The 243,793-nt window shown below is 39.5% G+C and overlaps 1 protein-coding gene across 6 annotated transcripts; it reads left to right on the forward strand.

The window, feature by feature from the left end:
- Positions 1-23,681: 23,681 nt before the first annotated feature.
- Positions 23,682-242,648, forward strand: TAFA4 (TAFA chemokine like family member 4). Of its 6 annotated transcripts, none has more exons than XM_024244957.3 (6): positions 23,682-23,967; positions 70,833-70,968; positions 75,268-75,383; positions 215,372-215,527; positions 235,171-235,295; positions 241,274-242,647. In XM_024244957.3, the coding sequence occupies exons 2-6, from the start codon at positions 70,955-70,957 to the stop codon at positions 241,283-241,285; spliced, it is 423 nt and encodes a 140-aa protein (XP_024100725.2). In that variant the 5' UTR covers positions 23,682-23,967; positions 70,833-70,954; the 3' UTR covers positions 241,286-242,647. The 6 variants fall into 6 exon arrangements, with proteins under 6 accessions (XP_024100725.2, XP_054407874.2, XP_054407872.2 ...); XM_054551899.2 differs by having other exon boundaries at positions 23,682-23,885; XM_054551897.2 differs by having other exon boundaries at positions 23,685-23,967; positions 235,171-235,254; positions 241,274-242,648.
- Positions 242,649-243,793: the final 1,145 nt, after the last annotated feature.

A 243,793-nucleotide genomic window follows, 5' to 3' on the forward strand; every position in this document is an offset into this window, starting at 1 on the left:
TAGCTTTTAAACATTTGTCACATTACCTCATTAGTAAATTGAATTACAAAATTAGCATCAGTTGCTCAGCAATTTGGTGATTTGGTACCAGTTTTCTTCAGGGTAATTGAATTAATTTGTGTAGTTTAAATGAACACCAATCTTGCAATTTTTCCATCACGATGCCTTTGAAAAAGTGGGTGGATGGAGAGTTCAAATTGAATTGTGATCCTTCAGAGGAACATATCGAGGGATGCCTTCTAGTGTTTAGTTGTTTGACACATGCCTGTAATAGCAAATTCGAAGTAACAGCAAAATAAAGTCAGGTGTGAGTTGGGGGTCAGCCGTGGTATTTCCTGAGTCTATAAGATTTTTCTGCTTTGGCACTATTGACCATTTTGGGCCAGATAATTCCCTCTTGTGGAGGCTGTGCTGTGCATTGCAAGATGTTTAGCAGCATCTCTGACCTCTACCCACTAGGTGCCAGCAGTAACCCCTGACAATCAAAAATGTCTACAGACATTGCCAAATGTCTCCTAGGGCCCCAAATTGCCCTCTATTGAGAACCATTGCTGTGGACCGTCGAGTGTGTTTCTCATTCTAAAGAGCAAACAAATTTTGCCCAAACTCCTCCTCACTTCCCATCCCTACCTCCCTAATCCACAGCTTTACACATTACGTACATTTCTGTTTGATCAGCCCATCTCTGGTGATATTTTTATGGGCAATGATCTCTTGTTTATCCCCTTGATATTTGACAATAGACTGCTCTTCCTTAGCCCCACTTGGAAACTGACATCCACATTTGAAGGTGATTTTTTAAAGAAGCCATCCTTTAAAAGGTCATAAAACACTTGGCATTAGGTTCTTAGAGTGTGTGATGAATATTTTAATAGTTAAAAATGTAGCCAGGCAGCACAAAGAAATGATTTAATGTTGTAAATAAATCTCTTTGTGGGATTTAATGTGCAAAAATGGACAGCAATGGCTTTAAAAAATCATTCCCCAAATGATGAGATCTATACAATGGCACACTCTGTATGTTGGATCCATATCTGGGGAGAGTGTTCACTATATCTTTCTTAGATATTGGAGGAAGACACTAAGATCATTTTCTCTCTTAGGACCGCCATCTCTTTTTCTCAAAACTAGAAGCCCATAAGGTTGACTTTCTGGGAAATAATACTGATACCAGATCTCTGGAGAGTGTAGCATTCATCATGGTCCACTAGATAATGATAATAAATAACAACATGGAAGTAGCGCTTGTGTTGTATCAGGCACTTATCTAAGAGCCTTACATGTGTTATACTCAAACTTGCAGACTACATCAGGAGCTGACCAGCTTGATATGGCCCAATGGCCAAATGTGGCTACTACTTGTTTTTGTACAACCTGTGAGCTAAGAATATTGTTTACATTTTTAAGTGGTTGAAAAAAAGATCAAAACAAGGATATTTATTGACAAGTGAATATGATATGAGATTCAAATGTCAGAGTCTATTCGTCAAGTTTGAGTGGGACATGTCCACACCCACTGGCTTACATATTGCCTGTGGCTGCTTCATGCTATGAGATGGAGCTGAACAGTTGCCACTGAGCCCATGGCCTACAAAGTCTAAGGTATTTCGTGTCTGGCCTTTTACAGAAAAAGTTCATTGACCCTTGAGCTAGGTATTATTACTGTCCACATTACAGAAGTGAAAATAAAAGCACAGAAAAATAAATAGTTTGTTCCAAGTCATGTATCAGAGGTGTGGCAGGGTCAGGACTTGAACCCAAATAGCCTGGCTTCAGAGATCCTTCAGTCCAGTGTGGTATCACAGTACGGTGACAATAAAACTTGCCAGTACAGAACTCTTGCTAAAAAACAAAAACAACTCCCTGTAATTCAGCTCCCTTTATTATACTTTCCAGCCAGTTCATCTTTATTTTTGTACTTAGAGTCCCTGAGCAGCGATAGCTGAATGAAGTGCAGAGCCTTTTGCACTCCTTAGGCTGTATATATATTCCCTTCCAAATTTCTAAGGATGAGTGTTTATAATTTTCCTTTTATCTAGGGGGATCCTGCCGTAAAAGGAAGCACCCCTGAGGTGCAGTGAACAGAGAGCTAGGAACTAAGGCAAATAGCTGGCTTCCTGTTACAAAGGAACCAGTGAGGAAGGAGGAAATGTCAAGGACAGAAGGACAATTTCTAGGTCTGCTGTAATGGACGTTTTAATGTCTATGTAGAACAGTTAGGAACTTAAAAAAAAAAAAGTCTCATCCAACAGCTTGGCCCAGAATTGGCCTTGCTTCATTCAATTTATCCATTTTAGAAGATGAAAGGCTGCGTTGTCTGCCAGGATTTAGTGTCCAGTCCCAGGGAATCATTGTGTTTCTAATCTGATGTTTGGGCCATGACGCCAACCCCTTTGCCTGCTGGTCAAGATCAGTTCCTCTTTTTGTTATGTTGTTAAAAGGCCCATGACACGGACTGGTTTCAAACAGCATTTGGCTCCGTAGGGGACCAACTCACAGTCCTTTGGTTTTATTTTATTTTTTTTCTGGCATTTAGAGAGGAGTTCATTCCTACTAGCAGAGGACTGTAATAATACTCATTTTTAAAAACAGCTCCCCCAAAATTGAGTACGGAATGTTCTAGATCCTGACTGGGGTGTGGTTGCATGGGTGTATACATTTGTCAATGCTCATCCGAGCATTTTACCTCAATTATAAGGGCATGAGAGGGGAAAAAAGCATGAAAACTAGGTAGAAAAAAAGAAGAAGAATGAGAATAGTTAATTAGAGCACCTGTCTGAGGCTGGGTAAACCTAGAATTACTCTCTAGTAATCACTTCTAATTCTTAAGATTTCTTCAATCCCAGATCAAGGTATCCCCTTGTGGGAGGCTTACATTCATTCTCCCTAATTTGTGTTCTCCATTCCTTTGAAAGCAGTCATTCTAAGGCCACATAAGGATAACTGATATTTATCCCTATAAATAGTTAGTGTCAGAAAGGTAATCTTTCTCTGCATGTCTCTTTATTATGTCACACTGGACTTAGAATTAAATAAAGGTAGAAAATCTATCTACTTGAGGTGGGGGGCAGTGAATGAATTTGGCGTTTATTTCCTCAAACTTGTAAGGAAAGTGAAAGTGTAAAGATAAGAAATATAACTTTAAAATAAAAAAGTCTTTGGCTGTAATCATTCGTCATGCCTCTGATACAGATTTCCAGCCTTAGATATAAATATTTCAGGATCGAGACACTTTCATCTTTCTCTGCCTTGCAAGAAGGGAAGATTGGAAACAATCTTCCTTAAAGTAAGCAGCTTTAATCATTGTTTCTAAATCAACTGAACTGTGTAGGGAAAAAAAGAAGATCTAAGACTCCTATAATCCCTGGTTTAGTTGTAATGAAAATGTCCAGGCTGAGAAGGGAACAGATGGATTTTGATTAATTTCTACTAAGACCAGCAAGTATCAATCTCAATATTCTTTATAAACTTATCAGGGTAAATGTTATGTAGTCATAAGAGAATGAAGAAAAAAAGATTTATAACTGGGTTATGAATAGTTAAAGAGGATATACTTAAAAACACGATCCTTAGCGACATGTCGAAAATGTAGATTCATTGAATCACGGCAATTTTTTTCAGAGACTGTTTCAGATTTGTTCCTTTAAAAAGAAGTTGATATTTTTAAGAAGAGGACTTGTACCCATTGCCTTGGGTATCCAGTGCAGTGGGCCACAACATACCCACTGCATAGGCTTAACGGTAAGAAGAATGCAAACAAGACTCAAAGAGCTGAGAAGCTGGATTCGACATTTATGATTCCAGGATGATAATTGAAAACAAGGATGAACTTTACCAAGACATAATTTGGAATGAACTTAGACAATTCAGTTGCCACAGTTCATTAGTTTTATGGTTGATATTTAGGGTGCTGAGGGGCAAACTCTCAGCTTCCCTTGTCCTTTGCAGAACCTCATTCCTCCAGTCAATCAGAGAACCAACTGGGAAGAAGGGCAGAAAAATTCAGGGGCTTAGAGATTTAAATTCGGCATTAACTTGCAATTAGAAATGAAGTTTTTAAAAAGGCAAAGAAACAATCTGAAGTAGCATCAGTCCCACATTTGGGTAGAGTATGAGATGTTTACCTCCAACAGAAAATCAATAACAGCTGATTTTAGATTTAAAAGTACTTCTGCTGTCTAGCTTTGTCTTCTTCCCAGTGTAATTTCACATTTTCCATTACTTTCTGCCTGGTCTATGAGACGGCCACAGACTGCGGGCCGGGTGAACAAATAGAATCTTAAATACAACCTTCAGTATCATCGATACTTAACAAATTGCCAATTAAAGGCAGTATTCGTCATTCAAAAACTTTTCAGATCTTGTTTAAGAACAAAACAAATTTCAACTGGGAGCAAAAATGGGATCTTTCTTAAAAAAAAAAAAAAGGATCTTTCTGAGCAGAGAACATATGGAAAATGTTCTCTCCTTCCCAGGTATAGAGTGATATATTTACATAGAGGAAATGGAGAATTATTAATGAACTGTGTGATTGGTGTGCCTCCCATCACTGGAATGTGGTGAGTAGTAAATGAATTAGGCATTAATTCAACAGTAGATACACCATTTTTTTCTATTATCTTGTCATCATAGCTGTGACTTGGAAATAGGATCTACTTAGGGACAAGGATGCTGAGCTTACTGTAATGGAAACAAGCTGTTTGGGAAATTTGATCCAAGGATCATGATTTTAACTTGATAGTAGCCCACCTTCCAGGGAGCTCCTGTTCATTTTCTGTCAGTTAGGCCTGTGGGTTGAAGAGGATGCATCCATTAGAATGGCCTCCTGTAGAAAATAACTGGAGCCAACTTCTCCATTAGGCACAGTAGGTGCAGTGCCTAGGGCCCATGGAATATTTTAATTTCTTTTGAAATTGGAAAAAAAAAGATTATAATCCAGTCTGGGTGCATGTCTTTATATCAATACAATCATAAAATATAATTTTCAATAGCTTTAAAAAGTTCTTTTTTTATTTTTTATTTTCAACAACTTTTTTATAGAGGAGGAATTCATGTAAGTAGGAGTGCCAAGGGCCCACAACAGCCATGATGTAGGCCTGGAAACTGATGGCAAACTCTAAGATTTTAGTGGAAGAGAATGATGCAAAGGGGCTCTTTGCAAAGGCACGGCTTGAGTGAAGAAAACTAGGAAGGGGCGGTGAAGCCCTTAGGGGTTAGAAATCATGGGAAGCTATCACCACCTGTGGGCCTGAAGCCACAAGAGAAGACCCCTCACTGGCCAAACCCAGTTAGAAACCAGGGGTGAGGGAATCTAGAGGTTCAGTCCATCAGCTCCAGAGGACACAGAGCCAAGCAGAAGCACAGGCAAGAACAGAAAATAGATTAGAGTTGGGAGATGGAGTTGTCAACAAAGAATAACCAATTCAAGGACCCATATTCCAATTACTTCCTGTCTGTGGATATATATATATATATATTTTTTTTCCTTGAGACGGACTTTTTGCTCTGTCACCCAGGCTGGAGTGCAATGGCGCAATCTCAGCTCACTACAACCTCTGCCTCCTGGATTCAAGTGATTCTCCTGCCTCAGCCTCCTGAGTAGCTGGGATTACAGGTGCCTGCCACCACACCCAGGTAATTTTTGTATTTTTAGTAGAGATGAGGTTTCACCATGTTGGCCAGGCTGGTCTGGAACTCTTGACCTCAAGTGATCCACCCGCCTCAGCCTCCCAAAGGATTACAAGTGTGAGCCACCATGCCCGGGCCCTGTCTCTGGAATTTTTGAGGGGGTAAAACTGCCTTTGTGAAGGATTAATAGGATTCATGCATGAATTATAAAAGTAGAAACTTATTTTCACTTTCAAAAAGAAAAAAACGGATTTGAGAGGATGGTACCTATCCTTCAGGGGGCAAAGGGCCCAGGCTTTCTTGCTTGAATGCTTTCTTTTTAAAGAATCTGTCCTTTAGGGGTTGTGTTTCCTAGCCCTTTCCAATCAAGGCTCAACCTTCCTTTCTAGCCCAATGAGGAGACGGTTGGAGAATTGGTCAAGAAAAGCCTTCTGAATCAGACTGCCTGACCCAGCTCCATTATTGAATAGCTGTATCACCTCAGTTTCTGTATCTGTAAAAATAGAATAATAGCAGTACATGCTTCATAGGATGGTAGGGAGGATTAAATGAAATAATAGTAGCAAATATTTATATAGTGCTTATTATGAGCTAAGCACTATTCTAAGCATGTTGTGTATGTTAACTCATTTTAACCACACAGAAAAACAAAGATTAAAACCTGAAGAGAGACCAGTTTGTGATGGTATTATTTGGGTAACAGGATATGGCTGTGCTTGAAACTAAACTGCCCTGGGTTTTCATATATGTGAATCAATAAATATTCTCTTATTTTTGGGAGAGTCTCTAAGCCAGTAACATTGAATTTCTGTTATTTGCAACCAAGACAATTCTAATAAAAGAGATAACATATAGATATAGATATGTATATTGATATGACTTGGCTCTATGTCCTCACTCAAATCTCATGTCCTGTTGTACTTCCCAGTGTTGGGAGAGGGATCTGATGGGAGGTGTCTAAATCATGAGGGCAGATTTGCCCCTTGCTGTTCTCATGATAGTGAGTGAGTTCTCACTAGATCTGGTTTAAAAGTGTATAGCGCCTCCCCCTTCATACACTCTCCCTTTCCTCCTCTGCCATGGTAAGAGGTAATTGCTTCACCTTCATCTTCCACCATGATTTTAAGTTTCCTGAGGCCTTCCAGCCATGCTTCCTGTACAGCTTGCAGAACTGTGAGTTAATTAAACTCTTTTTCTTTATGAATTACCAAGTCTCCGGTAGTTCTTTATAGCAGTATGAGAATGGACTAATACATATATATATACACACACATATATATGTATATATTTATGTATATTGTATATATGTACACAAATATATATTCATTAGCTAAATAAGGAAGAAAAGTGATAGAATTCATAGGTAATGTTGTTAAACTTGTATAGACATTGCTATAGGAAGTCTCTCATTAGAAAAACTAATAAGGCCGGGCGCGTTGGCTCACGTCTGTAATCCCAGCACTTTGGGAGGCTGAGGTGGGGGAATCATGAGCTCAAGAGATCGAGACCATCCTGGCCAACATGGTGAAACCCCATCTCTACTAAAAATACAAAAATTAGCTGGGCATGGTGGCATGCACCTGTAGTCGCAACTACTCGGGAGGCTGAGGCAGGAGAATTGCTTGAGCCCGGGAGGTGGAGGTTGCGGTGAGCCAAGATCGTGCCACTGCACTTCAGCCTGATGACAGACTGAGACTCCATCTCACACATACACACACCAAAAAACCCCCAAAAACTGATAAAAGTGACTTTAAATTTGTTCAGTACCTTTGGTGCCAGGTGACTGTATGTATATTTTTCAACCACCCTATGAGGGAAGTTTTAATACTATTCTCACTTTATAGAGGAAGACAGAAAGCACCAGAGAGCTGGAATAACTTTCCCAAAGCCAGTTAGCTGCTGAGTCAATTGAGCCAGGATTCAAATCCTGATGCCTAACTCCAAAACCTGTGCTATTTTATCATAGTAGACTTCCTCCCTGTGACATACTCAGAATGTATGAGGGGATGGCCCATGGGTTTGAGCCAGTGTAGTTTTTACCATCTTCTTTTGTTCCATCAGAGAAGGCTGGGATAACCGCAAGAACTGCAAAGGAGGATGGGATCAGAGCTGCCGTGATGAACACAGCTCACCGTAAAAAAGGAACTCTGCATCAGCTTTGGAAAAGTGACCCTCTCTCCTTCAGAATAATTGAACTGACAGAGGCTTTACTCTACCTGTTGGCCACATGCTGTGTGGGCATTAATAGTAAAGCCCCTGACACTAACTTCTGCAGCGATAGAGCAATTGTCTTGCCATATTATGTGCTTTGGCAGCAATAAGAGTCTGAAGGGGTACCCACTGGCCCAAACCCAGAAGTGAATTCCTTCCTAATGACTTTTTGTTACCAGTCTTCCTGTCCTTACTGAAGCAAAAGGGAGGCCCTGATCATGGGTGGAGGCCACAGAGAAGGGAGGACATTTCCCTGGACCTGAGCATGCAGCATCAGCCTCTCAGTTCCCCGGAGAGGGGCTGGGGACAGGGTGGGGGCTTGAAGGATGGAGGAACATCCTCAGTCCTTTTCAAGCCTATGATTCCCATCTCTTGGGGTTAATATCAAATAATTGCCTGTCAAGCTTTCTCTGACCTTCCTTCCTCAGGCCCAACTTCTTTCTCCTTCCTGTGTGCTTTCATAGAGCATTATATCACACTGTAATACTTTTTCCTTTAAAAATGTATTTCTCCTTCTTTATAATACAAAAGTCATTATATTCTAGACTACTGGAAAAAATACTCATAATTTCATCACTTAAAAAAACTCATTCTTAGTATGTGTACTTCCTTTCTTTCAAAAAATATTCTTGGTTTTTTTTTTCTGAGACAGAATCTCACTCTGTTGCACAGGCTGGAGCTTATTGGCATGATCACAGCTCATGCAGCCTAGGCCTCCTGGACTCAAGTGATTCTCCCTCTATGCATAATTTTAAAATTTTTTCTAGAGACAGGATCTCATTATGTTGCCCAGGCTGGTCTCAAACTCCTGGGTTTGACTGATCCTCCCACCTTGGCCTCCCAAAGTGCTGGGATTACAGGCATGAGCCACTGTGCCCAGCCAAAAATATTTTACTTTTTAGTTAAAAGCTTATCACTCCAAAAGGGCCATGGTCTCTTTATATTTTAAGTGGCTAGTGCATAGTAGGTGCCTGGACAATATTTGCTGAATCTGGCTGGCACAAGCCAAATGTTGATTTTAACTTGCTTTTTAAAACATTTCCAATTAGTCACATCAAAGTTGTCTGGAAACCTCATTAGCCAACTTAAACCAGTGAGGAAAAAAGCTTCTTCTAATGATGGAATCCTATGTCCGTCTCAGGCTCTTGGTTTTTTTGTTCTAACTCTTTAATTGTGTCTCTGCCTTTTTTTTAAAACAACTTTATTGAGCTATAATTCACATACCATAAAATTCACCCCCTTTAAAGTGTACAGTTCAGTGGCTTCAATATATTGACAGAGTTGGGCAGCCATCATCACTACTTAATTTTAGAAAATTGTCTTCACCCCAAAAAGAAACCCTGTGTATATTAAGAAACTGTAATAAGCAATCACTCTCCAGTCTCCTTTCCCCATCTCCTGGCTACTAGTTTCTTTCCTCTCTCTGTAGATTTGCTTATTCTGGATATTTCACAGAAATGAAATCACACAATGTGTAGTCTTTTGTGATTGGCTTATTTCATTGAGCAAAATGTTTTCAAGACTCATCTATGTTGGAGAATGTATCTTTTTTTTTGAGACGGAGTCTCACTCTTTCGCCCAGGCTGGAGTGCAGTGGTGTGGTCTTGGCTCACTGCAGCCTCCGTCTCCCAGGTTCAAGTGATTCTCCTGCCTCAGCCTCCGGAGTAGCTGGGACTACAGGTGCCCACCCCCACACCCAGCTAATTTTTTGTATTTTTTTCTTTTTTTCAGTAGAGCTGAGGTTTCACCCTGTTGGCCAGGGTAGTCTAGAATTCCTGACCTCAAGTGATCCACCTACCTCAGCCTCCCAAAATGCTGGTATTACAGGCATGAGCTGCCATGCCTGGTCCATCTATGAGTTTTTTTAAAATAACTTTTTACTGTTGCTCTGCATGTTTTTTTCTGTCTACTTGTCCTTCACATTCTTTGAGAGCTCCCTAACTGCCTATGTGTTCAGATGGCCTCTGTTATCTGATATTTGCCTTCTTTGTCCAAGCAGTGTGACATCTCCTGTATCCTATTGCTCAAGACTCCAAAGATCAAATAACAACCCTATTGGAATTTGCCAGACTCTAAAAAACACTGTGTATTTCAGCTTTATGTAATATACACTTCTATAATTGGATGTCTAATGATTAGGAAACAAGTCTATTTGAAAGTAACAATCTTACACACACACACACATACACACATACACACACACACACACAGATAGACATACAGAACCATTTCAAAGACTACATAGGCAACTGGGAAAAGAAAAATAAAATTTCCAGAAGAGTATGTCAAATAATTCATTTTTAAAAAGTATATCCCTGCAAAAGAATTTTAATTAACTGAAAGAAGGACTGGCAACAACTAGGTTCTAGGAAATAGAAAAGTTATATGATGTTCTAAATTTTCCAAGTTTTATAACTGAGAGGAATTGGTTCAAGGTTTATCTGGAGCTTTAAAGTCTAAACCTCAAATCAGTGTCAATTACCTCAACATACACTGCCAAGAAGATCACTTATTATTAATGAGTGGTGAAATGGATCACTAGGAAGTTAAGATAATTCTTTGTCATGAATTCTGTCTCTGAGTACAATTGAGTTGTTTTTCTAACTATATTTCAGAGGTCTAGAATATGTCTGTATCTAATCAACTCATCACATTTTCCTCTGCGTGTTATTAAGGCATTCATTAGCCTTCAATAGCACTGCAGAAGCTGGCTTTGGTTTAAAATTGTGCCCATGGTAGGAATATTTCCATAAACCACTTAAAACATTAGTAAGCTGTACTCTTCTCCCCCCTCCCCAGAATTTATTTAATCTCATTAAACCTAAAAAAGAGTCGAAGCAGTGGGTAGCATTTTCTTTCTTTCTTTTTTTTTTGGTGAATCAAAACATGAAAAAAGAATGCAAGCATTAAGAGGTAATGAACATTGGATGCACTCTATTCTAACTGTTCAGATTTAAAGCAATATAAAATACTTAGATGTCATTATCTAAAATACTTATGATGGGATTGTTTTTCCTCGATAAGAAATTAATTGGTAATAAATCTGTATTACAGGGAAGCTGGAAGTAAAAACAGACTGTGCCAACTTAATTTGGCTTTAGGGATAAGAAAGAAGCAGATGTTGGAATTAGCACTTTAGATAGTAACCCTCCAAATCAGCATTTGGAGACAAGATTGGTTGTGGAATTTTTCATGGGAACTGGTAGATTCACCCATCTGAGGTTCATAGCTTTGATTACATTTTGGGACCTCTGAAATTTATAGAAAATTGTACTTAGAAATAGGACTCATAATTTAAAATTTTCTTAACACCACAGTGCTCACAAATTTGCATGTCATTTGTGAGCAGGGGCATAATATACTAATCTTCTTTCTCCGGATTATGTCAATTTTGGCGGTATACATGCTGCCAAAGTAAGCACTGATAGCAAAAAGCCCAGGACTCAAGCAAGATGGGTTTCAACGTTCTTGTAAAATAATTATGTTGCCATAGGCAAGCTGTCTAACTTCTATGACATCAGTTTTCTCAACAGTAAAATGGGAACAATTGGTAGCTGCCCTGCATGCTTGGTAAGGTGGAAAGTACTGTGGAAAGTTAAAAGCACTAGAGAAATAAAATGTGTATTTTAAGTCAGAAAACTGACTTACACCACTGAGATAGTAAATATTACAGATCCAAACCCCAACATTAGAAATTTTTGGTAATAAAACAATCAAAGAAATATATGAAGATATTCATCAAAACATTACCAATGATGGTGCAATATTGGGACTAATCTAAATATCCAACAATAACAGGTTGTCAAAATAGATTATGTTATGGCTATAGTAAGGAAAACCATACCTCTATGAAGTTTCACAACATGTGATCTGCAAAAAATTGCAGAATATGAAACAGTATTTTATTATATAACCCCAACTTTTGGTTTGTTGAAATAAAATATATAGGAAAAAGTGGAAATAGATAAAACATTAATGTTTAGCTCTGAGGGTTGACTTTTTATTTTGAGGGGGATTTTCTGTATTTTTGAAGTTTTCTATATAAAGCACATATAACATTTTTATTAGAAAGATATACATGTATGTGTGTAATATATATCTATGTCTCATTGACTTCCAACTGGGGCTAGTTTTGAGCCCCATCCCCACCCCCAGCGAATGTTTGGCAATGTTTGGGGCTATTTTTGATTGTCACAACTGTGAAATGCTATTGGTGTTTAGTGGGAAGAGACCAGGGATACTGCTAAACACCCTACAGTGCACAGGGAAGCCTCCCACAGTAAAGAATTATCTGGCCAAAATGTCAATAGTGCTGAGGTTGAGAACCCTGAGCATTTCCTCCTAGGTCAAACCTCTGTTGTTGGTCTCATGAACAAGGGCTGAAGGCTAAAGGAGATTTGTCCACAATGGTCTCTCCAGGTAACCCTCACCCCCACCTGACTTTCTTCTCTTCAAACTGTCTTCTCTTGCACTCAGCCCATGGAGTCTGTACCCAGTCTAAAGCTAGAGGGGAGGCTATTTTCCCCAATCTATTGTTCAGGATATGCTGTGGCTTTTTGATATTCAAAAGCCTGGCTTCTGGGGCTCAGAAACCCTTTCAAAACTATTATCTCTGGTGTGGGTTTCAGCAGCCTATTTTGAAACTCATAAGCCATGGCTTTGTCTCTTTGTTCTCGGAGTTTTGCTTTGGTATTTTTTTCCCTAGGGCTGTAAGCATACTGTTTAGCTGCTGCAATTTGTTGAGTGCAAGAAGGAAAGAAGGGGCATGGAGTAAAAGGAAGTACAAGAGAATATTTTAAAAAATCATCTCAGTGCATTTATTTATTATTTAAAATGTATGTCAGTGTGTGCTAATAACCTTAAAAAATAAAATGCTGACATAATGAATCACACATTACTTTTTTTGTTTTTGTTAAGAATCTTATGAAAATGTTAGAATGTTTTGAATTTGCTAGGGGCAAAATTGACTCAATTTGGAACCTTGTTTATCAAGACTGGGTGGAAGTGTCACTTTGGGGTGTCACCATATTCAACCTGATACCCACTTTTTTTTTTTTTTTTTTTAAAGAGATAAGGTCTCGCTCTGTCATCCAGGCTAGACTACAGTTGCCCAATCATAGCTCACGGCAGCCTCGAACTGCTGGGCTAAAGTTATCCTCCTGCTTTAGCCTCGTGAGTAGCTGGAACTACAGGTGCCTGCCATGACGCCTGGCTAATTTTTAAATTTCTTGTAAAGACAGGGTCTCATTATTTTTCCCAGGCTAGTCTTCCCATTTGCTGGCCTCAAGCGATCCTCTTGCCTTGTCCTCCCAAAATGTTGAGAATACAGGCATGAGCTATGGCGCCCAGCTGATACCCACTTTTTGATATTCTCCAGATCCCATCTCGTTCTCTTCAGCCTGGTCCTTCAGACTTGTATTAATTTGCAAGGTTTGTTTAGAGATTCAAATGGCTAAGGCAGATTGAATTTTTCAGACCAGGCATACTATGAGGGTAATGGAACGTGAACATGGCAGGAAAATGACCGAATCCTAGAACACAAACTGCTTGAGTTTCCTTCCATCTCATGACAGCTAGAAGCATGGTCACTGTGAACCTCTGTAAACTCTACCTCAATCTTGCTTCTGTTGATAGAATACTAAAGAGTCAGTGTTCTTCACAAAAACAGAATCAATAGGATATATATAGAAATAAATATGAATATAAATTATATATATAAATTATAAGTATAGCTTATGTAAATAAATATAAACATAAATTATATAAAAAAATTTAAATACAAATTATATAAAAGTAAATATAAATATATATTATATATAAATATAAATATACATTATTTATATGTATAACAAACATGAGATTTGTTGTAAGGTAATTGGCTCATGCAGTTACAGAAGCTGAGACTCCATGATCTGCCATCTGCAAGCTGGAAACTCAGGAAAGCCAGGGGTGTAGCTCAAAACCCTGAGAGCTCCATAGCTGATGGTGTAGATTCCAATCCAAATCTAAAAACCTGAGAACCAGGAGTGCTGAAGGCAGGAGAATATCGATGTCCCAGCTCAAACAGTCAGCCAGAGAGTGAATTCAAACTTTTTCTGCCTTTTTATTCTATTCAGGGCCTCAATGAATTGGGTAATGCCCTCTCTCGTTGGGGAGGGCCGTCTGTTTTTTACTTAGTTTACCTATTCAGATATGAATCTCTTTCAGAAATACCTTCATGGACATACCCAGATAGTATGTTTAACCAGATATCTGGGCATGCTGTGGCCCAGTTAATTCAACACATACAATTAGTCATTATTGGTATATAATGTGTAGAGCCTTGCACAGAGTGAGTGTCCAATAGATGAGGCTATCACAGTAATTCCCTAACTGTGTACTTTCACTTGACAGCCTCATTCCCGTCTGTGGCTGCAATGAGTACCTCTAAGCATCTAAGCAGATGATTTCCAAATCCATGTCTCCAGCCCAGATCTCTACCACTCAAGGTTCTGAGGCAACTTGGAGTAGGGGAAAAGCATTCTTGACTTAGAGACTTTCTAGCTTGAAACAAGTCACACTAAGAAACATCAAATATGTTCTCTGAGCCTCAGTTTATTCATTGGTAAAAATGGAGAAAATAAGTAGCTTCTAATGGAGTTACTGCAAAAAGGAAATAAGACAATGTGGGTAAAATCACTAAATATGTTAGCCTTTTCTTACCTAGATATTCTACTCAAACACAAAATTTTCAAGCACTGAAGCTCCCAGTAAATTGAGTCAGCTACTTCCTGAATATCTCTTTTAGAGTTGCTGTGGTCTCAGATCTCCAACTCTGTAGACTGGCTTGTTCGTATCTTCAATTGCACATCGTCCACAATTGTCTATCATGTCTTCTACTTTATTATAACATTTAGTTCAACTGCCCCAACCAAATGACTCAGTTTCTAGGGCCCCCATTTTCAAATTCCAGGAAGAAAAGTCTGTTTGGCTCATGCCACTTTTCCAGCCAGGCCACACAAATCAGAGGCATTGGATAGATGAATTGTACTTGGCTTAGGACCTCAAACATAATTTATTTAGCTGTTACCACGTGGGTTGGGTAATACGGAACCTGGTTAGTTGTTCAGTCAGGGCAGTGTGTAGGGCAGATTCCTGCAATGGACACTAGTGAACATTGTCCAGCATTCCTTCTTTCCTAGGAATTTATAACCATGTAATGATAGTGGGGCTGCCATTCACCCCCTCCTTGCCCAACCTGGGCATGGGCATAGACTTGTGAAACAATCTGGGCTAGATTTTTAAAAAACTGAAGTCAGAGGAGAATTCTTGTTGCCTTTAGGGTCACATGGCTGGAAGGGAATAGCTTGGGATTATTGAATAACATTTCCCCTGCTTTTTGGACGTAGCCTCTTCTTGGTAAGAGAATGAGGCAACAATAAAAAAAAGAAAAAAAAAGCCAAGAGATGGGGAAGATATACATACACATACATTCCTTCCCTGAGTACTAATATCCAATCACACTTCTGGAACTTCTCAGTTCTGTGAGCAGATAGCTGTCCCTTTTTCCCTATGCCAGTTGTGTTGGGTTTCTGTCACCTGCAATCAAGGGTTTTGGCTAGGATGCTTTCTCGGGAGATGCTTGGCAGGCAGGCAAATGTCTAATACTGAATCCAGCTTGAAATCCCATGGGATTTGAGGTCTATGGATAGATTTAACTTCCCTGGTGAGAAAGTCCCTGATTGAGAGTATTTCAAATGTCAGATGTCCAAGTGAAGCCTCTTAAGTGCTACTTTAACATTCATGACCTTTTACACAATAATGTTGTTCCAAGATAGAGGCAAAACACTGAAGTCCAAAAATAAAAGTCAAATGGCATGTGGTTTTTGTTGCATGTGTTAGAATATGATAGATAGAAAAAAAAACTGGAATAAAACCCAACTCTCATTTTTCTGTTTTCTCCAAAACTTTGCACTAGAATTCTAGGAGAGTAGATAGGACAGGTAATGACCGCCAGCATGGTTTCTCTTTCCACCTTTATTTTGTCACAATATCAACTTGCAAGACACAAACTCAGCATGCTCAGAACCCAAGTTCCAAAGATATTTAACTGTCAGCCCATCTTTGCTACCATCCTCACTAGATTGAGTCGTTTCAGGGGAAGCTGAGTTGGTGAACAGGGAAGGAAGAAATTCTCAGTATACATCATCATTCAGTGTGAGGCAGAGTGGCTGCCCCTTAGGGTTGCAGAGCTAGAGAGAGAAGAGATCATTAAGGATGGAGTCAGGCTAGGCCCATGGTGGAATATGAAGGCACTACAAATCCTGTGTTTCTTTAGAATAGCATTCTCATCAGCCACTTCTGCCAAAGAAGTCACTCCTATTTTCATAAATCTCAGCCCCCTTCTGATTGTGTTATGCCCCACCTTTCCAATTTTGCCATTTACTTAAATTATTATCCATATATTTTTCTTTAATTGGAATCACCTTTGAATTTAGCCTCATTCCAAATAGCAATATCCATGAAACCACAGGTTTGATATTCTCACTTAACTTTTTCCTGATGTACATTAAAACAATTAAAACTATTAAAAAATTCTTTTGCATCTCAGGTAAAGTCATTTTGCAACCCATCTGTGGAATAAAAACCATATTTTGGAGAATACTGGGTTAATATATTGTTTCTTGTGTTACCACACAGACATGCTACAAATGTGGGAGGGATAACAGTTAGAAACTTTATTTATATCTGGAAATCATTAGCAGATTTGATACGGTCACCTGTTACAGTCTAGAAGGTGAAGGTACAGAGAAGCAGTAAATTTTGATGGAGCAAATAGGGGTTAGAGAAACAATAATTTCTTTCTTTTTTTTTTTTTTTTTTCTTGAGATGGGGTCTCACTCTGTTGCCCAGGCTGGAACGCAGTGGCTCGATCTTGACTCATTGCAACCTCTGCTTCCTGGGTTCAAGTGATTCTCCTGCGTCAGCCTCCCGAGTAACTGGGACTACAGGCACGCACCACCATGTCTGGCTAATTTTTGTATTTTTAAAGTAGAGATGGGGTTTCATCATGTTGGCCAGGCTGGTCTCAAACTCCTGACCTCAAGTGATCTGCCCACCTCAGCCTCCCATATTGCTGGGATTACAGGCGTAGGCCACCGCACCCTGGCCTAGGGAAACAAGAATTTTTTGTTTATTATCTTTTTTCCTTGCTAGACTGCCAGTCCTGTGAGAGTGCAATCTGTATCCACCTTGTTCACTAATGTGGGCTTGTAGGTAGCAGAGAGACTGGCACACAGTAGGCACTCATTAAATATTTGTTGGAGGAAGAAGGTATGAGCTGAATAGAGTCTCATCCAGGTCATTGTGGTACATATTTGTAAGTTCTTTGAGGTCTAGGATTATGGATTTTTCTTTTACAACTGCATCTCAAGTACCTCATACAATATCTAGCACATGCAAACAAAATTAAAAATTTTTTTTGACCAAAATACGTTTAGTCTAAGTTTGGTAATTTGTGATACAAATTGAATCACATCTCCATTTTCAGCTTTAAAAATTTGATATTTTAGACATTTACAAGAACTTCCATTAGTTTTTAAAAGTTATTTTAAATTGTGGTGAAATGCACTTAGTAATAAAATGTACCAGCTTAATGATTTTTAAGTGTACAGTTCAGTGTCATTAAGTACAGTCAAACTATTGGGCTACCATCACTTCATCCATCCCTGAACTCCATTTTGCAAAATGGAAACTATATCCATTAAACACTAACTTTCCGTTCTTTCCTTCCTCTAATCCAAACTCATCCAACACGTGGCCTGTGGGCCACATATGGCCCAGGATGGCTTTGAATGTGGCCCAACACAAATTGTTAACCTTCCTAAAACATTATGAGATGTTTTGTGATTTTTTAAAAAGCCCATCAGCTATCATTAGTGTTAGTGTATTTTATGGGTGGCCCAAGACAATTCTTCTTCTTCCAATGTGGCCCAGGGAAGCCAAGATTGGACACCCCTGCTCTAGCCCCTGGCAACCACCATTATACTTTCTTTTTTCTTTTTTGAGACAAGGTCTCACTGTCACCCAGGCTGTAGTACAATAGCATGATCATGGCTCACTGCAGCCTCGACCTCCTGGGCTCAAACAATACTCCCACCTCAGCCTCCCAAGTAGCTGGAACTATAGATGAGCACCGTCATGCCTGGCTAAATTTTTAAATTGTTTTTTGTAGAGATGGGGTCCCACTATGTTACCCAGGCTAGTTTAGAACTCCAGGGCTCAAGTGATCCTCCTGCATTGGCTTCCTGAAGTGCTGGGATTATAGGCATGAGTCACATGATTCCACTTTCTGTCTTTATACATTTGACTAGTCTCAGTACCTCACATAAATGAAATCATACAGTATTTGTCTTTTTGTGAATGGCGTATCTCACTTAGCATGATGTCTCCAAGGTTCATCTGTTTTGCATCATGTGTCAGAATAGCCCTCCTTTTAAAGGTTGAATTACATTCCATTGCATGCATGTATATATCACATTTTATTTGTTCATCTATTGATGGACACTTGGGTTGCTTCTTTCCAAAAAGTAATGTTGCTATGAATGTGGGTGTACAAATATCTCTTTAACAAACATAATGTTTAAACAAATTAGCAAAAGAATCAATGAAAATAAATTAATGAATGACATCACCAGCCTTCTGTGTAGCTGAGTGCTATACGACCATATTGGGAGACGCTGGAGTGGGAGGGATGGACAGAAGACAGGGTACCAAAAGGAGCATTATTTCTTTGATGATTCTATCTGGGGTTGGTCCTGCTTGGAATCTAGCTTGTATTGCTCTGTGCAACAGCTCTTGTATGATTTCTAAAAGTGCCCTCCCACTGTGGTTTCATAAATCCTTCTTATGCTAATTTGCCCTGAAGGGCTGATCTATTCCAGGGCATAAATTATTGAAGCAGTTGTGGTCATCGAAGAGAATGATAGTGAAACCCACCTGAGCCTTCCAAAGCAAATATCCAGACACCTTGTCTGAGTTCCAGAAGTCTAAAACAAGTCTGACCAAGCCATCCAAGGCAGGAAGTCATTTAATGGCTAAAACGGCTACCCACTTCCTGGGCAAGGTGGGGGAATCCAGGATGCAACAAGAGAAGCCTCACATCTTTTCACTGTTGCAAGTTCTCTGGGCTTTTTCCCTGATCGGGACTGTGGGGAAGCCACGAGAATAGAAAGTTATTCACAAAGACTGGCCGAAGCCATTTTTAGATGTTCACTCTCAGGCAGGAGGATCTATTAGTATCTGTGTAAAGCGGGCCAGAGCTGGCATTGCAAAATTGTGTATAGCATTTGGTCTGGCAAGGGACGTGATGTTCTTTACTATTTGAATAAGGGGAGGGACCCCTTAGTGTTGGGGCACTGTCAATGTATGAGATAGGATGTCTGTCAAAGTAGGCTGAGCGCTAAGAAGCTGGACTTACATTTCCTTAGAGGGTGTTGAAGAACAGACAGGCTGAAAACAAAAAAAAATTATATATATCAGTTGTTTCATTTATAAAGTCCCTGCAGTTCCTAGTTTGAAGCAAGGGAAAACAAAGCAAATATCCGGCTAGAAAAGTGTACTTGAAAGCTAGAAGGCTGGGGTAAATAAAAAAAGTTAGAAAACGGTGCTTTGAAAATTTCAAAGACAAATGTAAAGGAATAGACAGATGCTTTTAAAACATTTAAATTTATTTTTATATATTTAGGAGGCACAAGGGCAAGTTTCTTACATGGATATGTTGCATGGTGGTAAACTCTGGGCTTGTCATGTACCCATCACTTGAATAGTGAACACTGTACCCAATGGGGAATTTTTTAGCCCTCACCCCGCTCCCACCCTCCCACATTTTGTAGTCTTCAATGCCTATTATTCTACATAGTATGTCCATGTGTACCCAGACAGATGCTTTTTGCTTTTTCTGTGTTCTTTCTTCACTTGTTTCACTATTCAACCACTAGAGCACAGGGCTGACAGTAAGCGAGACTGTTTCAAGGCATAAGTCAGCCATTTAAAGGTGGTTTCAACCATGGGCGTATTAGCGTTTTTTGAGTGTCAGTTTTCTCATCTGTAATACGGAGATTATAAGAGAATTTACCTTGTATTTACCTTTACTTATGTTTACATGGATTATAAAGATGATAATCCGTGTGAAGTAGTTAGTATAGTGAGCCACACACAAGCCTCCAATTAAGTTAGCTATCATTCTTATTAGTCTCCTCAGAAAAATTACTACGTGCAAAATTGTGTTGCAAAATTTTAAAACTGAAGCTTCGCTAGAAACAAGAGGATCTTTTACACAAGCCCAGGAGAGTCAGGATGTTCCTTTCAGGCATAGTCAGTCATCAGCACATATTGATTAAGCACCAGGACATGCCAGTAGTGTTGTGGATGTTATACAAATGAGGAAAGTAAACACAATGTCCAAGTCACGTGGTGTCACTACCTACAAATACAGAGGCACGTCCAGGGGTGTTCTGTGAATGTGTGGTGTGTGCAAAATACTGTTGGCGTGACCTTCACAGGTTCTTACATAAGAAAATAAATCATTTGACCCCATTTTTAGGAAACACATTGATTGATTTTATACAACCTCAAAGGATGCAAAATGGGTCGCAAAGAGAGAGAGAAAGAATGTTACCGAATGAATGACAGGAATGTTTTCTTATAAGAGGAACTGCTATCTCTGCCTGGAACAATTTTTGCCCAGATATTCGCCTGGATGGCTTTTTGTCAGTTAGGTCTTGACTCAAGCATCACTACCTCATAGGGACCTTCCCTAGGCAGCCAATCTAAATTAAACCCATCCTCATATCCTTCTAACGCTCTAGCCTTCTTTTATTTTCTTTTAGCACTTATTCTGCTCTGAAATTACCTTATTCATATATTTGTTGAATTATTTACTGTCCAACCTTCCCCCAAAAGAATACACGCAAGTCACATGTGCCTTGTTTGTCACCATATCCTAGAGCCTGGCTCACAGCGGGCACTTGATAAATAGCTGAATGAGGAAACAATTGGATAATTGGGGCTTAGTGGCTATTTTTTTTTTTTTTTTAACATAGCTTGCCTTTTTTGTGGTGATTTGGTTAGTAAATCTCAATTTATCAGATCATTCTGGCTTCTTGCTACTGCACAAGAGACATCAGGTCATTGGAAACTTACAGATGAGTCCCTTAACTGTACTATCTTACTTTAGAAACAAACACACTTTTATGCTTGTATGAATTTGCTAGGGCTGCCTTACAAATACCAAAAACTAGGTGGCTTAAACAACAGAAATTTCTTGTCTTACAGTTCTGGAGGCTAGAAGTCCAAGGTTAAGGTGTTAGCAGAGTTGGTTCCTTCTGAGGGCTGCAAAGAATTTGTTCCATGCCTCTCTTCTCCCTAGGTGGTTTGCTGGCAATCTTTGGCATTCCTTAGCTTATGGAAGTATCACTCCGTCTCTGCCCTGATTTTTACATGGTGTTCTTCCTGTGTGCAGGTCTGTCTCCGAATTTCCCCATTTTATAAGGACACAGTCATACTGGATTCGGGCTCATTCTAAAGACCTCATTTAATTTAATTTCATAAAGACCATATCTCCAAACAATGTCACATTCTGTGGTACTGGGGGTTAAGACTTAAACATATAAATTTTAGGGAGACAAAGTTGAACCCCTAACAGTACTGAACATCCAGGATGGAAGAACATGGTATGAGGTTGAGCCAAACACAGTTGCTTATGTTTTGGTTTTCCTCACCAGGACAAGAAGCCCCCAGTGCAGGAAAATTGGAGATATGAAAAACAGGGCTTAAGTAAACACGCAGATCTTTGCCAGAACCATGTTTGTCACACAGTATGGAAGCAACAAATATTTGGTGAAAAAATGAATGTGGACTTCTTTTTCTAAATGACTTGCTCCCTCACTTCTTCCAAGTCTTGGTTCAGATATTATCTTCTCAGTGGGAACTAGCCTAACTACTATTCTTAGAACCACCATCTCCCCAGTACTCACCTTCTTTTCTCTTACTTTCTTTCTCTCTATAACACTGACCACTTTCTATCAAACTCTGTAATTCACTTATTTGTCATGTTAATTGCCCATCTCTCCCTACTAGAAGATAAGTTCCATGAACTCAGGAACTTTTCACTGTTGTGTTTCCTTCTGTATGTACGTACCAGCACTTGTTACAGCGCCTGACACAGAGTAGGCCCTCAGTTTTGCTGAGTGAATGAATGAATGAATGAATGCTGTTGAGAAAGAGCTCTGGAATCTTCTGGCATGCTATTTCAGGTTTTGCTTGGATCTCCCCTTGGCCGTCACAGAATTTCAATGCTAGTCTTTAAAGGAAATCTCAAAGATCAAGCCCCGATCTCCAAAGCTTGAATTCTCTCTTAAACTGGTGACATCTTGATAACAAATTGCCTTTGAATGTAGAACCCCCATTTTAATAATAAGAGAGTAAGAGATTGAAACTGTTTAACAAGTAAAATGTGCTATGCTATGTGTGGTATGGGGAACAGAAGCAGAAGGCCTGCCATAGGTTAGTTCAAGGGGTAGACTCAGAGAAGGGCGAATATACTTTGGAGTGCAGCAGGGGCAGGATGGCACATAATTGTATGTCAATGCAGAGTAAAAGGACCAGAAGATGATAAGCCAAGCCAATGACAGTGAGCAGCATAGTGGTACAGAGCAAAGTTTTCTAACTTTATGCATGTACCAGCCACTTGGGCATCTTGTTAAAATGAAGATTCTAGTTCTGGGGTGGGGCCTGAAAGTCTGCAGTTCGAACGTGTTCTCAAGGGACGGCTCTACGAAGCCATGCTTTGAATACTAAAGAGCATGGATTTACTAGTTACCTGTGTAATCTTCAGTAAACGATTTAACTTCTCTGTGCTTCAGTTATCTCATCTATAAAATAGAGATCAGATGAAGTAATCCCAGTAAAATGAATACCATTAAGTGTCATTGATTATCTGTTACATCACTTGCGGAAGAGTGGAGGGCATGACTGGGGATGGGGTGGGAGGAGGGAGTCAAAGATCTTAGCTGTATTTTTTTTTTTTTTTTTGAGACAGAGTCTCGCTCTGTCGCCCAGGCTGGAGTGAGTGCAGTGGTGCGATCTTGGCTCACTGCAAGCTCCGCCTCCCCGGTTCACGCCATTCTCTTGCCTCAGCCTCACGAGTAGCTACAGGCGCCCGCCACCACGCCTGGCTAATTTTTGTATTTTTAGTAGAGACAGGGTTTCACCGTGTTAGCCAGGATGGTCTCGATCTCCCGACCTCATGATCCACCCGCCTCAGCCTCCCAAAGTGCTGGGATTACAGGCGTGAGCCACCGCGCCCGACCCCAGCTGTATTTTATACATTAAATAAGAGAAGTATTTAGGTATTGATACGTGGGCCGAGTTTTCTCCTCTCTCATACAAGCACATTTCACGCGAAGCCAGATTAGTTCATGAATGTGCTACAGCACAGGGTGGCTAAGAAATCCTGCTTGCAAACTGCTTTGGGTCCTGCGTGGAGAATGGTTTCGACTGAGAGCCGAACCCTAAATCCCTCTTCCTTATGCGGAGCTCAATGCGACTCTCAGGTATTCAGGAAGAATACCTTTTGCTCAACACCTGCGGAGTGGTGGCCACAGCGAGGCGCTCGGGAGAGGCGCCTGGAGGCCGGCAGTGGGGGCGCGCCGGCTGAGCAGAGGTGCAGGGCGGGGAGAGGGCCGGCCCACGTGGACCGCGGGGCCAGGCAGGGGCAGGAGCAGCCTGCCGGCCCGGCCAATCAGCGCGTTCCGCGGCGGGCCCGGCCCCTCCTGGTCAGCGCGCTAGCTGGGCTCGGCCCCGCACTGCTAGCTGCGCGCCGCCCTGGACGGGGCGCACCGACTGCGCGCGCGGCTGCGGGCGAACATCGGGAGTCCTGCCTCAGCCGCCGCTTCTCCAGCAGGAGCTTCGGGCTTCTCTTGGTAGAGACGTGGGAACTTTTCTTCTCCTGGCGAGGCTGCAGAGGTGATGGGCCGCTCCCGGGGCTCCCGCAGGGAGGCGGCACGGTGAGCGTCCTCGGGCTCCGGTGCGGAGATCAGTGCCTAGTTCCGGACGCGCGGGTCAGACTTGGATGCCGGCTCTAGTCGAGTAAGAAGAGTTGGAAGGGATAAGGAGGGGCGAGAGGATGGGGTGGGGGTGGATTTGGACGCTGTATTTAGGTGTTGTCTCGTGGACAGCCCCTGCCTCTCGGGCTGGTACTGACTTAACTCAGCTCGGTGCAGCTCCCCTCATCCCGGCTCTCTGGGGACGCTGGGGAGACTGCCTGTGCTGAGGTCGGCGTGCAACCCGAAGTTGGAAGCGGCGCTCCGAAGTAAGGATGTGTGGCTGGAGAGAGGCAGCGGCCGCTTCCAGTTTCGGGGTTCGTGTCTGACAGAATCCCTGGGGGTGCTCTGCTGATGCGGAGGAGGCCACTCGATGAATTGGTATAGGGGGTGGTGAACTCACCGTGAGCTCTTTTCTGGACAAGCCGACCTTAGCTCTTCATCCCTTTAATCTGAGCTAGGATCTTTCTAGGAGCAAGCAGGTGGGAGCCGGTCAGCGTCCCCCCGCCCCCACCCTGAAGCTCTGGTTGCTAGGATCTTGCTTGAAGGGCGCCGCGAGCGCTCGGGACGCGTCTTCCAGCTGGGAGCGCAAAGCTTCCCGCCCTAGTGGAGAACTGGAGCGGGTCTGGAAGTTGCGTCTCTTTCCGCGGAAGGCGTCTCAGATTTGCCCACCAAGGCGGCATCTCTACATTTCTTTCGCTCGTTTTCCCTCTTTGCCCTGTTAATCCGCTACTAGAAGAGAGGGTATCTTTGACCCTAAGCAAGGAGCTCGGGGGAGGATTGGAACTGGAAAGCTTGATCTGCTGCACCTGGGGAGGCTGCCCAAGTCAGACCCAGTGCCGCTGGTGCGTTTTCTTCTGGAATCAGCATCATTTAACGTTTAGGGGCTCCACGGAGCCTTAGTAAAGCTGTGAATCAGCTCCTAAGCAGTAGGTACATGCACGGGTTCACGGACTCACCGAGACCTAGCCTGGTGCCCATCCCCCCTCACCGAGATTCAGGGACCCCCTTTGGTGTAACGTCTTTATCCCTGAACTCTTTTCCCTTTTAACTTTTCAATGGTCTTCCCTCTGAGACAAGCAAGTTTGATGTGATGTGACAGGCGATCCCCGTGTGTGGGGATGGGCGTCTTCGAAGCCTTGGTCTCTTTCTGTCTCTAATATCCTTGGCATGAAGCTTGTCCACCATAACCCGGAGCTGCCACCTGCAGACTCGGTCACCCAAACTTGTGTATACTGATGGCCTAGCTTCCTAATCACACGCATCTTCGTTTGGCCCCCTCTAGAACACTCGCTGAGGAGGGAAGGGGTGGGGGCAGTTTGTGTCTGAGCCCAGTTCAGGAAGGCCTTGGATTTTTTTAAAAGCTAAAGTAATTTAGGAACAGCCATTTTGCAATATAATTAGTGTTTCCACTCAGTCACTGAGAACAAATGTGTGACTTGAAGAATTCTTCAATAGCTCGCGTGGGTTTTATAGTGAGAAGAATTTCTGCTAAGTTTATAGTCATAGTGTGAAAGCCCAACACTTCCTTTAGATGGGAAATACAGGCCTTAATAAGGTAGTGTGAGAGCAGTTTTCAGAATCATTATGACTAATGATGGCTTGTGTCCTCCCAAAATGACCGAGTGAGTTGGCATGGCTCATTTGTGGAAGAAGCTTTCTTCATATGCGTGGACATTTCTTAATCAGTATTCTCATAGCAGAAAGCCATATTTCAAGGTTCCCTTCCTAAGTTCTTCTGTCTCATTGTTCTGCTTTGTGTGACTTCGGTTTCATCCCTCAGTACCATCTTAACTGCCTTTTGACACTTTAAAATTTATTATAAGGCTTCAAGTCACAATTTGACTTGACCAGTTTTCCCTGCTAAAGATAAGTAAGTTGCCCTGTCCAGAAAAGCAGTGGCTGCCAATTTCTCTATCTTTGAATGACTTTAATTGTATTACTTGTTCCCTTAGCACACACAAAAACCCCTACAAATATCTCTGCTCGATTATTGGATATTTTTCATTGAAGGCAACTGTTTCTATATTTCTAGTACTAGAATGTTCTAGGTCACTTGAATTTCAGTATTCATTTTCTGATCTTTTTAGACATGTGTATTGTTTGATGACCTAGTTCCATTTAGTAATTAAAAAAGAAAAAGAAGAAACTCCTTTGCTCCCTGCCACCACCTCCTTTTCAGTGGTACGTAGCCTTTTCCTAATAGCTGCTTTTTTCTGCACCACTCATTTATTGTTACACTTAATATAATACTTTGCTATGTAAATGGCGTGTTGATGCATATGATATTAAAACTGCATTCACTGGGGATTAACCATTGGATATGACATCATCAGCAGCCAATCCTTGATCTGATTTGAACATGCATTGACAAAAGTCACATTATCATATTGAGCAAGTGATTCTATATTGCCTGTGATGAATGAGAGAAAGAAGGAAGTCTTTTTGGTGCTTTCTAACTCTCCATTAGCTGCTCAGTTTGAGAGTTTTGGGTATTTCTATGCTAAGAGGCTTAGCTTAATAATAAAATTCTCAGATTGCAGTTTTATAGATCTCTTTAGAATTTGCATAAGTAGGTTTTCCCCCTTATGCTTTCTTCCTCTTTGGGAGTTTTTCACCCTGTGTTCTGGCTCTGTTTCTTCACAAATATGTAAAGACATCATAGTAAATGGACTAATCTTTTGCTTTTATTTTTTGTCCTAGAGATAGCCATGTAGATGATGGGCTAATTTGTTTGAGTACGTGCATTCATTTCTTCAGGTGTTGGCTATAAATCAGTCAGGATTAGCAAGATGACTTAAAGTTCTGAAGCCAATCAATCATAAATGATTGGGAGGCCATACAGTGTATTGATCCTAATTTGTCAAGATTCAGGATTGAGGGTGGGGGATTGAGGCACTAGGAAACATGATTCAGGATTCAGGCAATAGGAAACAAAGATATCCACAAAGGTATTTATTGGTGAAGTGATCTTGGCCACATTAATCACTTCATAATTACTTGTTTTGAAAATGTTATTTCTAAAAGCCATGTCAGAACCTAGACAGCCCTGACTTCGAGACTTAAGTATGGTATGGCAGCCCTGACTTAGAGACTTAAGCTGTAGTATGGCATTGCGCTTGGTAATGCCTCACTCAATTTGTGATCTCCTGCAACCCACCTCTCATAAGATAAAATTGACTTTGACTTCCCATCTATTTGATATCTGCTGAAAAATAAGAGAAACTTTTCCTGTTTTACAGTTGCTATTCAATTCATTTCCCTTCAGTCAGTCAAAAGGGCTCTTTTTTTTTTTTTTTAAATAAACTTAATTGTAAAATCTGGTTTAAGGAAACGCTCAAAGAATTTCAAATCTAGAAAGTACCTCAGATTTCACCTTTCTAGAAGATCAGGGGTAGGAGGTGTTGTTGTACCTTGGATCTAGTATGTTATTTAAAAAACCTGGGATTAGAATCCCGGAGTCCTAATTCCTAGCCCAGTGGACTTTCCAGTGAAGACTGGGAGAGAATGACTCCTGTGATGTGGTGGGACCCCTTCCCTTGGCTGTCTCTGCGGAGGAGGGCCACATTGGCATCTTGCACCATCAGTTTGCTGGACTACCATGCTGGTTGAGCCCAGCTCAAGGATTGGACAGCTGTATGCACCAGCTAGCTTGGGTTACTTCCTAGTAGCTGCGACAGTATCCACAGTTATAAACAAAAGGTTTAAAGGGGAGCTGGCGATGGAAGAGGATTGGGCAGGGTGACTCAGTTTGAACCTAACTGAACACATGGAGAGAAATGGATGTTAAAATGATGGTCAGGTAGTTTAAGATAATGATTTATGGTTTATTTGTGAAAGAACTCAGAATATTAATCTATTAAGTGATAGGCTGCCCTTTCATACTTAGTGCCTTTTAGTTGCTATAAAAGCCGGTACTAGCCAATAATTTGGTATAACATTATTTTCTGGCATGGTTGTGAGTAATGATAATGGTACCCTACATTTGTTGAACACTCAGTATGTGCCAGCTGTAGAGTGTTGATGTTATGGAAACATTCTGGTTACTAGATGGCTTTCTCTATATGGATGAACTGCTGATTTTCAGAGTTATGAATCTAAGGCAACATTGAATCTTTTTTAGTCATTCTTTTTAATTCAAAAGCTCTCAGGATCTTAGAGTAGCAAATCATTAACACAAACATAAATAATTTTAATTCTGAAGTATGGTACCATCAAATATTAGGGAGTTCTTGTTATAAAATGACAAATAAGACACCATTTAGAAAGATAATAAAGACATGGGTAATTTGTTTCCTCTTATGAGATTGTGGTATTGTTAATCCAGAAGAGTAAAATATCCTTTTTGGAAAAATAGGAAGATATCATTGTATTTCTTTTTTCTTTTTTTTTTTTTTTTTTTGAGATGGGGTCTCTGTTACCCAGGCTGGAGTGCAGTGGTGTGATCACAGCTCTCTGCAAACTTGACCTCCTGGGCTAAAGCAATCCTTCTGCCTCAGCCTCCTGAGTAGCTAGAACTACAGGTGTGCACCACCACGCCCAGCTAATTTTTTATTTTTTCTAGAGACAGAGTCTCAGCATGTTCCCCAGGCTGGTGTCGAACTCCTGGGCTAAAGCAACCCTCCTGTCTCAGCCTCTCAAAGTGTTGACATTACAGGCATGAGCTACTGTGCCTGGCTATCCTTGTATTTCTTCTGAAGTAAAGAGAAAACACTAAGCTTTTTTTAAAAAGATAAAAATATGGCAATACACATAAACTACTCTGTTGGCTTTGCTAGTGCTATAAGTTCATTTTAAACTAGAAAGCAATAGAACATTCTACAGTATTTCAGTTACCTTAACAAAAGGTGGAGCTGTCAAAAGCTAGAGTTATTATTTATTCATTTTTTTTTTTTAATGACCACTGTGTCTGCTTGGATTCTTTTAGTTTCACATCTGTGCCATGTGTTCTAAAGTTTTCTCTGAAAATTAGTAGTTTTATTTCTTGATTTTCTTCATTTCCATTTCATCTTTTTCTCTAGTGTGATGAAAATATTGATAAGTCTGAGGTACACTGTAGTTACTAACCTGGGAATCATTGGGCCTAAAACCACAGACTTTAAATACTGCTTCTAAAAATTAACAAAGGTTTTCAGCAAGGAAGAAACTTACAGACCACGAAGTGCAGGGGAAAGTTAAAATTGCTCCAATGGAGGGCAGTTTTGCTCCCCAGAGGAGTTTTGGCAATGTCTGGAGACATTTTTTTGATTGTTACAATTTGGGGCAGGATGGTATGGGAGAGCAGTCTCTCATGGGTAGAGGGCAGGAATACTGGCTAAATAAACATCCTGTGGTGCACAGGGCAGCTCCCACAGCAAAGAATTATTATTTTTTATTTATTTATTTTTTGAGACGGATTCTTGCTCTGTCACCCAGGCTGGAGTGCAATGGTGGAATCTTGGCTCACTGCAACCTCCGCCTTCCAGGTTCAAGCGATTCTCTCACCTCAGACTCCTCAGTAGCTGGGATTACAGGTACCTGCCACCATGCCTGGCTAATTTTTGTATTTCTGTAGAGACGGGTTTCACCTCGTTGGCCAGGCTATTCTCAAACTTCTGACCTCAGGTGATCTGCCCACTTCAGCCTCCCAGAGTGCTGGGATTACAGGCCTGAGCCACCACGCCCGGCCGCAAAGAATTATTTGATTCAAAATGTCAGGAATGCTGCAGTTGAGAAACTCTGCTCTAATGGCAACTTTTAAGGTCAAGAGTAGTGAAAAGTGTCTTATCCAATGTCTGCAGCTCTTTATTTCTCTCAGGGAACCCAAGTATCTTGATGAATAGGCCACAGTTCTTTTCATCACCCTAGGCTTCTGTTTTGAAAATTTCTTTTCTTAATTTATAAAAATAGTACATACCTGGGGTAGAAAAATTCAAACATTGCAGAAAAATATAAAAAGGAAAATTAAAAAAAAAAAACCCACCCAATTTTGCCACCCAGAGACAATTCCTTTTTAAACTTTGGTAAACCTATTTCCAATTCCCTCCTGCTACTTTTATTCACATATATTTAAACCTGATTTTTTTTTTTTTTTGGAGACAGAGTCTCTGTCGCCCAGGCTGGAGTGCAGTGGCGTGATCTCAGCTCACTGCAACCTCCCCCTCCTGGGTTAAAGCAATTCTGCCTCAGCCTCCTGAGTAGCTGGGAGTACAGGCGTGCGCCACCATGCCTGGCTAATTTTTGTATTTTTAGTAGAGACGGGGTTTCACCATGTTGACCAGGCTGGTCTTGAACTCCTGACCTCAAGTAATCTGGCTGCCTCCGCCTCCCGAAGTACTGGGATTACAGGCATGAGCCACTGTGCCCGGCTTAGACCTGACAATTTTGAATAACGGGGTTCATACATCATATGATCTGTGTCCTGCTTTGTTTACTCAGCAAAGGCCCATTAGAGGGCTTTTGATGCACCTGTGGCTAGGGAAGGAGGCCGACATTCCTTGCCTGTAGAGACCTCCTACGTTGTGGTGATCATTTTACATGAGACCCAGATGTGCTCTGGAGTGATTCCAGGAAAGATGAGAAATCAGCGAAGAGCTATATGTCATTCTTTTTCATGGCTATATGTTATTCTACCTAAAAATTTATCTTAATATTAGTCATAAAACATCCAAAAGTTAAAAGCGATTTTGAGTTTCTTTGTAATGCATCCTGTTTACCAGACATCAAGTTTCATATGTCAGTAATGGAGTAAGTCCTTCAATTGTACCTTTTAAAGTGGTGTCTGGTTTAAGATTTTAAGTAGTTTGAAAGCCATAAATATTTTGTACAGTGCGATGTTTAATTAAAGCCATCCAAAGAAAAAATTACTGGGGTGAATTCTTCTCTGTATGTATTGTTGGGGGCAACAAATCACTGGAATAGTAATCTTTGTTACTATTTAAATCATTTGGCAGCTCTTCCAGTAGGAGCCAGATTGTAATGTAAACATCTGTTACCTTTTCTCTGCCTTCAGAACTGATTATGCAACTCGGCTTCACATCAGAGACGCAGCTTTCTTCATCTGTATTTTTGGATTAATTCCTTCTCAACACACACTCACACACACGCACACACAGAGATATCTATGGGCACAAATCAAAAGAGCCATAAAATTGGTTACCATGGGCTCAGTCCTCCCAGGATAAAAAATTCACATCTTCTTTGCACTCTGTCCTGCTCTTTGCAGACTCTAGGTCTGCTTAGAAGCACGGAACTCCATTAAGCAAGGCAGAGGATGGCTGTGAGTCTGCCCCTTGGTACCAATCTCGTTCTCCTTGTATGCGGAATTTCCTCCACCTCAAAACTTAGGTGCTGATATGCAGCTGAGGAGATTTAGAAAACTCATTGGTTAACATTTAAACATCCCCATTAAGGTCAAGGAGTACCTACCAGTGGGGGGTTAGAGAGGCAGTGGGGAGTGGGTAAGGAGATGTTTAAATGGAATTGGACCTTACTTAGCAAGTGTCTCTTTCATCAGAGCTTTCTCTGGATGCTGGCCATTTTTACGTTAGAGAATGTTTGTTAATATTTGCCTTGTTGAGCTTTAAAAAAATTATAATAGTAACAATAGTTATCATTTGTTGAGTAAGGATGTTGCTGGGTGTTATACTAAGCATTTTTGTTTCAGTTTGGGTAAAAAACATAAAATTTATCATTTTAACTGTTTTTAAGTGTATATTTCGGTGGCATTAAGTACATTCACATTGTTAAGCTACCATTGCCCAGTCCATCCACAGAACCCTTTTCATGGTGCAAAACTGAACTCTGTACCCATGAAACATGAATTTCCCATTTCCCCCTTCTAGTTCCTGACAACCAACTTTCTACTTCCTGTCTCTCTGATTTTCACTCCTCTAGGTACCTTATATAAATGGAGACATACATTATTCATTCTTTTGTGTCTGTCTTATCTCACTTAGCATAATGTCTTCAAGGTTCATCCATGTTGTAGCATGTGTCAGAATTTCCTTTTTAAGGCTGAATAATCCACTGCATGTATAGCCCACACTTTATTTTTTATTTGTCCTTCAATGGACATTTGTTTTTTTCCACCTTTTGGCTATTGCACGTCATGCTGCTATGAACATAGGTATACAAACGTCTGTTCAAGATGCTTTTAGTTCTGCCTTTAGTTCTTTTGAGTCTATACCCAGAAGTGGAGTTGCTGGATTGGATGATAATTCTGTGTTTAATTTTTTGAGGAACCACCATGCTGTTTTTCTATGGTGGCTGTGCCATTTTATTGTACTAAGAATATTTTTGTGCTATCTGATTTAATTCTCCTGAAGTCCTACAAGGTAGACACAATCAATCATCTGCCTTCTTTGCATGAGAAAAATGAAGCACTCAGGATGGAAGCCGCACTGGTAGTTTGTGGCAGAGATGCAGTTTGAACCCAAGCAGTGTGGTCCAGAGACACAACTCTTAGTAGATTATTCATTCTTTGAACTCAAGAAAGGTTGGACAAACTCCTCATGCATATGGCCCAGGGATGGTTGGGAAGAAGAGGTAAATAACAAGTGTGTTTACCCTAAGGAGAAGCTCTAACAGTCCTCCTTCTGCCACACAAAGGAATTTCACTGAGATTTGGAGTTCCTGTGGGTCAGATGTTCATTGCGAAATTGGTATTTTATCAAAATAATAACAGGCAATAAATACACACTGTGGCTATTGAGGCTGTTAATATTAGTGCTGCCTCAAATCCTTTGTCGATTAATAATCATGCAGCTCATGGTTTTTTAAATGCCATGACAATTTCTGCTTCTCGTTGGAGTTGCGGGGGAGAGGTGGGTTGAGACAATATGGGGAAATAATCAAGATTAAGATAAGCCTTAGGTGGGATCTGACCGATGATTGCATTTTCGTTTTACAGAGACAGTAGGCAGAGGACATGGGCATCCTTCCCACCCAAAACACAGCTTGATGGAGTTATTGCAAAGGAAGGCACATTTAGTCACTTTATAGAATTAACAATTGATCAGTTTTGTGGTGCCTCAGTCCTTTCTAAGCACCCCATGTTTATTCATTATTGTGATTACACAGTGGAAGCAGCTCTGCTTGATGTGATGAGCAATAGCAAGATGTGAAGACATTTAAATACACTTGAAATTAACGTTTGCACGAATAGGTGTCTGACAGGGTGTTCTAATTTGATTCTAAAGACCCAGAAATAAGCTTGTATGGGGAAGGGGAGTGGGAGAGCTGGGCCTCATGGAATCCTGAGTCAGATGTGTGTAGTCTATTTGCCAGGTTTCTTTGCTATTTTAAAGGAAAATGGCGATGGTTAGAACCATGTTCCTCATGGGTAAGTCGGGGGAGCAGACAGTGCCAGTAAGCTCTGCCATTGATACTGGCCTAGCATATTAGTTAATCCTTTTACAATGGAGCACCAAGCTCTGGTGTTCTCAATAGTAGGGGAAAAGTCACGAGCCAGCTTGTCCTGATGTACACATGTACAAAATATACTAATCATCCTATGAAGTATTAATCAGGAAAGGAAAAAATTCCTCAAGACTGAAAGTTAAGGTCATCCTGAGAAAAAGGACTGGCAGGATTCCTAGAAAACTGTTTCTTCAAGACATTTTGATACCAAATTTACTCTTTTCACATTTACAAAAGACTCAGGATCCCAAGGGTAAACTCAGATTCTGGTTTGATGTGCAAATATTTGATGTGCACAGCATAAATAGACATGAACTTACAAGCAATTGACTATATCCATATGTAAGTTTCATGATCCTCATTTACTTAGAAATAAGGAAGGAAGGGAGATGAATGTAGGGTTTATGCTGATTGCAATTTTTTTTTGTCCTCTGCAAATTCTGAATTTTGTTGGATTTTAAAAATTGATTTTACATGATCAATCTTGTTTGGTATACCAGTCCCCAAATTCCAGTATTCTTGACATTCCTAATATTATCCTTTAGACCAGTGCTGGAGCACCTGGAAGGCTTGTTAAAAACCTGGCCTCATCTTCAGAGTTCGTGATTCAATAAGTCTGGGATGAGGCCTATGAATTTCTGTTTCCAGTAGGCTCCCATGAGGTGCTGATGCTTCCAAGCTTTGGACCACACTTTGTATAACACTTTCTTACACAATACATTTTTCAGAGTTTAAAAATTTAATACAGAGATTTTTATAAAAATAAGGTTGTTTTGATTAGATTGAGAGTTTCTCATTTTGTCATATGTTGGTAAGCTTGTCTAAATAGTATCATTCAGAAGGTTGATTTAAATTACTGAACCAAAGGAAAAATTAAATGTTCGTTGGATCAGTGTTGTACCTGAGAAACTGATTTTGATAATGTCTTGACATTTCTTTTAGAGCATAAGATGCGTTTTCCGTAGTTGAGGCCTTTTAAAATAAGAATTGCATAGTTGTTTAAATGAATGTTGAGGCAGGTTTGCTGTAAGTAGCATGTAACCAGCCTATTGCCAACTTCCGTCATCTGACTGATGTCTACATTGGACTAGGAAAAAACATGGCTTCGATTTCCATATACTTTTGAGTCTGATTTAAATTGTAATCCTATCGGCAGGTGACATACAGGAATTTCTGTTTTGTTCCTGTATAGTTAAGACTCAGCAGATGTTAAAAGCTGATGTGGATTTAAGGTTTCATCCGTTCTGGGAATAATCGAAGATTTAGTCAGGACCAGAAGATGGAGTTGTAGACAGAATTATAGGACTTGAGGGGGTATGGAAAGTTTTTGCACAGATGCCTGGCTTATTGCTTTCTCCTGCCACTTGGAGGAATAAATTATCTTCTGCATTTGCTTAAATGAAAAGGCTTCAGTGGATTTTACTTTGTCTTGCACTGTCTAAAAAAATTAAAAGTTTGCAAACTGAAGTCTCTTTTGAATAAGAAAACACATGTAAAGAGCTTGCTTTTTTTTCTTCACTTGTTTAAAAAAATTGGAAGTTTGTGAAATATTTTGGAGATAATCTGAGTTATAGAAATGTGTGGGTGTTGGCAGAAAGGTTAGAATTGGCAACCAACAAGCAGAGAGGGTGGACTGGGTCAGAGTCATTTAACCTCCTTCTTCTCCAGAGCTGTGTTTTAATTACATAGCTGGTTTGTGGAACTGTGATCCCCTCTTGCGGGCAGCAGGGTGTTGCGTGTGACTAGGTTTGTACTAACACTTCCTTAGGACCCATCAGTCACTGTTGTCCCCTCGGCAGGTTTTCACGTTGGTCATCTCTGCCCAACTGTCAAGATGCTACAGTTCTCCTCCCTGGCTGCTGACCCTTTTGGCCTTTGTCCCCCTAGCACTCAACCCCATACAGTTAGGAGATGAGGTTTCCAAGTTGAGTGGCAGACGAAGGCCCTGCTGGAGATGGCTTCTATGGAAGACTAAACAGCAGAAGCATCCAAACAACAAAATTGTCCTAATTTTTTTTAAGAACAATATCTACTTTTAGAAAACCATGGTCTTTGATTTACTGTAGAACATGGCATGTGTGGGTGGTACTGTCTGCTGGCTGGGAATGGCTGCTTTCTGTTATTACAGCTACTCAGGCTGCATTGTAGGGGATAGTGGTGCCACTGGTCATAATACAGGGTGACAGTGACTTTGTAGAACCCCTGCAGGGAATACACAAGTTGTAAAAAAAAAAAAAAATTAGAGAAAAAGTAAAAATCACTTCTAACTCTCTCTACAACCTATTTCTATCTCTCCCTTCTCAGATACTATAAAGAGTTTGGGCTCTATCCTTCTGCACATATTTAAAATATTTAGTATACATTATGTTTCAAAGAAATCCAAACATGAGCAGGAAGAATGGACTGATGAAGACCTGGTAGATTCTCTCTTATCATTTGAAGTTGATTTGTATCAATGCCAACTAATCAACAGAAATAGGAAGCATATTTGGCATTTAACTTTATTTAAAAAGTATAATGTGAAAATATCAAAATATATTAAACTTTGCTATTTATGTTAGTTATGTATGGTTACTAAATATACAGTCTTGTGTGTGAATTTTTTCACTTAAGTAGTGTCATTTTATACATCTGATTCTATAGTTTGTATTTTTTTGCTTACTGGTGTCTTGGAGATTATCCACGTTTATACACACACAGGTCTCACTCATTCCTTTAACTACCATATAGTGTTCCACTATGAATGTACTGCATTTTATTTAGCTGTTTCCCTACAGATGGGCATTCAGATTTTTCCCAGTTTTTTCTACTATAGAGAGTATGATGATACCATTCTTGAACAAAGTCATATATGGTGTTAACTGAGATGCAGTGTTTACTGTTTAAAGCCTTCTCATAATTACAGTCTCTTGGTACCCATGTGTTTGCATTTTTCTAGGGTAGAAGTGTAATTGCCTTGTCAGAGGGTGTGTTTTAGGGCATTAAAAACACCAATGCACCAGTGGCTTGGGAATGTGTCTGGAAAACGTGGGGACTGCAGAAAGTCTCTTATCATTATGTTCTCTTGGAATTAAGATATGTTAACTCCAGAACAGGTCAAGTCCTAGACATTATCAATAAAATCTGTAAGTAGACTCTTACAAATTCCTGTATGTTTCAATAGAACTTCCCTGTGATGGTGGAAATGTTCCAAACTTCTTGCTGTTCACTGTGAGAGCCACTAAGCAACATGTCACTTTTGAGTACTTGAAATGTGGTTAATGTGACTCAAGAAGCAAATTTTAAATTTTCTTTAATTTTAATTAATTTAGCTTTAAACTTAAGTAGCCATGAATGTGTAGTGGCTGCCCGATCGGACAGCGCTGGTGCAAGGTATGCATCATCATAAAAGGTAAGGCCATTGTAATTTACTACAGTCCCAAAAAGTTTTAGAGAGTGACTCATGGAGAAATGGAAGTGTAGTGTATTTTGTTCAATCAGGGGCTCAAGACTCTTGAGCTGAAAATAAGGTGATAAGTAAGTGAATGAAAACAAGACGATGTCATTAAGATTTATCAGGCATTTTCCTCCTTATTTAGAGACTCCTGTCTGCTCTGTCCTGACGGGGGCCGCCTGCTTGAGCTGCACAGTCCTACTGGGGCAGTTCTTTGTAAAGTGAATTGATGGCTATGTAAATACAGCCATTAACCTTAAGCACCTCAGACAGCTCCTTGGGCGCTGCTGTTTTCTTGCCCTTGAAAATGCTGGTTGATGGATGCCAAGATGTTTTATAAAAATTGTTTTTCCTAACTGTTTGAAGCAGTGGACTTGGGAAGCTGCAGGGAAGCAGACAGAATTGAAGGCCTACTAAGTGTGAATCCTATGGCAGGGGTTTGGAATTTCGTTCTTACAGAGGGATATTTTGAAGGTTTACTCTTGGTATACAGGAAATAGGATGCTGTATATGTCTGTGTATATGGTATTTTTTAAAAACACACAAAGTGAATTGCAATTTGAAAGTGCTGATTACAGAAAGTTTATAGAAAACCTGGTTTTAAAGCAAATGGAAGAGGCTGGGCATGGTGGCTCACACCTGTGATCCCAGCACTTTGGGAGGCCAAAGTGGGCAGATTTCTTGAGCCCAGGAGTTTGAGACCAATCTGGGCAACATGGTGAAACCCTGTCTGTACAAAAAAAATACAGAAGTTAGATGCATGCATGTAGTGCCAGCTACTTAGGTGGCTGAGATGGGAGGATTGCTTGAACCAAGGAGGTCAAGGCTGCAGTGACCCGTGATTGCACCAGTGCATTCCCACTTGGGTGACAGAGCAAGACCCTGTCTGGAGAAAACAAAAATCAAATGAAGTTTTATAATTTAGGAATTTTGTATATATTTTAAAATTAGACATAGCTTGCAATGAAAACAATAGCTTCTTTTTCATTTCTTGAAAGACATTTTTAGAAGTAGATTGAGTGAGGATGACAGAGGCAGAAGATGGATAAGATTCCCATGTTGAAAATCTATCTGGAGGTAGGACAAGCAAAAGTTATATTAGAAGTAGGATCAGAGGATGACGGTTGCCAGTGCACTGATTTTTTCTCCAGTGTCATTTGCGACCTCTCCCCTTTCCTCTGAGGTAACGACACTGACCATCTCTCATTTCTTACCATACAGTGAATGTGTTCCTTCCTTGTTCAGTAGCTCTGTACCTGATTTCCTTTCCCTGGAATGTGAAATGTGTTTGTGTATGTGTGTGTGTGTGTGTGTGTGTGTGTGTGTATGTGTGTCTGGCTTCCTCTCATTATTGAAGTCTCAAATGTTGTCTCATAAGAGAAAACCTTAAGTAATAAATCCCTAACCTACTCAAAGCTACAACGATCTGGCCTGCTATAAAGTACTGGTGGGAGTTTCCAATTGATGACTATGTGAAAATGCTTCGAAAACTATAGCTAATTGTATAAACGCACATTATCATTATTCCTAAAGATCTGCCAGAAGCCACGTTGCCATGTACCAACTTGTCCTGATCGTCCATAAACTGGGTGTCAGAGTGAAAACTCAGAAGTGTTAAATTCAGAGCTTAGGTTTCTACCTTCCCACTTGGTCCTAGGTAAATACCATTGTTCCTGGGAGCTTGCTTGCTTCTTTTTTTTTTTTTTGAGACAGAGTCTCGCTCTGTCGCCCAGGCTGGAGTACAGTGGCGCGATCTCAGCTCACTGCAACCTCTTTCTCTCAAGTTCAAGTGATTCTCCTGCCTCAGCCTCCCGAGTAGCTGGGATTACAGGAATGCGCCACCACGCCCGGCTAATTTTTTGTGTTTGTGGTAGAGACGGGGTATCACCATATTGGTCAGGCTGGTCTCGAACTCCTGACCTCATGATCTGCCTGCCTCAGCCTCCCAAAGTGCTGGGATTACAGGTGTCAGCCACCATGCCCAGTTGTTCCTGGGAACTTTCAATCTGTTCCACACTGACACACAGGGGCGGAGGTCTCTGATTCTGCTCTTGGGCTTGGAAGATGTAGAAACACCTGTGATATTTTAAAGCCCTAAAAACTCAAACCATAGAACCACCACAGTCTCACAGTAAGTGCAGTTGAGGTGCTGTTTATATCTGAAATCTGTCATTACATTAACCTGATGAGGAAGTATGAAATACACCCTCATGTCCAATCTGAGAAGTACATCAGTGTTTCTTCACTAGTGGTGAAAGTTGCCCTCCAAGAGGTTGGGGTGGAATCTTCTGGAAGGTTCCCTTAGGTGATGAAAGGGCCCATGCTGGAGACATTTCTATATTTCTTTCAATTATTTAATTGTTGGTGGTCCATCTATACAAAATGGATATATGCAATACAGGGTGGAAGAGATGCTAGCTGCGTACGTCACATCTATTCTTCCCCCTTCCTTAGTAATGGAACCCTGATTTCTAGTGAGATACAAGCTGTACAGAATCAGGACTATGTTTTACAGACTCTCTTGCACCAGGGTAGCCATAGGAGATATATGTAGAAGTTTTGAGTGGTTATTTCTGGTGAGTCTTCTAAAATCCAGGGGTAGAGCCCTTTCTGGATCTTCCTCCTTTCTAAGTCCTGAAATGTGATGTAATAGTTGGTTCTCCAACAGCTATTTTGGGCTATGAAGTGACCTTGAGGATAAGAGGCAGAAGGGGAAAAGGCAGAACAGAAAGACAGAAGCTGCCTGAGGCCCTGGTGATTCTGTGGTGCCGAAGTACCTGCCTTGACCATTCTACCACTGGGCTTAATTTTTGCAAAAAGAACAATATTTTGTATCAAAGCTTTTATTTTTTAGGGTATTGTTACATGTGGGGTGAAATGATACAGGCAGAATGCAGTGATAAACGAAGTTGGGACCTTAGTTTTAATGAGGTAATAATCTGTAAATCCAGAATACTTCAAGTTACATGTAGATCTAACTTGAGTTCTGTAAAATCTGAGTGATGGGAAGGGAAACCACACAATGGATTTGGAATTGGAGGGACGGATACTACGAAGATAGATACTGAGGGCCATTTCTGGGAAGGATCAAATGGAGAGATACTCAGTGGTTTGGGGGCAAGAAGAAGAAAACTATCAAGGCTATTAAAAGCCATCAGAGAATCCTCCAAATTGCCAATATTGAAGTGAGTTACAACTTATTCTCAAATAAATTGAAGTCTTATCCGTTTGATATGTTTTGACAGGAAATGTATATTTACTGCCTGAAATGACTTCAATTGCTGAGCTCTGAACTGCAGTATTTCATAAATGATTAACATTAGATGGAGTCAGTGGGAACCTCACAACTTTTCTTAAACAGCATTCCACAAGAAAGAATTTCTCACAATTGTAAGGTATTTACCCTATTTCCAAAAGTACACATTCACACTGGTAGGTTTTGAACTTGTCTGTCAAAAATAGTTATTGCCTTTGCAGATAGAAAAATAGTCACTTAAAGTCTAAGGAGATGAGCAGATAAATTCAGCATATCTTGGTCAATTCAATATTTATTGAATGGAGATAGAAATTTCTCTTATAAATTTTTCTTCATGTGTATCTTAAGTGCCCGTTTTGCACAAAGTGGCGGACTGGGTATGATTATTAACTGTAATATGGATTTCATATTCAGTGAACTATCAGTTTAGTAAGGGAGATTTAGCTACAATGGAGACAGGAGGAAGGATATTCCCATGTGGAGGAAAAAAATGTGGTCCCATAAAGTCACCTCCCTGTTCTAATTCTTACTAAGAGGCTATTCTCAAATACCCACCATGATTAACTCCTTGGATCCAAATTCTGAAGCCTATTGAAAGTTCAGAGGTGGGAAAATTCACCTTCCATCACCATTTTGAGAGTTAAATTTTCTTATCACCTAATTAGGAGCCCAATTATTTTCTATCTGTACATTTCCAATAATGACCCTAAATGTTTCTACTTAAAGGATGTAGTAATGACTTGAAAACATAGAATAGGACTCTACAGTTGGTTGGTTTTAAAGCAAGAACTAACTTGAGGGCACAGTAAAAATTCCAGAAAAAAAGGACACTTTTTCAATGTGATGCAAGAGACTAACTTAAAATGTTTGCTTGTGATAGTTTGTAATTGTATTGTCTTTTTTGGCAAAGATCTTGTAATAGTGTTCTAGTTGCCATTGGGCCAGAGCTTGTCCTAAGAACTCAGAGCTTGGACACTCACTGGGCTTCAGAATTTGGAGCCAAAGAGTTAATCATGGTGGGTATTTGAGAATAGCCTCTTAGTACGAAACAATTAGAACAGGGAGGTGACTTTATGGGACCGCATCACTGACAATGATGAAAGGTATCCACTTGAGCAGCAGGGGTTGACAAACTTTTTCTATAAATGGCTATGTAGTAAATATTTATACTTTGTGGCCCCATGAACTCTGTTATAGCTACTGTTATAGTGAGAAAAAGCCTGGGATGGCATGTAAATGAATGTTGCATGACCATGTTCTAATAGCATTTTATGAGTAATGAAATTTGAATTTTATTTAACTTTCATGTATCAATAAATACTATTCTTTTTTTTCCCCAACCATTTGGGAAGGTCAACACGATTCTCAGTTTACAGGGTGTACAAAACCATGCAGTGGGCTGGATTTGGCCCATGGACAAAGTTTGTTGATCCCTGCTGGAATAAAGGACTGTGTGCCCCCTTCTCCATAGTCTAGTGAAGTCCAAATGTCACTAATTTGCACACCACTTCCATGGTTTTTTTACTGCATTATTTATTAAATATGCTTAGTGAAGTAGACATATTGGTCTCATCTTAATAGCGAGTTTGATGTTCTGGCTTAATTGATGAAATGCATCACTAATGCATCACAATTTAAATAAACTTTAAAACTCTTAGTTACTAACTTTACACATAAGGTCACATCACATATACTGATTTAATACCTTTTGCTAATTAAAAAAATTGAGGTGCAATTTACAATAAAGTGTCCAAATCTTAATTACTAGAGCTTAGTGAATGTTCACATAGGTACACAGTCATGAAACCACAACTCATATAGGATGCAGAATTTCCAGCACCCATATGGGTCCTTTGTAACCCTCCTAGTCATACACACTACTACCAGTAGAACTTAGTTTTTCTCTTTGATAGCTTCTTATAAATGGAAATATACAGTTTATATTCTTCCCTAAGTTTTTTGCCCAACGCTATGTCTGCTGTTACCTGTAATAGCAGTTCTTCTTCATTGTTGCATGGTATTTCATTGTAAGAATAGGCTACTTTATTCTAGTGTTGAACATCTATTTTTTTTCCCGAGGTTTTGGCTACTATGAATAAAGCTTCTGTGAACATTCTCATACATGTTTTTGGCAGATGTAAGCACATCCTTGTTTTTGTTGCACATCCTTGTTTTTTTCAGACTGTTGGAGTCAGGACTACTTCTTGCCAGAATTGATAATTAAAAGAAAACACAGCTACCACATATATAGCACTTATTTTATGCCAAGCACTATTTAAAATCCTTTAGATATATTAACACACTTAATTGGGATCGATAGGATTATTGTCTTCATTTTATAGGTGAGGAAACTGAGGTATAAAATGATGAGGTATTTTGCCAGGATCACACCTAGTGAGTTCTAGAGCTCAAATTTCTTTCTCTCTCTGTCTTTAATTGAGACTGTCTTTCAGATGTTGATCAGATTAGTAACAGATAATTTCTCCAAATGGTTCTCATTCTGTAGGACTGCATGCTGGAGAGAGGGTAAGCAAGGAACAAACAGCACTGTAAATTGAATACCAGCAGCTCACGACTCGAACTGCCATTGGAACCCAGGTGGTCCTGCTTCAAAGGCTCTGCTTTTAACCATTCTGCTAAATAAAACACATTTTGTCTTTGGCAGCCTTTCCCTGCCTCTTCCATCACATCTTTCCCCTTCTCCTTGGGCACTTTGCTGCCCTAGCTGGCGGTGCCACCTCCTCCATGCCCTCCTTTCTGTTCCCTGATGGCCAGCTTTATGTTGCAACTCCGCCCAGCCACCCAGGTACACAAGGAGGTGGAACTGAGTGGCCTTTAGAAAACTGGCTCTGGAGTCACTCTCCCCTGGATTTAAATCTTGGCTTGAGTCTTATCTGTGCAACCCTGGGCAAATAATGTTAGCTCTTTCAGGTATCCTCTGTAAAAGGAAGAAAATAACAGGTGAGGATTAGATGGAAGATGCATGTACAGCACACAGCACAGTGTTTTGACACAGGAAGTTTTCATTAGGTAGAAGCAGCCATTGCATTCATTATTTATTTTGGTGGTTATTCATATAAGTAATTAGGGCAGTTTAAATGAATTAGCAGCTGAAAGTCTTTTCGTGTTAATTCCTCTAGGACAGGCATTTCCTAAATAACCCCAAAGAATTGATCTCTAACAGTATAACCCAGTTGGGGAAATATTTTGGGGCAGAATTCCTACCCCTTCATCACCTTCAGTAACACTTCTTCCAGCAGCCATCCTCTATTCAGGATCCTGGGTAAACACCTTGAGCCTTAGAATAAAATCTATATCTTACTTTTTATTAACTTCCACCTAGAGGAAAGTACTAGAAAACTCAGTTTTTTTCTTTTGACTTTGTTGCTCTTCAGTGGTTTTCTGAAGCCCCAGAGAGCGTATTCTTGGGGCTTTGCAATTTTCAAGCGATCACAGAAGTAAAACTGAGTTTGATCTCTTGGGGCTTAAAAGAACAGCCACGAATCTGGGAGCACTTGAACAGGAGCCAGCAGCACCTTGGTCCTCCCGGTTTTCAGCTAAGCCCGTTATTAATTCTCTTTGAATGCAGTGGCACACACAGATGAGTAAGACTTGATTAACAGCATGCCGCTCGCTCACTCATCTGGTCCCCAACACTTCGAAAACATGGCAGGATCGGGGAGGGAGCCAAGGTGGGGCTCATTTTGCAGCAAAAAATAAAAACCCAATATAGTGTGGCTCATCCCATTTCAAATTAATGCTCCTGTTTTGCATTTAATTAGCGGCCAGTAGTGAAGTCAGGCATCTAACATTTTGGTTCTGTCCTTGAGCTGCAGCAGTCTTTTAATCATGGCTATTTTCCCCCTTCTCCCCAATCTTTCTTTTGATGTACTATTCTGCAAGCAAATAAAAAGACCCAGATTAGATGAGACTGGTAAAAGTGGAAGGGGGATTTTGGTTTTCAGGTCTTCCCTGTGGTTTCATGATTAAAGGGGCCCTGGCAGGTGTAGAAAAGCAAAACTGGCTCATATTCCCCTTTAGGAGTGGGCTCCTCTTTCGTGGGATATAGACAATGGGGAAAATAACAGAATGACTCTCCCAGTGAGTTGGGGGGTGGTGTCAGGTGAAAAACAGAACAAAAGTATGGGAAATATTCTGTGAGCTCGGACCCAAAGAATGGAGAAGGATCAGTGATTCACTGGAATGCAGAGGATGAAGCATTGATCCAAGGGGGCTTATGAGGGGAGTGATGCTTCAGAGGTGAGGTGTGGAGAATTGAAATGATTTCCCAGCGCTTGGGCGGATGATCTGGGCACTAGAGCCCTCTGTGTGGGTTGGAAACATATTACCACTAATAAGAGCTTTGATCCCAGGCAGCCCCACTGGCTGATGCACACCCAAACATATGCACAACCTCCCTAGGAAGGTTTGTGGCATTTTATTTTTGTTTCACCTTTTCTGACATACCGACTTAAATTAAGCAGTTTTTCCTCCTTATACCCTCCCTGCTAACTCAAGGTTACAGGTGAACTTGTATTTTTGTGTCTCCCTTCTTGATTTGTTCTCTGATTTAGGTATAAGCCATGCAGTGGCTGGTGGTGTCTAGCCCATAGAAGACTCAAATATTTTTTGAACAAATGATTGGTTTGGGGGATTTGTGTGGCCTTGAGCAAATCATTTAACCTCTCTCACAGCTTCTGTTTCTCTATCTGAGTTGATCATACTCATCACCTAGGGTGTGTGAGGTGTAAATGAGCTAGCATGGGACCTTGTTGAGCACAGTGCTTGACGCATAAGTCTTTGTTAGTGTCCTTTCCATCAAAATACACGGGGAATGTAAATCTCTTGGAAAAGAACATTTGATTCTAATTGGACAGCAGCTTTCTGTGGTTGATGTTTTGTCTTTGCCTTATGAGAAAATGATCGAAACATAGGGGAAAGCTGTTAAGTCTCCAAATGCAGTCTTTTATAGGAAAAAAAATGGATTATGGAGGATTCATCTTTACAGTTCATTTTATCGAGTGGCTTGGCATAATTGCTCTCCTCCCAAACGTCAGCAGTGTCTTTGCTTTCAGCAGTGAGCTGTTTGAATGTGAACAGTGCCCTTAACGTGTTTTGGGGCTACGGTTATTGAAATGTAAATTCAGCAGAAGAGAAAAATTCAAAGTTTGACCCTCTTTTGGAAAGTGCAAAATTAAAATGAACTAATATTTCAGGCAAAATCTATCATATCTTTTTTACATGCTTTGTAGTTTAATAGGAGGTAAGAGTTGATATTTATCAAGCACTTAATTAAGTACCAAGCATTGTGTTAACCTTTTATTGATGTTTTATTAGAACAAACCTATGAGGTTGATACAATGGAATCTGATTGCACATGAGATTTGGTGCTGAATTATGCAAAGAAAAATCATATATAGTCAGAATAACTCCCTGCTAAATCCCATAAAATATTTTTGTGTACAACCCTCTAGAAGAATTCTTAGCCCTAAAGTTTGAGAATTGCTGAGCTAGTCCACAGGAAGGAACAAAAGGAATGTCTACGTGCAGAAGTCTGGGCATTCAAATTTGTTGAATAAATGAATGTTGAATGAATTCTGCTTCTATCAAAGTTCTATAGAGTGGATGATGGCTTGAGAATTCTTAAGTATATCTCTGGCTTAAAGGGTTGGCTCGCCTCTCTTTTAATCTTAAGCCTCTTTAACCTAAATCTATCTTACTATATTTGTTGTTGTGAGGTTTCAGTGCTATTGTGGAGACAGACCTGACTCTGGTTACATCCTAAAGTGAGTTTGCATATTAAGAGTGCCTATCATGATTCCACTGTACTATTAGTTGCCTCATTTTTATAGATGAGAAGCTGGAGTGTGTTATGTGACTTGCTAAGGTCCCTGTCACAGACAGATACCAGGGTGGGCCCCTATGATCCCTACATCTGAGTGTTCTCACATTTGTATAATCGCCTCCCCTTGAGATGGGTGGAACCTGACTTGCTTCTAACCAATAGAATACAGCAAAGGTGATAGAATGTCACTTCTATGATTATGTTATATAAAACTCTGCCTTGCTAGCTGCCTAGCTCTAGAGACTCTACGATGGCTTGAAGAAGTGAATGTGTGTGTTGGGGATGCCTATGTGGTAAAGGACTGCAGGTGACCTTTAGGAACAGCTTAACCTCTGGCTTAGAGCCAGCAAAAACCCCTGAAGCTCTCAGTCCTACAGTCACAAGGATGAAGGACTGAATACTGCCGACAACCCTGTGAGTATGGAAGTCTTCCTCCCCCAAGCCTCTAGGTGAGAAACCAGGCCTTCCCGGTGCCTTGAGTGCAGCTTCTTGAGACCCTAAACAAAGCATCTAGATAAGCCATGCGCAGACTTCCGACCCAAAGAAACTGTGAGATAACAAATGTGTATTACTTGAAGTCACTAAGTGCATATAATCCATTATGCAGCATTAGATAAGTAACACAGTCATGTGAATTACATGTCAGGATTTGAACCCAGTCCCATCTGATAGTAGAGGCAAAAGGCTTTTAGCAGATCTGGAAAGCACTTAAAAGCCATTTAGTCCAGCTACGTTTTGGTGGAGCCTGGATCTTCAATAGTATCCCTAGCAAATTGTCAGCTAGCTCCTTGGGGCTCCTCCAGATTGGGGAGGGGGGGAATTCATAGTCTTTTGAGGTATTTATGTTCCATTTGGACACTTTCCTATTTCATGGGTTGATTGAGCCATTCAGTCATTCAGTAGATATATTTACTGAGGGACTACTTGGTGCCAGGCACTGTGCTAGGTGCTAGGTGGTGAGTATGGTGACGACAGGTCCTGCCCTCATAGAACTGACATTGTTGTAACTGTTAAGCTGTTACTTCTTCAGTGCCATGGATATTCTCTTACTGTAATTTCTCTAAGTCCTAATTCTGCCCAGTGGGTTGCAAACAATATTTCTAATTCCTCTTCCACAAGACAGAACTTCAGATACTAAATTGTGTTGTCATTTTGTCCCCAAATCCCCCTTTTTTTTTTTTTTTGGGTTTGCCATCCTTTGAGTTACTTCCACCATTTGGCATATGGCGTTGTCTAGAGCTGTGCATCCCAACTTGGTAGCCCCAAGCTACAAGCAGATACATAAATTTAAATGAATTAGAATTAAACAAAACTAAAAATTCAGTTCCTCAGCTACACTAGTTATGTATCAGGAGCTCAGTAGCTACATGTGGGTAGTGACTATTGCATTGGAGACAGAGAATGTTTCATTGTGGTGGGAAGCGCTGTCAGATGGGGCTGGTCTGGCTCTTTGACCATCTGGGCCATGGATGCTGAATGAACCCTGGATTGCTGTCATGCTTATTAAATGGAACTGAAAAATAGGATATGGTTGATTTTGGTCAATCTACTTCAGAGTATAACTGAACTATCCCTTCTCTAGTTTTGTGTAGTATACTTTTGTTAATGAAACATAAGATGAATGTTTTTACCAGCCATATTGTATGACTTACTCATCTGGAATTTACCATCAAGACATTTTATGTGCAGTCCTTTTCCATGTGGAGAGCAGTGTTTCTTCTCTCCACTGTTTGTCCACTTATAGTTTTAAACTCATGCTTAATGTTTTGCATTTACCTCGGAGAATTCCATCTTACTTTCAGTGAATTGGTCACATTGATGGATTTTTTTTTTTTCAGTTTTGCTTCTGATATTTTAGAGTGGCTGTTTCCCTTCTTAGCTTCAGGTCATTCCCAAATTTAGTGGAATGATGGCAATATCACCATCTGAGTTATTGATAAGAAGGTGAATAGGACAGGCTCTGGATAGAGCCTCGTGGCTTCCCACTAGAGATTAGGGCTGATTTAACAAAGCCCTAGAGCTGTTGTTAGGAGAAGGACTCTGGAGGCAGACCCTCACAGGTTTAAATCCCAGCTTCCCTACTTACCAGCTTTGTAACCTTTCCCAAAATATTAACCTCTCTGTCTCTTAGGTAGTCCCTAAGAGGGACATTCTAAATTGATGTAGCTATGGTTAATCAGTACTTTTAGAGGGTTGTTTAGTCTACCTATTTTCATTACGTCCAGTCTACATTTCAAAATATTTTTGCATTGGAGTTAGTTATATGAAAAACTTAGTCAAAATGCCTTGCTGAATTCCATATTTTATAACCATAGTAATCTCTTGATCACCAGCTTCAGTGAGTATGAAAAAATGGAATGAGCATTGCCTGGTATGTATTATTTTTAGCGAATCCATGCTGATTCCAAGTAATCATTGCTGCATTGAGTGTTCACCCTGTCCCCCGTGTTAATAATGCATTACAGCAGTCTGTCTGGGATTGGCATGATGCTTACTGATATATGATTGGCACAACTTGTATTTTTATTCCTTTTTATTTGCTGGTACATCTCCTATTCTCCTGGATTCTTTAGAGTTTACCACGGATGTTGTGGCTACTTCGGACTTCATGCCATGAGCAGCCTGGGCTTTAATTCATCAGGGCCAGGAGCCTCAGACTTATTTAGAGAGGGCAGGCACTCTGACAATCGTGGCACCTTATTTTGAATCTCAATTCCCTGAAAGAGTGTCCCCTCTCCCCTCTATGGAAAGCATCTCCTCTATCTTGAGGGAACACAGATGCAGACCAGAGGCTGAGTAATTGTACTTGCTGTCACTGTTAGTATCACACCACCCTCTCCAGGCGGCAGACCTATGTCGTCTTGTTGTTCTCCTTGCCCTGAGCATAACAAAAATAGCCCTTTTGTAGCTCTTTGCGTTTTCTGCCAGGCTCGGCTCATTCTAGCCTTTTGCCTTCCTGACACTTGTATCAGCAGCTGAAGAATTTTCATATGAGGATCGAGGCATTCTCCAAAGCAGATGACTTTAAAGAGCTGGCTAGAAAGAAAACTATTCTACTGAGAATGACAGTTGGTGCATATCTTTGCCTCCACCTTCTCTTTGGACAACGAGCATTAATTTCTTTGGCTACTTTGGATATTAGCAGAGAATCAATTTCTTTAAATCTTCTCTCCCTTGCTTTTTTGCTTCCCTCCCTCTTCGCTAAAATCACTTTATTGCAACCTTTTCATGATGGGTGTAATGTACCGTGGAAACTGGTTTTTAGACAGTAATGAGTTCTTTCTCTCCTCCCACCCCCGGGGTTTTTTGTTTTTTTGACACGGGGTCTCACTCTTGTCACCCAGGTTGGAGTGCAGTGGTGCAATCTTGGCTCACTGCAGCCTCCACCTCCCAGGCTCAAGTGATCTTCCCACCTCAGCCTCCCAAGTAACTGAGACCACAGGTATGCGCCACCATGCCCAGCTAATATTTTGTATTTTTGGAAGAGATGGGGTTTCTTCATTTTGCCCAGGCTGCTCTCAAACTCCCCCACTCAGGTGATCCACCCTCCTTGGCCTCCCAAAGTGCTGAGATTACACACCATGCCTGGCCCAGATGACAGTGAGTTCTGTACAAGATAAAGGGTGCTGTCTACATACAGGCAAGTTTTAAAGGCAGCACCTTTAAAACACCAGTGCCATGGAAAGTCCACTCTCTGGTTGACACTGATTTAACAAAGCCCTAGAGCTGTTGATAAGAGGACGACTCTGGAGCCAGACCCTCACAGGTTTAAATCCCAGCTTACCTACTTATCAGTTTTGCAACCTTTCCCAAATTATTAACCTCTCTGTCTCTTAGGGAGTCCCTGTCTCAGAAGGCTGTTGCAAGATTCAAATGAACTAATGTAAACAAGTTTTCAACATAGTATTTGGTACATTGTTAGTGCTAAATAAAAGCTGTCTCATAGCAGCTCTTATTATTTGCATACCGAGTCCCTCAAGGTTAAAAGACCCCAAATAATTGAAATTAAAGAGCAGTCAACAGGCAAGATCTTCAATTCTAATGCCCAGGGAGGGACATGTGAAATCAATACCTGATTTTCTGTTATGCCAATCAATGTATCATCGCCCAGAACGTGAACAAGGGACAGAGAGGCAGTGCCAGCTTTGCCATTTTGAGGAAGGACACTTGTTCCTTTGAAGAATGTCTACTCCACATCCTGCTTCCACATCTGACCTGCTGTGTGCATACAACATTATTTCACTTCATGTCTATGCATTCCCACTTGCTCCTTTTCTTCCTCAGATGGGAATTTACTTTATTGTTTACTTTTGCTTTTTTCTTTCTTAAATGCCCTGGGACTCAGGCAATTTGGGATTTTCACTTCGGTTTAGGCCCAGTTAACACATTGAAACTTCAAGTTCAGTGATCCATGGATGGCATTTTAGCAAGAAACAAAGAAAGCAGTAAAAGCTTTGGCTTGCTTGGAAGCCTGCTCCAGGAGAGGACCCTGTTTCTTGTACAGATCTTATCACCATCTGAAAATAAATTTCCATGGTACGTTTACCCCCTGACCAATGAGAACTCCTGGTTATAACAGATGTTCCCTTCTCCCTACCTTGTGGGAGATTGCACTGACTAGTGATCTTTACACCTCAGGGCCTTTGAACATGCTGTTCCCACTGCTTAAATGCTTTTCTTCCACTTGTCCCTGGTCTGTCTCCTCCTTGTCATTCAGGCTCCAACCGAAAATGACAATCCCTGACTCCCCTTGCTAAATTATCCTCTCTGTGTGCTTCCCTTTCCTCATCACTCTTTCTTTGATCTAATTTTAAAATCAATATCTGACATATTGATTTTTTATGAATTTAAGGAGTATGAAAGCAGAGATCAGCCGGGCGCAGTGGCTCACATCTGTAATCCAAATACTTTGGGAGGCCAAGGCGGGTGGATCACGAGGTCAGGAGATCGAGACCATCCTGGCCAACATGGTGAAACCCCATCTCTACTAAAATACAAAAAATTAGCTAGGTGTAGTGGCAAGCACCAGTAGTCCCAAGTACTTGGGAAGCTGAGGCAGGAGAATTGCTTTAACCTGGAAGGCGGGAGGTGGAGGTTGCAGTGAGCTGAGATCGCACCACTTGCACTCTAGCCTGGTGACAGAGCAAGACTGTCTCACAAAAAAAAAAAAAAAAAAGGCAGAAATCTTGCCTGGCTTGGTCATTGTGGTGTCCCAGTGTCTGGAGGTAGTGTGTAGCACGTAGTTGAGGCTCAAAAATATTTGGAGAGTGGATGGATTTTAAAATTTAATGCAGGGGGAGCTGCTATAGAGGAAAAAAAGCTTACGTTCCGCATTTGGTTATGGGTAGCAGCCACCTGTGTTACCTCGTGTCACATCTCTTCAGCCTCCACTGATTTTGGCCACAGCTGCAAGGCCAGTTCCCATCCCTAGCATTCACCAATTCTCTTGCCAACTTCCTCACTGGGCATTCCCCAGGGCACTGGTGGACCAGCAAAAGTAGCCCATGAGTTAACTGCCATTAACCTGGAAGTTAATGCCCCTGAATCGGCAGAAGTGAGGAGTTGATAAATAAATGGCCTCACCTCCTGTCCTTCGGTGGATGATTCTGGGAGCATCTCTATGCTTCTTGGGAGCCCCTGTTGGCATCCAGCTTCCGTTGCTCATATCAGCAGTCTTGATCATGTATTCTTGTGTTAAGTCCTTGTCCCAGGCTCTGCTTTGGGGAAAACCTACCCTAAGACCCCATTCATATTGATAATTTCACTTCATTGTTACCTGTCCTTTGTCATAGCCTGCATAGACACTTGCAATATAAATTGGGAAACTTTTATGAACCTCTTTACTATTATTTGCCTGCTTATACATTTTATCTTTCATAACGACAAAGATCTCTTTGTCTGTGGACTTCTGACACCTGTCATCCTAAATATCTTAGAAACGTCATCTCCTTTTTCTCACAGCTGTTTACTGAGCAACTCGCTGGCCTATGGCTCTCCTGGTTTCCTTCTTAAAGATGCAATCACGGAATCAAGCTTGCTGTTGCCTTCCCAGGGCATGCATATTTATAGCACAGGCTTTTAGATTGTGGGCTAACTTTCAGAGGTGCTTGCTTTGAAATAGGCTTTCTGAAGGACCTCTGTGGGGATAATGAGGCCATTTCTACAGTAGCAAGTTGGAATACATTATAGGATAGTGGTTGCAAGAGGCACTTGAAACGATAGAGCTTTCTATACATGGCAAATTGTTTTTTTTTTTTTTTTTTTAACTTTCTGAAAACCATTCTGCAACAGTTTTCTGGTGCTTTTATGACTGGTGTATGCCTTATACAGAAGTCATTGCATCATCTGTCAGTTTTCTTTCCAACTTCCGGAAGAATTAATGGGTTATAGGTTAGGCTCACATGGGATGGGAAGGAGGAAAGAGGGAGGAGGCAGCTGTGATATTGCACATCAAAGGTATAGTTTTGTCACCTCCAAGGACGGAGAGTCCTGAACCTTTTCTGTGCCATCAGTCCCTTTGGGAATTTGGTGAAGCCAGTGGATCCTGTCTCATAATAATGTTTTAAAAACACATAAAACAGGGTGATGAAATAATCTGTACACCAAACCCCTGTGACACACAATCTACCTATATAACAAACCTGTGCATACACCCCTGAACCTAAAATGAAAGTTTAAAAAACCCACATTAAACAAAATTCATTGGATTTCAAAGGAAGCCATTATATGGAAATGTAGTGGTTAAAACATTAAAACATTTTATGATATAGAATATGTGTGCTTCTGTATTCATTTAACAACATGATCTTCAAGCAAGCCCATTAACTACATATAATTATGAGGTTGTTGATGGACACACATTTTGAGCTCTTGCTGATTAATGAGATTTGAAAATACCTACTATTTCTATTTGTGGCCAAGTCATAGGAACTGCTAAATGGTTTGTTGCTGACATTTATAATTGAAGGAACAGATGAATTTCAAATAGAGGCTCATAAATATTAAGATGTCATTTTTTTCTCATCCCATTTTATGGACCCCTGATTCTGTGCAAGGACCCCAGGTTCAGAATCCCATTTTCGAGGTTGGCAGTTGCTTTATAGCCTGTGCTGAAGCTCCTGTTTTCTAGGTGGGTGGGTGACCCTTTGCTCCAGCTTCTGACTACCAAGAGATACTAGTAAGGAAGACGTTGGTTGATGAGTAAAAGCACTGGCTAGCACTGTGCCTGCCATTGTTACAGGACAGATAAATGTTAACAAGAAGAGGGAGGGTGCTGGGATGCTCTCCAGAGTCCTGTCCCTGATTGTTTTTATTTATTTTTTCGGTTCCTTTCATCTATTATAGAAATGGCCATTGATTGGGAGAACTGATGATGTCTGAAATTACTTATTAGATTGAAAATACTTTGGAAAGTGATTTTACTAATTTGGGTTGTCAGGTTTTCTCAAGCAGGATCTGTTTGCTGATTGCTACTTTGCATAATGTTGTAGGATGAACAGGCCTGCTTCTTGTTTGGGTGTCAAGTGTTTTCATGTCCTGTAAGGTTCTGGTTGTTTCTCATACCCATGTACAAAAATATATACATATAAGGGAAACATGTTAAAAGAGGAAGACCAAAAGACAAGGTTGTAACTAGAGTGTGCATACAAAATATGAATGACGCCGGACACAGTGGCTCACGTCTATAATCCTAGCACTTTGGGAGCCTGTGGTAGGTGGATTGCTTGAGCCCAGGAATTCGAGACCAGCCTGGGAAACATGGTGAAACCCTGTCTTTACAAAAAATACAAAAATTTATCAGGCATGGTAGCATGTGCCTGTAGTCTCAGCTATTCTGGAGGCTGAGATGGGAAGATCACTTGGTCTTGGGAGTTCAAGGCTGCAGTGAGCCATGATCATGCCACTGCACTCCAGCCTGAGCAACGGAGCAAGACCCTGTCTCCAAAAAAAAAAGTGAATGATATAGGTATTTTCTGAAAGAAAATGGTGGTATGGGTAAAAGAGAGGCAGGAGTGAATGCATTGATTGCGGAATACCCGCTTTGAGATCTTAGAAAGACAGAGTTGCCCGATGGTTAAGAGGGCAGACTTGGGAACCTGGGTTCAGATTCTAGCTTTGCCACTTGGTAGCTGACCTTGGACAAATCACATCACCTCTCTGCCTCCAAATATCCTTCTTTGTAAAATGGGGATACTGATAGCAACTGCCTCAAAGTACATTAGAGGGGATTAAATGAGTTAATGCGTTGAAAGTTCTTATAGCAGAGTTCTTATATAGGCTCTAGAAATGATTTTAGCTGCTGCTGTTATTAATGATAACAACTATTGTTAGTACAGGTGCAATTTACAGGGCCCTTCACTGTACCATGCCTCATTTGAACATTGGAGTGACCCAGGTAGTTATTTCCAAATCTATTTTCACATAAAGAGCTTGAGGTTCAGAGAGGTCTAATGATTTGCCCACTGAAAGGATGTAAAGAGTGAGGACAAGAACCCAAGCCTTGGGGTGGCAAGATCTGCCCTCCTTCCAGTGTGTTCCACTGTGTTTGGTATCAGCCAAAGTCAGCTTTTGCAGTTTGTTTCAGATTTTACAAATAGAGAGGGCTTATCCTTCAAGGATCTAGTGCTATTCAATATAACTTTCTGCAATAGTAGAAATAGATGTTCTAGGACGGTACTGTCCAATATGACAGTATTACCATATGGAGCTATTGAGCACTTGATATATGGTTCCTGGAACTGACGAACTTGATTTTTAATTTTACCTAAATTTAAATTTAAATAGTCACGTGTGGTTAGTAGCTACTAATTGGGTAGCGTATACAGAGTTTCCCTTGTCTCAGAAGGATTGGGTATAAAGCCCAGCTCTACAACTAATTAGCTTTGTAACTTTAGGAAGGTAATTTCTGAGGGCTCATTTCTTCCTATCTATGAAATGGGCTAATTCTATTTAGATCAATACAGAACTCCAGCGAGGCCAAGCAAAGATAAGATTTTTTTTTAAGTGAAATAGCTGTAGGAGTTCTTGAGGAATTCAAGGGATGGCACAAAGGCAGGCCAAGGAAAGTCTTGGAACTAAAATTAGAATGACCTTCAGGGACCTGGATCATCCTCTTCTAGTCTCATTTCTGTTTTGTGTGCATCTGTGTCACTCTTGTCTCTGTGAAGTCTGGCTTTCTTTGTACCCCCTGCATGGATGAGGGAAAGCTGGCCACCTCATACCTCCTAAATTTATATATTTCTCCCTTGACAGTTAATTCTGGAATTATTAGCTGTTTCTCAATCTCAATTCTAAGTTGCAGGAAGAGGAAACTTCCGTTGGCTTGGCTTGAATTAGCCATGGGTGGCTGAACTACATAGCAAACCATGTTGCCCTGTCCTTTCTTAGAAGGTTTGATGGGGGCTGGGGATGTTCCTTAGTGAAAGCAGTGATTGTGAATTGGGTCAATGTCTAGGAAAGTATCTTTGGTTAAAAATTTCACTGCAAGGTGGAAACTGTGATTGCAAAACCAGATTTATTAGGTAAAGGAAATGGGATAGCCTGATTAAGTTTAGGTGTTCAAATTCATTCATTGATTCAGCAAGTATTTGTTGAGTGCTTTGAACTTGCTCTGTTAAGGGCTAGAGATGAGAAACAATATTGAGAGAAGAGGCCAGATCTTTGCCCTCATAGAGCTCCAGTCTGATAGGGAATTCTCACATGAGTATAAAAAGGCAGTTCTAGAGAGTACCAAGAAGAAAAGACTAAAATTTGGGATTTTAGCTAGTGAGTAGAGAGTGCTTCTCTGAGGCAGTAATATTTGCCCTGAGATATGAAGGATGAGTAGGAGTTAACTTAGTGGTGGACAGAAGAATGTGTTTGCCTCTGAACAGAAGGACTGCCATGTGCAAAGACCCTGTGGCAGGAAGGCTGGAAAAAGCTGGATACTATTGGAATTATCTTGCTTCTGTTCCTTCTGGCCCCAGTTATCAAAGTTACTTTGGAATTAATGGTTTCCAGGCAGCTTTATTATTATTATTATTATTATCATTATTATTATTATTATTATTATTAAGAGAGAGTCTCGCTCTGTCACCCAGGCTGAAGTACAGTGGGGCAATCTCGGCTTACTGCAACCTGTGCTTCCCAGGTTCAAGTGATTCTCATGTCTCAGCCTCCCCAGTACCTGGGATCACCACACCCAGCTAATTTTTGTGTTTTTTTGTGTGTGTGTATAGAGATGGGGTTTTGCCATGTTGCCCAGGCTGGTCTTGAACTCCTGAGCTCAGGCAATCCCCTGCCTCAGCCTCTCAAAGTGCTAGGATTACAGGTGTGAACTACCATGCCAGGCCTATTATTTTAATTAAAGGTTAAATGTCTTTTAGGTGGTGAAAATAAACTTGCTTTCCAGATATTAATTTTTATGTTACACTGCATATTATGGTGATCTGAGTTTTTATATGCATTTCTTCTTTTGGGGATGAATAAGTACATTTAATACCTTGAAGGCATAAACTAGGAAGAGAGGTCATTCTCCCTAGTCTCTTGTGTTTTTCTGCTTTAGAAGTCTCCTAAAGTGTGTGGTGCATCTCTTGTGTGTTGGAGTTACAGGATCGTGACCTAATATTTCCTTATATAGGTATACTTGCTGCCAGGATGTTTCCCTGATGCCTGAACAAAGCCTTGATGAGTGAATTTGTGTTTGGAACTGTGGACTCGACATAGAAATTTATTAGGCCTCAGGTTCTGGTTGTAATGCATTATAAATGTGAGCTGCTGCTTTTTTAGATCCTGAGTAGGAGGAATGGCTTCCTAGGCCCTTATCTGAGTCAGTGATGTCAAACCATGGAAGAAGTTTAAGAAGCCTTCCGTAAATGCCAAAACTTTTTTTTGAAATGAAGAAAAAAACAAAATCCAGGGTATATTATTGTCTGTGGCAAACCACTTTTGGTTATACCAGTGTGCCTGAATTTTATGTTTAATTTTCATATTATATATTTAGCTGGCTATGTCTAAAATAATATTTCTACATGGAATATTAAAAATTATTAATGAGGTAGTTCTTTTTTCTACTAAGGCTTTAAGATTTGGTGTGTATTTTACACTTAGCATCTCAGTTTGGATGCTAAATTTTCATTGGAAATATTTTAAAGGTATTTCATTTATTTCATAAAGTTTACACATGAAAAAGTAGATATGTGGCTGAAATTTATGTGATGTATTTCCTACGCAACTATGGCCAGTTTTGGGAAGACTCCATCTTTAACAACTGCATCCTCAACCCGAGAAATATTCTGAGTTGGGCTTTCTGTAGTGTCCAAACTTCAGTCTTCAGAAGGTCTTGGCTGACCACTTACTACCCTACTTCAATTCCTCCTCTTGTTTTCTCAAGCTTTTTTTCTGGTCGACACTCCCTTTTCTTCCCAGGTAGTGGAATCTTCCAGCCTAGTTTGGAATCCCGAGTCTACCACTTATATTGTATACTTGGGTAAGTAAATGGGTTTACTTATTTTCTCCCCTGTTAAACAGAGATGTAAACAAAACAGACTTCCTTACAGGGTTATTCTAAGGATTCAACAAGATGACAGATAAAGTGCTTATTGGTCCAATATTTGACCCAGAGTACACATCTGCTAAATTATTATTTTTTATTTTTTTGAGATGGAATCTCATTCTGTCACCCAGGTTTGAGTGCAGTGGCACGATCTTGGTTCACTGCAACCTCTGCCTCCCAGGTTCAAGCCATTCTCCTGCCTTGGCTTCCCTAGTAGCTGGGACTATAGGTGCACGCCACTACGCCTGGCTAATTTTGTATTTTTAGTAGAGATGGGTTTTCACTATGTTGGCCGGGCTGGTCTCCTGACCTCAGGTGATTCGCCCACCTTGGCATCCCAAAGTGCTGGGATTACAGGCATGAGCCACGAGGCCTGGCCCACATATGCTAAATCATTAACATGATAACAGATTCTTTGATTCTCTTCCCTTGACTTAAACACGAGGGCAAAACAATCAGATATGCCTTTCAGTATTTTCTAGGGCCTGTGAAAACTTTTCTGGATTCTTGGATCACACATAACAAGTTGATTTTAATCTCAGATGAAGCGACTGGTTCTGAATCACTGCTGGTCAAGACTGACCTTTGCTCAAGCTATAAAATGTATCTCCTTAGGGTCCCTTCCCATCTCACCCCCTTTTCACCTTGTCCTTCTCCAGCTCTCCTGATTGTACTCACTTCCCTGTGCCACATGTCCTGGACCTTGTTCCTCCCATTCGTATTTACCTTAAACCAAACCTGACCAGTCCTTTGTCTCATTCCCTTACAACCTTGCTATCTACCAGGAAATCGGTCAATGAATCCCAGTGTGACCTGTTGTCTGTGACTTTCTGTGATGTACAGTCTGGGTAACATTTTTCATTTGGAAAGAATGCTTTCACCTGAGGTAACCATGTCAAGGGGGAAGTTTTGAGTTTTGTTCTGGCAAGTAGGATGGGTAAAGAAAAAGAGAGTCAATGAAGAGACTCTTAGGACAATCTGAACTTTGGACTGGTTGCAGCATGTGGTGTCTTGTTGATATATTCATATTTATTTGTGTATGTCTTCATCAAAACAGATTTGAGAGCGACTTAAAGAATAATCATTGAAATGAGAGATAAAGGGAAAAATAAGTATTTTTTTTTTTTTTTTTGAGATGGAGTTTCACTTTTGTTGCCCAGAATGGAGTGCAATGGCATGATCTCAGCTCACTGCAACCTCTGCCTCCTGGGTTCAAGCAATTCTTCTGCCTCAGCCTCCCAAGTAGCTGGGATTACAGGCATGTACCACCATGCCTGGCTAATTTTTGTATTTTTAGTAGAGATGGGGTTTCACCATGTTGGTCAGACTGGTCTCGACCTCCTGGTCTCAGGTGATCTGCCTTCCTTGGCCTCCCAAAGTGCTAGGATTATAGGCATGAGCCACCGTATCTGGCCAAAAATAAGGATATGCAAAATTAAGCATAAGATTAGCATATAAAAGGCGTGGTGAAAGGTCCTGTTCACTTACTGAAGATGAATTATAAATTTGGCTGTCAGCTTCCTAGTAGCCAAAGTGAAGAGTAAAAAACAATAGATTAGGCCGGGCCCGGTGGCTCGCACCTGTAATCCCAGCACTTTGGAAGGTCGAGGCGGGTGGATCACTTGAGGTCATGAGTTCGAGACCAGCCTGGCCAACATGGCAAAACCCCGTCTCTACTAAAATACAAAAATTAGCCAGGCATGGTGGCGTGTGCCTGTAGTCCCAGCTACTCGGGAGCCTGAGGCAGGAGAATCACTTAAACCTGGGAGGCGGAGGTTGCAGGGAGCCGAGATCGCGCCCCTGTACTCCAACCTGGGTGACAGACTGAGACTTCGTCTCAATAAAAACAAAACTAAACAAAAACAACAGATTGTATGAAGTACAGTGTCCATAAGATAAAAATGAGTATTATTGAAACTTGGACCTTATAGTTAGTTCAGTAGTTTGCTCCCATATGGTAGTTTGCTCCCACATGGACTGTCTGAGATACCCAGCAGGGATGTGAGAGGACCCTATTTCGAGGTCTGGGCTTCATAGGTACCCTACTCTCCAGATAGCTGACCAAATTCATTCTCCTGTACTTCTTGTCACAACTTAGTCTGCGAACAAGCAGTCAATAAGGTGTTTTGCCACTTTTTCTTCTCTTGAGGCCATCTATGTCAGTATTTGTTGTATTTGACCATGAGACAGACACCAGCTCTAGAGAGAGGTTAAAAAACCAATGGCATATTGCAAGACTGGTAATAACATTTTGCTCACTTACTCAAGCATTCATTCATTCACAGATTTATTGAGAACCTGTTGTGTGCTCGGTGCTACGTTTGGCCTTGGAAGATCAGTTTTTATTGGGCTGTGTTGTCACCATCCTGCTCCAAGCCATCACCATCTCTTGCTTGGATGGCTGCAGTAGACTCCCTGTTTCTGATCCTGCCCCCACATCAGGACATTCTCCACCCAGCAGCTGGAGGGCTCTTGTGAAAACCTAAATCATCTCCTGTTTCTCTTCTGCTTAAAACTCTCATACCACATTTGGAATAAAATTCTAACAGCACACTATGGCCTACAAGCTTCTGCCTGGTCTGTCCCTGGATACCTCTCTGCCATCACCTGCTACCTAACATTACCTTCTACCTCTCTTTGCCTTGCTTACTCCCCTCTAGCTGCCCTAGCTACCTCTCCGCTCCTGAACACACCAAGCTTATTTTAGCTTCAGGCCCTTTGTGCTGTCTATTTACCTGGAATATACTTCCCTTGGAAGGTCACGTTATGTAATTCACCATGATGTCACAGTCACCTCAGTGAAGCCAGGCCATCTCTGAACACCCAGTCCAAGTAGCTAACCTCTTTTCCTCCAAGCTCAGCTAGTCTCCATCACATTGTTCACTTTTGTTTTCTCTGTAATGCTTCTCTCAGTCCACAGTTACCTTATTTATGCCTGTTTACCTGTTCGTCCCCACATACTATAATGCAAGCTCCAGGACACTGGGGACCTTATCTACCCTCTGTGTCCAGTACTCAGCACAGGCTCTGGCACAGAGAGTTGATAAAAAAAAAGAAAACAAAACAAAAAAATCCTTGTTGAATGAATCATGCAGAGGTGACCCATTGAACACAGAAATAGAGCATGGAGGCTGTGCTAGCTCTTCTGTCTAACTTCCCTGTGTATAGCTAATTCCCCCTACCCACTCTATCTCTCCTCTTTTCTCTACATGAGTTCTGTGGTTTCCTTTAGTGGCTCTTCCACTTCCCCCACCTAATCAACTCGAAACAAAACAAACCCATGCACATAGACAGACCTTTCGCATCCTAAAGAACAACAAACAAAACCAAAAACAGCTGGGCACGGTGGCTCACCCTTGTAATCCCAGCACTTTGGGAGGTCAAGGTGGGTGGATCACCTGAGGTCAGGAGTTTGCGACCAGCCTGGCCAACATGGTGAAACCTCGTCTCTACTAAAAAATACAAAAATTAAGGCTGGGCCTGGTGACTCATGCCTGTAATCCCAGCACTTTTGGAGGCTGAGGCAGGCGGATCACCTGAGGTCAGAAGTTTGAGACCAGCTTGGCCAACATGGTGAAACCCTGTCTCTAGTAAAAATACAAAAATTAGCTGGGCATGGTGGCGGGCGCCTGTAATCCCAGCTACTCAGGAGGCTGAGGCAGGAGAATTGCTTGAAATGGGGAGGCAGAGGTTGCAGTGAGCCAAGCCTGGGTGATAGAGTGAGACTCCATCTAAAAAAAAAAAAAAAAAAAAAAAAAATTAGCCCAGCATGGTTGTACGCACCTGTAATCCCAGCTACTTGGGAGGCTGAGGCAGGAGAATTGCTTGAACCCGGGAGGTGGATGTTGCAGTAAGCGGAGACCACACCATTGCACTCAAGCCTGGGCAACAAGAGTGAAACTCTGTTACAAAAAACAAACAACAAAACAAAACCAAAAACACCCTCAAACTTCTCTTTACTCCTTTCCATCTTTACTTTTACTGTTCTGTGCTGTTGCCTCTTCCAGGAAGGTTTCCTGGATTACAGCAGTCCCCAGTGATCTTACCCTTTTCCATATGGTTAAAGTCTTTGTTTTCATTATGCTAAAACACACTGCTAAATATTGAGTGGCCTACTCTGTTGGCTGCTCCTTGTGTGTTTTTGTCTTTTCCAGTTAAATTTGTCTTGAATTGACAAGAATCAGTCTTCTTAATTTCCCCCAGCATGTCCCAGTATAATGCCAGTGCTGAGTCTGCTTTCAGTACACACAGGCTGGGTGTTTGAACATCTTTAAATAGCTTAGGACCTTTGATAGTTCGTAGCATAGACTTGTGTTATAGAAGTAACAGGGCCAGGCGTGGTGGCTCATGCCAGTTCTTTGGGAGCCCAAGGCAGGAGGATCACTTGAGCCCAGGAGTTCGAGACCAGCCTGGGCAACATGGCAAAACCGTCTCTACTAAAAATACAACAAATGAGCCAGGCATGGGGATGTGCACCTATCATCCCGGCTACCCAGGAAACTGAGGTGGGAGGATCACATGAGTCCCGGAGATGAAGGACGCAGTGACCCCTGATTGTGCCCCTGTACTCCCATCTGGGTGACAGAGTGACTCTGTCTCAAAAAAAAAAAAAAGTAACAGGAAGAACCAACAAATACTGAATCCCATTAAGCCTGCATTTATTAGTATTCCATAGAAATAATTACCATTTTATTTAGAAGCTGTTAGTATATTTTGATTTAACTTTTTCTTTTGGTAATACTATTTAGTGTGATAATGTTATTTAAATTATATCTTTTGTTTATTTAAAGAGAGTTTGCATTCTATTTATAAATATGGCTTTATTAAAAATTTAAAGGTGTAATTATTATAATAAAAACATGCATATTGTAACCAGTTAAAGTGTTAGCATGATCAAAAGATTTCCTTGTTTTGCCCACAGGAGGGCACCATTGTCAAACAAAAGATGATTTTAAGGTTGAAATGTAATACAGGTTTAGATTAAGCTTTTAAGAAGCCTTTATCCTACTAATAGATTAGAATGGCCAATATTGTCTGCGACGGGCTTTGTCTTGCCATGTAATCCACTCATGGCTGAATTTACTGTGTATATAGGTCCGTGAGCTGTTTGTTAACAGTAGCTAAATCACACTGTACTTTTCCTAAAATGCTCTGTGAGTTATTGTTACAGCTGGAAGGCACCTTGGAGGTTATCCAGTTAAACTATATTTGTTTACAGATGAGGAATTTGGGGAGCATAGAGGTTAAATGACCATTCATTTGGGAGTGAAACTGGGGGCTTACATTTATTAACTTATTAACAAAACATATTTAACTTCCACGGTATGCAAGATATTATACTAGCAGTTGGGGTAGAAGAGAAATAAGACATTATCCTCCCCTCAAGGACTTTACATTCTGGTTATAAGTAAATAGACTCCCACCTGCCCATAGTAATGATGATGGTATTAGAAGACCCATAGTTTAACGTTTACGAATATTTTTTATGTAGGAGTTAGATCCTATCATGTAAAAACTTTTCAGATAAAATTTAAGTACTTGGCAACTTGTAGATAATCTCCAAAATTTACGTTGGCTATTGATAATGTTAAATAAAATCCTTAGACATTCTGTTTTGAATATTTGAAAAATGAGAAATGAGAGGAAAATTTCCAATTAAAAATTGGTCTAATTAAAAGAAATAAACCCTCTGCAGTAAGGATAATTGGGCCTTGAGAGATTTATGGCTAAATTGTCGTTACCGTTTACATTTGTTCAGCCCCAGACCTGGGCAATTTCACTTGGACAACAAGCTGTGGAGCCATGCTAGGTGCTGCTGATTTTGGTGAGCCCATTTTATTTTATGTAACTTGCCAGCTATGTTTTCAGTTTCGTGTATACCGGATCTCAATTATCCGTTATTACTTAGCAATGATTGCTTTTGTACTTTTTACTTCATGGTCACTTGAAGGCTAGAGTTTTTCTTCATTAACGAAATGCGTGGTTTGACCATATATCCATTAGGAAGGAATTTATCAGTGCACTTAAATGAAGATGCTGTGTGGTTTTAAGAAATTTCTCAGTTCTTAAAGTGACAGTGTAAACCATATATAAACATAGCATGTCTATTTATTTAAATCATCTCTGACTAGAAGAGCCTTTTTTAAAAATGGGAGAAGAATCTTATTTCTTTCTTTGTACATATTTATGGGCACATGTACAGTTTTGTTACATGTATAGATTGTGTAGTGGTCAAGGCAGGGCTTTTAGTATATCCATCACCTGATTAATGTACATTGTACCCATTAACTGATTTGTCATCATCCGGCGCCCTCCAACCTTCTCACTCTTCTAAAACAACTCTCTACCACCTAATTTAGATGAGATGGTATTGGTAACACTTGAAATTAAAATGCCATTTATAAAATTCTTTAATATTTAATAGACAGTTATTGTCTTTAATGGCTCATTTACAACATGCTTTAGCATGTTGTAAAACGGTTCAGTAGTAAATTCTTCACTGATGTTTTTAAGGAAGCAATAAAAAGCAATTTATGACAGGTATATACCACATATTGGTGGAAAAACATGTCTGCTTTAACATATGACAGTGAATATTCTCTAAATTACAGAAGTAATTCCGCATATGTGATAATTATAAATGATGGCTCAGCGGAGGTTCTGCCATGTATCAGTGCTTGAAATATATTCACATAAACGTTGGTAGCCTGTTAAGCACATTTACTTTCATCAGCACACTCTTTAATATAAGAAGATCATTAATCCCTGCCTTATTTCAGGATATATTTGTCAAGAGAGAAGTTACATTTCATTGTGCATGCTTTGGTGGAAAAGCTGTTTGCAGATTTCTAAAGACAATTCAATGTGATTGTGTTATTTAAGCAACTGGAAATGGAAACATCTTACCTCATTTCTGTCTAGAGAGATGATGAATGGTTTTATGTAGGCAAGTTCTGCTTCGAGATTTCTATTGATTATCCCAGAATGGAAAGACATCACTTAGTGGGATAGTCTCCCCCCATCCCTACCCTTCCACTCATAAAACCCTCTAGTTACTCCCCAAACCCAGATTGCTGCTTTCTGAAACATTTCTCACTTCCATCATCTTCTGTCTGGGTGGAAATTAGTGTGGAAAAATAATTTACCACAATGTCTAAACTCTTTAGGGTGTCACCTCTTACATCATTAGCTGAAAAAATTATTCCTACTTGTGCCCCAGTACCCAAGGGGCTGAGTACAGAAGGCACCAGGCTATCCCGGTAGATCCCAGCCCAGGAGGTTAGAGATGAACTGATGGTGAGTCTGGAAATAGCTAATTATCCAAACCTCCTCACTGTGGAGGTGATGCAAGATGCGCTTGGAGATTTCCCTGGTGAGTGGGCAGGCAGGAAAGGGCAGTGTGGTTTAGTAGCACTTGGGCTATTTGTTTCTTATTAAGCAGATTCTGTTTTGCTGTGTACTGTTGTGAAAATGCTTTTGAATTTGAATGTGTTAGCAGATGAGTTTGAGTGGATGCACAGACAAAAATCCATTTTTAATGTTTTGGTGCTGAATTCCTTCATAGATATCAAATGAAGTAATTTAGCCTTCATGTATGATGTTTTGGCTCTGGTATATCTTCACTGAAATGTTTTAGAGAGTTCTATTCAGAAGTGCAGCTGTTTTCCATCTGTTTAAAAAAATGGTGGTGAAGGCACTCAAGCTGTATATAATTCTTGCATACTTGGTCTTAATTTGGGAAATGACATTAGTTAACCTTTAATAAATCTGTAGCAAATGAGAAGCCTGTGCTACTGTTTTTCACTAGCTTTTCAGAGATTAGGCAATATTTATTTAGGCATTAATGTAAACCATCATAGGCACAATCTGAGCATCTGCTAACAAATTCAGTCCAATTGTCTACACAAATTCAGCCACAGACAGAATTTTTGATGTCAGATTGATGACCAATGTCTTCAAGTCCTGAAGAAAGACAGATTTATTTTCCTCCTGTTTACTAAAGCATGAAAAGGGACTGATATTTTTTGGAAATACTTTTACTAGAACTGAAACTGTAGGTACCTTGGTACCAGACAGCTTAAATTAGAATCTTGGCTCAGCCACTTACTAGCTAAGTGAGCTTGGACAAGCCACTTCTACCTATGCCATACCGTGTTGTAAATAAATCCTTCTTTTAAAGTAAGTTTATATTTCAAAATGACTAACAAGTGCATGGTTCCTAGCAGGCGCTATGTCAGTGTTTTTAAAATAAAAACAAATAAACCTTCTCTGGAGGCTTGGGTGAATGCTGAGAGAGTTGAATTAACCAGAACATTCAAACCTTCACTCTCCTTATTGCTTAGAATTGTCAATAAGCTCTCAATCATTTTAGTATATTTTATAAACTGAAGGCTTTTAAGTACGTATGTAATGTCTTAATTTGGTATAATTTCCAACTTAATGGAAAGTTCCTAGAAGAGTACAAAGAATTCCCATATACCTTGTGCCCCGATTCACCAATTGCTTACCTTTTGCTTATTAGTTTCTGCATTCATTAATTCCCTCTCTCTTCTTCGTTCCCTCTATCCTGCTCTTTTCTCTCTCTCTTTCGTCTTAACTTCTTCCTGCCCATGTTTTCCTAAAGTCATTTGAAAATAAATGGGAGGCATTTGCCTCTTTATTCTTAAATATTTCAGGGTGTATTTAATAACAAGGGCATTTTCTTTCTTAACTACAGTGTGAGAATCAAAATCAGGAAATTTAATGTTGATAGAACACTGTAATGCAATCTACAGGCTGTATTCAGATACTGTTGATTTTCTCAATAATGTCCTTTATGGCTACGTATATGTGTCCTTGTTTTTGTGTGGGTGTACAGTTCATTCTGAGAATGACTATTTTTTCCTGGTCCAAGATCCAATGTAAGATCACAGTTGCATTTGGTTGCCATGTTTCTTGTCTTTATTTGAGAAAATTCTCATGGTTATTTTAATTTTTTTTTGTATTTCATGACCTTGATACTATTTAAGAATGCAGAGAAATTATGTTGCAGGATGTTTCTCAAATTTGAGTTCATCTGATTTTCCTCATAGTTAGATCCAGGTTTAAGGTCAGTGTGTCTTTCAATTTTAAGAGGAACTGGTATTTAATCATCATAGAGTTTTAGAGTGAAAAGATGGGGGAAATGTGATGCCCTGCAGATTCACATGTGGAGTGAGGTGGGTGGAGCAGACAGAAGAGGTATTCTGAAGGTGCTCATCTACAAGTGAATGGCTGTATTCTGAAAGAATAGTTCTCTGAGGGAATTCGCCCCACCAATAATGGAGGCAAGTAGATCAAGAGACAAGGAAGGCACAGCCTCTCTATTTTCCTTGATAAGAAATCAAGTGTAGGTAGAATTCTTTCTTGTGTAACATGGAAATAAATTAAACATCTGAAGAATGGTCTCTTCTGCCTGGGAACCTCAAAGTTTCTTGGTACTGGGAGACATAAATAGGCTTTCTGCTCTTTTGTAGTAAATCAGTAACTGTCTCCACATAATACCCACACATCAGGCAGAAGATGAAAAATGCAGCCCAGCATCCACCATCTTTTTAGTTCATTCCGAGAATGACCAGACATGTTCTAAAAAAATTTTCTTAGTCTAGATATGGGCAATGTCTTTCATCATTGAAAACACTGAGACTCTTTAAAAACAAATGACTTTTGAAGCAGACTGATAGAAAGGACTGTGTTATAGTTGGGAACAACAGAGGAATAAAATGATTGCAAGTAAATGCTTTCTTTTGGTGCCATGCACAAAGTTATTGATCTTGAATGTACTGAAGTTAGAAGTGACACAGTTTGGTTTAAATGTGCCTTCCAAAACTCATGTTGAAATTTAATTGTCATTGTGATGGTATTAAGAGGTAGGATTATTAAGAGGTGGATTAGGTCATAAGGCCTCGACCCTCATGAATAGATTAATGTCATTATCTCGAGGGCTGCGTTCCTTATTGTGAGAGTGGATTGTTATCCAAGCAAGTTCAGCCCTTTCTCGCTCTCTTGAGCACTCTTTCCCTTCCATCTTCTGCCATGGGATAAGGTAGCAAGAAGGCCCTCACCAGATGCTGGCACCTTGATATTAGACTTCCCAGTTCTGGAACTATGAGAAATAGATTTTTTAAAAGATATTCTGTTTCAGTTTCAGGTATTCTGTTGCAGCAGAAGAAAACAGACTAAGGCAAAAAATTGGTACAGAGAGTGGGGTTATTGCTATAACAAATACTTGAAAATGCGGAAGCAGCTTTGGAGTTGGGTAATGGGTAGAGGCTGGAACAGTTTTGAAGTAAATGCTGAAAAACTGTATTGCTGTGAATGGAGTGTTAAGGGTAGCTCTGGTGAGGGCTCAGGAGAAAATAGCTGTAGGGAAAGTCTGAGACTTCTTAGAGATCACTTAAGAGGTTGTGATCAGAATGTTGATAGAAATATGGATGGTAAGGGCCATTCTGATGAAGTCTCAAACAGAAATGAGAAACATGTATTGGAAACCAGAGTAAAGGCAATCCTTGTTTTAACATGGTAAAGAATTTGGCTGAATTGTGTCCATGCACTAAGGTTTTAGAAGATGGAAGTGTTTCAGAAGATTCCATTAGAAGATGGAATTTAAGAGCAATGATCTAGGATATGTGGCAGAAGAGTGTTCAAGGTGCTGCATGGCTTCTTTTGGGTGCTTACAGTAAAATGAGTGAATAGAGAAATTATTTAAAGACAGAATTTACAATTAAAAGGGAAGCAGAACAGAAAGATTTGGAAGAGTCTCTGCCTGGCCATGTGAAGAATAAAACAGCATATTTGGGAGAGAATACTAAGGGTGTGGTCAGGCAAAAGAGATTGCTAAAGTGATTGATACAGCTGGAATGGAGCCAGGTGCTGTTCAAGACAATGAGAAAATTACCCTGATGATATTTCAGAGATCTTTCAGGCAATCTAGCACCTTGAGGGCAAGATTTCAAGAGGGGTATCTGTGGGACCTCAGCATTGAATGCCCTATGCAGCCTTGGAATTCTCCCCAAATTCCAATGCAGCACCCCTCAAGCAGGCCCAGGTACAGCTAGTGCCAGAGCTTCAGAGGGCACAAGTGGTATGCCTTGATGGTGTCCTCATGGTGCTGATCCTGTGGAAGTTCAGAGTGCATGATGGGGCAATAGTCACCTCCACATAGATTCCAAAGGATGTATCAGACAGTCTGGGGTCCTGGCAGAAACTTGTTACAAGGGAGGACCCACCACAGAGAGCACGTACTAGGGGGCAGTCCTTAGGTGGAGCCATGGGAGCGAGGCTGCCTCAGAGACTCCCGAAATGTAGAGCTGCCGGTGTACAACTCCAGCCTGGGAGAGCCGCAGGCATAAGACTCCAACCCAAGAGAGCTGCTGAGTGGATCGGGTCCAGCAAAGCCACAGGGGCAGGGCTGCCCATGGCATTGGCTACCTAATTCCTGCTGTAGCATGTCCAGGATACAGGACATACAGAGCCAAAGGACATTATTCTCTAGCTTTAAGACTTGATGTTGTTTTACCTGTTGGGTTTTGGACATACTGGGAACCAGTTACTTCTTTTCTTTTCCTATTTCTCCCTTTTGGAATGGGAATGTCTGTTTTGAAGTAGATAAATTGTTTTGATTTTATAGGCTCACAGCTGGAGGACATTTGAGGTGGGATGAATCTTGAGTCTCATATCTGATTTAGGTGGAACTCTGGACATTGGGCTCTTGAATTGATGCTTTTGGGCTATTGAGATGGAATGAATATATTTTGTATGTGAGAAGAACATGAGTTTTGGGAGGCCAGTGGTGGAATGTTATGGCTTGAATGTCTCCTCCAAAACTCATGTTGAAATTTAATTGCCTTTGTGCTATTGGACTTCCTAGCCCCTAGAACTGTGAGAAATAAATTTCTTTGTAAATTACTCAATTTCTGTTCTGTTACAGCGGCAGAAAACAGACTAAGACATGACAAGAAAGAGTTAATTCTTTCAAGTTAGTGCCTCAGGTACACTCTGAGAAAATATGACTGAATGAGTTACTGCTCAGCCTAAAATTAAACTCCTGGCTTCTTGTCTGGCATATGAACTATTAGATCACATTACTTTCCACTGATGGATCTATTTTTTTAATGAATTGAGAAAAGAATACCCAGTGGTTCCTTTTGTGTGAAGAAAATAAGATAAATATTAGCCAGGAAAGGTCATTTTGGTTTCCAATATGTGGGGAGTTCATTATGATGGGTTCTGATAAATTATATTGTGTAGTTCTTTCTGATAGCAGAAGGTCACATCATGCCGTTGGGTGGACGTAAGGACAAACATACTTAATAAAGTTGGAGGATCTGGGAGATGAACATTTTTAAGTTGGTTTTTTCTGAGCAACTCGTGTTTATACAGTTATTTAAAGCCATTTCCCTCTTGTTGAACTAATTACTCAAGGCCCATACTCTCTTACATGCAGCCCCAAAGTGGTGAGTCTTCAAATTTATCACCAAAAGTGTTCTCTAATCAAACTTGTGGAATTATCTTTGGGTTATCTAAGAGAAAAATCTCAGTTGTGCTTGGTGGTGGATTCTTAATTGGTTCTACAGGATTCTAAAGTAATTAGACTGCATTTCAAAAATCATTTTTATGTTATATTTGCAACTTGAACATTTATTAACGCATAGCATAATTTTTCTCTGATCTCTACCACTGGGAGGGATGTATTTAACTTAGCATCATTACAAACGGTATAGTTTCATGTTCTAGTTTTTTCTTAAGATGTCTTTGCTAAAGCAAAGACCCTAAAGGGTCATCTGAGTCCTTTTGCAAATGTGTTCACTAAGTAGAAAAATCCTTTTAGGTTTATGCTTTGAGGGAGTGTCAACTACAACAGTATTCACAAGTGTTCTTTATATTTTGGTATGGTGGATTATATTGGAAACACTTTTTCTCTTGGTGTCCTATTAATATTTTTTCAAAAAGCAACCTTGTAGATTATCTAGCATCATCTTCAGGCTTATGTCACACAAATCTAAGAATTCAGATCTTCGTGCTGGCTTTTCCACTGCTCCATGGGCTTGGGCAAATTGCATGTCTTGGGAATGCATTATCTCCAACTTCCATTTTTCCTGATGGTCAATGAAATGTGAGAGTGAAATTTGTGCATTTCAAATGATTTGGGACCCTCTGTTAAATTTTGAATACCTTCCTGCTGCAGGAAGTTCTTTAAAACTATATTGTGTTAACTAATATGTGGCTAGTTAATGACTGTAGAATTCTGTATCTTTTCTTCCCTAATAGTAGGACACCTTACGACTATGGATATGTTTGGCTCTCTGCCACTTGCCTGAAACTGCAGGTGTCATGGTTAAAAACCATTATTTTGCTACTGGAAATTAGTTTCATTTTAACATTAAAATGCTAATTGATTCCTTTTTTTTTTGGCCTTTTTAACATAGGTCTTCTGAGCTACAATAATTTTTTGGAACGGCAGAAATGATTGGTTCTGGCAACAGATGGGAATTTGGAGTCACTCTGAAATATATCCTGGAATAATTGTGTTTGACTAGAACCAAATCTTATGAGGTCCCTAAGGTAAGATTATTTTAACATTCACCTGGACATGATGTCTTTACAAAGTATTGAGAATTTAGCAAAAGTGAGTATCCTGGAGTTGATGGTCCTTTTTAGAAGCCTGCTTTTACACTTTATGGGAATTTGGGGAAATGTTCATCTTTTCATTTTAGCTTTCATCTGTGAAATGAAAATTATTTCAGTTTGCAAAATAGTACTTTGGTTTATTCGGTAGGAGAAAAGATGAGGAAATACAAATCTATTGCTGAGTAGCTTTCTGGCCCCACCCCTACCACTCTGACCTGGCATTTCTCTGGGGGAATGGTTGTTGAGCTATTGTTAAGTGAATCCTTGTTTTAGGGACTGGGAACTTATTGCTACTCACCCAGCAACTTGTTACATAGAATTGTCCACGTAAGAAGAAGATAGATTAGGGATCATTGTCCAGGATTTGGAATGTGTGCCCTTGAGACTTTTGATTTAAGGCATTTGTTGTTGGAATCCAACCAGGAAAACAGAAACCATTCTGCTGGCTTTTTCACTGCTCCGTGAGCTTGGGTAAATTGCATGTCTTGGGAATGAATTATCTCCGACTTCCATTTTTGTCCAATGGGAAGTGAATTCAGGAGACTGGTTATACATGTGATGGGAGAGTCAGAGAAACTGAGCAGAAGATACACAGGAAGCCACTGCCATCCCCCAGCTGGGGACCATGGAAGCAGTTAGTCCGTGGGGAAGCAGTGCCTAGAAGAAGGAAACTAGAGTGGAAGCTAGAACCACAGTGGGCCCTTCTGGCAGGAACTGGCGCCATGGTGGAGAAATGGCCACCCCACAGATCCTGCCAAAGACAGAGAAGGCAGGGAGAAATGTCCTGGCCTATCCCTTTTCCTATTCTCCAGGCTCCAGCTGTTGCCTTTCCTTGACTGAACCCAGCTAGTAACCAGCTGACCTGGGAGCCTGGGAAATGCAGCCTAGAGGGCCCTACAGCCCTCAATACAGGGGAAGGGGGAAGAATGGATCTGAAGGCAAAACAGGCCCAGGCTGTCATATAATTCATATATTTAAAATAAACTTTTGTTTCTTTTTAATAAACTTTTGTTTATTTTCATTTTATAATATCACTTTCATTACTGAAGAACATCCCATCTCATGGCTGTGTCATAATTTGTTTAACCAGTGTCATACTGTTAAACATTTGGATCATCATTTTTTTTGTCTTTCCCTCCCTGCCTCCCTGCCTTCTTTTTTTGAGACAGGGTCTCACTCTTTGCTCAGGCTGGAGTGCAGTGGTATAATCATAGCTCACTCCTGCCTTGAATTCCTGGCCTCAATCATTCCTTCCACCTCAGTCTCCCAGTGTGCTGGGATTACAGGCATGAGCCACCATGCGTGGCCAGATCATTTTCAATAGTATAAACAATAAAAAAAGTCCCGTACATTGCTGGTTATTTCTTTAGGGTTAAATCCTATAAGTGATCTGCTGGATTGTAAACGTTTGACACACATGATCAAATTATCGATCAATTTATGGTTTCATTGAGTTAAACCCTTTCTCTTTGTATTAGAGATATTTCGTTCAGTTATTGCCAACAGTGGGACATTATTTTAAATATTTTAATTGCTTTCCTTTGAGTGTGGGTGGCATTGTGGTTTTGATGAGTTTCACATCTTTGATTAAATTACACCTGTAAGGCATAGAGGAAGGGATTTCACAGGTGTTTTTAAGGTTCTACATACACTGAATTTAGTTACTCAAAAGAGAGACTATCCTGGGTGGGGCTGACCTAATCAGATAAGCCCTAAAAGGGGACTGAGCCTTTCCTGGAGGAAGAGATTCAAACCATGAAGGAGCACGTGCAGGGGCCATGTGGCAAAGACATGAAGGGCTTGAGAGCAGTTCCTGGTCGATAGCAAGAATACGGGGAATACAGAGAGTCCCAAGAAAATGGCTTTTGCCAACAACCTGAGAGCACTTGGAAGTGATCCTTCCCCAGTTGAGCCTCCAGTTGAGGACACACCCAGCTGACACCTTGATTTTAGCCTGTGAGTTTCTGAGCAGAAGACCCAGCCAGAACATGCCAGACTCCTGACTTACAGAAACTATGAGATAATATATTGGTGTTGTTTCAAACTGCTCCTGTCCAAGCACTAACTAGGCCCGACCCTGCTTAGCTTCTGAGATCAGGTGGGTTGAGGGTAGTATGGCTATAGATTGTTGTTTTAAACTTCTAAGTTTGGTAATTTGCTTCAGACATTGCTAACATTCTAAACTTACACAGAAACATGGAGCCTTTCTGCTTTGAAGGGTCTTTAGTTTCTCAAAGCATGCCTTCCATCTCCACCTCAGTGTACACACATGAAGGGGACAGAAACTCTAGAAACAGCTTGAAAGTTGGCAAAGAAAATAATATGTGGATCTTACCTGAGTTCTAGATGCTATTATCAATCACATAATTTGGGGGAAGTCCAAAGGCTCAAATTCCGGTATTTGATGATTTTTTTTTGTTAATGGACACTCCGTCTCACACATAATGTTTTAAAATTCCAGTTATTACCCCAGTATCAGCTATTGATCTATTTGTTACAAAGGCTTATTCCTCTTACCCAAGGATCAGAAGTTCAAATTGCCACATGTAAATGAGTTGGGCTGGTTGGGCCCAAGGTGCTGAGTATTGGGAGGGACTGTGGAGACCCTTCTAGGGGCAGCTGCGACCACGCCAGCCTGTTACTCCCATGTGGAAATGTGAGCCCAGGGAGGCCAGGAATAATTTTTCAAGAGAATCTGGATTCTGATGTGCAATCTGGACATTTTATGTGTTGGCAACCAATTCAATTTATTTTTTTTAAAAAGCACAGATCAAACAAAACACATTTGCAGCCTGGATCAGATACCCTGGCTTCCAATTTGTCATAATTAGTGGCCCCAAAAGGGACAATTTCAAGGCATCACATAAATGAAAGATGAATTTTCTATTGCTGCATTGCAAATTACCCAACATAGCCGTTTAAAACCATTTTGAAAAAGTTTAAAAGGGCAAAAAGAAGCCAATGCTTTTTGTTACCTTTAACACCAAGTTCTTCAAAGATGATTGGCCTGGCTGCTTAAAAAGCAGACCAAATCTCAAATCAATAAGCAATACACCCTTTAACAAGATCTATTTGACTGAATGTGAGAGGTTGCGGAGAGAGAAGGTTGGCAGCAGAACATGTGTGTGCCTCGGAGTATGGTATGGGCATGCAGTTCCCCTGAGGCTTTGATGTGTTTTCCTGGAGTAGGGAACTGGGACTTTCGTAGAGGCATTGCTAGGTTGCTGGGAGCTGGAGATGCTTCCTTAGAGGACTTCCTTAGGAGTCTCGCCTATAGTGTGATTCAGGCATAGAAGCCAAACTCAGGTACCATGTTTTTATTGTTGGCTCATAAGTGTGTATACATTTGCATATATTAAATGGGAGTTTCTTTGATCCATTGTGGTAATAATAGATGCCATGAGGCATGTGTGAAGAAGAACCTAATATCACCGGAATTTCAGATGCCAAATGCAGTGACTTTTGTTTCAAAAGTTAATATAAAAAAAGCAAACAAAAAGAGTTAATCAAGTTCTATCTACTTAATTCCCTTCTGATGTTATAAAACGGCAGAAAATTAGGCAGCTGGGAATAATGTTTTTGGTATCTTCCTTTTTTTAATCTTTTGTTTTAGAATAGACCATGCAACCATAATGTGAACTGAATTGTCTTTGAGCAACTGTTGTGATACTGTCCATCATATGAAGTTAAATTTATTTTATATTCACCTGTATTTGCCCATAATCCTCACCAAAGGAGGAGTTGAGATTGGTTTAATCAACTGTGAACCTAGTCTTCCAGACCAAAAAGCCTTAGTGTACAGTCAGAGAAACCAGGAGAAAGTTCTTGGACCACATGTGCAAAATCTCCATGGATTCTTTCAGATCCAGAAACCATATATATTTTATTTGGATCTGTCTCTAAGTGTGTTGCTTTTACATCTCATGGTATAAAATAGAATAAAATCCCCATGCTCTATTAGGGTAACTCAAGCAACAACTTGCAGATTCATAAATAAGCTTCTCACTGATGCATAGTGCTAACTTGGAAAACTCTTAATTATCAAAGTTTTTATTGAAAATTTAGTTAATGCTCAGTGCAAATAAGGTTTGATTGGTCTTCTGTTTTCTTGGGAGAAAGGAATTCCAGCTCCAGGGATCTGCCCCTGCTTTCTCCCGCCTTCCTAGGATGGTGCTTGCGAGGGAGTCTGGCCTTCCTCAGCCCTCACTGACTCCAGCCCTGCTTTTCCTCCAGGATGAGAGTCTGTGCTAAGTCAGTGTTGCTGTCGCACTGGCTCTTTCTAGCCTACGTGTTAATGGTGTGCTGTAAGCTGATGTCCGCCTCAAGCCAGCACCTCCGGGGACATGCAGGTAAGCCTTTTAAGCTCATTATGCACTGCTGAGATAATAAAACCCCTCCAAACGTCAGAGTCCAGATTTTAGACACAGATAACTGATGTGAGCTTCTGATGGTGTGTAAATAACTAGAGGAAGCATGAAATATGGCAGAGTAACACAGTTAAATGGTTTAGTGCTTTGAGAGTCCTTTAAAAATATTTTTCAGGCTTTTAAAAACTTTTGTTTTCTTGGGCACACTTATTTTTATAGCAGTTTTTCTGAAGGAATCCCAGAAAACCAGCAGCAATTTGTGGGGTTGGCGTGTGTGTGTGTGTGTGCATACATGTCAGTCCATCTGCCCATCCATCCATCATCTACTCTTGCAACTTCCTTAGAAGTAGAACATCTTTATGATAAACTTAAACTAACACTTACAGGGCTTTAGTGAAGGGAATAGTCAGATAATTTAAGATCTTTTTGAGAGATATGGAGAAAATATGCTATATGATTTTTTAAAAAAATAAAAGAGAGAAAGCTGTGGTAACTTTCATAAGGGACTTAAAATGGGTGTTGTCTAAAGATTTAGAGGCAGTCATTCGGATAACTTCTAGTGAAACTCATATCTCTGCATTGCTGATTTTTAAAGGTGAGATCAAAACCATCAGCTACCGATCAGTTTGTGTGTTCTTTTTGTGTGTGTGTTTCTGTCTTTTCTTTCTTACATCAACATTTAAAGTGACACAGTGGAAACTCCCCAGTAAATTGTGTTTTCCTGAATAATTCATATGTGTCAATGGACTTGTTGTCAATTAATTTACTCTCTCAGCTTTGGTAATCTGAGGCATGGCAGTGCCAGAAATGTTTTGACTTCTTTGGGAAAGGGTGATGCCTGAACCCTAAATCACATATGGGTCAGAATTATAAATTCTGTCTCCAAAGGTCTTGTGTATGGAAAGTTCATGAGATATTCTTGCCACCAAATATATAATATGTCATACTTTCCACTTTGTTATTCTGATATTTTAAGGTTAGTCATAATTTAAGGCTCAAGATAATTTTTAAAATCTCACACAACTAAATTTTCCCTCCTCAAGTGACAGTTCCAAGAAGATGAGAAAAATAATGATTGAAGTTTCAGCAAATCAGCATAAAATCAATACCATTTGGCTGCTGTGAAGTGCCCACAGCTAGTTGGTTATTGTGCTGTGCCTATTTTTATGAGTTTGTTCACAAGGATAGTGTTTGAGGTCCTCAATCTTATCTTTTTTCTTGAGTGGAGTTTAAGAGTCAGATTAGTTGACAGGTGAACCATTTCAGTGGGATTACCACCCACTCCCATTCATACTATAAATTTTCTCTAATGATCTTCAGGGAATGAAAGTCCATGATCCTTGCAATATCTATGTGGCATTTTTGTCCCAATTTAGTGCTCAGCTGATGGAGAACTCAGGATCACCAGAATTAATTGGGGCAGTGCACCGAGATCCTGAGAAACTCTGGTCAGATTTTCACTCTACTGTGGGTATATTATAGGAAGTCTGACAGCGGGAGGAAGTTGCAGAGTGTTACCTGCAGATGGCTGTGTCTGAGTGTCCAGAGAGGCTCCTGGCACTGTCCCATGGGCTTCATGGTTAGTGCTGGCCAATTAAAGAAATGGTGGCACTAGGAAACCGTAGTTAGAAGTTGGATGCTTTTTATGGCTTGGATTAGAAGAGTGGATGTTGATTGCTGTGTGTAAACAAGGAGGTATTTTACAACCCTATCTCCACCTACCTGGCTAAGAGACACAGAAGAAACAAGGTGGGAATCTCCCCCCAGTTTTGGGAGATGGGTGTTATGGTAGGTGTGTATCAAAGATTTAATTTTAGTTTAAGCATTAAAAAAACCAAAATAAAAACCCACCTAATTTTCACAGGTTGGGTGGTGAGACTCTTTCTTGAAGACAAATGGCATTAATACATTTCCACAGAATCCAGAAGTAGTATTTTTAAGCAACTAAAAACCACAAAAGACTGCTTTTGTTGTTTTTAAAGTCTATTTTCCATCATAATTGAGCAGGAGATCACATACACATATAGGACTATGTAGCTTCAAGCTGTAGAAAAGGTGAAGGGGCCAATTGGCAGGTTCGTTTCTTTTAAAAGGACGCCAGGGCTAACTCTTGTTATTTCTTCAACTAGCAATTTGTCCTTTTGTTCTTTTTTTTTTTTTTTGGCTGTAAGCAGTGCATCATTTCCCCACAAGAGGGCAGCAGATATGTTTTCTGCAGTGGAAAGATGCCATCTGGAAGGAAGTTTCTGAAACTCGACTCCTGTGGAATTAAAGATTTAGGGATCTTCCTAGAAATTTCATCTGGTGTAGACACGAGTGGTTGGGACAGAAAGCACCTTACAACTTTAAGATTTATTCCTGGGAATACTAGGAGACTTCAAAAATTCAGATTTTTGTCCTTTAAAGATGGAACCATAGCTAGTTTTCTGACGGAGCTGAGAGAGTTGAGAACTTGGGTGCTATTGATTTATACGTTCACTTTAATAGTTCCATTTCCCTAGAGAACTTTGAATATAACCTGGACTGCACTATTTAAATTCCACAAAATGCTGTGGTGCTTATTTAATATAATGTGTTGGCATAAAGTCCCTGGAAAAACAGGGACACACCTGGAAATGAGGCAGGGGAGGAAATCAAATGTTGAGGGGGTCTAAAGTCAAACCTAATTCTGGTTCTGGTACATCCTGGCTGTGTGGCCTTATCCAGGCCACTTAACCTCTCTGAACGTGTTTTATCATCTGTAAAAATGGAATGATATCCATGCCTATTTTATTTGGAGTTATTGGGATAACTAAATAAGGAAAAGTAGGTGAAGGGATTAGCACATAGTAAACATTCCATAAATAGCAGCTATTTTCACATTTGGAGGCATCTAGAATGAGTGTGGAAAGGTTCGCATTCCAGGAACGGCTGAAGACTGTGAGCATGGGTAGGTAGATGTGGTCAGAGCCTTCAGGGTTTGAAGATTTCTCATGTATAAGAGAAAAAGGCTTGTTTTTTCATTGTTCTAGTAAGCTGACCGTGGCAAAGGAAGTCGCTTTATGAAGACTCAGGTTTCAGCTCAACCTTAAGGAGAGAAAGGCTTCAACAAGCTGGGGAACAGAGTGACCCAGAAGGGTGTTGAGAGCCCTTTTATTTGCTGGCCTTGACCTAAATCTGCCGTAGAGAGGATGTCTCACTGATTGGGAAGTAGTTAGATGTCAAGAATTGTGAAGGGTCTGAGCTTTTACCCTCCTCGCAAGCTAGTAGGTTAGCTGGTCATAGTTTTGTGGATGCTGGGCAGAAGGCATGAGATGCTCGGGTCAGAGACAAAAGATTTAATTTTATTTTAATTTATCATATAATTTTTTGAGATGGAGTCTCCCTCTGTCTCTTATGCTGGAGTACAGTGGCACAGTCTCGGCTCACTGCAACCTCTGCCTCCCAGGTTCAAGTGATTCTCCTGCCTCAGCCTCCTGAGTAGCTGGGATTAGAGGCGCCTGCCACAGCGCCCAGCCAATTTTTGTATTTTTAGTAGAGATGGGCTTTCACCATGTCATCCAGGCTGGTCTCAAACTCCTGACCTCAAGTGATCCACCCACCTCGGCCTCCCAAAGTGCTGGGATTATAGGCCTGAGCCACTGCGCCCGGCCCGAGACAAAAGATTTTATTACTCATGGCACAGGAAGCAGCATGAGCTTCAGTTTTGCTTCAGTTCTTCTTTCATTCTTGGGCAAGTTATGAAACCTCTTCGGGACTCAGCCTCTTTCTATGTAAAATGAGAATAATAAAAATAATAACAAATAAACCTCACGGTTATAATAAGGAATCAATTAATACCTGGGAAATGCTGAGAACTGTGTTTGCTTAGTGAGTGCTCAAATGCTAGTTATCTTTATTTAGACCTGTCTTCTTCTTTTGAATGTTATCTGTTTTGTAGAGGTTCTGTACTGTTCAAATTTATGGAAATTTAGGTTTTCTGGTTTTTTTTTTCTGTTATAAATGATTATGCAAAATATGCATGTTGTGATTGTGTGTTTTGGTGGTTTATGTTATTTTTAACTTAGGGTAAATTTTTTGAAGAGCAGTTGTTGCATCCAAGTTTGAGCCCATGTTTTCTGTCCCCTATGATGGCTGAAATTTATAGGAACCCTGCAAATACTCTTGACTGGATGGACTGTTTTAGTTCTAATTTTCTACAATAAACCTGGTAATTTCAAAAATACTAATTGAGTGGGGCATGTAACATCTACTACAGGAGTCTCTCTGAGGCTTACATTTGAGATAACATTTGTGAAAATGATAAAATTGTATGTACAGGCGGCTATTTGTACTTTGCCGGCAGAAATGAATTGTACTTAACACAGATGAGTTTGAAAAATGATTTGCCTGCATTGCCTAAGTTCTGACACTAGGGGGTAGGCAAGGCTTATCGTAGCTAAATAGAGCCACATGCAATTTTGCATGTTATAAAGCCGCGCTGAAAAAAGTAAAAGGCAACAGAGGAAATTAATTTTACTAACACATTTTATTTAACCCAATATATTCAAAATATTATCATTTTAACATGTGACCCTAGCCACATTTCAAGTGCTCAATAGCCACATGTGGTTAGAGCCTACTATAAGTACCATGAACTAATAATGAGTTAGGTCTTAATGTTGCTTTTTTAAAGATTGGAATTATGGGTTATTTTAATTTTCATGGGTCAGTCATAGAGCACATTGTTTTATCTCTCTTTATTTCACTTAATTTCTTTTATGTTTTATTTAGTTATTTAGTTCTCTCTTTTTTTTTTGTTTTTTAAACAAATGACTACTAAATTTAGAAAAAGTACCAGGTAAGTGGGATTTGTAACCTCAAGTAATAAAGAATGGGGAAGAGTTCTGCTTCCTGATGAATAGGTTATGCTATTATTCTCTGCAAGAGCATATTTTTAGGGAGAGGAAAGTGGCAAAAGTAATTTGACAGTGTGTGTGTGTTTATGCATGTGATATCAACTATTAAGTCTTAAAGTTACCCACTAGCAAACTTATTTTGATCAATAATGAGCACTTACCCACTGGGGTAAGTGAAACCTGATGATACCGTTTTATTATGGTTTCTCCTGTACTTTTCTCTGTCTTCCTTCTTCCTGTCCCACTTCCAGTGAATGGTTATTTCAGTAAATCTATGGATGTATTGCCATGTAGGCAACTCTGCAACAACATACTCTATTTTATGAGCAAGAAAAAGAAAAGACTGTGGAATGGTTTAAAGGGCCTATGTTTTGGTAGCAATGGAAAAAGGCATCCATGAGATAGTGGTTACTTTATTCTCTCCCTGGGGAGTTTTTTCACTAAAAACACAGAGGGCCCAGTGCGGCTAGATTCTATCTGAACCTTACAAAGTAGAATGCAGGCACCTGTATTATTTAACAACCGTACTATTGATTACTCAGACCTGCAGCCAAAGATGAGAACCAATGATTCAGAAGTTAAAAAAAAAAAACAACCCAAAAACTGGAAGTTTGACTCTAGCTCCTATCAAGGTACAGTTTGATCTGAGTGGTGTTAAGTCTCCATTTCAGTCTTGCTATGACACGGTTAGGCTGAGGAGAGGTGTCACCCTGTCAAGGTGACCTCCATTTCCACCTCTTGGGAAGGACTGTGAAAATACTTACTCGTTTTGTGCCAGCTCAGCTTTTTGAATGCTAAAAGCTTCCATCGTGAGGGATTCCACTAGCCTCCCTTGTACCCCATATTATATTTCTTCAGTGCCATTTTGATGGGCTCAGCTTTTAATAAGAAGGGAAAGGAACACATTATATGAGGTGTTAATATTCGGCTTCTTCTCACCTCCTCAGCTGCAAGTTCAAGTCCCAGTGCCGCTGCAAGTTCAAGTCCCAGTGCCACTGGCAAGTTCAGCTTTGCGAAATGTCTGACAAATGAGCATGCTTTACATCCTTTGTGTGTGTATGTGTGTGTGGAAAGAAAGGGTTGTATTACTGACGGGAGTAAAGAATTTCAGTTCCTCAAATGAGCTTGTGAGCCATCCTACTTGGCAGAGCAGGCTTTTTCACCCTTCCTTCTTTGAGTCTTTAAGGCAGAACAGGTAACTGTCTTTGAAGAGTTCCTTGGGTAGTTTCGGAAAAGATTCTGCTTACCCTTGAGAAGAAACTTCCCTTTTTCTTCTTTCAAGCCACGGCCTTAGACTCATCTAAACAAAGCCTACAATTTGGGGTTTAAAAAGCTACAGGTCAATACCTCATCTGTATGCCAGTGCTATACGAGGAAATTGGAATCATTTGTTCCATATAAGGAAAATAAAATCCTTGGTAAAAAGAAACAGCAGGGGTAGAGATGGGGCAGGAAGAAAAATGACATTTTGTGTTTTCCTAGGTGTTGCTTGGATGCTTTAAATATTTTGGTCCATATGGTAGTCTCAGAATAGAACACTGGAAATAATATTTTTGAAGGGACATTTAAAAACCCATTACAAAGGATTGATTGTAAGAAGACTGTGTTTGCAAGAGTTAAAAACAATTTGACTACTAAGGCCGAGTACCATCAATGCTTATATTTTAGGGTGTGTCTGAAATCAGATAAGAACTGTAACTAAGTCTGACAGGGTTAGAAGGGCCTGAGGTTGTTGGGTGTCTCCAACTGGGCTCTGTTTTTTTATTACCTGTTGGGGATTGGGTAATGGGATCCTAGAAGCAGAGAGGGAACAATAGAGAAATTTGTTTCAGGAAAAATATAATATAGGCATGAAATGAAATAACTGAATAGCAACAGTGTTGTTAGCAGCAGGCAATTTTTCAGTAGCTCATCACCGGCATTGCACAGCTACCTGGGAAAGCGTTGGGAATAAATACCAGCCATCCAAGGGTGTGGGAGATTTAAGCAATCTGAATTTGGTTGTGCACAAAGGAGTCAAGAGGTGTGTCTTCTTCCCCAAAGTCAAACAGTTACAGATTTTGGAAAAGTCTCCTTTGCTCTGGAAAGTCTTATTTGTTGTTTAGAAAGCATTTGCAAGAGATAGCGGAAGGCTTGTCTTTCAAGCGGAGCTTTCAAAGCCTGGTTGGATTTGAGCTAGAGAAATGAACATGTGAACACGTTGCTGTTTTCTGCCCTCCCTGCAAGTGTCCTGTGGTCATTTTACAGGCTTTTCAAGTAAGTGTTGCCCCGTGGAGGACAGTGATTTCTAACTATGCATAGTCTATATGTTTGAGCTGTTGCCGGCTAAACATATCCAATAGGAAATAATGCCCACATTGAAAGGGAGAGAGCAGCTATTAATATGTATTACTTGTCTAGTTAGTGTGCTTTGAGGATACCATCTAGAAATTGGAAACATTCACAGAATGGCTAGGTCAGCATTTTTCTGGCCCGGGGGGGGGTGTGTGTGTGTATGTATATCTGTGTGTGTCTGTCTGTTGTGTGTGTGTCTGTGTCTGTTTCTGTTTGTCTTCTCCTGGAAAACAAGTATGACATTGTTTGATCTCTCCAGGTGAGAGCAAGGTTGTTAGCCTCTCCTACCTTATGTTGTACTGATCTGGAATTTGTTTTCTAATGAGCCTGATTCATGCCTCATAGGTGTGTGACACATCAGAACCTGGATTGTTTCTATAAGTCACTGAGACCTGAATTTGAACCCTACTAATTTTAGAATTTGTAATTGAATGTGTGATGAAAGATCAGACTTGAGATGATACGGCTGATATTTACCCATGCTGTCTATGAAAAGGGATTTGCTAAGCAAATAAATGGTGTAAATATATTTACCAAGGAGCTGTTCATGTTATCTTAAAAAATTGTCAAGTGCTTTGGGAAGCATTTATTTAACATGAAGTCAAAATGCTTGTGCCTTCTCTCTGCAAAGTCCTACCTATGTGACCCTGGGCAAAGTTATGTAATCTCTCTGAGCCTCAGTTTCTTCTTCCTGGAAGTATTACAACATCCCCTACCTAGAAGTATTTTTGTGACATGAAGTGAGACAATTTATCTAAAGGGCTTGGTATTATGTCTGGAATTTAATGCATTTTCTTATTTATTATTGCTACATAATAGTTGTGCATATCTTTGGGGTACATGTGATATTTTGATACATATATACAATGTGTAATGATCAAACCAGGACAGTTGCAACATCGATCACCCTAAATGTTCACTGTTTCTTTATGTTGGGAATATTGTGATTCCTCTTCTCTAGCTATTTTGAACTAAAACTAAATTATTGTTAACTGTAGTTGCTGTACCATACTATTGAACACTACATCATATTTCTTCTAACTGTATTTTTTAACTATTAACCTCTGTTCATCTCTCCCTCCTCCCAACCCTTCCTAGCCCCTGGTAACCACCAATCAACTTTCTACCAGTATGAAATCTACTTTTGTAAGCTCTCATATATGAATGAGAGCATGCAGTATTTATTCTGTGCCTGGCTTATTTCAGTTAACATAAGGACCTCCAGTTACATCCATATTGCTGCAAATGACAGGATTTTATTCTTTTTTATGACTGAATAATATTCCATTGTATATATGTACCACATTTGCTTTATCCATTCATCCAGTGATGGACACTTACGTTGTTCCCATATCTTGGCTGCTGTAAATAGTGCTGCAATAAACATGGGAGTATAGTTATCTCCTTGATATTCTGGTTTCCTTTCTTTTGGATAGATATCCAGCAGTGGGATTGCTGGATCATTTGGTCCTTTTATTTTTAGTTTTTGAAGGACCACTATACTGTTTTCTATAGTGGCTGTACTAATCTACATTCCCCCAATGATGTATGAGTGTTCTCCTTTCTCCACGTTCTTGCCAGCATCCGTTATTTTTTGTCTTTTTGATAAAAACCGTTTTGACTGGGGTGAGATGATATCTCATTGTGGTTTTGACTTGCATTTCCCTGTTGATTAGTGATGTTGAGCATTTTTTCATATACCTGTTGGTCATTTGTATGTCTTCTTTTGAGAAATGTTTATTCAACTCTTTTGCCCGTTTTAAAACTGGATTGGTTTTTTTTTTTGCTGTTGAGTTGTTTGAGTTCCTTATATATGCTGCTTATTAATTGATTGTTGGATGGATAGTTTGCAAATATTTTTGGCCTTTTCATAGGTTATCTTTTCACTTTGCTGATTGCTTCCTTTGCAATGCGGAAAATTTTGGCTTTTGTGACCTGTGCTTTTGAAGTCTTACTAAAAAAATCTTTGCCCAGACCAATATCTTGAAGCATTTCCCCAGTTTTTGCTTCTAATAGTTTCATAGTTTCAGGTGTTAGATTTAAGTCTTTACTCCATTTTGATTTGATTTTTGTATATAGTGAGAGATGGGGTCTAGCTTTGTTCTTCTGCATATGGTTTTTCAGTTTTCCCAGCACCATTTTTTGAAGAGACTGTCCTTTCCCCAATATAGGTTCTTGGTGTCTTTGTCAAAAGTGAGTTGGTATTGTAAATAGCACTGCAATAAACATTCGTGTGCATGTGTCTTTATAGTAGAATGATTTATAATCATTTGGGTATATACTCAGTAATGGGATTGCTGGGTCAAATGGTATTTCTGGTTCTAGATCCTTGAGGAATTGCCACACTGTCTTCCACAACAGTTGAACTAATTTACACTCCCACCAACAGTGTAAAAGCGTTCCTATTTCTCCACATCCTCGCCAGCATCTGTTGTTTCCTGACTTTTTAATGATCGCCATTCTAACTGGCGTGAGATTTTGGAACCAACCCAAATACCCATCAGTGATAGACTGGATAAAGAAAATGTGGCATGTATACACCATGGAATACTATGCAGCCATAAAAAAGCATGAGTTCATGTCCTTTGCAGGGACATGGATGAAGCTGGAAACCATCATTCTCAGCAAACTAACACAGGAACAGAAAACCAAACACCGCATGTTCTCACTCATAAGTGGGAGTTGAACAATGAGAACACATTGATACAGGAAGGGAAACATCACACATCAGGGCCTGTCGGGTGGGGAACAAAGGGAGGGAGAGTATTAGGACAAATACCTAATGGATGCAGGGCTTGAAACCTAGATGATTGGCTGATAGATGCAGCAAACCACCATGGCACATGTATACCTATGTAACAAACCTGCACATTCTGCACATGTATCCCAGAACTTAAAAGTAAATTAAAAATAAAAAAAAAATGAGTTGGCTGTAAATGTGTGGATTTATTTCTGGGTTCTGTATTCTGTTCCACTGCTCTATGTGTCTGTTTTTATGCTAGTACCATGCTGTTTTAATTACTATGGCTTTATAGTATATTTTGAAGTCAAGTAGTGTGATGCCTCCAGCTTTGTTCTCTTTGTCCAATTCGGATTGTTTTGTTTATTTTGGGTCTTTTATGGTTCCACATGAATTTTAGCATTGTTTTTTCAATTTTTGTGAAGAATGTTATTGGTTTTTGATAGAGATTGCATTGAATCTATAGACCACTTTGGGTAGTATTGTCATTTTAACAATATTAATTTTTCTAACCCATGAGTATAGGCATGTTTCTTTTTTTGTGTGTCTTCATTGACTTTCATCAATGTTTAATAGTTTTCTTTGTAGAGATTTTTTGCATCTCTGGTTTAACTTATTTCTAGGTATTTTATATTCTTTGTGTCTATTGTAAATGGTATTGGTGCCTTGATTACTTTTTCAGATTCTTTGCATATAAATGCTATGGATTTTTGTAGGTTAATTTTGTATCCTGCAAATTTACTGAATTCACTTATCAGTTCTAAGTGTTTTTTGTTGGAATCTCTAGGCTTTTCTAAATGTAATGTCATGTCATCTATGAATAAGAATGATTTGTCTTCTTCCTTTCCAATTTGGATGCCCTTTATTTCTTTCTCTTGTCTAATTGCTGTGGCTAGAACTTCAAATGTTATGTTGAAAAAAAGTGGTAAATTTGTGATTCCTTGTCTTATTCCAGATCTTAGGGAAATGTCTTTCAATTTTCCCCCAAGCAGTATGTTAGCTGTGGGTTTGTTACGTATGGCCATTTTTGTTTTGAGGTATGTTCCTTCTGTACCCAATTTGTTGAGAGTTTTTATCATAAAAGAATGTTGAATTGTGTTGAATGCTTTTAAAACATCTGTTGAAATGATCGTATGGTTTTGTCCTTGATTCTGTTAATCTGATGTATCATGTTTATTGATTTGCATATGTTGAACCATCTTTGCCTCTCTGGGATGACATTGATTATTTGATCATGGTGAATGATCTTTTTATTGTGTCATTGAATTTGTTTTCTAGTGTTTTGTTGAGGACGTTTACATCTGTGTTCATCAGGGATACTTGCTTGTAGTTTTCTTTTCATTGTGTCCTTATCTGGTTTTGGTGTAAGGGCAATACTGGCCTTGTAGAGTGAATTTGCACATATTACCTCTTTTTCATGTTTTTGAATAGTTTGAGTATAATTGGTGTTATAAGTAGTTCTTTAAATATTTGGTGGAATTCAGCAGTGAAGCCATCATGTCCTGGGCTTTTCTTTGATGGGAGATGCTTTATGACTGCCTTAATTTCATTATTTGTTATTGATCTGTTTGAGTTTTCTATTTCTTCCTGGTTTAATCTTGGTAGGTTGTATGTGTCCAGGAATTTACTCATTTCTTTTAGCTTTTCCAATTTGTTGGCATATAGCTGGTGATCCTTTGAATTTCTGTGGTATCAGTTGTTATGTCTTCTTTTTTTTTCTTTCTGATTATATTTATTTGGGTTTTCCCTCTTTTTATTCTTAGTCTAGTTAAAGGTTTTTCAATTTTTTTATCTTTTCAAAAAAACAACTTTTTGTTAATCTTTTGTATTGTTTAAAGTTTCAGTTTCATTATTTCTGCTCTGGTATTACTTCCTTCCTTCTACTAATTTTGGATTTAGTTGGTTCTCTTCTAGTTTCCTGAGATGTATCATTGTTTATTTGAAATTGTTCTACTTTTTTGAAGTAGGCATTTATTGCTATAATCTTCACTTGTAATGCTGCTTTTTCTGTATCCCATAGATTTTGGGATGTTTGTTTACATTTTCATTCCTTTCATGAATTTTTAAATTTTCTTCTTAATTGCTTCATTTTCCCATTGATCATTTAAGAACATGTTGTTTAATTTCCATGTGCTTATATAGTTTCCAAAGCTCTTATTACTGATTTCTACTTTTATTCCAATGTGGTCAGAAAAAAATACTTGATATCATTTTTAGTTTTTTGAATTTGTTGGGACTTGTTTTGTCACCCAACATGTGACCTGTCCTGGAGAATGTTCCATATGCTGATGAGAAGAAGGTGTATTTTGCAGCAGCTGGATGAAATGTTCTGTAAATGTCAGGTCCATTTTGTCTAGAGTGTAGTTTAACTCTGATGTTTCTTTGTTGATTTTTCTGTCTGGATGATCTGTACATTACTGAGAGGGGGGTGTTGAAGTCCTCTACTATTACTGTATTAGTCTCTCTCTCTTTAGATCTGTTAATGTTTGCTTTATGTGTTTGGGTTCCATGGTGTTGGGTGCATATATATTTACAGTTGTTATATCCTCTTGCTGAATTCACCCCTTTATCATTATATAGTGAACTTCTTTGTCTCTTTTACAGCCTTTGACTTGAAGCCTATATCTGGTATAAGGTTAGCTACTCCTGCTCTTTTCTCATTTCCACTTGCATGGAATAGCTTTCCTTCCTTTCACTTTCAGTCTATGTGTGTCTTTATAGGTGAAGTGAATTTCTTGTAGGCAGCATATAGTTGGTTTGTGTTTTTAAAAAATCTACTCAGCCACTCTATGTCTTTTAATTGGAGAATTTAGTCAATTTACATTCAAGGTTGTTATTGGATATGTAAGTACTTACCACTGTCATATCGTTATTTTCTGGTTGTTTTGTAACTCCTCTCCTTCTTCCTTTGTTACTATCTTCTTCCTCTGTGGCTATATGATTTTTTTCTCTGGTAGTATGTTTTAATTTGTTTCTTTTCATTGTTATGGTATCTATTATAGGTTTTTGCCTCGCAGGGGTTACCATGAGGCTTACAGAAAACATCTTATAGATATAACAAGTTATTTTAAATAAACGATAAGTGATTACAAAGAAAAGAAACCAACAAATGAAAAACAAAAACCCTGCACTTTAACTTCATCCCTTCCACATTTTGACTTTTTGTTGTCTCAATTTACATCTTTTAATATTGCCTATCCCTAATAAGTTGCTGTTGTCATTGTTATTTTTGATAGATTTGTCTTTTAATTTTCATATTAGTGATGTGAGTGGGTTACACACTATAGTTACAGTATTAGGATATTTTGAATTTATCTGTGTACTTACTTTAGCAGTTAGTTTTTTACCTTCAAATTTTTTTTTGCACATTACTGTTATTTTCTTTGAGATTGAAGAACTCCATTTAACATTTTTTGTAAGACAAGTCTAGTGGTGCCGAATTCCCCCAGCTCTTGTTTGTCTGGGAAAGACTTTATCTGTCCTTCATGTTTGAAAGAAAGCTTTTCTGGGTGAAGTATTCTTGGCTTATGGTTTTTTTCTTTAGCAGTTTGAATATGTTGTCCCATCTTTCCTGGCCTGTGTGGTTTCCATTGAGAAGTCTGTTGCCAGACAATTCAGAGCTCCTCAATATGTTATTAGCTGTTTCCTCATGCTGCTTTTAGGATCCTCTCTTTTTCCTTGACCTTTGAAAGTTTGATTATTATATGCTTTTTTGGTAGTCTTATTTGGGTTGGTTATATTTGGTGATCTCTGACATCCTTGTACCTGGATATTTATATCTTGCTCTAGGTTTGGAAAATTTCCTGTTATTATCTCTCTGAATAAGGTTTCTACTACCCCTTGCTCTTTCTCAATTCCCTCTTAGACACCAGTGATTTCTTAGATTTGTTCTTTTGAGGTAATTCCTCATATTCTGTAGGTGTCCTTTGTTCCTTTTCATTCTTTTTTTATTTTTTCTATTCTGACTGTATATTTTCAAATAGCCTGCCTTTGAGCTCACAGACTTTTTTCTGGTTTTATTCATTCTGCTTTTGAGAACTTCTGATGCATTTTGTAGTCCAACACATGTATTTCTCAGTTCCAGGATTTGTTTTGTTGTTGTTGTTGTTGTTGATCTGATACATTTCTGAGTTTTTTTTGTGAGTTTGCAGAGCTTTTTTTTTTTTTTTTTTTAGAACTGCTATTTTGAATCCTTGATCTGAGAGCTCACACATCACCATCTCATTAGGTTTCATCCCTGGCTGCTTGTTTTGTCTGCTTAGGGAGTTCATGATTCCTTGTTTGCTGTTGTTTCTTGTGAATATATGTCTATTGCTTTGTATGGAAGAGTTAATTATTTATTTCCATCTTTGCTCCCTGGCTTGTTTTGGTCTTTCTGGGGTATGTTTTCTTAGAGGTTCTTTGCAGTTGCCTGTTGAGTTCCCTTAATCTTAGATTGCTGCTTCCTTTTTGGCACTAGATGGTGCCTTAAGCCCAGATTTGCCTCTACTCTCACTAAGGTTCAGAGCTCTGCCAGTCTTGAAATGGGAGTGTGGGTTCCAATGGGGATATCCTGCCGAGTGAGAAGTATAGCTAGGGGGTTCATGCCCAGAAGAACTGTGGAATGTACCTTCTACAGTGTGGTGCTGCTGAACAGTCACTCTAGTTTGGCATCTTTTTTGGCTAAGATAAAGAGCTGAGTTTTGTGAGCTGAGGTTGCTAGGGAGGTTGCTAGTCTTACACTCTCTATTTGTTTCTAGCACCCTCAGGGGATTTTCTCCCTACAGGCACTTGCTGTGTTTCCTGTGGGTTGAAATAGGAATGGTTTCCCTGCACAAGAACCCAAGATGGTTTGGAAGCTGGCTGTCCACCTCAGTCTCACTTTTTTCCAGTGTAGAAATCATAAATCTAGGTGAATTTTTTTGCACATGGTGCTTGGCAGATTTGAGGGAGGTGCAATGCAGATAGAAAAGTCCATTTCTCTTACTGTCTGTCTGGAGTTTTTCACCTCTCTGTGGTTTCAGGGAACATCTCAGCCTCAAATTTGAGCTGTAGCTAGTGTGGTATGTGCCTATAGTTCCAGCTACTTTGGAAGCTGAGGCAGGAGGATCACTTGAGGACCAGAGTTTGAAGCAGCAGCACACTATGATTATGTCTATGTATAGCCACTGCATTCCAGACTGAGTGTATTCATCCATTTTCATACTGCTATGAAGAAATACCCAAGACAGGGTAATTTATAAAGAAAAAGAGGTTTAAAGGACTCACAGTTCCACATGACTGGGGAGGCCTCACAATCATGGCAGAAGGCAAAGGAGGAGAAAAGGCATGTTTTACATGGTGGCAGGCAAAAGAGATGTGCTGGGAAACTGCCCTTTATAAAACGATCAGATCTCGTGAGACTTACTCACTATTGTGAAGAGAGTACAGGGAAAAACCTGGCCCCATGATTCAGTTACCTTCCATCAGGTCCCTCCCACGACACATGGGGATTATGGGAACTACAGTTCAAGATGAGATTTGGGTTGGGGACAAAGCCAAACCATATCACTGGGCAACATAGAGAAAGCCAGTGTTTAAAGAAAAATAAAAAAAAAATAAATTGTGGGATATTACTGGTGATAATCTGAGTGCTGAATGTTTGTTTTTGGTTTCTTGTGGATAGAGTGAAGCCAGATTGCTTCTGCCATTGTCAATGCACATATTTTATTTTTGTTTTTTAACAGCTCTATTAAGGTATAACTGACGTACAATAAACTGCACAAATTTGAAAGTGTACAATTTGTTAAATTTTAACCTATTTACACCCATGAAACCATCTTAATAATAAAAGTAATGAATAAACCCTTCACCCCAAAAGTTTCCTTATACTCTGTTGTAATCAGCTCCTCTTTCCTTTCCACCATCCCTAGGTAACCACAGATTTTTTTTTTTTTTTTTTTTTTTTGGGTCACTGTAGATGAGTTTGCATTTTCTAGAATTTTGTTTGTGGGATAATTTTCTCTTTCATCTGGTTTCTTTCTGCCTAATTGTTCTATGATTCTTCCATGTTGCTGCATGTATATGGGTTCTTTTTTTAACTAAAACATTTTAAGTTGACACACAAGCTCATTTCTTTTTATTGCTGAGTAGTATTCCATTATATACCACACATCGTTTATCCATTCACTTGTTGATAGACTCTTGGAGTTTTTCTAACTTTGGGTATTACAAATAAAGCTGCGTGAACATTTTGTACAACTGTTATACAGACATATGGTTTCATTTTTCTTTGGTAACTACCTTGGGAGAAGAATGGCTGGGTTCATATGGTAGGTGTATGTTTGATTTTTAAGAAACTGTTAAACATTTTAAAGTGGTGTACCAATGCGTGCTCACCAGCAGTGAATGAGAGTTTCAGTTCCTTCATATTCTTACCAGCACTAAGTATTGTCTGTATCTTTAATTTTAGCCATTTTTAATAGGTGTGTGGTGCTATCATATTGCAGATTTAATTTGCATCAACCTAATGGCTAATAATGTTGCACATCTTTTCATTTGCTTGTCACCTGTCTATCTTCTTTGGTGAAGTGTGTTCAAATTATTTGGCCACTTTTTAAAGTCACATTGTTTGTTTGCTCAGTATTGAGTTTTGAGAGATCTTTATATATTCTTGATATAATTCCTTTATCAAATAACCAAATTGGAAATATTTTCTCCCGGTATGTGGCTTATCTTTTCACTCTCTTAACAATGTTTTTTGAGGAGCAGAAGTTTTTGTTTTGATAAAGTCCAATATACTAGTTTGTTCTTTTATGTATTTTACTTTTGGTGTCTTAGAAATATTTGTCCCAATCAAAGATCACACAGGTTGTTTTCTGTTTTCTTTGAGACAGTTTTTAGTTTTTGGCTTTATATATAGGACTGTGATCTATTTTGAGTTAATTTTTGTATATAACACATTTAATGCATTTTTAGTAGGTAAAAAATTGCTCATTATAAATTGTTCTCTTGTTACTTAGGTGAAGTTGCTGAGAATACTTGAAAGTAATAGATTTATTTTAAAATGCCTTAGGCATTTTAATAAGTCAGATTGGTATTCCCAGACTAATTAGTTTGAATTAGTGAATTAAAATAAAGGGTGTAATAATTTCAGCCATAGAGCTTTTCAGATAAGAATATTTTAAACAGATCACATCTGTGCAGCTCTGAATAATAAGAATATCAACCCAGAAGCTGGAAGACTGGCATTTCTTCCACAATAGTTGTGTAGACTATGAAAAATTACTACAACAAATTGTTGACTCTCTTGGTCTCAGTTTTTACAGCTGTAAAACACAGAAGTTAGATGAATTTTTAAGTTCACAGCATGTAGACTTTGGACTTTTAGGGATGGGGCAGATTCTTAAGAGTCCTCATGTCCATCTTGGGATGAATAATTTACTGCATTGGATAAAGTGTCTGTTGTCTATACGTTTCTCATTTTCCAAGCATGTGTTGATGGCATTTTGATGGAAAAAATACAAATAGACTTAAAAGGACTTATGACTTCCTGTCAATGCTGTATCATTTATGCATTTTTGAAATCGGTGTTTAAGAATGCAACTACCTTCTTACTGGAACTATACTGTGAACTTTATTCTTATTTTTCTATCTATTTTTTTGAGACAGGGTCTCACTCTGTCACCTAGGAGGCTGGAGTGCAGTGGTATGATCATAGCTCACTGCAACCCCCACCTTCCCGGGCTCAAGTGATCCTCCCACCTGAGCCTGTTGTGTAGCTAGCTGGGACTATGGGCACGTACCACCATGACTGGCTAATTTTTTTTTTTTTTTTTTTAGAGATGGGGTTTTGCTATGTTCCTCAGTCTGGTTTTGAACTCCTGCTCTCAAGCGATTGGTCAGCCTTGGACTCCCACAGCGCTGGGATTACAGGCATGGGTCACTGCACCTGGCTCGTGAACTTTATTCTTACTAGTAAAATGTATTCTTACTCATTTTGGCTGGGGAACCTCCGGCAAAATGATTGTGTGTGTGTATGTGTGTGTGTGTGAAAATTCTTTTAAGCTTGGAGGCTGAATGAGGCCATGATGTAATAAATTGCTCAGCAGTTGTGGCTAGTGGTGGTGTTAGTAGCACTGAGATAGATGTCAGTTTCTACACATCTCAGACGGTACCAGCCCAAGGGGGTTTAAATGACTTGACTCTGCTCCCAGGCCCTTGACAGTGGTCCTCACCCTGCTCAATCATGCCGTTGATAGCTCAGAAGGTGGCAAGGGTGGTAGGGTGGTGCACATCACTATTGGAAATACATTTGTAGTTCAGGCCTTCCTGAAAGGGTAGAAGAGGAATCTCTGTCTATGACTATCCTATGTTATGTGCTAAACTGGAAAGGCTCAGGAACATGTTAATAAGCAGGTTAATTAGGCTAAAAAGAGACATCCTTGTGAGAACCATTATGTGGTATGCTGCTAAATGCTTGTTGGCACGAACAGCAACACATTTGTCTACCCACAATCACCCTATAAGTGGCATTTATAAATTGCTTAGATTCTTAACTTGGAGTGTTTTAATGTAACCAATTTCCTTTTCAGTCCTATGAATTTTGTTTTATGCACTTACAATATGTGTTTTGAGAAGAAGTTCATAGGTTTCACCATGGCATAAAACATTGAAGAACTGCTGTGAGCATTTGCAGGAAATCTTAGCCTACCCGCCTTTAGCAAGTCCCCTAACTTGTTAAGTGTCAGTGGTGGCCCAGACATCTAGCGGCATCATCGGAAAACTATTTCCCCACAGGGAAAGCATGTGGTGGTCACTTGGGAAGCTGTCCTATCATAACCTCAAGTTCACCAGCTTACCTATGTGGCTGGAAAAATGGGAGAAGAGGAAAATATGGTCAGCAGGAGGCAGATGTGGAACAAATTGCATAATATTGCAGTGTGGGGACCCGGAGCTTGCACGTGAATGATGTGGGGATATGTTATTGAAGGTTTTGTGGCAATATCCCCTCTCCCCAACACTATGTCTAGTAAATTGCATGCCCATTACCCACATTTGTCTTCTCAGTGTGCATTTTCAGCCAGTGAGAATCCAATGATGGGTCACAGGAGGCTTGATTTTCCACTGCCTTCTACTGCCATTTTCTCCCTGCTTGTGGAGTGAGAAGTAAGTGAATCTTTGAAGTCTTCCAAGGCTGTTGTATTTTTCTCTGAGGGTGTTCAGCTGGGCTGGGGAGGTTGGCTCACTCTGCTCTGGGGTGACTTCAACCATGTCGTCCTCTCTCTGTGTCCTCGGCACAGGCAGCACCTTGTGTGCTTTGACTGCATGGGTCCATGCATCTTTTGTGGTCTTTATTATAATATTATGTGAAGAAAATCATTTGTGTCTGTCTCCCTTCCTGGACAAGAGTTTCTAAAGGTTAGGGGCAGGTGTCTTAGTTTTGTTTCATAAGATGCCTGGCAAAAGAAGATTAAAAAAATGAAAACTAACTGAATGAGAGAATATTGAATCAAACAGGACATATTCTTTCCTAAAGTAATTTTTCCTGCAGCCTGTCATCTCAGTTTTTCATATACAAATAGGAAGATTTTTCCAAGTTAGTTTTTGGTAGTGAAGGATGTACTAAGATTCCAGTTGCTGCAGAATACTCCACAGTGAACACTCATCGCAGGTAACTTCTGGATTCCCTTAGCAATGGACACTTAGGTTGCTTCAGTTCCCCACTACCCCCGAGAGAAAGACAAACGGAAACAACGGCAACAACAAAAATGCTTTGGTGATCATCCATGTAAGTGTCCCTTTAGGAAACTGTTCAGGAATTTTCCTGGGATGTACAGATGGGAAGGATTGCTGAGTCCTGGGGAGGGTGCATATTTAACATGACAAAATGCTAACAGATGGCTGACCACAGTGACAATTCCACTTTACAGTCCCAGAAACTGTATGTGAGATTTCTTCTTTGAAAGGAAGAAATTTAAAGTCAAATATTTTAGAAAATAATTTCCCTGCTTCACTTAGTTTCAGGGTCACAGCCCAATGATGATGTGATTTAGCTTATTGGGTTAGGGACCTCTGTGTTAAAGAAGTACTGTGGACGTGAACTATCTTTTATTTTTATTTTAAAATTTTCATTTAATTTTATTTTTAGCTTTGAAATGCATTTTTTTGATTCTTAGAATTAATCTTTCATGAAATTTTTGAGTAGTGTATTTTAAATTAAGCTCAAAAACGTAACTGCAACCCAGTAGCAATACATATAAGTGGTTTTCCATTCAAATTTACAAAAGCATTATTTGTTAGTAATAAAAATATAGAAGGAATTCAGTTTTCTTTTAATCTAAAGTTTTTATTTTTAAAAGACCATTTACCAACATCCTACTATAGGTAGTTCAACAGAGAGAGAGAGAGGAAAAGGAGCATTACCTAACAAAGATTATTATAGCTGCATCATCCAAGTTACCAAGCAGCTTGGTGGTTGGATATTTCAGAGTCCACTGTGGTTTTAAATGTTTTATTAGCAAATACATTCATTTGTGTGCTAGATTTTTAATGTTTTACAGGTAAAAACCTAAAGAGTGACAATAGTGCACTTGATACTCATAACTAATAATTAAGTGAATAAACCCTTCTGTTCATTAGGTAGGTGCCATGTGGAACAAGCTTTCGCCTCATCAATTTACTTTGTTTTCAGAGAAATAGATACACTAATGACACAATAATGGGAACATTTCAGCAGGTTACCAGGAACTATTTCAAGGGAAAAGGAAATTGATAAACAATTACAAATTGACTCTGTCAAATTGTAATTTGACAGTTATAATTAACAATATCTTAGGTTAAAAAGCTCCAACACTAAGTTGAGACCTTAGGTCCTAAGGCCAACTCCCCATTCTAAGATGTTCAGGAAAGGTCCCACTTCCTAAAAGTCACAGGTACAATGGAGTACATGTTACTGAGAGTTGAACTATCTTGCAGAAAATTCTTTAAAACCACAGGATTCAAGGACCTTATGTAAATATTAGGAATACAATTTTAATTTTGTAGTATTCTAAGAAAACCTCTTGCTAGGCATGCAATTGGTGGATATTTACTATTTGTGTTTAAAACACTGGATCCTCGTTTTATTAGCATTCTGGGTATCCATACTGGTTGGTGAGCTCTCCTTGCCAAACCCGGGCCACAGCCTTAGTGCTGCTTTCCTGGCATGGCATTCAATTCAAGGTTGATGCATGGCTGTGAAGTTCTCAGCCTAAATTATTTCCATTATTTCCCAAGTCTCAGTCCATTAACCAACTTGGTCAAAAGGCCAGAAGAGAAATGGTATTCTTGAAGTATTATTAGCATTTTGCGGTGAATGCTAACTACTGTACATTTACAGCTGATTAAGTTTTGCTCTCTCTATTTTATTATGGATTATGACAGGGATTTTGAGACTGAGTTCTGTTAAACAATAAACAGAACTAGCAAGGTCATTTTCTACCTGATCAAAGGAAAACTTTGCAGCAAGAAGACATGAATTAAGAAACAGGTTAAGTGTCTCAGGGGGAGGAAGGGATTCAAGTTTTTCAGAGCTGCTCAAGCAGATATTTACAATGAAATGTGAATATTACCAATTATTTATTGTCAGTGATACACAATTTTTCCACAAAAAATTCATTCAAGGCCTGGTTTGAAGCAAAGCTCTCAAAGTGGTGGCCGATAGGTAATGTAGGCCCACAGATATGTTTTGTTTGGCTCAGATTATGTTTAATAACTGTTTTTTGAATTGGTTGCATTGTTTGAAAATCACAAGATTTGACATAATAATCCTAATTTGGCACAACACTGGAATAATAACAGATTATTTCTCTTTTTGTAGCAGTCCGCTGCAGCTGACTTCTGGCTGCCCCCCAGCTCACCACCCCAACTCTTGCAGATGGGATATTTTTCATTCTCTATGTCACCCTCAGGCCTGTCTCTCTCATTTACATTGACCTCTTAAACCTGCAGTATAAGCAAGTGAGTTTGAGACCTTTGACTCAGATATTCCAGAATGAAGATAAAAATAATTAGATAATATTTCAAATTTCAAGTTTCTTTGTCACCTTAGAACACAGTGGTTAAGAGTTTGGGCTCTAGAGTCAAAATAGCCAGGGATCAAGTGCTGGTTCTGCACAGACTAGCTGTGTGACCTTACACAGGTTACCTAACCTCTCTGAACACTAGTTTCCTCAGTTAAAAGGGGACAACAGTTGTACTTACATTTTTATGTGGTTGCTGTGAGAATTCCAGTTGCATCTATGTGAATGCATACGCCTTACACACACACACACACACACACACACGTCACTTGGAATAGTACCTAGTACATGCTAACCTGTGAAATATTTTTATATTTGGTTGAAAAAGAATTTTCAGTTGGTCAAAAAAGAAAATTGGTAAGTAAAATGATGATTCCTCTTCCTTTTCCCATCAATTGGGAAAAGCAAGTAACATTTTGCTTTACATAGACATTCGTTAAAATAGCAGGCACACTGGGTTAATGGTGTTATTAATCTGCATTCCAGCATTAATAACTACAAAAAACAAGTTGTGTAAGCTGATGGATACTATTCTGTTCTGATGTTTTTCGTAGCAGAGAGACTTGAGGGGATGGTGCATGTAGAAAGGATGCTATGCATTTCCACGATGCATTTGCTCATGAGTGAGCCTTCTTTCTTACGAGTGAATCACATGACTTCACTTGATCTTAGCCAAAAGGTGGAGAAGCGATGAATGGGATGACTTAAGTGCTGGCTCCCTAGCTCCACCTGGAAAGATGGTGACACTGCCATACTGATTGCTGAAGTGAGTGGCATCTGACAGTCCACAGAGGGGAGGAAAAGCAGGGCCACTCTCATTGAAGACTTGATGTTTGATAAGCAGATGGAGAACCAGAAATCAGATGTAAATTACTGAATGATGGGATGAGATGGAGGTCAATTGGCCTGCTCTAGGCATTACATCCTCTCTTTTTTTTTTTTTTTTTTCTTGTTCTTTCCAATTTATTTGAGGGACATTAAATATGTTACAATTAATTTCTTTTTTTTTCTGTTTACTTCTTTTTTTTAAATTATTATTATTATTATTATTATACTTTAGGTTTTATGGTACATGTGCCCAATGTGCAGGTAAGTTACATATGTATACATGTGCCATGCTGGTGTGCTGCACCCACTAACTCGTCATCTAGCATTAGGTATATCTCCCAATGCTATCCCTCCCCCCTCCCCCCACCCCACAACAGTCCCCGAAGTGTGATGTTCCCCTTCCTGTGTCCATGTGTTCTCATTGTTCAATTCCCACCTATGAGTGAGAATATGCGGTGTTTGGTTTTTTGTTCTTGAGATAGTTTACTGAGAATGATGATTTCCAATTTCATCCATGTCCCTACAAAGGACATGAACTCATCATTTTTTATGGCTGCATAGTATTCCATGGTGTATATGTGCCACATTTTCTTAATCCAGTCTATCATTGTTGGACATTTGGGTTGGTTCCAAGTCTTTGCTATTGTGAATAATGCGGCAATAAACATACATGTGCATGTGTCTTTATAGCAGCATGATTTATAGTCCTTTGGGTATATACTCAGTAATGGGATGGCTGGGTCGAATGGAATTTCTAGTTCTAGATCCCTGAGGAATCGCCACACTGACTTCCACAAGGGTTGAACTAGTTTACAGTCCCACCAACAGTGTAGAAGTGTTCCTATTTCTCCACATCCTCTCCAGCACCTGTTGTTTCCTGACTTTTTAATGATTGCCATTCTAACTGGTGTGAGATGGTATTTCATTGTGGTTTTGATTTGCATTTCTCTGATGGCCAGTGATGGTGAGCATTTTTCATGTGTTTTTTGGCTGCATCAATGTCTTCTTTTGAGAAGTGTCTGTTCATGTCCTTCACCCACTTTTTGATGGGGTTGTTTGTTTTTTTCTTGTAAATTTGTTGGAGTTCATTGTAGATTCTGGATATTAGCCCTTTGTCAGATGAGTAGGTTGCGAAAATTTTCTCCCATTTTGTAGGTTGCCTGTTCACTCTGATGGTAGTTCCCTTTGCTGTGCAGAAGCTCTTTAGTTTAATGAGATCCCATTTGTCAATTTTGGCTTTTGTTGCCATTGCTTTTGGTGTTTTAGACATGAAGTCCTTGCCCATGCCTATGTCCTGAATGGTAATGCCTAGGTTTTCTTCTAGGGTTTTTATGGTTTTAGGTCTAACATTTAAGTCTTTAATCCATCTTGAATTGATTTTTGTATAAGGTGTAAGGAAGGGATCCAGTTTCAGCTTTCTACATATGGCTAGCCAGTTTTCCCAGCACCATTTATTAAATAGGGAATCCTTTCCCCATTTCTTGTTTTTGTCAGGTTTGTCAAAGATCAGATACTTGTAGATATGTGGCATTATTTCTGATGGCTCTGTTCTGTTCCATTGATCTATATCTCTGTTTTGGTACCAGTACCATGCTGTTTTGGTTACTGTAGCCTTGTAGTATAGTTTGAAGTCAGGTAGTGTGATGCCTCCAGCTTTGTTCTTTTGGCTTAGGATTGACTTGGCGATGCGGGCTCTTTTTTGGTTCCATATGAACTTTAAAGTAGTTTTTTCCAATTCTGTGAAGAAAGTCATTGGTAGCTTGATGGGGATGGCATTGAATCTGTAAATTACCTTGGGAAGGATGGCCATTTTCATGATATTGATTCTTCCTACCCATGAGCATGGAATGTTCTTCCATTTGTTTGTATCCTCTTTTATTTCCTTGAGCAGTGGTTTGTAGTTCTCCTTGAAGAGGTCTTTCACATCCCTTGTAAGTTGGATTCCTAGGTATTTTATTCTCTTTGAAGCAATTGTGAATGGGAGTTCACTCATGATTTGGCTCTCTGTTTGTCTGTTATTGATGTATAAGAATGCTTGTGATTTTTGCACATTGATTTTGTATCCTGAGACTTTGCTGAAGTTGCTTATCAGCTTAAGGAGATTTTGGGCTGAGACAATGGGGTTTTCTAGATATACTATCATGTCATCTGCAAACAGGGACAATTTGACTTCCTCTTTTCCTAATTGAATACCCTTGATTTCCTTCTCCTGCCTAATTGCCCTGGCCAGAACTTCCAACACTATGTTGAATAGAAGTGGCGAGAGAGGGCATCCCTGTCTTGTGCCAGTTTTCAAAGGGAATGCTTCCAGTTTTTGCCCATTCAGTATGATATTGGCTGTGGGTTTGTCATAAATAGCTCTTATTATTTTGAGATACGTCCCATCAATTCCTAATTTATTGAGAGTTTTTAGCATGAAGGGTTGTTGAATTTTGTCAAAGGCCTTTTCTGCATCTATTGAGATAATCATGTGATTTTTGTCTTTGGTTCTGTTTATATGCTGGATTACATTTATTGATTTGCATATATTGAACCAGCCTTGCATCCCAGGGATGAAGCCCACTTGATCATGGTGGATAAGCTTTTTGATGTGCTGCTGGATTCTGTTTGCCAGTATTTTATTGAGGATTTTTGCATCAATGTTCATCAAGGATATTGGTCTAAAATTCTCTTTTTTTGTTGTGTCTCTGCCAGGCTTTGGTATCAGGATGATGCTGGCCTCATAAAATGAGTTAGGGAGGATTCCCTCTTTTTCTATTGATTGGAATAGTTTCAGAAGGAATGGTACCAGCTCCTCCTTGTACCTCTGGTAGAATTCGGCTGTGAACCCATCTGGTCCTGGACTTTTTTTGGTTGGTAAGCTATTGATTATTGCCACAATTTCAGCTCCTGTTATTGGTCTATTCAGAGATTCAACTTCTTCTTGGTTTAGTCTTGGGAGGGTGTATGTGTTGAGGAATTTATCCATTTCTTCTAGATTTTCTAGTTTATTTGCATAGAGGTGTTTGTAATATTCTCTGATGGTAGTTTGTATTTCTGTGGGATCGGTGGTGATATCCCCTTTATCATTTTTTATTGCATCTATTTGATTCTTCTCTCTTTTTTTCTTTATTAATCTTGCTAGCGGTCTATCAATTTTGTTGATCCTTTCAAAAAACCAGCTCCTGGATTCATTGATTTTTTGAAGGGTTTTTTGTGTCTCTATTTCCTTCAGTTCTGCTCTGATTTTAGTTATTTCTTGCCTTCTGCTAGCTTTTGAATGTGTTTGCTCTTGCTTCTCTAGTTATTTTAATTGTGATGTTAGGGTGTCAATTTTGGATCTTTCCTGCTTTCTCTTGTGGGCATTTAGTGCTATAAATTTCCCTCTACACACTGCTTTGAATGCATCCCAGAGATTCTGGTATGTTGTGTCTTGGTTCTCGTTGGTTTCAAAGAACATCTTTATTTCTGCCTTCATTTCGTTATGTACCCAGTAGTCATTCAGGAGCAGGTTGTTCAGTTTCCACATAGTTGAGCGGTTTTGAGTGAGATTCTTAATCCTGAGTTCTAGCTTGATTGCACTGTGATCTGAGAGACAGTTTGTTACAATTTCTGTTCTTTTACATTTATTGAGGAGAGCTTTACTTCCAAGTATATGGTCAATTTTGGAATAGGTGTGGTGTGGTGCTGAAAAAAATGTATATTCTGTTGATTTGGGGTGGAGAGTTCTGTAAATGTCTATTAGGTCCACTTGGTGCAGAGCTGAGTTCAATTCCTGGGTATCCTTGTTGACTTTCTGTCTTGTTGATCTGTCTAATGTTGACAGTGGGGTGTTAAAGTCTCCCATTATTAATGTGTGGGAGTCTAAGTCTCTTTGTAGGTCACTCAGGACTTGCTTTATGAATCTGGGTGCTCCTGTATTGGGTGCATATATATTTAGGATAGTTAGCTCTTCTTGTTGAATTAATCCCTTTACCATTATGTAATGGCCTTCTTTGTCTCTTTTGATCTTTGTTGGTTTAAAGTGTGTTTTATCAGAGACTAGGATTGCAACCCCTGCCTTTTTTTGTTTTCCATTTGCTTGGTAGATCTTCCTCCATCCTTTTATTTTGAGCCTATGTGTATCTCTGCACGTGAGATGGGTTTCCTGAATACAGCACACTGATGGGTCTTGAGTCTTTATCCAATTTGCCAGTCTGTGTCTTTTAATTGGAGCATTTAGTCCATTTACATTTAAAATTAATATTGTTATGTGTGAATCTGATCCTGTCATTATGATGTTAGCTGGATATTTTGCTCGTTAGTTGATGCAGTCTCTTCCTAGTCTCAATGGTCTTTACATTTCGGTATGATTTTGCAGTGGCTGGTACCGGTTGTGCCTTTCCATGTTTAGTGCTTCCTTCAGGAGCTCTTTTAGGGCAGGCCTGGTGGTGACAAAATCTCTCAGCGTTTGCTTGTCTGTAAAGTATTTTATTTCTCCTTCACTTATGAAGCTTAGTTTGGCGGGATATGAAATTCTGGGTTGAAAATTCTTTTCTTTAAGAATGTTGAATATTGGCCCCCACTCTCTTCTGGTTTGTAGGGTTTCTGCCGAGAGATCCGCTGTTAGTCTGATGGGCTTCCCTTTGATGGTAACCCGACCTTTCTCTCTGGCTGCCCTTAACATTTTTTCCTTCATTTCAACTTTGGTGAATCCGACAATTATGTGTCTTGGAGTTGCTCTTCTCGAGGAGTATCTTTGTGGCGTTCTCTGTATTTCCTAAATCTGAATGTTGGCCTGCCTTGCTAGATTGGGGAAGTTCTCCTGGATAATATCCTGCAGAGTGTTTTCCAACTTGTTTCCATTCTCCCCGTCACTTTCAGGTACACCAATCAGACGTAGATTTGGTCTTTTCACATAGTCCCACATTTCTTGGAGGCTTTGCTCGTTTCTTTTTATTCTTTTTTCTCTAAACTTCCCTTCTCGCTTCATTTCATTCATTTCATCTTCCAGGGCTGATACCCTTTCTTCCATTTGATCGCATCGGCTCCTGAGGCTTCTGCATTCTTCACGTAGTTCTCGAGCCTTGGTTTTCAGCTCCATCAGCTCCTTTAAGCACTTCTCTGTATTGGTTATTCTAGTTATACATTCTTCTAAATTTTTTTCAAAGTTTTCAACTTCTTTGCCTTTGGTTTGAATATCCTCCCGTAGCTCGGAGTAATTTGATCATCTGAAGCCTTCTTCTCTCAGCTCGTCAAAGTCATTCTCCGTCCAGCTTTGTTCCGTTGCTGGTAAGGAACTGCGTTCCTTTGGAGGAGGAGAGGTACTCTGGTTTTTAGAGTTTCCAGTTTTTCTGCTCTGTTTTTTCCCCATCTTTGTGGTTTTATCTACTTTTGGTCTTTGATGATGGTGATGTACAGATGGGTTTTTGGTGTGGATGTCCTTTCTGTTAGTTTTACTTCTTACAGACAGAACCCTCAGCTGCAGGTCTGTTGGAGTACCTGGCCGGCCGTGTGAGGTGTCAGTCTGCCCCTGCTGGGGGGTGCCTCCCAGTTAGGCTGCTCGGGGGTCAGGGGTCAGGGACCCACTTGAGGAGGCAGTCAGCCCGTTCTCAGATCTCCAGCTGCGTGCTGGGAGAACCACTGCTCTCCTCACAGCTGTCAGACAGGGACATTTAAGTCTGCAGAGGTTACTGCTGTCTTTTTTGTCTGTGCCCTGCCCCCAGAGGTGGAGCCTACAGAGGCAGGCAGGCCTCCTTGAGCTGTGGTGGGCTCCACCCAGTTCAAGCTTCCAGGCTGCTTTGTTTACCTAAGCGAGCCTGGGCAATGGCGGGCGCCCCCCCCCCAGCCTCGCTGCTGCCTTGCTGTTTGATCTCAGACTGCTGTGCTAGCAATCAGCGAGACTCCGTGGGCGTAGGACCCTCTGAGCCAGGTGCGGGCTATACTCTCCTGGGGCACCTTTTCCTAAGCCCGTCGGAAAAGCACAGTATTCGGGTGGGAGTGGCCCGATTTTCCAGGTGCCGTCTGTCACCCCTGGAAGGGGAACTCCCTGACCCCTTGCGCTTCCCGAGTGAGGCAATGCCTCGCCCCTGCTTCGGCTGGCGCACGGTGCGCTCACCCACTGACCTGCGCCCACTGTCTGGCACTCCCTAGTGAGATGAACACGGTACCTCAGATGGAAATGCAGAAATCACCCGTCTTCTGCTTGGCTCGCCCTGGGAGCTGTAGACCGGAGCTGTTCCTATTCGGCCATCTTCACATCCTCTCTTAACTAGAATCAGAGCTTAATATATTGTATTTCTTCAGGTAATATGGCTTTCTCCCACCTCCTCTTTTCTTTCTTTTTCTTCCTCTTTTTTTTTGTTTTGAATGATGTTAGTTTCCAAAGCTATTGGGTGCTAAAGCCATGTCCAGTGAAATCTGCTTACATTCATTGGTCAGAACAGTCTTGAACACTTTGGAACAAATTACGTTTCTGATGGCCAGTGCTATGTCAGAGTGGTCTTCATCTCAGGAGTTGTAACATTCAAGGAAAATTAATAACACCTTAATATATGTATATGTATTTACATTTCACAGTGTATTTCTACATGTATCTTTAGATAGTGATAAATTAGTAAAGTATTCAGAGTTTTAAAAAGCTGATTGTATTGTAATTTCAATGATTTGTAATCATTTTGATGGCAATTAAGAGCATTTTCTGGGTGATCAAAAGTTTCCATCCATTGGTCCTCATTACCTAACACCTAACATTATTTCCTGTTTATCTTCTTTTCCAATTATCTCCATTCTCTAGGGTACAGGCATTGTTTTTCCATGTTTGCAGTGCTCCATGTGTGCTTAATGTACTTAGCAAATCAACAGGCCATGATAGTCCCTTATTAAGAGGAACTATTGTCCTTTAGACATGCTGTATTGTTTAACATTTGTGCCACCCAGATAGCTGCATATTTTCAGAAAGCCTACGTGACAACATTTGGCAGTTTGCAAAAATTGGGAGAAACTGTTAAATGCTATTGTGAGAGGGAATCTGATTGCCACATTTCAAACATATAAGGATAAGAAGAATGCTCAGGAAATTTAAGTTTAATTCAAGAAAAGTGTTTTAAACATGACAAGTTTAATAGTAATTATTATTTTAGTATTATTAACAGGCACTGGGCCAAATCCTCTACCCTGCGTGTTGTCCCATTTGACTTTATCCTTGATCCTGGTGGTCTGTTCTATTATCCTGTCATGTTTATGTTGAGGCTCAGACCCATTCTGTGTGTAACTCAAGGTCACCCAGCCAGCAGATGGTGGAGCTTGGATTCCAGGTGTACCCATTTTCTTCCAAAGCTTTATCCTTCCCCTCCATACAACACTGCTGCTCCAGCGATAGGTTTTGTTTCTGTGTTGTGGTTCCTACCTGCATGTCCCTGAGTAGGAGTGAGGTATAATTCTTGTTGTTATTCCTTCCATATGAATGTGGAAGCTATAACTTCGGTTGAGTGACTTTCCATGTAATCTTTAGTGCTAGAAGTGAAAGTGGAACCTGTAATAACTGCTTTTTAGCTCAAGATTCCTGCCTCATTGTCACTATTATGGAGCTAATTTAAAGATCACGTGAAGGTTATTGTACATATGGAGCTTGCTGAAGTTACCCCAAGAGGCTGCCTAATGAGTTGAAAATATAGGCCAAGATGAAGACTGAAAGACTCTGGAAGTCTTTTTCTAAGAAGGAATAGGTGAAATGTTTGGGAATATAATCTTTGGAGAGTAATGTTGTATAAGGCAATTGTGGTGCCTGTCTTACACTTTTGTGCCATTTAGACATGGAATTTCAGAATGGCATGCCTATTAATTTAAAATGACACAAATAATAAAGCATTCTTATTTTAAAACATTTTGGAAAGTAGATAAAGCTGCCTTAGACCTCTCAATCTTCCTCTCCTGCCGTGCTCCTACCTAGTTTTCTCCTCAGGGGTAACCACTACTGTGTTTGGATTGTTAATCAGTTAGGGTTGTGTTCATCTGCATGGAATCAACTGAGTAGTTTAACCAAATCAGCATGTTTTTTCCTTACACCAAGGAGTCTGGGTGAGGGTAGTTGTACCAGCTCTGGACGGGTAGTCCAGAACTGGTACAAATATTAAGGATCCACACTCAATCTTCTTTTCTGCCTCACCATCTTAGTTTGGGACTTTTGTTCTCATGGTGGGAAGGCAGCTCTCTAGTTTTAAATATCGTGTCTGCATTCCAGGAAGAAAGATAGGAAAGGGCAAAGGAAAACAGGTACATGGCAGTGAGCTTGGCCCTTTCTGTCAGGAGGATGGTAGCTTTGTGGAAGTCATGCCCAGTGAAAGCTGACGACATTCAGTGGTCAGAACAGGGTTACTTGACCACTTTGGAATGAATCATGTTTCTGCTTGCAGTGAAGATGAGGAGAAGGGATGTTGGGTTGGCATTTATCTGTGTCTGTTTATCTACTCAGTCGTTTTCAGTGAATTTATATACATGTATATATACATATAGAAGTCTCTCTGTCTTTTAAGATATATGACGTCTACTCTACATATTGTTCTATAACTTTTTTTCCCCGTACTTATCAGTTTGTCTTAGGGATCAAATGCTACGTCAGTACATGTTTATCAGTTTCATTCTTTTCAGCAGCGGCTGTTTTTCCATAGTTTGTGTATACTGTAGTGCATTTAACCCTTATTCTCTTGATGGGCATTTTGGGTTTGCTAAATTTTTACTATTACACAGAATGTTTGAAAGTACATTCTTATAACAGTTGTGGAATTAAATGAAAAGTTGACTCCCTGACATATGTTCTGTGTTAGCAATTTATTGGGCTTCATTATCGAAATCAAATTGTCTTCCCATTATGTATAAAGTACAAGAATAAATCAAGATGTTCTTACTATATACCAAAACTTTGCTGATTTTAACCACTTTGCATGGAAGTAATCTAGATTGTATTTTTTCTTTTTTGTAAATTAGAAGATACAGAACATAATTGAACTCTTTGGTGTTGGTTACTTTAGAAACATTTAGTTTTGAGTTGAGTTGTATAAGCCAGCATAGTTCTGTTGTGACTTACATTTTTTATTTCTTACCTAGCTTTCATATAGTCATTTCTTATTTATCATTGTCGTTCTGGCCCCTAAGAGTTCCACTGTCCCCTATTACGATTTTTACTCTGCTGTGGGTTTGGAACCAAGGGTGTTAGAATTATATGTTAACTAAGAGTGAACTGCTGTGTATCCAGACAGGTACAAGTAAAATATAGAGGCTTTGTGTTGGGAAGTTGTGATTGATTTTTGGAGAACTCAGTAAAATGTTTCTTTTCTGTTTTTCAAGTCTGTTTTCGAGAAGCCTTAGGTTGTTGGAAAGCACACCTCTGTGAAGGTAGAATTACTGTTCAACTGTCTTTGCAAATTGGTTAGGTAAAGAAACAAACAAATAAAAAAAACTAATAAAATACACAACCAGAGAGAAGAATGTATTAGAGAGTACTTGGTGATTTAGAAAAAGAATAACAAACAAAACCAAGTCATATAAGAGGCTAAGGTCACTCATCCAATTTGTAAGGCTTTAACCATATATTTGTTCTTTATTCTGTGGAACTGTATGACGTTTCAAGACTCTTAAGACTTGGTGCCTGCCCAAAAAGGAGCTCAGATAACTCATAAGAGCAGCTGTGAACACATGGCCTTTTGACCATTAGTGAAAATGTATATGAATCTAGAACATTTTCCACTTAGCTGATCACGTCACCTCCCCTGCTTGCAATCCTCTAGTGGCTCCCATAGTCCTTAGAATAAAGTCTGTAGTCTTTTCCATGACCTCTAAGGCCCTGTGCAGCCTGAGTCCTGGCTCTATCCCTGATGTCGTCTGCCATTCTATTCTTGTTCACCTTGTTTCAGCCATACTAGCCTTCTTGCTGTTCCTCAGAGAACATTCTTGTCTCAGGCCTGTGTTCCCTCCACCTGGAGCCCTCTTTCATGGTCATTCTTCCATTCCATCGAGAACTTGGCTTAAATGTAAATGTCATCTCTTCAGGTGTCTCCTCTTCTACCAAGTCACTCTCCCATACTCCTGCTTTATAATTCTTGATATAAATCATAATTATATGACATCCTATTATATTTTCATTTATTTTTCCAATGAAAATAATTATATTTTCATTTATTAGTTTCTCATTGAAAGAGGATTTTCCTAATTATATTCCCTGTACCTCATACATAATAGGTGCTCATTAAATAGTTGCTAAATCACTGAATGAGTTTGAAAATATGACAGGCATCATGCCCTGTTTATTTCTGTATGCTCTGAGCCCAGGAATATGCTTAGCAATAATAATAACAGTAACAGCTGATGTTGATGAAGGCTTGCTATATTCTAGACCCTGTTCCAAGTGCTTTGCAAGTATTCATTAATTTAAAAAGCCTTAGAGGTGGGTCTTGCTATTATCTCTGTGTGCACAGACGAGGAAACTGAGACACAGCAGTTGAACAGCTAGCCGAAAGTCACACAGATAGTAAGTGGAAGATCCAGAATGCCTCCAACTTGGGGCCTTCTTACCTGCCTTTAGCTACCTTGTTGTGCCTTTCTTTGCCTCTAGCAGACAATCAGTAAATATTTATTACATTGAAATGAATAATTAATAAAGGGGGCATATTATGGAAAACAGATGATAAGACACTGGAGGAAAATGTAGAAGGGTGCTAACTGTATTGTATAAATGAGAAGTAGGATAGGAATTAGCAAAGAGAGTGACCCAGGGAAGGTAGAGACCCATCCTCTCATCCTTCCCAGACCTTCTTCAAAAGAGACATGGGACTTCCCTGGGTTTTAAGAACAAGTCTCTACCAGTAGGGCAGAGAGGAGGAAAGGTAGGTATTTTGGGGAAAATTAATCATAAATGATAAACCATGCATTTAAAATATTATTTAAAATAGATTTGAAGGTAGGGGAAGGAAGATAGATATTACGGAGTCACACTTTCCCATATTCAAAACGCAACTGACTCATGTCTATTAACACTTGAAGATTTATTTTTAGAATACTAGCAGAGAAAAAAAAGTTGTTTTCCTTAACTCTATAGTAGATAATAATAGTAATTAAAGCTAATAAAGATATAAACATTGTGACACTCTAAGTTTATATCTATCTGACATCATGAAGTATAATTTACTTATTCAGGAATCCTTGCTTTGTACTTTATTACTCCATTCTTGCAAATGATTCAAGTGAATCACAATTGAACCTTTGCATTTCTTGTTTAAGAACCCTCAGTTTTCCTGAGAAGGGAGAAGAGTTTATTAAGGAGGAATTATTTCAGAACACTATTGGGAAACATGTAGGATTTTAAATCCAAAAGGATTAACTAGTCTGCTCTTGAATATGAGATGAGGTAGATGAGGTAGGTTTTCTTTTTCTTTTCTTTTTTCTTTTTCCAGTGCTCACAGGATCCCAAGGTTTCAGTCTCATTGGTTTGCTTTATTTATGTATTATTTTATTTTTAGTAGGTGACAATGCTAAGATAAGGGTAACATAATAATGTTTGGGAACTTTGTTAGTGAATTTCAATGACTAAGGATTTAAGGGTAGTAAATTGGAAAAGAAATTAATTATGGGTGTGTATTGACTTTTATGCTGAAGCTAAACTTGGCCAATTCAACTCAAAACTTTTAATTGGGGTTTTGGGAGGCCTGGTAAATTACACCCCCTACCCTGGGTTCTCCATCCCCTGAGTTGGTTGAGACAGTCATGGAGTCAGGTAGGTGGAGGTGAGTACATCACTTTAGGCACTGTTGAAACAGGCTGCCTTTAGGTTTGCAGCCAAGGAGCCTCGCTAATGCTTCTCTCTGGAATTTGATGGACTTTTATACCTAGTTGCTGGCAGAGCTAGGCAGCCACAGGCCTCCACACAGGAATAGGCCCCAGTTGGCTCAGAACTGACCATATACGAGTATGCTTTGGGAATGCAAGCCCTAAAGAGGGAGAAAAAGTCCCGGGCTCAGTTTATCCTCCAAACTCATTAATTCTGTCAATCACTCCTCCTTTAGATGCGTGGTCCCTCCTAGCGTTACATGGCACAAAAGAGTCCTCTCTCTCCAAACTTTGCTCCTACAGATCTCCTTCTTTCTGTATTGGCCTCCCTCAGTCTTGAGATGCAAGAGTCAGTGTGGACTCTTCATTTCTTCTCATCTTCATCACCTATCAGTTGTTAAGACTTCAGGTAGGGACTCTTAAAGTGTGGTCTTTGGCCACTTGGAGCAGAATCACTGGGGAGCTGTTAAAACACATATTCCTGGGCTCCCACCCAGACAGATAGAGTCAGAGTCTCTTGGTGGGAGCCCAGGAATCTGTACTTTTAAGGAGCCCTCCTGGTCATCTGAGGCATGCTAACCTTTGCTCACCCTTGTCCTATAGATCTGATCTCAATATTGTCTCCACAGTTTGTTTCCCTACATTTCTGGTACCACCATCCCAGGATACAGCCTCATTGATCTCTCTCCCATTTTGTTTCCTCCTCTGGTCTTGTCTTCCTTTGATTCTTTCCCACCTACTATAACCTTTCAATGAATTTTGAAATTCCAATTTCTAATCCTATTAGCTACCAGGTAATGGCAAGTTGTGTAATCTGTGGCTGGGAGAGTGTGCATATTGATAGATGATAATATTTGCCTAGCAAGTATATAAAAACTGCATTTTCCTTAGGGAGGCCTTTCCTGGCTAAAATATCTCCCTATTTTCATCCAGTTTCTATGGTCACCATGCTCTGTCCTTTATAGTAGCATAATTTGAATTTATGTTTATTATTTTTATTTTAAGTTCTGGGGTACGTGTGCAGGCATAGATAAATGTGTGCCGCGGTGGTCTGCTGCACCTATCAACCCATCACCTAGGTATTAAGTCCAGCATGCTTTAGCTATTTTTCCTAATGTTCTCCCTCCCTACACTGCACCCCCGACAGGTTCTAGTGTGTGTTGTTCCCCTCTCTATGTCCATGTAATTTCATTGTTTAGCTCCCACTTATAAGTGAGAACATGTGTTTGGTTTTCTGTTCCTGCATTAGTTTGCTGAGGATAATGGCTTCCAGCTTCATCCATGTCCCTGTGAAGGACATGATCTCATTCCTTTTTATGGTTGCATAGTATTCCATGGTGTATATATACCACATTTTCTTTATCCAGTCTATCATTGGTGGACATTGGGGTTGATTCCATGTTTTTGCTATTGTCAATAGTGCTGCAGTGAACATATGGGTACATATATGTTTGTAATAGAATAATTTATATTCCCATGAGCATATACCCAGTCTACACAATACCATTCAGTACATAGGCATGGGCAAAGATTTCATGACAAAATTACCGAAAGCAATTGCTACAAAAGCAAAAATTGACAAATGGGATCTATTTAAACTAAAAAGCTCCTGCACAGAAAAAGAAGTATCATCAGAGTGAACAGGCAACCTACAGAGTGGGAGAAAATTTTTGCAATCTGTCCATCTGTCAAAGGTCTGATACCCAGAATCTACAAGGAACTTAAATAAATATACAAGAAAAAAAACCCTGTTAAAAATGGACAAAGGACATGAACACTTCTCAAAAGAAGGCATTCATGTAGCTAACAAACATGAAAAAAAGCTAGACATCACTGATCATTAGAGAAAGTGCAAATCAAAACTGCAATGAGATAATATCTCACACCAGTCAGAATGGCAATTATTAAAAAGTCAAGAAACGGATGCCGGTGAGGTTGCAGAGATACAGGAATGCTTTTACACTGTTGGTGGGAGTGTAAATTAGTTCAACCATTGTAGAAGACAGTATTGTGATTCCTCTAAGATCTAGAACCAGAAATACCATAATTTGAATTTTTCACGTTTTTATTTTACTTATTGTCTGTTTTGTCCCTCACTAAGACATATACTCCATGGGGATAGGGGCTATATTTTATTTACCTGCTGTGTCCCTTGTCCTGAGAGCAGTGATGTGTACATTGTGGATGCTTGGTAGTTATTGTTGAATGAATGAAAAGAAATGAGCAACTGAAACAATGCCTGGAGTCCTCAATTCCCTACCTTAGGCAATATTACTGTTGTATGATACCTACCCCTGAGTGTTTAGCATAAATGAGTTGCATTTATTTGAAGGTTTAAGAGTGCTTTGTGAGTCAGGTAGTATTTGAGGAAGAGGAGGGTGTAGATTCCGGTTGTTTCATGGGGAAAAAGGCAATTTTGCAACTCAGTGGTAAATGGCAACTGGCAAGCCAAAAACCCTGACTGTGGTAATCATTTCTCAATATGTACCTTTATCAAATCATCATGTTGTACATCTCAAATTTATACAGTTTTACTTGTCAATTATACCTCAATAAAACTGCAAGAAAAAAATCCTTTGAAGGACTGAAGAATGGGGCTGGCATGCGATTAGAGGAACCTGTTGAGGGCTGTTGAACTTGAATGAACTGTTCAGTAATGCATCCTTTGTGAGAGAAGAAACTGAGTAAGATACAATGTGAATGAAGGCTGGGGTTTTGTGAAAGGGCTGGTGTTCAGTGTTTCATTGCTGTGTAAGCAACCACTCCAAAACTTCATAACTTAATGTTGTATTATATGTCATGATTATAGATTGGGAATTCTGGCAGAGCTGGTTAGGTGGTGGTTCTCCATAGGGACTGGGTTGCTTGGTGATAGTCAGCGGACACCTTAGCTAGTCCGAAGGGTCCCAGATGGCTTTACTCATATTTGTGCTACCTTGTCAAGGACAGCTGGAATGCTGGGCTCAGCTGGGTGCCTCTGCTGATCTGTGTAGTCTCAGGGCCTCTCACAGAGTCTCTCTAGCCGGGTGACTGTACTTCTTGTTAGTGGCTCAAGATTCAAGAACAAGCATTCCAGAGCCAGGAATTGGAACCTGTTATCTCATGAAGCCTGGGCGATAAATGGGCACAGTGTCATGTCTGCCATATTCTATTAATCAAACCTTTCACAGAGCCCATTCAGATTCAAAGGAAGGGGGTATAGACCTCATGTGTTCATCAGAGAAGCATAGAAGAATTTGTGTCGATCTTAAATATGGCACAATGAGTTACTACCTTTTACATCAATCTACTGGACAAAAAGAGTTTAAGAGATCTGAGAAGAAGGAAATATGTGTTATTAGGCAAGGATCTTACTGCTAGAAGAGCCAAAGAAAAATATATCGTGGAAAACTCTATATTTATCATTGTATTTTTATCAGCAAGAATTTTTTAATTCTATTCTAGAAGGATAGCTTATGCTAGGTGTAGGAAATCTATTTATTTTAGGGAGAAATTTCAGAGGAGTGTGTTTATTTTTATCACTAGGTACTTTTTTTTTTTTTAAAGTTAGCATTCTCCTTGGTGAAGCATTCCAAAGAATCAAGTTGATTTTTGTTGGGTTAGCTAATGAGGTGGAAAGGAGACAGCCTGTCACTTTGCATGCACCATGAGCTGTGCATGTTCCCACTCCAAGATGGTCATGCCGGAGGACATGGCAGAGGGGCTAGGGACTTTATTTTGGGGTAGGAAGTGGTGCAGGACAGATTTCTATTGCTCTGGAGTTGGCAACAGAAATTACTGTCTGAGCCACTGGTACTGGATGTGGGAAATGTTAAAAGGGCATGGGGACTACTGGGAAGAAATACACTTGTCCATTTATACCTTTAATCCAAGTGCATGGTATCATTGCCACCAAGGTGAGTTGATCAACCATGGTCCCTGGAAAGGCTGTAAAGTAGGTTGAAAAGGCTGCTGGAAGTTTTTACTGTATTGATTTAAGAATACCTCCTTCCTGGGGAAAATGGCATATAGGTCACAGGAAACTCCAGTTATATCTTGTGTCTAAAGGACTAAAAAATAAAAGCAAGACCATCATTTTTTATTCATTGATACATAGCTATCTAAGAGCAGAGAAGACACTCTCTGATTCATTGTCTCTCATCCCATGCCTAGCCTTAGAACCATATATGAGATAGGACATCAGGAAATGCTGGACAGGTTAATTTCGTGTGTGTTCTACTTAAGTATGGAGAAGATAGATTCTCACAGGTGTTGCCAGGTGGTATAGTGTGACAGTTAATGTTGCAGGCACTGGAGTCAGACTCTGTATTCCAAGCTTGGTTCTGCTATTTATAGCTGTGGAAACTCCTCAACTATAAAATGAAGATAATAATAGCATCTACCTTTTAATACAATTATGAGGATTAAATGCATTATTGTATGTAAAGTGGATATAGTAAATGCTACAGAAGTGATAGCTGTTAGCAGCAGTAATATTTATCTTTTCGAGAGCTGTTCCTAGCATTAGGTCTTGACGCAAAGTAGAAACTTGAAAATGTTTAATGAATGAATTCTGCATGGATTTATTTCACTTAACCTTTGGAGGGCATGTTCAAAGCAGGGATTGTCCACAAGGGTGGTAAATGTTTCTAAAACATGCTATACATCTGAGAAATTTCCATGGATTTTATGACCAAGTGGTTTTACACCTTACTGTGTTCAAATCTGCTAATTTGTAACTGGTGGCCTTTAAAGAACGTTCCTCTTGGATAGTGTACTCTGGCCCAGATACTGTGCTTTTCCCATGGTCTTCTCAACCTGCAGACCAGGAGATTCCCTTGGGTGCCTATGCCACCAGGGCCCTGGGTTTCAAGCACAAAACTGGGCAGCCCTTTGGGTAGACACCGAGCTAACTGCAGGAGTTTTTTTCTATACTTCAGTGGCACCTGGAACATCAGTGAGAGAGAACCATTCACTACCCCGGAAAGGGGGCTAAAGCCAGGGAGCCAAGTGGTCTAGTTCAGTGGATCCCACCCCGATGGAGCCCAGCAAGCTAAAATCCACTGGCTTGAAATTCTCGCGGCCGGCACAGCAGTCTGAAGTTGACCTGGGATGCTCAAGCTTGGTGGCAGGAGGGGCATCCGTCATTACTGCGGCTTGAGTAGGCGGTTTTCCCTTAACAGTGTAAACAAAGTGGCCTGGATGTTCAAACTGGGTGGGGCCCACCGCAGCTCAGAAAAGCCACTGTAACCAGACTGCCTCTCTAGATTCCTTCTCTCTGGGCAGGGCATCTCTGTAAGAAAGGCAGCAGCCCCAGTCAGGGGCTTATAGATAAAACTTCCATCTTCCTGGGACAGATCACCTGGGGGAAGGGATGGCTGTGGGCCCAGCTTCAGCAGATTTAAACGTTCCTGCCTGCTGGCTCTGAAGAGAGCAGCAGATCTACCAGCACAGTGCTTGAGCTTTGCTAAGGGACAGACTGCCTCCTCAACTGGGTCCCTGACCCCCATGTCTCCTGACTGGGAGACACCTCCCAGCAGGAGTCAACAGACATCTCATGCAGGAGAGCTCTGGCTGGCATCTGGCAAGTGCCCCTCTGGGATGAAGCTTCCAGAGGAAGGAACAGGCAGCAATCTTTGCTGTTCTGCAGCCTCCACTGGTGATACCCAGGCAAACAGGGTCTGGAGTGGACCTCCAGCAAATTCCAGCAGACCTGCAGCAGAGAGGTCTGACTGTTAGAATGAAAACTAACAAAAAAAAGCAATAGCATCAACATCAACAAAAAGGACGTCCACACAGAAAGCCCATCCAAAGGTCATGAACATCAAAGACCAAAGGTAGATAAATCCATGAAGATGAGGAAAAACTAGTGTAAAAAGGCTGAGAATTCCAAAAACCAGAATGCCTCTTCTCCTTCAAAGGATCACACCTCCTTGCCAGCAACGGAACAAAACTGGATGGAGAATGAGTTTGACGAATTGACAGAAGTAGGCCTCAGAAGATGGGCAATAACAGACTCCTCCGAGCTAAAGGAACATGTTCTAACACAATGCAAGGAAGACTAAGAATCTTGAAAAAAGGTTAGATGAATTGCTAACTAGAATAACCAGTTTAGAGAAGAACATAAATGACCTGATGGAGCTGAAAAACACAGCACGAGAACTTCCTGAAGCATACACAAGTATCAATAGCTGAATCAATCAAGCAGAAGAAAGGCTATCAGAGATTGAAGATCAACTTAATGAAATAGAGCATGAAGACAAGATTAGAGGAAAAGGAATGAACAAAGCCTCCAAGAAATCTGGGACTATGTGAGAAGAACAAATCTACATTTGATTGGTGTACCTGAAAGTGACAGGGAGAATGGAACCAAGCTGGGAAACACTCTTCAGGATATTATCCAGGAGAACTTCCCCAACCTAGCAAGACAGGCCACATTCAAATTCAGGAAATACAGAGAACACCACAAAGATACTTCTCAAGAAGAGCAACCCCAAGACACATAATTGCCAGATTCACCAAAGTTGAAATGAAGGAAAAAATGTTAAGGGCAGCCAGAGAGAAATGTCGGGTTACCCACAAAGGGAAGCCCATCAGACTAACAGTGGATCTCTCAGCAGAAACCCTATAATCCAGAAGAGAGTGGGGGCCAATATTCAACATTCTTAAAAGAATTTTCAACCCAGAATTTCACATTCAGCCAAACTAAGCTTCATAAGTGAAGGAGAAATGAAATCCTTTACAGACAAGCAAATGCTGAGAGATTTTGTCACCAGCAGGCCTGCCTTACAAGAGCTCCTGAAGGAAGCACTAAACATGGAAAGGAAAAACTGGTACCAGCCACTGCATAAACATGCCAAATTGTAAAGACCATTGACACTATGAAGAAACCGCATCAACTAATGGGCAAAATAACCAGCTAGCATCATAATGACAGGATCAAATTCACACATAACAATATTAACCTTAAATATAAATGGGCTAAATGCCCCAATTAAAAGACACAGACTGGCAAATTGGATAAAGAGTCAAGACCCATTGGTGTGCTGTATTCAGGAGACCCATCCCATGTGCAAAGGTTCAAAGGTTCAAAATAGGCTCAAAATAAAGGAATGGAAGAATACTTACCAAGTAAATGGAAAGCAAAAAAAAAAAAAAAAAAGTAGGGGTTGCAATACTAGTCTCTGATAAAACAGACTTTAAATCAACAAAGATAAAAAAAAAAAAGACAAGGGCATTACATAATGGTAAAGGGATCAATGCAGCAAGAAGAGCTAACTATCCTAAATATATATGAACCCACTGAAGGAACACCCAGATCCATAAAGCAAGTTCTTAGAAACCTACAAAGAGACTTAGACTCCCACACAATCATAGTGGGAGACTTTAACACCCCACTGTCAATTTAGATTAACGAGACAAAATTAACAAGGATATTCAGAACTTGAACTCAGCTCTGGACCAGGCAGACCTAGTAGATCTCTACAGAACTCTCCTCCCCAAATCAACAGAATACACATTCTTCTCAGCACCACATTGCACTTATTCTAAAATTGATCATGTAATTGGAAGTAAAACACTCCTCAGTAAATGCAAAAGAATGGAAATCATAACAAACATTCTATCAGACCACAGTGCAATCAAATTAGAACTCACGATTAAGAAACTCACTCAAAACCACGCAAATGCATGGAAACTGAACAGCCTGCTCCTGAATCACTACTGGGTAAATAACAAAATTAAGGCAGAAATAAACAAGTTCTTTGAAACCAATGAGAACAAAGACACAACATTCCAGAATCTCTGGGACACAGCTAAAGCAGTGTTCAGAGGGAAATTTATACCACTAAGTGCCCACAGGGGAAAGTAGGAAAGATCTAAAATCAACACCTAACATCACAATTAAAAGAACTAGAGAAGCAAGAGCAAACAAATTCAAAAGCTAGCAGAAGACAAGAAATAACTAAGATCAGAGCAGAACTGAAGGAGATAGAGACATGAAAAACCCTTCAAAAAAGTAATGAATCCAGGAGCTGTTTTTTTTTAAAGATTAACAAAATAGATAGACTACAATCCAGACTAATAAAGAAGAAAAGAGGGAAGAATCAAATAGACACAATAAAAAGTGATAAAGGGGATATCACCACCGATCCCACAGAAATATAAACTACCATCAGAGAATACTACAAACACCTCTATGCAAATAAACTAGAAAATCTAGAAGAAATGGATAAATTCCTGGACACATACACCCTCCCAAGACTAAACCAGGAAGAAGTCGAATCCCTGAATAGACCAATAACAAGTTCTGAAATTGAGGCAGGAATTAATAGCCTACCAACCAAAAAAAGCCCAGGACCAGATGGATTCACTGCTAAATTCTACCAGAGGTTCAAAGAGGAGCTGATACCATTCCTTCTGAAACTATTCCAAAAAATAGAAAAAGAGGGACTCTTCCCTAACTCATTTTATGAGGCCAGTATCATCCTGATACCAAAACCTGGCAGAGACACAACAAAAAAAGAAAATTTCAGGCCATTATCCCTGATGGACATCGATGCAAAAATCCTCAATAAAATACTGGCAAACCAAATCCAGCAGCACATCAAAAAGCTAATTCACCACAATCAAGTTGGCTTCATCCCTGGGATGCAAGGCTGATTCAACATATGCAAATCAATAACTGTACTCCATCACTTAAACAGAACCAATGACAAAAACCACATGATTATCTCAATAGATGCAGAAAAGGCCTTTGATAAAATTCAACAGCACTTCGTGCTAAAAACTCTCAATAAACTAGGTATTGATGGAACGTATCTCAAAATAATAAGAGCTATTTATGACAGACCCACAGCAATATCATGCTGAATGGGCAAAATGTGGAAGCATTCCCCTTGAAAATTGGCACAAGACAAGGATGCCCTCTCTCACCACTCCTATTCAACATCGTATTGGAAGTTCTGGCTGGGGCAATCAGGCAAGAGAAAGAAATAAAGGGTATTCAAATAGGGAGAAAGGAAGTCAGATTGTCTCTGTTTGCAGATGACATGATTGTCTATTTAGAAAACCCTATTGTCTCAGCCTAAAATCTCCTTAAGCTGATAATTCAGTAAAGTCTCAGGATACAAAATCAATGTGCAAAAATCACAAGCATTACTATACACCAATAATAGATAAACAGAGAGCCAAATCATGAGTGAACTCCCATTCACAATTGCCTCAAAGGGAATAAAATACCTAGGAATATAACTTACAAGGGATGTGAAGGACCTCTTTATGGGGAACTACAAACCACTGCTCAAGGAAATAAGCGAGGACACAAATGGAAAAACATTCCATGCTCATGGATAGGAAGAATCAATATTGTGAAAATGGCTGTACTGCCCAAAGTAATTACAGATTCAATGCTATCCCCATCAAGCCACCATTGACTTTCTTCACAGAAATAGAAAAAAGTACTTTAAATTTTATATGGAACTGAAAAAGAGCCCATATAGCCAAGACAATCCTAAGTGAAAAGAACAAAGCTGGAGGCATCATGCTACCTGACTTCAAACTACACTCCAAGGCTACAGTAACCAAAACAGCATGGTACTGGTACCAAAACAGATATATAGACCAATGAAACAGAACAGAGCCCTCAGAAATAACACCAAACCATCTGATCTTTGACAAACTTGACAAAAATAAGCAGTGGGGAGAGGATTCCCTATTTAATAAATGGTGGGAGAACTGGCTAGCCATATGGAGAAAACTGAAACTGGACCCCTTCCTTACACTTTACACAAAAATTAACTCAAGATGGATTAAAGACTTAAACATAAGACCTAAAACCATAAAAACTCTAGAAGAAAACCTAGGCAATACTATTCAGGACATAGGCATGGACAAAGAATTCATGGCTAAAGCACCAAAAGCAATGGCAACAAAAGCCAAAATTGACAAATCGGATCTAAATAAACTAAAGAGCTTCTGCACAGGGAAAGAAACTATCATCAGAGTGGACAGGCAGCCTACAGAATGGAAGAAAATTTTTGCAATCTATCCATCTGACAAAGGGCTAATATCCAGAATCCACAAAGAGCTTAAACAAATTTACAAGAATAAAACAACTCCATCAAAGAGTGGGTGAAGGATATGTACAAACAGTTCTCAAAAGAAGACATTGATGTGGCCAAAAGACATTTGAAAAAAAGCTCATCATCACTGGCCATTAGAGAAATGCAAATCAAAACCACAATGAGATACCATCTCCTACCAGTTAGAATGGTGATCATTAAAAAGTCAGGAAACAACAGATGCTGGAGAGGATGTGGAGAAATAGGAACGCTTTTACACTGTTGGTGCGAGTGTAAGTTAGTTCCACCACTGTGGAAGACAGTGTGGCAATTCCTCAAGGATCTAGAATCAGAAATACCATTTGACCCAGTGATCTCATTACTGTGTATATACCCAAAGGATTATAAATTATTCTACTATAAGGACACGTGCACACATATGTTTCTTGTGGCACTATTCACAATAGCAAAGACTTGGAACCAACCCAAATGCTCATCAATGATAGACTGGATTAAGAAAATATGGCACATATACACCATGGAATACTATGCAGCCATAAAAAAGGATGAGTTCATATCCTTTGCAGGGATATGGATGAAGCTGGAAACCATCATTCTCAGCAAAGTAACACAGGAATGGAAAACCAAACACTGCATGTTCTGACTCATAAGTGGGAGTTGAACAATGAGAACACATGGACACAGGGAGGGGAACATCAACACTAGGGCCTGTCAGGGGGTTGGGGGGTAGGGGAGGGATAGTATTGGAGAAATATCTAATATAGATGATGGGTTCATGGGTGCAGCAAACCACCATGGCACATGTAAACCTATGTAACAAATTGCACATGCATCCCAGAACTTAAAGTATAATTTAAAAAAAATTGGAAAAAAAAGTTCCTCTTAAACCCCTCTAGTAAATCAACTGGAGGTGACAGTGTATGAATTGTGTAGGGCGATAGTCACGCATTGTGATTTAGCTGCGGGTCAGGTGGCCTTGTCCTGTCAGGAAAGAAGGTAAGAACAGTGCCAGCCAGTTGTGAAACCACAGGGACTTAATGCAAATTAAAAGTTTTGTGGAGAATGTGTGTGGGTTTTATTCTTTAATATCACCCTTCTATTTAGCCTTGTAGAGGAAAGATGGAAGCCTTTTAATGACGTTAGATTTTTGCACAGATTATAGTGCTAGTGTATTGGTAGCAGAGGTACAGAATGTGAGATAGGGTAAGTCCAGGGTTAGAAAGAAACTCCATTTAGTTCAGTATTACAGAAAATAATAGTAGCTGAAGCAAGAGTGGTTGGTTAGTCTAGCCATGGGCAAGCGCAGTAAGCCCAGTGTGGTCTTTGGCAGACATGGTGCTACCCAAGGACAAATCACTAAGGGTTCGCCATGCATGAAGAGAGTTTACTGCTAAACTAGCTGTGGAACTGTACTTTTTCCATATATTAGGGGCCAGGGCTTTATTCCTTCTGTGTGGCTGTATTCTGTATATGTGAATGTCATCAGCCAGCTTCTGTCTTTGGGTATTGAAGGAAACAATATAAGAGTTTTTATTTACCTTCTAAAGGCACGTGTTTGTGTTTCTTAAGTATTTCTCAGGGAGACTACTTACAAATGACTTTTCTAAAACTAGTAAGTGGGGCGGGCATGGTGGCTTATGCCTGCAGTCCCAGCACGTTGGGAGGCTGAGGTGGGTAGATTGCTTGAGCTTAGAAGTTCGAGACTAGCCTGGGCAACATGGTGAAACGTATCTCTACAAAAAATACAAAAATTAGTTGGGCATGGTGGCACATGCCTGTGGTCCCAGCTACATGGGGGGGCTCAGGTGGGGGGATCACTTAAACCCAGGAGGTCAGGGCTGCAGTGAGCTGTGTTTGCACCACTGCACTACAGCCTGGGCAACAATGTGAGACCCTGTCATAAATCAATCAGTCATTCAATCATTCAACCAACCAACCAACCAAAAGTGTCAACACCTTGATTTCTGTCCAGGGAATGCTCACTGACATAGCCCTCTTTGCTATGGGGTCCTTGAGTCTCACCATCTCCATCTTTTCTGGTGACTTTAGCCTGAGGAAACAAAGGCATCTCTTTGGAGAGAAGACAGTGGCATAGACAACTTCTCCCTGGAACCCAAGGGAGGTTAAGAGGAGGGCGTAAGACAGCCACATTTCTCTCTAAAGCTTTCTGCCTGTGTATTAAATCTGTCTGTGGCTAGTGCTTCATTTCCATGATAGACCCAGCAAGGGTCTCTCCCATTTTCCTCCTAGCCCAGTGCCTCTGTTCCTACTCCAGCAGCTGCTCCATCCTACCTTGGAAATTTCTAGCCAGTTTACCAAGTTGCTTTCGTTACGCTTTCCCCTTTAGCTGTATCCTCAGAGACCCAGCACCTCCTTTGCAACAAACTTCTGTAGTGAGGATCGACTCATCTCAAAGTTAACTCCTCTAATGGATTAAGAAGAGGTTGGAAAGCAGAGCTCCCGGCCATATGTCAGGGAAAAGAGGAATTTGAATGATTTTTTAAGAGACAGGTTTACGTTTCTCAGCGTGAAAAGGTTGTGAATTGCATCTGGGTGTTAATGAAGTTTGAGAAGATGCTGACTTTTCCAGTAACTGTTGGAATCTTTCCCATTTACATCATGTAGTCAGAGGGTCATACCTGCCTTGACTACAATATTTGGGGGATTGCAGGCCATTTTATTGTGAATTACTTTTGTTTGTTCGTTGTTGTTGTTTTGGACATTATTTCTAATGTGCTCAAATGGTGTTAACACTATTCCCCATATAATAATGTAACTTGAGCAAGTCTTGCTGTATCTGAAACCAGAGTGCTCATTTACTCACTTCATTCAGGTCTTTGCTTAAATGTCACCTTCTTTGGCTACCCTCTATTAAAAGTTCTCTCCTATCATTTTTTATGCCCTTACTATTTTCCTTTGTAGGACACAATTGCTCCCCATTTTACAGCATTTATTTGCTTATTGTATGTGTCCCTCTGCTAGAATATAATCTCCACATGGGCAGGGAATTTTTGTTGTTGTTGTTTGTCTTTGAGACAAGGTCTTGCTCTGTCTCCCAGGCTGGAGTTCAGTGGCATAATCATGGCTCATTGAAGCCTCCACCTCCTAGGCTCAAGTGATTCTCCCACCTCAGCCTCCTGGGTAGCTGAGACTACAGGTGTGCATCACCATACCTGGCTAATTTTTGTCTTTTTTTGTGGAGACAGGGTTTCATCATGTTGCCCAGGCTGGTCGCAAACTCCTGGGCTCAAGCGGTCTACCTGCCTTGGCCTCCCAAAGTGCTGGGATTAGAGGCGTGAATCACTGCGCCTGGCAGGCAGGGACTTTTATCTGTTTTATTCCCTGCTGTGTCCCTGTCACCCTGAATAGGGGTTGGCAAACTATGACCCACAGGCTTAATCTGGCCTATAGTTTGTCTTTGTACTAACTGAGAATGAAGAATGGTTTTTACATTTTTAAAGGGTTAACAAAGGGGTAAAAAACCTAAAAGAATAATATGTGACAAAAACTATGCATGGCCTGCAAACCCGAAAATATTTACTGTCTGGCCCTTCACAGAAAATGTCTGCTGACCCCTGACCTAGAACAGTGCCTGGCTGTTGAGCAGGTCCTCACCAAATACTTGTCAAATGAATGAGAATGCTGCTTGAGTCACTCAATTTTGTATTCTACAAGGGTTATTTTTTATTTCTTAGATCCTTGCTCTGTCTAGAATGATGCTTCAAAAACATTTGGTGTTCAATAATTTCTTGAATAAGGAAATGAAAACATAAAGATGTATTCTTGACATTAAAAATAATAATTGTGGTAAAGTATTTTTGGTAGCTCAGTTAGCACACTTAATTAACATCTAGCCATGGAGGCACCATAAATCATTACTGTACAACATTTCAGTTAGACAGGACGAATGAGTTCAATAGAACTATTTTATTAGGTTGGTACAGAAGTTATTGGGTTTTTTGCTGTTACTTTCTATGGTAAAAACTGCAATACTTTTGCACCAACCTAATACAACATAGTTGTGACTATATTAACTATAGTCATACAGTGACTATAGTTATTAACAATATATTGTATACTTGAAAATTGCTGAGAGTAGATTTTCAGTGTTCTCATCACAAAATGATAAGTATGTGAGGCAATGCTATGTTAATTAGTTTGACTTAGCGATTCCACAATGTATACATTTTTTCAAAACACAATGTTGTATACCATAAATATAGTTGAATTTTTCAATTAAAAAAGAATTAAATAATAAAAAACAGATCTTGAACTAAAAAACACACAAGCCAAAACAAAAAAGTCATTAATATAAACTGTTGCTGACAAATCTCCCATTGGTATTTTATATATCCAAAAGAAAAACATTAATAATGATGAACATGCAGAATATTTCTTAATTTTTGTCCCAATCCTAAAGAATATATAAGTGTACTTTTTAAAAATAATATTTCTAAAGTGATATCCTAGGGGTCACTTGTGTTTGAATTTCCTTTGGGTATTTGTTTTAAAAATGTGGAATCTTTGACCCCTCACTTCTGATTCATTGAATCAGAATCACTGGCGGGGGGGGTGCCAGGAGTTTATATTTTTAGAAAGCTCCATATGTGATTCTGATGTTTACTCAGTTGGAAAACAATCATTATTCTGAACTTAGCTATTGGCTGGAGTGGAAGGAAGGGGAGGGTTGAAATTGACCATATTGGTGTAGAGCAAGATCACTTACGTCCTCATGGGCACACTTCATGGCAGTGTTTCTTGGGCTTCCAGAGATCATATGGATCACACCTGGGTATCTTGTTAAAATGTTGATTCTGATTCAGGTCTGGAGTGGGGCCTCAGATTCTGCAGTTCCAACAGGCCAGGTGGGTGATGCTGATGATGCCTGCTCTTGGACATCATTTAGCATAGCAAGAGATTAGAGCCAGATTTGGTAAATTTTATTTCTTCAAGGGGTCACATAGTAAAATTATTAGGCTTTGAGGGCCATACAGCCTCTGTTGCAACTACTCAGCTCTGCCACTGTAGTGCGAAAGCAGCCGCAGATGATACACAAATGAATGCATGTGCTTGTGTCCCAGTCACACTTTATTTATTCAAACAAATAGCCAGTTGGATTTGGCCTGTGGGCCATAATTTGTCAATTCCTGTGTTAGAGAACCATATCAGTTATCATCAGTGTTCTCAGAGTTATCAGTCATTTTCCACACGACAGGTAATTTTCTGGGTACTTTATTTCATTTGTTTGAATCCTAGTAGAATACACAAAACTAAAGATCTGGGAGCAAGCATAGTCAAGACTTGAACCCTGGTAGCATAGTCAAGACTTGAACCCTGACCCCTGGACTCCAATCTGAGTGTTTTTTCTCTGTACAAAGTGGGTTCCAAATTAGTAATAAATCTTACTATTGTAAATAAATTTTCTGTTGAAGGACTACTGAAATGTAACTTCCATGAGAACAGGGATTTTTATGTTTAGTTCTCTCTGAATTTCTACTGCCTATAAGAGTTCCTGGAATATAGTAGGTGCTTAATAAATATATATTGAATGAATGGTTATTTTATGATTCTGACTTCTAGTAATAGCATTTTTCTACAAAAAGATTTCAGAGTAAAGTAATATAACAAATGATACAGTTTAGTGACCCTTAGAGGAAGTTCTAGAAGCCAGACTTTCCTACACACAGGCTTCTTCATAGTCAGCAGTTCACTTAACTGTTTGATAAGTACCATTTATAGGGACATAAATGTTACTTGTGGTTTCAAACAGCTATTATCCCCTGTTAATTTTGAGCCACCACTCTTTTCTCAGCATTTGGAGTAAAGCTGTGGTTTGGCAAACAATCCTGGTGCCTGGAGGAATTGAGGATTATTCCTGAGGCAAAAGAATCCAGAAAAGACACCATCTCCTCGTGATGGGGAGTTCCTCCAAAACAGAACTAATATTCAATTCTTACATCACTCACCAGAAAACATAAGGGGCCCGAAGCAGGAGACTGGGTATTATACCTTCTTCTTTCTTCTCTGTAGTTTCTCATTTTAGAATACTTTATGAGATTTAAAAACTGAAATCCACAGACCTAGCCGGGGTGGGTTTCTTCGTAATAATATTGCATATAAGGAGAAAATACACTGTAATTTGCACACAGTTCTTCGACACAAAGTGAAAGGGCAATTTGGTAGGTGTGTTTGAAACATCACACATAATTTTAAAGAGAGATATGTGAAGATGACAAGTAAAATGGCAGCCCTGAAGTGAAATTATCTAGAGGAAGCAGGCTGCAGAAAGGCTGAAATTGGCATTTGATGCTTGGGAACTAAGAAAGCACATCTGCTGCAGCTACACAAAGACTCATTTGGAAAGTCATACAGATTTCCTTATCATTTCTAGGCATTCTTGCCCCCAGTGACCTAATTATGTCACCTGTAAGCTGCACAACTTTGCATGTTAGACAGCCACATGGCGTCTGGGCTTTGTAGTGAAATTTTTCACAAAAACATCTATCTCTGATCCACTTGAGCAACTAACCCGACTAGTTTACCTTAGATGGAGAAATCATAACTTTAAAATTTTGGGGTTTATTTATTCATGGCATGTATTATTTATTATGCCTTCTAGAAGCCAGCTAGCAAGGAAGAAATGCATTTGTTTTTATCATGTACTTCTACCTCATTCATTCATTCAGCAAATATTTGAATACTGACTGTGCATCGGGTACGTACTGTTCTTTTTCTGCGGAAATATTTTGCCCTCAAGGAGCTCTTAGTGAGTGGAGGCAGACAGTGAACAAACAGAAAAAAGTAAATGTCAGATGTTGATTAGTTCTAAGGAGAAAAATAACACCGAGTCAAGGAATTGAGGGAGCAAGGTGGGTCTGGGGGAGTTTGCTATTTCAAATAAGGTCGCCAGGGAAGGCCTTACTGAGCAGATGCTATTTGGATAAAGACTAAAGCTAACTGGGGGCCAGGTGTTCCAGGTGGAGGACACAGCAGGTGCAGAGGCCATGAGGGAGGAGGGAAAGGAGTAGGTGATAAGGCCAGAGTGTTAAGTGGAGTGAATACTGCACTTCCCACCCCCGCAAGTGTAGGCCATTGTGAAGATTTTGGCTTCTATCCTGAGTAGGATGACCATATATTAGAGGGTTTTGAGCAGGGGGTGACAAAATCTGACCTACACTTTACATAGGAGGGCAAGAGCAGAAACAGAGACTCATTGGGAGGCTTTGAAAGTAATCCTGTCAGGAAGTGACGGTGGGTTGGAAAAAGGGAATAGCAGCAGAGGTAGTAAGAATGGAGTAGATTGTGAAAATGTTGTGAAATAGAGCCAGTGCTATTCTGTTGACAGATGGGATGGAGAGTGTAAGAGAAAGAGGTGGAATCAAGGAGGATGCCAGTCTTTTTGGCTTGAGCAGCCAGAAAGAAGGGGTGGTTGTTTCTGAGATGAGGAGGTGTATGGGAGGAATAGGTGTGGGAGGTGAAAGAGGAAATCAGAAGTTTGATTTGGGATATGTTGAGTTGAAATGCCTGTTAGCTATCCAAATGGAGATGTCAAAAAAGATATAAGATGGTAAAGATCAAGTAGGAGGATACAGAAGATGATGATGATAATGATAGTAATAGCTATTAGTATTTTGTATCGATTGTTTGGGTTTTATGAGCACAGTAAATGACACTCTTCCATATCTGAGTTTACAACCAACAGATAAATTAACAAAAATGTTATATAGAGAGCTGGAATTTCAGCTGTATAATTGATAATAGGAGGAGTAGAGACCATGGCTTTGGGTATGTGGGAAAGTGGACTTGGTCGTTCTACCAGGCATGGCTAAAGCAGTTTTTTTCAGGATGTCCTTAGCAGGGTAGGTTCTTTACTACATGGAACAGAACAGATCAAAATGTTAGCCTCTGCTCAAGTAGGCAGACCCTAAAAGGGATCCTACCAGGGAGTGATCTTTGAATGCTAGGTTCCTTTTCTCCAAACTTGCCAATCAACCAATTATGTAAGTCATTCCTCTTACTCTACAGAGGGGCTCCTGAGGTTTGGGGAGAGAAGTCAGGGTGAGCATCAACTCTGGCTAATGGAGCATGAAGAGTTGGGAATATGTGTCTGCCTCTCCCCTCCAACTGAGTGTTAGGGGCTTTACACTAATTGTTTCACTGAATCTTCACATTTTGGTCAACATTTTACAATTGAGGCAACTGAAACTTAAAGATAGCAATTTCCTAAGATCTTCTAACTTGGAGTGGTAAGAGCATAGTATGCCTTTGACACTGGCCTCATGTTCCTCTGCTATACTTTATGAAACAATAAACTGAAAGGGGTGATCAGTTCATTCACTCATTTTTAAAACTTATCCATGAAAGTGTTTGTTGGGGATAGGTTGCTAAGAGTGGATGTCAGTTAAGAAAAACTTTTATTTAAAGTTATAAAAAGAAAATGATTCTTCCAACCAAATTAACTATTTACATGCTATTTAAGTTTAAAAAGACTATTGACTGTTCATTCTTATTGGACCTATTTTTAGAAAAACTTGTTTTTACCTTTTATCCCTAAGTGTCTAAATGCTTTAGGTAGTCAAAATAATCTTTATATTGGTCCTTTTATTGGAGCTCCTCAGACATGCTACAATAAAGTTAAGTGTTGTATTTCATGTAAACTCCATTTTCATGCATGGAAGATTCTAGACTCTGGCTGTACATTCACTGAATCTGCATTCTTTGGTGCTTTGAGGAATAGGTAACTTTCTTTAAAATAGAAATTTTTTATAGTCGCTTCCAAGATGGCTGAATAGGAACAGCTCCGGTCTACAGCTTCCAGTGAGATCGACACAGAAGATGGGTGGTTTCTGCATTTCCAACTGAGGTATCAGTGGGACTGGTTGGACAGTGGATGCAGCCCACAGAGGGTGAGCTGAAGCAGGGTGGGGTGTTGCCTCACCCAGGTGCAAGGGCTTGGGGGATTTCCCTTTCCTAGCCAAGGGAAGCCGTGAGTGACTGTACCTGGAGGAATGGTACACTCTGCCCAAATACTATGCTTTTACCATGGTCTTTGCAACAGGTAGACCAGGAGATTCCCTCCTGTACCTGGCTTGGCAGGTCCCACACCCATGGAGCCTTGCTCGCTGGTAGCACAGCAGTCTGAGATTGACCTGGGATGCTGGAGATGGGCGGGGGAAGGGGCGTCCACCATTGCTGAGGCTTGAGTAGGCGGTTCTATGTTCACAGAGTAAACAAAGTGGCAGGGAAGCTTGAACTGGGCAGAGCCCACTGCAGCTCAGCAAGGCCTACTGCCTCTCTAGATTCCACCTCTGAGGGCAGGGCATATCTGAACAAAAGGCAGCAGACAGCATCCGCAGACTTAAATGTCACCGCCTGGCAGCTCTGAAGAGAGCAGTGTTTCTCCCAGCATGGCATTCAAGCTTTGAGAATGGACAGATTGCCTCCTCAAGTGGGTCCCTGACCCCCATGTAGCGTGACTGGGAGACACCTCCCAGTAGGGGCTGACAGACCCTCATACAGGTGGGTGCCCCTCTGGGATGAAGCTTCCAGAGGAAGGATCAGGCAGCAATATTTGCTTTTCTGCAGCCTCTGCTGGTGATACCCAGGCAAACATGGTATGGAGTGGACCTCCAGCAAACTCCAGCAGACCTGCAGTTGAGGGGCCTGTCTCTTAGAAGGAAAACTAACAAACAGAAAGGAATAGCATCAACATCAACAAAAAGGACATCCACACCAAAACCCCATCTGTAGGTCACCAACATCAAAGACCAAAGGTAGATAAAACCACAAAGATGGGGAGAAACCAGAGCAGAAAGGCTGAAAATTCCAAAAACCAGAATGCCTCTTCTCCTCCAAAGGAACACAACTCCTCACCAGCAAGGGAACAAAACTGGACGGAGAATGAGTTTGATGAGTTGACAGAAGTAGGCTTCAGAAGGTAGGTAATAACAAACTCCTCCAAGCTAAAGGAGCATGTTCTAACCTATCGCAAGGAAGCTAAAAACCTTGAAAAAAGGTTAGACAAATGGCTAGCTGGAATAACCAGTGTAGAGAAGAGCTTAAATGACCTGATGGAGGTGAAAACCAGAGTACGACAACTTCGTGAAGCATACACAAGCTTCAGTAGCCAATTTGGTCAAGCAGAAGAAAGGATATCAGTGATTGAAGATCAAATTAATGAAATAAAGTGAGAAGACAAGATTAAAGAAGAAAGAATGAAAAGAAACGAACAAAGACTCCAAGAAATATGGGACTATGTGAGAAGAACAAATCTACATTTGATTGGTGTACCTGAAAGTGATGGGGAGAATGGAACCAAGTTAGAAAACACTCTTCAGGATATTATCCAGGAGAACTTCCCCAACCTAGCAAGGGAGGCCAACATTCAAATTCAGGAAATACAGAGAATACCACAAAGATACTCCTTAAGAAGAGCAACCCCAAGGCAGATAATTGTCAGATTCACCAAGGTTGAAATGAAGGAAAAAATGTTAAGGGCAGCCAGAGAGAAAGGTTGGGTTACCCACAAAGGGAAGCCCATCACACTAACAGCGGATCTCTCAGCAGAAACCCTACAATCCAGAAGAGAGTGGGGGCCAATATTAAACATTCTTAAAGGAACAATTTTCAATCCAGAATTTCATATCCAGCCACACTAAGCTTCATAAGTGAAGGAGAAATAAAATCCTTTACAGACAAGCAAATGCTGAGAGATTTTGTCACCACCAGGCCTGCCCTAAAAGAGCTCCTGAAAGAAGCACTAAACATGGAAAGGAACAACCAGTACCAGCCACTGCAAAAACATGCCAACTTGTAAAGACCATGGAGCCAAGGAAGAAACTGCATCAACTAATGAGCAAAATAACCAGCTAACATCATAATGACAGGACCAAATTCACACATAACAATATTAACCTTAAATGTAAATGGGCTAAATGCCCCTATTAAAAGACACAGACTGGCAAATTGCATAAAGAGTCAAGACCCATTGGTGTGCTGTATTCAGGAGACCCATCTCACGTGTAAAGACACACATAGGCTCAAAATAAAGAGGTGGAGGAAGATCTACCAAGCAAATGGAAAGCAGAAAAAAACAGGGGTTGCAATCCTGGTCTCTGATAAAACAGACTATAAACCAACAAAGATAAGAAGAGACAAAGAAGGCCATTACATAATGGTAAAGGGATCAATTCAACAAGAAGAGCGAACTATCCTAAATATATATGCACCCAATATGGGAACACCCAGATTCATAAAGCAAATCCTTAGAGACCTACAAAGAGACTTAGACTCCCACACAATAATAATGGGAGACTTTAACACCTCACTGTCAATATTAGACAGATCAATGAGACAGAAAGTTAACAAGGATATTCAGGACAAGAACTCAGCTCTGGACGAAGCAGACCTAGTAGACCTCTACAGAACTCTCCACCCAAACCAACGGAATATACATTCAGTACTACATCTCACTTATTCTAAAAGTGACCACATAATTGGAAGCAAAACACTCCAGCAAATGTAAAAGAACAGAAATCACAACAAACTGTCTCTCAGACCACAGTGCAATCAAATTAGAACTCAGGATTAAGAAACTCACTCAAAACCACTCAACTACATGGAAACTGAACAACCTGCTCCTGAATGACTACTGGGTAAGAAAAGAAATGAAGGCAGAAATAAAGGTGTTCTTTGAAACCAATGAGAACAAAGACACAATGTACCAGAATCTCTGGGACACATTTATTAGCAGTATGTTGAGGGAACTTTATAGCACTAAATGCCCACAAGAGAAAGCAGGAAAGATCTAAAATTGACACCCTAACATCACAATGAAAAGAACTAGAGAAGCAAGAGCAAACATATTCAAAAGCTAGCAGAAGACAAGAAATAACTAAGATCAGAGCAGAACTGAAGGAGATAGAGACACAAAAACACCCTTCAAAAAATCAATGAATCCAGGAGCTAGTTTTTTGAAAAGCTCAACAAAATTGATAGACCACTAGCAAGACTAATAAAGAATAAAATAGAGAAGAATCAATTAGACGCAATAAAACATGATAAAAGGGGTATCACCACTGATCCCACAGAAATACAAACTACCATCAGAGAATACTATAAACACCTCTATGCAAATAAACTAGAAAATCTAGAAGAAATGGATAAATTCCTGGACACATACACCCTCCCAAGACTAAACCAGGAAGAAGTTGAATCTCTGAATAGACCAATAACAGGCTCTGAAATTGAGGCAATAATTAATAGCCTACCAACCAAAAAAGTCCAGGACCAGATGGATTCAAGCTGAATTCTACCAGAGGTACAAAGATGACCAGGTACCATTCCTTCTGAAACTATTTCAATCAATAGAAAAAGAGGGAATCCTCCCTAATTTTTTGAGGCCAGCATCATCCTGACACTAAAGCCGGGCAGAGACACAACAAAAAAAGAGAATTTTAGACCAATATCCCTGATGAACATTGATGCAAAAATCCTCCATAAAATACTCGCATACTGAATCCAGCAGCACTTCAAGAAACTTATCCACCAGATCAAGTTGGCTTCATCCCTCGGATGCAAGGCTGCTTCAACATATGCAAATCAATAAATGTAATCCATCACATAAACATAACCGACAACAAAAACCACATGATTATTTCAATAGATGCAGAAAACGCCTTCGACAAAATTCAACAGCTTTTCGTGCTTAAAACTCTCAATAAACCAGGTATTGATGGAACGTATCTCAAAATGATAAGAGCTATTTGTGACAAACCCACAGCCAATATCATACTGAATGGGCAAAAATGGGAAGCATTCCCTTTGAAAACCATCACAGGACACGGATGCCCTCTCTCACCACTCCTAGTCAACATAGTATGGGAGGTTCTGGCCAGGGTAATCAGGCAAGAGAAAGAAATAAAGGATATTCAGTTAGGAAAAGAGGAAGTCAAATTGTCCCTCTTTGCAGATGACATGATTGTATATTTAGAAAACCCCATCGTCTCAGCCCAAGATCTCCTTAAGCTGATAAGCAACTTCAGCAGAGTCTCAGGATACAAAATCAATGTGCAAAAATCACAAGCATTTCTATACACCAATAACAGACAAACAGAGAGCCAAATCATCAGTGAACTCCCATTCACAATTGCCTCAAAGGGAATAAAATACCTAGGAATCCAAATTACAAGGAATGTGAAAGACCTCTTCAAAGATAACTATAAACCATTGCTCAATGAAATAAAAGAGGACACAAACAAATGGAAGAACATTCCATGCTCATGGATAGGAAGAATCATTATCGTGGAAATGGCCATACTGCCCAAGGTAATTTATAGATTCAGTGCTATCCCCATCAAGCTACCACTGACTTACTTCACAGAATTGGAAAAAACTACTTTAAAGTTCATATGAAACCCAAAAAGTGCCTGCATAGCCAAGACAATTCTAAGCAAAAAACAAAGCTGGAGGCATCAAGCTACCTGACTTCAAGCTATACTACAAGGCTACAGTAACCAAAACAGCATGGTACTGGTACCAAAACAGATATATAGACCAATGGAACAGAACAGAGGCCTCAGAAATAACACCACACATCCACAACCATGTGGTCTTTGACAAACCTGACAAAAAACAAGAAATGGGGAAAGGATTCCCTATTTAACAAATGGTGCTGGGAAGACTGGCTAGCCATATGTAGAAAGCTGAAACTGTATCCCTTTCTTACACCTTACACAAAAATTAACTCAAGATGGATTAAAGACTTAAATGTAAGACCTAAAACCATAAAAACCCTAGAAGAAAACCTAGGCATTACCATTCAGGACATAGGCATGGGCAAGGACTTCATGACTAAAACACCAAAAGCAATGGCAACAAAAGCCAAAATTGACAAATGGGGTCTAATTAAGCTAAAGAGCTTCTGCACAGGAAAAGAAACTATCATCAGAGTGAACAGGCAACCTACAGAATGGGAGAGAATTTTTGCAATCTATCCATCTGACAAGGGCTAATATCCAGAATCTACAAAGAACTTAAACAAATTTAAAAGAAAAAAAAACCCATTAAAAAGTGGGCAAAGGATATGAACAGACACTTCTGAAAAGAAGAGATTGATGTGGCCAACAAACATATGAAAAAAAGCCCATCATCACTGGCCATTAGAGAAATGCAAATCAAAACCACGATGAGATACCATCTCCTACCGGTTGGAATGACGATCATCAAAAAGTCATGAAACAACAGATGCTGGAGAGGATATGGAGAAATAGGAAAGCTTTTACACTGTTGGTGGGAGTGCAAATTAGTTCAACCATTGTGGAAGACAGTGTGGCAATTCCTCAAGGATCTAGAACCAGAAATACCATTTGACCCAGCAATCCCATTACTGTGTGTATACCCAAAGATTATAAATAATTCTACTATAAAGACACATGCACACGTATGTTTATTGTGGCACTATTCATAATAGCAAAGACTTGGAACCAACCCAAATGTCCATCAATAATAGACTGGATAAAGAAAATGTGGCCCATATATACCATGGAATACTATGCAGCCATAAAAAAGATGAGTTCATGTCTTTTGCAGGGATATGGATGAAGCTGGAAACCATCATTCTGAGCAAAGTATCACAAGGACAGAAAACCAAACACCACATGTTCTCAGTTATAAGTGGGAGTTGAATAATGAGAACACATGGACACAGAAAGAGGAACATCACACACAGGGGCCTGTTGTGGGGTGGGGGGCTGGGGGAGGGATAGCGTTAGGAGAAATACCTAATGTAAATGAGGAGTTGATGGGTGCAGCAAACCAACATGGCACATGTATACCTATGTAACAAACCTGCATGTTGTGCACATGTACCCTAGAACTTAAAGTATAATAATAAAAATATAGAAATTTTTTGAAATTATACAAGATCTGTTATTTCTTCTCATATCTAATTGTTCTCGTAATATTCCTGAGTAAGGAAGAGGTTGGAGTAGAAAGGTATTAAAGTTTCAGAAGGAATGTGGGTTCTCCTCATTCTTGAGCCTCCTTCCATTGTTTATAATAGTATTTTGTGCCTCCTCTTCCCCTTCCTCGCCAGGTAATCCTTTCTGCCTACTATTCTACCCTCAAATTCAGAGGAACATTTATGCATGCTCACTTACATTATTTTACTTATTTTGCATAATATCTTTCTGAGTTACCCTTCTTTTTTTTTTTTTTCCTTTTTTTTTTTTTTTGAGGCAGAGTCTCGCTCTGTTGCCCAGGCTGGAGTGCAGTGGCGTGATCTCAGCTCACTGCAAGCTCTGCCTCCCAGGTTCATGCCATTCTCCTGCCTCAGCCTCCCAAGCAGCTGGGACTACAGGCTCCCACCACCATGCCCGGCCAATTTTTTTGTCTTTTTAGTAGAGACAGGGTTTCACCGTGTTAGCCAGGATGGTCTCAATCTGCTGACCTCATGATCTGCCTGCCTTGGCCTCCCAAAGTGTTGGGATTACAGGTGTGAGCCACTGTGCCCGGCCCTAAGTAAACCTTCTTATTATCCCTTTTTATGCATGAGAAATCTTGGTGTAACCAAATACCTATGGTTACATAGGTAGTGGCAGAGGTAGCTTCTCAAATCTGGGCCTTCTGACTGCATGTCCGGTGTTCTTATGGCACCTTCTCCCTTTGGTGCAAATAAAACTTTCCTGCTCTATGCCATGATTTCCAGCCTCTGTACTTTTTAATTTTTATTTAATGCTTAACAGCCCTCCCTCACCTTGCAAAACTCACTTCATTCTCTAGAGCTCTGCAGCATCCTTGCTTGTTCTGAGGGTCCTCCTAGTTTGGCTTATTTTATTAAGAAAAACCTCGTTGTGATGTTGACCTTTGGCCTGGGTAACTGACAGTGTTGCTCTCTGCCTCTGTCATGTTTGAACTGATGAAGTTTTACTTATTCCCTCTTCACATCCCTTAGGTTATAAACTGTTTGAGAGGAGGGATAGACACCTCTTTGTGTCTTCAATAGAATCCAAGATGGAGCCTTGCATAGAAGGGCAGAATGATCACAGATTTGACCTGAGATATGCTTTGGAAGGCCTCACAGATAGGGAAAAGCTGTCCTTTCAAAGGTTTCATTTTCATTCTTATGAGTTATGCTGGAGACTAGGTTTATTAAAGAGTAAAGAAACTGCTCAGTGAGCCTCTCCTTTTTATTCTCCCTATCATGAAATGTGTTCATTAAGGTAAGGTTAATACTGGATAAATAAAAATAAAATTCAGTGACTGCACACACTCCACTGAAGGCCCCAGAAACCCATTAAAGAAAGCGTTACTTTGCTTTTGTAATAGTGCTGTAATGAACATACATGTGCTTGTATCTTTATAATAGAATAATTTATATTCCTTTGGGTATATACCCAGTAATGAGGTTGGAGTCAACCCAAATGCCCATCAATGATAGACTGGAAAAGAAAATGTAGTACATATACATTATGGAATACTTTGCAGCATAAAAAGGACTGAGATCATGTCCTTTGCAGGGATGTGGATGGAGCTGGAGGTCATTATCCTCAGCAAACTAACACAGGAACAGAAAAACCAAACACTGCATGTTCTCACTTATAAGTGGGAGCTGAACAATGAGAAGAGATGGACACAGGGAGGGGAACATCACATGCTAGGGCCTGTCAGGAAGCAGGGAGAGGGAAAGCCTCAAGAAAAATAGCTAATGCATGCTGGGCTTAATACTTAGGTGATGGGATGATCTATGCAGCAAATCACCATGGCACATGTTTACCTATGTAACAAACCTGCACATCCTGTACATGTACCCCAGAACTTAATAAAAATTAAAAAAAGCATTAAACTTTGCACCCAAGAGGTAAGTGAGAGTTGACCAAGCAAGCATCGGACAACGAGTTTAGAAATTAAAGGGTAAGAAAATCCTGTACGCGTAAAATGCCTAATTCATAGCAGGTACTTAAAAGTAGCTGCCGTTAGAGTCAGGTAGCTAAAACGACTGAATCCTAGTTCTGCCCCTTGCTGCCTGCATGACCTTGAATTCTGAAGTCAGAGCTTCAAAATTGTCATCTGTGAGCCTGAAGATATTTCCAAAAACATTGCATTCTGTGTCACATAAAGCTTAATTTCTGGTATTTAGTGTGTGGTAGGCAGAATAATGGTCCCTTAAGCAGATGCACATTTGAATCCTTGGAACCTATGAGCATGTTTACCTTACATGGTGAAAAGGGCTTTGCAGATGTAATGAAGGATCTTGAGATGGGGAAATGATCCTAGATTATGTAAATAGACACACTGTCATCACCAAGGTCCTTTTACACGAAAGGAGGAGGCAGGAGAGGTGGAATCAGAGAGGAGATATGATGATGGAAACGGAGGTCGGAGTGATGTACTTTTAAGATGGAACGGGGCCACAGCCAAGCAACATGGGCAGCCTGTTTCAGAAGCTGGGAAAGGCGAAGAAATAATTTTCACTTAGGGCCTCCAGAAGGCATGCAGCCCTGTGGACACCTTGAGGTTAGCCCAGTTAAACCCATTTTGGACTTGTGACATGCAGAACCATCATAAATTTACATCATTTTAAGCCACTAAATTTGTGGTAACTTGTTATAGCAGTAATAGAAAAAATTATAGGAAGTATTCACAAATGATCTATGTAGTTGTTATAATTTTTTTTTTTTTAAATAGGGCAGTTATTTAGCCTCTCCAGCTTTCAGCTTCCTTCCTGGTACTTGGGCATGATCACTGTGGCATACCACTGGGGTTCTTTCTCTGAGTCATGGATCCCTTTGGCAGGATGGTGAAGCTGATGGACCTTTCTCATAATTATGCTTACAAAATAAAATCAGAAATAGGACAGAAGAGACCAATTATATTGAAATAAAATGATCAGATATTAAATACAAATGTGATAGAGTAATATTTGTACTTTATTAACACATTTAAAAAGATCTTGTATATGTACCACATTTTCCTTATACCACATTTTCCTTATACGGTCTATCGTTGATGGGCATACTATGCAGCCATAAAAAGGAACGAGATAGTGTCCTTTGTAGGGACGTGAATGAAGCTGGAAGTCATTATCCTCAGCAAACTAACACAGGAACAGAAAACCAAACACGGCATGTCCTCACTTATAATTGGGAGCTGAACAATGAGAACACATGGACACAGGGAGGGGAACAACATACACTGGGGCCTGTTGGAGGGTGGGGTTTGGGGAGTGATAGCATTAGGAAAATTAGCTAATGTATACTGGGCTTAATACCTAGGTGGTCGGTTGATAGGTGTAGTGAACTACCAGAGCACATGTTTACCTATGTAACAAACCTGTACGTCCTGCACATGTACCCCAGAACTAAAGATAAAAATTTAAAAAATCCTGTGTTAGGCCTCAAAACTACCATAATTTGAAGTAGTGATGAGCATTCAATGACATTTCAACATTTCTGCAATAACTGAGATGTGAGATGAAGAATGTATTCGATTTCTTTTGATGACAAGTTTGTGGATACTGCTAATACTACTGCATTTTAGTGCTTGTATTCATCGTTGAAAGAAATGTTAGATTTTGTTGGAGGTTAATGGAATAAAGATGTAATTTTTTATCTTATCCAAGTTCAGCACCCCATTTCCCCAAATTCTGTGGACCCCCTCAAGCCTGAAGACCTCAGGTTTGAATCCCGGGCAGGGGCATTGTGAAAAGACCACTAGAAATCATGGCGAAAACTGAAGATCTTGATACTTATATTAAGAGTCGATGTTGGTATTCTATAAATCATTAGGGGTTGAAAGGGCAATAGGACTGTTAGGAAGAGGAAATTACTGCTCCTGTTCATTTGGGAAATGCCAAAGCCATTCTTGTAAACTCAACTGAGTTTATTTGGGCTTCATAGTTTGGAATGTTATTTGTAAAGCAGACTTACCAGGATAGACGAGTTAGCAAATAAACAGTTTTAGAGTAGAAGAGAGAGTGGTGAAGGTAAAATTAATTCCATCTTAGAAAGCATTAACACAATGAAAGAAATGGCATGATAAGAATTTTAGCAGACAGGTGCAGTGGCTCATGCCTACAATCCCGGTACTTTGGGAGGCTGAGGCGGGCGGATGGCTTGAGTTCAGGAGTTGGAAACCAGCCTCCCTGAAACATGGTTAAACTCCATCTCTACAAAAGACAAAAATTAACTGGGCATGGTGGCACTCATCGGTGGTCCGATCTACTCGGGAGGCTGAGGTGGGAGGATCGCTTAAGCCCAGGGAGGTCAAGGCTGCAGTGAGCTATGATTGCACCCCTGCACTTTAGCCTGGGTGACAAAGTATGACTTTATCTCAGAAAAAAAAAAAACGGATTTTAGCAATGTTGCCTCTTGGAGGTAATTTTGGATAAAAATGAGTGGATAAGACAAATTTCTTGTCCAGGAGTGAATAAGAAAAAAGGCCAAGTAGATTGTGCTGGCCATTGTCACTCAGCAGGACACACAACTGAGCTTCAATCAGAGTTCATAATACGGTAGCTTATTGGAGAGCATATCAAATAGCTCATTTGGTGAAAGTTTTAGGCTTATATCTGGCTTATGGCATTGCACATAGTAGGCATCCAAATGCTCGTTAAATTGTTTTGACTCAATAACATTTTATATCCCATTCACTGTTCGGGTTACATTTTTTTAAAAAAAGTCAATATTTGTTTTCACTGGATAATTTAGAAAGGCAGCTGTGGCAGCCACAAGTAAACAAGTAGCTCTTCACAGCTGTCCACACCTGCCATATAAAAAGAGCAAGCATAATACATATTTATTTTGTTAACATGAGGCTCAATAGGATTGCAAAATTAATACCGGTAGAGATTTTCTACAGGCGGTTTCCATCGCAGAATTACCGGAGAAGCATTCACAAATACCTTTTTAAGTGATGGATTTGGCAGCACAGTCTTTAAATAGAAGACAGAGAGCTGTTAGATACTTACCGTGGTTTAAATACATCAATATTTTCTCATTTTTCTTTGAATAAAAAGTAAAGTAAGGGTAAAACACCTGAAAGAAGTATAGTAATTGGGAATGTGCCCTTCAGGCTTCACTCTTTATGGCAAGGTTGAAAATTCAGGGTAGCAGTGGTGTTTATTGCCAAGGTAGTGCCTTGAAGAACTCATATAATTCACAAAGCGTATCATTCAGGACCTGTTTTCTCTTAAAAAAAAAAAAAAGCAGGGAAGTTGTCTACATAGTGTATAAATCTACAGCCATCGTATCTTATTGTTGTTTTGATGCTGTGTTTATATCTTAGGATTATGTCTAATAGCTGTGAGTCTGCACTGAAATTAACAGCATGGTATATTTTGGCAGTGGTTCAAAAGTTGTTGATTTTTGGTTATGTTTTTCAGCATCACTGAATGTATGGATGACATTATTATAGAATTTGTAAAAGATTTTAACCTGGGAGTATTGGCTGTTAAAACACACAGCACAATAGTGACTAAAATGATTTACAGAATCCATTTCCATACTCCTAAGTCCATGGGTATTTGTACACTACATCATTTGGTACCACCTTGTGGTACAGCATAAACAGTTTGTAATTCCTTTGGTTTACCAATTTTGAAATAAAATTCTTTGCATTTTTTAAAATTATGGTGTATTTACATTTTTAAAATTTTGTGCATAATGTGAGACTTTAATAATTTTTTTAATTGACAAGTAAAAGTCATAGGTATTTATGGTGTACAAATGATGTTTGATATAGCTATACGTTGTGTAGTGGCTAAATCAAGCTATGTAACATAGGTATTCCCTCACATACTTACCATTTTTTTGTGATGAGAACACTTAACATCATTTCTCTTAGCAATTTTCTTTTTCTTTTTTGAAACAGGGTCTTGTTCTGTTGCCCAGGTTGGAGTTCAGTGGTGCTATCATGGCTCACTGCAGCCTTGACCTCCTAGGTTCAAGTAATCCTTCCAAGTAGATGGGATTATAGGCACATGCCATCATGCCCAGCTAATTTTTTATTTTTTTGGTAGGATGAGGTTTCACTATGTTGTTCAGGCTGCTCTTGAACTCCTGATCTCAAATTCCCCTGCCTCAGCCTCCCAAAGTGCTGAGATTGCAGGCATGAGCTACGTGCCCAGCCTAGTAATTTTAAGTCTGTAATATATCGTTATTAACTGTAGCCACCATGATGTGCAGTAGATCTCTTGAACTTATTCTCCCTGAAATTTTATGTCATTTGATAAATATCTTATCCTTCAACCTCTGGCAAGCTCCATTTTACTCTCTGTTTCTATGAGTTCAACATTTTTAGATTCCACAAATAAGTGAGGTCATACAATATTTGTCTTTTTGTGCCTGACTTATTTCACTTAACATAATGTCCTCCAGGTTCATCTGTGTTGTTTCAAATGACATGATTTTCTTCTTTTGTAAGGCTGAATAGTATTGCGTTGTGTATATATGCCACATTTTCTTTATTCCTTCATTCATTTATGTACACTTAGGTAGATTTCATGTCTTGGCTATTGTGAATAGTGCTGCAATGAATGTGGGAGTACAGGTATCTCTCTGATATACTGATTTCATAGTCTTTGGATGCATATCTGGTAGTGGGATGGCCAAATCATGGTAGTTCTATTTTTAATTTTGTTAAAGGAATGTCATACTGTTTTCCATAATGGCTTTATTAATTTACATCCCCACCAACAGTGAGGAAGGGTTCCCTTTTCTCTGCATCCTCACCAACACTTAGCCTTTGTCTTTTTGGTAATAGCCGTCCTAACTGGTATGAAGGGATATCTCATTGTGGCTTTAATTTACATTTCTGTGAGGATTAATGATGGTGAGAATGACTTGTCAGCCATTTATATGAGAAATATCTATTCAGGTCCTTTGCCTATTTAAAAAAATCAGCCTTATAGGTATTCTTATTATTGAGTTGTTTGAGTTCTTTATATATTTTGGTTATTAGCTCCCTGTCTGGTTCTTGGTTTGCAAATACAATCCATTAGTTGTCTCTTCCCTCAGAACAATAGAGGCCATAGATGACAAATACCCAAACTGAATGGTGAAAGGTTGAAAGCTTTTCCTCTAAGATTAGGAACAAGATAAGGAGGCCCACACTTACTGCTTTCACTCAACATAATACTGGAGTTGTAGACAGAGCAGTTAGACAAGACAAAGAAATACAGGCATCCTTGTTTTACTGCACTTTGCTTTGTTGTGCTTTGCAGATGCTTTTTTGTTTTTGTTTTTGTTTTTAAATTAAAGACAGGGTCTCACTCTGTCACCTAGGCAGGTGTGCAGTAGTGCAATTTCAGCTCACTGCAACCTCTGCCTCCAGGCTCAAGTGGTTCTCCCACCTCAGCCTTCAGATAGCTGGGACTGCAGGTTTGTGTCGCCATGCCCAGCTGATTTTTGCAGTTTTTGTAGAGACGGGCTTTCGCCATGTTGCCTAGGCTGGTCTTGAGCTCCTGACTTTGAGTGATCCACCTGCCTTGGCCTCCCAAAATGCTGGGATTATAGGCATGAGCCACCATACCCAGCCTAGATATTGCAATTTTTACAAATTAAAGTTTTGTGGCAACCCTATGTCCAGCAAGTGTATCAGTGCCATTTTTCCAGCAGCATGTGCTTATTTCATGTATCTATGTCCCATTTGGGTAATTCTCATAATATTTAAAACTTTTCATTATTATGATTATCTGTTATGGTGATCTTTGATCAGTGATCTTTGACATTACTATTGTAATTGTTTTGGGGTACACCATGCACTGTGCCCAGGTAAGATGGTGAACTTATTTGATAAGTATTGTGTGTATTCTGACTACTCCACTGACCAGCCATTCTCCCATCTCTCTCACCCTCCTTAGGCCTTCCTATTCCCTGAGACACAATAATATTACAATTAGGCCAGTTGATAACCCTACATTGGCTCCTAAGTGTTCAAGTGAAAGGAAGAGTCACATGTGTCTCCTTTTGAATCAAAAGCTACAGATGGTTAAGCTTAGTGAGAAAGGCATTTTGAAATATGCTGGGATATGCTGAAAGCTAGGCCTCTTGCACCAAACAGTGAAGTTGTGGATGCAAGGGAAAAATTCCTGAAGGAAATTAACAGTGCCATACCAGTGAACATATGAATGATTTCTTTTTGAAGCAAAACAGCCTTATTGAATATATGGAGAAAGTTTAATCTGGATAGATCAAACCAGCCTCAACACTCTAGTAACATGCTTAATCCAAAGCAAACCCCTAACTCTCTTAAGTTCTGTGAAGGCTGAAGGTAGGTGAGGAAGCTCCAGAAGAGAAGTTAGAAGGTAGCAGAGGTTTGGGGATTAAAGAAAGAAGCCATTTCCATAACATGAAAACTGCAGGATGAAGTAGCAAGTGCTGATATAGAAGCTGCAGGAAGTTATCCAGAAGATCTAGCTAAGATCATTGCTGAAAGTGGCTACACTACAAAATAGATTTTCAAGGGAGACAAAACAGATTTATATGGGAAGAAACTGCCATCTAGGACTTTCCTAGCTAGAAAGTAGTCACTGCTAGGCTCCAAAGCTTCAAAGAACAGGCTGACTCTCTTGTTACAGGCAAATGCAGCTGGTGACTTTAAGTTGAACCCAGTGCTCATTTACAACCCTGAAAATCCTAGGGCCCTCAGAATTATGCTAAGTCTACTCTGCCTATGAGTAGAGCCAGGATGACAGCACATATCTTTATAGTATGGTTTTCTGAGTATTTTAAGCCCATTGTTGAGAACTACTGCCCAGAAAAAAAAAGAAATTCCTTTTCAAATATTACTGCTCATTGACAATGCACCTGGTCACCCAACAGGCCTGATGGAGATGTACAAGGAGATGAATGTTGTTTTCATGCCTGTTAACACAACAACCATTCTGCAGTCCATGGACCAAGGAATAATTTCAACTTACAAGTCTTATTACTTAAGAAATACATTTCATAGCATTATAGCTGCTTTGTATAGTTATTTTCTCTGATGGATCTAGCCAAAGGAAATTGAAAACCTTCTGGAAATGATTCACCATTCTAGATAACACCAAGAACATTCATGATTTATGGGAGGAGGTCAAAAGATCAACATTAACAGGAGTTTGCAGGAAGTTGATTCCAGCTCTCATGGATGACCACGAGGAATTTGAGACTTCAGTGGAGGAAGTAACTGCAGATGTAGTAGAAATAGCAAGAGAATTAGAAGTCGAGTCTGAAGATGTTACTGAATTTCTGTAATCTTATGATAAAATTAGCGGATGAGGGGTTGCTTCTTATGGATGAATAAAGAAAGTAGTTTCCTGAGATGGAATTTTGTGAAGATTCTGTGAACATTGTTGAAATGACAATAAAGGATTTAGCATATTACATAAAATTATTTGATAAAATGCAGGGTTTGAGATAATTGACTTCAGTTTTGAAAGAAGTTCTGTGGATAGATGTTTTCAAACAGCATCACATGGTACAGAGAAATCTTTCATGAAAGAGTTAATTGATGCACCAAACCTCATTATTGTCTTATTTTAAGAAATTGCCACAGCCACCCCAGCCTTTGGCAACCACAATTTTGATCAGTCAGCAGCCACCAATATCAAGGCAAGACCTTCCACCAGCATAAAGATTATGACAAGCTGAAGGCTCAGATGATTGTTAGCATTTTTTAGCAATAATGTATTTTTCAATTGAGTGTTTTAGACATAAAGTTATTGAATAGACTACAGTAGAGTATAAACATAACTTTTATATGCACTGGGAAATAAAAACTGTGTGACTTGCTTTCTTGCTACATTTGCTGTATTCTGGTGGTCTGAAACTGAACTTACAATATCTCAGAGATATGCCTGTAAAAGGTACCCAAGTCAGAAAGGAAGAAGTTAAATGGTCTCTGTTGGCAGATCACATGATATTATATATGAAAAACCCTGAGGATTCCATAAAAACTATTAGAACTAATAAATGAATTCAGTAAAGTTGCATAATAAAAATCAACATACAAAAATCAGCATTTCTGTACAGTAGCAACACATCTGAAAAGAAATCAAGAAAACAATCCCATTTATAGTAGCTACAAAAAACATATAAGAATAAATTTACTCAAGTACATAAAAGATTTTTCAACTGGAAACTACAAAATGCTGATGAAAGAATTTGAAGAAGTGGCAAATAAATGGAAAGATATCCCATGCTCGTGGATTGGAAGAATTACTATTTTTTTTTTATTATTATACATTAAGTTTTAGGGTACATGTGCACAACGTGCAGGTTTGTTACATATGTATACATGTGCCATGTTGTGCTGCACCCATTAACTCGTCACTTAACATTAGGTATATCTCCTAATGTTTTCCCTCTCCCCTCCCCCCACTCCACAACAGGCCCCGTGTGTGGTGTTCCCCTTCCTGTGTCCATGTGTTCTCATTGTTCATTTCCCACCTATGAGTGAGAATATGTGGTGTTTGGTTTTTTGTCCTTGCAATAGTTTGCCGAGAATGATGGTTTCCAGTTTCATCCATGTCCCTACAAAGGACATGAACGCATCCTTCTTTATGGCTGCATAGTATTCCATGGTGTATATGTGCCACATTTTCTTAATCCAGTCTATCATTGTTGGACATTTGGGTTGGTTCCAAGTCTTTGCTATTGTGAATAGTGCCACAACAACATACATGTGCATGTGTCTTTATAGCAGCACGATTTATAATCCTTTGGGTATATACCCAGTAATGGGATTGCTGTGTCAAATGGTATGTCTAGTTCTAGATTACTGAGGAATCGCCACACTGACTTCCACAATGGTTGAACTAGTTTGCAGTCCCACCAACAGTGTAAAAGTGTTCCTATTTCTCCACATCCTCTCCACCACCTGTTGTTTCCTGACTTTTTAATGATCGCCATTCTAACTGGTGTGAGATGGTATCTCACTGTGGTTTTGATTTGCATTTCTCTGATGGCCAGTGATGATGAGCATTTTTTCATGTGTTTTTTGGCTGCATAAATGTCTTCTTTTGAGAAGTGTCTGTTCATGTCCTTTGCCCACTTTTTGATGGGGTTGTTTGTTTTTTTCTTGTACATTTGTTTGAGTTCACTGTAGATTCTGGATATTAGCCCTTTGTCAGATGAGTAGATTGCAAAAATTTTCTCCCATTCTGTAGGTTGCCTGTTCATTCTGATGGTAGTTTCTTTTGCTGTGCAGAAGCTCTTTAGTTTAATTAGATCCCATTTGTCAACTTTGGCTTTTGTTGCCATTGGTTTTGGTGTTTTAGACATGAAGTCCTTGCCCATGCCTATGTCCTGAATGGTGTTGCCTAGGTTTTCTTCTAGGGGTTTTATGGTTTTAGGTCTAACATGTAAGTCTTTAATCCATCTTGAATTAATTTTTGTATAAGGTGTAAGGGAGGGATCCAGTTTCAGCTTTCTACATATGGCTAGCCAGTTTTCCCAGCACCATTTATTAAATAGGGAATCCTTTGCCCATTTCTTGTTTTTGTCAGGTTTGTCAAAGATCAGATGGTTGTAGATATAAGGCATTATTTCTGAGGGCTCTGTTTTGTTCCATTGGTCTATATCTCTGTTTTGGTACCGGCACCATGCTCTTTTGGTTACCATAGCCTTGTAGTATAGCTTGAAGTCAGGTAGCTTGATGCCTCCAGCTATGTTCTTTTGGCTTAGGATTGACTTGGTGATGCAGGCTCTTTTTTGATTCCATATGAACTTTAAAGTAGTTTTTTCCAATTCTGTGAAGAAAGTCATTGGTAGCTTGATGGGGATGTCATTGAATCTATAAATTACCTTGGGCAGTATGGCCATTTTCGCGATATTGATTCTTCCTACCCATGAGCATGGAATGTTCTTCCATTTGTTTGTATCCTCTTTTATTTCATTGAACAGTGGTTTGTAGTTCTCCTTGAAGAGGTCCTTCACATTCCTTTTAAGTTGGATTCCTAGGTATTTTATTCTCTTTGAGGCAATTGTGAATGGGAGTTCACTCATGATTTGGCTGTCTGTTTGTCTGTTATTGGTGTATAAGAATGCTTGTGATTTTTGCACACTGATTTTGTATCCTGAGACTTTGCTGAAGTTGCTTATCAGCTTAAGATGATTTTGGGTTGAGACGATGGGGTTTTCTAGATATACAATCATGTCATCTGCAAACAGGGACAATTTGACTTCCTCTTTTCCTAATTGAATACCCTTTATTTCCTTCTCCTGCCTGATTGCCCTGGCCAGAACTTCTAACACTATGTTGACTAGGAGTGGTGAGAGAGGCCATCCCTGTCTTGTGCCAGTTTTCAAAGGGAACACTTCCCATTTTTGCCTGTTCAGTATGATATTGGCTGTGGGTTTGTCATAGATAGCTCTTATTATTTTGAGATACGTCCCATCAATACCTAATTTCTTGAGAGTTTTTAGCATGAAGGGTTGTTGAATTTTGTCAAAGGCCTTTTCTGCATGTATTGAGATAATCATGTGGTTTTTGTCTTTGGTTCTGTTTGTATGCTGGATTACATTTATTGATTTGCATATGTTGAACCAGCCTTGCATCCCAGGGATGAAGCCCACTTGATCATGGTGGATAAGCTTTTTGATGTGCTGCTGGATTCGGTTTGCCAGTATTTTATTGAGGATTTTCGCATCGATGTTCATCAGGGATATTGGTCTAAAATTCTCTTTTTTTGTTGTGTCTCTGCCAGGCTTTGGTATCAGGATGATACTGGCCTCATAAAATGAGTTAGGGAGGATTCCTTCTTTTTCTATTGATAGGAATAGTTTCAGAAGGAATGGTACCAGCTTCTCCTTGCACCTCTGGTAGAATTCGGCTGTGAATCCATCTGGTCCTGGACTTTTTTTGGTTGGTAAGCTATTAATTATTGCCTCAATTTCAGAGCCTGTTGTTGGTCTATTCAGAAATTCAACTTCTTCCTGGTTTAGTCTTGGGAGGGTGTATGTATCAAGGAATTTATCCACTTCTTCTAGATTTTATAGTTTATTTGCGTAGAGGTGTTTATAGTATTCTTTGATGGTAGTTTGTATTTCTGTGGGATCGGTGGTGATATCCCTTTTATCATTTTTTATTGTGTCTATTTGATTCTTCTCTCTTTTCTTCTTTATTAGTCTTGCTGGTGGTTTATCAATTTTGTTGATCTTTTCAAAAAACCAGCTCCTGGATTCATTGATTTTTTGAAGGGTTCTCTGTGTCTCTATCTCCTTCAGTTCTGCTCTGATCTTAGTTATTTCTTGCCTTCTGCTAGCTTTTGAGTGTGTTTGTTCTTGCTTCTCTAGTTATTTTAATTGTGATGTTAGGGTGTCAATTTTAGATCTTTCCTGCTTTCTCTTATGGGCATTTAGTGCTATAAATTTCCCTCTACACACTGCTTTGAATGTGTCCCAGAGATTCTGGTATGTTGTGTCTTTTTTCTCGTTGGTTTCAAAGAACATCTTTATTTCTGCCTTCATTTCGTTACGTACCCAGTAGTCATTCAGGAGCAGGTTGTTCAGTTTCCATGTAGTTGAGCAGTTTTGAGTGAGTTTTTTAATCCTGAGTTCTAGTTTGATTGCACTGTGGTCTGAGAGACAGTTTGTTATAATTTCTGATCTTTTACATTTGCTGAGGCGTGCTTTAGTTCCAACTATGTAGTCAATTTTGGAATAGGTGTTGTGTGGTGCTGAAAAGAATGTATATTGTGTTGATTTGGGGTGGGGAGTTCTGTAGATGACTATTAGGTCTGCTTGGTGCAGAGCTGAGTTCAATTCCTGGATATGCTTGTTAACTTTCTGTCTCATTGATCTGTCTAATGTTGACAGTGGGTTGTTAAAGTCTCCCGTTATTATCGTGTGGGAGTCTAAGTCTCTTTGTAGGTCACTCAGGACTTGCTTTATGAATCTGGGTGCTCCTGTATTGGGTGCATATATATTTAAGATAGTTAGCTCTTCTTGTTAAATTGATCCCTTTACCATTATGTAATGGCCTTCTTTGTCTCTTTTGATCTTTGTTGGTTTAAAGTGTGTTTTATCAGAGACTAGGATTGCAACCCCTGCCTTTTTTTGTTTTCCATTTGCTTGGTAGATCTTCCTCCATCCTTTTATTTTGAGCCTATGTGTGTGTCTGCATGTGAGATGGGTTTCCTGAATACAGAACACTGATGGGTCTTAACTCTTTATCCAATTTGCCAGTCTGTGTCTTTTAATTGGAGCATTTAGCCCATTTACATTTAAGGTTAATATTGTTATGTGTGAATTCGATCCTGTCATTATGATGTTAGCTGGTTATTTTGCTCGTTAGTTGATGCAGTTTCTTCCTTGGCTCCATGGTCTTTACAAGTTGGCATGTTTTTGCAGTGGCTGGTACTGGTTGTTCCTTTCCATGTTTAGTGCTTCTTTCAGGAGCTCTCTTAGGGCAGGCCTGGTGGTGACAAAATCTCTCAGCATTTGCTTGTCTGTAAAGGATTTTATTTCTCCTTCACTTATGAAGCTTAGTTTGGCTGGATATGAAATTCTGGGTTGAAAATTCTTTTCTTTAAGAATGTTGAATATTGGCCCCCACTCTCTTCTGGCTTGTAGAGTTTTTGCCAAGTGATCAGCTGTTAGTCTGATGGGCTTCCCTTTGTGGGTAACCCGACCTTTCTCTCTGGCTGCCCTTATCATTTTTGCTTCATTTCAACTTTGGTGAATCTGACAATTATGTGTCTTGGAGTTGCTCTTCTCGAGGAGTATCTTTGTGGCATTCTCTGTATTTCCTGAATTTGAATGTTGGCCTGCCTTGCTAGATTGGGGAAGTTCTCCTGGATAATATCCTGCAGAGTGTTTTCCAACTTGTTTCCATTCTTCCCGTCAATTTCAGGTACACCACTCAGACATAGACTTGGTCTTTTCATGTAGTCCCATATTTCTTGGAGGCTTTGTTCATTTCTTTTTATTCCTTTTTCTCTAAACTTCTCTTCTCGCTTCATTTCATTCATTTGATCTTCCATCACTGATACCCTTTCTTCCAGTTGATTGAATCTGCTACTGAGGTTTGTGCATTTGTCATGCAGCTCTCGTGCCATGTTTTTCAGCTCCATCAGGTCCTTTAAGGACTTCTCTGCATTGATTGTTCTAGGTAGCCATTTGTCTAATTTTGTTTTCAAGGTTTTTAACTCCTTTGCCATGGGTTCGAACTTCCTCCTTTAGCTCAGAGTAGTTTGATCATCTGAAGCCTTCTTCTCTCAACTTGTCAAAGTCATTCGCTGTCCAGTTATGTTGCATTGCTGGTGAGGAGCTGCGTTCGTTTGGAGGAGGAGAGGCACTCTGATTTTTAGAGTTTCCAGTTTTTCTGCTCTGTTTTTTCTCCATCTTCGTGGTATTATCTACCCTTTGGTGTTTGATGATGGTGATGTACAGATGGGGTTTTGGTGTGGATGTCCTTTCTGTTTGTTAGTTTTCCTTCTAAGAGTCAGGACCCTCAGCTGCAGGTCTGTTGGAGTTTGCTGGAGGTCCACTCCAGAGCCTGTTTGCCTGGGTATCAGCAGCAGAGGCTGCAGAACAGTGGATATTGGTGAACAGCAAATATTGCTGCCTGATCGTTCCTCTGGAAGTTTTGTCTCAGAGGAGTTCCCAGCCATGTGAGGTGTCAGTCTGCCCCTACTGGGGGTTGCCTCCCAGTTAGGCTCCTCGGGGATCAGGGACCCACTTGAGGAGGCAGTCTGTCTGTTCTCAGATCTCCATCTGTGTGCTGGGAGAATCACTACTCTGTTCAAAGCTGTCAGACAGGGACATTTAAGTCTGCAGAGTTTTCTGCTGCCTTTTGTTTGGCTATGCCCTGCCCCCAGAGGTGGAGTCTACAGAGGCACACAGTCCTCCTTGAGCTGCGGTGGGCTCCACCCAGTTCGAGCTTCCTGGCTGCTTTGTTTACCTACTCAAGCCTCGGCAATGGCGGGTGCCCCTCCGCCAGCCTCGCTGCCACGTTGCAGTTTGATCTCAGACTGCTGTGTTAGCAATGAGCGAGGCTCTGTGGGTGTAGGATCCTCCGAGCCAGGCGTGAGATATAATCTCCTGGTCTGCCGTTTGCTAAGACCATTGGAAAAGTGCAGTATTAGGGTGGGAGTGACCTGATTTTCCAGGTGCCATCTGTCACCCCTTTCTTTGACTAGGAAAGGGAATTCCCTGATGCTTTGTGCTTCCTGGGTGAGGCAATGTCTCGCCCTGCTTTGGCTCATGCTTGGTGCGCTGCACCCACTGTCTTGCACCCACTGTCCAACACTCCCCAGTGAGATGAACCCATTACCTCAGTTGGAAATGGAGAAATCACCCGTCTTCTGTGTCGCTCACACTGGGAGCTGTAGACTGGAGCCAAGATGGCCGAATAGGAACAGCTCCAGGATTACTATTGTTTAAATGTCCACATTACCCAAAGCAATGTACAGATTTCATGCATTCCTTATCAAAATTCCAATCACATTTTTTATAGAGATAAAAAAATCACTTCTAAAATTCATGTGGAACCACAAAAGACCCTGAATAGTCAAAGCAATCTTGAACAAAAAGAACAAAGCCAGAGGCATCATGATTAGAAAATCTGTTACCCGATTTGAAAATCTGCTACAAACAAGTAATTAAACAACGTGGTACTGGCATAAAAACAGATACATAGACCAAGGGGACAGAATAAAGTGCCCAGAAATAAATCCACACATTTACGGACCATTGATTTTTGACAAAGGTGCCAAAACACAGTGCCAACCCACAGTGGGGAAAGGGCATTCTCTCAATAAATGGTGCTGGGAGAACTGGATATCCACATGCAGAAGGATGAAATTAGATTCTTGTCTCACACCATGTACAAAAATCAACTCAAAATGGAGTTAAACGTAAGACTATGAAACCATAAACCTGCTAGAAGAAAAAACAGGGAAAAGCTTTATGACATTGATCTGGGCAATAATTTTTTTTTGTCTGTGATCCCAGAGCACTGGCAACAAAAGCAAAAATAGAAAAAGGAGATTACATCAAACTAGAGAACTTCTGCACAGCAAAAAAAAAAATCAACATAGTGGAGACATTAATAATATTTTAGATTTCACTATTTAAAATTTGCATATTTCAAAACTAAAAAAAATCACAAACAAATCATATTGGCAACAAATTATATTTGTAGACAAATAACTATTCCCATACTGTTATAGTAAACTTTAATGTTCAAGTTATTTTGTTATACTGGAATTTCATTGCATTGGTAAACCAAATTTAAAAACTGGTGGCTTCAATGAAACATTTATTTTGATTCATTCTGTGCTTTCAGTGTTTTGATCTGTATTTTAAAATGTGTGAGCTCACTTCTATCATCATATTTGAGTAGAATACCTGTAAATGTTGCTTTCATTGTTGCTAACCATGAAACTTGAACTTGTGTTCTAGGGTATAAGGGCATTCCTTGGAAGCAGTTGTTAACTATGAAGTTGATTTGATTATTATAGATTTTAATTTTTTTTGAAAATATTTGTTGCTCCTCCCTTTTCTGCCTCATTGACATGTTTGATCATGTGAGTTGCTTTAACCAATGAAATCTGAGTGGAAGTGACATGTGTACCTCCTGGACAAAAGTGTAAAGTTAGTGGGGGTTTCTATGTTCTTTTCCTACTATCATGATAAGCAGCAATGTTCCAGGTAAAGCCTACTCCCTTGATTTGTGTACTAGAATGAGGATGACATGGAGCCATAAGCATGGCTCATTTTCAGTAGACATTTGACATTAAGTCAGAAGTAAACCCTTGTTGTGAGCCCCTGATATTTTGGGCTTTTTTGTTATTGCAGTGTAACTTAACCTATTCTGACTGCTGTGCCACACTTAATTGTTATCTCCAGGTTTTTAGAGGAAGAAATGCTCACTAAGGGTGTGTGTATGTGGAAATTGAATTGAACCATAAAGGAAAGTCTAGAGTTTAGAGTATTAGAGATAAGAATGGAATTTGTCATGGGGAAATCAGAGAAGTCAAAGGTATGAAGATAGAATTTGGGAGTGCTCATAACCTATCAGGAAAAAAAGTAGGCTATGGTGGCTCATTCAGAGGGTTTAAGAAGGCAGATTTCTTTTTAAGATAGGTTGGGTCTAGATAATCAACACTTGAAGATAATTTGGAAATTTGGAAAGCTTTTGCCTAAGATGAAGACATTAGTACTGCTTCATTTAGGACAACTGTTATGATAGAAGGATGGATTAGAGAGGTGATGAGACAGGAGACAAAGGATGCTTTCCAATGGCTAGACTCAGGTGGGAGGGTTGAGGGCCCAGGACCAGCTGGAAACTGCCAATGGAAGGGTCGTTTTTAGGGGCTTGCTCATGTATGTGAACAATTCTGTCTTGTGAGACTCTGCTTTCCTGTGTGTTCCTTCTTCACTATTCTGACTAGTAACTTAACCCCTTTCTTTTCTTTTCTATCTCAGTGATTTTCAACTTCATCAAACCCAACCCCATTTTTTTCTAATAAACATTTTGTAGCACTTCCTTTACTGTTCTGTGCTAAATTTTACACATAATATAATCTATATGCATATGTTAAACACCCTTCCAATATAATGCTCTACTGTATTATAAGGGAGACACAAAAGAAAACACATACAATAATCTGTAGCTCAATATGTAGATGCTCCGGCATGACAACAGCAGAGGACATATTGTTGTTACCAGATACTTGCAATTATATGTCAAATCTTTGTGAATGACACAGCTTCAAATGCAGCTCAGCAAAGGTGTGTTAGGTTGGTGAACTTAATACAAAGCAATCTTATGTAGGTGATGCAGCTACATGAAATAGTGAGTGTCTCTTGATAAAGCTCTGAACAAAACAACTCTCTCTGGATTGACATAATGGCACTCCTAAGTTTAATAGACAGTGATTTCTAACACTATATAAACATACTTTGTATTCAGGTGCAAAGTCAAGTCAGGCTCTAAGCTCTTATAAATACAAGCATGTTTTTGCCTATGTGAATGCCCTGCAGGTCATTAAGAATAGTGAAGATTTTGGGATGATTCTTCATTTTGCAGGACTCCAGGAGCGTTGTAAGATATCAAATGTCATTGTCTACCCAATTCTTGTGACAAGCTACAATGCCCCATGTTTCAAAAATGTCTACTTGTGGCCAGTCTGGCTTGGATTTGGGAATTATTGCTCTTCATCATTGCTTCCACTGCATGGTAATATCAGCTTGCATATGCCTTAACAAGGCCTTACTGTCCGCCCTAGAGATAGACAGACATGAACTATCAGCTTCAGTTTCTTTTGCTAATTGCCTTTGTCTTTTGGTAATCTTTGTTCAAATTCTAAGCACTGGAAGAGGATAAACCCAACATGGTGAGGTTTTGTTTTGATTTTGTTTTTGAAATTTCAGGCACATGATTCAAGTCACTAGCCAGCCTGTGGATTAGCTGCCCTAGACTGATCAGCTGAGGCAAACAAGGGGCAGGCTTGCAGAGAAAAGGAGTTAGCATGCTTCATGCTGGACATGTCTGATATGCTTAGTTATTCATGTTCATCAGTAAAGTAGAAGTGCATTGGCAGGACTTCATTTGGTTCATTCTCCTATTGCCAGCTCCTAGGCTAGTTTCTGGTACATGTTAGCACTCAGTAAATGTCTTAGTCCTTTCAGGCTTTCAGGCTGCTGTAACAGAATACCATAAACTGAGTGGCTTGACAGAAATTCATTTCTCACAGTTCTGGAGGCTGGAAGCCAATATTAGGATTCTAGCATGGTCAGATTTTAGGTGACAGACTGCAGACTTCTTGTTTTTTTCTCATGGTAGAGAGTAGAGAAGGGAAAGCAAGTTCAATCATGACTCCTATAAGGGCACTGATCGCATTCATGAGGACTCTACCCTCATGACCTCATCTAATTCTAATTAGCTCCCAGAAGTCCTACCTTCTACCACCATCATATTGCAGGGGGTAGGGTTTCAACATATGAATTGTGGGGGATGTAAAGATTTAGTCCATAACAGTAAACAACTATTGAATGAATGTTGGTGACACTTGTGTATCATTGCTGTCTTATATACTCTTGACCAACTCTTGTATGGAAAAGAGTTAGGGTAAAAACTTTTATTACAACAGGCTTAACAATAGAGTATATAATATATGACATAAATATATAACATAGAATGATAAACTAAATGGCTTGGGTTTACTTGTACTTCCTTAGAAATATCATTTGAATTAAAACATTTTTCTTGTTTGTTGCTTTTGACAGTTTTTAAAGCAGGCAATTAGAATGTGTGGAAACTGCTAGAAGAGTGTTTTCTACCTACTAGTAAATTTGAGGAAAACTATTTTTTCTCCTTACTTAACAAGAAAATACCATGTCACAGACTTCAGGGAAAGTATTTTTTTTTTCTGTTTCCTGACTACTGAGGCATAAACTATAAAATGAAATACTGCCCAAGTCCTTGGCATATTGCTTTTTACAGTGTTCACAATGTTGTCAGGTACTTAAAGTCACCCAAATTCAAGACCCAACTTTTGTACTCAATTTGTTGTTTTTGAGTTATTTTCCAAGAATTTATTTTTATTTATTTATTTATTTTTCTTCTCTGGTTTTATACTTTTTAAAAAAAATTTTATTATTATTCTACTTTAAATTTTAGGGTACATGTGCACAATGTGCAGGTTTGTTACATATGTATACATGTGCCATGTTGGTATGCTGCACCCATTAACTCATCATTTAGCATTAGGTATATCTCCTAATGCTATCCCTCCCCCCTCCCCCAACCCCACAACAGTTCCCGGAGTGTGATGTTCCCCTTCCTGTGTCCATGTGTTCTCATTGTTCAATTCCCATCTATGAGTGAGAACATGCAGTGTTTGGTTTTTTGTCCTTAAAATAGTTTGCTGAGAATGATGGTTTCCAGTTTCATCCATGTCCCTACAAAGGACATGAACTCATCATTTTTTATGGCTGCATAGTATTCCATGTTGTATATGTGCAACATTTTCTTAATCCAGTCTATCATTGTTGGACATTTGGGTTGGTTCCAAGTCTTTGCTATTGTGAATAGTGCCGCAATAAACATACGTGTGCATGTGTCTTTATAGCAGCATGATTTATAATCCTTTGGGTATATACCCAGTAATGGGATGGCTGGGTCAAATGGTATTTCTAGTTCTAGATCCCTGAGGAATCGCCACACCGACTTCCACAATGGTTGAACTAGTTTACAGTCCCACCAACAGTGTAAAAGTGTTCCTATTTCTCCACATCCTCTCCACCACCTGTTGTTTCCTGACTTTTTAATGATCGCCATTCTAACTGGTGTGAGATGGCATCTCATTGTGGTTTTGATTTGCATTTCTCTGATGGCCAGTGATGATGAGCATTTTTTCATGTGTTTTTTGGCTGCATAAATGTCTTCTTTTGAGAAGTGTCTGTTCATATCCTTCACCCACTTTTTGATGGGGTTGTTTGGTTTTTTTTTGTAAATTTGTTTGAGTTGATTGTAGATTCTGGATATTAGCCCTTTGTCAGATGAGTAGGTTGCAAACATTTTCTCCCGTTTTGTAGGTTGCCTGTTCACTCTGTTGGTAGTTTCTTTTGCTGTACAGAAGCTCTTTAGTTTAATTAGATCCCATTTGTCAATTTTGGCTTTTGTTGCCATTGGTTTTGGTGTTTTAGACATGAAGTCCTTGCCCCTGCCTATGTCCTGAATGGTATTGCCTAGGTTTTCTTCTAGGGTTTTTATGGTTTTAGGTCTAACATGTAAGTCTTTAATCCATCTTGAATTAATTTTTGTATAAGGTGTAAGGAAGGGATCCAGTTTCAGCTTTCTACATATGGCTAGCCAGGTTTCCCAGCAGCATTTATTAAATAGGGAATCCTTTCCCCATTTCTTGTTTTTGTCAGGTTTGTCAAAGATCAGATGGTTGTGGATATAAGGCATTATTTCTGAGGGCTCTGTTTTGTTCCATTGGTCTATATGTCTGTTTTGGTACCAGCACCATGCTGTTTTGGTTACTGTAGCCTTGTAGTATTGTTTGAAGTCAGGTAGCGTGATGCCTCCAGCTTTGTTCTTTTGGCTGAGGATTAACTTGGCAATGCAGGCTCTTTTTTGGTTCCATATGAACTTTAAAGTAGTTTTTTCCAGTTCTGTGAAGAAAGTCATTGGTAGCTTGATGGGGATGGTATTGAATCTGTAAATTACCTTGGGCAGTATGGCCATTTTCATGATACTGATTCTTCCTACCCATGAGCATGGAATGTTCTTCCATTTGTTTGTATCCTCTTTTATTTCATTGAGCAGTGGTTTATGTTGTTTTATGTGTAACTGATACCTTTTATATAATGATTTATTCAGATATGCTTTAAAAGTGTGGATTGGTGATTTACTTTTATGTTTTCCTTAAAGGGTTGAATTGAATTCATGATGTTTCCGGGAGCAGTGGGCTACACCTTGTTTCTTACTTATGGTTTAATTATGTAAAGTTTGAAAAATAGACCGGGCATGATGTCTCACGCCTATAATCCTAGCACTTTGGGAGGCTGAGGCAGGCGGATCACCTGATGTTAGGAGTTCGAGACCAGCCTAGCCAACATGGAGAAACCCCATCTCTACTAAAAATATAAAAATTAGCCAGGTGTGGTGGCACATGCCTGTAATCCCAGGCAGGAGAATCACTTGAACCTGGGAGGTGGAGGTTGCAGTGAGCCGAGATCACACCACTGCCCTCTAGCCTAGGTGACACAGCAAGACTCTGTCTCAAAAAAAAAAAAAAAAAAAAAAAAAGAATCAGAGATGTAGAGACCCTTGAAGGCCCCGAGCCTCTTGAGGGCAGGAATCTTATTTGGTAGGGCTTTAGGAAGACAATGAGTCACATCCCTCTTTTTTTCTCACTTACTGAAGCTATTGAAAAATAAACACAGAGTCAGAGAGGAATCAAAACTTCAGTTTCACCACTGGTAAAACTGGGTTAGAGAATGAGAATCAACCCTTGAGCCTAGATGGACTTCTTAGTACTTCCCTCCCTGCCTTGAGTTTTCTCCTTGGGATTTACACGTGGCAAAACAGGCCCCTATGAACGATCATGTCTGATCATGGCTTTCATCATGTCCCTTGAACAAAGCAAGGCCACATAAACACAGCAACTGGCAATAAATCAGCCTTGCCCAGGACAGAATTAAGGACCAGTGGATGTCAGACTCTTGTCATTTCACCAATCAAATCAAATCTCCCTCTTCCCATTTGGAGGAGCAAGTGCAAGCAGGCAGCAGTTTCAAACCCATTCTGTAGAAACACACAGAAAGAGGAATTGTTCTCTTTAAATTATTCATCTATTTATTTCTCATTATCTAGCACAGAACATAATAGGCATTAACAAATAGATAGATGGCTCTCACATGTATTTATTTACTGAAGCCTGGTAACTACAAGATATTATAACTGGCTGCAGTAGATAGAAAATGAGCTACGTTTGTAATTTGGCAATGAAGGACATTTTCAGTAGAGATCATTTTGGATGGCATTTCAGGTACTCAATTAGGAAGAAGGGAACAAGGGTAAAAAAGCTAGAACAAACCGTCTTCTTAGAGTTCTCTCTTGCATTGTACAGCTCAGCATCCCCGTAAGCTTGAATTTTGACAGCAAATTGCCAAAGAAGAAAGCACTCGAAGCTCCACTTCAAGTTCTATATTGTGAAAATGTGGTAATTTAATTGAAAGGCCAACTTCCTAACCATGTAACCTTTAAAAAACGGGGTTGCTATATGCATTAATTCTACATGGAGAAGCTAAGGTGATTTCTCGGATGTTCTATGCTTAGAAATGTTACTGTGCGGTGGAAAGATTCTCATTTTTTTATATGTGTCAGACAGTTCTCTGTGTGCTCTATGTTGTTCAGCACTATTGTGTTTTGGCTGCTCTTCAAAGCAGAGTACTTCTAGGGCTTACATATTTATGATAACTTCAGGCCATCTGCCACTCAACTACTATCAGAGAATGAAGAACAATTTTCAACTTCAACAAAGCCATACTCACCATACCAAAGCACTTCTCATAGTATTTATCTTCTAGTGCACTAAATTTTGGTGTTCTAAACTCATGTTGAAACTTGGTACTTTTTTTTTTTTTTTAACAATTATCCTTCCTGCCAGCCCCCCGCCCCCTGAAGAAATCAGCATGCTACCTTTTATTTCTGGGCCAATGATCAAGGTTCTAAAGATGACAGATTGATTTTGACCTTCTGATTTAGCATGTAAATTAGGATACTTGAATTAGAATGCTCCATATTTTCTTCCAGTTTGTGTGTAATGCCAACAGATTGGTATGAATCAAAATGGAACACTTAGAAAAAGATACCATTTATAAAATGTCAATTAGAGATGGCAAAACTGCATATGAAAGTTAGCTAACTGGTGATATCAATTAGAACAGTTTTTCCTATTGCTTAATACCACCATTATTATTTTGTAACAGAGTAAAAATTTAATGTAACCTCCATTTTGTTATTTTGAAAAACTTAGTGAACATAGATGTGTATTAATATTCCTTTGCTGCATTTACTTGGAAGAAAAATCTGAAGATACCAGTGGCTGTCTTGCGTCTTGTACCACACTGTAGATTTCTAGATTCTGGAAAAAAAAATACATCGAATTTTGTGTAAATTATTTGAATGATTAGGGGACAAGTTCAAAATTCAAATTAATGATTTTTTTTCCACCTATAAATAGGCTTTCTTAATTATCTTGATCAGAGGTTGGTAAACTTTCGTCAAATCTGACCCACTGTATCTTTTTGTAGGGCACATGAGCTAAGAATAATCTTGACATTTTTAAGTGGTCATTTTTAAAATGATTGTACCAATATAACAGCCTTGATTTTGCAGTTTGGCCTCTAAAGCCTAAAATATTTACTGTTCGGTCTTTTAAGAAAAGGTTCACTAACCCTTGAGCTAGATTATGGTGATAAGACCTAAATGAATTGCCTCGATAGATGTGTAGTAGGTAAAAATGCCTTTCTGGGTCACATTCATGTTGTGTCAACAGATATTTGTAGTAAGAAAAGCACCACTGCAATTTGTGCCGTGTGTGGAAATGCTTTAAGAACTGAGAAGCTACTTAATTCCAGCTTTTTATGTAAGCCACTGAACAGCCATCTGGCGGAAAAGAGATTTAGGTGGTTCTTAACCTGGACCTATATATTTCCCCCAAAGGCTGTAGCAAAATTCACAGGGATTCTAGAGCTAGTTCGAAGCTATGATGGCCAGTTAGACAAAGACAGAATAAAACAGGAATGCATCAGCGAAACAATAATCCCTTCTGATATTTTGGCCTGGGGGACATGGATGAGAGTTTCACTTGGAAACTTACATGTCTATGACCGTCAGAAAAGCAATATTTATTAAATCTTTTATTTCTGTAAAAATAAAACAAATAGCCCTGGCATGGTGGGTGAACTTTCTTGGGATTTAAATCCAGAAGTCTGGCTGTGAAGTTCTGGAGTCTGGAGGGAGTTATGCAAGTTAATGATGGGCTTTTTCATCCAGGCAGCTGTTGGCCATTCAACACTTGAAAGCCCAATTAGCTTTGCAGCAGTCAAAGGGGTGGCATCTTCTCTCTTCTTAAATTCCTGCCTCTTGCCCACAGCTTTGGTGACAAAGCTGATGTCCCATCATTTTGATCTCATAGCTTTGCCTTTTCCTTAGCCTCATTTTCAGTTCCCTGTCTTGTTAATAAAGATTCCAGCTTAGTTCTTCAAGTGCTTATGTTCTCATTAAATTTGTGGAATATGCGTAGAAGAACTTGACTTTCTTTTCTCCTAAGTTTTGACAAGCTTTCAAACGTGCCTTAATGAAATTCTTCAAGAGTGGTCTCCTCATTCTGGTGCCAGTCCCTGGCGAGCTGAGAAGCAAGTGTGGAGCAGACCAGTTAGGGAGGTGAGTGTGGACAGGAAGGCAGAGAACTCACACTCTCTAAGTTGGGGCAGTTGCTTGGCCACTCTGTGGCTCAGTTTTCTTCATAAGCAAAATTGAGGGGCTGGGTAAGGTCCACTCCATGTTTCTATCTGTTTCGACAAGTTTGATTCTGTAAGTGACTGGGATAGAATCCCTGTAAGAAAATGTGTTTTATACTCAGATTGTTGTTGTGCTCACTGGGGTTCAGGGTCAGCACTGTTACTCTGTATTAATTTCCTACTGCTGTTTTAACAGATGACCACAAACTGAGTTGCTCAAAACAACACAAATTTATCATCTCATAGTGCTGGAGTATTGGCAGGGCTGGTTCCTTCTGGATGCTCCAGGGCAGTGGTTCCCAACATTTTTGGCACCAGAGACTAGTTTTGTGAAAGACATTTTTTTCATGGACTGGGGAATGGAAGGATGGTTTTGGGATAATTCAAGTGCATTACATTTATTGTGCACTTTATTTCTGTTATTATGTTGTAATATATAATGAAATAATTATACAACTCACCATAATGCAGAATCAGTAAGATTCTTGAGCTTATCTTCCTGCAATTAGTCCCATTTGGGGGCAATGGGAGACAGTAACAAATCATTAGGCATTAGATTCTCATAAGGAGTGGGCAACCTAGATCCCCCCACATGTGCAGTTCACAATAGGATTCACACTTCCATGAGAATCTAATGCTGCTGCTCATCTGACAGGAGGCGGAGCTCAAGCTGTAATATGAGTGATGGCGAGTGGCTGTAAATACAGATGAAGCTTTGCTCACTCACTGGCCACTTACCTCCTGCTGTGCAGCCTGGTTCCTAACAAGCCACAGACAGGCACTGGTCCATGGCCCAGGGGTTGGAGACACCTGCTCTAGGGGAGACACGATCTCTTTGCCCCTTTCAGCTTCTAGAGGCTATCTTCCTTCCTTAGCACGTGGCCTCTCATCCCTTTGCCTTTTCTCCTGCTTCCTTTGTCACATTGCCTTCTTCCTGACTGATCCTCCTGCCTCTTCCTATAAGGAGCTATGGGATTAAATTGGGACCACGTGGCTAACCAGGGATAGCTTTCCCATCTTTGGCTCCTTGATTTAATCACAACTGCAAAGCCTCTTTTACCAGGTGCTATGGTCTGAATGTTTGTGGCCCCCTCAAAATTCATGTGTCGAAATCCTAACCCCTAAGGTGATGGTATTAAGAGGTGGGGTCTTTGGGAGGTGATTCAGTCATGAAGGCAGGGGCCTCATCAGTGGAATGAGTACCCTTATGAAAGAGACTGCAGAGCTAGTCTCTTCCACCAGGAAGAGAGGGCCAGGAATCAGGCCCTCTGCAGACACGTTGATCTTGGACTTCCCAGCCTCCAGAACTGTAAGAAATACATGTTTGTTGTTTATAAGCCACTCAAATTATGATATGTTGTTACAGCAGCCTGAATGGACTAAGATACCAGGTAAGGCAACACATTCATAAGATTCTGGGAATTAGGACGTGAACATCTTGAGGGAGGGGGGACATTATTCTGTCTAACACAAACTCCTGATACTTTGGTGCTCAAAAACTCTTCAGTGGCTCCCTGTTGCCTAGAAAGTAAAGCATTTTTCAAGGTATGTCTTTCTTTTAACATAAAACAAACCAGGACTACAATAAAACAGATTGCAGTTTCCTTTTCATCTTAATTTACCAGTGACATATTTAAACTCAATTGCAATGACCACGCTGAAATTTTAATTTGCATATTTTATTTTTTCTTGTTCCTTTTAAATTTTGTATGACTCAATTTTACTAGTTCTGCTTCTCTTAAAAAAGTTAGTTGATGGTTTTATCTTGTATGTAGTTTTATTTTAGTAAAAAACAGTTTTACAAGTTTTAACAAGAATTTAAACATAGCCCAACTCCGAATATATCATAAACCACTGAATTGTACACTTTGACTTAATTGTATGGTATATGAATTATATCCCAAGCTGTTATTCACACATTTATATGAATCTAAACAACAAATGATTTTATATTTTTGTGCTCTTGATGGTGTGCATACCCCAAATGAGCAGTGTCCCTTGAATGCAACTAAATGTTCAGCAGCTGCCATGCATGAAGCTGGAACATATCCCTCTTATAAAAATTAAGTCCAGATTCCAGATATATTTCTAATAGGTTCTACTTATTACTTCTGGTTATTTTAATTTTGTTTGCACTTATATTGTCAAAACACCATGCTTTTGAAAAAATCGATGGCTCATAATTTTGTTGAAGAGAGGAAGCCATTTTCTTTGCTCCATAATTACAAGACACTTATATTTTTAGATTTATAAACACCAATTAACATGACAAATTGGGTGAATATTTTTTCATTTCTGCATTATCTCTTTCCCTCCATTTACCTTTGTACACACCACCTGACTTCAGCATATCTCCATTTACCAATTGCATCAAGTAAATTTTGGTACCTAAGTATCATAAAAGAGGAAAGAATATTGCCATGCCACATTTTAATAAAAACAGGATGGTCTAGGTTTTTCTTGTGAGATACTGTGTGATGAAATCCTTGATGTTGAATGACAACTGGATGAAGATACACCTATATTATATCCTTTTTGAGAAACATGTTGTTCATTTTTCAACTATTTCTTTTTTTTATTCAAAAAAACTTTTTTTATTTATTTTTATTTCTTATTATTATTATACTTTAAGTTTTAGGGTACATGTGCACAATGTGCAGATTAGTTACATATGTATACATGTGCCATGTTGGTGTGCTGCACCCATTAACTCGTCATTTAGCATTAGGTATATCTCCTAAAGCTATCCCTCTCCCCTCCCCCAACCCCACAACAGTCCCTAGAGTGTGATGTTCCCCTTCCTGTGTCCATGTGTTCTCATTGTTCAATTCCCACCTATGAGTAAGAATATGCGGTGTTTGGTTTTTTGTTCTTGTGATAGTTTACTGAGAATGATGATTTCCAATTTCATCCATGTCCCTACAAAGGACATGAACTCATCATTTTTTATGGCTGCATAGTATTCCATGGTGTATATATGCCACATTTTCTTGATCCAGTCTATCATTGTTGGACATTTGGGTTGGTTCCAAGTCTTTGCTATTGTGAATAGTGCTGCAATAAACATACGTGTGCATGTGTCTTTATAGCAGCATGATTTATAGTCCTTTGGGTATATACCCAGTAATGGGATGGCTGGGTCGAATGGTATTTCTAGTTCTAGATCCCTGAGGAATCGCCACACTGACTTCCACAATGGTTGAACTAGTTTACAGTCCCACCAACAGTGTAAAAGTGTTCCTATTTCTCCACATCCTCTCCACCACCTGTTGTTTCCTGACTTTTTAATGATTGCCATTCTAACTGGTGTAAGATGGCATCTCATTGTGGTTTTGATTTGCATTTCTCTGATGGCCAGTGATGGTGAGCATTTTTTCATGTGTGTTTTGGCTGCATAAATGTCTTCTTTTGAGAAGTGTCTGTTCATGTCCTTTGCCCACTTTTTGATGGGGTTGTTTGTTTTTGTTTTGTAAATTTGTTTGAGTTCATTGTAGATTCTGGATATTAGCCCTTTGTCAGATGAGTAGGTTGCGAAAATTTTCTCCCATTTTGTAGGTTGCCTGTTCACTCTGTTGGTAGTTTCTTTTGCTGTGCAAAAGCTCTTTAGTTTAATTAGATCCCATTTGTCAATTTTGACTTTTGTTGCCATTGGTTTTGGTGTTTTAGACATGAAGTCCTTGCCCCTGCCTATGTCCTGAATGGTAATGCCTAGGTTTTCTTCTAGGGTTTTTATGGGTTTAGGTGTAATGTTTAAGTCTTTAATCCATCTTGAATTAATTTTTGTATAAGGTGTAAGGAAGGGACACAGTTTCAGCTTTCTACATATGGCTAGCCAGTTTTCCCAGCAGCATTTATTAAATAGGGAATCCTTTCCCAATTGCTTGTTTTTGTCAGGTTTGTCAAAGATCAGATAGTTGTAGATATGTGGCGTTTTTTCTGAGGGCTCTGTTGTGTTCCATTGATCTATATCTCTGTTTTGGTACCAGTACCATGCTGTTTTGGTTACTGTAGCCTTGTAGTATAGCTTGAAGTCAGGTAGTGTGATGCCTCCAGCTTTGTTCTTTTGGCTTAGGATTGACTTGGTGATGCGGGCTCTTTTTTCGTTCCATGTGAACTTTAAAGTAGTTTTTTCCAATTGTGTGAAGAAAGTCATTGGTGGCTTGATGGGGATGGCATTGAATCTATAAATTACCTTGGGCAATATGGCCATTTTCATGATATTGATTCTTCCTACCCATGAGCATGGAATGTTCTTCCATTTGTTTGTATCCTCTTTTATTTCATTGAGCAGTGGTTTGTAGTTCTCCTTGAAGAGGTCCTTCACGTCCCTTGTAAGTTGGATTCCTAGGTATTTCATTCTCTTTGAAGCAATTGTGAATGGCAGTTCAATCATGATTTGGCTCTCTGTTTGTCTGTTATTGGTGTATAAGAATGCTTGTGATTTTTGTACATTGATTTTGTATCCTGAGACTTTGCTGAAGTTGCTTATCAGCTTAAGGAGATTTTGGGCTGAGACAATGGGGTTTTCTAGATATACAATCATGTCATCTGCAAACAGGGTCCTGTCTGTTAGAAAGAAAACTAACAAACAGAAAGGACATCCACACCAAAAACCCATCTGTACATCACCATCATCAAAGACCAAAAGTAGATAAAACCACAAAGATGGGGAAAAAAACAGAGCAGAAAAACTGGAAACTCTAAAAAGCAGAGCGCCTCTCCTCCTCCAAAGGAACGCAGCTCCTCACCAGCAACGGAACAAAGCTGGATGGAGAATGACTTTGACGAGTTGAGAGAAGAAGTCTTCAGATGATCAAACTACTCCAAGCTACGGGAGGATATTCAAACCAAAGGCAAAGAAGTTGAAAAACTTTGAAAAAAATTTAGAAGAATGTATAACTAGAATAACCAATACAGAGAAGTGCTTAAAGGAGCTGATGGAGCTGAAAGCCAGGGCTCGAGAACTATGTGAAGAATGCAGAAGCCTCAGGAGCTGAAGCGATTGACCGGAAGAAAGGGTATCAGTGATGGAAGATGAAATGAATGAAATGAAGTGAGAAGGGAAGTTTAGAGAAAAAAGAATAAAAAGAAATGAAGAAAGCCTCCAAGAAATATGGGACTATGTGAAAAGACCAAATCTACGTCTGATTGGTGTACTGGAAAGTGACGGGGAGAATGGAACCAAGTTGGAAAAAACTCTGCAGGATATTATCCAGGAGAACTTCCCCAATCTAGCAAGGTAGGCCAACATTCAGATTCAGGAAATACAGAGAATGCCACAAAGATACTCCTTGAGAAGAGCAACTCCAAGACACATAATTGTCAGATTCACCAAAGTTGAAATGAAGGAAAAAATGTTAAGGGCAGCCAGAGAGAAAGGTCGGGTTACCCACAAAGGGAAGCCCATCAGACTAACAGCGGATCTCTCGGCAGAAACTCTACAAGCCAGAAGAGAGTGGGGGCCAATATTCAACATTCTTTTTTTTTCTTTTTTTTATTATTATTGTACTTTAAGTTTTAGGGTGTATGTGCACAATGTGCAGGTTAGTTACAAATGTATACGTGTGCCATGCTGGTGTGCTGCACCCATTAACACGCCATTTAGCATTAGGTATATCTCCTAATGCTATCCCTCCCCCCTCTCCGCACCCCACAACAGTCCCCAGCGTGTGATGTTCCCCTTCCTGTGTCCATGTGTTCTCATTGTTCAATTCCCATCTATGAGTGAGAACATGCGGTGTTTGGTTTTTTGTCCTTGTGATAGTTTACTGAGAATGATGATTTCCAATTTCATCCATGTCCCTACAAAGGACATGAACTCATCATTTTTTTATGGCTGCATAGTATTCCATGGTGTATATGTGGCACGTTTTCTTAATCTAGTCTATCATTGTTGGACATTTGGGTTGGTTCCAAGTCTTTGCTATTGTGAATAGTGCTGCAATAAACATATGCGTGCATGTGTCTTTATAGCAGCATGATTTATAGTCCTTTGGGTATATACCCAGTAACGGGATGGCTGGGTCAAATGGTATTTCTAGTTCTAGATCCCTGAGGAATTGCCACACTGACTTCCACAATGGTTGAACTAGTTTACAGTCCCACCAACAACATTCTTAAAGAAAAGAATTTTCAAACCAGAATTTCATATCCAGCCAAACTAAGCTTCATAAGTGAAGGAGAAATAAAATCCTTTACAGACAAGCAAATGCTGAGAGATTTTGTCACCACCAGGCCTGCCCTAAAAGAGCTCCTGAAGGAAGCACTAAACATGGAAAGGAACAACAGGTACCAGCCACTTTAAAATCATGCCAAATTGTAAAGACCATCAAGGCAAGGAAGAAACTGCATCAACTAACGAGCAAAATAACCATCTAACATCATAATGGCAGGATCAAATTCACACATAACAATATTAACTTTAAATGTAAATGGACTAAATTCTCCAATTAAAAGACACAGACTGGCAAATTGGATAAAGAGTCAAGACCCATCAGTGTGCTGTATTCAGGAAACCCATCTCACGTGTAGAGACACACATAGGCTCAAAATAAAAGGATGGAGGAAGATCTACCAAGCAAATGGAAAACAAAAAAAGACAGGGTTTGCAATCCTAGTCTCTGATAAAACAGACTTTAAACCAACAAAGATCAAAAGAGACAAGGCCATTATGTAATGGTAAAGGGAACAATTCAACAAGAAGAGCTAACTATCCTAAATATATATGCACCCAATACAGGAGCACCCAGATTCATAAAGCAAGTCCTGAGTGACCTACAAAGAGACTTAGACTCCCACACAATAATAATGGGAGACTTTAACACCCCACTGTCAACATTAGACAGATCAACAAGACAGAAAGTTAACAAGGATACCTAGGAATTGAACTCAGCTCTGCACCAAGTGGACCTAATAGACATCTACAGAACTCTCCACCCCAAATCAACAGAATATACATTTTTTTTCAGCACCACACTACACCTATTCCAAAATTGACCACATAGTTGGAAGTAAAGCTCTCCTCACCAAATGTAAAAGATCAGAAATTATAACAAACTGTCTCTCAGACCACAGTGCGATCAAACTAGAACTCAGGGTTAAGAAACTCACTCAAAACCGCTCAACTACATGGAAACTGAACAACCTGCTCCTGAATGACTACTGGGTACATAACAAAATGAAGGCAGAAATAAAGATGTTCTTTGAAACCAACGAGAACAAAGAGACAACATACCAGAATCTCTGGGATGCATTCAAAGTAGTGTGTAGCGGGAAATTTATAGCAATAAATGCCCACAAGAGAAAGCAGGAAAGATCCAAAATTGACACCCTAACATCACAATTAAAAGAACTAGAAAAGCAAGAGGAAACACATTCAAAAGCTAGCAGAAGGCAAGAAATAACTAAAATTAGAGCAGAACTGAAGGAAATAGAGACACAAAAAACCCTTCAAAAAATTAATGAATCCAGGAGCTGGTTTTTTGAAAGGATCAACAAAATTGATAGACCGCTAGCAAGACAAAGAGAGAAGAATCAAATAGATGCAATAAAAAATGATAAAGGGGATATCACCACCGATCCCACAGAAATACAAACTACCATCAGAGAATACTACAAAGACCTCTATGCAAGTAAACTAGAAAATCTAGTAGAAATGGATAAATTCCTTGATACATACACCCTCCCAAGACTAACCCAGGAAGAAGTTGACTCTCTTAATAGACCAGTAACAGGATCTGAAATTGTGGTAATCATCAATAGCTTACCAACCAAAAAGGGTCCAGGACCAGATGGATTCACAGCCGAATTCTACCAGAGGTACAAGGAGGAACTGGTACCATTCCTTCTGAAACTATTCCAATCAATAGAAAAAGAGAGAATCCTCCCTAACTCATTTTATGAGGCCAGCATCATCCTGATACCAAAGCTGGGCAGAGACACCACCAAAAAAGAATTTTAGACCAATATCCTTGATGAACATTGATGCAAAAATCCTCAGTAAAATACTGGCAAACCGAATCCAGCAGCACATCAAAAAGCTTATCCACCATGATCAAGTGGGCTTCATCCTTGCGATGCAAGGCTGGTTCAATATACACAAATCAATAAATGTAATCCAGCATATAAACAGAACCAAAGACAAAAACCACATGATTATCTCAATAGATGCAGAAAAGGCCTTTGTCAAAATTCAACAACCTTCATGCTAAAAACTCTCAAGAAATTAGGTATCGATGGGACGTATCTCAAAATAATAAGAGCTATCTATGACAAACCCACAGCCAATATCATACTGAATGGGCAAAAATGGGAAGCATTCCCTTTAAAAACTGGCACAAGACAGGGATGCCCTTTCTCACCACTCCTATTCAACATAGTGTTGGAAGTTCTGGCCAGGGCAATCAGGCAGGAGAAGGAAATAAAGGGTATTCAGTTAGGAAAAGAGGAAGTCAAACTGTCCCTGTTTGCAGATGACATGATTGTGTATCATCAACTATTTCATTAAACATTTAAAAAATTGTAGTGAAATGCACAAAGCATAGAATTTACCATTTTACCAATTTTTAAGTGTATAGTTCGGTGGCATTGTGTATACTCACATCGCTGTGCTACGGATCCATCTGTGGAGTGCTCTTCATTTTACAAAGCTGAAACTCTGTACCCATTAAACAATAACTGAGGGTGATGGTATTCGTCACATCAGCCTCTGACAACCACCGTTCTACTTTCTGTCTTTATGAATTTGACTACTCTAGGTACCTCACATGGTATTTTTCTTTTTGTGACCAGCTTATTTCACTTAGATAATATCCTCATGTTCTTCCATGTTGTAGCATGTGTCAGAACTGCCTTCCTTTTTTTTTTTTTTTTTTTTGAGATGGAGTCTCACACTGTTGCTCAGGCTGGAGTGCAGTGGCATGATCTCAGCTCACTGCAACCTCTGTCTCCCAGGTTCAAGTGATTGTCCTCCCTCAGCCTCCCAACTAGCTGGGACTACGGGTGTGTGCCACCATGCCTGGCTAATTTTTTGTATTTTTAGTTGAGACGGGGTTTCACCATGTTAGCCAGGATGGTCTTGATCTCTTGACCTCATGATCCACCCACCTCAGCCTCCCAAAGTGTTGGGATTACAGGTGTGAGCCACCATGCCTGGCCCTGTCTTCCTTTTTAAGCCTGAATGACATTCCATTGTATGTACATACCACATTTTGTTTATTTATTCATTGGTTGATGGGCATTTGGGTTGCTTCCATCTTTTGGCTGTTGCAATAATATCACTATGAATATGGCTGTACAAATATCTGTTCAGGTCCTTGCCTTCAATTCTTTTGGATATATATCCAGAAGTGGGATTACCAGATCATGTGGTAATTCTGTTTTTACTTTTTTAAGGAAATGCCATATTGTTTTCTACAGTAGTTGTACCATTTTACATTTCTGCCAGCAGTGCACAAAGGTTCTGTTTTCTCCACATCCTCAACAACACTTGTTATTTTCTATTTTATTTATTTACTTTTTTTTTGATAGTAGTCATTGTAATGAAAGGGAGCAGGTTTTTCTTTGTGGTATTGACTTGCATTTCCCTTGTGATTAGTGATGTTGAGCATCTTTTCATGTGCTTGTTGGCCACTTGTATATATTTGGAGAAATGTCTATTCTAGTCCTTTGGCCATTTTTAAATTGGGGTGTTTGATTCCTTGTCTTTGAGTTATAGGGATTCTTTATATATTCTGGATATTAACCTCTTATCAGAGACATGATTTGCAAATGCTTCCTCTCAAACTGTGGGTTGCTTTTTCAAGCTGTTAATTATGTCTTTTGATGCATGGAAATTTTAAACTTTGATGTAGTTCAGTTTATTTTTTCTTTTGTTGCTTATGCTTTTGGTCATATCCAAGAAATTACTGCCAAATCTAATGTCATGAAGCTTTTCCCTGTTTCTTCTAAGAGTTTATAGTTTTAGGTCTTACATTTAGGTTTTTGATCCATTTAGAGTTACATATATAGATTTTAAAAATAGTGAGTAGCAACCCTGCCACATTCTTTTGGAATGTATAATTCCAGTATATATATAGATGCACCGTGTCTTTTTGGTTCCTAAGGCCAAAGGATTTCTTCTGTCCTTTAAAAGTTGAGAGATATTGTCTATATTAGAATTATATATACCATAGTAGTGTATAATTTCTTTAAATCTGAGCCTTATAATCAGGTGTTTGTTATTCTACAGTTTGTCACTAATTTTTCATTTATTGCTTTATTTCCTAATCATTGTTATATATGCCCACTGCAACCAGCAAGTGGTTTATTTAGGGTCTATAGAACTTGCCCTGAGTTTTTAGCAACCCAGTGCAGTCCAGTGGTGATGGCCACAGGGGTGCTTGTGTCACCCCACCCCTAGCTCCAAGCAGCTCAGCACAGAGAGAGACTCCATTTATTTGGGAGAAAGTAAGGGAAGAGAACAACAGTCTCTGCTTGGTAATCCAGAGAATTCTTCCAGCTCTTCTCCAAGACCACCAAGGTGGTACTTTACAAGTGTGCAAGAATCATGGTGTTACTGGGCTTGGAGTGCCCCATAATGCAGATACGGCTTAGATCACAACACCTGCATCTGTTTGAATACCTGGAAAGCCTTCCCAAAAGAGGACAGGTACAAACAAACTCAGACAGCAAATACTACATTAAATAACTAACCCATCAATGCTCAGACACCAACGAATATCTGCAAGCACCAACACCGTCCAGGAAAACATGGCCTCACCAAATGGGCTTGAGCTTCAAACAGTAGCTCGAGGATTCAGTTTTTCTTTATCTTTTGCCTTTACTTTCTTCTGGATTTTGTATTTATTTTTGGGTTCCATGTGGTGGCAAGATGATGATAGTAGCTCAAGCATTACATCCTTGTAAGTTTTGGTTTAGCAGGATAGAGCAATGAACTCTGGTCAATATGGCAGAACACCCTGAGTTAGCCCTAACTGAGGTCTTGCTTGTGTAAGCTTGAGTCAATAACTCGTGACTAAATCAGCGGTTGTGGCTAGGGGTAAATGCAAGGCGTTGGCCATCTTAGGTTGGGGTCATATGATCTGTAGCTGAAGCTGGAAGGTAGGGCCTCATGTAAACCAGAAGATTGAGAATGGGGGAAGGGTGTTTTATTAAAGGGAAATTGGAGGGTAATGGATACTAAATGGCCCCAAACTAACAATTGTCAAAGTTGTCTCCATCTAGAATGTGTTGTACCTTCTCTGTTATCAGTATCTGAATCTCTTTAAGATCTAGCTAAGATCTTCACCTCTTTGAGTCTTTCCTACTGAACTCCCAGCACAAAATAATCTCTAATTTATCTGAATAACTATGGAACCTGTCCTTTATTTTACAAGCATCTAAAGTATTATTTATCTCTCAGACACTGTGTGCCGAGGACAGAAAGACTCTCTCTCTCTCTGTGTGTGTGTGTGTGTGTGTGTGTGTGTGTTTATTGAGACACAAATGTGATTCAAAAACAGCCTTAGTTTAGGCTTTCTACACTTGGTAGGGTATGTTTTTTCATCTGTATCTACTCTTGGTTCTGCAACAGCTGTATTTTTTTTTCTTTTTGTCTTTTTGACGGGAGCAATTCCTATGACTTATCTCTCTGCATTAGTGGTATTAATAGGATGGCTATTAGAAATAATAAAGGGAATCAGAATTGTTGGGTCATATTAAATAATGGTGCTGCATCATGCTTTCTGAGGTATGGAGTGTATATATTTTACCCCACCAAAATGATTCACAGAGATGTCTTCTTGGCTTATTGGGCTGCAGGCAGGGATGCCAACTGTGGCATCTGCAGGTAGGCATAGCTCTTCACTAGTGAGATCACTACACAGTGTGGAATTTTGAAAGCAATATGATGAAAAGAGGGAGTCACAGAAAATAGAAGCGATATGAAAGTGCTAAGAAGAGGGGAGAGCTGAGCAGCTGTGAATAGTGCGGGAGAGGAGAGAAAGTCATCTGAAGGCTAGAGCTGTCCCTGTTGTTTATATTTATTTGAAAGTAAGGGACTTTAAAGCCAGGTGTTAGATTACTTTGTAATAATGCAGCATGTATTTAACACGAGTGAAATACAGTGATCTTTATTTACCCTGTGGCTTTTAAAATTATGACAGGAGAAATGAAAACAGCCAGAGTAGAAAACAGACCTCCCCATGTGAATGATTAGTTCTGCAGGAAGGGTAAGTAGAGGGGAAAAAAGTGACATAAATTAATTGGTGTAATCTTTCCTTAGCTTGGGTTCGTGGACAATGACTCTTAAAACATGAATTCCATGTTCTCATCAATGGCAAAATAAATCCTCATGTATCTACCAAAGCTTGGCAAAAAGATATTAGAATTTTCGAGAATACCTTTTATTCTAAAGACAGGAGTTTGAAAAAAGTCAGGGTTTACACAGGTCAGGATCCTCGAAGCTCCTCAGGGAATAGAAGGTGTTTATGTCCCATTGATTCTGACAACCTGCCCACTTTTAAATGAGTCCTCAGGGATGGGTTGTACGTGGAACAGCTTCAAAATTCCAGTGTCTTGACACATTTTTTGATTACACCATTAAACACAGTAAGGTTACATCTTGAGTTATTATATAGACCGGCAGGTAAAGGGATGGCATTTTCTGAATTTCGCTTTATCTCTATGTGATTCCTCTTTCTGCACCTACATTTGATTCATTGTTACGGGGTGAATTAAACTTGCATGCATGAAGCAGTTTTTAAAGTCCGTAACTCAAGCACAGCAATAAAAATGGCAGCTCCCTTTTAAAAAAACCAGCTCAAAGTTTCACTCATTCCTTTCACGAAAGATCATAATTGTTACTCTTCATGAAGTTCAGTTAACTGTTACAGGAGACAGCATTGATTTATACTAAATGTTTTTAATGTTCTGTTGCTCAAATATAAGCTCAAAGTTAAAGTGCCATTTTTGCAATTTAGCTTTCTGACTAATTATCGCATAAGCGGCAATTGGATTTCCAAATTGGGCTGCCTAGCTATGAACCACCAAATAGGATTGCTTATCTGAAGCAGTTTGCTGCAAAACCAAACCCTGAAATGAATTACAAGCAAACAATTAAAACGGAGGGTGTTTTCAATAGAGCAATAGCCATCTGAGTGCAGTTATTGGCCATATATTCTTTTAATTTTTCAGTCTGCTTGGTGGAATTTAAAAACAATATTCCATTCTCCTTTTCTATTTAGTAAATGTTGGGCTCGTGCCAGTGAACCATCTTCTTTTTTTCTGAATGGAATCAGACGATCTCACTCAAAGATCCATCTCCCAGGGTACATTTGGATAAATCAGTTTCTATGTCCCTGAAATCAGAGAGTGATTAACTGCCTATATTTGCCTGCCAAAATTGAGATGCTTTGTGAACTCAAGAATAATAAAAGCAGAAATATAGGAAAAATGTAATCCCGCCATTAAGAGACAACATAACTCCTTGATCTCACAGAAGCAGTAGCACAGCTGTATAAGGATCATGAAGAGAATAAGAAGGCTTTTTACCTTTGCATAGATGGCCATCAATTTAATAGAAATATGAAAGTATCGAACTCATTTTAGTGCTTGAGATTTTGCTTGAATTTAAGATGAAAGTTCTGAGTTTCATTAGGAATGGAAGCAAAGTTGTTTTTATCTTCAGAATGTATTTTGTTCATAAGTGGCATTCTTTTAATGTAGTTAATTTGAAAAGATCTTAGATGAAAATTATTGCTGCATGAACAATAATTACAAAATTACATGTGCAACTGCAGACCAATTTAGGAACACAGGAGATTTTTGTCAACGAACAGCAGGGCAAGAGATAGAATAAATCAGTCTGTTCTGAAACTTTGAGAGCTTTGAGGGGATTATCTTTGGAGTATGTGTGTGTCATATTTTGTATCTGAAATAGAGAAAGAATACTATACTAATGTTAGAAAAATTTCTTCTTTTTTTGTCTACTGTGGAGGTTTGCAAACTGTACGGCATGCTAAGATACTGGGGAAGCTTTTAAAAATCGGAACACCTAGGTCATATCCCAGACTATGAAATCATAGTATGTCCCTGCAAGTTTGAGACATCACCTCTCTCTCTTCCAAAAATTTTCACTGACTCATTGAGGGAGAACATGATTGTCAATGGGTGAGTCCATATATATAATCGTAGCTAATTTTCTCAACCAAAAAATAGAAATAAAATTAATAATTGATGATGTCCCTCCACTAATGATGAAAGGACTTTTTAGTCTGCTAACCTCTTAATTCTTGATAAGTACTATTTAATAATATAGTATTAGTTCAGCCTTTCATTTTGTGAATGAGTGAAATGAGCTTGCAAAGATGGGTGCTGTTGGCATGTTTCTAAGAACAATTAGATTGTTTAATAATTTGAGAAAATCTAGAAAACTAATGAAATGCATTAGTAGGCCATTACATATCGGAAGTCCTCTGAATTTTCTGACAGTCTCAGAGTTTTTTTTTAGAATCTAAATCTCTGCCTTAGGGTACAGGAGTATGCTTGAGAGCAGGGATTATAAACTGGTGGCCTGTGGGCCAGGTTTGGCCCACTGTGCTGTGTTTTAGATTCTGGAAATACCACATCAAAGTCCTAATTTCTAGTTTCTAACGAAAGTTTCATATATCTAGAGCTGAAAAGCTGCTGCTCCTCTGGGACAGGGCTCCCTTTTGCTTCTGTGTCCCACTAGTTACATAGCTGCCTTTCTTATTTACCTTGTAGTCTTTGAAGTTTGAGATCTCTGCTTCATGACAAGAGAGTGAGGCACAGTATGGTTTATTTCTTGGGCTTCCTGACAGAAACAAAGTCATTTATTTTCTTATTTTCTTTGTCTTTAAGTGATGATACGTTATAAAGAGAAATATAGTCCTCTGCTGTATCAGCTTCCTAAGGATGCCATAACAAAGTGCTACAGCTGGGTGGTTTAAGACAATAAACATTTATTCTCTCACAGTTCTGGAGACTAGAAGTCTAAAATCAAGGTGTTGGCAGGGCTACGCTCCCTCAGAATCCTTTAGAGGAGGATCCTTGTTGCATCTTCCAGCATTTGGTAGCCCCAGGCATTCCTTGGCTTGCAGTTGGAGCACTTCAATCTCGGCCCCCATTGTCATACTCCCTCTGCCTCTGTCTTCACATGACATTTTCCTCTTCTTACAAGGACACCAGCATGTTAGATTAGACTTCATCTTAACTTGATTACACATGGAAAGACCTTATTTCCAAACAAGGTCACATTTACAGGGATTAGGACTTAAACATATCTTCTATGGGACACAGTTCAACTTCTAATACTTGTGTTGTGCAGAGAGCATGGACAGTGTGACTAGTGCCCCAGGGCCATGTGTGGTCAGATAGTTAAGGTGGTTCCCTTTTGTGGACCAGGTGGCCTGAGATCAGTCCATAGGAGAAAGATGACTCTATCTTCCATGACTGTTTTAGTTCTTTACCATGTTTCTTCCTGTTTGGTCACATGTGCTTGTAAGAGTTTGCATCCATCCATCTTTGCCTTATCCTTCCCCTGACCTACTACACACATTGGGGGTTGCCATAAATACTTTGCAAGGAAATAAGTATGTTGAGGAAGTGGGCCAGAGAGCAAAAATGGCCAAAGTAGGGTTCCTGAGACTTGCTTCCTTCCTTCATTAGTGCTAAGGGTGGTACAAAAGGTAGGAGAGGTCCTTTCACACCTCACTGCTCCTGTGTTCTCCCCACTTGGCACATTTTCCTTTGTTACTATGCCATTGTCCCACTTTGTTCCCTGGTTGGGATGCCTCTGCACAAATGTCTGATTTGAGGTCATTTGCACTAGTAATTTAGGGGATTCTTATATCCATATGAATATGATGCTGACCTTCTACCTGAGAATTTACTGTATAACATGACTCATTTGAGTATACTCAGCATGGTCCTTTTTCCCCATTTATTTTGTTAAATTATGCGTATTCTCACTTTATCTAATCTGATAATCTCTCTTTTAATTTGTATGCATAGATCACTTACATTTAATGTAATTATTGAAATATTTTGACTTAGGTTTACCATTTTATTGTTTTCTGTTTGTCACCTTTGCCTTTTGCTTCTTTGTTCCCATTTCCTGCTTTCTTTTATTTGAATAATTTTTAGTATTTCATTTCAATTTATTTATTGACTTTTTTATATTTCTTTTTTTTTCTTTTTTAGTGATTGCTCTAGGGCTTAAAATGTACATATCTGATCTTTCAAAGTCTACATTAGAGTTAATATTTTGACACTGAGCAAAACGTAAAGTCTCACAAGCATATAGATCTCTTTATCCTCCTCCCTTTATATGATAATTATATATATTACATCTACATACATTGAAAACTCTATTCAAAAATGTTATAATTTTTGCTTTCAACAGTTATACATATTTTTAAGAACTTGAGGCAAAAAATAGACTATATTTACCCAGATATTAACGATTTTTGTTGTTCTTCCTCCATTGATTTTCTTCCTTCAAGTTTCCTCTCATGTGGTTTCCCTTCAGCCTGAAGAATATCCTTTAGCATTTCTTGTAGGGCAATTCTATTGCCAGTGAGTTATATCCTCATTTTAGAGGTGAAAGGTTACCACGGTTTTATTGATGTGTGTGAGTATGTGTTAAATGTGTGCATTTCTTTTGTTTTCTGATGAGAAACAAAGTTAATTCATCCAATGGATATTTTTACAGTGACTACTGCGTGTCAGGCACTAGTTGAAACTAATTATATGGCAGTGAACGAATCAGAAAATTTTTTTTGCCTTCTTGAGCATCATGTGTAGGGGGATAGACAGTAAATAAGCAAATAAAGCATAATATGTCATGAATTCTGTGGGTAAAAATAAAGCTGGGGTCAGAGATGTGCTTCCCCAGCTTTATTAAGGCACAATTGACAAATAAAAATTACATATATTTAAGGTGGCTAATGTGATATTTTGATATACATATATGTTGTGAAATGATTACCACAGTTGAGCTAACTAACATCACCTCACATTGTTACCTGTGTGTGTATGTGTGTGGTAAGAGTATTTAAGATCTACTCTCTTAGCAAACTTTGTCATTAAAACAGTATGATACAGCCATAAAAAGAAGTGCATAGGCTAGCAGACTAGAAAGCCCAGAAATAAACCCTGGAATATATGGTCAACTAGTGCTTGACAAAAATCAACTCCAAATGGATTAAATTTTTTTTTTTTTTTTTTTTTTTTTGAGACGGAGTCTCACTCTGTCGCCCAGGCTGGAGTGCAGTAGCGCGATCCCAGCTCACTGCAAGCTCTGCCTCCCAGGTTCACACCATTCTCCTGCCTCAGCCTCCCCAGTAGCTGGGACTACAGGCACCTGCCACCACGCCTGGCTAATTTTTTGTATTTTTAGTAGAGACTGGGTTTCACCATGTTAGCCAGGATGGCCTTGATCTCCTGACCTCGTGATCCACCCGCCTCAGCCTCCCAAAGTGCTGGGATTACAGGCGTGAGCCACCACGCCAGGCCCAAATGGATTAAAGATTTAAACATGGCTGGGTGTGATGGCTCCCACCTATATATAATCCCAGGGCCTTGGAAGGCCAGGGTAGGAGGATAGCTTGAGCCCTGGAGTTCAAGAGCAGCTGAGTGACATAGTGAGATCCTTTCTCTACAAAAATAAAATAAAAATTTAGCCAGGTATGGTGGCATGTGCCTGTAGTCCCAGCTACTTGGGAAGCTGAACTAGGAGCATGGCTTGAGCCCAGGAGTTGGAGGCTGCAGTGATCTATGATCATGCCACTGCACTCCAGCTTGGGTGACAACGTGAGACCCTGTCTCTTAAAAAAAAAAAAACATATGTAAACACAATGCCTAAAACTGTAAAACTCCTAGAGGAAAACATAGGTGAAAAGCTCAATGATGTTGGTCTTGTCAATGATTTTTTGGCTATGACACCAAAACACTGGCAACAAAAGCAAAAAGTAAATGAGTGGAGACTCCATCAAACTAAAAGTTTCTGCACAGCAAAGACTTGTGCTTTTAAATAGCATAGTCAGAGATGACCTCTCCGAAAAACGAAATGTTGGAGTAAAGATTCACAGAAGATGAAGGAGCCAGCCCTGATGATATCTGGGGTAAGAATGTTCCAAGTGAGGGGACAGTGAGGGCAGCTGTCCTGAGGCAGAGGTGATTGGCATGTTTGAGGAGCAGCAGTAGGGTGGCCGGGGTAGTGAGGGAGAAGGTGGTAAGGAATACAGTCAGATGATTGAGGCTGGAGCTATAGAGATACTGCCATGAAAATGAGGTGAGAAAGTATAGCCACGTGTTACACACCGCTGCGCAAGATTTATGTAGAGAAAGCTCTATTTTATTTTTAAATGTTTACTCTTCTGGGGCTATAATGGATCAAAACCCTCAAATACCTAAAGGAACTAGTCTTATCTCTTACAGAAATATGCAAATGCACATCTAGCATTGCAATCTTCCAATTTTGCTGGACACACTGGAGAGAGATGATTGAGTTACATCTCTTGATTTTTAAGTACTAACAACTAAAACATTTTCAGAGCTTTGAGCCAAATGAAACACCTGTGGGTTGGATTCGGGTTACAAGTTGCTAGTTTTGAGGGCTCGTCTAGAAGCTTTATTACACAACATCCAGCTCCAATCCATCATTCTTTAAGGAAAATAATGGTTTGTGCATAGATTGCTTTAAATTTGATTTGTATTCTTTATGCCTTCTTTTGTTTAATTTGATGCAGTCAGGGACTGTGTACCATAGTGAATGATTAGGAGAAAATAATTTTATTTGCAAGTGTTGCTGCTTGTGGTGTAGATCAGATGTGACCTGGTGAGATGAGCCAAGGGGCTCCGATTTGTAAGTGGCTCAAGGACGAGTCCCATGATGCTGATGGACATTCGCCCTCCTCCCTTCTTTCTTCTTTACAATGGCATACTTTGGACATTCATCTGACTTTATTGCCTGAGAGGCTTATTATATTTAGCACAGCTTTCTCCACAGCCTGGTGATATAATTATGATTGTTATCTTCTCCTTATCTCCCCTCTCTTTCCCCTTTATGAGATGAAAACCTCTGGTATAAATATGTGACAGCTAGGGCATGTGCTTTTTCTTCTTCTCAGCCTAATGGATGAACAGCTGGGAGTTAATGAGCTTTTAATAGTGAGTGTAGGGGGTTAGTTTGTTGCAATTTCAGTCTCCGCTGAATACTCTGAGGTCTCGTTGTTTTTCTGTTTCCCCTTAACATTAGCTTTATTGATACCTGCAAACACCTGTTTAAAATTCACTCAGCATGGAGGGGACATATTTCTCTTTGGATCACCTTGGCCTCAATTGACTCTTCTTTAATTATGAGGCTCCTGTGGAACTTCATGTGAGGTTTTATATCTTCATTTTTAAGGACCTAAAAATGTTATATAGGATTACATTTTTATTTAGCACAGAAATAACTTTCTGCATGAGCTTTGTATATTTTTTCCTGACTCTTTTTATTTTTTCTCCTCTGTCCTTAAAGGCAAAACAAGACAAAAACCTTCTTCCACAAATACATTTTGTGGCAATGTTCTTAGCCTTTATTTCTCATTTATCCTTCCCCAGTAAATTAAAATTTTCTCAGACCTACCAATTGTAAATCCTGAGTGATAAAATGATTTCCTGTAGCTGAAAAAATAATCATGATTAGCAATAATACCTAACTTATATGCAGTTTGTGGATCACCCATATAAAGCTTACAAATCACTTTCATGCATCTGTATTTTCTCATTTGGTATTCACAATTACCTTCTGAGATGAGCTAGACAATTATTACCATTTTACAAGGTAGAAAACCAAGATACAGTACATTATTAAGATTAAGTGATTATAAAAGCTAATACTTATATGTGGTAAGATTTCAAACAGTACAAAGTGTATATAAAAATTTACCTACTTAGAGGTAACCATAGTTAACTCTTTCCTTCTTTGAAGAGATAGAGTCTCTCTATGTTGCCCAGTCTGGAATGCAGTGGCTATTCTGCAGTGTTTACTCATAGGTGTGATTGTAGCACACTGCAGCCTCAAACTCTTGGTCTCACCTGATCCTCCCATCTCAGCCTCCTGGGTAGCCGGTACTGTAAGCACATGCCACCTCACCTGGCCTCATAGTTAACTATTTTCTTGTGTTTCCTCCAGTAATTTTCTTTTTTTAAAATTTAAAGTTCCAGGATACATGTGCAGGATGTGCAGGTTTGTTATATAGATAAACGTGTGCCCTGGTGTCCTCCAGTACTTTTCTAAACTTATATCTACTTTTTTTAAAAAACACAAAGTAGAGAATGCTCTCCATGTCATCTAGCAATTTGCTTTATTAATTTAATTCTAGATATCAAGCCATATAGATCACCTTCCTGCATTGTGGGGACTTAACGTAGTTTATTTAACCAGTCCCCTATTGATGGACATATGGGTTGTTTCCACTTGTTGGTATTTTGAAAGAGTACTGAACAGCCTTGTACATGATCATTGTGTATGTTTGCAAATACATCTGTAGAACAAATGTCTAGAAGTAGAATTGCTAAGTTAAAGAGCGTGTGCATTTAACATTTAGATGCCTCTTAAGAAAAGTGCCCTAGTGAGAGGTGACAGCGTGCTGGCAGTCCTCACAGCCCTCGCTCACTCTCGCTCACTCTCAGCGCCTCCTCTGCCTGGACTTCCACTTTGGTGGCACTTGAGGAGCCCTTCAGCCCGCTGCTGCACTGTGGGAGCCCCTTTCTGGACTGGCCAAGGCCGGAGCCAGCTCCCTCAGCTTGCCTGGAGGTGTGGAGGGAGAGGCGCCGGCGGGAACCGGGGCTGCACGCGGTGCTTATGGGCCAGCGCGCCAGCGCGAGTTCCAGGTGGGCGTGGGCTCAGCGGGCCCCGCACTCGGAGCGGTCCACCGGCCCAGCCGCCCCGGGCAGTGAGGGGCTTAGCACCTGGGCCAGCAGCTGCTGTGCTCAATTTCTCGCCGGGCCTTAGCTGCCTTCCTGTGGGGCAGGGCTCAGGACCTGCAGCCCACCATGCCTGAGCCTTCCCCCACTCCTCCCTGGGCTCCTGTGCAGCCCGAGCCTCCCCGACGAGAGCACAGCCCCCTGCTCCAGGGCGCCCAGTCCCATCGACCACCCAAGGGCTGAGGAATGTGGGCGCACTGCGGCAGGACTAGCAGGCAGCTCCACGTGCAGCCCGGGTGCGAGATCCACTGGGTGAAGGCAGCTGGGCTCCTGACTCGTGGGGACTTGGAGAACCTTTATGTCTAGCTAGGGGATTGTAAATACACCAGTCGGTACTCTGTATCTAGCTCAAGGGTTGTAAACACACCAGTCAGCACCCTGTGTCTAGCTCAGGGTTTGTGAATGCACCAATCGACACTCTGTATCTAGCCACTCTGGTGGGGACTTGGAGAACCTTTCTGTCCACACTCTGTATCTAGCTAATCTGGTGGGGAGGTGGAGAACCTTTGTGTCTAGCTCAGGGATTATAAACGCACCAATCAGTGCCCTGTCAAAACAGACCACTTGGCTCTGCCAATCAGCAGGATGTGGGTGGGGCCAGATAAGAGAATGAAAGCAGGCTGCCGGAGCCTGCAGCGGCAACCCACTCGGGTCCCCTTCCATGCTGTGGAAGCTTTGTTCTTTTGCTCTTTGCAATAAATCTTGCTGCTGCTCACTCTTTGGGTCCACACTGCCTTTATGAGCTGTAACACTCACCGCGAAGGTCTGCAGCTTCACTCCTGAAGCCAGCGAGACCACGAACGCACCCGGAGGAACGGACAACTCCAGAGGTGCAGCTTTAAGAGCTGTAACACTCACCGCGAAGGTCCGCAGCTTCACTCCTGAGCCAGTGAGACCAGGAACCCACCAGAAGGAAGAAACTCGGAACACATCCGAACATCAGAAGGAACAAACTCCAGACGCGCCACCTTAAGAGCTGTAACACTCACCGCGAGGGTCCACGGCTTCATTCTTGAAGTCAGTGAGACCAAGAACCCACCAATTCTGGACACACTAGTATTTTATTGCAATATTTTCACAATATAGCCATTTACATGAAAAGTTGTGCCTTCGCCTCATAATCTCTCTTAATACTTTGAATCGTAAAGCTTTTCAAAATTGCCAGTCAGAATTATTTTAATTTTTGCTTCTTTAATTATTAGTGAGGTTGAGCATCTTTTCATATGATGACAAGCAATCTATGTTTCTGTTCACACGTGACTCTTTGGATTCTTAACATTTTCTTAATTGATTTTTAAAACTCTTTATGTATTGAAGAACATAGCTGCATCTGTCTTGTTGCACATCTTTTCCCTAATTTGTCATTTGTGTTTTGACCTTTTTTTTCCATTTAAGACAAATATTTATTGCAAGAGTAAACAGGGTCATTATAAAAATAAACTTGGGAAAACCTGAAAAGCAAAAAGAAGAAAACTGAAGTCTCACCAGTCTTTTTATGTAGTGACAATCACAGCTGTTATTTTGGTATCTATTCAGTCCATCTCTTTTTCTTTGTTTCTTTCTCTCTCTGTGTGTGTGTGTGTCTGTGATTTTTCTTTGAAGTTTATCTTGCAAACTCTGGAGCCATCTGGAGAGTCAAAAAAACTAGGTGGGAAACTCTGAAACAGATAGAGCCATCATTTTTTGGATCACTGTCCCCTTTCCATTTTCTTTGAGAAAAGTCCTCAGTGTTTACAAATATCTTTTTCTTGTTTTCCTAAATTTATTCTTCGAAGGCCTCTCCCCATCTCAGTTTGGTCTTTGGTCACAGTGCTGAGGCCCCCAGGCTGGATGAAGCTCCTCTGTGCTTGTCTATCTGGTTCTGAGACTGTCTGCCTTTGTTTTGGATTTTCTACATGAATGACCATGTAATCTGCAAATAGAAATAGGTTTATTTGCTTTTTATTTTTTTTCTTGCCTAATTTTCACTGGCTAGGACCTCTAGTTCAATGTTGAATGGAAGTGGTAAGAGCAAATATTCCTGCTTTGTTCCCAGTCTTAGGGGGAATGCATTTGATCTTCATAGTTGTGTATGTTTGCTATAGGTTTTCTGCATGTGCCTTTTATTAGGTTGAAGAGATTTCCTTCTATTTCTAGTTTTCTGAGAATTTTATTTCTTATGAATGGATGTTGAATTTTGTCAAATATTTTTTCTGCATCTATTGACATGGTCATATTGGTGAGTTACATTGATCTATTTTTAACATTAAATCAACTGCATTCCTTGGATAAACCTTACTTGGTCATTACATATTATTATTTTTATATACTGCTGGAATTGATTTGCTTTTTTATTGTTGTAAAATACACATTTTTAAAACAACTTTAAGGTGTTCAATTCAGTGGTACTTAGTACAGTCACAATGTTGTACAACCATCATGGCTGTCTAGTTCCAGACTATCTTCATGACCCCAAAGGGAAATCTCATAGGCTTTAAACTGCTACTCCCCATTCCCCCTCCCTCTCCTTAGCCCTGGCAATCACTAGTTTGTTTTCTGCTCTATGGATTTGCCTGTCTTGATCATTTCATATAAATGGAATTGTACAACATGTGGCCTTTTTGTCTATCTTTTTTCTTTTTTCACTTAGCATCATGTTTTTAAGGTTCATTCATGTTGTAGCATGTATCAATACTCAATTTTTTTTTAATCACTGGATAATTTATTGTATGAATATATCACATTTTATTTATTCATTCATCCATTGATAGACATTTGGATTGTATTCACCTTTTGGCTATTTTGAGTAATTCCTCCATAAACATTCGTGTATAAGTTTTTGTTTGAACATCTGTTTTGCACCATTTTACATCCCCATCAGAAATGTATGAAGGTTCCAATTTCTCCACGTCTTTGCCAACACTTATGTTTTCCTGCTTACAGCCATCCTCTTGGGTGTGAAGTGTTATCTCATTGTGGTTTTGATTTGCATTTTCCTAAAGACTGATGATGTTGAGCATCTTTTCATATGCTTCTTGACCATTTGGTATCTTCTTTGGAGACATATCTATTCAGGCCCTTTATAAGTTGGGTTGTTTGTCCTTTTTTTTTTGTTGTTGAGTTGTAAGAGTTTTTGATGTATTCTGGATACTAGACCCTTATCAGATATAGATTTTCCAGATATTTTCTCCCATTTTCTCTGTTGTTTTTCTATTCTTGAAAGTATTCTTTGATACTTAAAGTTTTAAATTTTGATGAAGTCCAATTTACTTATTTGTTTTGTTTCTTTGCTTTTGTTTTGGTGTAACATCTAAGAATTCATTGCTAAATCCAAAGTCATGAAGATTGACCCCCATACCTTTTTCTAAGACTTTTGTGGTTTTAGTTCTTACTGATTTGCTTGTGTTTAAAAGGATTTTTGCATCTATTTTATGCGAGATACTGGTCTGTAATTTTCTTTTTTAATGTCTTTGATTTTCATATCAGAGTAATGCTGGCCACATAAAATGAGGTAGTAAATGTTCCCTCCTATTCTTTTTTCTGGAAGAGTTTGTGTAGATTTTATATTAATTCTTCTTTAAATGTTAGGAAAAATTCAGCAATAAAGTCTTTAGACATGTGGTTTTCTTTGTGGGAAGGTTTTAAAGTATAATTTTAATTTATTTGATATAGAGATACTCATATTGTCAGTATCTTTTGGAATGAGCTTTGGTAGTTTGTTTTTCAGGAATTTTTCAAACAAGTTATCAAACTTATTGGCATGAAGTTGCTCATAATATACCATTTTTCCTTTTATTATCAATATAATCTGTAGTGATGTTTCCCTTTTTGTTATTAATACTGGTAATACATATTTTTTCTCTTTTGTTCTTGATTAATTTGGGGAGATTTATCAATTTAACTGGCCTTTTGAAAAGAGCAGACTTGTTTCATTACTTGTTTTTAATTATTTTTCTCTCTTCTCTTTCATTGCTTCATGCTGATGTTATTTTTTTCAATTTTTTGCTTTGGATTTAATTTGCTCTTCTTTATATAGTTTTAAGTTATATGGAATCTTAAGTTTTTGACTTAGGACCTTTCTTGTTTTTGAATATAAGGATCTATTTTTGTAAATTTCCCTTGGTCACTGCTTTAGATATGTCTCACAAATTTTGATATGTTCTATTTTTATTTTCATGGTATTAAAACATATTCTAAGATACTTTTATGATTTCTCCTTTGAGCCATGAATTATTTAGGAATGTATTGTTTACGTTTCAATAGTTTCGATTTCTCCAAATACTGTTCTTTTATTTACTTTTAGTGTAAATCCTTTGTAGATAAAGAACCTGCCAAGTATGGCTTTTAGGTTTTCAAGGTTTTTTTTTTTTTATGTCCTAGAATATGATCTGTCTTGATGAATATTCCATATTATACTAAAAATATGTATTCTGATGTTTTTGGGCATACTTTTTCCATAAATACCAGCCAGTTGCTGATTATTTGCTTCCTTGTTTTATCAATTACTGAGAGTCAAGTTTTAAGGTCTCTGTATTAGTCTGTTTTCATGCTGCTGATAAAGACATACCTGAGAATGGGCAATTTACAAGAGAAAGAGTTTGAATTAGATTTACAGTTCCATGTGGCTGAGGAAGCCTCACAATCATGGTGGAAGGCAAGGATGAGCAAGTCCCATTTTACATTGATGGCAGCAGGCAAAGAGAGAATGAGAGAGTTTGTGCAGGGAATGCCTCTTTTTAAAACCATCTGATCTCATAAGACTTATTCACTACCACAAGAACAGCATAGGAAAGACCTGCCCTCATGATTCAATTACCTCCCACAGGGTCCCTCCCACAATACATAGGAATTGAAGATGAGATATGGGTGGGAAACAACCAAACTATATCATTCCACCTCTGGCCCCCCTGCAATTCTCATGTCCTCACATTTCAAAACCAATCATGCCTTCCCAATAGTCTCCCAAAGTCTTAACTCATTTCAGCATTAACTCAAAAGTTCACAGTCCATTGTCTCATCTGAGACAAGGCAAGTCCTTTCTGCCTATGAGCCTGTAAAATCAAAAGCAAGTTAGTTACTTCCTATATACAATGGGGGTACATGCATTGGGTAAATATAGTCATTCCAAATGGGAGAAATTGGCCAAAACAAAGTGGTTACAGGCCTCATGCAAGTCCTAAATTCAGTGAGTCAGTCAAATCTTAAAGCTCCAAAATGATATCCTTTGACTCCATGTCTCACATCAAGGTCATGCTGATGCAAGAGGTGGGCTCCCACAGCCTTGGGCAGTGGGAGCTTTTTAGGGTATAAACCCCCTCCCAGCTGCTTTCATGGGCTGGCATTGAGTGTCTGCAGCTTTTCCAGGAGCACAGTGCAAGCCGTTGGTGGATCTACCATTCTGAGGTCCTCTTCTCATAGCTCCACTAGGTGGTGCCCCAGTAGAGACTCTGTGTGGGGACTCCAACCCCACATTTTCCTTCTTCACTGTCCTAGCAGAGGTTCTCCATGAGGGCCCCGCCCCTGCAGCAAACTTCTGCCTGGGCATCCAGGCATTTCCATACATCCTCTGAAATCTAGGCAGAAGTTCTCAAACCTCAGTTCTTGACTTCTGTACAGCTGCAGGCACAACATCATGTGGAAGCTGCCAAGGCGTGGGGCTTCAACCCTCTGAATCAACAGCCCAGCTGTACCTTGGCCCCTTTTAGTCATGGCTGGAGCAGTTGGGATGCAGGGCACTAAGTCCCTAGACTGCACACAGCAGAGGGACCCTGGGCCCAGCTCATGAAACCATTTTTTCCTCCTAAACCTCCAGGCCTGTGATGGGAGGGGCTGCCACAAAGGTCTCTGACAGGCCCTGGAGACATTTTCCCATTGTCTTGGTGATTAACATTCGGTTCCTCATTACTTATGCAAATTTCTATAACTGGCTTGAATTTCTCCTCAGAAAATGGGATTTTTCTTTTCTATCTCATTGTCAGGCTACAAATTTTCCAAATGTTTATGCTGTTTCTCTTTTAAACCTGAATGCCTTTAAGAACACCCAAGTCACCTCCTTAATGCTTTGCTTCTTAGAAATCTCTTGCAGTAGATACACTAAATCATCTCTCTCAAGTTCAAAGTTCCACAAATTTCTAGGGCAGGGGCAAAATGCTGCCACTCTTATTGCTAAAACATAGCAAGAGTAACTTTTCCTCTAGTTCCTGACAAGTTCCTCATCTCCATCTGAGACCACCTCAACCTGGACTTTATTGTCCATAATGCTATCAGCATTTTGGGCAAAGCCATTCAACAAGTCTTTAGGAAATTCCAAACTTTCCCACATTTTCCTGTCTTCTTCTGAGCCCTCCAAACTGTTCCAACCTCTGCCTGTTACCTAGTTCCAACATCACTTCTACATTTTTGGGTATCTTTTCAGCAACACCCACTCTACTGGTACCAATTTATTGTATTAGCCTGTTTTCATGCTGCTGCTAAAGATATACCCGAGACTGGGCAATGTATAAAAGAAAGAGGTTCAATTGGATTTACAGTTCCACATAGCTGGGGAAGCCTCACAATCATGGCAGAAGGCAAGGAGGAGCAAGTCCCGTCTTACTTGGATGGCAGCAGGAAAAGAGAGAATGAGAGAGAGCTTGTGCAGGGGAACACCTCTTTTTAAAACCATCAGATCTCGTAAAACTTATTCACTGTCATGAGAACAGCATGGGAAAGACCTACCCCCGTGATTCAATTACCTCCCACAGGGTCCCTCCCATAATACGTTGGAATTCAAGATGAGATTTGGATGAGGGCACAGCCAAACCATATCAGTCTCCAACTATAATTGTGTGCTTGTCTATTTCTTTTAGTTCCATGAGTTTTTGCTCTGTGTATTTTGAAACTCTCGTATTAGATACATTCCTGTTTAGGATTATGTTGTTATCTTGATATATATTGACTTCTTTATGATTATGAAGTTCCTGTTTTTACTTCTAGTAATAATCCTCTTTTCTGATGTTTACTTTGTAATTTAATATTAATGTAGCCATTCAAAGTTACCTGTATGAGTGATTGCATGGTATATATTTTTCATTCTTTTGCTTTTGATTAATGTATATCTTTATAGTTAAAGTGGGTTTCTTATAGACAGCAAATAGTTGAGTTTTGTTGCTTATTCATTCCAAAATCTCTGCCTTTCTAATTAATGTGTGTAAATGATTTACATTTAACATAATTTTTGATATGGGTAAATTGAAATCTATAGTTGTGTGTTGCTTAACAATGGAGATGCTTTCTAAGAAAGATATTGTTAGGTAATTTTGTCATTGTGCACGTATCATAGAGTATAGTTAGATAAACCTAGATGTTATTGACTACTACACACCTAGGGTATATGGTATGGGCTATTGCTTCTAAGTTACAAACCTGGACAGCATGTTATGGTACTGATTACTGTAGCCAGTTGTACACAATGGTAAGTATTTGTATGTCTAAACATAGAAAAGATACAGTATTATAACGTCATACTTCCACCGTTGTCTATGTGGTCTGTCACCGACAGATACATTATTATGTAGCACCTGACCGTTGCGTATTACTATTTGTTTTCTACTTCTTTTATATATTCTTAATTTGTTTTTCTGCCTTTTTTTTGAATTGAGTAGTTTTTATGATTCCATTTTCCCACCATTATTACTAATTATCTATACCTCCTAATTGTACTTTCTTTAAAAATGGTTATTCTTGGGCTTTACTGTCCAATAAGGCAGGCACTATCTCTATGTAGCTGCTTAAATTTAAATTTTAAATTAATTTACAGTTAAATGCTTGAAATTTCATATCCTTAGGTAATCTAATGACATTTCAAGTGTGTAGTATCCACATTTGGCTAGTGGCTACCATATTGGACAGTATAAATATGGTACATTTTTATCTACACAGAATGTTTTCTTGGACAGTGCTACCCTGAAGCTTAAAATATGTCACTTTGTCTCACAGTCTACCTTCAAATAATATACTGCCTTATGTATATCATAAATATGTTCCCACAGTGTGCTTTTGTTTCATGCCTCTATCTACTACTTTAAATTCCATAGTGTATTATTATTTTGCTTTAGACAGTGAGTTATAGTATGGAGAGATTAAAAATAAGAAAAATATCTGTCATATTTTTATAATTTCCAGCACTCATTATTTCCTTATATATATATATATATTGAAATGTCCATGCAGTGTCATATTCCTTCTGCTCTGCCTGAAGAAATGCCTTTATTATTTCTTATTGTGCTGAGTTGCTGACAATAATTTATTTAGCTTTTGTTGGTCCAAGAAGGTTTTCATTTTGTCTTTTAAAAAATTATCATACACACCAAAATATATTATAATTTGTTTTGCTATTTCTTCTTTGACTTGATGATTATTTAGTAATTTGTTGCTTAATTTCCAAACGGTTTTTCTGATTTTCTTATTATTGGTTTCTAATTTAATTAAATTGTGTTTAGATATCATGTTTTTTGTGATTTTAATAGTTTTAAATTTACTGAGACTTATAATATGGTCCACAATATGGTCTATTCTGATAAACTTACCACGTGCTGAAAATAATGTGTATTCTGATGTTGTCGGTTGTACTGTTCCATAAATAGTAATTAAGTCCAGCTGGTTGATAGTTCTGCTGTGATTGATGGTGGTGTTGTTAATATTGTCTAGTTATTCTATTAGTTGCAGAGAGAAGGGGGGATCTCAAACTATGGATGTAGAGTGGTCTCTTTGTCCCTTTAGTTCTAACACTTGTTTCACATATTTTAAAGCTTTACAGCATACACTTTCAAGCTTTCTATATCTTTCTGTTAAACTGACCCTTTTGTTATAATGAAATGTTCCTCTTTATCCATCATAATGCCTTTTGTTTGGAACTGTGTTTTATCTACTACTAATATAGTGATTCCAGTCATTTTATGCTTACTTTCTGTATGGTGTATCTTTCTTTCATCCATTTACTTTTAATTTTCCTGTTTCTCAAAGTGAACCTCTTATAGATAGCATATATTTGGGTCTTGTTTTTGTCTATTCTGACAGTCAGTCTCTACCTTTTAATTGAATTATTTAGTTTGTTACACTGGATTATAATTATTATTATGTTTAGGTTTGAGTCTACTGGGTTATTTTTTTGTTTTCTGCTTGCTGCCTCTCTTTTTATGTCCCTCCATTCCTCTGTTACTCTGCCATTTTTGAATACTTTTTGAAATTCTACTTTAATTTTTGTACTATATTTTGCCTTCATTTTTAAACATAAAATTTTGGGTTGACAGTTTTTTGCTTTTTCCCTCTTAGTACTTCAGAGATCTTGCTCCATTGTCTTCTGGGTCATTTTTTCTTGCTTTCTTGTGTGAATCTCATCATTTTTTATTGAATGCTGGACAGTATGTGTGGAACAGGAGACTGAAGTAAATATTATTTGTGATTTATGACAGGAAACAGGCCTAGCTCTTCTGCTATCAGGCCAGGAGTTGGGTCAATCTAGCCAGCAGTTAAGCTGGATTTCTTTTTGGTTGTTGCTATCATTGCCCGGGTCCCCTACAGCCTTCCCTTGCCTTCAGCTTTGGAGTGTTGCTACTTGTGGTCAATATGGGACCTGTATTACCAGAGTACATTTTTAAGATTTCCTGCTTCACCCTCAGCTTTGAGCAAACCCTGAACACCCTGCAACATGGAAGAAGTCTCTCTTTTTGCTCTTGTCCCCTCCCTAAAGGTAGGCTGGAGTTGCTTGTGAATAAGTTCAATACTTGAGTTGGGAACAGGGGTACTGTTTCTTGGCTCTTCTGCTTCCAAGGGTGGGGCTTTCTCAATGCTCCTGGTACTCTCTCCATGGCAGCTGAATTTTTCCCTTGTATGTGTAGTGGTAAGGTGGTTTGGGGAGGGAACAGGTTTCCTGCCACATTACTCTCCCCAGCGTTGTGTTTTGTGCCTATTTTACAGTGACAGCGTATCTCCAGTCTAAACCTACACTGCCTAGTGAGTCTGTCTCTCTCTTCTCTTGCACTGTCCCCAAGCTTTCTCATGAGCACCCAGTGGAGGAAATTGGAAAAGAGTGAGTACAAATTCCCCCAAATCCTATTGTGTCAGAGGCTCCCAGCTCACGCAAGGCCTTTAACAAATAGCTAAAATCTGAGTTGTTTTCTGATTATCTGCCTGTATAGCAGCTACCGTTTCTTCCCCTGGTCTGACAATGTCAGTTAACATCCTCACATTCTTTGGAATTTAGTTTACTCATTCTTTGTTACTTTCTGAGGGTCTCAAGATAGTTAAGATATTGTACATTATCTAGCTTTTGTTGTTATGATGGGAATAGCTTTCTTTTTTGCAGCTTTTTAATATCCCGAGAACAAATGTAGAGCCTCCTTCTATGTTTTGACTTTATTTTTATTTTTGTAAATTTTAGCTACACAATTTCCTTTTCACAGAGTCACTTACAGTTTTCTTCTCCTATGCCTCTGATTTCATGTTTTGATTAGAAAGGGCTTTCTTACTACTAAATGAAAGAATGAAAAGAGGATCTCTCATGTTTTCTCATAGTGCATTTACAGTTTATTATTTTACATTAAAATTCTTGATTCACCTGGAGTGTATTTTGATATATAGCATTTATATAAAATGCTATATAAATTCAAATTTATTTCTTTCCAAGTGGCTACTAGTTGACCCAATACCATTTGTTGATTAATTCATCTTTGTTCTACTGCTTCTCTCATATGTGCTATTAAAATGTAAAAGGCAAGATTCAGGTGGAATGCTCAATGTTTACTGATATTCCATTTAATTGTATTTCTTGATTTTCTTTCTGATGTTGCTTGAGAGTAGAGAGTGTGGAGAGAATTTTCCTTTCCACAAGCAGTGCCTCTGTGTTCATGGTCTTATCTTTCTTTCCCTCTGGTTCAAGAGCCATTTCAAAGGAGATAATGTGTATTAAATAGTCAATAAAATGTAGTCTCTTACAGAAGTATGGGGTAATTTCCATCTATCTAATGCTTGCAACAGAATGAAAGAATTCAGTAGTATTAACATTATACTATAAACGTTTGGCCTTGTTTATAAATTCCAGGGTTTGTTGCTATTGATCTTAGCAGGTATTTCCAGGAGTAAACTACTTCTTTCAGAGGCTACCTTTCCAAGTATTGCTACCTCTCCTAGGACTGGAGCTTGGGAGAAGATCCCTATTTTTATTGTTAGCCTCTCTAATGCCTACCCCCAGGCCTAGCTTGACTGCTGTAGTTCATCTCCTGGATGAAGAAGGAAGGTCCATTTCTGGTTGGTCTCTTGCTCCAGAGGCTTTGTTTCTGAATGAAAACTACTCTTTTGACAAACATGTTGACAATATGGTTCCGATCTTAGGCTGTTGGTTACTGCTTGAGTGAGTCTCACGCTTGCTATAAGTTTTTTTTATTGCTGTTTTCATCGCACATTATTCCTTGTTTCCCTGTCCTTCTCATGTCTTCTTAAGCGCCTCTGCTCTTAATCTTCATCTGTCAAACCAAAATTTTATTAGAAATTTAACTGTCACCATTCCACCATTTTAATTTACCTGATGTGGCATAATAAATAATGTATCTGGTTCCTGGGACAGAGCTTTGAAAACCCTTGGAATTTGCTGAGTGATAGGAGTGTCTTTGATATGCCACTGAGGTGACTCAGTGAGTCATATCCTTACATAGCTTCAGGTGGGGGCAGGTCATCAGAAAGACCAAGCACAGGATTAGAGGGATGGAACTTCCAGTGTCTGCGTGGGTAGAGGAGGGAAGCTGGAGATCGGGTTTAATCACATGGCCAGTGATATAATCAATCATGCCTAAGTATTGAAATCCTGATAAAAACTTTGGACACCAAAGCTTGGTGGAACTTCCTGGTTGGTGAACACATTGATGTTTCAGGAGGGTGTTGTACCCTGAATCCAAGGGGAGAGGGCATGGACACTCCACATCTAGGACCCTTCCAGACCTTGCCTGATGTGTATCTTTTATAATAAAATTGCAACTATACATATAGAGCTTTGCTGAGTTCAGTGAGTCATTCTAGTGAATTATCAAAACTGAGGGGCTTGTGGGAACCCCTGAATTTGTAGTCAAGTTGGTCAGAAGTGCAGATGGCCTGACATCTAAAGTGGGGTCAGTCTTGAATATTTACACAATATTCAATTAGGTTGCATAATTCCAGCTGCTTATAATATCCCCTATTATAGGGGACCTTTTTGAGAATGACTGAGCTGGAGTTAGTCATGACTTTTAATTTTAATAGATGCTCTCTCATATAGATGATTGAGATCATTAGTTGTCTGATTAACAGAAAAAGTCATTTGGAAAAGGAATTATTGTTTTAAAAAGATGAAACATGCAGTGTTATTCAGAGTTCTCCAGAGAGACAGAACCAATAGGATGAGTGAATGGATGGATGGATGGATTGACGGATGGATCGATGGATGAGAGGGGATTATTAGGGGAACTGGCTCATGTGATGATGGAGGCTAAGAAATGACAGGCAGTCTGCAAGCTGGAAACCCTGGGATGCTGGTAGCATGTCTCAGTCCAAGTCCAGCTCCCCTCCCTCTACCCATCCAGACACTGGAAGTTCCAACCCTCTAATCCTGTGCTTAGTCTTTCTGATGGCCTGCCCCAACATGAAGCTATGCCTTGGAACCAGGGAAGCCAATGGTGTAACTCTCAGTCCAAGGCTGAAGGCTGCTAGTGTTAAGTCCCCAGAGTCCAAAGACCAGACAGCCTGGAGTTCTGATGTCTATAGGCAGGAGAAGATGAGTGTCCCAGATCCAGGAGAGTGAGGGAGAGAATTTACCTTTCTTTTGCCTTTTTGTTCTATCTGGGCCTCCAGCTAATTGGATGGCACTCACCCACCTTAATGATGGCTCTTCCCTACTCAGTCCACTGACTCACATGCCAGGTCCCTCTGGAAATGTTCTCACAGAAACACCCAGAAGTAATAATTTACCAACTTTTTAAGTATTCCTTAATATCCAGTTGACACCTAAAATTAACCATCACACATGCCTTAATATTTTATTTGAACTTAATACCCATAAATGAACTCATTTACCAATCATTTGATGTAAGATCAAGGCTCTTCGTTGAACATGGATTGAAAATCTGAATTCCATATGGTCTTGCTTCCATAAAGCTCATCTATTTTATGTCATCCCTGAATTTCAAGTTTTCTGGTTAAAATGAGGTGTAGGCCTTAGACACTTGTGAAGCCTTACAGAATTAAAAAAAAATCTTTATCCCTCCCTTTTATACTTATTTTGCCCATTCCTCATTTGGTTGCATTTTTTTTACAATTTGCTTTTGAGTCTTACCAAGCATTTGGATTTCTTTTTGAAGAAGCAATTCTCTTGCTTACACAATATTCAATTAGGTTGCATAATTCCAGCTACTACAAATGATGTAAGCAGGTTTGGTAACACAATTTTGGTGAATATGAAGCTCACCTCTTGCTCTTCCTATGTGAGAGCATTCATTATACTGTGGCATTCTGTTAGAATATTCTAGAAAGGCGTTGGGTGGTTAGTGGTCTTCACACCTCTGAATCCGTTTGCACATTTTAAGTTGACATCTAAACTTCTTCTGCATTAGTAAAATTTTACTGGAATTTCATCTTTTAATGAAATAAATTTGGAGGGGTGGTACTTTTGATAATACAAATTTTTAAACTGTTTTTGATGGGTTTTAATCTGGAAATGTTTACTCCTAGTTCCATAGTAATGAGATGGGAGTGTTCCCTTATGGCCCTCGCAGGAAGTGCGACAGGGTGTGGCTCATATTTTCAGTGCCCCACTGCTCAAACCCCAAAGGGGAGCATGCAGATGGGCAGCTACAGAGGCCATGGGGAGCACTTTTTGGGCTCCAGTCCCATGGCAGTGTCTAGGGGTGTCATGTCTGCGATTCCCGAAGCCCCAGTGGATGTGTGTTACAGTGTGTTCTTTCAACTTTTCTGTCTGCAGGCGGCTAGTGTTAACCAGCTCAATTAGACATTCTGCCTTATCACAAGGACAGAGGGCTCTCTGTATCCCAGGGTTCTTGCCCTAGTGTACCAGAAAAATCAGGTCACACGTGGGCTTGGAGGACGAGTGCAAGGTTTTATTGAGTGGTAGAGGTAGCTCTCAGTGAGATGGATGGGGAGCCAGAAGGGGGATGGAATGAGAAGGTGATTTTTCCCTGGAGACAGGCCACCCAGGGACTCTTCTTCAACCGCCCCCAGCCAAACTCCCCTTGGCGTCCGAGTCGTTCTGCTGTTGTTGGTCTGCCGGTGTCTGGTGGTGTGGCCTGCTCCTCTTGATGTCCAGCCGCTTGTGTGTGTGCCCTCTAGGTCTCAGGCTTTTACGGGAACAGGATGGGAGTATGGCAGGCCAAAAGGCAACTTTTTGGCACAAAAACAGAAATGCCTGTCTTCATTAAGGTCCATGGGCACAGGCCCGCGGGTGGAGCCCTCGCCGGGGACCCCACTCTTCTCTACCTGGCACTTCCCTGCCCTCCTCCTATATCAGTAAGAGATGGGTTGCACAAAAAAATATTTTCTTTATAAAGTGGGAGAAGGTGAGGTGGGTCTTGAGAGCTGGCATGTGCCTCCATCATCATCCCAATTTTTAAAAATGTATGAAGGATAATCTGGAGATTGATTCCTTAAAAACTGTCTGTGGATCTATCCCTTGGAAATTCCTTGTATATTTCTAGGGGTTCACATACCCTAGTTTGAAAACTGGTATTTTAGAGCATTGGTTAAGAGAGCTTCTGCTTTGTTTATTTCCATTTTTATTTCAGAAATTTTCTCCCCAGTCTCATTCCTCACAGATAATCACTGTTATCAGCAATGGTATTTCCTGCTAGACTCTTTCTGGGCATTTCAAAACATGCTATCATCAGCCTGTCCTGAGCTGTCACAAACTTTTCTACCCTTATAACAGCACGTAAAATGCATAACCCCTACAACTGACCTAATTTTGGCATCATTCCTAAAGCAGTCATGTTTTTAGGAGGGAGGTATTTTTGACAAAGTGTTTTTCCCAAGAATTGCATTAAAAACAAACAGAAAACAAAAATGAACCCACAACCCAAAATCTGGGATGTAACAAATTTAGCATTTGGATGGGATTATATTTAGATTTTTTTTTTTCATGAATCTGATTTCCTGACTAGCTTGGAGGTTGGGCACAGTCCTACACAGGGATATTTTTCCTGGGTTTTCATGATAGTAAGGTACCCCTGGCAGTTCTGTGGCCATTGATAGAGCTTTTATGTGGCAGTTGTTTTCTGTGTTAGTGTAAGCCATGTATGAAAAAGAGGATTAAAAAGATTAATTCCTGAATTTGAAAAGAATTTACTGTTTACTACAGGGATCCATCCACAAATAAAGGAGTTGTGTTCCCTGCCCTTATAGAGCTTACAGCCTAAGAGATGGTGTGCAAGAAAAGATTGTTAAGCAATTAAATATTATAAGGATGCTACTTGGTGGGATTTCTGCATTTTTTGGGGGAATTTTTTGGTTTTTACTAACACACAATAATTGTACATATTTATGGGGTATAGTGTGATGTTTCGATACATGTATACATTGTGTAAAAATCAAATCAGGGTATGGTAGCGTATCCACCACCTCATGCATTTATTATTTCCTTGTAGTAAAAATGCTCAAAATCTTTTCTTCTAGCTATTTTGAAATATACACTACTGTTAATCATAGTCACCCTACTGTGCAGTAAAACAGTGGTCCCCAACCTTTTTGGCACCAGGGACTGGTTTCATCGAACTCGATTTTTCCAGGGACTGGAGTGGGAGGATGGTTTGGGGATGCCTGAAGCACATTACATTTATTGTGTACTTTATTTCTATTATTATTACATTGTACTATAAAATGAAATAATTATACAACTCACCACAATCTAGAATCAGTGGGAGCCCTGAGCTTGTTTTCCAGCAACTAGCTGGTCCCATCTGGGAGTGAGTAGAGACAGTGACAGATCATCAGGCATTAGATTCTCATAAGAAGCATGCAACCTAGATCCCTCCCATGTGCAGTTTACAGTAGGATTCATGTGCTCCTGTGAGAATCTAATGCTGCTGCTGATCTGACAGGAGGCAGAGCTCAGGCAGTAATGCAAGCAATGGGGAGCAGCTGTAAATACAGATGAAGCACTTTTCTGCCGCTTACCCGCTGCCGTGTAGCCCAGTTCCTAACAGGCCACAAACTGGTACCTGTTCATGGCTGGAGGTTGGGGACCCCTGCAATAGAACACCAGAATTTATCGTCTCTAACTAACTTTGTAGCCATTGACCAATCTCTTCCCCATCTCCTCCTCCCCTCTCCTGTTCTTAGCTCTTGTTCCCACCGTTTTACTGTTATGGGTTCAGCATGGTTAGATTGCACATATGAGTCAGATCATGCAGGATTTGTCTTTCTGTGCCTGGTTTATTTCATTTAACATAATGTCTTCCAGATTCGTCCATGTTGTCTCCAATGACAGGATTTAACTTTTTTAAATGACCCAATAGGATGCCATTGTGTATATATGCGATATTTTATTTACCCATTCATCCACTGATGGACACTTAGGTTGATTTCATATCTTGGTTCTTCATGCTGTTGCAATAAACACTGCAGCTATTTTTTTTGGCATATGATTTTATTTCTTTTGGATACATACCAGGTAGTGAGATTGCTAGAACATGAGATAGTCTTCCATTTTTAGTTTTTTGAGGAACCTCCATGCTGGTTTCCATAATGGCTGTACTAGTTTGCATTCCCACTGACAGTGTATAACCACTCCATTTTCTCCACAGCCATGCATTTATTATTTTTTGTCTTTTTGATAATAGGCATTCTAACTGGAGTGAGGTGATGTCTCATTGTGGCTTTGATTTGCATTTTCCTGATGATTAGTGATGCTGAGCATTTTTTCATATACCTGTTGGCCATTTGTATGTCATCTTTTGAGAAATGTCTATTTACGTCTTTTGCCTATTTTTCAATGGATTATTTGCCTTTTTTACTATTGAGTTGAGTTTCTTATATATTCTGGATCTTACCCCTTATCAGATGTATGGTTTGCAAATATTTTCTCCCATTCTGCGGTCATCTCTTCACTCTGATTGTTTCCTTTGTTACATGGAAGCCTTTTAGTTTGATGTAATCCTATTTATCTATTTTTGCTTTTCCTGCCTGTGCTTTGGGGATCTTGTATTTTGGAGGTTTTAACAATTGTTAGTCAGTATTCTTATAACAAGTTGTGTGTGCATGTGGGTGTTTGGCTGCTTTAAGTAAATCTGAAAAGTGTAGCAAATAAAGATTTGATTTTTTTTAACCTGAAAATAACCTTAGCAGTATAGGAAAAAAAGTACTAAGGATAGAAAATGTACAGATTTTTAGAAATATTTATCAAATGCAAAGGAATCAATTCTTGTGCGTGTATGCATATATGTGTGTGCACATATGTATGTGTGATATGTGGAAATATATATATATTTGTATGTATACATATAAGGACTTACCTATGAATGTAAGATACTATGGCTTGAGAATTATCTGTCTGGTTAGATTTTGAAATCTATAATCAGATTTATCAAAATTATGCTGGTATATATTTGAAAAATTAACTCCCTCATCTTTCTGTGTCCCAAATTCCACTGTTCAGTTGCAATTACTGCTCTCTTTTTATATATTGTATATTAACACCATATTTCTAATCAATATTTATACATTGCAATTTATTGATACATCAACTTTAGATTTTACTTATAACCTCTTATTAATATATAGTGTTACCTTTCTTGGATGGTTTTTCTGTTTCTAACTGCTTTATTTGCATGCGTAAATGTTTGTAGCTTATGCATTTTATGAAATTTCCTATCGTTCCCGAGATCATTTCCATTCTGGCTTTCTTTTCTATTCCGGCTTTCTCTTCTGTACTGGCTAGTTGAAAAACTGAGTCTGGGGCTTCCTTTCGCCACTCTTTTGAATTGGATTCCTTGATTCCTGGGTCCCGTATCTCTCTCTAACTCTACCCTTTTATTTTGCTATAGCATATCCTCTGGCAAATTCTTAAATAATTGTGTTAATGAAAATAAAAGTTTTGAGTACAGTACTTAGGTGATGGGTGCACTAAAATCTTAGACTTCATCACTATACAATTCACCCATGTAACCAAAAACCATTTGTACTCCAAAAGCTATTGAAATAAATAAAATATTAAAAACAAAAAAATAAAAGTTTTTAGGCAGGATGTGATATATTTGCTAAGAGTCTCATGCTTTATTGATAGTTTTGTTGGGTGTGGAAATCTTTTTCAGACTTTTAAAAGCCTGAGTCCATTGGTTTTTAGCATACAGTGTTACTTTTGATAAGTATAATAAAATTGTTTTATTTCTTTTTCCACATGTTAATATTTGTTTCCCTTGGCTTTTCAAAGCTCTCACAATTTTCTTTTTGTTATCCCAAAAAATTTGAATTCCATGGGTAAACACCTTGGTGTAGGTCTGCTCTTCATCCTGTGTTTCTGGGCACTAACTGAATTCAAGTCTTTCTGATCTTGGATATGTATTCTTTCTTTGGTGGTATCTTTACTCTGCTTTTTATAGTTGTTCTTTATCTCTGAAATAGGATTCGGGGTCATCTGGATTGTTTCTCTAAGTATTTTCTGTTTGCTTTCATAATTTCCATCTCTTTATCTTTGCTTTTGGAATTTTCTGAGTTTTTTTTTTTAGGAAAAATTGATTTTAGCTATTAAAAAATTTAAGAATGCTTTTGTATTATTGTCTGATTGATTTTTTCATCATAGCATTTGTAGTATCTGTACATACATCTCTCTGAGAAGTATCATAGCAGAAAGGTTAACAGCATTGTTTGAGAATCCTTATTACCTGGATTTGATGTGTGAGATTTTTTTTAAGAGTATTTGACGATGACCTTATGAAACTTTGTCTTTTTCCCTTACTGTCCCTATTATCAAAGACTTAATGAGACTATATATGTGTGTGTATGTGTGCAGGTGAGTGTATTCATTCTCTATTTGATTTCACATATATAAAACTCATGAGGAAGTATATATAAACTTTAGGTACCTGGCATATTGTAAGTGCTAATCATTATCTCTTTCTCCTTCTCTTTCTCTCCTTTTTGAGTAGTACTACTATTATTGGTATGCTTAGGTGCTTTTCTGTTCCTTGTCATTGATTCTCCATTCTCTAGTTCTATCTTTTCTGTTTATTTATTTTGGTCTCTTTCATATTGGAGACTTTCTCCCAGCATTGTACCTTTTTTATGGAAGCATGGACTCTCTGAATATGGACAGGAATAATGACTAACGGACTTATTTTTGAGTACACTGATGGTCAGCTAGGCCTCTTGCTGTCAGCCCCATGCATTGAAGCACCTATTGAGGTCCTTTAAAGTGAGTCAGTCTCTTCCCCTCAGTATCCACTTCTGCCTGTCTCAGTCAGTCACTCCTAATCCACCTGCTTTCCATCCTCCAAAAGGCTATTAAATGTCTGTCAACAGCTGATGTGTCCACTTCTGTACTTTGCTCTTCTGAGTTCAGATCTTATGTTTTCCTTTTCTTTGGTTTTAGTGGGGTCTTAGGAAAGAGAGAAGATACACACAGGCGGTTACTCTGCCATCTTTAACTAGAATTAGAAATTTAAAAATCAATTGAAATCTGGTTCTGCTAAGTGCTATTAAGGAGAGATTCATGGTGCCACATGAGAGTAGCATTCTCATATTTTAATTCTAGACTTAGATACTTAATGACATGTATAGTGTGTAAACAAAAATAGCATTTGTAAGAGAGAGTTTAACACCTAAAATATTGTTTAGGTTATGATAAAAAAAAATGCAGCTTATTGCTGGAGCCTATTTTACTTAGGGCTAAAATAGAACAAAATTTCCTAAGGGAAAATGTTAACGATACAAATATACTTTTTATATTTAAAATGTACAAGTAGAAACTTATCACCAATTTCTACATTATACATACAGAGATTTATTTATTTTTTTCACTGAGATGGTCCTGCATACAAATTTAGTAGAAGAACAAATAAGAAATCTATCCAACTGTGGACAAAATGTTGCTGAAATCACAAATGCACATATTGAAAAGGACTTATAAGGACTAAAACAAGTCCTTTTGTTTATTTTTATCTTCTAACTCTCCATTTGGCTTTATTCTAAACATGATATATATAGGTTTTTAACAGTTCTTTGAAACTGAACACAAGCAATTTCACTGCTCCTTCTGGCTTCTTTGTCTTTTGGTTAACCACACGCTTGGCTGTCACTCTGCTTTTGCAGGGATGCTGGGAAAGGGGGATGATTAGGGTAAGAGGGAGGATGCCAGTGAAGGGCAGTGTCAGTGCCCTGCTTGTCAACTGCCTCCAAATAGAGAGTTTTTTGCAGTCTTTTCTGCGTCTTTGCAACTATGCTCTCTCGGAAGCAAGGTATTCACTGTGATGGACTGAGCATGGGGAGCCACTTCATTTGATTTCCTCTCCACTAGTGGCCCTGCTGAGTTTGAAACCTTTACAAGCACTAGGCAATAGTAAAACCAGAGCCAGACACACAGGAACTGGAGTACCCAGTACAGTCCATTGCAACAGGGATGAGAGTCATGATATTTTCCAGTGATCTACAATGAATCGGGCTAAAAAGCCAATTTACTACACATATAAGCACACAGAGAGAGACTTTTCAGAAACATGAGTGATTTGTTTTGCTCAATTATTTTTCCAATGTGATACTCCCTAATATGCAGCATTTCACCTTTTTTCAGCCTATGAAGTTATAATTACTAAATGACAGTGTATTAGTCAGTGGGGGCTTCCATAAATATCACAGTCTGGACGTATCATATCATTGGAGATACCCTAAATTTGGCATGAGTTGGCTTCTGGTGAGAGATCTGAGGGTTTAATTCATTGACTGAATACCTGGGAGGGAAATAAAGGAAGTAATGCACCAGGTGGGGAAAAAAATTAAAGATTGCCAACTATCTCAAATCTTAAATTCAATGAGCAGCAGTTGGGTAAGGGGGCCATTGTAATATTGATTTTTTTTTCTCCTAGAAGGCATTTACTTTTTCTTTATTCTGAGAAGTATAAACAACAACAACCAATTGAATCAAATTCTTTTTATATTTATTTCCAGATCTTACCAGTTTAGTAGTTTAAATAGCTTATAGTAATAATAGTTGTGATATTTTATCACTAATTTTATTACTATTCTACTATTTATTGTGCACTTACTACATACCAGGTGCCATTTCAGCATATTATCTATATTAGTCTTTACCCTCACATCAGACCTCTAAGGTTTATTATTTTGCAGCTGTGGAAACCAAGGCAAAGAGAAGTGAAACCACTTGTTGAAAATCCTGTAGAAGTACAGAGATGGCAGACCAGCTATTTAAACAGGGGAGCCTGGGGCCTTTACTTTTATAATGGCTTCTAGCTATATTTTGTAATGTTAACTTTTCTCCCCCAACTCTTTATTTGGAAATTTCTCAAATTTAAAGAAACATTAAAAGTACAATGAACATCTTTATATTCCTTACTAGATTTGCCACTTGTTTACATTCTACCATATTAGAACTACTAATTACATATCTTCCTATCTAGCTTTCTTTTATTTCTGAATTTTTTGAAGGTAAGTGACAAACCACATACGTTTTTCAAGAATAAGACCATTTTCTAATACAACTTGCTATTGTAATAATCTATGTTGATACAAACTGAGGCAGACTTGGTTTAAACAAAGATCATATCTTATTGATATTTCCCAGTGATCTACAATGAATTGGGTTAAAAAGCCAATTTACTACATGTATAAGCACACAGAGAGAGACTTTTCAGAAACATGAGTGATTTGTTTTGCTCAATTATTTTTCCAGCGTGATACTCCCTAATATGCAGCATTTCACCTTTTTTCAGCCTATGAAGTTATAATTACTAAATGACAGTGTATTAGTCAGTGGGGGCTTCCATAAATACCACAGTCTGGACAGCTTAAACAAAATAAATTTATCTTATTATAGTTCTAGAGGCTAGAAGTCTGACAACTTCAAGAAGTTGTTGATCTTGGACCTCTGGCAGTTCAGTTTCTGGTGGGGGCTCTCTTCCTAGCTTGCAGACGGTTGTCTTTTTGCTATGTTTTCACATAGCCTCTTTCTCTGTGTGGGTATGGGGAAGAATGAGCTCTCTGATGTCTCTTCCCCTGAGGACACTTGTGCTATCAGATTAGGACCACTATTATGACCTAGTTAACCCTAATTACCCCCACTAAAGCTCTGTCTCCAAATACAGTCCTACTGAGGGCTAGGGTTTCAACATAACGAATTTGTAGGGGACAAATTCAGTACAGTTCATAACACAGTTTGATGGAATATTTACAAAATATAAGTGGATTAGGTTCACTAAGAAGTAAGTTGTATCTCAGTATAACATTTGAAAGTATATGTTATTTATTTAAATCAACTCTTGTAAAGAGGAAGCTATTTCTAGTTCATGTGTATGCATACTTGTATGTGTGTGTAGTCTGTCATACATACTAAAGACCAAGGTTTACCTAATGATGAGATCCTCTCAGAGAATTTATTCCATGGTGTTTATCATCTTGAGATATTATGAACTTTCAAATCTATGATATTATTAGAAAAAAAGTGGTAAACAGATAGTGGACTTCTGATTAAGAAAACTGACAAAAAGAAAGTCCTTAGAAAAGGTAGTGTTTTGAGTAGTAAGGGAAGACAGATTTTAAGACTTATCAGAAGTGATGAGCTTGGGAGGTTTTTAGATATCTTAAAAAGTAAGGTAAGTGACTGAGGAATGTTGGTTAGAATATAGTATTTTTTTGTGTGTTGATTTTTGACCCATTGAATAACTTTTCTTGTAATATCTATTAGAATCGAACAGTAATAATCTCACAAAGACAGTGTTCCAAGCAGATGAGAAATTTTCCTTGAAATATATCAAAGTTAGGAAATACATTATTTCTTTTGGGTGTAGGAAGAAGGCTCTAAGTGGAAAAGCAAAAGAGAGCTGGGATATAATTCTTAGACTGGATTTTGCTACATGGCTTTTCAGGGGAAATAATGTAATATAGTCTAATATATCATCCTCCGTTTTACAATTACCTTTTGCCACATGATCATAGATGTTCACAAAAGCATTCAAGAGCCTCACCAATTTTCCTAAAGGTCTCTCTTTAGGCCTTTGCTACTTAAATCACTCTCTTTGGAATATTTCAGTTGACTTTCTCATCTTCAATAGTTGACCTAAATCTGCCAAATTCTCAGTTAATAGCTACGAATGGTGTTCAAGCAGCTCTCAAACATCATTCTGTCTCGAAAAGAAAAAGGAAAAAAAGGAGCCTCACTCTGTTGCCCAGGTAGGAGTGCAGTGGCACGATCTCAGCTCCCTGCAACCTCCACCTCCTGGGTTGAAGTGATTCTCATGCCTTAGCCACCTGAGTAGCTGGGATTTCAGGCATGTGCCATCACACCCGGCTAATTTTCATATTTTTAGTACGGACGAGTTTTGCCATATTGGCCAGGCTTGTCTTGAATACCTGGCCTCAAGTGATCTGCCTGCCTCAGTCTCCCACAGTGCTGAGATTACAGGCGTGAGCCACTGTGCCCGGCCCCAACATCACTTTTATTGACTTTATGAGATTCTTCATCTTTTGTAATATTTGCATCATAGGATATTTTAGACAGTCACTGAGAGATAGACAGACTTAACAGGACAGCACCTGTTGTTGAGTGGGGACTAGTTTTATGTGGGCAAGGCATACTTTATTCTGATGAATTTAAGAAGTGCATAGCAAAAACCATACCCTGCAAATAGACCAGCTGCTGCAAGTGTAATGTATCAAAAACTGGGGAGAGGAAGACTGTAAATAAGCTATCTATGCTCCTATAAAGCCTTTCCTTTGATGCTCTACCCATTGCCTTCTACCTATTCAGACATCTTGATGAGATTTTCCCCCATAGCATACACATATGCTGTAATTTCCCACATCTTAAAAATGCTAGCTAACATCTGTATATCCTATTGGTGGCATTCTCATTTCTCTCCTTCCCTTGATAACACCATTTCTCAAATAGTCATTATAGTTATTGTCTACAATTTCTCAGTTCTGCTCTCTCTCAAACCCATTCCAATCAAGATTTACCTCCATTCTTCTGCCACTTTTTTTTTTTTTTTTTTAAATTAAGGCTACCAATGGCTTTCCCAGCTCTTAACATAGAGGTAATCTTTTTCTTTATCCTCTAGCTACAGTTTTTCCCTCTGGGATTTTATCTAGTCTCATGGCTTTAATACTAGATACATATGCCAATAATGAGCAATTGTCTTTCCTAAAGCCAGACTTGTCTCTTGAACTCCAGACTTAAATGTCTGGACTTCTCTCAGTTAGGTGTCTAATTAAAATATGAAATTTAACAACCAGGCTCCTAGTTTTCTCTGGTTTATTTAAGGGATGACCCCATTCTTCTTGTTCAAACCCGAAACTTTAGAGTTAGCCTCTTAACATCCAGAATCTCCACATCTAGAAGCCTCTACATCCAGAATCCAACCTCTTCTTCCTACCTCCACTGCTACCGCATTGGTCCAAGCCACCACCAGCTTTCCAGGGATTACTGTGGCAGGAGATGGTGTCGCTGCTTCTTCCATCCTTGCCCCTCTTTAATCTGCTCTGATCACAGTAGATTCTTTTAAAATATATGACACATTAAGTCATTATAAGCTCAAAATATCCAGTGGCTTCTCACCCCACTTTGAGTAAAAGCCCAAGCCTCTATAGTGATCCATGGGGCCCATGTAATCATCCACACACCTTTCATTATCTTTCTGGCATCATCTCCTTATTGTTTCTCCTCTGACACAGCTCTAGTCACAAGGGCATTTCCCCTCAGATTTTGCAAGGCTTTTTTCTTTTCAACAGCTTTAATGTTTCACTCAGTATTCAAATGTTAGTTTCTTAGGCTCTTCTTATTTTAAATTGCACCTTTCTTGCTTTGTGTTTTTTCTGTCACTAAAATATGAAAGATCTTCAAGGAAGATGATTTTTTTTTGCTCATTTTGTTCAGTGTTAGCATGTGCTTGTCAAAGAGTAAATTTTTAGCAAATAATTATTGAATAAATATGTAATAAAAGCCAAAAGGCATTTATTCAGTATCTACAGTGTTTCAAGTAGTTCACTGTGTTCATTAAGCACTTTATTTAAACTTCATAATTGTCATATACTACTTACATATGCGAAATACAAGATTGAAAGGCTTAATCAAATTACCTAAGTCTGGAAGCTAGTATTCCAGCTCAGTTCTTTTGACTCTTAAGTTCAATACCCTGTCTTTTGTTACCAGCAGGTAAAGATAAATCCACTTCCATCTTAGGAGAACAGTCAGATAATTCCATTTGGCATCTCTACTTGTTGAGACCACAGGTGTCTCTCTTTTCTACTGTCCTATCCTCAACACCTGGCAGAGGCCCTAGCACATAGTAAGGGCTCAGTGGATATTTGTCTTCACAACTAAACTACCAAGTTTGTCCATCAAATGGCTACTATCGTCTTCTACACTGTGATGTCTTCCTTCTTGATTAAAAGCCAAGTTGGGATAGGGATAAGAGAAGAAAGTTGAGATTTACGAGAGAACTGCAACTAGGAATACTGGGCATGTTTGCCAAGGGAAGCCACTATCCGTGGCCTCATTTTCTGCTTTCATTTCGTGAAATCTTGTATTTAGCCTTCTTTTTCCTCTGTTCTGCTCCCGTGGAGAGGATAGGCTGAAAATGCCATACAGAAAACCACACTCAAATCAAACAAATGCCTTCTAAGAAGATCAGTGGAGTGTGAGACTTCTCTTTGAGGGTGTATTTTCTAGTGCTGGGCAGGAGGAGGAAGGGGATAAAGGATTTGAACAAAAGGAGAAGGATGCAAGGGAAATAATAGCATAAAGAAAGTCTCCCTAATCTGATGCTTTCTGTGTCTCTATTAGCTTTCAAGTAGTTTCAGCTGAAGAACTTCTATTGCAGATGTGGTTTTGTATTTTATCCCTTTCACGATAGAAAAGCCCTGTCTGCACTGGGACAAATGGTTATTTTTTCTGTTGTTTGAAACTTTTCTTAAAAGTATATTTAATAAGAAAAAAAGATATGTATTTAAGCTATTTACTCTTCAGATAAAGTTAATCCATCCTCTATAGCAGTCCTGAAGCAATCAATTTTTGTTGTAAGGATTATCATAACACTTTTAATGGTGTCTACATCAACTATTCTGGTGAATGAGGAAACAGGCATCTCACATGTTACAGCCCTGCCAGTATTTTAAGTCTTCTTTTTTGAACAGAAAATATGCAACCCGATTGCAATTTCAGAAGTGTGGAAAGGAATCGAGTAACAGTTTCAAGTTTCCCCACTTAAAAAATATGTCTCAAAGAGCACCAAGAACAGTCTCTGGCATATAGTATGCTGTACGTAAGAGTTGGTAAAATAAATAGAAATAAGTACCTACCCATCTACCCCCCATCTGCCCACCCAGACAAAGCCAGAAGGGAAGTAGCTTAGCCACTGAAAGGATTAACAGCATGAAGGGGACAGTGTTTTGTTTTTTGCTTTGTCCAGTTTCCCTCCTAGGAGCAGCCCCATTTCTGGATAACGCAGTCTTGCCTGCTCCAATTCACACTTCAAAACTTAAAGTAAACTCCATATGAGAAGTTTCATCTGCAACTTCTCACTTACTGCATGGGCCTCATGTTATGTTCTCAATATTTAGCTTCAGTTTTCAAGATGGATTGCCACACCATTATGTTCCCCTGCTGTTTTAGAGGAAAAATTCATCTTTGTTTTAAGTGAATTTACTTGAAGTGGCCACTCTCTGGTACCAGGCTTATTGAACAAGGCATCCCCCCTGTACCTTTTTAGAGAATTAAGTTTATAACAAGAGCTGCTAGTTTCAGCTGCTTGTCTGTTTCAGCTTTTATTTTTCTCCCATCCTACAATACTATATGTCATACATGGTTGTAAGAGATCTGTGATGGTTACTTTTCTGTGTTATCTTGACTGGGCCATGAGGTACCCAGATACTTGGTAAAAATTATTCCCAGTGTATCTGGGAGGATGTTTCTGGATGAGATTAACATTTGAATCAATGGATTGAGTAAACCAGATGGCCCTTTCAAATGTGGGTGGGCCTCATCCAATCTGCTGAGGACCTGAATAGAATAAAAAGGCTGCTCTACCCCTGAGTAAGAGAGAATTCTTCCTGCCTGACTGCCTTTGAGCTGGGATATAAGTCTTTTCCTGCCTTCAGACTTGAACTGAAACATCGGCTTTTGCTGGGTCTTAAGACTGCTGACCTTCAGATGGGAATGACACTATTGGCTCTCCTGGTTCTCAGGCCTTTGGACTTGGACTGAAATTAGACAGATGGCTCTCTTGAGTCCCCATCTTGCAGACTGCAGATCTTAGGACTTGCCTACTACTATAATTGCACGGGACAATTCCTTAAAATACTTCTCTTTTTCTCCATGTGTACATCCAATTGGTCTTATTTCTCTGGAGAACCTTAACTAATACAATGTTATAACATGAGCTGCTCAAACAGTTATAAGCAGCAATTTCTATGCGCCATTCACACTGGATCCTTATTTTCTGCCATCAGGCTTTGAGCAACTTTAAGTACCTGTTGCCGAGTACCTACCTCCTGTGCCAGGAAAGTACAAAGAAATAAAAATATATCCTTATTCAAAGATCATAGTTGCATTAGTTCATTCTCATGCTGCTAATAAAGACATACCCAAAACTAGGTAATTTATAAAGGAAAAGAGGTTTAATGGACTCACAGTTCCACAAGGCTGGGAAGGCCTCACAATCATGGCAGAAGGTGAAGGAGGAGCAAAGCCACGTCTTAACGTGGCAGCAGGCAAGAGAGTGTGTGCAGGGGAACTCCCCTTTATAAAACCACCAGATCTCATGAGTCTTATTCAGTATCACAAGAACAGCATGGGAAAGACATATGCCCATGAGTCAATTACCTCCCATCAGGTCCCTCCCACGACAGGTGGGAATCGTGGGAGCTTCGATTCAAGATGAGATTTGGGTGGGGACACAGTCAAACCACATCAATTGTCCACTGTCACCAATACACAAATTTCTAAAAAGACTGTGGAATCACACAAACACCGTCATCAAATAGAAAAAGATGTTGTCAGTGGGAAACTGAGCTATGTCCCATGACTTGCTGAGGTGGAGATGCCATTTTTGGCTCTACTTGGTAAAATACAAGCTATAAAGCAAGAGGGGAAACTTTCCTTCATCTTTTGGTTTGAATCTCACCTCTTCTCAATCTCTAGTTATGAGGCCCTGGGTGAATTAGTTAATTTTTGTACATTTTCTTAAAGATAAAATCGGATTAAAAAATAGTACCTACCCCATAGCATTTTTATAAGATTGCACAGGATATTTGTAAAAAAAAAAAAAAAAAAAAATTCAAACAGTACCTAAAACCTATATTTTATCAAATCTAAGATGCCATCAGTTGTGAGATATACCACTATAATGTGTATTCCTAAGAAGGAAAAGCAGTGTCAATTATAATTGTAAGGTGCTATTAGTTATGTTACCTCCTGATATGTTAAAAGGTGAAAAAAATATGTATCTTAAAATAAGTGAAATACAATAGTTGGTGCTGTATAAATAATTAAAATTCTGGATCAGGCAAGCTGATAATTGAGGGCACTGTGGCCCAGTTCTAAGTTTGAATAGAAAATAATCCATTTGTACTTGTGGATGGTTATATAGCAACAGAGTTCTAAGTAAATCATAGCATTACTGAACATCCAGATCATTTCTTGACTGCTCCAAGAAGTTACTGACACATATATTTTTCATTTTCTTAGTGGGGTTTAAAGCTGCTTTCATTACAGACTCTCAAGGGTCATTTAGTAATCTAACTAAGGCATGATGGTTTGTAATGGACTGAATGTATCCTCTCAAAATTCATATGCTGAAGTCCTAACCCCAAATGTGATTATATTTGGAGAGAGGGCCTGTGAGGTGGTGATAAAGAGTAAATGAGGTCATTTAAGGGCATAGCCTTAATCTGACAGGACTAGTGTCCTTATAAAAAGAGGAAGAGACACCAGAGCTTGTTCTGTCCTCCATGTGAGGACACAGCAAGAAGGTGACTGCAAGCCAGGAAGAGAGCTCTCACCAAGATTTGGACAGGCTGACATCTTAAGTTTGGACTCTGTCTCCAGAGCTGTGAGAAAATACATTTCTGTTGTTTAAGCCACCAAGTCTATGGTATTTTGTTATGGCAGCCCAAGCAGACTGAGACAATGACCAATGGGAGGACATTTCCTGAGAGATAACTGTGAAAGAATCATCCTGGCCCCTGCTCATTGCTAGTCATTAGCTGTCAGGGAATGTTTGACTGAAAGTTGCTGATTTGCATTTGGAAACCAAAGACAGGATCTCCCCTCCAACCTTTCCCAGCCCTTACTTTTCTGCTCACTCAGTGCTAAAGTTTCATACGACTTTACTGACATTATAATTACTGTTTAATTTTACAATTGTATACAACTACCTATGGGAAATCAACGCTCTTGTTATGAACATTTAATTAGGTTTATCATTCAAATCACTTCTCCATATTCATGCTTTCTTAAGTAGTAGATTGAAAACTTTGTCTCTTGCTGGTAGTTTGATTCTCTGGGTACTGGTTCTGTCTGTGTGCATTTTACAAATGAAACTTCGCCTTAGCATTTGTTCTCACCAGTAATTGAATTTTCCTGCCATCAACATTGAAGATGGCATGACAGGGATGGTCCAGAAAACATTCAGAATAATATCGAGGTTATTGTTTGGAAAGCCTGTCTTTATGGATAAGAAGTGTGAATCATGGAATATTTTAAAATTGGTTTTATTTTGAAACACATGCACCAACAGAAACCAAGCAAAGCATTAACCAGTGGGAATCCGCGGGGAAACCTCTTTCAATGAGTAGATGAAATTGCTTACTATTCACATAACAATTTATTAAGGAAAGATAACTTTTTCAAGTACCCTCAAGTGTGTTCATGATTTTCAGATACATCCATTTACATATAATTTCTGAACAGAACCTCTACAATCTTGTTTATGTTATTTTTATCAGAGCAAAGGTAAGTCTTCCCAGCCTGGTATAGCCAGAGTTGGTGTATTGGTTATCTACTGCTGTGTAACAAATTACCCGAAATCTTGGAAACCTAAAACAATCAACAGACATTATTATCTCACACACAGCTTCTGCACATCAGGAATCTGGGAGTGGCTTAGCTGGGTGGTTCTGGCTCAGGATTTCCCATGAGAGTGTAGTTATGCTGTTGGCTGGGGCTGTAGGATCCACTTCCACACTTATCCATGTGACCAATGGCAGTAGACTGTAGTTCCTGGCTATGTAGGCCACTGCATAGGGCTGCTCACAACATGGTTTCCCCAGGACAGATGATGAACACATGAGTGAGCATGCCATTGTCTTATCAACTAATCGTGTACATGGCAAACCATCACTTCTGCTGTGGTATGCCGTTGTCACACAGACCAACTCTGGTTTAATGTGGGAGGGGCCTGCGCAAGGAGTCTGTTTGCAAGTTTACTGATGCGGCTGTTGCCGGGACACTTCAGTTTCTTACCACCTGGGCCTGTCTGTAGGGCTGCTCGTGCCAGGGTTTCCCCTGAGTGAGTGATCTGAGGGCCTGGAGATGACAGCCACCTAATTTTGGACTTGACAAACCAGCACATCTGCCGCATGCTTTTGTTCATATAGACCAACCCTGGTACCATGTGCAAAGGGACTGCACAAACGTGTGAATACTTGGTGGTGGGGATGACAGGGGAGCATCTTAGAAGGTGGCAGCCACAGTTGACATGTGACCTAAGCCAGGCCAGTCAGATGCACCCTTTCCTAGAACTGACACGTGGAGCAGAATGACAGATTCGGAGTGGAATTACTCATTCAGGTTGAGCCATGAGAGTAGTTCCACTTACGGTTAGCTACATTCACTCTTTGTTCTACAAACTCCTGATCTTCCAGTAAAGTTTCTTTGCATTAAGTTAGCTCAAATCAGTTTCTGTTGTTCTAACAAAAGACTCTTAATTGGTAAATGGATTCCAGTGTAAATTACCCTTAAGTACATGTGCAATACAGAAACTATTTTATCACAGGATGATGGAATTCAGGTGGTTGGTGATGGGAGTTATAGAGAGTTGTTGGGAGAGTAGCAAGAAACTGTGGTGCTGATTGGAATTGGAGATGTCAGTGTGTACTTATGCTGTACCTGCACACATATTTCCTTGACCTGTTTGCTGAAAGGGCCTGAATCACTCCCTAGTTGTAATGAGTAAACCTACACATTGAGCTTCGGGTTTCTAAGTCTGATGCCCCATGAAAAGTAATCAAGGATTCTTGAAGAAATTATGGGGGCAGGGAAAATACCAGGTAAGTCTGGAACATCTTGAGGGTCAGAAGGTTAGTAAGTTCTCAAAGAATGATGAGAATATGACACAGCTCCTCCTACCTAGATCTGGGACAATTTGAAGGGTCTCCTCCTGCTCAGATCTGGGACAATTTGAACATTAACACAGAATCAGTCTTACAACTATCATATTGATAATTGATTCAGGTGGAAATCATCAATGGGTACTAAAACTGTAGGTGAAAGTTTGATAAAGAATGGGATATATTCATAGTCTCACTAATATATCTCCCTCAAAATGCTTACTAATATAAAGGGAAAAATAATACCTTTACAATGGAGAAGGCTGACAGATATCATCCTAACCATTTAATTAAAGGTAATAGCACTGATAATGGGACGAAAGGACATTGGGTGTTTCCTGATATGATGCACTAAGAATATAGAATCACTTCTGGGACAATCTGCTAAAAATGCATTGCTTGAATCTTATCAAGAGGAAGCATCACGCAAATCCATACTGAGGGACATTCTGCAAAATAATTGGCATGTAAGTCTTGAAAAATGTCAAGATCAAGAAAGAAAGACTGAGGAGGAGTTTCTGAATAAAGGAGGCTAATGAAATGTGACAATTGAATGCAATGCATGCACCTTGGTTGGATTCTAAGCAGGGGGAAAATAGCTATAAAAGGCATTATTGGGACATTGGCAAAATTTGAATATAGATTGTATATTACATAGTAGCATTGTATCATGTCAAATTTTCTATCTTTAATCATTATGTAACCTTATGTCTTTGTTTTTAGAAAATACACAGTGAAGTAGTTAGGGGTAAAGGGGTACCATGTCTGAAATTTACTCTCAAATGGCTTAGAAAAACATGAGAGAGTGAATGATAAAGCAAATGGGGCCACATATTAACTGGTGAACCTCGGTGAAGTCTGTTACAGCAGCAATTGCCAACTAATAACAAAGTACCACACATTTAGCACCACGTTTCTGCAGGTCAGAAGTCTACCACTGCCTGGCTGGATTCTCTGATCAGCGTCTCACCATTGGGTTAAATTCAAGATATCAGCAGGCTGCATTCCTTTATGAGGAGGCTCTGGGGAAGAATGAGCATCCAGGCTCACTCTGGTTATTGGCAGCTCTTGAGGTTGTAGGACTGAGATCTCCATTTCCTTGACATGTGGCCCCTCCATCTTCAAGCCAGCAATGGCACCTGGAGCTCTTCATCTGTCTGCTTTTCAGGGCTCATTTGAGCCCTGAATGGCCCGACCTGGATAATCCAGGCTACGCTCCCTCTCTTAAAATCAATCAGTTGGCCAGTCACGGTGGCTCACACCTATAATCCCAGCACTTTGGGAGGCCGAGGCAGGCAGATTACTTGAGGTCAGGGGTTCGAGACCAGCCTGGCCAACATGGTGAAACCCTGTCTCTACTAAAAATATAAAAATTACCTGGGCATGGTGGCACACACCTGTAATCCCAGTTACTCGGGAGGCTGAGGCAGGAAAATCGCTTGAATCCAGGAGGTAGAGGTTGCAATGAGCTGAGATCATGCCACTGCACTCCAGTCTCAGTGACAGAGTGAGATTCCCTCTCAAAAAAAAAGAGAAAGTCTATCAATCTCAGTCACATCTGCAAAATCTCTTTTATCATGTAATTAATGTGACATAACCATGAGTGTGACCCCAGGGGTTGAAGATCCTGGAGGCCTCATTTCTGCCTACCACAGGTTCACAGAAGTTTTTTGCACTCTTCTCACCACCTTTATATAAATTTGAAATAATATGTTATCAAAATAAAATGTTACAAAGACTCATCAGCATAGCACAGGAAGTTGGAAAATGTCATCATAGCATCATTTTGGTTTCGGTGGTGTCATTTCCTTCTAACAGCACTGGGTTTGTTTTTCTCCCCCATTACCTACTAGGTCACCACCAAATCAAGCAAGGGACCTGTGAGGTGGTCGCCATGCACAGGTGCTGCAATAAGAACCGCATAGAAGAGCGGTCACAAACAGTCAAGTGCTCTTGCTTCCCGGGACAGGTGGCCGGCACAACTCGGGCTCAACCTTCTTGTGTTGAAGGTAAGACCTCTCTGGTCAGTATCTCTGGTATTTCAAAAAGGCCAAAACCCACCAGGAATTTCCCTATTTTACTGTCTTTGCAACCCAAAGAAACCTAGGGTTGCTTTGAGATCAGTGTCAATCCAAAAGTGAACATAAATACAACTCCAAAAATGTCTTGATGGTAAGATAAGTCTTCAATAATGTCCCACAAGGGGTACCAATGGGGAGTTATATTATAGGGCAGTTGGGAAGATGTGCTTCAATTCCTTTTGCCCACCTGTCTCCAAATCTCACTCACCAAAGCAATTGTTTCCACTGATGCCCTGTTCTCCTTCCTCTTATACTCTGTACTCAAAATTAGCAGCATGACTTTCTCACTTCGTGCTTGGTGTTATAGGTTAGTATCCTCTCTTTTATTTCTAGTTTATCATTTTAACAGACATTTATAGGACAGTCTCTTTGGAACAACTTCCCTGGGAATAGTTTAGAATCATGTATCATTCATTTGTAATCTCCAAATCCCCTAGCAGAGTGCTGTGCCAATAGTTAAAAAATATATATGAATGTTGATGGTTGTAGGTGGAGGCCTGGGATTGATTTCTTTTGATACCCCTGGCTTCTTCCAGCAGATGCCATGTTAGAAACAAGTGTCAGTCCCCAGGGGAACAGATACACAGGGTTAGTCCTGTAGCAGTTGCTCTGCAGTGTCATGAAACCTCCCTGAAAATGAACATTTCCAGTCTCATTTGATGCATGTCTAAAGGTCAGCAGTTAAAAGACACACACATTCTTAACTCCAGATCATACTGCACAGTGACCCCAGATCACAGAACGGCTGATTTACCTGCATCCCATTCCCCCTACCAAACACACATATAGACATACACAACTATATGGGCTGTGTGGTTACAGTGGTATGTATCAGCACCATCTCAGCCACCTGTAAAACACGAAAGTGAAAGTGGAAATTTTCCACCTACAGTTCTTTATCAGAAACTTTGGGGGCCAAATGTGTTGCTGAATTCAGACTTTGCTCATATTTTATGTGGGTAACATAGTAAATATACCATCTATTACCTTACAGACCTACTGTACTCTCCACTTGCACCCCATAATCACAGAAATATTAACTATATCTGCAGTAAAATGTATGAATATTCATGCAGAATGGGATAAGGCTGAATAAAGAACTTCATGTTAATTCAAGTCAGGTTTTGCTGTCATCTTACAGAAAACCTTTCAATTTCCAGAGCTTTTTGGATTTGGGGATTATTGATAAAGGATTGTCAACCTATAAAAAAAGATGAAGATCTTTAACATTTAAAAAAAGGCATTTAAAAGAAATATGCTAAGTTTCTATACCTCCAGCTGGGGAAGTCTAATGTATTTATCATCTCTATTAATTGAATCCAAATCACATGACAACCATTATTTCTGCTGGCTGTCTCTCAAATCAGCCCACTTTTCTCCATCCCCACTGCTATGTCCACAGTCTAGGGGCCACCCTTAGATCTTGCTGAGTGTGCCACACCTCTCCTTCCACTTTCAGTCCTGTAGCCTGAATGATCTACAAACACAGAATGGATTATGTCACTCCCATACTGAAAACCACACTTTAGTGGCTTCCCACTGTCTTTAAGATAAACTCCAGGAGTTCTTTACCATAGCTTGCCGAGTCCTGCAAGATCTGTGTCTTAATTCTCTTTCAAGTATTCTACCCTAGGCAATCCAGAGTTCTTCCCATTTCTTTTCATTTCTGCACATTACTAATTTATATCCCTTGCCTGAATCATTGCCCTCCTCCCCATGACACACACCTGGTCTGCTTAATTCTTCTTATTCTCCTTTCAAATCTCTTGTAAGTTCTTGCATCACCCTGGACTTCCAGTTCATGACATTCATCCCATGTTATTGTAAAAATGTATGCCTTCCAGTTGTATGTAAACAGCTTGTGGATAGGGATGTGGTCTCTTACTTTCATCTTTCCCCATTGGCTGGCCCACGAACAAGTTTTAGTACTGTGGAGAATGGACTTTGCTAATCACAGATTGCTCTCTACAGACAATGTGTTTGCTTGCCTCTGTAGGCCTCAAACGTCTTCTAACAAACTCTTTTTATATTCTGTCTAACCCAGAATAATGTTTTACAATATTCAAAGCACGTTTATTGGTACCTAAAAAGTACTGATAGGGCAGTTATGACTATTAGTATCTTTACCTTAGTAAAGAAAATATGAATACCTTACCCCAAACTATCTTGTTTTAAATTTTATGTATGGGCAAATCCCCTTTGACCACCACTCTAGAAGTAACTACATTTATCTGTTTGGTCAATATATTTTTCTGTATATTTGTGTATTTGGAGATAGGTTTGTAGAAAACAGTGGTAGATTTCTTTTTTTTTTTTTATTATTTAGGTTTTATGGTACATGTGCGCAATGTGCAGGTTAGTTACATATGTATACATGTGCCATGCTGGTGCGCTGCACCCACTAACTCGTCATCTAGCATTAGGTATATCTCCCAATGCTATCCCTCCCCCCTCCCCCCCACCCCACAACAGTCCCCGAAGTGTGATGTTCTCCTTCCTGTGTCCATGTGTTCTCATTGTTCAATTCCCACCTATGAGTGAGAATATGCAGTGTTTGCTTTTTTGTTTTTGCGATAGTTTACTGAGAATGATGATTTCCAATTTCTGGATTTCCAATTTCATCCATGTCCCTACGAAGGACATGAACTCATCATTTTTTATGGCTGCATAGTATTCCATGTATATGTGCAACATTTTCTTAATCCAGTCTATCATTGTTGGACATTTGGGTCGGTTCCAAGTCTTTGCTATTGTGAATAATGCCGCAATAAACATACGTGTGCATGTGTCTTTATAGCAGCATGATTTATAATCCTTTGGGTATATACCCAGTAATGGGATGGCTGGGTCAAATGGAATTTCTAGTTCTAGATCCCTGAGGAATCACCACACTGACTTCCACAAGGGTTGAACTAGTTTACAGTCCCACCAACAGTGTAAAAGTGTTCCTATTTCTCCACATCCTCTCCAGCACCTGTTGTTTCCTGACTTTTTAATGATTGCCATTCTAACTGGTGTGAGATGGTATCTCATTGTAGTTTTGATTTGCATTTCTCTGATGGCCAGTGATGGTGAGCATTTTTTCATGTATTTTTTGGCTGCATAAATGTCTTCTTTTGAGAAGTGTCTGTTCATGTCCTTCGCCCACTTTTTGATGGGGTTGTTTGTTTTTTTCTTGTAAATTTGTTGGAGTTCATTGTAGATTCTGGATATTAGCCCTTTGTCAGATGAGTAGGTTGCAAAAATTTTCTCCCATTTTGTAGGTTGCCTGTTCACTCTGATGGTAGTTTCTTTTGCTGTGCAGAAGCTCTTTAGTTTAATTAGATCCCATTTGTCAATTTTGGCTTTTGTTGCCATTGCTTTTGGTATTTTAGACATGAAGTCCTTGCCCATGCCTATGTCCTGAATGGTAATGCCTAGGTTTTCTTCTAGGGTTTTTATGGTTTTAGGTCTAACATTTAAGTCTTTAATCCATCTTGAATTGATTTTTGTATAAGGTGTAAGGAAGGGATCCAGTTTCAGCTTTCTACATATGGCTAGCCAGTTTTCCCAGCACCATTTATTAAATAGTGAATCCTTTCCCCATTTCTTGTTTTTCTCAGTTTTGTCAAAGATCAGATAGTTGTAGATATGTGGCGTTATTTCTGAGGGCTCTGTTCTGTTCCATTGATCTATATCTCTTTTTTGGTACCAGTACCATGCTGTTTTGGTTACTGTAGTCTTGTAGTATAGTTTGAAGTCAGGTAGTGTGATGCCTCCAGCTTTGTTCTTTTGGCTTAGGATTGACTTGGCAATGCAGGCTCTTTTTTGGTTCCATATGAACTTTAAAGTAGTTTTTTCCAATTCTGTGAAGAAAGTCATTGGTAGCTTGATGGGGATGGCATTGAATCTGTAAATTACCTTGGGAAGGATGGCCATTTTCATGATATTGATTCTTCCTACCCATGAGCATGGAATGTTCTTCCATTTGTTTGTATCCTCTTTTATTTCCTTGAGCAGTGGTTTGTAGTTCTCCTTGAAGAGGTCCTTCACATCCCTTGTAAGTTGGATTCCTAGGTATTTTATTCTCTTTGAAGCAATTGTGAATGGGAGTTCACTCATGATTTGGCTGTCTGTTTGGTGTATAAGAATGCTTGTGATTTTTGTACATTGATTTTATATCCTGAGACTTTGCTGAAGTTGCTTATCAGCTTAAGGAGATTTTGGGCTGAGACAATGGGGTTTTCTAGATATACAATCATGTCGTCTGCAAACAGGGACAATTTGACTTCCTCTTTTCCTAACTGAATACCCTTTATTTCCTTCTCCTGCCTAATTGCCCTGGCCAGAACTTCCAACACTATGTTGAACAGAAGTGGTGAGAGAGGGCATCCCTGTCTTGTGCCAGTTTTCAAAGGGAATGCTTCCAGGTTTTGCCCATTCAGTATGATATTGGCTGTGGGTTTGTCATAGATAGCTCTTATTATTTTGAGATACATCCCATCAATACCTAATTTATTGAGAGTTTTTAGCATGAAGGGTTGTTGAATTTTGTCAAAGGCCTTTTCTGCATCTATTGACATAATCATGTGGTTTTTGTCTTTGGTTCTGTTTATATGCTGGATTACATTTATTGATTTGCGTATATTGAACCAGCCTTGCATCCCAGGGATGAAGCCCACTTGATCATGGTGGATAAGCTTTTTGATGTGCTGCTGGATTCTGTTTGCCAGTATTTTATTGAGGATTTTTGCATCAATGTTCATCAAGGATATTGGTCTAAAATTCTCTTTTTTGGTTGTGTCTCTGCCCGGCTTTGGTATCAGGATGATGCTGGCCTCATAAAATGAGTTAGGGAGGATTCCCTCTTTTTCTATTGATTGGAATAGTTTCAGAAGGAATGGTACCAGCTCCTCCTTGTACCTCTGGTAGAATTAGGCTGTGAACCCATCTGGTCCTGGACTTTTTTTGGTTGGTAAGCTGTTGATTATTGCCACAATTTCAGCTCCGGTTATTGGTCTATTCAGAGATTCAACTTCTTCCTGGTTTAGTCTTGGGAGGGTGTATGTGTTGAGGAATTTATCCATTTCTTCTAGATTTTCTAGTTTATTTGCATAGAGGTGTTGGTAGTATTCTCTGATGGTAGTTTGTATTTCTGTGGGATTGGTGGTGATATCCCCTTTATCATTTTTTATTGCATCTATTTGATTCTTCTCTCTTTTTTTCTTTATTAATCTTGCTAGCAGTCTATCAATTTTGCTGATCCTTTCAAAAAACCAGCTCCTGGATTCATTAATTTTTTGAAGGGTTTTTTGTGTCTCTATTTCCTTCAGTTCTGCTCTGATTTTAGTTATTTCTTGCCTTCTGCTAGCTTTTGAATGTGTTTGCTCTTGCTTTTCTAGTTCTTTTAATTATGATGTTAGGGTGTCAATTTTGGATCTTTCCTGCTTTCTCTTATGGGCATTTAGTGCTATAAATTTCCCTCTACACACTGCTTTGAATGCATCCCAGAGATTCTGGTATGTTGTGTCTTGGTTCTCGTTGGTTTCAAAGAACATCTTTATTTCTGCCTTCATTTCGTTATGTACCCAGTAGTCATTCAGGAGCAGGTTGTTCAGTTTCCATGTAGTTGAGCGGTTTTGAGGGAGATTCTTAATCCTGAGTTCTAGCTTGATTGCACTGTGATCTGAGAGATAGTTTGTTATAATTTCTGTTCTTTTACATTTACTGAGGAGAGCTTTACTTCCAACTATGTGGTCAATTTTGGAATAGGTGTGGTGTGGTGTTGAGAAAAATGTATATTCTGTTGATTTGGGGTGGAGAGTTCTGTAGATGTCTATTAGGTCTGCTTGGTGCAGAGCTGAGTTCAATTCCTGGGTATCCTTGTTGACTTTCTGTCTCGTTGATCTGTCTAATGTTGACAGTGGGGTGTTAAAGTCTCCCATTATTAATGTGTGGGAGTCTAAGTCTCTTTGTAGGTCACTCAGGACTTGCTTTATGAATCTGGGTGCTCCTGTATTGGGTGCATATATATTTAGGATAGTTAGCTCTTCTTGTTGAATTAATCCCTTTACCATTATGTAATGGCCTTCTTTGTCTCTTTTGATCTTTGTTGGTTTAAAGTCTGTTTTGTCAGAGACTAGGATTGCAACCCCTGCCTTTTTTTGTTTCCCATTTGCTTGGTAGATCTTCCTCCATCCTTTTATTTTGAGCCTATGTGTGTCTCTGTATGTGAGATGGGTTTCCTGAATACAGCACACTGATGGGTCTTGACTCTTTATCCAATTTGCCAGTCTGTGTCTTTTAATTGGAGCATTTAGTCCATTTACATTTAAAGTTAATATTGTTATGTGTGAATTTGATCCTGTCATTATGATGTCAGCTGGTTATTTTGCTCGTTAGTTGATGCAGTCTCCTCCTAGTCTCGATGGTCTTTACATTTTGGCATGATTTTGCAGTGGCTGGTACTGGTTTTTCCTTTCCATGTTTAGCGCTTCCTTCAGGAGCTCTTTTAGGGGAGGCCTGGTGGTGACAAAATCTCTCAGCATTTGCTTGTCTGTAAAGGATTTTATTTCTCCTTCACTTATGAAGCTTAGTTTGGCTGGATATGAAATTCTGGGTTGAAAATTCTTTTCTTTAAGAATGTTGAATATTGGCCCCCACTCTCTTCTGGCTTGTAGGGTTTCTGCCAAGAGATCTGCTGTTAGTCTGATGGGCTTCCCTTTGATGGTAACCCGACCTTTCTCTCTGGCTGCCCTTAACATTTTTTCCTTCATTTCAACTTTGGTGAATCTGACAATTGTGTGTCTTGGAGTTGCTCTTCTCGAGGAGTATCTTTGTGGTATTCTCTGTATTTCCTGAATCTGAATGTTGGCCTGCCTTGCTAGATTGGGGAAGTTCTCCTGGATAATATCCTGCAGATTGTTTTCCAACTTGGTTCCATTCTCCCCGTCACTTTCAGGTACACCAGTCAGATGTAGATTTGGTCTTTTCACATAGTCCCATATTTCTTGGAAGCTTTGCTCGTTTCTTTTTATTCTTTTTTCTCTAAACTTCCCTTCTCGCTTCATTTCATTCATTTCATCTTCCATGGCTGATACCCTTTCTTCCATTTGATCGCATCGGCTCCTGAGGCTTCTGCATTCTTCATGTAGTTCTCGAGCCTTGGTTTTCAGCTCCATCAGCTCCTTTAAGCACTTCTCTGTATTGGTTATTCTAGTTATACATTCTTCTAAATTTTTTTCAAAGTTTTCAGCTTCTTTGCCTTTGGTTTGAATATCCTCCCGTAGCTCGGAGTAATTTGATCATCTGAAGCCTTCTTCTCTCAGCTCATTCTCCGTCCAGCTTTGTTCTGTTGCTGGTGAGGAACTGCGTTCCTTTGGAGGAGGAGAGGCACTCTGCTTTTTAGAGTTTCCAGTTTTTCTGCTCTGTTTTTTCCCCATCTTTGTGGTTTTATCTACTTTTGGTCTTTGATGATGGTGATGTACAGATGGGTTTTTGGTGTGGATGTCCTTTCTGTTTGTTAGTTTTTCTTCTAACAGACAGGACCCTCAGCTGCAGGTCTGTTGGAGTACCAGGCTGGCCGTGTGAGGTGTCAGTCTGCCCCTGCTGGGGGGTGCCTCCCAGTTAGGCTGCTTGGGGGGTCAGGGGTCAGGGACCCACTTGAGGAGGCAGTCTGCCCGTTCTCAGATCTCCAGCTGCGTGCTGGGAGAACCACTGCTCTCCTCAAAGCTGTCAGACAGGGACATTTAAATCTGCAGAGGTTACTGCTGTCTTTTTGTTTGTCTGTGCCCTGCCCCCAGAGGTGGAGCCTACAGAGGCAGGCAGGCCTCCTTGAGCTGTGGTGGGCTCCACCCAGTTCAAGCTTCCCAGCTGCTTTGTTTACCTAAGCGAGCCTGGGCAATGGCGGGCGCCCCTCCCCCAGCCTCGCTGCTGCCTTGCTGTTTGATCTCAGACTGCTGTGCTACCAATCAGCGAGACTCCGTGGGCATAGGACCCTCTGAGCCAGGTGCGGGCTATAATCTCCTGGTGCACTGTTTCCTAAGCCTGTCGGAAAAGCACAGTATTCGGGTGGGAGTGGCCCCATTTTCCAGGTGCCGTCTGTCACCCCTGGAAAGGGAACTCCCTGACCCCTTGCGCTTCCCGAGTGAGGCAATGCCTTTCCCCTGCTTCCGCTGGCGCACGGTGCGCTCACCCACTGACCTGCGCCCACTGTCTGGCACTCCCTAGTGAGATGAACACGGTACCTCAGATGGAAATGCAGAAATCACTCATCTTCTGCGTCGCTCACGCTGGGAGCTATAGACCGGAGCTGTTCCTATTTGGCCATCTTGGCTTCTCCCCAACAGTGGTAGATTTCAATATGAGTGTGTGTTTTACACAAATGCTATCACATTGGATATTTCACTCATCCTGCTTTATTTCTGTCAGTATTAGGTTGCAGAAATCTTTGTGTGCTGGTACATATTAATCTAACTGGGTGTTTTCAATTGCTCCATAGCATTCCATGTATGGAAAGGCCATAATTATTTAGCCATTCGTCTTCCTTTTTAAAAAATAATGATAGGGTCTTGCTGTGTCATCTAGGTTGGAGTGCAGTTGCATGATCATAACTCACTGCTGCCTTGAACTCCTGGGCTCAAGCAATCCTCTTACCTCTGCCTCCCAAAGTGTTGGGATTACAGGTGTGAGCCATTACACCTGGCCACCATTCCTTTATTGATGGACATTTTGGTTGTGTTTATGGCAAAACAAACAGACTCTCAGGTTAACTAAATGGTTTCCCTAGTGTCACAGGATCAGTGATACAGACCAGTCATGGAGCGTCTGAGCAGAGTCTATGCAGTGCTGTCTACTAGAATGTTCTGTGGTGATGCACATGTTCCCTCTATATATATTTATGTAGATAACCTGTGTAGATAGATATCTATATCTATATGTGATGATATATATGTGCAGTGTGGCTAGTAGCCATTAGCCACCCATGGCTATGGAGCATTTGCAATGTGGCTAGTGTAAATTTAGATTTAATAGGGACTTGTGGCTTAAAGCTTCACATTGGACAGTGCAGGTTATGCTTGATGTAAACGTGTAACTTGAGTGTAACATTTGTGGTCAGAGAGTGCCAATACCCTGAAAGGTGAGATCATGTCTTTCAACTTGTGTCTCCTATACCTAACATTGTCTGGCAAACAGTCGGTGTTCAATAAATGTTTATTGGATCAAAGTCACTGAGAAGTGTAGGAAGTTTAAGCTTTGGTTGGGATGTATGTCTGATTTCATCTCTCTTTGATCTCTTCCTTATCTGGATATGTTTCCATTAGGGCTTTTTAGCTTTACCTGCTTAATCTTTATCCCATAATAATTATGCAGTATCATGCACTAATTGGAATGTGCGAAGACCTATTCTCTGCTGATATGTTCCTCTTATCTTATTTGTCAATAAGAATAGAAAGGATCTAAAATATAAAATTTAACTGAATTTACATTTAAATTAAAACAAAGGCAAGAAGATGTTGGCATGGGGCACTAATTAATGCTGATATAGAAACTGGAATATGCTTTTGCATTTCTGTTAATCCACACCACAGATACTTATCTAGTGTTTTCATTGCTTTTCTGTAAAACCATAGATTATATTATATAAACAGGGAAAATAATTAGCTGTTCCCCTTCTACCAAACTTTTTTGTTATAATTAACTTATGAAACCTCCCCTGAGTTATTGAAGTGGGTCTTTAATATACATTGGGGATTTGGGAGACGGGACAGGGAATTATTTGATTGTGAGAGTGTGGTTACTTGGGTCCTAAAACAGACAGCTATTCAGCTGGTAGGCATTCTTCTTTTTGAATCTTCAGCTGGCTTATACAGGTCTGTTTTATGGTGGAAACTATATTTTACACATTTATCAAAATACTGCTCTTAGAGATAATGCTGAATGGTTTTATGATAAAATGAGACAAATGTATAGTACAAGGAAGTTTATTTTGTCAAAATGGTTTCTAAATATTGGGTTTAAAAGATTAATAAAACAAAAGCTCAGAAATGGAAAGTAGTTACTTTTCAAAGCTATTTTAAAAATTTTTTGATGCCCCAATTTCTATCACTTTTTTTTTTTTTTTTGAGACGGAGTCTCGCTGTTTCACCCAGGCTGGAGTGCAGTGGCGTGATCTCTGCTAAAGGCAACCTCTGCCTCCCGGGTTCAACCGATTCTCCTGTCTCAGTCTCCTGAGTAGCTGGGACTACAGGTGCGTGCCACCATGTCTGGCCAATTTTTTTGTATTTTTAGTAGAGACGGGGTTTAGCCAGAATGGTCTCGATCTCCTGACTTGGTGATCCGCCCGCCTTGGCCTCCCAAAGTGCTGGGATTACAGGTGTGAGCCACTGCACCCGGCCCACTTTTTCAAGATGTTAATTCATGTAGTTAAGAAGGAGAGTTACCGTGTGGACTGCAGACAACTTTCATGGCTTTACGGGCTGTGTGATGAGACATAGGGTCTGTCTTCACAATGTGTTTTCATTGGGCATGTTCTCCTTCCACTTAAAACGTATTTTTCTCAGTGCAGACACATGAATAACAGAGAGGATTTTGCCAAAACACTTTGGGAGTTGGGAGGATATGTATATTGTATATGTTGGTTCATTCATCATTTTAATTTGGCACCTTTGTGCCTGACCTGCCCTAGATGCCAGATGGAAGCATGATAAGGACACTCAGGTCCTGGTTTCAAGGAACTCAGAGTTTACTAGTTCAGAGAAACAAACTTTTATTAATGAAGGACTCAAAGAGAGAACAGAGAGGTGGTCGAGGGGTGCTGCCCCTTGAGAAGCAATGGGTCTAAATTTAGTAGGTAGAAGGATAAGATGGTGGAGGGAGTTAGGGAACAAGGCAGCACAAAGCATATGAGAGTGAGTGGGGCTAACTCGGAAACTATAAGTAGCTTGGTCTGGCTTAGAAACAGTAGAAAACAAAACTGGAAAGGTAAACAGAACCCTTGATGTGAGAGGCCTTAGAATAAGTCAAATTTTAGGATTTAATTCCTGCCTTCTGGGAATTTGCATTTTAAGAGAGTGTGCCAATAAGAAAGAGTGTGAAGTATTATGAACAAAATTTATATAAAGCACTGTAAGATTCCTGAGAAGGAAAAATGTGATGCCTAAATTTGACAGGTCACCTCGTCAGCATAGGTTTCATGGTGAGCTCACAGTCAGGATTTGTGTGTGTGAGCATGCATGTGTGTGTATTAGTCTCACGCTGCTAATAAAGACACACCCAAGAATGGGTAATTTATAAAGCAAAAGAGATTTAATGGACTCACAATTCCATGTGGCTGGGGAGGCCTCACAATCATGGTGTAAGGTGAAGGAGGAACAAAGGCTTGTCTTAAATGGCAGCAGGCAGGAGAGTGTGTGCAGGGGAACCACCCTTTATAAAGCCATCAGATCTTCTGAGATTTACTCACTATCAGAAGAACAGCATGGGGAAAAAAAAAACCCACCCCCATGATTCAAATACCTTGCACCGTGTCCTCCCATGAAACATGGGGCTTGTATGAGCTACAATTCAAGATGAGATTTGGGTGGGGGTACAGCCAAACCATATCAGTGTGTGTGTGTTTGAGAGAGAGAGAAAACTCACAAGTGGGTGTGCAAAAACTTTAAATTAATGGAATTGCCCATGGTAGGGGCAAGAAGGAAGACATAAAATAGAGGTGGCATGGTGTTTATCATGGATTAGAATTATTTTCATAAGTAAGAGCTTTGAGCAGGTCTGATGAGCTAGCACAACCTCTCATTTTGAGTTAGTATGCCTTCAAACTGTAGATCAGTTTCTCAACCAGGGGCGATTTTGCCCCTTTGGGGATATTTGACATTGTCTCAAGACAGCTGGGAGAGGGTGCTACTGGTGTCTAGCATGTAGAGGCCGGAAGTGCTGCCTTACATCTTACAATGCACAGGATTGACCGCCACGATAAAGAATTAACCAGGTCCAAATGTCAATGACATTGAGGTTGAGAAACCCTGACTTAGAGGTTCCCAATGTATGTGGATATGCTTGTGTGGGTCTGCATTTAGTAGAGAGGACAAATGTAGATTCTAAAAGATCAATGTATGTGTACTCATGCACTGACTCAGTACTCTGTGTACTTTGTGGAACTAACAATATTGTGTTATTTGCACAATGTGTGAATAAGTAAGATTCCTTGAAAAAAATGGTTAGTGCTCTAACTACTGCTCTTACGCCTGTTAGCTGGGTCAAGTTGGTATGGCTTCTTTTCTTAACAAGAAATATAAAAGTTAATGGCTTAATTTTTAAAAAACACAGAGTCTTGAAATAATAATATGGATTGAAATAACTGAAGACACAGAGTGTTAAAATCTTGGAGCATATTCTATAAAGCATATATTATAGGAAGATGTTTACTTAGTTTTTCTGTTCATAGTTGCAGTAGAAACATACATTTTTCTTTAGAATATCTTTCACCACGTGTATTAGGGTTCTCTAGAGGGACAGGACTAATAGGATAGATGTATATATGAAGGAGAGTTTATGAGGAGTATTAACTCACACAGTAACAAGGTGAATTCCCACAGTTGGCTGTCTGCAAGCTGAGGAGCCGGGAAGCCAGTCCTAGACCCAAAACTTCAAAAGTAGGGAAGCCAGCAGTGCAGCCTTCAGCCCATGGCTGAAGACCTGAGAGCCCAGAGCCCCTGGGAAACCACGGGTGTAACTCCAAGAGTCGAAAAGCTGAAGAACTTGGAGCCTAATGTTTGAGGGCAGGAAGCATCCAGCACGGGAGAAAGATCCGTCTGCTTTTATCCTAGCTGCGCTAGCAGCTGATTAGATAGTGCGCACCCAGATTAAGGGTGGGTCTGCCTTTCCTTGTCTACTAACTCAAATGTTAATCTCCTTTGACAACACCCTCACAGGCATACCCAGGAACAATACTTTGCATCCTTTAATCAAATCAAGTTGACACTTAATATTAACCATCACACCATGTAAATACAGCTAAACTAAATCAACAAGTAAGAGTCCAACTCAAGAAAAGTGAGCATGTTCTTGGTTATTATAATTTGAAGTCTGGCTTATCTAAGTAACTGTATGAATACATAATTGTGTTCTGTTTAACCGAGTGATGTTTACAAAATAAAACTCATTTTATACAATAGAGAGTAAGGAAAATGTACCAGAAGCAAAACAGCTAATTATCACATGAAATTTTCACCTTGACAACAGCATTATAGACTATATCAGTTGCTACCACAAAACCAGGGAGGGCTTCACTGTCTTTTTATTTTTTTCTTTCTTTCTGCATAAAACTGGAAATTCATTACAGGTTGGCAGCTTGAAGATAGGGGTATTATGTGTTTTCATAAGTCAGGAAGCATGGGGCTTTTAAACGAATTTTATTTTAAAAATAGAAGTGACAAGACACTTTCTCATTTAAAGTGTATTATGATATTTTGTTACAGGAAAAAAATATCTATGCCTCCTACAAACTTATTTTCCTGTGGAGACAAGGCTCAGTAAAGTGGGCAGATGTTCTCACCAGTAACTTTAATAAAATCCTACTTCTGAGTCCTTTGTCCCTGCTAGTGAGGCTGAAGGTGTACTCGAAGCTTAGATTTCCTGGCTGTTTAATCACCTTATTCTCTGTCAGGTCGAGCCCTCAGTGGGTTCTTACCTTTGCTGTCAGTTTCTTAGTCAATCCTTAACTCATAATGGAATTTGCAATGTGTCTTTTGATTATTGTGGTGTTTCCTTCTACTTCTGTCATTTCTGAGAGAGCACTTGCCATAAAGCCTTTCACAAAGAAACTCCATCATGGGTAACATATTGACGAATAGGGGCACCTCACAATGTGTTCTTCTGTGAAATAGGAAAATATATATGTGCAAATAGGACTCCTTTACATTTCAGGGCAGCTTGCTATTTTAAGGAATCTGAAGCAAATCTGTTTTTAGAAGAAAGCATCACTCCATATTTTCCAATTAAACGAAAAACCTGGTAGATAATCTCATACGAGTTTTGTCTTGGTCTTTCAGGCTTCCTTTTTAATTTTTTGTATTTAAATCCCTAAACACTAGGTAAATGTTGATTTTTTTTCTGTAGTTAAGAAGTGGCATAGTGTTCTTTGATATATATCCGGATCTGTCATTTTTATTTCCCCCTCCAGCTCCTTTTCTAGGTTTTGGCATCAGAAGTACCTTGTGTCCCCATGGGTTCAGTAAGTAAGTGCTGGCTGGCATTTATCTGCTGAAAGGTTGAGATCATCTGATTCATTCTTTTTGTCTGCAGGGAATTTATTCCGCAATTTCTCACTTCACTCCCACCTCGGTTGCTCTTCTGTTTTAGAGTTCTTTCTTCTCAAACTCTTCTGGCACCCAGTTTTCTCTACCTTTTTGCACTACTTGGCTCAGACTCCTTCCCCGGCTGTCTGCTGCTGAGAGACCCAAGTCTAATCTTGATTTTTCCTCGAGAGCCCCTAATGGTTCCTTCCCAGACACCCTCCTAATCTGGGTGTCCAGGTCTTCCCTGACCATCTCTCACTTCAGCCACATGCGTCTGCTGGCTTCCAGGTGGAACCGTCACGGTCGCTCCTGTCTTCAGTTGTGGACCTCTGGCCACCTGTCAAGACTGCTTTTGAATCTTTCATGAAGCTCTGATACCTTTCCAAAGTACATGGGTTCTCACTCCTGAGTGGAAGAAAGTTAGTCTAAGGAAGAGTTTTGAAGACAAAGTATTTTAAATTCAGCTCTAATTCTATGTAAATACAACTAAGCTCTGTCAACATTCATGTAACTTTTCTAGTCCTGCAGATGGTATTTTAAATTGAGGTCTGGGGACCATCTCTTATTTTTATATCCACTTGGAACCAATCCATGGTATTCAGACAAGAATGAATGGTCAACACTATGAGTACAGTAAAACTCTATGTAGTACTTCCTAATCTAAAATATTATTGTAAATTGTGATACAGTAGAAAGACTACTGGAGAGAGAAGAAGAAATTCTAGATTCTAGTACCACCCTCCACCCCTTTACTAACTCTGAGGGAAGCTCTGGTTTTTATTTGTGGTACCATTTGGCTCCCCTTTCTGGCTTCTGAAGGTTGTTGGGACAATCAAAAGAGGAACAGTAAGTAGAAGTGCTTTGAAAGTGACACAGCTCTATGAAGTTGCAAGGGGAAATTGTTATGATATTTGAGGCTGCAAAGAATATATCTTTTTTTTTTTTTTTTTTTGAGACGACAGAGTCTTGCCCTGTCACCCAGGCTGGAGTGCAGTGGTGCGATCTCGGCTCACTGCAACCTCTTCCTCCCAGGCTCAAGTGATTCTTCTGCCTCAGCCTCCTGAGTAGCTGGAACTACAGGTGCACACCACCATGCCCGGTGAATTTTTGCATTTTTAGTAGAGGCGGGGTTTCATCACGTTGGCCAGGCTGGTCTCAAACTCTTGACCTCAAGTGATCTGCCCGCCTAGGCCTTCCAAAGTCCTGGGATTACAGGTGTGAGGCACCATGCCTGGCCAAGAATATAACTTTATTAGGCTTTACCTGCTATGTACATCCATCCCAGTTTAGTGGCAGTCTCTGGCACAATAAATAACCAATTTGGCTAGATTCCTTTCTTGGTGTTGGCAATGCCTGATTTAAATAACAAGTGGTTACCCTAGATCACAAATCCACCTGACTTAGGTACTATTTGTTTTGATGGATATCACTAGATAGTAGCTCAGTATATTCGGCCAGAATCAGGGACAATGTGGCCACTTGTGGAGAAGATTCTACAATGTCTGGCCCCTTCAGTGAATAATGAAATTGTCCTGCGCTCTCATCATGCCACATAGTGTTTGTCTGGGGAACAGTTTGAATGCACTGGCTGCCTCCTTCCATACAAGGATTTGTTTCTAGTAGATGCATTAGCACTTGGGCTCTAGCATTAGACTGCCTCTCTTCAAGAGCTTGTTTGACTGTTTTCAGACTCTGTGACCTTGCCCTAGTCACTTAAGGCCCCTGGACCTTGGTTTTTTCATTTTGATGAAGTACACGATAATGTTTTTAAACATATTTTTTATTTCAAAAGTTTTTGGGGAACAAGTGGTTTTCTATTACATGGGTAAGTTCTTGAGTGGTAATTTGAGATATTGGTGCACCCCTCACCTGAGCAGTATACACTGTACCTCATGTGTAGTCTTTTATCCCTCACCTCCCTGCCCTGAAAAATAATTTTTAACCTCAGGTTTGTAGTGAGGTTTAAATTAGAAAATGCAGGAAGGAAATTAGCAGGGTGCCTGGCCCTCAATAAAAAGTAGCTGTTAGGATTTGTAAAGCTTTGTTTGAACTAGAGTTTCTGACTTCACAGGCAGCATAGTTTGAGTCAAACCTATCAGGAAAGTCTTCAGGGCTTCCTATATATAAGACCATGTTGTCTGCAGAGAAAATTTAACTTCTTCCTTTCTAATTTAAGTACCTTTTATATTTTTTTCTTGCCTGCTTGCTCTGACTAAGACTTTTGGTACTCTATTGAATAGAAATGGTGAGCATAGATATCCATGTCTTGTCATATATGACCTTTATTATGTTGAAGTACATTCCTTCTGCATAAAATTATCTTTGTTGAGAGTTTTTATCATAAAGGGATGTTGAATTTTGTCAAATGATTTTTCTGCAGGAGATGACCATATGATTTTTATCCTTCATTCTGTTAATGTGGTGTATCACATTTATTGATTAAGCATTCTTGCAGCCCAAGGATAAATCCCATTTAATCATAGTGGAGGATCCTCTTAATGTGCCGTTCAATTCAGTTTGCTAGTGTTTTGTTGAGGATTTTTGATCTATGTTTATCAAGGATATTGGCCTATAATTTTCTTTTTTGTAGTGTCCTAATCTGGTTTTGGCATGAAGGTAATGCTGGCATTGTTAAATGAGTTTGGAAGTGTTCTCTCTTCTTCGATTCTTTGGAAGAGAAAGTGGAGAGTTATTTCTTTTTTTTTTTTTTTTTTTGAGACGGAGTCTTGCTCTGTTGCCCAGGCTGGAATGCACTGGTGTGATCTCGGCTCACTGCAAGCTCCATCTCCTGGGTTCACACCATTCTCCTGCCTCAGCCTCCTAAGTAGCTTGGGACTACAGGCGCCCGCCACCACGCCTGGCTTTTTTTTAGTAGAGATGGGGTTTCACCTTGTTATCCAGGATGGTCTCCATCTCCTGACCTCATGATCTGCCTGCTTGGGCCTCCAGGCATGAGTCACTATGCCCAGCCTAGTTCTTCTTTAAATACCAGGTACTAATAAATTCAGTAAAGCTGCAGAATACAAAATCTACATCCAAAACTCAGTTGCATTTCGCTAACAATGAACAATCCAAGAAATTAAGGAAACAATCCTATTTTTATGATAGCATCAAAAAGAATAAAATACTTAAGAATCAATTTAACCAAGGAGGTAAATCTGTACACTAAAAACTGTAAGACATTAATGAAAGAAACAGAAAAATATCCTGTATTCATGGATTGGAAAAATATTGTTAAAATGTCCATACTCTCCAAAGCAATCTACAGATACAATCCCTAACAAAATTCCAATGGCATTTTCCACAAAGATAGACAAACAGTCCTAAAATTAATAGAGAACCACAAAAGACCCCAAATAGCTAAAGCAATTTTGAAAAAGAAGAACAGAGTTGGAGGCACACAGCCCGATTCAAATTACATTACAAAGCTATAGTTATCAAAACTATGGCACTGGCATAAAAATAGACATGTAGACCCATGGAACAGAATAGACAACTGAGAAATAAATCCATGCATTTATAGTTGACAAGTCTTTGACAGGGTGACAAGACTACCCAATGGGGAAAGGATAGACTCCTCAATAAAGGGTGCTGGGAAAATTAGATATTCCCATGCAAAAGAATGAAGTTATACCTGTGACTTAAACCATATGGAAAAGTTAACTTGAAAAGGTTGTAAATGTAATCTGTGAAATGAAACTATGAAACTCCTAGAAGAAAACATAGGGAAAAAGGTCCTTGATATTGATCTTAGATATTTTAGTTATGACACCAAAAGTACAGGCAACAAAAGCAAAAATAAACAATTGGGACTACATCAAATGAAAAAGCAGCCTAGAGAATGGTAGAAAATATTTGCAAGCCATATATCTGATAAGGAGTTAAGATCCAAAATATAAAAGAAACCTACCTGCTCAATTGCCAAAAATTAATACCCTAATTAAAAAGTAGGAAAAGGAGCGGAATTGATATTTTTCCAAGGAAGACATACAAATGACTAACAGGCATATGAAAAGGTGAAGGAATGCCAGGCCCTCCCACTGTCCCGTGGCTTCTTGTAATTGACTTTAAGTGGCTGCTGTCCACTCACTAGAATGGCATGGAGAGATGAATATCATGTATGATGGAAATTTTTAGTGCTTTTAGTGTTTGCTATTGACAGAGAGCATCAAACTTAAGAACCAATTACAATACCATTGTAACCTGCAATCAAAGATGATGACCATATTAACAGCTGACATCTTCTGAGACTATTGTGACTGGCTCAAAGTCAGCAAAGACTTTCACACATGGATTAACTTTATCCACTTAACATCCTGGGGTGAGGATCTACTTTTCAAATGAAGAAACTGACACTAAGAGAAGTCCGAGAACTAGTCTCATCTAGACAATGGCACAGTCAGATTCAAACCCAGGCAAGCCCACCACAAAGCCTGAGATCTCACCAGCTATATTTTACAACTGGGCAGTCCACTGCAAAAGTGATCTGTTTTATATTTGTATAAATTTAAGGGTACACAGTGGTGAAGTCTGGGCTTTTAGTGTAGCCATCATCACCCAAATAGTGTACTTTGTACCCCTTAAGTAACTTCTCGTCCTTCCCACCCTTCCAAGTCTCCAATTTCTGTTGTTCCATGACTCTATGTCTCTGTGTACACATTATTCAGCTCTCATTTATAAGTGAGAAAATGACTGACTTTTGACTTTGTTTCTGGGTTATTTCACTTAAGATAATGACCTCCAGTTCCATCCACGCTGCTGTAAAAGACAGGATTTCATGCTGTTCTGTGGCTCAGTAGTATTTGATAGCATATCTATACCACATTTTCTTTATCCAGTCCTCCATTGATAGACACATGTTGATTCCCTCACTTTGCTATTTATTACTAGTGCTGCGATAAACATATGAGTGCAGGTGTCTTTTTGATATAACTGTCTCTTTTCCTTAGGGTAGATAGCTAGGGGTGGGATAGCTGGATTGAGTGGTTGATTTTTAGTTCCTTGAGAAATCTCCATACTGTTTTCCATAGAGGTTGTACTAATTTACCTTCACACCAACAGTGTATAAGCATTCCCTTTTCTCTGCGTTGTCACCAACATCTGTTGCTTTTAAAATTTTTAATAAAAAATGAAATATTTTGTAGAGTATATGCCTGATTGGATTCCTTAAATTTACTAACAGTAAATTTAATAGCAATCTTTGAACTCAGTGTACTACTCTGTATTGAGTCTTATTTTGTCCATCTTTGGAGGAAGAAACAGTGTCACAAATATTATTTGGCTTTTGTTTTCCAGCTTCCATTGTGATTCAGAAATGGTGGTGTCACATGAATCCGTGTTTGGAAGGAGAGGACTGTAAAGTGCTGCCAGATTACTCAGGTTGGTCCTGTAGCAGTGGCAATAAAGTCAAAACTACGAAGGCAAGTATAGACAAAATGCAACTACAATTTACAAGTTGTCAACTATGGGGCTTTCTCCCCTTGATTTTATTCTGCCATCAAGAACACATTATTATGTGTTGACAAGCCTGCTTGGGCAGTGCTACCTTAGGGCTTTGGCCTTTTTGAAAAGCGCGTTTACCAGCATCATTATGTGTGTCAGATTTTATAGGGCAGTGATTTTGTGGGAGAATTCATTATTTTAGGCAGGGCCACTAAATTCATTTCAGCTTCTTCACAAGCCCGATTTAAAGTAAAAGTTTCAGAGTTGACAGGCCAATGTGTCAAAACACCATGGCAAGAATCCACATCCAGATGATTTACTCAAGTAGAAATACCTATTGCTTTAAAGGAGATTTCATGGTTATTCAAGACTTAGAAGCCAACACTTTTCTCCCCAAATGGTCCTCTTTTCAATTCTCACTGTTGCTGAAGAACACCATTGTCTACCCAGTTCTCCAGCCAGAAACCTACCTTCTTCCTATGTTCAGTTGGTTTACATTGTCCTTAGGATTTTTACTACCCAACTTTTCCATGATTCTTCAACACTGTGCTTACTCCTTCATATGGAGATGCATCTAGACTGCTAGATTGCTGCCTTCCAGTCTGGTCCCTACACAGTGACTACAATAATTTTGTAAAATGCACATCCTCTAAGCTAGTCCACCTCAAAATATTCCACTGGCACCCTCTGGTGATTGGTCCACTAGCCTCTGCCTGGTCCTTAATGAGTAACATGGCCAAACCACCTCCGCTTCCTTCTTGCTGCTCTAAACATCCTGGCCTTTTGTCAGTCCCTCTTACCCTGGTCCTTTTGCATGGGCTATTCCCTCTTCATAGAATATGTTTCCCTCCTTTCTTTTCTGGTTAATCATCATTTTTTCAGGGACTTCTTTCCTGATTGAATTCATGCTCCCTGTATCTCTGAGCATTTATTATGGTTACATTTTACATAGATTGCTATCCATATTTTGCTTAATACCTAGAGCTTTCTGTCTGATGGGAGAGCTTTGATGTTGGGCCCTGGCTTTGTTTTTGCTTTCCCTGCTAGTCCCAGAGCCAGCTGAATGCCTTGGTAACTATTTCTTGAAAGAAAAATGACATGACCAAGGTCATTCTAAGATCATTAGAGTTGGACATACTGGAATGGAGTGACTCTTTGGTTCTCATTGCTATTGAGCTTTGATCCCTTAGGAAGTACATACAGTGAATGGCTTCTTGCCTTTCTTATGTCATCCCCTTTATGAATACTTTGAGAACTCTTAAGTGTTTAGTAATTCACCTTCAGCCATGGAGGTCAAAAACAGGCCGTTCTCCTTCTAAGTGTGAACATGAACTTTTACATTAAGATTTTGTAAAATATATTAAAATATAAAGATATTAAGTCTAAAACAAAATAGTAGAAAATATGATTCTACAATACATTTTAAATGGGAACTTTAGCTGAAATTATACCCCATATTATCAATGGAATAGTTGTCAGTTGATTCTCTAGGTAAAACCGGACCATTTTCAACATGAATTGCGATTGTCAACTAATTTATCCTTGTTAGTGATATTGAGATGACTGGGATAACGACCTGATATCTGCTTTTATATCCAGAGCAGCAGAAGTCCATGGAGTCATTTATTGGTGGTGCAAGGAGGTCAACACTCGTATCATTCTAAGCCATTCCCAATAAACTTCCATGCTATATAGACCCAGCGTGCTTGCTAAGCAAACCCTGCCTTAACATAATTTCCCTATCTTTCCCTTGGTCCATTTCAGCTATTTTTTCCTAATTCCTTCCTAAGTGAAAATCTTGGAGTAACCCATGAATTAGGGTATTACATCCATCAGTGATAAAAATTTTCTATTCATCATATTTCTTGTAGGCTAAGGAATAATATTTTGGAAGATTATATTTGTATTGATTTTTATATATAAATATAAAACAAGATCATGAGCAAAAGCCAACTGTAGTTCTCTTGGTAGAACAGCTCTCTATTTATGTGTAGTTAGAGAAGGCATTTGCAGGAAGCAAACCTTTAGGGGTATTTTGGCTCTGTGCTGGGAATGTAAGTTTGCTCTAGCTAAATCCTCAATGGTAGTGACATTTCATTTAGCACTTTGAAAAGTTGTAGAAAGATAATACAGTTCCCCAAGCCATCATGATACTTGGGCTGCTTTTTTAGTGATATGTCACTCAAGAATAATCTTGAAGTCATAAAACTTTGTTCCCTTTATTAATCCAAGTCAGTGTTACTTGAACTGCATAAAACATTTTATGTCTTTTATGGGTCTTATGCACATAGAGTAAATTCATTTGTGGATCTGTGACTAGCTTCCAGTAGTATCTTTTTCTTAAAATTGTTACTGACCTTACACCACAGGTAAGACAGATGTCCTAGAAAAGCAGAGCAATTGTCTCCCTAGAGGACGTATTAACTAAACTACATAACAAAATATTTTCCATTTTCTTTAAATAGTTCATGCACAGCAGCATCAAAACACAGAAAGGCTAAAGTAAGATGGTCTCCAGTAAGCCAGCTATGTCAGAATTTTTTTTTCCATTTAAATGCAAATATGAAAATAGTTGGCAGTTAACTTGAATATTAATAGCTTTAGATGAATATATGAAAAGAGAGAGGATAATTCCCTAACTAGTCATCTTTTCCAGGTATAAAATATTGGCACTGAGTTTACTCTGCCAACATAGTTTTCAGTGTCTCTAGAGGGGATGCAGCTACTGCTTCTTTTGGGAAAATATGACTCTCTCTGTGGACCTGCCTTAATTTTTATTTTCTTAATTGAAATCTGGGTTTTGCTGCATTCTCTGAGCTAAAGAGTTTTTTACTATCTGGGGTTGCCATTTTAAGCCTTCTAACAAGGGTATGATATCTTCTTAGCAACGAAGCCAAGCATTTGCCATATCTTGTTTGTGAGCAGAAGCAAATCACTTTGAATCGTGAGACATTTTAGACTTTTTAATGTTCTTATTTTTGAATCCTCTACTAAGGGTTAAAAGCTATGTGTTTAGAGTAGCAGTTCTCAACCAGAGGCAATTTTGCCCCCGAGTAGACATTTGGCAATGTCTCGGATATTTCTGGTCATTACACATTGTGAGGATGCTACTGGCATCTTGTGGGTAGAGGCCAGGGATGCTACTAAACATCCTACAAAGCACAGACAGCCTCTACAACAATTATTTGACCCCAAATGTCAATAGTATGAAGGTTGAAAAGCTGCTTTAGAGAATAGTATATTTTTTTCAGTAGCTCTTTGCAAACTTCCTACTTGATTCTTTTACTTCATTTTGTTTTTCAAAGTTTCTATTGTCTAAATATTTCCAATATTTCATATTGGAAAATTTCTACAGAATGGAAGCAACAGTTTTGTCTTCAGTATCTTCCTCAAATGGCTGTCTAATTTGTCTGTCTCTTGGGCCATCACCATGGGTCATTGTCAATACAATAATAATTTAATGCTATCATGGGAACGTGTTAAAAACAGTTTTGAACTCTACCTCTAGGATATTCTGGTATAGTAAGTCTGGGATAGGGCTTAGAAAACCATGCTTTTAAAAAAGTTGTTCTTAGGGTGATTGTGATCAACAGGCAGTATGAGGGAACCATTAGTCTAACTGAGCTCTCTACCTGTTCTCACCTTTAATTGGCTTATACCTCGCTTTCTCTGCATCAAAGGTAAACTCCCTGCCCAGGTTCCCTCCCTGTTGAGAGATCATCAATGGATCCCCATTGGAAACTGATGCAAAATATAGATTATAAGCATCTTAAATGGGCCTTCACTGCCAATCATTGTACAGGCCATGTATTTCCCCATACCATTGCTGACTGCCAATCATTGTACAGGCCATGTATTTCCCCATACCATTGCTGCCTCCTTTTTCCCCTTCCCCTTCTAAAATTCCACTTGTCTTTTAATGTCCAGCTCAGATGACTCCTTTACCCTCGTCTTCCCTGATCTCTATAGTCAGCCTTGAAATGCTCAGGGTACCCTGATGAATGGGAGTAGAGCTAATATTGGCATCTTAGTAGCCTTGTATCCATCAAAATTCAGAAGTAGCAATGAATCTTCCACATGTAATCAGTACAATAATAATTTTAAAGGAAAAAAGTCTGAGAGCATTTTATCATCCACCTTCAGTGAAGTTGTCCAAAATGAGCTGGGCATGGGGAATAAGTTGCCTCAAAGAAGATGCTTTTGACAATTACATCCTGGATGTAGATTGATAGATCCAGAAAGAGCTGACATCACAATAGCCACCATTCCCTGAGTACAAACCATGTGTCAACCACTGGGCTGTGTCATTCAAGTCACATATTTTATTTACTCTTTGCTACAACTGACGGGAGCAGGTACTATTATCTCTATTTTGCAGATGAAGAAACTAAGGCAAAGAGAGACAATCTACCCCATCACAGAACATGGCCAACTCCATCATTCAGTTGCTCAAGCCAAAGATCTTGGAATTGTCCTTGATTCCTCTTTTTCTTACATCTTTGTTCTATTTGTCACAACTCTTTAAGTTGACAGTTCAGTCTTGCCATGCATTCCTCATCTCTTTCTTGAACCTCAGAAAAAGGCCAAAGTCATTGCATTTACCTCTTCCTCTCTTCCTTCAACCTTCCTTGACATCCTGTATAGAAGAGCGGCCCTCTACCCTCCCTGCCTCGGCCTTTCTTTCCTCTATTATACTACCTTACTTTTCTCCATTGCCCATATTATTAATTTTACCTGTTTGTCCAACCTCTTCCTCTGGAATAGGGATCAGCAAACTGTGGCTTACAGGCCAAATCCAGCCCTTGGCCTGCTTTTGTATGGGCCATGAGCTAAGACTGCGTTTTACATTTTTAAGTAGTTAGAAAAAATAAAAAACAGAATATTTCAGAACGCATGAAGATTATATGAAATTCAGATTTCACCATCTATACATAAAGTCTGGAACAAAGCAATGCCCATTCATTTATTTATTGTCTATGGCTACTTTTGTTCTATGGCTACTTTTGTGAATGAAATAAAGGCAGGGTTAAGTAGTTGCTATAGTGACTGTATGGCCTGCAGAGCTGAAAATATTTACCATATTGAGTCCTTTCCAGTAAGAGTTTTCCAGCCCCTGCACTAGAAGGTAAGCTCCATGGGGGCAGGGTTTTTGTTTAGTTTGCTGTAGTTACCGAGCACAAACAAAAGGGGCGTAATATTGTTGAATACATAAAGGCTATATGTCAGTTAATAGCAAGGCTGAGATTTGCATACATAGCTGATTGGGTCTAAAGCCCGGGTATGGTGACTATACTATCAAATAATTTGCTTTGAAAAAATATTTTTGTGGTGTAGGCATGTTAAAGTCTTATGCTTTTTTTTCCACCTGAGCTGGTATATTGACTAACAAGTAAAATTTCTTACATGACCAATCAACTATAGAAACTGCTGTTCTATTTTCTTAGATCATAAGCAATGAGGCTGGATGTCTGAAAAATACAACCACTACCTTTTTAATGGATAATACAGCAGTTTTATAAAATAACCTATTTTCAAAAGTGAAAGTTAACTGCATAAAAAATAACATGAAAAAGGCAACATTTTTATCTTGACATGCACTGATTTTAATCAACCATTTATTTGAAAAAATTTTAGTGCCGTTAACAAAGCATGCTCAGCATGCATGAATTGATGGGTGATGAGTGTACCTGATCAGACGGGATTTTTATAACCTCACAAATACAAAGCCAGACTGCATAATACCCTCTTATGGAAGTCTTTGTTCATGTATTCTTTATATTTCTTGCTTTTAGGCTGCAAAGCAGAATTTGAACAGTTGATTTGGTGAGGTCGGTTATAGGTAAATGTACAAACTGATGAAGTATTCACAGTCAGGACCTTATTGGTGTCGGGGGCAGGAATGGTTATTTTGGTGGATATGGAGTGTTGAATGTTCCCTTATTTTGATTTGTTTTAGGTAACACGGTAGCGAAGAGAGAGGTGTGCTTCAATCCTGGAGGGGCAGCAGGTTGCGGAGTGCTTTTGCTTGGATTCCCATCCTGGCCCCTTTGCAGAAAATTGTCTAGGATTTCAGCAACTTCATATTTGTATATGTGAGCTGTGAGAGGTGGCATTCACTTAACTGGCCCAGCCCTCTCTGCTTCGTGATTTTATTTCATTGAATTATAACCACAAGCCACCACACATTTGACATCCTATCTGGATTCCCAAGGAGCATACCTCCAAAATCCGAGAAGAGCAAATCAGAGTCTTCAAAATGGATCACCACTAAGGGCATGTTCATTCTTCACTTTCTTTCTGCTTTTACAAAAGAACTTGGATGTATGTTCCAAAGGGTCCTCATTCTGTTCCTCTTTTGAACTTTTCCTTTTGCCCTTGTATTAAAGTGGTTTTAAAGGGGTCTAAAAAGATTTTGGCAAAACATATTTGCAGATGTAGATCAACGGCAAAGAAAATTACTGCTAGAGATCAACTGATATTAACTGGTAAAGAACGTTTATTTTATAACCCTTGAAGAACAGAAGGACATAGTTGGATTATTGTGTGTGCATTGTATTTTTACTTTTTTTTGCTTTCCATTGTCCAGTTAGCAGAGATAAAATGAGAGCATTTTAACTTCAATGTACCATTTTACTGAGTGCTAAGGAAGCATATCAATTCCAATATTTTATAACCAAAGCTCTATCAGAACATATTTATAAAACTTGCTGGAATTTTTATGGCTTTTGTGTAGTCATGTAGGTAAATCATTTAAAATATAAAACAAACAATTTAGATCAAGGGTTATTTCTTAGATCAAATTTATGCCAATTATATGAAAATATGTTAACTCCTAGACAGGAGTCTTTCAGTGCTGAATTTTTAGACTGTAAATGAGTTCTTCTTAACTTAGCTGTTTCCCTACATCTGTGTTAGCCATCTTATTTCTTTAAAATCTGAGTCCTGATTGGCTTAATGATTTTGCAGCAGACATGTCTCCACATATTCTCAAATGCTGTCAGGCGGAAACGTATGAAACAGATGAAGAATGACTGACCCAGATTTTAAATGTATAATGTTATTAAAGTACATACTACTGTAAAAATATGGGATGAATTTTATATATTAAGAAATGCCAAAATCATAGTTTCTGCACCAAGTTAATTATCCCTGTCCTTTCACATTTATTGGGGGAAAATAAATCAATACTTTAATGTTGTTTATAGCCTAAAAGTTATTTGATTTTATTCTTGCATATGGAATGGAAAGATTTGTTGGCTAAATTTTTGAATTTGACTAGATGCTTACTAAATTTGTTATGATCGTATGAATAAGTAAAAAAATTCATCCAAAAACATACATGTTTTTGTGATTATTATACGCCTTAAGACTTTGTGTTAACATCCTACCTAGGCTTGCACATTTTAAACGTGAAAAACTCCTTTTAAAAATAACACTTAACTTTGGGGATGTGAACTATATGGCAAAGTTGGCACATACATTTGGGTGGCTTAGTTTCTTTTCCCAAACCTATGTAGCATTAAGATTAGGCACACTCATGATGTTTTATGCATACTTTACTTTGCTCCCTTTAGTATGGAGAGAGAGGTATGCTTCTTTATATATATGTGTATATGTATAAAATATATACATATATTTTATGGAAATTTTATGGTACACGAAACAGTGACTTAATTTTTTAGCCCATGTGTCTGATCTCGTACCCCAAATAAGATCAAGTAACTATGACAGTACTTCACCTTAAGGTACATCTCTGGTGAGTAAACCACTTCTAGGGAATCAGTGGTCCATTTGGGAAAATGGCAGGCCTCAAAGCTGCCATTTCATCCATTGTTGTTTCAAAGTGTACTTTTTACTTCAAAAGTAAGGCCTGAAATGGGGCTTGCTTTGAGAAGTATTTTAATGTTATCATTCCCATTCCTTTCCTGTTGGGAAATAGGTAAGAGAATTTTTGGTATTTTTACAGAATTTAAAACAAACAAACATACCAGGATAGTTTTGAGGCTGTTGGTCACAGCATGTTAGGACTCTGACTGGCACATGTAGTCTCAACACCTGAGAAACGTTTACTGCTTTTATCTGTGTGGACACAGCCAAAGTCTCCGTAAAGGAACAGTACCTAGATTTTTCTCTCTCTCCCTCATATCCAGATGTACTGCTCCAAACCATATACTCCTTTGCCTTCATTTCCACATTGGAAAGCTGGAACTCTGTTCATAAATTACATTTAAGGAGGCTCTACAAGACTGTTCAGAGTTATTGGCAAAATCCTCTATCCCTCTACAAACCTATTTTTCTACTCAATTTGGGAGCTCTTTGTGAGTATTTCCACTTCATAGAGGAGAATTTAAGACCTACAAGATATCAGACCGACCCAAACTCACACAGGGAGTTATTACTCGAAATTATACAATGAGGGTCATGATAAGATAGATACAGAAAATTCTAGATTTATTTTTCTTTGAGAGTACTTTTA

The sequence above is a fragment of the Pongo abelii genome, chromosome 2 (assembly GCF_028885655.2).
Source record: "Pongo abelii isolate AG06213 chromosome 2, NHGRI_mPonAbe1-v2.0_pri, whole genome shotgun sequence".
Classification (NCBI taxonomy): domain Eukaryota; kingdom Metazoa; phylum Chordata; class Mammalia; order Primates; family Hominidae; genus Pongo; species Pongo abelii.

Excerpts from the sequence above, each read along its gene's own strand:
- TAFA4 (XM_054551897.2), top strand. Across the intron at positions 75,384-215,371 it reads GCACCTCCGGGGACATGCAG|GTCACCACCAAATCAAGCAA; the intron begins GTAAGCCTTTTA and ends ATTACCTACTAG. Across the intron at positions 235,255-241,273 it reads AGTGCTGCCAGATTACTCAG|GTAACACGGTAGCGAAGAGA; the intron begins GTTGGTCCTGTA and ends GATTTGTTTTAG.